At 35.2% G+C, this 288,358-nt stretch overlaps 4 protein-coding genes across 5 annotated transcripts; 1 reads left to right on the top strand and 3 right to left on the bottom strand.

Moving 5' to 3' along the window:
- Positions 1-70,862: 70,862 nt before the first annotated feature.
- Positions 70,863-71,986, bottom strand: Fancf (FA complementation group F). The gene has a single exon (XM_026384144.2). The coding sequence runs from the start codon at positions 71,984-71,986 to the stop codon at positions 70,913-70,915; it is 1,074 nt and encodes a 357-aa protein (XP_026239929.2). The 3' UTR covers positions 70,863-70,912.
- A 27,364-nt stretch (positions 71,987-99,350) lies between these two features.
- Positions 99,351-224,560, top strand: Gas2 (growth arrest specific 2). Of its 2 annotated transcripts, XM_077798162.1 has the most exons (9): positions 99,351-99,659; positions 107,526-107,690; positions 119,657-119,778; positions 147,679-147,820; positions 159,459-159,522; positions 165,566-165,707; positions 172,738-172,845; positions 185,483-185,536; positions 223,412-224,560. In XM_077798162.1, exons 2-9 carry the CDS (start codon positions 107,546-107,548, stop codon positions 223,628-223,630), a joined length of 996 nt encoding a protein of 331 aa, XP_077654288.1. In that variant the 5' UTR covers positions 99,351-99,659; positions 107,526-107,545; the 3' UTR covers positions 223,631-224,560. The 2 variants fall into 2 exon arrangements, with proteins under 2 accessions (XP_077654288.1, XP_026239900.1); XM_026384115.2 differs by lacking the exon at positions 185,483-185,536.
- A 91-nt stretch (positions 224,561-224,651) lies between these two features.
- On the bottom strand, positions 224,652-234,856 carry Svip (small VCP interacting protein). The gene is made up of 4 exons (XM_026384105.2): positions 234,713-234,856; positions 232,586-232,636; positions 231,960-232,073; positions 224,652-229,022 (listed from the first exon to the last, which is right to left on the bottom strand). The coding sequence occupies exons 1-4, from the start codon at positions 234,764-234,766 to the stop codon at positions 229,008-229,010; spliced, it is 234 nt and encodes a 77-aa protein (XP_026239890.1). The 5' UTR covers positions 234,767-234,856; the 3' UTR covers positions 224,652-229,007.
- Positions 234,857-254,421: 19,565 nt separating this feature from the next.
- Ccdc179 (coiled-coil domain containing 179) lies at positions 254,422-257,304 on the bottom strand. Its single transcript, XM_077797251.1, has 4 exons — positions 257,260-257,304; positions 256,372-256,416; positions 254,653-254,757; positions 254,422-254,541 (listed from the first exon to the last, which is right to left on the bottom strand). Exons 1-4 carry the CDS (start codon positions 257,302-257,304, stop codon positions 254,422-254,424), a joined length of 315 nt encoding a protein of 104 aa, XP_077653377.1.
- Between the last annotated feature and the right edge of the window lie 31,054 nt (positions 257,305-288,358).

The raw sequence follows: 288,358 nt of genomic DNA, 5'->3' as shown, positions 1-288,358 counted from the left end.
ATACTTCCTTCTCTTCTCTGCCTTATTAATCCTAGCTTGTTGAAGATGCTATTCTGGTGATGTTAACTTCTCATCAATATCTTACCTTGGGCTGGGGGTTGTGTGGCTCAAGCAGTAGCGTGCTCTCCTGACATGCGTGCGGCCTGGGTTCGGTCCTCAGCACCACATACAAACAAAGATGTTGTGTCCCCTGAAGACTAAAAAATAAATATTAAAATTCTCTCTCTCTCTCTCTCTCTCTCTCTCTCTCTCTCTCTAAAAAGAAAATATCTTACCTTTTCTCCTGATTGCTCAATTCCAAAGCCCTTGACTGGTTCATATAACAGTGAATACTCTTCTCTAAAATTCATTCTATTATTTCTCTCTTGAGTTTATTCCCCTGCAGATGAATACAATGAAACCATTATTAACCATATAATCTGTTCACTCTTTTGACTTAATTCAACTTCATTTTATAGAATAGTACTTATAAAGTCAGTATCTCAGAGTACCAGTATTATTCAACACATGAAAATAGGCATATACTATTAATATAAAAGTAATATTTATTGTCTAAAATACTAACAACAATAATTTCTCACAGCAGCAGTGGAATGTATACCATGCTTTGGAAAACACTGGATTATGTATTTATTTGATTGATTGTTAATAATGACTGATGCTTATTATTTCATGCAATAATTTTTACAAAAGTTAAACAAATTTCCACACCACATTATATTTGTACTTGCCATTCTCTTTACCTGGAAAATGTTTTCTTCACAATCCACCCAGGCCCTCTCTCACCTCCTTGGTTAGAGGCCTTTCCCATAATAGCACTCTACCTACCAGATCATTACTACACAGCTCTCATCATCCTGCTGGTGATATTCATCCTGATTAAGAATGCTTTTATTCAACGTTTTTTACATATTGTTTGATATCAAACCCAGAGCCCATGAATACTAGGCAAGTTCTGTATCATTAAGCTGCTTCCCAACCCCAATATTATTTTTTAAATATGTTATATCAAAGGCATTTTGATACAGAGCCACATAGTGAGGCCCTGTCTCAAAAACTGTAAAGACTAGGGATGTGGCTGGTCTCAATTTTGCAATCCTCCTGCCTCAGCCTTCCAAGTCTCTGGGATTACAGCTGTGCACCATTGCTTCTGGTTAAATATTACTATTTTGATTGCAAAATTAAAGGTTGTGAAAAACATTGTTGTTTCTCAATATACATTGCTGTGTTATTTATTGAAATTGTTCACGTATTCTTGCTTAGTATTTCTGGCTTTGTAAATATTATTTTTGTGTCTATTATCCATCCAACTACAATAATCTTCATCTTTTCTTTCTTTATTGATTTGTACTTTATCAGTAAACTTTTTTCTGAGTTTTTGCAAATAACTTTGTGAACTATTATCTCTTCTTTTAATACTGCTAAATTGAAAAAGATCACATTATAAATTAGATTATTTATAAAGTAGACAATGCTAACTGTAATTATATTTAGGGATTAGTACTTTTCAGATGAAATATTTTATATAGGCCAAAGAAGTCCTACTTGTTTAGAGGTCCTATGTTCTAAATATGTAGAACATTTTGGTCAGTTTGACTCATTAATTATGAGATTCTCTTCCATTCCTCAGTAAAATAAAATGCACTGTTAGTTAATCACTTTATAGGAACGTTCCTTCCAACCATGTAAGATCATTTTAAAATCCATGGATATTTTTGAAAGCTGTTTGTACTCTAAGAAATAAAAAATGTTGGAGCAGATATGTTTACCCTGATTTAAACAATACAATATATATATATACATATATTGAAATGTCACATATTACCCCCATTACTTGTATGATTTTTAGTTTTTATGCATGATTTAAAAATGTTTAATTTTACAAGAGTTATTCATTTATTAGGTTGATTAAACACTAATGAGTTATAAATTTCATGCTTAAGTATTATTTTTCTAGAAAACATGATAATTTCTGAATTAGTATTTGTTTAGTTTAAAAAGGCTGTGGCTTTTAATTTTACCTAAAGATAAACTCATCTTCCAAGAATCTCTTTATAGATGCTATCTGACAGCTTCAAAGGTGTCATGGCAGCAATTAACTACCTCATAGCTTAAAATAATACCAGCCCTTTTCGAAAGCCTTGGATTTGAATGTTAATTAAGCAATTAGAGGCACAGGGGACTACTGCCAGATGATGCCTCCTGGTTAGGTCAGCACACGAAAATGATGAATTCTATTAATATTGTGTTCACATTTAAAAAAATACTCAGGCAACAACCACAAAAGCAATCTGAGAAGTAAGAGATTGTTTTTGGTGGGGCTTTGTGAATTTTTATGGGCATATTGGAAATACTGTTGATGAAATATAAATAAGAGCTATTCATGCAAACTATTCACTTGTGAATCACTTTTTAACTGCTGATTTGGGCAAATCCTTCAAAATAGAACACCAAATTAAAACCAAATCCAGGAGGTACAGATGGAAAGGAAGCCCTTAGCATATGTTTGGATTGCACGGATGAATGGTTCATTCCACCTATTAATGAATTTCCCCAACCTCGCATAATCCAGGCCATATTACCTAGTCCAAAGCCTTCTTTTGCTGCAATTGACCAGTCTCTCCTTTATCTACCCAGTCCCCTCCACACCCACTCTACAAGCCTAACCTCAGGAAGTTTCTCCGAGAATGATTACATCATGCAGGGCTCCACATACTCTATTTACTGATGTTAATGGACTGAATCTTTGGTTGGAAGGGTAATAGCAATAAGACAGCTACACATAAAATGCTTTTATTCAATTTTGTAAAGGCATCATCTTTTATGAAGTCGACAATCCTATGGACAAATGACTTGGGCAGTTGAATCCAGATTAACTCTGCACATACACTGCACAACCCTATGTGAAGAGATGAGAAATAAATCTTGAATTGAACAATTTCCTTTTTTCCCTATTCTTTTGAAAAGAAGTGAGATCCCCAAGTGTGTCATTTACTAGCAGGGGAGGTCTTGTTTTCTAATTCCTCACACCAGAAGTTTACTGAACCTTCCCTCAATAATGTAATTCTGTAGTGTCAGGTGGGTGGGGAACTGGGAAGAAGTGATACTGCATACTTGACCCTGATGTTGCTAACTGCTTAACTTGCATGAAAATTTGTGATTTTAGAAAATTAATGACTAATTCATGGTATTAGGGAAACAATTTTGTGACAAAGTTTTTCAGAGATTAAGAAAACCTAAATAGTTTTCATTTACATTACCTCTAATAACCCACTTAGCTCAACAGGTTAAATAGGAGATTTTTGGTAGAAGTCATATCACCAGTAGAGCAAGGCTTTGGTTTGAATTTCTCCTCTGTCATATCTCCAAGGAACCTAATGTCATTGGTAACCAATTAGAGCCAGCAGTCAGCATTGTGGAACCTGAGCCTGGTAAAACTTGGAAGAGTCGAAATAGTCAAAATGCTCCCATAAAATATTAAACTTTGCCAGGCAATAGTATAAGCTATGTGGGCAACAGAGATGCTTATGGCATTGCCCCAATCTCAAGTAATTTGCAATGAATGCACTGAATACAGTTGCAAGAACTGGGTAAAATACAATGCATTAAAACAACTGTGGAATTAATCACATGTCCTCCAAGTAACAGTTGGAAATGATGCTTTAAGGAATACCTTTACATTTCTTACCCCATATACACATGCTCAATTTTATATAGTTTTTCATAAACTTTGGAGGAAAATAACATAAGCCAGACAGTGGCAAGAAGAGAATAATTAATCAGCAACCCAAACCAATGAATCAATGATTATGTGGAAACAAGATTTGGGGGAAAGCAAGCTACTAGGGGAAGGGGCTGAGATTGTAGCTCGATAGTAGAGTGCTTGCTGTCATGAGTGAGGCACTGGGTTCGATCCTCAGCATCACATAAAAAAAAAAAATAAACAAAGGCATTATGTCCATCTACAACTAAAATAATACTTAAAAAAAATCTGGGTCAAGGAAGGGCTGAAATTGCCTGACTAGCATTAGATTAACTCCATTAAATAGTTTGCCAATAGGCAATAAGACACATAGTATCCTAATTGGTACAAAATTTAAACAAAGGAAAATAAGATTAAAATAAAGAAGAGCAAGTATATTATCAACTATCTAAAATCTAATTTTCATAACTAAAGTGCTCCTTTGTGGGAAGCTCTTACTAGATGTATCCAGCAAGATAATTTTAGGGACAGGAGGCCAATGAAGAACATCTCTCTTCTTACCTTCATACGGAGAACCTGGGAATGTGGCCAGCTGAGTTGTTGATATTTTATCATCACAATGTTATATAGATTTCACCACCCACTTTTGACTCAGTGGAAAACTGTAGCCCATCTTCTAATGTGCGAGAAGAGGATCCTGTCTAATAACCTTACCACATATTACAAAAGTAGAAATTAATGCAATTTCTCTGGATATACAGGTTACAGAATGGACAGATAAAAAAACTGAGTGTGCATGCATGCCTTACCGTAAGTGTTAATCAGATAAAATACACCTGATCCTGGGAAAGATTGGGTGATGGGCAAAAAAGTGACTATGAATGTTATTAGCTCAAATTCCTCATAAGTATTTCATACATTAATCAACCCACATTATATACCAGTCAATGACAGGACCCATTGAATCCCATGAGAAAGGACATAGGGCTCTTGATGCATCTGAAATGAGGAAAAAGGGAAGAGAGATTCCAGTGACAATAATAATAGGCTATGAGCATAGAGTATATAGCCTTTGCCAGACACTATCCTAAGAACTTTACCTATATTAATTCATTTAATCCCTAAAAGTTCCGTGAAATTGCATTACTCCTATCTTATGTAAGAAAAAAAAAAAAAAAAGAAGTGTAGAGAGGTGAAATAATACATTCAAGGTCATATGGCTTGCAAGGGGCGGAGTTCAGCAGTCCAGCTTGAGCCCACTTTCAGTCACCATGGCATGGCACTTCTCACCAGCACACAGAGGAGAGAGAATGGAGAAGTCCTTTTCTAACATCTTCTGTCCTATCCAAAGTCCTCCAAGCTCAGACAGAGATCTGTCCATCCGCATTCAGAAAAGCGGTGAAACTCTGAATTTAGTTTCCTTCATCACCAACATTCTTTATCCCCACAGGCTCTTACTTACTATCAGCTTCATCTTGTGAACAACAGAGAGGAAGAGTTGGAAAAAAGTTCTGAAAGCTTCCTTTGTTCTCTGGCATCCCCAGGGAAGATGCTAACAAACCCTATTTCTCACAGCTACTTTTTGTTGCCTGGTTGGCTCATTTTTCATCTGATTTCTGCATCCTTAGCATGTCATTGTGTTTTTGAGTTGGCAATCTATCTGAAAACTTTCAAAGACAGAAGGAATAAAAAAAGGAAAAGAAAGGAGCAACTACTATCCATTTTGTGTTCTCTTTTTCTTTCCTGGAATCTTGCCTTCAAAATCCAAATGTTTAAAAAAAAAAAAGTCTTCAGAGAATGAAGAACAATGAAAAATCCTAAATACATGAACCAAGAAAATGAAGTGTGAGATTGGAAGGACTGAGTGTTATGGACTGGGAGCATTCCACTGGGAGGCAGCCAGCCTGAGCTCCCACATTTAAGAGCCAATCATGCCTCCTTCTTTCCTTCTTTTCCTGTACAGATTTGCTTGAATACTTGGCTCATAAATCAAACAGTTGCAATATTAATTATTATGATGATTTTTTTTTTACCTCTAGTGTTAGTTGTTAAAAAATATCTCCCTCTAAGGGTTACTGTAACACTCTAATCCTCTCTGGTTAGTATTGGGCATATGTATAGGCAAATGACACTTTCTTCTGTTCTGTGACTTAATAGAAGTTGGAAAGCCAACATCTCAGCCCACACACACCGAAGCTTAAAAAAAAAAAAAAGTCTTTGACCTGGAAGACCTAGTTTTCTCTGTCTCTACCAACATACTGCTGTGACTGCTGATGCTTCCTCTACACCCACTCCAGGATCAGTCTCTCAATTTTTGACCCCCAGATTGGGAGGTTTGACTGGAGGAGTGTGACTAACAATGACTAACCTTGAGCATCTGTCTATACTGTGACTAGTGCCACTAGGCATTATTCACAAGGTAAATATTATTAGCTCTTATTTACAGATGATAACAGTAAAGCAGGAAGTAGTTGAACAGTTCCAGTGCCTGTGACTGATGGGACTGAGAATTAAGTCATCTCTAGTCTGTCTAGTCATCCTGGTTTTCCAAAGACAGTCTCAGGTTTTAATTCTTGTCTCAACATTAATTATTATGTCAGCTATTAACAACCCACACCTCACTCTCAAATGTGGTTTATCTGATCACTGGGTAGTCTTTGTTTGAGCTGGAGTTCTGTGGTTCCAGAAATTCTGCCTGTACTCCTGCCTTTCTACTTCTTTTAACCTTCTAGCTAAAGTCTTAATTCTTCCAACCAGAGACAAGATCTGATACAAATTGTTTGGGGGCCTACAGGCCTCTGAAGACACCGAATGAATGTTCTTCTTCCTTCCAGACTAGGTCAACTTTAAAAATATGTACTTCAGCTAGGGGGTCTCACCATAAGCTTCTGCCACTGGGCAGCTTATCTCTAGTATTCAACATCTCCATGAAGCTGGAGAGGTACCTTTAATTGGTTTGAATTCCAATTGTCCTAATCAAGAGTCTGTACACAACTTTAGGTAAAGATTAAAGTTAGCTTCCTGTTTCTACTGAACAATTTGGGGAATATATCCTATATGCCAATAGCACTGATGTTTTTGTTTTATAGTCTGATTTCCTATCCTTAGATTAAAAGTTGGAGAAGATATAAAGGTGAAGGTCTAACAGCAAAATCAGGGAACAAGTACTATGTGTCAATAGGGTAAAGTAAGATATTGTGCTATCAAAATATTAGTGATATCTTGGGTTACATTACAATAATTATATGATGATGATGATGATGATGATGATGAGTGATGTTTATGTGATAGACTCATTTAATGCTTTCCTGATTAAAAAAAATCCTGGGAATATTTCTTCTTTTAAAAAGAAGAGCTCTTTAGTTGTTAAGATGATTGGATGACATATCAGGATTTCTTTCATGCATTCAATTGCTATTTATTTAATACCTACTTTGTTCCAAGCACTGTACCTGTGCTGAGGTCTTGGAGTTCTTTGTTCTATAAAGAAGGGCCTGGTTGGACATTTTTAGGGACTGAATGGATACCTATATTCCCCCAGAAGTCCTATGTTAAAGACTTCAGCACCCATGTGATGGTGTTAGGAGGTATGACCTTTAGGAGGTAATTAGTTTTGGATCATCTTATAATGGTAGACTCTCCATAATGGGATTGGTGCCCTTATACAAAGGAAAGATTCCAGAGCTGCTTCTCTTTGCTATTTGAAGATTTAGTGAGATGTCAGCAAGCTAAGTACAGCCACCTCACACCACGTAAATCCACTAGACTTTGATTTTTATCTGCATAATTTACAGAACTGTGAGAAACAAATGTTTGTTGTTCAAGCCACCTCATCTATGGTATTTTGTTATAGCAATTTCATACAAGGCAGTGACACAGACATTGATCTCGTAGTTACACAGATAAAAAATTACAGACATGATAAAAGTAATGAGGAAATATACAATGTATATTAAAGACCACAACTATAGCTGGGGATCCTATGGGAAGTGTAGGAAGTGGCTTTTCTGAGGAAGTGACAGTAAAACTTAGCTCTGATGGACTAGTAACACTTAACTGATTTGGTAAAGGATGAGGAAGCATTCCAGGCTGGAGAGAATGTATCCACTGAGATCTCAAATCAAGAAGGAGGAGACTACTAGCTAACTGAAAGAAGAGCTGAGCCAAAGAAGTTGAATCCAGAAGAGGAGGTGGTGGGGTAGCCCCGGGTGGAAGTTGGGCAGGGCCAGAGCTTTCCTGATCATCTGAACTATGGAAGAGGGTCTAGACTAGCATGGTCCCACCATGTAAAAGCTATAGAAAGATATTGTAACATAAAATAAGAGAAAACTTCCTCCTGTGTTGCAAAGGCAGAGATCTTCTGTCTCTAGAGTTGTCTATAGACTAGATCACAAACTGGGTGAGTTTTTTAGCAGCATAAAACAACAAACATTTATTATCTCATGCAATCACTGAAGGTCAGAAAATCCTCATGTGACTTAGCTGGGTGCTTCTGACTCTAGGTTTCTCATGAGGTTTCAGGAAAGCTGTCATGAGATGTCAGCTGAAAGTTTGACTGGGTATATATACATACAGAAGATATACATTCTCTATAGTCTGCATGACTGCTGGCAAGAGGTCCTATGGAGTTCCCTACAGGTCCTGAGAAAAAACTCAGTTCTCAACTACATGGACTTCTTCATAGGAATAATCCAAACAAGGCAGCTGGCTCCCCCTCAAGATGAGTGATCCATGAAAGAGACAGAGGAGAAAACCATAATGCTTTTTATGCTACCAGAAGTGACGCACATCACTTGTGCAGTATTCTATTGCTCATGAACACCAACCCTGTTAAAATGTGAAGAAAACTACAGAAGGACAAATGATCCCAGGAGGCAGGCATCACTAGAGGCCACCTCTGGAGTTGACTACCATATTCTCCATGGGCCTCTTCCACAAAAATTACATCATTGAGTTAAAAAATCCTTAATACAAGAAAACCAAATATATAACTGTGCCTGGATCAGTCAGAAAGTGTTTGCAAGAGATGAGCTTAATTACAGCTTTGCAAACAGGGTGATCATTTTAGCCGTGAACAGGGTAACAGACACTCCAGGAAGGTGAAGAATGAAAAGCACATATACACAAGAAAAAGTCAGTCTGTGTTCAGGAAACCACATGAAGCCCAATATGATTAAAGCAAAGGGAGAATGAGAGATCTCTAGGCATCGCCAGATCCCAGAAGACTTTAAAAGCCATGCCAAAGAGGGTCACTTTTATCATATGTGTGAAGTCATGCAAGGACCTGATTTTCAAAACCCAATTTATATTTTATAAAGATTGTTCTGGCCACAATATGGATATGGAAAGCATAGAAATCAGTTGGAAAGCTATTATACCAATTCACTACAGAGATAATAAATGATAATGATGTGAGGTGGGAATGGGAAGGAGAGGTCATTTCCAGAGGATTGCTCAGAGGTAAAATTTCTAGGAATTGGCAATTAATTTGTTGTGAGCAATGAAATAAAATAAGACATGGGTGAAATTTTGAGCTTTTGCTGTGGTCAACTGGAAAAGTAAGAGTTAGAAAAGTCTCTACCCAGCAATACAAAAATATAAATACAAGTTCAGTGTATCTTTGTAACATGCAGGTAATATATCTTATGAATGTTTTCAAAAACATGTAAAACTAGTTATAAAAAAATTTTCAAAAAATAAGTTTAAATTATTAGTGTTAGAAAATACTGTACCTTTGAAGGTTTATAATGCATAACAATATAGCAAAAAGAAAAAGATTTTAAAAATAAGTTTTTTTTTTCCAGTAAAGAGAACCATATATTTACTTTTCTTTTTTCTTTTTTTGTTTTTGTTTTTGTTTTTGTTTTGGTACTGGAGATTGAACCCAGGGATGCTCTGCCATTGAATTATATCCCAGGCCTTTTTTTTTTCTTCCTGATACCTGGGATTGAACCCAGGGGTGCTTTACCACTAAGCCGTATCTCCAGTCCTTTCTGTATTTTATTTTGAGACAGTCTCACTAAATTGCTTTATCCCCAGTACTTTTTAGATGTTGTTTTAAGAAAGAGTCTCTTCCTTGTTTTTGAGATTGACCTTGAACGTGTCGGTGTCGTCTTTTCCTGCCAAGTTTCCTGAGTCACAGGGATTACAGGTGTACACCACTATGCCAGGCTGAGACCCATTTATTTTTTTAAATATTTTTTAGTTGTTGGTGGACCTTTATTTTATTTATTTGTATGTGGTGCTGAGAATCGAACTCAGTGCCTCGCGCATGCTAGGCAAGCACGCTACCACTGAGCCACAACCCCAGCCCCACCCATTTATTTTTAAAATGATGGTTTTTTTCAACCATATTTAACAGTGGAACTTTATTTTTTCTTCCTACTTACATAATACAAATCTAGCATTTGGGGTAATGAGTTATCATTTGTAACAAGTTTTACTTTGCCCAACTCATTACTAATGTTTAACAAAAATTGCCAGTAATGACACTGCAATAAGGCAGTTAATATTATTTTAGTTTTGTATTAACCATAGTGAATTTTCTGGAACTGATTTTGATTTAAATTTAAAAGAAAATAAAACTTATTTTTATTCTAACTATTTCAGTATTTTCAGTCCCGTCTATCAGAACTAACATGCTGTCATATTTTCAGAACCATGCAATGATTTTGTACCTTCAATTACAAAATATATCTTAGCTGAAAAAAACTTTACTGAGCCCTTTCTAATGCAATTGTTAACCTGTTGCTATATAACAAACCCACAGTCACATGTTGAGATTATGAATTGAAAAAGACATCAGGGCCCCAGATGACAAGTGAGGTTTTAGCCAATACTTTTCACGCGAAGGCTTCTTGAAAGAGCCTGACAATAGTTTGACCTCAAGGGTGTTCACTAGGTTCTGAATCCCATGTGTGAATGGAGGAGAATGTTTACCTAGACTGACAGAAAAGTGGGAAACTCACTGTGGTTCCTAAATCTAAACAGAAGGCATTTCTTCATTTGTAAATAAATGCAAACACTGAAAATTACCCAGGAGAAAACAATTTGAACCTAGCATATGGTGGTTTTTAAGTTTCAAGTTTCAAGTTGTGAGAGATGAAATAAAATAAGACATAAACCCTAAAGAACCCCGTGTGTTTTATGGAGAAGTGCTATGGTGGTTGAGAGCACAGATCTGGAGGGAGGTTTGAACCAGGTAAACCCTAGCTCTCCTCTTTATCACTGTGGAATTTGGCAAGTCATATAACCTTGTGCTTGTTTTCTCATCTATAAAATGGAGGTGATGATGTCTAATGCATAGGATTTTATCAAAATTAAAAGGATGACTCGTAGAAGCCTTAAGTTTAAATAAAACTAGTGTTATTATCAGCAAAAAGCAGTTCCCACAGAAAATCTAGATCACCCTAATAGAAAAAATATATATATAGATTTCACAGCAGTAATAAAATAATGACAAAAGCTGAGATTTAAAGAGTGCTTTAGAGTATGTAAGCACTTCCACATCTCTAAGCCCATTAATAATAAAGCATACTTCTCTACAGAGAATCATGTTAGTGAAGCTGTGTCCAGCCGCTGGTGGGAAACTCGAAAGCAGAGTGAGCCAGGCAAACTCAGGACCGACAGCCATTAGTGAGAAATAACAGATGGTGTCTCATTTTTCGCTATAGGCAAAGAGCCAAATGACATGACTAAATAGAAAGACAGCCCCAGAGGACCGCATTTGGTCTCCTACTGAGCATGGAGCCTGAAAGGCAGGGACATTTTTAATAACCTTTCTTTGACAAGCTTAAAGCCATTTAATGCCTAAACCTGTCATACATATCCAGCCAGGAGAACAGGCCTCCAGAGAAAAAAACCCACAGCACATGGTCTCACCTCCTCATGAAAAAATAAAAATTGCACACACATAGGAAAAAAAAATTATATGGCAAGGTCACCAAATACGGACTTTACATTTAAATAAAAACAGCCATTGCCACTCTCAATGGTAACCTTACGGACATGCTCTCCATTCCACATTTAATGAAAAGTTGGGTTCCTGTCCGTTATTCAAATAAAACAATAGGGAGCTCAAGCCTGCTTTAGCTGAAATTTTATTTCAGTATAATTAGAAGGAAATACATGATAAATTATTGTGTGTTGAAAGGCTACACACAAAAAAAAATAAGGAAAATGAACTCAATTCGTTACATGTTGGGTTTTGCTTTTTCATCAAACCAAATGAAATAGCAAATAAATGCTTCTTTTAAACAGCTTTTGAAGTAAAGGAAAAAAATATCAGCAATCATCAGTATTAAAAATCTTTATTATTCTGTCTATTGTTATAATATAAAGCAGCAGCAAACAAGTGATTCTGCAAAAACCATGCACTACAGCAAATTTATCTAATAAATTATATTTGTTTTCCAACAAGTCAGCTAGTAAGAGCATTAGTGTGGACATGAATTTGATTTTCCCTGGAGTCCATGGCTTCATCTTGTCCCAGCTGTTTCATTTTCTTCTCATCACCAAATCATTTCATTATAATAACTCTCTATTTTCTATAGCTTTATATAAATATGAGAGCTTGGAGATCTTTCATGCTGAGTAGTGGCTTGAACATTTGCATTTAAATTCCACCTTAAATATACATTTGTCAGGAGGAAGAAGGCAGAGAGAAAAAAAAATAGAACTTTACTATTACTATTGCTTAACTATTATGTGAAAAGTAATTTAAAAGGTTGCAACGGGGGAGGTAACATTTGTAAAAAGTTATAATAATATACATTTAATTATACAGAACAGTGGAATTAAATATACTGAATAGCTATACTCATGACTATTTCTAGAAAGACCCAGAATAACTGAAGCATACATATCCTTTTTAAATCTCTCATGCCAAAATAACATTACTTCCAACTTGAAATATATACTTATTTGCAAGTTAAATAAAACTATAAATTCCACAAAGGAGGAGCTTTTCCATGTTTATCGTTGTGTTTCCATAGTACCCACGCATGGTAAGTGTTCCAGCACTATATGTTGAATATGTAATATAATTAGCAGCAAGAATCGAAGAGGACTAGATGAGCACAGTAAAATGACTGAACCAAGTTGGAACACCCTTTACGACCATACCAGAATAAATTTGCTTGTGAAAAATGTGGGTCCCAATGATGGGAAAAAAAAAAATTCAAGCTCATTCCCTCATTAGTTAGATCTCTCTGGTACCAGACTTCAGCTTCTTTCTCTCTATTCTCCCTGTTAAAATACTGTGCAGGATATCTTTTCCATGGTTATTGTGATACCCCACTTCCTGATGTGTATTATTCTTAATTTGATGAATCAGATGCTTACTGTTTATGCCGCTGTAAGCACTGTTGACTACTGTGCTAACTCTCCTGCTTTTAGTGTAAGTTATATAATGACTATCTTCAGAAAAATGAGGGCCAAGCAAAAACATAAACTAGACTACCTTTGTAGTCAGAAATACCAAAATTACTGAAAATAATCATTCATTCACATTAAAAATATCAAATAACAAATGCTTTCAATCAAACTGGGTTAGGTATACCCAACTAATTTTCCTTTACCTAAAATAAATATTCTACTATTAATGTAAAACATACTATTTAATCATGATACAATGATTTATACCTTTCTCAAGTGGTTCAGACATGCATGGCTCTCTACACTAAGAGCCTGCAGGGTAACCCTCTCCATGTTAACTTTTGTGTGAAAACAATTTGGCACTGATGATTGCTTTATTAAAAATAAAATAAGACAATAACTCCAAAAATATATGTTTTGTTAAATCTTATTTCTGACATTTGAAGTCATAGCTGCTGTCCAGAGTTCCTTCAATCCTTTTCTATTAAAACATACTTATCCTATGGCTCAATACAATTTAAATGTGTTGTTTATTATATTTAAACCTGAACCAGAATAATGCTTTCTTTCTCACTAGAGTTAACATGTCCTGAGTGCAGGCAGGACCTATGTGAATTTATCTTTATAGCTCCTGATTTAATACAATGCCCAGACATAGTAACTAATAAAGGTGGTCTCTCATAGTGAGAGTTAACTGGAACCAGAGTCCATGTCTTTTCCTGTCATGGAAGCAATCAAGGACTAGGACCAGCAGCACTCTCCTTCAGGGTCTGCTTAAATTACATAGACTTATTAATCACATTTCTATATTCACAATTTTTATGCTGAATATGACAACGTTTCTGTGGAACAGAAAATATAATTGGCATATCCCTTTCAACCAGGATTCCAAGATGAAACATCACCCACTACAGAAGAATGACTTCATTTTCATGATCATACTTTGGTCAAGATATTTTCAATTAGTTCCTTAATCCATGGGTTACATCATTTCACTTACATTAACAACTAAAGGAACTCATACAAGTGCACTTTGAATTATCCTACCTGCTATTGTTTTAATTTTATTTGTCTCACCATAACTATAAATCCTTTACTTGGTAGATAAAATTAACAATCCATCTTTAACAGTTAAAATGCTCTGTCCTCACAAAATTTATAATACAGTAAGAAGAATGAAGAGAATGTTCATTAATTAAATATTCATAAAAGTGCAAGGTAAGTAGGATGATTTTGGAATATCAGAATTCTAAAGGAGTGTACTTGAGGATCTATAAAAATACATTCATTTTCTTGGATAAAGAAAATGTGGAATATATTCACAACGGAATTTTACTCAGCCATAAAGAAGAATAAAATTATGGAATTTGCTGGTAAATGGATGGAACTGTAAAATATCATGCTAAGGGAAATAAACCAGTCCCCCCAAACCAAAGGCAGAATGTTCTAATATGTGGATTCTAACCCATAACAAGGGAGGGTAGAGAGGCAAAGTATAGAGGTTCACTGGATTAGACAAAGGGAAGGGAGAGGGGATGGGAATAAGAAAGACAGTAGAATGAGTCAGACATAACTTTCTTTTGCTCAGTGTAACTCCACAACATGTACAATCACAAGAATGGGATCCTAAATGAAATGGATTGCACTCCATATATGTATAATATGTAAAAATACACCCTACTATCCTGAATATCTAAAAACAACAATTTTTTTTAAAGGCAAGAAATAAATTCACTTTCTAATGAAAAAGACTTTTTGGAGAATGGGTATTTCCTGTTACTTTTTAGGCTATTTAAGCTCAGTTTTAAATAGTTCTGGTATTATTTGTGGCTCTCAGGTCATATACTAGAAAGTGAAGAACCCAAGCTTTTACTCTGGTTAAAAAAATAGCGTGCATGAAACACTTAGCACAGTGCTCGGAACACAGTGAATGCTGTTCATGATCTTCTGAATGCTGTTCATGATCTCTGAATGCTGTTAATGATCTTCTGTATGTCAAGCTGTCTCCTAGCTGCATGAATCTCTGCATTTTCTTTAATCTTTTCCATTACCCAAAGAGCTGTATAGGATCATCATCATCATCATCATCATCATCATCATCATTTTAAGAACACTAAGACTCAAAGAGTTTGAGTAACTTCTCTAAAATCACCAAAGGACTAGTAGAGGTGAAGCCAAGGTCTGAATCTTGGCCAGCCTGAGTCCCAGTTCATGGCTGTTTTTCCTATGTACCTGGTAATTTCACTGTCTCCTCAGCATTTAATGCAACCTAGATATTCACTTTTTTTCTGTCTAAACATTTCAAAGGGATCTGGACCTATTTCTGATTATCATAGTCACCAAGTTTTCCTTTGTTACCCATATCCCCACTGAGCCACATCCCCAGCCCTATTTTGTTGCTTAGCATCTCACCATTGCTGAGACTGGCTTTGAACTCATGATCCTGCTGCCTCAGCCTCCCAAGCCACTGGGATTACAGGCATCCGCCACCATGCCAGGCCCATGTCCCTTCTGGTATACTTCAACCTCCCTGTACTTTCTGTGGCTCTATTGCGTTTCTTCCAATCTCCCTTGTACATCTCAATCTCTCTTTATTATTGACAACCGGTAACTGCCCTACTTCTGACGTTAATTTTTAACCTTTGTCCTGTGATGAATGTTGATGCATAAACTTTGGTGACCCCAGTGCTGTAGGAAGAATAGAATAGAATATTCTAGAAGAATGACATAGAGGTTAGTAAAACTGTTTTTAGATTAAGGTTAATCTAATTCTTAGTTTGACTGCCTTGTGCATTTCTTAAATTCTCTTACCACAACCTCTTTACCTTCAAAATGAGTATGATAGAATGATTTTGAGAATTAGGCAATGCCTTTTATATCTTGGCATATGGATGGAACATCGTTAAGAGCTCAATAAATGCTACTTCTGGTGAGTATCATTATTCAAATATTTTAATGAAATAGCATGGTAATGTTCTTAATAATAAAAAAGTATTAAATTGCTCTGAATAACATTGTGCTCTGAATGTGAATAAAATAATGGCAAGATTTGCTGAAAATATTTAAATAAGACATATGCAACCAATTACAGATCTCTTATGCTATATTTTTATAAATATAAGCTTGGGTTACCTCCTCACATTCTTCTCACACTGGCAATCATCAATAGTTCACAAGCCATTTTTTTAAGGTGATGGAGAAGAGATTGGAAAATATAGTAGCTAGCCTCCTAGATGGCCCCTAATAGAATCAGGGCCGAAAAATACAAGATTAATAGAATACAACAGATGTCACAGAGAGTGACTTTCAAGAGCAAGTCATTGAAAGAAAAGCTTCTGCCTGGTGTATCAGAATTCTTACACTGCTATCATGCTGTGAGGAATAGTCCTGTAGAAATGCCAACAGAGATAAAAAGTGAGGTCTCCTACTAGTCACCAGCACTAACTTGCCAGACATTGAACAACCTACTTTGGAAGTGGCTCCCTCAGCCATCAAGCCTTCAGATACCACAGCCCCAGCTGGTATCTGATGGCAGTTTCATGACAGATCCTCAGCCAGAGCTGATAAATTGACTCGCTCCCAAATACATGGCTCATGGAAACTGCAAGGTCAATATCCATTACATAGAAGCGAGACAATCTCAGCCCTAGTCTTTTCCCTCAGTCTGCAGGTTTGATTGCCTTCCTCATGTTCTCATGGATATCTTCTGCTGAAAGAAGGTCTTGGACTTAGTGAAAGAGATTCAGGTATCTTATAATCTATCTCCATACATAGAAAATTTCCAGTTAGTATTATCTCTAGGTTTCTGCTGGATCATGCTGGATCATGCTGCTTACTTGTGTTGAATAAATTTATGTTTCTTCATTTTCAGTTTTGTTTTTATATTGATTTGAATAAATCTATGTTTCTTCATTTTTAGTTTTGTTTTTATACTGATTTATCTGAATAAAGTTTGTAACATGCTCTACCCACATCCTTCGTATGATTTCAGCTTTTCTTGAGAATATTTGCATAGAATGTATATCCCACCAGCTACCTTTATGATTAGTAGGCTCTCAGGTGCACATGAAATGAATGAAGGGGACATATTACTCCAAATCATTCATGTATTTTATTTGTTCAGTCATGTAATTATTCTACTATTCCTTAGGGCCATGAACTCTCAAGCATAGGTCAGCCAAGCAGAAACCTATGATTATTTATGGGTCTCTTTTTTTTATCATATTAATGACCCTCAGAGAGTAGATTATGTAGCAATTTTTCACATGCTTCCTATGCAGCTGGGATGTTCAAAGACTGAAAGTGCCTGGAAAATTCAAACACTATGCCCTAGGAATTCTCTTATCACTAAATTTTATCTAGTTGATCATAAATATTCAGTAGGGTTCAGAGAATAATCCAAAGAAGACAAATATCAGAGTTTAGTTCAACTTTGTGCATTGCATTTAGTCTCCTTCAGCTTCAGTTATTCATCAGCAAAACAATATCTACTATCCAAATATGTAATAAGGACAATTTTTTTTAATTTTTTTTATTTGTTTTAATTAGTTATGCATGACAGTACATGACTTTAATATATCATACATTTGAATCAGATGGGATATAATTTCTCATTTTTCTGAGTGTACAGGTTGCAGAATCATATTGGTCATGCAGTCACGTATATACACACAGTAATAATAATGTCTGTTTCGTTCTACTATCTTTCCTATCCCTCCATCTCCTTAGTCCCAGATACTACAAAATTGCAGCAATCATGAAAACGCTTTTCTCATTACTCAAATCATGACATGTTTTCCCTGATTGCCCATGCACATGCAAGTTATGATTTACCTTTTATTCTTGTTAGAGTGACCACAAGTTTTTTGGAGAATGTTAAGATGATTATTTCAGTTGAAAGCATGGGATCTCCAATAAGGCATCTGCAGCAGTCCCAATTAAATTTTAGTACAAATTAAAATTTAGTACAAACTATGTAATATATCCTTGAGGTAAATGATCTATGTGTGTTATAATCAGTATCACCTTCTCATCAATGACATGAGTTATGCAATTTGACTTCCACATTTCAAAGTCTGTCTTGGTACCTTACAAGTTAATGATAAGTTGCTTAAACTTTTGTTCCTCCACTAACTCTCATGAATGTATGAAGTGGAGATAATAATTGTACCTATTTCACAGGATTTTAAATTGAATAAAATATGGTATATATTGAATATTTAGCAATTTTCTTGGGACGAAGAAAATCATTTTAAATATTAACTGTTAAAGTCTCATGAGATACATTGCTGCTGAAGACATGGTCTCTTTATGTCCCCTTTGCAAGTTACTTGATTCACTTAGTTATAAATAAAAACCTAATTTTTTTTCTTGTGTCATCAGATGAACACCTTATACACAGATCCCTGCACAACATGAGGTTTTAAAGTATATTTATGGTACACTCTGGAGAACAATATTCAGTCTATTTGTAGCTCATATTGAAGGCTGTGTTAGTCATCTTAGCATTGCTGTGACCAAAATGCCTGACAAGAACAACTTAGAGGAGGAACAGTTTATTTCAGGCTCATGGTTTCATAGGTTCTGTCTATAATTCTAGGCCTAAGGTGAGGGAGAATATCATGGCTGAAGGATGAGGTAGAGGAAAGTTGCTTAGCTTGTGACAGCCAGGAAGGAGAGAGAAGGGGATGAGGATGGGTTCAAAGATAAAATATAATCCCCAAGGAGACATCCCTAGTAAGCTACTATATGCAGTCATATTCCACCTGCTTACAGTTACCACCCAGTAGTACATTCAGATTATTTACCCATCAAGTGGATTAATCTGCTGATGCATTTCTAGCTTTTACAATCTAATCATTTCACCCCTGAACATTTTTGCATTAACACATGAGTTTCGTGGGTCACCTTATGTCCAAATGATAATAAGCGTATTTCAAACTCAAAGAAATTCGTCTAACACTCAAACAGACTATCTTTAAGGAAGAAGCCAAAAATACATAATTAATTAGATACAATTCACTTTCTACTGTATTTAAGTCTAGTTCTAGCAAATGCTTTAAGTGATACATTCTTTTATCTTTGATGACATTTTGCGCTGGAAGTTTTGTTCCAGATGGTCTCCAGAGTTGATTTATTACAGTTTATATGTTAGCAAATATATTTCAAAAGTGCTCCCATCCGAAGCTCTTGTACTAAATGACTGGAAACTGGGTTGAAACCCTGGGTATTTTCTGAAAAATCAGCAGAACAGAGCCTCCCTAGGCAAGTTATACATGTTCTATGTGGAATGCTATTTGTAACATTTGCCAATTCTCTCTGTGCAAAACTGTAACTAAAGTGCTGTCATCAAATCCATGACCAAGTAACATTTGGTTGTGGTTATCATGAGTGAACCTATCATTACATGATTAGCATTGCCTATCTCCAATTTTATAAGCAGAAACTTGTTACACTAATGAAAAAGTATAGATAATAGGAAGCAAATGTTTTCAAAAATTTCATTCCATAATTCCTGACTAGAAGTTATGTATGGGATTGGGAGAGAGAAAAAGGAAGAGTGGGACAACTCAGATCAGATCAGTCCCTCAAATTTTTAATTTTGTAAACTTCTTTCTTAATTTTAGGAAAATTAAAACAAACAAACAAACAAAAAATCATTTATTACCCCAAACCCCACAGAATCCTTGATGATTTTTTAAATAAAAGTAATTCATACACAAGGTTTAGAATTTGAGTGTGTGTGTATGTGTGTGTGTGTGTGTGCGTATGCACATGTGTGTGTGTGAGAGAGATATCCAGTACTTTTCTCTGAAAGTAGCATTGCTACTATTTTTAATAATTGCTTACATATCTTTCCAAAAAGAAATGCATATTCCAGTATAATATGCATGGGAAGAATTGTATCATATAGAGTGCTACATCATGGTTTTTTTCCCCCCTAATACATCAAGATGGAGATCTTCCATGTCAGCACAAACAGATTGACACCTTTTTTTTTTTTTTTTTTTTTGGTTAAGGCTAAATATTTTCTATCCCATTTTATTCTATTTTCTGGCTATATCAAGATATGTCTAGTTAGTTCAATGTAGAATTCTTTGTTGTGTCATTATATTAAATTAAAATAAATGTTTTCCAAATAATTTCCTTTCTCCTGCTATAAGACGACTATTTAATGCCTTCTCTCTTTCTTCAGGTCTCCCCCTTTCAATTTTTCAGCTGATAATGTCACCTCATTACTCCTTAAGAAAATTGAAGCAGGGCTGGGGATATGGCTCAAGCGGTAGCGCGCTCGCCTGGCATGCGTGCGGCCCGGGTTCGATCCTCAGCACCACATACAACCAAAGATGTTGTGTCCACCGAGAACTAAAAAATAAGTATTAAAAATTTCTCTCTTTCTCTCTCTCTCTCTCTCTCTCTCTCTCTCTCTCTCTCTCTCCTCTCTCACTCTCTCTTTAAAAAAAAAAGAAAGAAAATTGAAGCAATCAACAGGAATATTATTCTTTCCAACTCAAAGTCTTTCACTCCACTTACATCTACATTATCATGTTCTTCCCTCTTTTTACATTGCAGGGAGTGTTCCTCCTCTTACTGAAATCCAATCCCTCCATATGTGCACTGTACCTTATTCCCTCTCACCTACTCTGACTTACACAAGAAATTAAAATGACCTGTAATACCAACCTAAAACAACTCACTGTTTTCTCACCAATTATTCTCTTCCCACTTACATCATCAGTCTCTTATTCTCTTCTAGAACATTCCACAAACACACCTGAGTCAATAGGCAAAAAGAATCCCATCTCAGTCGTTATGAACTGAAATATGTATCTTTCAAAACTTGTATGTTCAGAGAAGCTGAATGCGTAATCAGCAGCGGATTGTAAGTACCTGAGACAAGAAAGCTCAGTACACTCCCTCCTTTTTTTCCTTTTTTTTGTTTTTGAATATTTTCTATACAGGGAGAGTTAGTGGATGGGTATTGTGGGCTGGGCTGTGGTTTCGGGGCTGAAAATCAACTCCGCGGGAGCTGCCATTTGCTTTATGCATGCTGTCTTAATGGCTCTGACTACATAGTCCAGCTGCCGCACCTAGAGACTGGAACTGGGCTGCCTGCCGAGTCCTGTCCTCCGAAGGCGGGACCACGACCCAGCGCCGCCGCGAGAGACCACGGTCGCTTGTTCCCTGCTGCACCTTTGAGCAGAGCCTGTTCTGGGGTCGTTCGGCATTCCCCTGCGAGGGGACCCGTGCTCCGGAGGTGGGAACTGGAGAGCCGCGTTGGCAGCAGCTCGGACTCCGGGAGCCAGGAGCCGCGGCGGCAGCAGCTTGGACCCCGGGAACCAGGCACCTAGCCAAGGAGCGGCGGAGGTCACGGCGGCGCTGCTAAGGCCTCGGACAAGCGCGGCGCCCGAGCGCGGCCCAGAGGTGGAGGCGATGACAGCAGGGTTTCAGTTCTAGAAAACTGGACGGGAAACAGAAGCAGCAGTTTGTATAATCCCAAGATCTTGCTTATGCCAGGAAACTGTAAGGGCAACATGAATGTCACTGAGGTGGTCTAACATGGCGGCAGACGCGGAGAGATCAAGTCTCTGACCTCTTCAATTGTGCGGATATAGGGAGCTGTAAATTATCTAAAGTCTGCTTGCTCAGGATCACTAGGCAAAGTTGAGCTGACGTGGAGCTAGGGCGCACAGCCTGGGCCCCTCAGAAAACGCACACTGAGCACGAATCAGCTGCATTCAAGCTCTGGTTCGCCTCCTTCTAGTGACTCAGCACTAACGATCCCACTGAAATAACTAGTCGGCCCACCTGAACTCACAGAGGTAAAAGCCAACTGAGCACCATAGCCGGACCCAGGGAATCAGGAGAGACGTGGGACCTGCAGTGCAGATCTCCCGGCTATTACTTCCACCAGTGCTGACAACAGAGGTCCCTTGCACCAGCTACCAGGGGAGTTGCTACCTGAGGGCAAACAAGTTCGCTGGGGGCCCTCAGCCCCAAACCCTACAAACTTGGGGTCTGAGGGAGGCAAACAGAAAGGGTGTGCCCAGGCATCCATGAAAACAGGGCTCCCAGGAGCAGCAGACCTGGCGTGTAGTCAGTATTGTGGTGAGTGTCACAGGTGAGCGGGGCCTGGCTTGAGGAACCACAAGAGAAGGCCCTAGGCACTCAGGATTGGAGACCCGCACAGTCTGGGAAGAAGAGCTGAGGCACAGTGATTGGCTCCCACCTATCAAGAAGAGAAGCCTGGCCCAGTGGGCATAGCTCCACCAACTGGAAGAGAAGCTAATCGAGCTATATGACTGCATTTATTATTATTATTTTTTTTTTAATGATTATTATTAGTATTTTTTTTTTCACTTTTTGTTGTTGTTGTAGTTGTTGTTCTTTAACTTTCTTATTAATGGTTTCAATTTTTTTAAACTCTTTTTATTTTATTAGTATTACTATTATTTTTTAAACTTTAATTTCCATTTTTTATTATCATTATAAATTTTTTTTTTTTTTTGGTTTTAAAGTTTTATTTTTTTCGTTTCTTCTTTCTTTCTTTTTTTCTTTTGTCTTCTCACTTCTTCTCAATTTTCCTATTCCCCCTTCCTTGAATTCTACCTGCCTATACTCATTCTCTTTAGTGACTTCTTCCCTCCCCTTCTAATATCTCTCCTCCCCAGTGCCTACAAGCTAGGCAAACCTGCAACCCACGGGCGGGTCAGGTCCAGCAACCTGCCGAGTGACAGAATAGCTACACGTGCCTGCAGGGAACGCGGACAGGACCCACAAGTAGGACAGGGCCGGTGGCTCGCTGAGGGGCAGGCCCGTCCCCTCCCCCAGTGTCTGCAGGTAGGCGGGACTGTGACCACCGGCAGATGGGCCAAGCGGCCTGCTGAGGGGCCGAACCGGCCCCTCCCCCAGTGACTGCAAGCTAGGCGAACCTTCGACCCATCGGGAGGTTAGGCCCAGCAACCTGCGGAGTGACAGAGGTGCTCCTCGTGCCTTCTGGGTAGGCGGACCTTTGACCGACCAGCAGAGCAGAACTAGGGCCTGCCAGCGTGGTAGACGGATCACACCAATTGGAGGAGGATCACAGCCACTACCTGCCCTGCAAGGGTGATTTTTCAACTATTCAAGAGCAATATAAATAAATAGAGAGAAAATTTCAAAACACAACAGTTTCACCAAGCAGAAAGAAACGCCAGCAGTATGAAAAGACAAGGAAAGAAAGGATCACAGGCAATGCAGGTCAACTCAACTTTAGAAGAGGTAGTAGGTGCAACAGATGGAATGTCAGATAGAGAGGTCAGGATATACATGCTTCAGATGATCTGGAGTCTCAAGGAAGACATGAGACAGCAAAATCAGATAATGAAAGATCACATTGACAAACAAATCCAGGAAGTAAAAGATCAATTTCACAGGGAGATAGAGGTAATAAAAAACAAACAAATAGAAATCCTAGAAATGCAGGAAAAAATAAACCAACTTAAAAACTCAATTGAGAATACTACCAGCAGAGTGGATCACTTAGAAGATAGAACATCAGACAATGAAGACAGAGTATTTCAACTTGAAAAGAACATAGATAGCTCAGCAAGTCTACTAAGAAACCATGAGCAGAACATCCAAGAGCTATGGGATAATATCAAAAGACCAAACTTAAGAGTCATTGGGATACAGGAAGGCACAGAGCTCCAAACCAAAGGATTAAGCAATCTATTCAGTGAAATAATACGAGAAAACTTCCCAGACTTGAAGAATGAGACAGAATCCCAAATCCTAGAAGCCTACAGGACGCCGAATGTGCAAAATCATAAGAGATCCACACCTAGACACATTATAATGAAGATGTCCAACATACAGAATAAGGAGAGAATTTTAAAAGCTACAAGGGAAAGGAAGCAGATTACATTTAGGGGTAAACCAATCAGGATAACAGCTGATCTCTCAACACAGACTCTAAAAGCTAGAAGATCCTGGAATAACATATTTCAAACGCTTAAAGAAAATGGATTCCAACCAAGAATCGTGTATCCGGCGAAATTAAGCTTCAGGTTAGAAGATGAAATTAAAACCTTCCACGACAAACAAAAGTTAAAGGAATTCGCAGCTAGAAAACCATCTCTTCAAAAAATACTAGGCAAAACATTACAGGAAGAGGAAATGGAAAATAACATTGATAACCAACAATGGGAGGTAGGACAGTAAAGGGGGGAAAGTAGTCAAAGAGGATAACAAATCAGGTTCAGTAACATCAATAAACAAATATGGACAGAAGAACAAACCATATCTCAATAATAACCCTAAATGTTAATGGCTTAAACTCACCAATTAGGAGACACAGGCTAGTAGAATGGATCACAAAACAAGACCCAACAATATGCTGTTTACAGGAGACGCACTTGATAGGAAAAGATGTACATAGACTGAAGGTGAAAGGTTGGGAAAAATCATATCACTCATATGGACCACGGAAACAAGCAGGAGTGTCCATACTCATATCTAATAAAATAGATTTCAAGCCAAAGCTAATCAAAAGGGATAAAGAAGGACACTTCATACTGCTCAAGGGAACCATACACCAACAAGACATAACAATCATAAATATATATGCCCCAAATAATGGTGCAGCCGTGTTCATCAAGCAAACTCTTCTCAAGTTCAAGAGTCTAATAGACCACCATACAATAATCATGGGAGACTTCAACACACCTCTCTCACCACTGGACAGATCTTCCAAACAAAAGTTAAATAAGGAAACTATAGAACTGAATAACACAATTAACAAACTAGACTTAATTGACATATATAGACTATACCACCCAACATCAAGTAGCTACACTTTTTTCTCAGCAGCACATGGAACCTTCTCAAAAATAGACCATATACTATGTCACAGGGCAACTCTTAGACAATACAAAGAGGTAGAGATAATACCATGCATCTTGTCTGATCATAATGGAATGAAACTGAAAATCAATGATAAAAGAAGAAAGGAAAAATCAAGCATCACTTGGAGAATGAACAATAGGTTGCTGAGTGATCAATGGGTTTTAGAAGACATCAAGGAGGAAATTAAAAAATTCCTAGAGTTAAATGAAAACACATTGGGACACATTGAAAGCAGTTCTAAGAGGAAAATTCATTGCTTGGAGTTCATTCCTCAAAAAAAGAAAAAACCAACAAATAAATGATCTCATACTTCATCTCAAAATCCTAGAAAAAGAAGAGCAAAACGACAGCAAAAGAAGTAGAAGGCAAGAAATAATTAAAATCAGAGCTGAAATTAATGAAATTGAAACAAAAGAAACAATTGAAAAAATTGACAAAACTAAAAGCTGGTTCTTTGAAAAAATAAATAAAATTGACAGACCCTTAGCCATGCTAACGAAGAGAAAAAGAGAGAGAACCCAAATTACTAGCATACGGGATGAAAAAGGCAATATCACAACAGACACTTCAGAAATACAGAAGATAATCAGAAATTACTTTGAATCCTTATACTCCAATAAAATAGAAGATAGTGAAGGCATAGATAAATTCCTTGAGTCTTATGATCTGCCCAGATTGAGCCAGGAGGATATAGACAACCTAAACAGACCAATAACAATAGAGGAAATAGAAGAAACCATCAAAAGACTACCATCTAAGAAAAGCCCAGGACCGGATGGGTATACAGCAGAGTTTTACAAAACCTTTAAAGAGGAACTAACACCAATACTTTTCAAGCTATTTCAGGAAATAGAAAAAGAGGGAGAACTTCCAAATTCATTCTACGAGGCCAACATCACCCTGATTCCGAAACCAGACAAAGACACTTCAAAGAAAGAAAACTACAGACCAATATCTCTAATGAACCTTGATGCAAAAATCCTCAATAAAATTCTGGCGAATCGGATTCAAATACATATCAAAAAAATTATACACCATGACCAAGTAGGATTCATCCCTGGTATGCAAGGTTGGTTCAATATATGGAAATCAATAAATGTTATCCACCACATCAATAGACTTAAAAATAAGAACCATATGATCATCTCGATAGATGCAGAAAAAGCTTTCGACAAAGTACAGCATCCCTTTATGTTCAAAACTCTAGAAAAATTAGGGATAACTGGATCATACCTCAACATTGTAAAAGCAATCTATGATAAGCCACAGGCCAGCATCATTCTGAATGGAGAAAAATTGAAGGCATTCCCTCTAAGATCTGGTACAAGACAGGGATGCCCTCTCTCACCACTTCTGTTCAACATAGTCCTCGAAACACTGGCCAGAGCAATCAGGCAGACGAAAGAAATTAAAGGCATAAAAATAGGAAAAGAAGAACTTAAATTATCACTATTTGCAGATGATATGATTCTATACCTAGCAGACCCAAAAGGGTCTTCAAAGAAGCTATTAGAGCTAATAAATGAATTCAGCAAAGTGGCAGGATATAAGATCAACACGCATAAATCAAAGGCATTCCTGTATATCAGCGACAAATCCTCTGAAACGGAAATGAGGACAACTACTCCATTCACAATATCCCCCCAAAAAATAAAATACTTGGGAATCAACCTAACAAAAGAGGTGAAAGATTTATACAATGAAAATTACAGAACCCTAAAGAAAGACATAGAAGAAGACCTTAGAAGATGGAAAAATATACCCTGCTCATGGATAGGCAGAACTAACATCATCAAAATGGCGATATTACCAAAAGTCCTATATAAGTTCAATGCAATGCCAATCAAAATCCCAACAGCATATCTTGTAGAAATCGATAAAAGAATCATGAAATTCATATGGAATAATAAAAGACCCAGAATAGCAAAAACAATACTAAGCAGGAAGTGTGAATCAGGCGGTATAGCGATACCAGACTTCAAACTATACTACAGAGCAATAGTAACAAAAACAGCATGGTACTGGTACCAAAACAGGCGGGTGGACCAATGGTACAGAATAGAGGACTCAGTAACCAATCCACAAAACTACAACTATCTTATTTTTGATAAAGGGGCTAAAAGCATGCAATGGAGGAAGGATAGCATCTTCAACAAATGGTGCTGGGAAAACTGGAAATCCATTTGCACCAAAATGAATCTGAATCCCTATCTCTCGCCGCGCACAAAAGTTAACTCAAAATGGATCAAGGAGCTTGATATTAAATCAGAGACATGGCATCTGATAGAAGAAAAAGTTGGTTATGATCTACACGCTGTGGGATCGGGCTCCAAATTCCTCAATAGGACACCCATAGCGCTAGAGTTAACAAATAGAATCAACAAATGGGACTTACTCAAACTAAAAAGTTTTTTCTCAGCAAAAGAAACAATAAGAGAGATAAACAGGGAACCTACATCCTGGGAACAAATCTTTACTCCACACACTTCAGATAGAGCCCTAATAACCAGAATATACAAAGAACTCAAAAAATTAGACAATAAGATAACAAATAACCCAATCAATAAATGGGCCAAGGACCTGAACAGACACTTCTCAGAGGAGGACATACAATCAATCAACAAGTACATGAAAAAATGCTCACCATCGCTAGCAGTCAGAGAAATGCAAATCAAAACTACCCTAAGATACCATCTCACTCCAGTAAGACTGGCAGCCATTAGGAAGTCAAACAACAATAAGTGCTGGAGAGGATGCGGGGAAAAGGGCACTCTTGTTCATTGCTGGTGGGACTGCAAATTAGTGCAGCCAATTTGGAAAGCAGTATGGAGATTTCTCGGAAAGCTGGGAATGGAACCACCATTCGACCCAGCTATTCCCCTTCTCGGTCTATTCCCTAAAGCCCTAACAAGAGCATGCTACAGGGACACTGCAACATCGATGTTCATAGCAGCTCAATTCACGATAGCAAGACTGTGGAACCAGCCTAGATGCCCTTCAATAGATGAATGGATAAAAAAAAAATGTGGCATTTATATACTATGGAGTATTATTCTGCATTAAAAAATGACAAAATCATAGAATTTGGAGGGAAATGGATGGCATTAGAGCAGATTATGCTAAGTGAAGCTAGTCAATCTTTAAAAAACAAATACCAAATGACTCCTTTGATATAAGGGGAGTAAACAAGGACAGGGTAGGGACGAAGAGCTTGAGAAGAAGATTTACATTAAACAGGGATGAGAGGTGGGAGGGAAAGGGAGTGAGAAGGGAAATCGCATGGTAATGGAAGGCGATCCTCAGGGTTATACAAAATGTCATATAAGAGGAAAGGAGGGGTAAGACAAGATAATACAAATGGAAGAAATGATTTACAGTAGAAGGGGTAGAGAGAGAAAAGGGGAAGGGAGGGGAGGGGAGGGGAGGGGAGGGGAGGGGGGATAGTAGAGAATAGGACAGACAGCAGAATACATCAGACAAGAGAAAGGCAATATGTCAATCAATGGAAGGGTAACTGATGTGATACAGCAATCTGTATACGGGGTAAAATTGGGAGTTCATAACCCACTTGAATCAAACTGTGAAATATGATGTATTAAGAACTATGTAATGTTTTGAATGACCAACAATAAAAAAAAATAAAAAAAAAATAAAAAAAAAAAAATAAAATGTAAGGAAAAAAAAAAAAAAAACTTGTATGTTCAAGTTCTAACCCAGATTAATGTCAAATGTAACCTAATATGTAAATTATACTGTTGCAGGTATTATTAGTAAAGATGAGGCCATAGTGGACTAGAGTAGAACCCTAAATTTATGTGGATGGTATCTTTACAAAATGGAGACATTTGCATACGCGCGCATGCACACACACACACACACACACACACACACACACACACATCCCACCAGGCTAATGCCATGTGAAAATGAGGGCAGAGATTAGAATGTGACTTCTACAAGCCAAAAAATACCAAAGTTCACCAGTAAACTCCTGGAAGCTGGGGAAAGACATAGAACTGATTGTCCCTCACAGGCTTTATCAGAAAAATAAAGCCTTGTCAACATCCTGATCTCATAATTTTGCTTCTAGAACCAAATGCTCAATTTGTGCTACTTTGCCGCTCTGGCAAACCCACCAGGAAACCCACCTCCTCCTTCCACTGCCTCCTCTAATTTTGTTCTCCTTCGTGACAAAACTTCTTGTGCTTCAACTATCTTCACCTCAGAGTGTTTTACCTCTAATTTACTCTTTTTGAAAATTCATTTTTATTTAAACAATGAATATACTCACATAGCTTTTTTAAAATCTATTAATATTAAAACGTTTCTTTTTGAAAAATAGTGAAAACCAAGTTCACATTACTTATTCTCATTCCAATTTCCTCCCTCAGAGACAGATTTTAAATTTCACCTATTTCATTTTGGACTTTTCAGGAAACATTAATTCCAAACAAGAATGTGAAACACACAAACACACACATACACACACACTAGAAAGACTCCATTTATTAACGATTTTTGTGCAACCACTGATGGCGGATCTATGATGGGTACTTAATTTGTTATTTTTTATCTTTAAAGTAATTATTTCATCCTCATTTAACATATGATGATACTAAAGCTCAGAATGTTGATGATACAAAACTCACTTTAAGTTTTGGATAACTAATTTCTCTATTGGGCAACATTTTAATTATAACAAATGAATTTTGAAAAATATGTAGGATTGTTAGGTGCAGAAAATGTCAAAAATTTCCAACATTATAGGCCCTCACATTCGTAAATAACATGCTTATACTATCACTTTTTGACTAATCAATTTTAACTACCACTCTTCTTTTCTTAATTTATGAATCACTTTGTCAAACACATAAGACTTTTCCTATGGCTCATCAAGCCATCAGTTTTACTGTTTTGGAGATTTTTCTATGTAAGCCCTCAGACTTCCTGTGCTAATAAGCACCGGGCAATTCAGAGGACTTATAAAACATGGGGCTTTCTTTGGCTATTATCTCATGTTGCTTTCCCTTTTGTTTGGTTGCTTTTATTTTCTTGATATATTTCCTTACTCCTCTGAAGTAAACCCTCCAGTAGCTTCCTAAGAATGAATGCAATAAAGAAAACTTCCTTGTGTTCTCACTTGCTTGAAATATCCTTATTCAACCATTGCATTTGATTAATAGTGTGACTGAGTGTGCTGGTAATCCTCACAAAGCAACTAAATTTAATGAATTAAAACAACAACAAAAAAAATATTTTTCACATAATTTTGTGATTGCATAATTTGGAAATAGGACTAGGGTCATCTGAGTTGGTCTACCAGGCAGAGGTCATTCATGTGCTTGTGGTCAGCAGGAGGTCAGCTGGTGGCTGGTAGACAAAGCTGACCATTCTCATGTAACCCAGACCTTAACTGAGACAATTAGGTCTCTTTCCATGTGGTCTTTTATACTTCTAATAAGTGGTGCAGACTTATTCATGTAACGGTGGTCACAAAATCCTCAAAATTTATTATTATTGTTATTATTAAATATTATTATTCTTTCACATTACATCAACTAGCCTAGTATTAGTTGAAGCAAATCAAATGTCTAAGCCTAGAGTTAGAATGGTAAGGCCTTCGAAGTTATGTGGCAATAGGGCTTGAACTAACTCAAGGATGAACAAAAAAATTGTAGCTGTTTTCTTATTCTATCTTATTATACAGCCTGACCACAAATGTTCTATATTCTACATGTAAGATATGCTGACTCCATTTTGTATCCCCCACAATATTATCCTATTATGGCATTAGAATTGATGTTCAGGATCTAGTGTAGCTCCTCAGATGTGGCTCCTCTGAATGCAGGAATTGGTGAACTAAATAAAAAAGACAAGTGTATCTGATACAAACCTAAGATATAGTGATGAAAAGGGGAATTAGATATTCCCATTGCAAGAGACCCAATGGGATCCTTGTTACATTACCATTTGAAATACCATAGAATCTAAACTTATCTAACTAAGTATTCCCTTAGTTGAACTCTTTGTTCTTGTTGAGTGGCTCCCCACTTCACTGATCTTCCTGTGCCCTTTGAATGATTGTCTAGTACATTGCTCTGTATTCTTCTGGGATATGCACCATGGGCTTTTGGTTTTCTCTTTGAGAATTCCCCTTAAAACAAACAAACAACAACAACAACAAAACAACGGTCCAGTTAGCATTTGTATTACCTTTATAACCTATTTCCTGATTCTTGAAATTTAGAGGTCCAAAAGCCTTTTCACAACTTAAAAAAAATTCAGTTACTTTTAGTTCAAGATGATGTTGATACACCTCTCCATAAAACTCTGTTTGCTTTCTATGCATTCTGTGTTTACTCTATGCTTCAATCATATCTGTATTTTTTTCTAGCCTGCTGTCTGTATTTTTGCATAATAGAATGCTGCAAGACAATAACTTTTAGATTCTTAAATATCTTTCTTCTAGCTAAAATATATCACATAAAACATTGTGCATCATTTAAAATATTTTGGTACTATTAATAAATGGTTTTATAGCCACACCTCGATTTGATCTTTATTGCCAGACCTCATTTCACGTAGAGAATATTCTTCCAACTACAATACTGGAAATGAGATACATTTTTTTCCAAACCAGCAAGTAGTTACCTTTCTATTTTCCCTCTAAATTCTGACTAAAAACTAAACAGTTCCTTTCTAATTCAACAACCTCTTTTTGATCATAATCACAAGCAACAAAAAGAACCAAATGATGCTTTCAAAATTCCACTTTTGCCAAATTCAAATGTTTATTAGGAACATTTCCTACCTTCCAGATAAATATCTTAAAAATTGTCATAAAGGACCATAACAGTTTTGTAACACACTTACAGCTTCCCTGACAGTTCACTGTTTTCCCAGACTTGGCCATGAGGTTGCACTATGTTCTCAATTTCCACCCACCCATCCAGTCCAAAAGTCAATACAACATGTTTTAAGTTTTGTTTTTTTTTTTAATCACAAAACTTCACTTCCAGTACCCATTTCTATATGGTTAATCCTTATTCTGGAAAAAAACACCCCAAAAATCAGTAGCATTAAACAACAAGCATTTTGAGCATTGTTTTGCTCAAAATTATGTGTATCCATCCGCTAGACAGTTCTGGTCTCAGCCAGGTTGATAGCTCTTTCTGGAACTTCACATGCATTGCAGATTGTGAGCTGAAAGACAGGAATTGTGCTTTATTGACATCACTGACTCTCCATTTTCCAATGTACTGTATTGAAAATACCATATGCTCACTGAATTTTTAGTGAAATAAGAAGTGAAAGAAAAATGACACTCCATGATAAGTAGATGGGAAATTTGGGGTTGTTGTCCTTTCTCTAAATAGTATTATAAACCAGAAGGTCAAACCTCAGATGCCCACAGAAGACTGGGAGATATGAATGATTCAGAATAAGTCTGAGCCTAACAAAACTATAGGGAAAAGTGGTTCACAGATCACCAGTTTAAAAAACAAAAACAAACAAACAAACAAAAAACAGACTCTAAGGTTAGCTCAAGATTTGACTACTGAAGCCTTTATATGAAGATCTTATAATATATCATAAAAATTTTGATTGCTACATTTTAATACAAGAGATTTTAATACAAGAGTAGTATTTAGAAACAGCATTCTCTGGATACAAAGAATGATAAAACCAACAACAATAATATCTAATACTAAAGGTGACTTGTTTTGTTTCAGCAACCATACAGCCTCTCATTGAAGCTTTACAGATTCTTTATGAAGTAGGTACTATACTTTCCATTTTATGAATGAGAGAACTTTGGATTAAATAACTTGGCCCAAATCTGATTATAAACACTTAAAGGAAGATCTAAGCTCTTTATAAAAAGGTCCTGGTAGATATCTCTCTCACTTTCTATTCTGAACTTGCCCAGGCAATATGCAATTTTTAAACAAAAGTATCCAGATATTTTTGGATTCTTCAAGTCTCACAATATGATTATCTGTTTTAAAGATGAATTTTAAAGATGTTTATAAATAATATAATATTTAAACAATGTGAATAATTTTACATAAACACCTGTAAGGATGAATTTTTTTCTCCAAATTTGACTTTGGATCTTTGAAATAATTTTGTAACATAAAAAATATCAAAAAATTTGAATATAGTGTAAGATCATTTTGATCAATCACATTCTCTTCTATTTTTCCAAGAAATTAACTATTTAAACTGACAGTTGTTCCTTTTCTGAGGAAAACTTAAAAGTTATACTTTCATGAAAATTTAAAAATCATTTACTTCTGCATCTAAGGTATTTTAAGTGGGAGACAATATCCACATTGAGACCTTAAGAACTATAGAACTGCAATCATCAAATGTTCAATGACACCACCATACTTTCTAAGAAAACCCTCAATCAAAAATAATTCACTCAGGGGTTGGGGTTGTGGCTTAGTGGAAGAGCACTTCTTAGCACATGTGAGGCACTGGGTTCTATCCTCAGCACCACATAAAAATAAATAAATAAGGTAAAAATATTGTGTCCATTTACAACAACAACAAAAAATTAAATTCACCCAATTAAAACCCCTCACAACCTAAAAAGTGCACATATTCTACTGGACACTTAATAAAAGCATGATTAACAATAATTAACAAGGAAAAACTCTGGAGATGGAACATGCAGCAAATCCTCACACATGGAACCCAAACTCAACTATAGAGAATCAATACTAGGTAAAGTGGAGAAATGTTGCTTTGGCCAGAAACGTTGGCAGGAAAAATAATCACTGTTATGAGAAAAGTATTACCTTGGGAGAAAATTTTCCAAGGGATTATGCCAAAGTCTATAATGATACTATTATTTTCTATATAAGTATATGTCCTGTAAAATGGACCTAGGGTGATTTGATATGAAGACCTGATTCATTAGCAATGTCCAATAAATAACAGCTGTGAGATGAACCCTTACAGAGCATCTCCTTATGAGTTACATTTTACTTGTAACATTGGCTCTGACTGGAAGTGTCACGTTATTAGTTTTGAGATTTTATACATTTGTTTCAGTAGATTCAATATAGCCAAGGGATATAAGTTCGTATTAGAATACTCTTATGTATTTTTTCATTGAATCCCAACTGAAGATAATCCCCCAAACTACATATTATGATGTACATAGGAGGGGTGTATAAATAAGCCTTGAAAGAGTAAAAAGAGAGAACCTAGGTAAGGATGCATTTATTCATTTTTTTAAAGAATGTTTATTGAATAACTACTGTATGCCAGACTTTGGAGACAAGAGAGAGAAAACATCTGTTCTTGTGGAGGTCAAATTCGGGTAGAAGGGGTTAGATGGCATGCAGCTAGAACAACAAATGAATGAGATCATATCTGAGAGTGGTAAGAGGTATAAAAAGAACAACAGACTGATGGGATAGAAAGCAAGTGCTCTAGGGGTATGAATAGCCAATTTATGAAAGAGCCAGTTGAGGTGCAGGTTTGGCATAGACCCAAAGGTCAAAAAAGAGCCAGACAGGCCGACCACACGGCTTCTTTCCTTGTAATCCACCATTGGTTTTATATTTTCTATTTTCCTTGTCTTTTTATTTTTAAACCTTGTGCAACCAGATCTGAATTTTTGAGATCTGAACCTTAAAACCTTTCAATGCAAGAACCTTGCCTTCCTAATTCTTTTTCATAATATTTATATGCACTCCCTTAGCAAGGACCCATATCTAGAGAGTAGCTTCCAAGAATAAAGGTTCCTAGAATCATGCTAAGTGTGGGACTACCTGATTGTTTGAGCTGGCAGTATTTAAACTGCATTCTTTGGGGAGGGAGTAAGATGCTTTTTCCCTAATACCAAGCTTATGGTGAATATAAAGTCATAGAAAATACAGAAGAGGCTTTCTAAGAGGTTAAGAAATGACTGATTGACTTGTATAGCTAGAAGAGCACTTCAATTTTTCATATAGTAGAACACTAATGCCATTTTACCCCAGGGGAGCAAAATGAGTTGTAAATCCATTTTTTTTTTTACTTTCCTTAAATAGTCTGCATATGGTACAAAGAATTTTTAACCAAAGGCAAAATCAAAGCTTAATAGGAAAATATGAGGGCATGAATTCCTTTATTAATGGATTTGGTTTAGGTATTCACAATTACAGTATATATTTTAGAGTTTGTGGATTAGACACGTTAGCTAAGCAGTCAAATATTGTGTCTTGTTGGCTGAGAAAATAGATTTATGGTTCAGATTTGCATTTTAAAATATAACCCTGGATTATCCAAATTTGTTAGTCATTAACGAAGTTGAAATTCCCTCCTCAAGTAGTTATTATAGAGATTATTAAATCCTAAAAACTTAAAAGATTTGCTAAAATTCCTGAGACTCATCATGGAAAGTATAATAAATAGAAGATATTTTCATTAAACATTTGAATGAATTTCTATAATTACCACAGAAGCAGGATACTTAAAAATTGAATCATTTCTTATTTCTGGTTTTAATTATTTTATCACTCACAGTTTCCATAGATTTCACTTTTTGTACTTTAATTTCCCATCCTATTTATGTCTGTCAGGTATCTAAAATTTAACCTAATTAAATTTGACATTTTGACTCCCTTTATAGTAAATGAGATAAGGAAAAAATTATGAAAATATAATTTTTAAACACTAAACCACTCTAGATATTGTAGCAGGGTTCTCGGAGACTAGACTTGACCATCTCCTATTGTCTGGATGGTCTCAGTCACCGTTTTTCCCAGCCTTTTCTTCATTACTGCATTCCTGTAGACAGAGTCTGAAAAGCTAAAAGTGGCTTTTCCCAGACTTTCTTACTGGTAGAGTTTCAGATGCGATGTTTGACCTATCTATCAGGTGAGCCTTGAAGAGAGTCAAGAGCTGAGGCATTCAGCTAACAAAAGCCAATCCAGAAGCAGGAGCACAGATCTTTCCTGTGCATCCTTCCTGACCTCAAAATCACTGATAAGCAGTGATTTCCTGCAGACAACGATGTGATTCTCCTTAACAGCTTCCTCACTGGATTGAGAATAAAGCAATCCAGTGCTAACGACAGCAGGTATTGTAATGGTGTCCCGATTCCTGGGCTTCCTGGTTAAGGAAGCTAAAGCAGTCCTTAATCAACTAGTTTTGCAGATGTCTTAAGTCTTTCCTAGAGGATCAAGCCTAGAGATTTCTCTTCCAGACCTTCTAGTGATTTTATAAGCACACAACAGGCTGTATAAAGTCTCTTTCTGGTCAGAGACCATCAGACTTAAATTTTCAAACTAGACTAAGATGAAAGATGGAGGCGCTATTTAAAGTTGTCATCTCCAAGGAAACTCAATATTCCTGAACATTCTAAATTTGTTATCTCCAACTAATATATTCTCCACAACTATTCCCTACTTTTATAAATAAAAGCAGAGATTAAAATTGGTAGGAAGTTGTTATTTTAAGAGTAGAATAAAAAAATTTTATTTTACTAAATTATCTTATTTTACTGTGAAAAAGATCACTTTATAAGCCTCATGTTTGAGTTCCTACTCAATATCTTAATTTCAGTCTCCAGTTTTAGTGGAGTTGATCATATGAGAATACTGCAAATTGATAGGTCAAAAATAGTCCTTGAACAAATAGTTTTCTGCCTTTCTCCAATGCTGGGAAAAAATGTTCCTTGCCCTTTCCAATGGGGGAAACACACACACACACACACACACACACACACACACAGAGATTTGAATTTTGTGATTACAGAAGTGATTTGCTTTAGTTATTAATTGGCTGCTATCAAGATTAAGAACACTCATGAGTGTGCTTTGCTGATGAACATGTAAACTGAGTTTTATTTCTTTAGAACAAACCCAACCATCTCATTCTGTACTTCTTGTTTCTACCATGCATGCTATAACACTCACTTCTTTTGACTCAAAGACTAAGAGTTAAATTTTAAATTTGGTCTAAGATGAAAAGTGAGACTCTATTTAGATCTAAAACCCAATCTTTTCAACAAAGTTTCATCAGAGAACTATATTAAATGATACCAAGCACTTGACTAAGTAATAAAAAATGGTAAATAAACTGCTACTGTTTTAGTGTGAAATTTCTGGGGGACTTACTGGGACATGGACAAGACAATAGCAATAGCTATTCTTGAGTTCATGGTGATTCTATCACCAAAATATTTACCTTAAATCCTAGACTGAGGAATAAAGAGCAGAAATTTTTTACATTGTTCTGCTGGCAATCTGGTAATTTTATGGACATTTGGCAACCTAAGACTTGAGCTATCAAATGGAAAGAAATAATCTTTGCATTTCCAAGATAAATATTCACCCTTTGCCAGGTAATATTTGTACGAATTCTTGACCTATTTGGGTAAATATAGTTTTAGGAGTGTCAGGTACTCTATATAAATCACCAGGGAGTTAGCAATAGCAAGTCCAGAAATAACTGGGACTCTGTCACTACATGAAAAAATATTGTTCTATATATTAATTCTTATTATATTCCATGTGATTCACCCTTTAAAATAGATATTGAGTTTCCATTTAAAGCTGGTACATTATGGTGAAAATAAGCTCCTGTGCTGTTAATATACTCTGGTATATACCTGGTCAGTCAAGTACATTTTTCACCTGTAAACAAATACAAAAAATGCTAGTGCCCTGGAAGACATGAGTAATTAAGCCTAAGATCCAAGTGAAATACTCCGTTTGTGGGCTACTTTTTAAAGTGTTGCACATGTACATACACACATGCACACTTAGGCATGTGCATATCCACACACATACAGCAGTTTTAAACTTTTCTTGATGGAAGACCTCACATTCATTCTATGTTTGACTCCATAGTTTACAGTGGTTTGCTCACTGACAGTTTGGTTGAGGAACTTTTTTTTTCCCATTGGTCAAATCATTTGGATTCCAACTATAAATAATGTAAGGCAGTTATCTGATTTTACTACTTTGACCCAATACAAATCTTTCCCAGAGTAAACTTTCAATGAAAATTTGTGGAATAAATTAACTGTACATTTAATTTCCACCTATATTGATGACCACAGGACATGTAACAAAGTGCTTCTTGAGCAAAGTACATATGATTATCTGAGGATTTTGTTAAAATTTGGATTCAGATCGAGGAGATTTAGGGTGAAGCCTGAGATTCTGTGTTTGTGCTAATTCTTTAGGTGCTTTAAAGGTGTATGTCCCTCAGGCTACATGTTCAGAGACAAGGGCCTAGCTCACTCCTGAGGGTCTTATTTCCATTTGGCAATGCATTTAGTGGTTATATAACTCCTGAATTAGAGTCAGAGACACAAACTCAAATTCTAGCTTCTGTATACTTTCTATACAGTTGAATAGACACACACACAAAATTATTTAATATCTATGTGCCTTAATTTTATATACAGGAAATGCTGATAATATTGGCAATATTTCAAATGGGTATCATAATATTTAAATTAAATAATATATGAAAATATTCAGTTTTGTGTATAGCAAGCATTTGTTTTTGTCAACCTTTTTGCTCCTATGACTAAAAGACCTGAAAAGAACAATTTTAGAGGACAAAAAGTTTATTCAAGGGCTCTTGGTTTAAGATGTCTCAGTCCATAGACAGCAGATTCCATTCCCCAGAGCTTGAAATAAGGCTGAACATTATGGCCAAAGAGTGTGGCAGAGGGAAACAGCTCACATGATGATCAGAAGCAGAGAGAGAGACTCTACTCACCAAATACAAAATGTATAACCCAAGGGACCACCTCCTTCAGCCACACCCTACCGACCTTCAGCTACCACTCAGGTAATCCTGTCATGGGATTAATTCACTGATTGGTTAAGGCTCTCATAACTCAATCATTTCTCCTCTAAACCTTCTTGCATTGTCTCACACAATGCAAGAATGTGGGGATTACCTCACATTCAAAACATAGCAGCAGTCAATAAGTGGTAGCTACATAATCTCAGGATTTTTTCTCCTTCTTATGCTTGAGATTATATCATCAAAGAACTTTTTATAGGATCAATGAGGTTAAACTTCAACTAAATCTTGCTGAGGGAGATTCTCCCAACCCCTTGCAAAAACTGATAGCAAATGCCGGAGGGCCAGAGTTGTTAGTTAAAGTTTGAAGGAGAAAACAAATCTGATGGAGAACAAGAGACTTAGAGGCAGCAGATTGTAAGTTTATTACTAAAAATAGCAACAACAACAAAAATACTTTTATAGTGTGATGGACAAAAGGATGCTCAAAAGAGCATTTAGACAGCCAATCTGTTAAGTGGGGAAAAATTGAAAACACTTGTATAAAATATGAAAATAAGATTCAAATTGCTTCTGTTTTCTTTAACTTTAGTCAACTTTCTAAGAACAAAGATTTCGAGACAAAGACTCATGATTTAGTAGTATAGTAAAGAAGTGTTCTCAAAGAAAACCAATAAGAAAGAATGGGAAACTGACCAGGGAAAAGGAGAGTCCAGCAAGTGCGGGCTCTCAGACAAAGTCTCACAGAGGAAAATTTCATCATAGCATTCAGGGAATCATTGGAGTAGAAATTTTATTCCAAGTTGTCTTAACTTGATGATAGTGGCCTGATTTCAGGCCACCCCAGAGAAGTGAAGAAAACATAAATTTAAATTCCCACACATTTCTAACTCGTCATATGTGTTGGAAAAGCAAGTCTCAGTACCTGAAAGCAATCTTCCAAAATAGAGTCCTAGGTTCAAAGTCTAACCATAAAGAAAGAAAGGAGAGTACACAAAATGACAGATGCTAGATTGCTGTATACCAAATTACAAGGGAAACTTTATTGTTTATACTTTTCCAGCACAACTGGTAACAATGAAAGTAGCTATTCATCTTTGATTCCTTCAATGCCTGCAGCTTCTTATTGTGAGACATTGCAGAGAAATCCCAATGTTCAACCTGAAGTCTTTGTTTGGTTTTATTTTGTTTCATTTTTAAAAACTTACTCTTCAGCAACAGAAACAGTAAAAGCAGAATGAGACAAGTGTTAGCAAATACTACCAGCATATGTTGAAATTGGAATGAAGACCAGCTGTAACCAAACTGTTTAAAACCTAGCATTGCAGGCCAGAGAAAATAATGTACAAAACTATATACTGGAATTAAACAGAATATTTACACAAAATATGGTTAATCTTCATGACTCTGAAAAAATATTTGCCTATTTTGTTTGAATTCTCACTTTCTAAAATGAATGTACTATCATGAAAAGTGTAGAGTTGAATCAATGATATAATGATGCCCCAAAAGCTATGCAAATTTATTCCATAACTTGACTGGCAGAAACTCAGAGATTAAATACAGAACGACTTAGCCCCAAAATAATCCAAGATCTTCTCTTAATTCAGGCACTCAGAGTTCCATATTTCACACAAATTGAATGTGAGTTTAATACTGGAAATATTTATTTTTTTCCATATTTATTAACAATAACACTGAGATTGAGAGAAAAGAAGGGATTACCTTTACTAGGGACAAGGTTAGTGATCATTTTCCCTGACATTTTGAGAATTCTGTTCTACGAGGCAAGTTTATATGAATCCTCAACTGAACCTAGACAAACAACAAACAACACACATGCGTGTGTGTAAAATTAAAATTTCCAAAAGATTATGTATACTGTAAAACAGATATATGGATTATCAGAAATGTTTGGAAGAAGTACTGTTTCTTATTGGGGATTTTTAAAAATACTTTAGAAACAAAGGTACTTCAAAATAGCATCAAAACTATAAAATGCTTAGAAAGAAATTTAACAAGAAATATTTAAGACTTGTTATTTACTTCTGAGAATAAACTAAATAACCTAACACAAAGGACAAAATGAATATATAATACAAACAAAAAAAATCCCTAAATAAAAGGAGAGATGATTTTCCTAGATAAGACTATTACAAAACTGTAAAGATTTTAATTTCAAATGAAGATGCAAATTCAACAAAATCAAAACGAAAAAGCTATTACATTTTTAGATGAAATTTGATATGTTAATACTAAAGTTCACTTTAACAAAAATATATGACAAATAGCTAAAAAAAATTTGGTAAAAATAGTGCAAGCTATCTTTTCCTTTCTAATATCAAATAACATTATTAAGATACAGAAATTAAAAATGTTATTTTAGCAAAGAAGTAGATCAAACAGAAAAATGAATCTAAGAGCATTTGAAAGGAGCTTTTAGGATATAAGAACATTAACATTGCAAACCAGTAGGAAAAACAAACAGTATTTAATGTGATGTTGGCATAACTGGATCTCCACTTGTACCCACTAAAGCCAAAAATAAATTTCAGGTGGATTAAAGATAAACTTTAATTAAATATAAAGTTCAAAAATATACATAAGATAAACGGATAAAACAAATGTGGTATACATACACAATATAATATTATTTGTGCTTTGAAGAGAAGGAAATCCTAAATCCTGTCATTTGTGATGGCATGAATGGACCTAGAAAGCATTATAAGCCAACTATAGCAAGAAAAATATCACATGAATTCACTCGGGAGTGTAAAATGGTTGAAGTCACAGAAATAGTACAATGGATATTACCAGAATCTGGGATTTGGGAGACTGGAGAGATGTTGGTTAAAGAACATAAAATTTCAGTTAGATAGGATGACTCAGTTCAAGAGACCTTCCTACTAGCTACAAAGTACTTTAAATATTTGAAGTATTTGCTAAGTGAGTAGATTGTGTTTATTACAAAAAAAAAAAGGTGAAGTAATGCATTTGTTAAATAGATTGATTTAACCATTCCACAATGTATACATGTATCAAAACTTCATTTTGTGTATTGAGAATATACATGTAATTATTGCTAGTCAATTTTAAAAGTTAATAAATAAAAAGATGTCTGAAAAAGATACTTATAAGAGCATTTTAGTAGCAGTTGCAATAAAGTAGAAATATAAATGTAATTACTATGAGAAGGATTATATATGTATATAATATAAATATATTTTTGATTCATACTATGTATGTATGTAATATATACATGTTTCACATTGTTACATAAACTTATATGTCTACATTATAGAATGCTGTTTTCAGGAGTTAGGTCATAATGAACAAAGATGGAAATGTCTTCAAGAGACATAATTAAATGAAAAGAGCAAGATACTAAACAATATGTATAATATGATTTACAGTTTTTAAAAATTCTATTTAAAAGGATACACAATGACTTGTTAAATCTAAATACTTCTTACAATAGAAATAGATTAGGTATAAGTGATTGGGACAATGAAAAGAAAAATTTCATTGCTTTTCTTATTATGTATTTAAATTATTTTTTAAATTTGAAAATAAAAGTATTGAGATTATCATCTGAGTTTTGAAATACAGGGACATATATGAAGTAAGTATGAAAGATGTCAGCCTCTGAAATTCTTTGTATTATCACACTGAGATTCAGAATTGGAACCTCTGCAGATTACCACACAGATAAGGTGCATAAACAGGTAGGACAGTAAGCCAAAGCCACAGCAGTCAGGAACATAAACTATCTTTGCTGGTACATATGGCATCTCCATTATTCAAGTGATTTTTCAGTTGAAAGTAATAAATTTCATTTTAAACTAAAAAACAAAGAAAAAATCATAACCATAATCTTTGCAATTTTTAAATAATAAAATGTGATAACTTTGGCAGAATATATATAAAAAGGAAAATGTGGAACTAATATAAATAAATCATTTTTATGTTATTTGCAATTAACTGCTTCATATGGCTCTACCATATGACCCTATACTTACACTTACACCTTATAAACATGAAAAATAACTAAATCAGCAGGAGGGATTTCTTTCTCTCAATAAAAGAACCATATGCCAGGTAAAAAGCAAAATAATCACATCTACCAATGTTTCTCTGAACTCCTGTTTTTCCTTAGTAACAGAACTGAAGCCGAACCATCCAATTAGTTTTACATAATGGTATACATGCGTCTTTACCTTTGATGTGAATCAGTAGGACAGCTAAGTAAGTAAACTTTTTGCTATTGATTTGATCACCTGAAAAATATACACACAGAAATATCCCTAACGAATAGAGAGATGCAGTTCAAAGTAAATATCTGGTGACTCTGTCCCTACTCTTTCATCCCAGTAGATTTGGCAGAAATTAATCATCAAATACTAAGTCCCTGTGGGTAGTTATCAATCAAATAGTATGTCACCAAGTAGCTAAAAGTAAAATAATTCAAGTTGCCAAGTGAATCTTTCTATTACAATGCCCTTTTAGAGATCAAAGCACGTGACTCTTATGTGATCTTGATAGTTTCATAGTTTTCAAACATTTTATAGCATAATTTTGAAAGCTTATGAAAGTAATAAAAAATAAGATTCAGTAGAGAAATATTTTTGTAATTCTCATGACTTTTTGCCATTACACTTATTATGTTATGAGTTAAATGGAATGTTAAGAATTTAATGATTCATTCAGTATTTTTTTAGGGCTCTAAACTTTAAAAATAACTTGAAAATCTGCTTTTTTCTTCTTTTAAAAATAACTTTAATTTCTACTTTCAAAATTAGAATTACCAATGTTTTTCTCACTCTGTTGAAACTTATCATTACTGAATATTTGTCATGTTAGATAATCCTCTTTTCAAAGCTCTTGACAAAGAAATATCACTGGCAAATGTCTCAGAACAAAAAGCAAAGTTTATTATGAGGTTTTGGCCTCTCCTAATTTTATCATTGTAATGCCTAAATTTAAGTTCTTATTTCAGCATTTGTGCTTGCACTTTCTTTATTTTTAATATGTGTAAATAAGAAATAAAAGCTTGATAAGTTTTAATACATTGTATTATTATTTATGCAATAACATCTAAGTTCACAAGTAGAATCCTATAAAAACCAGTCAAGTGAAAGCTTACTTAGTATAAAAATTAAAATATATAACTTACGGTCCTGGAAACATTTCAATTGTCAATACTAATCATTTACTAAATTCCACTAGCCCAATGACTTTCAAGCCTTGTGAGTGGATAAAATTACTTTGTATAGTTTTATGAAACAACCAATCAGAATCTAATATTTTTTTATTATATTAATTAAGATAACTTAAGTTATAAAAGTTTTTGTAAGGGAATAAGTTAAACTATTCAATAAAAATGTTTGTATTAAGTGCTTGCTAATTTCTTTTCATAATTAGAAACTTAGACCACAGGGTATGGTAAACAGGTAATGGACTGAATTAAAACTAAATGCATGACAGTAAAATGATTGAGGAAAACATAGCTATATTGATAAAATTATGCTATGTATTGGTGTAGATATTTGTAATCACTGAATTTAAACGACAGCTATACACATTATGCACTAACTTGGAATTCAACTGAGTATATTTATGGTGTATTTGGGATCATGCCTCTTTTCATTCTTGATTACTAACTTACACTTGGCAGTTTCTAGAATCTTGTTTTATTAGTGATATGCAAATAGTACTAATAAAGTTAAATAAATTCTAGACAGTGTTAGTTATTTCTTTGAGTTAAATTCACATATTTGCCAGATCTAATATGGTGGTGAAAGTATAATGTTTTAAGAAAATAGATTAGTTGTAGAATTTGTCTCAAACTATAGTAGTTTGACCACCTCTTTATTCTGTGACCATAAAGATGAAGCCCGAATTAATATGTAGACAATATTCACACTCAACATTGAATCAAAGAAATGAACGGTCTGAATGGCTTGACCATAAAGTTAAAATATGGAAAGGTTTGACAGGTGGCATACATCACTGGAAATTTGGGACAAAAAACGTTTTCTTAAATTCTACACTCTGAGTTAGTCATATATACTCAGTAGAAATATATCATCTCTCACATAATCATATTTCTTTCCTGGAATAAAAGACAGAATGACCAGAAAATGACTCAATAGCAAAATATGTGTATAATAGGAAAATGAGTTTTAATAATTATATCTTTAATTATGGACAAAAATTTTATCTTTATGTCCTTTTGGACTCAAAGTCCAGATGATCTATTATTTTGAATATATTTTCATATGTTCTCAAGTTTCATTTGAAATGTTATTTACATTATTAAATCAGCTTGGCTATCTTTTCCAGACTAATAAGTATATTAGAGGCACAATTTAGACAATGCAGTGGAAATTTACCACCATTAATTGAAGTAAAAATCTATAAAATTAAAAAGAGAATATATTAATCTATAAAAAATGTGCTTCATATGTAATTTAGGATATTCATCTCATTAAAATAAACTGAACCACAGCAAATTTATTTGAATTAATGAACTGGAGATTTCATTTTTATATCCCCTGTAAATAATTCCAGAAAAATAAGATTTGGTAAAATTCAGTTATTTATTATTGAATTGATATAGTCTAACAAAATTACACAAAACACCATATTACTTTTATTGTTAGAATTTTCTCATAACTTCAGACATCCTATTATGGTTACAAATAAAAAAGAAAATGCACATATAATATTCTTAGGTTCTTTATCATAGTGGTTTCATAGGAAATGTAAGAATATTCTGATTAGAACAAAGAAAACATTACCCTAAGACAAGTAAGTCTTACTTATTAGCTAAAGAAGGCAAATATATTGAATCACACTAAGAAGAATGACCATATAAGAAATTTACAATCAAAATCCAACCAACCATGCCTGTTATAATATTAGTACTTTGAGATTCTCTGAGGCAAAAAAGTTCATATAGTCTTAATTGGGAAATGCCACATTTTATCTCTGTGCATCTTCTACTTCTGTATATGTTTGTCTATGAATGTGTGAGTGTTTCTATGTATTTCATTTCTGTCTTCTCCATTAGTCTAGGTATTCCATGAGTAGGATTTCTGGTTTATTATATCCAGTCTAACAAAGTAGGCCCTTAATACTATCTAAGGGAACAAAATTAAAATTTCTCTCAAAAAGAAATTGACGATGTATAATAGCAAATTGAAAGTTCGAACTGAAGCATCAGAAAACTACTTAATTTTTAAATTCCTGTTTTGCAAGTTGTCGAAATTAGAGTTCATACAATTTATTTCAGGAAATTAAAATGTTTAAACTAATTACAAACTCAAATATAGTGATTAAGTTAGTCAGTATGAAATATGAAGGTAAGAGAACAACAATGGTTTTTAACTATCCTAATCAAAATATACATTTAAGGCAAATCTAATTCTGAATTCTATTGTGGCACTAAGCAAGATATGCTGAACAAGGTTATTATATTCTAGGCCAGACCCTGGGTTCGATCCCCACTACCATAAATACATGCATACATACATCCATACATATATACATATTCATCATTTAACTGGATGTTTCTGGCAACACAAAAAATCTCAGGTATATAAACAAGCACAGAAATATCTGAATACATTTCCCTCTCTTATCCCTATTGTCCCCAGTTTCCTAACATTTTATGAAAGAAAAACTTTAAACATTGATATGTATTGCACAAGGTTTTTTTTTTTAATGCTCAATTATCTTTTGGGACTATAACGGTTTTGATGATAGTTTTCTTATTTAATTCAGAATTTACAGATCCTTGTTTTTCTTTTTAGGTGAAACTGGACATATATAACAGAATTATTGATGTAACAAAAATGAGTACACATTTTACAAACAGATTGAAATTACAGTTGCATTCTAGCTCTTTTATATGTTCTTCAATTACTTATACCTTCCATCTTGGCTATTCTTGAATATTGTATATGTGATTTTTAAAATTTCACTAGAATAAGATAGGTATGATCTCTGGTGTACTGTCCAATATAGTAGCCAATAGCCATACATGACTAAATTTAACTTTACTAAAATTAATTTTAACAAAATTAAAAATGCAATTCCTTTGTTGAAGTAGCATATTTTAAGTGCTTCATAAGCACATATGGTTTCCAAACCATACAACACAGGTTGTGTGTGTTAAATTATCTTTCTCACAGAATGTTTAATTATCACAAAATTCTATTGGTCAATTTTTGGTATAGAAAATTGAGATAAAAATAGCTAGGAAAACTAGAAGGAACTTTTTCTGCAATCAGAGAATTGTATATAAATAATTAAAAGTTTTCCCTTAAATCCCCTCACTATTTCAATGACAAAAACAGCTTTAGGTAGTAAGTAATGTTTCCTGCACCTTTCTGACAGATGTGACATGGGTGTAATTGTTTTTCCATTTCTTTAGGGCATGTCATTCTTTGGGTTCACTGTAGTACTGTGCCACTAATTCCCAAGATTTTGTCACTCTCTTAGGCTCATTTCACTCTGACTGAAAGGCTAATTTTTAACTACCTCAATGTAAATTGCTCTTCGTCATTACTTGCTGCTGGAAAAGAAGAATTAGAGACAGTTTACTGGTATTGAATGGTTTTATAATGAGAAAAAAATATTAGAGTACTCAACTCTATAATTTAATATAAAGTCTGAAAACCCTTTTAGTTTTATGAGTCCTCTCTTTCCAGATGACCTCTCAAGGTAATTATTTCACACCTTCTTTCTTCTTATGGTCCCACTTCCTCCCCTCCATTCCCACTTACATGAGATGACTGAGTAATGATTTCTTCATTGAGATGGAGGTCATCTACCTGTATTCTCACTTGAAAATAATCTTATGCTTCTTTCTTCCATGCACAGTTGTCTATAACTCTGTTTTCTCCTGTTCCTGCAATTGTAACCTTTAATGAAGGTCTTCTGACCCATTTTTTATTTAATTCTATTGAACTGTATCCTTTCCCTAACACATTAAATCCCTTACTCCTTCCTAGTTCCTCCTTATATAAGGCACAATTACATGATTAGAAACAATAGAAATGATCTCTGGTCAATTAAAAAAGAGCATTTATTGAAAGGATGTGGGTTCTTCACTAACAGGAGTAATTAGAAAACTAAACTAAAATAGGAAACGCCAAGGAACCAAGAAGTGCTAAAGATCCAGACAAGGATGAGCTTCAGTCAGCCAGAATACCAGGATTCAACTGGTTTCGATATTTCCCTTTTCTTCATTTTTTGGTGCAAAGGGAAGCAGAGCACCTTAACCAGTGCTCCACTGGACTGTAAGAAAAAGGGTTATTTTCCTAAAGCAAAGCTAGGAATTTGTTACTGAAGATGTGGTGTACGTAAACTAAAAATTTCTGCCTTATTTCCCTTCAAACATATACAAAGCCATTTTGAAAACACTCAAAACTTCTGAAAATATATCACTCCCCCCTCCTCCTGTTTCTTCTTCTTCTTCTTCATTTTTTCATAATGATATATATTATTCATTGAGCACTTATGATATATGGATACTATCATAAATATGGTACATATATTATACTGCTTATCTATATAAGACTTTCTTAGTGGGTACTAGTGTGATTCTCATATCTTGCCAAATGCAGAAACAAAACTTATTGCAGAATAGAGTTCCAACTTGAATATGCCTGATTCCAAATATCATATTCTGTAACATTTTTATTTTCAATGAGCTGAATTTTTCAAAACAGTGGTTTGTAGTCTGTTTTGTTTCATACTTTGTTGCTGCTGTTTTTTTTTTTATCTTCTAAAAACTCCCTGAAACATTCTGTATTTCTCAGTTTATCTAAAGTCAATTACCCTGATTTGATAATTATGCATTATATATATATAATATATATGAAGTTATTATGTTATTGTACATTATGTATGTAGTTATTAAGTTGTGCCACATAGATTTATACTAATATTACTGTCAACTAAAAATAATTCACTTAGTCAAATTCAAAGACAGTTTCTATTTCTCTTAACCTTCTGTTTTCAAACGACACTGTGGGTTATCTTCTTGAAAAATTCATTCTGCATTGTCCTTTTTATTCTCCTCACATATTCCTATATACTAATACCTAAAAACCTTCTCCCTTTGCATTGCACTCTCTCTTCCTTAGTAAATAAGAGCTGAAAACAAAATGCCCAAGGCAAAGAAACCTACTTTCTTAGCTATTAAGACTTTGATAAGAAAAATTATTCTAACATTTGTCCAAATTGCATTTAAGTATGATCAGGCTTTTATAAAAAACAAACAAAAACTCCAAAAGATGGGAAGTCTTTAAGCAATGGAAATCAATTTCTTAGAGGTTTGGAGGCTAAGGAGTCCAAAATCACAGTACTAGTAGATCTAGTGAGGGCCAGTTCTCAAAGACAGGAATTCAAAGTTTGTCTCCACATGGTAGAAGAGGCAAGGGTGCTCTCTGGGGCCTCTTTTATATGTGTTCTAAAATTCTTCTGGAGTGGATTCTACCATCTTGATTCACTATCCTCCCAAAAGCCCTGCTTCTTAATACTAACACCATGGATTAGGATTTCAACCTTTGGATTTGGGGGTGAACAAAAACACATTTAAACCACAGCAAATGGTAAAAAGAAAAAAAAGTATTAATGATTGCAATAGAGGTATTGCAATAATGAAGAGAGATCATGCTTTACTACAAATGTAACTAGGACAGTTGTGGATTTATAGTAAATGAGCAGAGTGAGGGGGTCAGTTGATGAGAGAAGACATCAGGGGAAGAGATTCTTGTTAAAATAATATATGCTTACTTCTTTAATTCAATACAAATTCAAAAGAAAGTGAGAATAAGACCGTATCCCATTACCCAGAAACAATGATCCTTAAAGTAAATCAAACTGCTAGATACCTTTCAAGGTATAAATCTGTGTCTACATATATCTATAGCCGTATTTTTGTAGCTCAAAGTATCACTGGGGAATTCCCCCTTTTTCTATGGGTTATATTTTCTTTAATAATAGTTTCACATTGTTTACTAAGTGGCCTCTCTCCAATTGTTTGTGGTTGTGGTATGCATATTTCCTTATCTCAGATTTTCTTCTTGTTCCTACTCAATATTGGCGGCTCTTTCTTTTTCTCTTTCTTTTTCTTACTAGCCAGATGATTTCAGATAAAGAATTTAACTGCCATGAATGTCTGTGTAGTGTCTCACTTATAATATGTAGACAATGCTATTTGTTTTTCAGGTTTATTGTAGCAATTGTATAAGTAATGTAAGGAAAGAATCTAACTGTCGCGACCCCTTGCCCGCAAGGAAGACGCAACTCAGTAATCTTCTTTCAGCAGTTTATTCAGGTCCTTGATACTTTTTCTTCTTTCAGCAGTTTATTCAGGCCTTTGTATTGACATGTCTTTTAGCTTCTACTGCTACTCCTACTACTACTTCTACTGCTACTCCTACTGCCACTACTACTACTGCTACTACTACTACTCCCGTGTGCCCCAGCCTTAATAAAGCAGATAAAGCCCCAATGCACAACTGCCACGTGGACTTTTCTCATAGGGTGCCAAGTCACAGCGTGCCAACTCATTCTGATAACGAGTTGTTTGTCACAGACTACAGGGGAAACCAGCGCCATCTTGTAATGGCGGCCACAGTTCACAGAAACGGCTCACCACAGTTCCCCCTTTTTTGTTTTATTACGACAATACAGGCGAGAGTAGAGGTCCTATCCCACTGTGCAGAAGTGGCTGCATAGTACGGCTCAGCCCTAAGGAGGGCCCTTCCCCAAACCTGAGACCATATCAGCCGACGCCTTTTTTCGTGGGGCGGGGCGTGGACGTCAAACCCGCATGCAATAGGACATGCTCCCCTTGAGGTCCACTCAAGTGGATCACTCAAGTGCAGTGCCTTGCCTCGCATCCTGTATCGTGACGATGGTAGACGAAGGGGGACAGCTGAGGCTGTCTTTGTAGTGCAGACAAAATTAAGTTGGCAACACCCCAAGAGAAAGGCATGGACAATAGAGAGGGGGAGAAATTTGGTTGTGACATATGACATTGTTAGATAAAGGTCAAGACGTTCCCGTGGAGCACATATGTCATGGCCTTGTGAGCTGGCCACCTTGACATGCAGAACAAGGAATTGGGGGCTGGGCCCCGGGGGCCAGGGAAGGCCTGCTTCCAGTAAGTCAACCTCTCTTGCATGTCAAGGGGAATCAAGTAGCCCCTGTCTTAGGTCGTCTACCGCCCCTGCATTGCTTACCCGTCTCTGGGGAGGCCCCATTCCCCTGTCTTAGGTTGCAGTGCAAGCATGGAAGTTGCCCGTCACTGGGTACTACAAGATCAGCTCAGCGTGTTGTGGCCAACAGGACATTGTTATGGTAACCGCCTCCATAAACAGGACCCATGACCATCACCATCAAATGGCAGATGTAGTTGGACTGTAAGATTAGCTAGCAAAGACCCTAGTGCAGAAAGGCAGGGAGGAGAGGTATGCACAAAGGAAAGATATGGTAGAAGTTCCAACACTAGAAGAATGACAAAAGAAAGACATGTCAATCCCAGTGCAATGTTATAATAACTTGGGGTGCAACGACCATGTCAAAGGTTTACTGTTTAAGATGCACAAGCCAGACTTGTGGCGAGTTGCCATTTTCTAAAGCAGCAAGAGCTTGTATGATCATAGCCTTATCGTGAGCACTGCGGGCCTTGAGACGACAGAGAAGCCACAAACAAAGAATCACACCAAAGCAACACATAGTGCCAAAAATGCCTATTTCCACCCACTCCTTAAAAAAGGAAAAGGCAGAAGATATCCAAGATATTCAAGTGGTGAATTGTTGAAGGTAGCTATCTGAGTTAGTTGAGACTGGATCATCTCTTCCGCTGTCATGGACCAATTTCTGGCCAAATAAGCACCGATGATGCGGGAAGCATTCCTGGAATTATTAAATCTGACAGAGGTTATGCACAAATGTTCCCGCTGGTCAACGCAACCCAAAAGCACCAGGTCAGACAATTCTTTTACCTGAGCCTGAAGTCAATCTATTCTTTGGTTGGCAGCTAAAATTCCTGACAAAATATGTTGATTAATTTTACTTTGAGATTCGAGTATGTTGGAAGTTTGTTGAATAACCTGATTAATAGTGGCAGCAGTTTGGACCTGATTAAGAGCCTGTTTGCATTCAGCAAGCTGCTCCTTAATCTTCACTTTATCAGTTAAAAGAGCATCCTTTACCAATCTCCATAGAGAGAAAGTAGCAATCGGGACTCTATCTGGACCTTGGTCCCTCAACAACTTTTGGAGATCCTGCTTTACCAAATCCCAATCACTGTTATTAAGAAAGCCTCCTGTCAGAAACCAAGGATAAGCCTGGGCTTTAGCTTCAACGAATTTGGTTGCTGTCTTGGTTTTTATTTTTGTTTCTTGTTTGCTTAACAGTTCTTTAACTTCGTTGGCCAGATGAAGTTTCACTGTTGAGTTACCCATGGTATGTACCCTGTCTCTTTAAATTATCTTTGATCCAATCTTCCCCCTTCTCCCTTAGAAGGTGAGCCTTGTCCGCTTACCTCTGCTTTCCGAATCTCGGTAAGGACCTCCAGATGCCAAGTCCGGCTAACGGAAACGGAGTCCCGCGAGAGACATCGAGGTTAAAAAATAACAAAAAAAATCACAGGACACCAACGTTCTTCATCCAGGAGGAGGCATGTGTGCTTTTTTTTTTTTTTTTTTTTTAATTTCTTTTTATAGTTTGGAACAATTTTTGAAAACCTTAGAATCTATAAACAAATTATTATATTTTGATAAGAAATATCAATGAAAATAAAGTTAAAACCTTTAGATATTTTGGAGAAATAATTATAATAATTTATCATTTTATGAGTTTGAACAATAACCTTGAGAATTAGAAATTACTTGATTGTATTTTTAGTTAAAAGCAAATTTATAGTAAACACATTTATCTCAAATATAAATTATGGGTTTTCTGTTGAAGAAAAACAATTAGGCAAATATATATTAACTAATCAATTAGGCATGTGCTAATTAATTTATAGATTAACAAATATAGGTTATCTAAATATCTAAAATATATATATATATAAAGAATAAGAACATAACTTATAATTGTATTAACTTTACGTAACCACGTGGTCTTAAAATATTTGGATCCATTTAAATTTATTTTGAACTAGGAGTGCACTCTTCTATGTGACGTCACTTGATGTAACTGAAATAAGATCCTTGAGTATACATTTTTATTTTTATAGTTAGCAATGAAAATAAGGATGTTTTGGTCATCACAGGAACTTTGCAACACAACTATAGAGAAAAAGTCAGGTTATTTAACTTAGAACTAGCTTAAATTTAGGACTGTAACATAGAAACTTGTGGAATTAAGTTTTGTCTGAAAAAGATATCTTTCATTAGCATTTACAGGTAGGCATTTTTTTTTTTTTTTTTTTTTTTTTTTGGTAAATACAGGCTCTGAGCAGCTCCGGTAGAAATCTGAAACACAGCAGTACAGGTTAGTGGCTGGAAAGCGGGACCAGAAGTCCTGTCTGAGTGACTGTGGAAGAACCAATCAGAAGCCCGAAAAGCTGTGGGAGGTGGGACCAGGAAGCTACTCTTCCGGCCAGGCACCCCATGGTTACCATGGTGATGCAAACAACATGGAGTTTGCCGCCCATTTTCGGGGCAAAAGTTCCCCAAGTTTTCCTAGCTGATTGCATTTTGTTTGATTTTGTCTGCATTTTCCCCCGCCTGGCCAAGATCTTACTGCGGTAGCAGCTTGTTCTGTCTCTGCGACCTGCGGTTGCAGTTGTACATCCTGTACTTCTTGGCATTCCCCTAGGGAGTCTACAGATAGAAAGGGGTTGGTCCGTGGGAGGTGATGAAGTTGCCCACTCCCCGGGGCACCATTCCGTCCCTGGATTGCCCAGTAGACCTTGGGGTGGGCCCCTGTTCCTGTTTTGAGGGCAGCGGCCAGAACCTGTCCAGTAATATGAGCTCCATCAATATCCTTACAAGCTCGAATCATGTCATCAACACTTTTTGCTCTGGTAGATTTAATAGCATTTTGGCAATAGGAGTTTACATTTTTAAGAGCCAATTGCTTAATGACCAGCGTGGCTTGTTCCAAGTTAGGGAATATTTTCCCTGCCACCTGCATCAATCAGGCAATGAAGTCAGAATAAGGCTCAGAGGGTCCTTGAGCAATTTTTGAAATTTTTGTTTTAGCATTTGAAATAGGTAGAGCCTTCCAAGCCCAAATGGCTGCTGTAGCTATCTGAGCATAGACCCCAGGATTATAATTAATTTGTTGATTTATGATAGCATATTGTCCCAAGCCTGTTAACATTTCAAGGTTATGCCGTGGGAAGCCGGCGTCCTGATTGACTCGGGCTAGCTCGTGACACCTCTCTTGATTTTCACTTTTCCACAACAAAAAATCCCCTCCGGACAACACAGCCATGCAAAGCTGTTGCCAGTCACTAGGTGTCAGCTGATTGGCAGAGAAAGACTCAAAGAGAGTCAATGTAAAGGGGGCATTAGGAACTGCCTCCTTTAGTTGTTTAATATCCTTAAAGGCTAGAGGAACATGCACTCTGGCAAGCTGTCCATTGGCATCCAGGTTTTTAATTACTGGGAAGTTTGGGCCGTCTTAGGCTGCCACCGAACACCCCTCCGCCTTCTGGGGTTGTCCTCATCCCAATCGGGGTTATAAGGAGGGAGCGTGACAGCGATTGGGGCGTAGGTGCTTTAAATCTTGACTTCCTTAATCGACCCTCCAGTTCCTCCTCTTGCCAGCTGTTACCATGGAGCCCAATTAGTAACTCCCTTATCTTAGAAATGTAGTCAGCACTGTGAAGCCCAGCTCAAGGCCAGAGGCCTTGTTTACATATTTTTGTGAAAAACTAGTAAGGGAGTGTCCAACGCCTGGAGTGCTGATTTTTTCAGACAGTGGCCAAGTAAAACAGGGCAACATGAAAATAGGAAATTTTATCTATATTGAACTTTTTTGTAGAGATTCTTTTGCTGAAAGTCCTAAAATAAGCCATGGTGAATATTCTGGAGAAGGTCAGTTAAGACTTTTCTGTGGGCCTGATAGGGAGGGGGAAGATGAGAAGGCGGGGTTGAGAGCGGCTAGGGTGGATCTAATTCCTCAGAACTGTCCGAGCTACTTGTGTCCTTGGGAGTTTTTAACTCAGCCAAGTCCGGATAGAGCCTTCTCCTCTGTTTAACTTTAGACTCCCTTATCTGTTCACCACTCTTACTCCTAATACTTTCTGCTACCTCGCTATGTGACCCCTCCGATTTTTCTTCATGCAACTGCTCAAGAACGGCCTGACCCTCGCTCACAGCTTTCTGGCATTTACCATCCATTATACACCCCCTCACTAATTTCCAAAGCGGAATGGTACCGCCCCTTAAAGTTCCTTGTTTGTAAGCGAAATCCAGATCTTTCCCTAATTTGTCCCAACTGGGAATCGTGAGACTCCCTGAAAAAGCAAACCAAGAAGCTACAGAGTCGGTCTCTTTTAAAAACCTCTGTAATGTGCTCTGTTCCACTTTAAGTTCCTTAGAACGCAGCAGCTGCGTCCCCTGTTTCACGTTCCGCATACTCCCATCCTTCCGAGATATCTCACTTCTTGCCGGAGACAGTTGCCTCCTCCCCTGTTTCACGCTCCGCATATTCCCATCCTCCTGAGATACCTCACTTTCTGCCGTCTCTGACTTCTCCTCATGTAATTGCTCTAAAACTTCCTGTCCTTTAGTAAGTGCTTCCTGACATCTGCCATCTGTGAGGCAACTACGGACCATCTTCCAAAGGGGTATCACCCCACCCTCTAATATGCCCTGCTCAGAAGCAAAGTCAAGATCTTTGCCTAATTTATCCCAGCTAGGTATAGTAAGGCTGCCCGAAAATGCAAACCACGGTGCAGCAATATCTGTCTTCTGTAAAAATCTCTCTAAAGTACTACGTTTCACTTCTAGGCCCTTGGAACGTAACAGGTCATCTAGGGCCAGGAGAAGCGGACTTGAAGATGCGACACCCTTGACACAACAACAAAAGACGCACAAAAAACAAAAGCGAAATGACACAACAAAAGAAACACAGAAAACAAAAGTGAAAGTACACAGTGCAGCTGCAATAAATGTGAGGCTCTCTCTTTCTTTGTAGAGGAGCTGACCCCGCTTTGGACGCGGATCCCACTTACTGGGATTATCCCTGCTTTGATCGCAGATCCCACTTACCTGGGACTAACCGGTGCACCACCCCTGACTGACTGAAAGTTCTGGTTCCCGGGTTTCAGCACCACTTGTCGCGACCCCTTGCCCGCAAGGAAGACGCAACTCAGGAATCTTCTTTCAGCAGTTTATTCAGGTCCTTGATACTTTTTCTTCTTTCAGCAGTTTATTCAGGCCTTTGTATTGACATGTCTTTTAGCTTCTACTGCTACTCCTACTACTACTTCTACTGCTACTCCTACTGCCACTACTACTACTGCTACTACTACTACTCCCGTGTGCCCCAGCCTTAATAAAGCAGATAAAGCCCCAATGCACAACTGCCACGTGGACTTTTCTCATAGGGTGCCAAGTCACAGCGTGCCAACTCATTCTGATAAGGAGTTGTTTGTCACAGACTACAGGGGAAACCAGCGCCATCTTGTAATGGCGGCCACAGTTCACAGAAACGGCTCACCACATCTAACAAGATATTTGGGACATAGCAGAATTTTAATAATCTTTAATAAATGTTAATTTGTCTTCCTCCAAACCCAGTAGTCCCTATTAATCATTCCAAAGTTTTGTTCATTTAGCTATGACACCTGGTATTGGTTTCATAGTGTAGATATTGTGAAATTGAGCTGCTATAAACATTAATGTGGCTATGGCACTGTAGTATGCTGACTTGAAGTCCTTTGGGTATAAACGTAAAAGTGAGATAACTGGGTCAAAGACTGGTTCCATTCCAGGTTTTCTGAGGAATCTCCATACTGCTTTCCGTAGTAGTTGCAAAAATTTGCACTTATACCAGCAATGTATGAGTGTACCTTTTGCCCCCACATGCTCATCAACATTTATTGTTGCTTATATTCTTGATGATTGCCATTCTGTCTGGAGTGAGATGGAATCTAAGTGTAGTTTTGATTTGCATTTCTCTAATTGCTAGAGATGTTGAACTTTTTTACATATAGTTGTGGATCAATTATATTTCTTCTTCTGTGAAGTGTCTTTGACCCAGTTATCCCACTCCTAGGTTTATACCCAAAGGACTTCAAGTCAGCATACTACAGTGCCACAGCTACATTAATGTTTATAGCAGCTCAATTTCACAATACCTACACTATGAAACCAATACTAGGTGCCATTCAATAGATGAATGGATAAAGAAACTATAGTGTATATACACAATGTAAAATTACTCAGTCTTAAAGAAGAATGACATTATTTCATTTGGCAGTAAATGGATGAAACTGGAAAATATTATGCTAAGCAAAATAAGCCAATCCCAAAGAACCAAAGGCCAAATGTTTTCTCTCAATTCACAACAAGGTGGGGTAAGAATAGAGGTATTTTGGACTAGACAGAGTAAAGGGAGGTGAGGGGGTATGGGGGTAGGAATGATAGTAGAATGAATCAGACATTATCACCCTATGTGCATATATGATTACATGGACTGTGTAACTCTACATCATGCACAGCCAGACAAATGAGAAGTTATACTCCATTTATGTATGATGTGTCAAAAAGCCTTCTACTGTCATGTATAACTAATCAGAACAAATTTTAAAAATATTAAAAAAAGAAAGGAAGACTTTATAATCTCCATATAACCTCTTATGTGCAAATTGGAAGTTAATAATCGGCCTCCGAGGTAGGTATAATGATTGAATGAATGTATTAGTATAAGCAAAATGAATGATTAAATAAGCATGAGCTATTTTACTGTAATTACTGGTTTTATCCAGAATTAGGCTGATTTTAATACAGCAACTACTTCATACATCCAAATACTGTAGAGGACAGAATGCATCAAAATTTTGGTAATCACTTATGCATTAGATAATCTGATAAAAGCTGAGGACTTCTCTCTATGACAGTGTATACATGAGTATGAAATTTTCCAAATAATTCCAGGAGTTCATTGGTAAACACATGCTCATCCTTTGACCATCAAAAGATGAACGAATTTGGGTTAAAAGCCCATTATCTTTTTAACATCGGGAATTTTCTGTTAAGGAATTTAACCTGCAGGAAACGAGAGAGTTATTTTTTTCTCTCATTTTGGATAGAAAAGAAGAATTATCCCATCAAAATATTTTTGGGGGGAATGAGGAAAAAATAATCCACGTAGATACACTGAAATGACATAGATGTTGAAATTATCTGACAAAAATTTAAAAAGTAGTAGTTCTAAAAAAAAAAAGATTCAGTGAGCAATTGCAAAAAATGTAAAAGTTTTATCAGAAGAAATCAAATGGGACAAAATGAAAACTGAAAATATAACTAAAATATCAAAATGAAGTGTACAGGGGCTGGGGATGTGGCTCAGGTGGTAGCACGCTCACCTAGCATGTGTGAGGCACTGGGTTCGATTCTCGGCACCACATAAAAAAATTTAAAAAATAAAGATTTTTTAAAAAATGAAGTGTACAGATGAAGGAATCAATGAATTCAAAGACAATAGGAGAAATCATCCAAAGTGAACAAAAGGAAGAAAATGGATAGAAGTATAGGATATGACCAGAATTTCAAAGACCCGTGGAGCTAAAAAAAAAAAAACAAAAACAAAAAAACTGACTTGTCTTTTGAGTCTAGCAAAGAGAGAAGAAAAGATGTTGGGCTGGAAAAAAAATTGGAAAATAATTCCTGCCAGTTTTTGCATATTTGGCAAAACAGGAGAATCTATAGATTAAAAACAAAACAAAACAAAACAAAAACAAAAACAAATATTGAACAAAACTGAGACAGGATAAACCCATAGAAATCCACCCAAAGATACATCAATATCAAACTTATAAAACCTATAAAGGATAATCCTAAAGCAATGAGAGAGAATTGACTTGTTAACTATAGGGCGAAGGTCAATTCAAATGATAGATCTCATGTCAGAAACATGAATGACAGAAGGAAATGGCACGTTTTCAAAAGCCAAAAGAAAAAAACAAAGACAGTCTCAAATTCTATATCTGGCTAAATTGTCTTTCAAAAATCAATTCATTCTCAGATGAAGGACAGCTAAGACAATGTGTCACCAGGAGACCCACAGAAAAGATGGCTAAAAGAAGTTTTCAAATAGTCATGTTCTTAGTTGTTTTATTGAAAGATGTGCCATTATTCTTACCGTAATTTACATAAAGAAAAACGTGGATGCTTAGAGTAGTGAACCAGTTTATTTAAGTTGGTCCAAAGAGAGTATCATTTGATAAAAATAAGATGGGCTAGGATTGTAGCTCAGTGGTAGAGCACTTGCCTGGCATGTGTGAGGCACTGGGCTCAATCCTTAGTACCATATAAAAACAAATAAATAAATAGTTATTGTGTCTATCTGCAATCAAATTTTTTAATTAGTCATAAAGTCATTTAATAAGTTTTAAATTCATTTCCTCTTTTCATCTCCTTAATTTCACATTAGTGCTCATACTAAAAAATAATGTTTGTAAATCTTCTTTTATTCTTAAATGGAAAAGTAAATGTATTTAAATTACAGTATTATTTCAGTAATTGCAATATTCCATTTACACAACTAGACAATAAATATGGATATAATGCATTTACAATTTGCAGGAACAATATTCTTCAAATATCCTGCCTTCACTAACATCTGTAATGACAAACAGTGAAATCATTTTGAATCTACAGGGGCCAATTTGCTGGTGCAGTGCACAAGGTTCAGTGCTTTCTAGCTATAATTAGAAAATGGTGCCTGCTCTTGATTAGTTTTGGTTACTATAGCAATTCCATATGCAACCTATGTCTGCTGACTAGTGAACTATAGCATGTATCTTCTGTAAATTGCTCTCATTAGTCACTTGTAATTTATTTTTGTTTTTAACAATAATTTCAAACTGGCAGTGTCAGGAACTCATGTTTTTACAATTACTGGAAAAACAGACCAGAGATTGGGAACCTCCAACACCACCCATACTCTTGGCTTTTAATGTTTAGGTAAAGTACTGAATAATTTTGTGAATCATTAAACAATATAAGCATTATTTTGTTTTTCTGTATTTTGAATACAAGATAGAAAACCTACTCCCTTTCTACCAATTATATTTATTACAACATTATGAGATCTCCTCATTCCTACAAAATACTACAAAGGAATTCATAATCTGCATTGACTTTCCTGTCCTGCATTTTAATATTTAATTCACTAGTAAAAGATTATTTGAAATTTGTGCATGCAAATTCAGCTTAATATGCCTGTTGTTAGTAAAGAAGTTTTCCACTTTTCTTCATGGTGCATCTACATTCATTGAAAACTATCAGTGCACTATGATCTTTTTCCTTCTGGGCATATTGTCAATACTCATAAATATATGCATAACCTCACAAGAACATCTTACAAAAAAGTATTGACACTATGTCAAATGCTTGGTATTAATAATGAATATTTTAACAGCTATCCCATAGAGATTTGAGCAAATGTGAAGGGTAAAATATCCAATATTGATTTACATATATACCTTTCCTTTACATATTGTTTTCCAGATGTGTTTTCCTTAAAAATATGATAAATTTAGTTCATAACATAAAAAATATATGTTACAAGCTAGGCATTTTGGCATATGTCTGTAATCCCAGGTACATGAGAGGTTGAGGCAGAATGGAAAGTTTAAGGTCAGCCTGGGCAACATGAGATCCCATTTAAACAAACAAATTAAATAAGTAAAAACAAAATGTATAAACTATGTAAAATGGTGTATAATCTTTTTAGCACATTAAGTCACATCAACATATAGTAAATGATCAAATGTTTATTGAATTAATGGGTAAATGTTAGTACCATAAATATAAAACAAGGTTGTATATGGAGTAAGAAGGTTCTGTTTGTAGTGATAAACACATGAATTCACCTTATATGTAGCACCCAATTTCAAATACAAAACTCAAATTAATCTTAAGCATTCAGGGATTAGCAAAGATATAATTCAGAATTTGACATTCTATTTGTATTGTATGTATAAATGTTTTTAAAGATAATGTTTCACGTGTTATTTCCCTTGTTTATACTCCTAAATTACTCCAAAAAATTGGAAGATTTGAGTCAAAATCATTCATGAGATGAAAGGATAAAACCACAGTGGTCCTTGAAAACACTGTAAACTCTTCTTAACTCAAACTTCAACGATAATATTAAGAGTAATGAAGCTCTAAAAGACAGTTGAAGACACATTCATTATTGTAACGATTCAAGCTACTTTCCCTTAGGGCTACCATATTTTTAAGCCAAAAGGGCATCCTTAGCCCACCATGACAATTAGCATCTGATAAATGATGTAGTGTCACACTTCTAATATAATGATTGAGCATTTCCAATTAATTCCTGAGAAAAATCAATGGTATCTCTCTACACTGTTTACATTAATTAATTTATGCTAATAAAGAATACCTTATATCCACATTTTTTTCTGAGAAGATGGGCCACTCTATTTATAACTTGTTCTTATTTTTGAGTTATAGTGTACTGTTTCAGAACTCAAAAATATATAAAGGAGCAAAAAGATTAGGTAAAAATGGAAAATTTAACCACAGTGACTAAATCTGAACATTGATGAATGTTTATCCAACTCAAATGCAACAAAGAAGCTTTAGAAGATTTTTCAGATTATTGGGTTGTAGAGTGGAAAAATTACCATCTATTAGTAACTTCCTTCTTGGTTAGATTTATGCTCTTTACAAATACTACTAAAATGATTATGTCTCTTAAACATGTGATCCAGAGAATGATGATCTAATCAAATGTTTACTCCATTTCCATTCCTTCAAGCATAGTTTTCAGTTGCTCAATGTATATTAGTCAGGAAGTGAGGGTCTTGGCTGTTTACTGGGAAGCAAATAAGGAGTTACGTCCTCACAGGTCTTGTAGTTCAGTGCAAAAGACAGACACACATGTATAACAAAGCTATAATTAATAGGAAAATGAAATGTCTGGAAGAAAAGCAAAGATTAAATATATTTAGATGGAGATATTATGATGGTGATAGGAAAAATTAAGCTGATAGGTGAAAGACCTGAGGACATTATCACCTAAAGCAATAATATAAATAAAGTTTCTAAGACAGGAAAAAAATAAATAAACTCTGCCTATTCTAAGAACTTAAAGAAGTTTGAGTTTTCAGAGAGTCTAGAGGGGAGAATGGCAAGAAATGAGCATGTCAAGATAAACAGAATATGCCCTTGATCTTGTAAAGCAAGAAAAGAAAAATGGGCTTTATTCAAAGTGGAATGGGAAGGAGCTATTCAATAGTTGTAAGCAAGTGAGATGACAAAATTGATTTCATAAAAACTACTTTGCTCACTCATGTATTTATTTAACAGGGACTTTTTAAAGTTTAACTTTATGCCAAGAAATGATCTTCATTCCTGGGATATGTTAGTGAACACAATGGAAAAAGTATCCTGCCCAAGAGGGGCTTGAATCTATAGAGAGGAGGCAGAAGTAAGTAGTAAGAAGCATCATAAATGAGCAAATAATACATTAGTAAATGATGGTGAAAACTTCTGTTCAAAACAGAAAGGATGACATAGTACAAGGATGATTTAGTCAGCTTTTTCATTGCTGCCAACCACAAAGATCTGACGAGAACAATTAGAGGAGGAAAAGTTTATTTTGAGCTTCAGTTTCAGAGGTCTCAGTCCATAGATGGCTAACTCCATTCCTTGGGTCCTGAGGTGAGGCAGAATATCATGGAAGAAGAGTGTGGCAGAGGAAAGCAACTCATGACATAGCAGTAGGAAGGAGAGAGAGAGACAGAGAGATAGGGGTGGAATGGGGAGATACTCCTCACTACAGACAAAATATTTATCCCAAAGTCATGCCCCCAGTGACCCACCATCTCCAGCCACACTTGAAGCCCCACTACAGTTACCACCCAGTTAATCTCTATCAGGGGATTAATGCACTGATTTGGTTGAGAATCTTATAACCCAATCACTTCACCTGTGAAATTTCTTTTCTTTTACACATGAGCTTTGAGGGGACACCTCATAGATAAATCATAACAGAGGAGGAGAAATGGGAGGAAGGGGCAAAAGTGGCCAAGTCTACTCTTTGGGAAAATCACAATATTAGCTAGAATACTTAGACTAAGCTTGAAGAAGTAAAAGTTGAGCAAAAATTTGAAGTAGGTAAGAGAATTAGCTAAGCAGATAACAGGGGAGAATGGCATTACAGAGAGAATATCTATAAGGTAGGACCATATCTGGAATTTACTAAGAGCAGCCAGGTGAGCATTGCGACTAGGCCAGAGGGAGTTAGGGAAAGAGCCAGAGGAAAGAAAGGTAAAAGGGAATCATATAAAATCACATAGACCATTAGAAAGACTATTAATAAAATGAGAAGCCAGTGCAAAATTCTGAAGAGAGGAAGACCATGAGCTGTCATGTGTTTTCCACTTTTCCTGCATTGTTCAATATGGATAGCAAATGAGCCAATGTGAAATCATGAAGACCAGGCTAATAGCCTGTTGCAAGTCAGTTATGGTGGTGCATACCAGTGATCTCAGCTACTGGGAATATTGAGGCAGGAGGATCTCAAGTTCAAGACCAGGCTGGACCATTTAGCAAGACCCTGACTCAAAATAACTTTTAAAAAAGGGTTGTGGATGTATCTTAGTGGTAAAGAGTTTGCCTAGTATGCATGAGATAATGTCATATAATGGTGACAAAAAAAAATAAAGGTTATTGCACATTAAAACAACAATGTGTTACCACTGCATAACAAACAACAATGAAATACCATTTATTTTTGGCAAGAGTCCAGAATAGGGACTTTATCACATGTTGGAAAGGGTTTGGCAGAAAGTAGCAGGTGGGAATGTAAAATGGTACTTCCACTTTGGAGTGTTATGGTTTAGCTGTGAGGTATTGCCCAAAAGGTAATGTGTGAGATGCAAGAAAGCGTAGAGGTGAAATGATTGATTATGAGAGCCTTCACCTAATCAGTGTGTTAATCCACTAATATGAATTAACTGGGTGGCAAGTATAAGCAGGTAGTGTGTGACTAGAGAAGGTGGATCATTGGGCTATGCTGTTGGGATTTACATTGTGTCATGGTGAGAACAGTTCTCTCTCTCCTTCCTGGTGTGTTGTCCTGAGTATCTTTCCTCTACCACACTCTTCTGCCATGATGTTCTGCCTTACCTCCAGCCCTGAGGAATGGAGTTGGCTGTCTATGGACTGAAACCTCTGAAACCATGAGCCCCCAAATAAACTTTTCCTCCTCTAATCATTCTTATCAGGTCTTTGGACACAACAACAAAAAGTTGATCAGAAGAACTTGGCAGTTTTTACAAAATTAAACATACCCTTATCATTCAACCCAGTGATCACAGTCCTTGATAGCTAAACAAATGAATTGAAAATGTCCATACAAAACCCTGCACACACATGCTTATAGTTTTGTTTACAATTATTAAAACTTGGAAGCAACTGAGATGTCCTTCAGTAGGTGAATAAATAAACTATGGCACATTTACATAATAAAATATTATTCAGCCCAAGAAATAAGCTCTCACATAAGGAAAAGTTACGGAGGGAATTTACATGCATACTATCAAGTAAGAGAAGCCAATGTGAGAAAGTTATATACTGTATGATCCCAACTATTTAATACTCTGAAAAGGCAAAACTATGGAGACAGTAAAAAGATCCTTGGTTTCCAAGGTTGGGGAAGAAAGAAAAATGAATAAGTAGAGTATGGAGGATTTTTAATTTAGTGAAATTACTCTATAAGAGACTGCAAAGATGGATCCATGCCATTAAACATTTGTTCAAATCCATAAAATGTGTAACAAGAGTGAACCCTAATGTAAACCATGGTCTTCAGGTCATGCTATGCCAATTCAGGTTCATCGATTGTAACAACATATCAGTCTAGTGAAGAAGGATGTTGATAATGGGGGAGGCTACACATGTGTGAAGCAGAAAGCAGGGGAAATCATTGTGCAATGTGCTAAATTTTGCTATAAATCTAGAACTGTTCTAAAAATAAAGTATGTGTGTGTGCGTATCTCTGTTTATTTATGTATATGAATGGATGGTCATTGGGATTGAATCCAGGGGTACTCTACCTCTAAGCTACATCCCAAGCCCCTTTTCAATTATATTTTTGAGACAGGGTCTCGCTAAGTTTCCCAGGTTGGTCTCAAACTTGTGATGGTCCTGTCACAGCCTCAAGTTACTGGGATTACAGACATGTGCTACTGTGCCTGGGTGAAGTATATATTTTTGAAAAGCTATTATAGGAATTCAGGCAAAAGATAATGATGGTTTGGACCAGGGATTTAAGATGTAGAGATGATAAGTGGTCAAATTTTGAATCTATTTGGAGTGTTGAACCAATAAAACAATTAATTCAGATGTAGAGTGAAAAAGGGAAAAAATGTTCCTCCCAAGATTTTTTTGCCTGAGCAATTGGAAGAATGGAGTTGCCAAGAACATAGATGAGGAAGGCTACAGATCAAGTAGGTTTGGTACATATTGAGTTTTGGGGTTTCCAAAAGGAGGAAGCTACTGATATTGATTACACAAGTCTGGATTTTGAGAAAAATGTCTGGAGAAAAGTGAGTCGCTGATATACAGATGATATCAAAGTCATGAACATAATAAAATCATCAAGAAAGTATAGAGAAGGAATTAGCCTTGAGGCACTCCAATGCTGAGAATATTCTAAAATAAGAGTGACATAAATATGGAGGAAAACCACAGACCTCAGTATCCTGTAAGCCAAATGAACAAAATGTAACAAAAAGAGAATCTTCAATTGTAACAAATTCTGTTGTTAGATTAAACAAGATGAGGTCTGAAAATTGACCCTTAGGTTTAGCAACATGTAGGATATTAGGTCTTTTCAGTAAGGCACATTGGATGGAATGGCATTGTCAAAGCAGGAAGGAAGGGGAAATCCAGATTGGAATAGTCTTCAAGGAAAATAGGAGGCTTTCAGGGAGTGAGTCATAAAGGATAGCAAATAAATGAAATTGGTGTCTGGCAAAATAAGAACAGATGTTTTATTTGTCTGCTTCAGTTAAGGTGGTAAAAAGAGCAGCACATGTGCTGAGTTTTTTCCCTATGTTTTAAAGTTTTTAAAAAATTTTTTCCTAGTAGTTTTATAGTTTCAGAATTTTATTTAATTTTTAATCTATTTTGAGTTGATTTTGTGTATGGTATGAGATCAGGGTCTGATTTCATTCTTCTGCATGGGAGTTTTCCTGACACCACTCATTGAAGGGATCATCTTTTCCCCATTATGTATTCTTGGCACCTTTACAATAATTCAATTTATCATAAACATTTGGGTTTACTCCTGGGTTTTCTATCATCCCACTGGTCAAGGTATCTGCTTTTATGTCAGTGATATATTGTTTTGATTACACTTTAGAATATTTTTTGAATATGTTTTTTGGAGTGTGATGGCTCCAAAAACAAATAAGAAGTTAGTTAATGTAACCACAGCCTATTAGCATCAGGTGATGAGTGACAAATGGAGAATGGGGAGAACATATTGATGGAATAGATGAAAAGCTTAAGAGAAAGGAATAATTCAAGGACAATCTCCGAGTTCCTGGCTATTTACTTAGAAATATCTGGAGATAAGAAAGCTTCTGTGGCAATAGTAAGAACTGTTTTGGAAATGTTTGGTTTGAGAGGCTTGTGAATAAGGCATTCAGGTGTTACTTCTGAAGCTCTGTTAACAGCTCTGGGTTCAAGATACAAACTTTGCAACTGACAATATACAGGTAATATTTAAAACTGTGAAAATGGATGATCTCACATGAGTGAAAGTACACAACAAAGAGGAAACAAAGCTGTTAAACTCTTGAGATATTGCTAACATTTAAAAGTTGATTAGGAGAGAAGGAACCAGGATGTTCAATAAGGAAAAATTAGTTAAGACTAGGATAGAGTATTGTAATATAGGTCATAACCACGGGCTTTCAAGCCCAATTTCAAAAAGGTGGTAATGGTAGCAAATAGCTAATGCTACTGAGGGGGCAGATAACTTGATGCCAATAAAGTATCCTTTGAATGTGGCATTACAGGGATGATTTGTAAGATAGACAATACTTACTCCAGAGGAGTGTTGAGGACATGTTGGTGTGGGATTAAAAGGAAAATGAGGACTTCTACCCTGGCAAGCATTGGCTAGATATTCCATAGGCCCAACTGCTATAAACCAGTAGATTCTCAAAAAAGCACATCTTTAATACTGTTTGGATTACAGAACATAAAGGAAACTCCCAAATCACAAGTAAAGAAACTAAAGCCAAAATTCTTACATTAAGCTTAGGTATCTGCCAAACTGGCCCTTGTTAGAGCTTTCTATGTTTATTGCAGAAATATTTGAAAATGCCCTTATGGGAGAAAAAATAACCTATTTAGATTCCCAGGTTTCCATAGATAAAGATCAAATACATGTGAACTCACAGATACTACAAAACATGTAAAGAAACTAACTGGCATGAGTGAGAAATCAATAGAATAGGTTTTAATTTCAAGGGAATTTAGATTCTGAATGATTAATACAAATTATCAAATAACAATGCTAAAAAATAAAAATGGAATCTCACACATACACACACAAAAGCAAGGTTATTAAATACGGCCATGCAGATATGGGAGAATGAAAGCTAAATAAAGTTTTGAAAAAAAATGGTGTTGAAAATTAAAACTTATGGTTTAAATATCAGATAGATCATGCAGAATTGCCAAGACTGTATCAATACTAATTTAGGATTACAGGAATGTGGATATGACAAAGAAACCCTGAAATGGTGATCTGGATGAGAAACAGTGTAGACAATAGTGTACTTCCTCCCCTGTAACAGAATGGGATATACAGGTAAGCTGTTTTACCTCTGTGGACGTGTGACTTCATCTTTGAGTCTATAGCAGTTGCTCCAGTCATCTTCAGCCATGATTCTAGGTGGCTCGCTACACTTTCCAGCCTACTAAAAGGGAAAATAGAGCATGATGAACAAATGACTTCCTATTTCTAGGGTGTGAGTTGTAGGTTGTACATATTACTTCTCCTTATATCAAAGTAGCCAAAATCTAGAGTTGTGGGTATATGTAACTGCAGAAGAAATTTACTCTCATGTAGGGTGGCCATTTCTAACTAAAACCTGGGGGGGGGGGGTAGGATATTATTACTACAGAGAAAATGGAGACATGGGCCTGGATAATAATAGCAATTTCTGTAGTAGCACAAAGTCTATTGGTGAAAGGAGCCAGGAAAGAAAGTTAATAGGATAGAAGAGTGGTATGAGGAGTTCTGATATAGTCTGGATAAGTCACAGGAGAGAATATAAAATGTGGAGGAAAGAAAACACTGGGGGGAAATTGCTGAGAATTGTTCAGAACAGAGAAAAACAAAATCCTTAGAAAAATAAAACACAAACATATATAACATACAAGCAAAAAAAGAAATTCACAATTAAATACACTGTACTGAGTACAAACACTGAACCAAGAAAAAAGAAAACAGAAAGAGATCACTTACAAAAGAACTATTAAGTATACTGACAATATCCTGCTTAATATCAACAATAAACATCTGAAAAAAGTAAATATACTTAATGTTAACTTAGAAACAGATACACATCAAAAATACCTTCTAACATTGACAAAGATGTTTGTGTACAAAAACTAAAAATGGTTGTCACCAAGACATTTTCTCCAAGGAAATTTCTGAACAACAAAAAAGATGTCAAGTAAACCAAGGCCAGTATTAATATCTGAGGAAACAAAATTTGGGGATTTATACAATCACAGAACAAAACTGCTAAAAATGTAGGTAAATCAAAAAACACTTTTCTGCATAAAATATTATATTGTTCTCATTTGCTGTTTTTTTTAGAATAAAGAACAAAACTCAAAACACTGGAAAATAACTTGTGAGTTTGGGATAAACAGCAGACTTAAGTCTATTATATCATTAAGAAAGGGGATTAAGATATTAAATAGTTTCAGATATTTTAAAATTAAATATGATAAAAGTTTTGAGAGTAAAAGCTCAGGTGTGGAACATCCCAACTGGTAGAGGGGAAAACAGAATAAGAAAATAAAAGAAACAATTTAGTAAAGCAAAAACAGCTGAGAAATAAAACATAAGAGAAATCAAACAAATAAACTTTTTAAAACTTTAGTTGTAGATGGACACAATAACTTTATTTTACTTATTTATTTTTATGTGGTGCAAAGGATCAAACCCAGTGCCTCACACATGCTAGGCAAGTACTTCACCTACTACTGAGACACAAACCTATCCCAAAACAAATAAACATTTGAACCACAAAATAAATATTTCTGGATTTTATAAAGTTTTCCGATATTTTCATGTTTATATACTTCTTTCATCTTTTCTCCTATCCTATACATGCAGTCCTAAAGAGATATGTAAGCTATTAAATTCAATAGGAACTTTACAAGTACTTAATATTTTTTAAAATATAAGAAAATGTACTGATTAAGGTTCCAATGCTGATTTTATTTATTCAAACATTAGGAGTACATAAAACACATGCCAGATACTGTACTAAACTCTTGGAAACAAAATAAATAACGGATATGGCTTCTACTCTTATTTGCTTTTGTGTGTGCCCTTGGGCATTTCACTTCATCTCTTTCAGTTTATACACATAGAATATAGTCTTGGAACACAGATTAAATGAGATTAAATAAGACTACATATGTAACAAATATACCATGGAATTTAAAGTAAAAAAAAATTAACAAATGATCAGTACAAAAATATATTTTAAAATGTTAAGTCTATATCATCCTTATTTTATCTTATATTATAATGTTAGATGTAGCAATGAGGAAAGAGTTCACAAACTGCTAGTTCCTAAAATTAAAACTAGTATTAGGACTTGTCATGGCACAACTCTTTACTGAGTTGTTTCTTGAAATAGGACTCATGTAATTAACACAAGAAGTTGTTTTACTATTTTTGGCAAATGCAATCTAAAAGATGGTCTATATCAATTACAGCTACAAAAAGGAATAAGACCACAGGTAATAAGAATTTGCTGTTGTTCACTCGAGATTATTTTAGAAAGTATACTTCCTGGGGGAACATTACTTTCCTCTGAACTTTCACTACAGAATAAAATTTTCTACAAGATAAGACCCTTTTGTTCTAATTTCATTTCTGGAATTAGAACGTAACTTTCTGAGTAGCAATACATTCCAAACACTCTTGTTATCAGTTAACCTGGATATGGACAAAAATGCCTCGGTTGCTGGAAATTTATATATCCCCAATAAAAATGACTAAATTATTCTGCTACTTGATGAATACTCAAGGAAACTAACAAAATTAAGTTCCAACACTCAAAATAAATACTCCAAATGGTCTTCATAAGGCAGTCACTAAGGGAAGAACAATAAAATTTAATTATTTTAGTATAAACACTTCATTTAATAAGAAGTAACTGTTGCACTAAGGTTGTGACCTACTAACCTAATTAATGGCAGAAGTAACAACTGGGTCTTCTAATTCATTTTTTGTGTATTGAATTCAATATTTTAAATTAACATACTATGTGGTCTTACAGAGAGATTAGTAATTTGCTAAAACAAGAAACAAAACAACAATTTTAATTGCATGGTGAGGCAGCTTAACTGGTTAGAACACTAGATCAACAAGGCCAAAGTCCAGGGCTTAAATTCCAAATAGGCTAATATGTTTTTCAAAATAACATTTCTGACACCACATGTTGTTAGTTAAAGAAAACTCTTCACTGGAAGGGCACTGGGGCAGAGTTGGAACCAAACCAAACTAAGGGTAAACCATACTAAAAAAAAAAAAAAAAAAAAAAAAAAAGCTGCTTTTTCCTTTTCAACATAGAATTATCGTTTTGTAAACTACATATTCAAATAACAAACGTTGCTCATGGAGAATTAGTGTTGGCTTCAGACCTAAAACAGACCAAATGTGGTATTACGCACTACTCTGAAGAGCTAACAACAGGTCTGTCCAGATGCTAAGACCAGGAACTTCGAAATTTCCATCCTGCGCCTTGTAAGACTTGAGCGCAGTTAGAATCTCATCTTTCAGAGGTGGGGGTGCCTGGCAGAGGTTTTGAAATCTAGTGTACAACTCCTCCCAGGACACATCTTGAGATTCAGCTCCAACCCAAATGCCTTTCTGAAGGTCGTAGTGCAGACGTTGACTCCAGTCAGCTAGCACACTCAGATAGGCATGAGAAAGTGCTGGGTAGCGACCTGCCACCAAAGTCAAAAGACCCGCGGGGACGTTGCGACAAAAGGCAGCCATGATTTCCGACTTCCCCAGAAGCCAGTGGAGTAGCTCTTGACTCCCCTCTCCAGGGATTCTGGGGCTACTCAGTAACTCCTCTCCCTGGGGCTGGGGAGACAAGGGAGGCTCCAACAGCGCCACCGCTATCACTTTCAGGAAGTTGTTCTGTGGCAGGCGCTCCCACAGGCTGCAGAGCAAATTGCTGGGGCCTCCCGCTTCGGTTTTGCCCACCTCCTGCAGACGCTCCAGCAGCAACTCAGCCTGGGTCTTCATCAGTGAGTCGTCCTGAGGATTCGGGTTCTCCCTGCAGATGCAGAAGCGCAGCATGTGGACCGCAGACCCGCGGCGAGCGAGGCTGGCCAGACTGTCTTGGAGCAGTTCCCTATCGGCATCCCGGACGCCCGCGCCGGGAAAGAGTTGCTGCAGCAGGTAGCGACAAGCTGCATCCCCCAGGGCAGGGTTCTTCAGCAGGCGTAGAGACAGCAGGATGTCACAGTGCCCAAGGGCCTCAAAGTTCCTCAGTCCAGGGACTGGACCCACCCCAAGGCCGCCTTCCTTCCACAAGCAGTGCAACCGCCTTTCCAGAGTTGTGCGGATGTGGTCATGGCTGCGGAAACGCTGGTAGACGTGGCGCAGGTAGCGAGCCCACTGAAGAGCCCTTCGTACCGTCGCTGGGTCCCAGGTGCTTACGTGGGTGGTGCGGGAGACCGCCAAAACCTCAGAAAAGCGCTCCAGGTGCTGCAGAAGCGGTTCCATTTGGCGCGCCAAAATCCTACTTCCGCTTTCACCTTGGAGACGGCGACTCTCTGCGCGCTGATTGGAGCGTCCATGAAATGATACTCCCCTCTGCCACACTATTGGACAAAGTTCATGTCAATCTTACGGCGGCTTTATCCGGGTTCCTTGAATCTAGGAAACTTACATTGGAGAAGAGTCCTGAACTTTTTGCTTTTTCCAGTTATGGAAAAGGCTATTAGTGGGAAGCGAATAGTTGTGAGACATTCATATTGACAGTTCCTGGACAGATGTTCAAAACGCTGCGCTTCCTTTCGTTTTGGAAATATCCCTATGCAGAAATTTTCTGAGATTTTCCTGAAGGAGGGATCTGTATTGAGGCTTATCATAATTAGGTAATGCCAGAGACATGCTGTTTCAAGTGAGGAAACGTTATTGAATGAAATTTTAATATCAATTTGAAAAGTATATTGGTCTTTTTTATACTGGCTCTCTGCTAAATTCTGGGGCTTCACATTGTTCTTTCATTATTAGAACTGAACCCTAGGTTAATTGAAAGAAAAAAGTCAACTTCAAGAATAATACTTTGTTGAAAATTTTAAATGAATATAAAATTTTATTCTAAAATTACACTATCATTGTTTTTTAATTTCCAGAGCAAAATAGCTCTGATGACTCTTACAGAAATAAACAGCTGAAGGAAATGCCATTTAAAAGTACATAATAAAATGTTTGCCTAAAGATTTCCAGAACAGAGAGAGGACCCATTATTGGGTGTAATTAAGATTATCTATTCATTGATGGGTTTGACAAATACTCATTTCGCAAACACCTAGGAGTTTATTGTTTTATTGTTTATTGTTCACAAACCCACAACAGTTTTAAACGGAAGCTAATGATGTATGTAATAACTCATTAGAAAAGAATTTCCTTCCAGTCCTAAAACTCTAACCAATACTATTCTAAGAAGTGGGCAAAAGGTGTTGTGTTTTTAATAAGGGAAAAAGAAATTTAAAAGGAAGAATAATTTTTCATTTATTAAAAGAAGCATTCCAGCACCTTTTAAAAAATAAAGCAGTGGTGTTCATAATGATAATTCAGTTTTATTTGATTACTATCTGTTCCAACTCTTACTTGGTCCTAAAAGTATTAATTTTACCCTAAGTATATCATTACTTTTAAAGTCCTTTGTCTTGGCTACTAGAATTTAGATCTAAATCTGCAGCCCACCTTTATCAAATGTGTAGGCATCAGTAATTAATTCATTCTCACTTCAAAAAACATGTGTTCTTCAGGTCTGAAGGGGCACAAAACCATTTAATTATAAAGCAAATCAGATTTTGTGTACTTTTTTCTTAGACACTTCATAGGGGATTAATACTAGGTTTAGGTCTCAAAGTGAACAGTAATCAAAGAAAAATTCAAGTGACAGAAATATCAAAGTAAACGTGAGGATATGGATGTGTATAAGAGTGCTGTTCAAACTAGGAGCAATCTCTCACCTTTGGGTTACAATCTCTAAATACGGTTAATTAGTACAGAGAATATAAGGCCAAACATTGGGAGATTTTATTAAAATAAGCTGTCATTCAAACCATGGAACTTGAGTAACATAAACAACTAATAAAAGGAGGCATTCTAAAGGAACCTACTTTTTAGGCCCTGGGCAGAATTAAATGAGGCCATAAACATATAACAGTGGATTTTGTGGCCGCCTGTTACTATTCATTCTACTACCACCACTGTATAATATTCATGCAGTTTGGGATACTGATCCCAGCTCAGCTCAGTGGTAGGGCCTGATGATTTTGAGCCAGCCATGTTAATCCATCCCTCTGTTAACTTAGTAATTAATTTAGAAACTTACCCTTAAACCTATACATGTGTAACATTCCCTTGTGGCAGAAATTTGTTCAGTAATGGGCAGATAGATCAGTTCCATTCAAATAGAGGATTCAGAGAGAGCTGTTTCTTACTTCAAAGTCCATGCAGATAAGCACTGATGAATATGAATAGACACCCCAAAGAGACTGTGTGTATTCACACATGCTTATAAGTTCTCTCTTCTTGGTGTTATTATATATGGCTATGGAACCTAAAGCCACCATAGTATCTTCCCCATATGGCCAAGATGAAATCTCAAGAGCAAATAAGAAAAATTGGATCAATGCAGCCTATAATCTAAACCCATTTAGGTTTGTGAAACCATAGTGCTTGTACTAATACAAACACTTTAGAAAAGTTTGTGATACACACAAAAACGCTGGCTATTGTTGTTAACTGTTAAAATAATGAAACTTCCAAATACACAATTCCACATGTCTATTTCTAATCCTACTCCTTCCAAATATAAAACAGTAGTCACCAACATCATTCTGGGAAATGGTGGAGGAAATTTTATCAAAGATGAGGTTTGCTGAGGGAACATTTATTCCTGCTTTTTGAAAAGCTTCTAATAAAATTTAGCTCAGTGTAATTATAACTTAAAAACTGAGTTGATCTCAATCTTTAAGTTATGTGTAATTCCAGGGTTATTTTAGACACACAATAAGTCAAAATTATAAGACATTATGCAACTGAGATATCAATGAAAACAAAATATTCTGATGTCTTTTTATTCTACTCTGAACAATATCATACCAGAGTTTTCTTTCCACAATTGTATCTATGTGAGGTCAACCACTGTTGGAAGATATTAAATAGAACATTCCAGAAATAAGCAATTTACAAGTTTAAAATTGCCTGCTATTCTGAGAGTATGATAACATGTCATGCCATCTGCTTTGTTGGGCTTAGGATATGAATCTTCCTTTGGTCCATTGTATTTATCCTATATTTGCTAACCTTCTCCCCCATTTCTCACTTGTTCATTGTAATATGGGAAGCTAGAGTTATTGCTGAGATGGAGAGAAGTCTGATAATCCACCCTGTGGTGCTTTTGTGGATGCACACCACCATCAGAACATCTACTCAGTGGCTAGAGTGAGGATGCCTTGCAACCTAACATGGGCATGCCGGCCCAAGAAGTTAGTGACTATCCTAGAATTGCAGTGCTGATGTTCAAGTAACACTTAATTTACTTAATTATGAACCAGGGCTCGTGAGTAGTGAAGCAAAGATTAAAACATGAAAAAGCAGATTAACTCTACTACTAAATAAAAAAAGCTGCCATACAAATAGAAAACAAAACAGTGTAGATGGTGTTAAGCACTACCTTTGATTTTAGGTATCCACTGGGAACCTTGGAAAATATCCCCCATGGATTCAGACATCACCACACTAAATTCAACCCTCTGGTTGATAAAATAACATTTTTCCAATATGAACAAATACAAATGAACTCCTTACTTTTAGGCAGGATAGACAATAGAGGGCTTTGCCATCATTCAGGAATCTGTGTCAGAGCAGGAAAATATTTATCCTTTTGTAATCACTCTCAGAGCATATATGGGCAGGGAATACACTTGACTTCAGGTTCATCACCTCACTCAAATCAGGGGTAAGAGCAAGACTCTAGTAGCAATAATAAAGAGCAAGTGGGCAGGCTTTTTGCGAGATTTCTTGTAGAAACATTATAAACGTATTTACTGTTTTGGAGAGAGAATGTAAATTACCTTTCTAAAAAAATGAGAATAAAATTCTTAGGAGAATTTACTTCAGTAAAATCACAACTTCATTTAATTTGTTCCACTTACAAAAGAGGTAAAAATCAACCAATAAATTACAATGAATTAAGGACTTTAGGCATATAAAGAAGAATCTGATGACTAGGTTTCCAGCCTTATATTCTATAATATTACAACCTGTCTCTTATCAGACTGCCTTGTGTTACATGTCACATGGTATTAAGACTTGATCAAACTGTAGAACCCCATTTGAAACCTTCGAAATATTAAATTTGCATACCTAATAGAGAGATGAATATCATATTTACCTTTTATATCTTTAGAATTGTTTTCAGAAGGTTTGTAAGAGACTTAACAAATGTTTCTCTGGCTACTGAGTTTCTCAATCAGTGAATAGTAGAAAAGATTGTGTCTTAAGTACTGATCTCCTTTGGCTTTGGAACATAGGAAGGAAATCTGGGAGGACAGAGCCATTCCTGAGATGGGAAGAGTTCTGATAATCCATCCTCTGGAGCTTTCTTGTATATGCGCCACTGTCTGGACAGCCAATCCATGGCTAGAGTGAATATACGCTGCAACCCAACAAGGACAAGAGGCTCATGAAGTTTGTGAGAGTCCTATATGCTCAAGAAAAACAGAGCAGACCCTCATAAATTCAGAGAAAAGAGGTAGAGGAGGGATCAAAGAAGTGGATCATCTTGTGGATACAGGTCTATGTGATGATTGCAGATCTGTTTTTGTAAATTTAAGACAGAACTTCCTAGTTTAGAGTGTGTGATTTTGGTCTTAAAGTTAGCATCAGAAAAAACTGTTTTATCATTACGTACATATTCTGAAAATTAGAATTCCATCAACAGTTTGAAATATCTAATATGTAAAAGTTTTGTTTGGAATTGAAATTTATTTGCATCACCAGAGTAATATTTAATCTTATATTATCTTTATAGTGACTGAAAAGAAGAACATTTATTTGATTATAATTTATCTGATTATAATTTTATGATTTATAAGAAATCTTACAATTTTCGAATGGCTTTATAGCTATTAAAAATGGTTTTGCTAATTTTATCAATAACATTTCTGGTCAACAGTGATTCTCAAGAATATGAAGAGAACTTTGTTCAAAAGTCTTGCTCAGGAATCATGATTGACCATTTAAAACCTAAAATTTTACTATTAAAATTACATTTGTGAAGAAGCTTGATTATTTTCTTAAAAATACAAAGTCTGAAATTTGGAGAAATTTCATATAAATTCAACATTTATTCATTGTTTTTTTACTTTTATTTTTTGGCAGTGCTAGGAAATGAGCCTTCATGCATACCCTACTTGAGTTCCACCACTGTATCACATCCCTAGCCCCTTACATTTAATATTTCAAATATTCTTTATTTATACTATCATACAAAGTAATTCCAATTTTTTGTTTCACCAAATATTTTATATATGTCCCCCAAATCTTCTTTGTTTGACTGATTACCTTGAGTTTCTTGTGGAGAAAGGGTTAGAAAGCTCTGCCCTAACATAAGCATTCTAGCACAACCAGCTGAAGAAAGGGGCCAATAGAAAGATTCAGATTAGTCTACTTATGTTTTTGAAACAGAACTGAGAGAAATTTATTTACCATTTGTCTTTCCCATGTTACCCCATCCACTCTCTTCTTTCTTTGTCCTGCTTTGAGCAGAGTAGTGGCTTAATCCTTACTGACCTTGTTCCCTACTTTCTGCTGAATTGACCAATAAGATGAATTAACAAACAGCTAGGAGGACTAGAGGAGAAATATGTAGGACTTTTCTTCCCCTGCTCCCTGCTAAGGTCCCTGGATTCTGGTTTCTTTCTCCAGAAGGTCTATAAGGTTTTCCTGAGCTTGAGGAAACACGTATCACTGCTTGCAGCCTTAGGAACTCCTACTGTTGCTAATCACTGAGTCTAGTAACATGGCTTATTGGTCCCTTAACCTTACTCAGACTTTTATAGATACGCTTCTATTAAGTTATCTTCAAAATACCTGCTGGATGTGCCTTTGTTTCCTGCCAGGACCTGATACAATTGCCTAATTTCTCAGCCATTTTCTAATTAATGTAAGTAACTGATCAATCAGTATGTTCAGAAAATAATGTATATAATGATACTGAAAACCCTGTCATATTAACACACATTGTTGCCAATCTATGACAAAATCATCAGTGCTACAGTGATAAATGAATGTTTCAACAGACAGTGTGAAGTCCTTCCATAAATGTAATTATTTTGGGGCGGGGGGAGAATATAGTCTGGGAGGTGTTTGTGAAGTCTGACTCAGATCGTGATGACAGTAGAATATCTTACTAAGGAAATATGCCTGTGGTCAACTGGCATTCCAACTCCATGGGCAATTTTGGAGGGAAAGAACGATTAGATCCTATTTCTTATAAAGTGTAATAGAGAACTGATTGTCACAAACTGTGGGACTACTATCTAGAAATAGAGTTCCCCAGAAAAATATCACATTAGTACTGTGGCAGAGGAAGTATTAAGGAGAGGTCAAGAAAGAATGATGTGGACTGGGGTTGTAGCTCAGCCGTAGAGCACTTGCCTAGCATGTGTGAGGCACTGGGTTTGATTCTCAGCACTACATATAAATAAATAAAATAAAGGCCCATTGACAACTAAAGAAAATATAGTAAAAAAGAGAGAGAGAGAGAGAGTGATCTGAAACTTCTGAACAAGGATCAACAGATAGTAAGGGAGAATAATAGATTAATTTGTTTCCCCATGTAAGTGATTGGATGAAGTTTCTTTACCTTTAAATGAAAGTACTATCAATTTGGACTGGTCCCAGTAATGATGAATAAGAAAAGAAAATCATAGCAGAACATTTGCTCAGTGGAAAATCTTATGAACTTGGTTTTTAATCCTCAAGTACTATTTTTCTTCATAGTCTTTAGGATTTCCTGGATTAGTCTGTTAAAAGAATAGATAATTATTGAATACTATGTGTTCTTAATAAATCCAGAAGTGATTTTTTTTGAGTCAGTAATCTGTACCAGCTCAATACTTTTTTATTTTAGCTTGTCAATATCTTGTAATTGTATTAACAGTAACACATCTGATAATTTATTATGTAGAACATAAACAACAAGATGATTCTGTCTACTGAAAAATTATTTTTTGTTCAGACACAAACTTATCAGAATGTTTTATAAAATATAAAATAATCAACAAGTTTCTCTTGTAGGTTATTCTACACCCATTCCATGATCTGTGGTTAGGTTCAAATTTAAAAAGGAAAGTTAAAATAACAAGACAAACTGCTGCATATTTTAGTCTATCACCCCTCAGTCTGAGAGCCTTTAATGAGTCCTTATTGTTCAGTACAGAGTCCAAAGTTCTATGCTTGATTTTGGTTTTGTTATATGCTATTTATATTTTTCCTAATATTTATCTACATAAATTTGCATAATTAAGTTTGAATGAATGAATAATGGGAGAATCATAAAATGTTTTTATGTTTAAGTTTTATTAATTCATGAAATACAAATGCAGATGAAATTGGTTCAAAGTCTACCAGAGAACATGAGATATAAGTTTTTAATAAGATGGTTTACATAATGGAAGAAGAAGAATTTAATCAATAACCCCTGCCCCCTTCCTTAAATAATCTGCAGTTTGATTCCCAGAGTCTGAGCATTTAATTTGATACTTCTTGGATTACTAATATTCAGAAACCACATAAATACTTGGATTAGTCCTACTGAAGAAGTTGCTCTGAGTTTTCTTATTTTTATATTTTTCCACTGTGTGGACATCTGTTTATTAAAATATTTATATCAAAGGGACAACAATGAAACTCAGTGACATAAATTATTTTGAAACTGTATACCAATATATAGATTTTACTTGCATCCTTTGTATATATATATATATATATATATATATATATATATATGTATTTACTAGTATAGTAGCAAATGGGAAGAACTTCCTAAGAAGATAGCTGAACTAAACACACTAAATTTCTTTTAATACTTCATTTTTCTTTTATTGTCGATGATTTTATTTTCTAATATTCAAACCAGAAAAAAAATATGAATTAGGTTGTCTTTTCCTTTGAATTAAAGTTGGATTTCATGGATGGGAGCTCTGTAATAATGTCTGAAGGCCTTTATTTTTATCCAATAGTTATCAGCATATTGCTATATAAATACCTGCCAGGAAAGACTTTTATTTTCTGGTTCAATAACTTTTTAAGTGTCTGTTGTTCCCATTTTCAAGTCTCCAAAACTTTTATGTGAATTCTTTCAGCACATTTTTTTCATTATTTCCCAACCTTCTTTTTTTCTGGATGGCTGAAGTTTCCAGACATATAACCAGAAATGTCCTAAGAGAATTAATATATAAAAAATTAAAGCCAAACAAATGGAAAACAAAAAAGTATGCATATAAAATGCATACTGACATGCAAATTTATATGTAATTTCCTCTGAAAAAATAATAGATGAAGCTAATTTTTCTTGTTATTCTCTCACAAAATATCAAACATGGTGAAAAAATTATCAAGAAAGTTGTTTGTTTTTAATCACTTCCAGACCTAATCTGAGTTCTTAGATTGGACTGGTCTGTTAATAACATTAATGTCAAGGAGTGTTTTCACTAAAGGTTCCTTGAATTTCAAAATAAACTAGCTGAAATAAGTCAAGTAAGTGATTAAAACAAAATTCATAATGTCACAGAGGCAATTTTATTGGAATATAAAAAATCTTTTCAGTGTACTGTTTTAATAACTTAATTATCAAATTTTCAATTTAAGAAAAGTTCTACAGGGAATATTCCATCAGATTTAAGGAAGAGAACTCATGTAAAGGGTGAGAAGCATTTGGAAGCAAGAGTGCTATAATTAATCTTTCTTTCCCTTTTATCCTTTTGAATAGATTAATGAATTGCTATTTTCTACATTTGCATATCATTATTTTAACAGATCTGGTGAGTGAAAGTTCCATTTCCTTCCCATCTTACAATATGGTGTGATTTCACTGTTCTCCTGGTTGATATTTTTTCACTATTATTACTACACAGAGGATCAGATGTTGACCACTAAGCCATCTTTTTATCCCCCCTGTGAAATGAGTGGAATTTTGGCTGATCAAAATTTATTTTGTACTATCATATGACTTGGATTCGTTTGAATATTTTTATATTCCATGACCAATTCTACATGTCACAACAAGAAAAAGTTACTGAGAGAAATGTAGAGTTTTAAAAAAAAGAATGTAAAAAGAATTAAGACAAGATTTTATATATATATATATATATATATACATATACATAATGTGTGTGTTTTATATATAATGTATAATATATATGTAGCAGGATAAATTTGACTCTATTATGAAAGAAAATTTTAGATATTATCCTAAATAATTTTAATTCTATAATTAACATCCTAAATATTCTAAATAATAATAGTGGTTATAACCAATGTATTATAATCAGTGTAATAATAGTAGGGAGTAAAATATCATTTTAAGGCCAAAATGATAAATTTTATAGTCAAATATTTTATTAGTTAAATTTGTAACTATTGAAGTGTAACTTATTTGTTAACTTTTTTCTAATTCAAATAAAGTTTTATGCTCTTGGTATTCTTTTTCTTTTTTGGTACCTGGGATTGAACCCAGGGGCATTTAACCACTGAGCCAGGCATTTTTAAAAATTTTATTTAGAGACAGAGTCTCCTGAGTTTCTTAGGGACTTGCTAAGTTGCTGAGGCTGGGTTTGAATCCTCCTGCCTCAGCTTCATGAATTGCTGGGATTACAGGCTTGTGCCATGGTGCCTGGCTGCTCTTGGTATTCTTAGTAGTAAAAATAAATATTAATTCTATCTTATTCATTCAGTAAGAAAAATGTTTTATTCCCTTAGTAAAGTTCTAGTCTTCTGCCCAACCAGGAGAGCATCAGGTCATACAGGTAATTCCATGTGAGAAATTATTAAAATGAACACTAAGTTCTCCTCTAGTTCTTATGTGACAATTGTATTTTGTTTGTTTACAGATTTTAGTAAAAAATGGGACAGGAGCTTCATTTAATTTAACAGAACGGTGTAATGTCTCTACACTGAACTTGTTGATCTACTTACCTTTTATTGCATAGACTAGCTGCCAAATAGTGCTATATTTTGGAGCCACTAAATCTAGCATACAAGTTCTAGAAGGCCAAGTATTTATGTTTCTTGAATTCTATAATATCATTAGGCATATACAGTCAAAGAATATAAACTATGTCAATCTGATAACTAGATGATAGGAAACTAGAGGAACTTCTGATGTAGCATTAAAGGAATATGCAACTGAAACTTTCAACAAAATCAATTTTGAGGAAAGCAGACTATTGTGTAAACAGAGGGACATAAGATATTTAACTATGTTAAATTGTATTTGCAAGACATTTTTTTCATATTTATTTTTTGGTTGTAGATGGACACAATACCTTTATTTATCCTTATGCAGTGCTGAGGATCGAACCCAGGGCCTTGGACATGCTAGGCGAGCACTCTACTACCGCTGAGCCACAACTCCAGACCCCAAGGCATATTTTTGAGAAGTTAAACCTACTTTATCCACCATCTATGGTAATTTTTTAGTTAAGTAATATCAACACACTACCAAACATGCTCTCTAGTTCTCAGAAAAGTTTTTCCTTCATTTCATTCTTCTTTCCTTTCCCCTTCCTTTCTTCATACTTCATCTCCCTCCCCTGCCCCCCACTTTTCTTCTCTCTCTCTCTCACCTTCTTCTGCTTTTTCTTCCTTATGTATACTCATTGTCTTCAACTTCAAAGGATACAAATATTCTCATATATAAGTACTCAGAGGAAAAGGGAGCTACTTATTTAGTGTACTATATGATTTCAAACCAGTGAGAAATGTATGTAATCTTTATTTTATGATGCATCCTAAAAATATGCACCTTACTTCTAATTTGACTAAACTAATCTCATTTCTGTCTTAGAATAGTCTTGTTGTTTCTTCTCTCAACTGGTGTGCACCTCATGTTTCTTGCACCTGGAAACAGTCTTCCCTTCCATCTTATGTGAAATACTGCCTTCTGTGCTGCAATATGCAAATCAAATTGTTCCCATTACAAACCTAACTTGTATATGAATTTGCAGTGTTTCTGATTTTTAATTCCCATCACCATCTTTTTTATGATGCTGACATAATCTTCAATGACATAACCGATAGATCCATCACCAAGCAAGGCAGATTATTACCTCTAGGACAAACAGTCCAAGTTCATTCACAGGGTACCTCCTTCACAAAAGAGAGAATACTCAAGTTAATTACATTTTTGAGTGGATGTGTGCACCTAAATCCAACTTAAACTTTATGGCTGTAAAGATTGTGTCTTTTATTGTATTTTCAAAGTCCACAATACTTTCTGTCCTACCTTTCATGATGAAGGAATGCAAGATGATGGAGTGGAAAGAATATGAACATTTTTAGGTATGGAAATACTTTTCATTAAGCCTTAAACTCCAGAAGGGAGGAGATTAAGTCTTTATACCTTTGTTTACTGGAATAATCACATAGTTGATATTCAACAATTCTTTGTTAAACTTAACAAGATTTTGGAATCAGATATATCTGGGACTAATGCCATTGTTTTATTTTTGTAAGTATTTTTATTAGTCCCTATTAGTTATTCATAATATTAAGGTTCCTTTTGACATGATTATACAAGCATGGAATATATTTTGCTCTAATTTAGTCCCCATTAAATCCTCTCTCCTCCCTGTTGCTGGTGTTATTTTTAACTTTAAGTGGGATTTGACTTTTCTGTGTCTATCATGTCTAAAGATAGGATAATTACATTAATCATGAAGGTGTTATGAGATCTGAATAAAATCATGCTTGCACCTAACATAGTAACTAGTACATCATCTATGTACAATTGATATTAGATAATATCAAAGTGGCATAAGTAACTGATATGGTAAGAAAGATGTTTAACTCAAAATCAGGCTAATGGCTATGGTGTAATCATCATTTAATGTTTCAATATTTTAAAAAACACTTCAGTTTAAATTATGTACATCATTTTCACTCAAAGTAAGTATAAAATGATTTGTACGAACACAGGTACAAGTGATATGAAAAATCATAAATAATTTTAAATTATACTGTTTTTCTAATAAAGGACATATTCTTTCTCTGAGAAAAATATCCCTGAATTATTAATCTTGAAACTCAAAGGTAGGTCAGAACTAGTTCATTTTAATATAAAGGTACAACTAGACTTCATTTTTAGAAAGTGACAATTTTCATCAAAGAAAATTGCATGTGTGTGATGCTTAAAACTGAGGTAATAAATCAATATGTTACAAAATGGATTGGAAACTTTAGTTACACTATTATGAATCCAAAGTTCTTGACAAGGTGTTTGAGACCATCTAAACCCTGATCATAGCCTCATCTCTCACCTCCACTCTTCATCATTGGCACCCACAGGCTCTTCAGACTGCCACCCATTCCCTGAGACTATATCCTCAGGCTTCTGTGCTTGGGTTCAATTCTCCACACCCACCTTATCCTATGAGAGCCACTGAAAGTTGGCCCTCACCATGATTCCCAGAAACATGCCTAATTTGCTTGTCTGTGCTCACCCCTGGAATATCACTGGTGTCTGTATTTAGTACTTACTTCATTCTGCATTAGGCTAATTCTTCAGATGTCTGTTTATTTCATAGACAGAAAATTCTTCAAGGAAATACTGTCTAACTCATGTTTGTATTCCCACAGTGCTCATCTTAAATACTCAATAAAGATTCCATAAATGTTTAAAAACAATATAAAAACGCACTGAGGTGATATTATGGAATGCAAGAAGCATTCCAAAAACACTACCAGAGTCTCCATCTCCTTTCATAGTGGTTCAAAAATTGCTTCAAAGTTCCTGAAAAAAAAAAAAGAACAGAACCTAAAATCACTGCACATTTTTGAAATCATAAACCCTAAATGGTGGAAATTGCATTTATTTTGGAAAAAAATTAGAGTCTGTATTCATCAAGACATCTGTGTAATTCCCATACATAATTTCATTCCATTTATAAACTCTACCTTAATGAAAAAAAATTAATGTATGGTTTGGCAGGGCTCCTAAGTGCCTTGTCTGCTTGCTCAGCAAAGAAATTAAACCAAAGTGTAAGATGTAAATCATATTCTTTCTCAGCAAAGAGCCTAGCTTTATTGCCTTACCTTGTATATGTCTAGAAGGACCTCAAAATCAGCATAACATTTAAAGCTGAGTAAGCAGGATTTTTATCAATTATTATACAGTCCCGGGGAAGAGTATAAACATTTTGTCTATACTTTTGTTGTAGGCCTTTGTGTTCCCTGTGCCTCTTTTACTCATATTTACTCCTTGATGTTTCATAGGATTATTCTTATTTACTAAAAAAAAAATGTTTTACTAGGTGGTTTCATTGTCTGAATAAAGTGCGAACAAATTAGAATATTAACAAGAAACAAAAAATCCTCCCAAGTAAATTGAATATTTTCCATTTTGGTCAGATCTATAATTTCAACAAACTGTAAAACCATAGTGTATACTAGTTGCTGATGTCATATCTGATTCTTGGCTTGGATCTTGAACAAGGTTACATTTTCTGAAATTTGGGGTTTACATGGTCTCCTTATGAGTGCAGCCACATATGTCATTAATGAAGGGAGTTGGGTAACTTCTTCACTTTTCTTCTCTATTCAGCAAATGACAGGCACCAGCACCAATTAAGGAGATCTGCCTAAGGCATAGAATGTTGAGAAAGAGATCTGTTGAATCAATGAGGATTGGTGTTAGGAAAGAAAAAATAGCACAGAGTTGCGCAAAGAAGAAATTAAGCGAATGTGAAAAATAATGTTCACATAAGAAGACAAAGAACAATGCATAATTCAAGGAAACTACTGAAATTTAAAAAAAATACTTAGAAAAGCATCTAGAAATAAATTCTGTGCCTTCACGAATTCACAATTAAGTGGTATTAACAAATGTATATCACATGCCTACTTTGGTTATAAACCATAAGATACAGGAACTAGAGGATTTTTGCTAATGATAGAGATGGTGGCAGACAGTTCAAGGTACAGTGTCTATCACAGAGAGATGGAACTTTCTGCTTTCCCACTGGTGGTGTTTGCCATGATGGGTCTGTGTGTGTTATGGAGGGGTGGTGGAGCAATGTGTAGTATGTGCATGCTCTTATATTTTATGCTGGACATTTTCACTTTTACTCCATTAAACTTTTAATATTTTCTAACTTTTTTTTTCATTTTTATGGAGCATTTTGAGATAATTTACAGGAATTCCTGAGCCCAGAGAAGTATGATGACTCTATTTGTATAGAATGTAGATACTGGGAGGCAAGAGCCATTATAAAAGAGAAAGATGGTAAAGTTGGAGAAACATAAGTGAGGCATTCTAAAAGTGTGGCTGAGGCAAAGAAACGGGAATGGTCAGGATGAAAAGAGCTTGTCAGTCTCTTCCTTCTAATTTTATAGAATTCGTAGATCCTTCTCAGAGAGGCACACACACTCTGAGCCTGAATAGATGAAAGGTGAACATCTTTGTTAAAACTCCAAATGAAGAAAGTCTACCCAACATATTGATATAAGAGGTCACATTCTGGGACAGTTAACAGCAGGTTGAAGCTGTCAGGGACAGCTTATGTGTGGCAGCAGGGCAAGCCTAGGAATTTTTCCCTCCCTATAGATTGGATAACTTAAATAACCTTGTCTATGCTAGGGCACAGGGGCTCTTCCTAGTTGTCTGACACCTGGCCGGAATGAGATTTGGATGGGTACATAATGGCATGGATGTGAGACCCCAGTAAGACAAGGCAAGTAGTTGGAGTATAAACTTAGCTGGCTGCCTAAGAAAGGGAACTAACAATACTAACTAAGGTAAAACGCACACACACATGCACACACACACACACACACACACACACACACACACACACAAAGAGACCCTGACTATAAACAAAGTAAAGAAGATGAAAAGGAAAAAATAATAGTGAAGGGGAAAAGTAGGTTATCTTCTGAACTGAAGATTCTTTATACAGTTATTTTCTTTTCTCAAGCTGTGAGGGTCATGACTACCATATTTTTTCACACTCTTTCTAGGGCTTTCATTGTCAAATGGGGCAGTCTAATTATGTAAACACCAAATCTTGGCCCACAATCATGTATTACTCAGTGCATTTTATTAGGATTTAAATTTACTTCACAATTTAGTAATGAACTGCCTCAGCCACATTTAATACAACTGGTAACTAAACAGAAAGTTTTATAATTTCTACTTATATTTAGCAGTTCTACAACATGTTATGTGAGGAGTAAAATGACTTGGATATATCTGGCACAATGGAGAAAATTCCATATTTGTACATACACCTAAGATTTGCTCAATTATCTTTGATCTGCCCTTTTCCTGTGCTCAACTGACCACACAATAACTCCCATGGATAACAAAGTGAAATTTTCAACTTAGATGGTTCAAAACTAGAAGCCTGTCTTCTATTCCCCTGAAATGAGATAAGGTGAGACAAGACAAAACTAAGTTATTTCTGTCATCTTTCCCAGGTTAGTAAATGGCAGAATAGTTTTTGAAACTTACCATAAGTTACTTACCAGAAAATAAAATTAAAAAGTATAGTTTAGGGATTCTTTATGTCTACTACTCACACTTCGTATCAATCTATTATTGCAATAACATTTAAATCATAACTTAAAATATAGAAACAATAATGAAACTGTATAGATAATGTAGGTTTGTAAACTAGGATTCAATGCTCACCTAATTTCCTGTCTAGTTATAGGAACAAAATGCTGAAGAGAGACAAAGAGAGAAAGTTTGAAGAAAAGAGTGTAAAGAAAAGAGAATAACCATTTAACAGCATCTAGAATTCCATTACTTATTGTGTTAGTTTTCCACTACTATGATAAAATACCTTAAAAAAACATTTAAATAAAGAAAGATTTATTTTGGTTCCTGGATTCAGAAGTTTCAGTCCATGGCTGGATGATTCTCTTGTTTCTGGAACCATGATAAGGCAGAGCATCATGATGAGCAGGTAGCAAAGGAAAGTTTCTCATCTCATGGCAGCCAGGAAGCAGAGACAGTCTTCCAGGGCATGTTTCTAGAACTTAATTTCTTCAACTATTCCCACTTCCTAAAGTTTCCTCCACATCCCAATAGGCCAATCAATTGTGAACACATCAATGAATTAATCCATTGATGACATCACAGCCTTCAGGATACAATCACTTTCTAAAAGCCCCACCTCTGAACATGGTTGCCTTGGGAACCAAGCCTTAAATACATGAGTCTTTGGGGGACATTATGGATCCAAACTGTAACCCGTACCTTAACTCTGTTTCTATCACTTTCACCCAATCCATAGTTACATATCCCCTGAGTTATTAGAATATTCACTAAACAGTTTCCCCTGAGCTCACCCATGCCCCCTCTGTAGTCTCCTCCACCCAGGATTCAGAGTGATAACTTTGAACTGTAAGTCTGAGCATACCATTTCTCTGCTCAAGTGCTGAGAGAAAAGTAAAGTCCTTACAAAGATCTACAGGGTCCTATCTGGACTCATTCTTACTGTGTCTCTGATTTTATCTCCTTTTCCTCTTGACTTACCTGTTTTGCCCTAGAATCCTCCTTGATTTTGAATATTTGATTTGTAGCATTCCCCTACCTCAAACTTTGCACTGGCTGCTTCTCTGCCTGAAGGAATCTTTAAGTATCTGTATGGCATACTTGCTCCCATTGGATATTGCCTTAGATGTCACTTTGTTGGTTCAGGCTTGTGTGACCACTTTATGGAAAAATAAAAGACCCAGAATAGCAAAAGCAATTCTAAGCAGGAAGTGTGAATCAGGCGGTATAGCGATACCAGATTTCAAACTATATTACAGAGCAATAGTGACTAAAACAGCATGGTACTGGTACCAAAACAGGCGGGTGGACCAATGGTATAGAATAGAGGACACAGAGACTAATCCACAAAGTTACAACTATCTTATATTTGATAAAGGGGCTAAAAGCATGCAATGGAGGAAGGATAGCATCTTCAACAAATGGTGTTGGGAAAACTGGAAATCCATATGAAACAAAATGAAACTGAATCCCTTTCTCTCGCCATGCACAAAAGTTAACTCAAAATGGATCAAGGAGCTTGATATCAAATCAGAGACTCTTTGCCTGATAGAAGAAAAAGTTGGCTATGATTTACATATTGTGGGGTCGGGCTCCAAATTCCTTAATAGGACACCCATAGCACAAGAGTTAATAAGAAGAATCAACAAATGGGACTTACTTAAACTAAAAAGTTTTTTCTCAGCAAGAGAAACAATAAGAGAGGTAAATAGGGAGCCTACATCCTGGGAACAAATTTTTACTCCTCACACTTCAGATAGAGCCTTAATATCCAGAGTATACAAAGAACTCAAAAAATTAGACAGTAAGATAACAAATAACCCAATCAACAAATGGGCCAAGGACCTGAACAGACACTTCTCAGAGGAGGACATACAATCAATCAACAAGTACATGAAAAAATGCTCACCATCTCTAGCAGTCAGAGAAATGCAAATCAAAACCACCCTAAGATACCATCTCACTCCAGTAAGATTGGCAGCCACTATGAAGTCAAACAACAACAAGTGCTGGCGAGGATGTGGAGAAAAGGGTACTCTTGTACATTGCTGGTGGGACTGCAAATTGGTGCGGCCAATTTGGAAAGCAGTTTGGAGATTCCTGGGAAAGCTGGGAATGGAACCACCATTTGACCCTGCTATTGCCCTTCTCGGACTATTCCCTGAAGACCTTAAAAGAGCATGCTACAGGGATGCTGCCACATCGATGTTCATAGCAGCACAATTCACAATAGCTAGACTGTGGAACCAACCCAGATGCCCTTCAATAGATGAATGGATAAAAAAAATGTGGCATCTATACACAATGGAGTACTATGCAGCAATAAAAAATGACAAAATCATAGAATTTGCAGGGAAATGGATGGCACTAGAGCAGATTATGCTTAGTGAAGCTAGTCAATCCCTAAAAAACAAATACCAAATGTCTTCTTTGATATAATGAGAGCAACTATGAACAGAGCAGGGAGGAAGAGCAGGAAGAAAAGATTAACATTAAACAGAGACATGAGATGGGAGGGAAAGGGAGAGAAAAGGGAAATTGCATGGAAATGAAGGGAGACCCTCATTGCTATACAATATTACATATAAGAGGTTGTGAGGGGAATGGGAAAATTAACAAGGAGAGAAATGAATTATAATAGATTGGTTAGAGAGAGAAGATGGGAGGGGAGGGGAGGGGGGATAGTAGGGGATAGGAAAAGTAGCAGAATACAACAATTACTAATTGGGCATTATGTCAAATTGTGGATGTGTAACCGACGTGATTCTGCAATCTGCATTTGGGGTAAAATTGGGAGTTCATAACCCACTTCAATCTAATGTATGAAATATGATATGTCATGAGCTTTGTAATGTTGTGAACAACCAATAAAAAAAAAAAAAATCACATCCGCTATATCGGAGCTATTTCTAACACTTTTATTCCATGATATTTTCCCCACATTGCATACTTCTTGTCATCTTACATATTATTAGTTTTATTGGTTTATTCACTTGATTTCTGTCTCATTTTATTAAAATATAAGTTCTATGAGGTCAGGGATTTTGTCTCCCTTGTAATAAACAAAGCATTTCTCCTTTTTACAATTTATTTTTAACAAAATTAGAGAAAACCTTGTGAGAGATGTCCCTTGGGAACAGAGTCTTGCTGATTTTCTATTCAAATATATGTAAAAAAAAAAAAGATTAGAAAACAAGGATAGTTAGTGGCTGCATGTGTTGTGCTATATGAGTTGAAAATTTGGATGTGTTGTGTATTCACAGGTTAAGTAGCCTTGTATAGAAATGCTGATTTGGTAGTGAAGGATCAAGTCATAACCTCACCCATCATGTTTTATTTAAAATAAGATAGAATGCAAGTCCTTCCTACTTTTGTATTTTCTTTTGTTTTCCAAAGAAAATGTGTGTTTATTGTCATTCTAGCTTCTTAACTACTTGAAAAACAGGAAATTTAGAGTGCTGAAAGTCATAAGAATTATGAATGTTTAAATCAGCACAGGTGTTTCGGTCACCTATTCCTGTAATGATTGAATTTATGTGTCAAATGGACTAGGCCATGGTATGCCCAGCCATGGAGTGCCAAAAATTATTATGTATGTATCAATGAGAGTATTTTTGGATTTGAATTAGTATTTAAATAAGTAAAGCAGATTGCCTACTTTAATATGATTGTACCTCATTCTAGCGGTTGAAGGTCTTGATAAAATGAAAAAGCTAACTCTGCCCTAAGTCAGAGAGGATCCCTTTTCCTTCGCTACCCTCAAACTAGGACATGGCCTTCTTCCTGCATTTGATAATAAACAGAAGCATTGACTCTCCTGGGCCTCCAGCTTTTGAGCTCACCCTGCAGATCATGGGACTTGTCAGTTCCCCTAGTTGTGTATTAATTCCTTATGACTTACAATATGCACACATAAACAATTAGTTCTGTTTCTCTGTAAAACCATGAGTGATACGACTTATGTTAGTGTAACAAAAGACCTACTAAACTTCTTTTTTCCAGGCTAATTTATATAAGAATTCAAGAAAATCCAAGTCTTTGAAATACTGTGAAAAATTCTTGAGAGGAGAATTGAAGAATAAGGAGGCAGTGGTGAGCAAAGAAATCTTGTCATTGATGTCCCATTGACAACATAGAAGAATTATTATTTTTATTTATCTGATTTTTAAAAGAACGCAGGTTACTTATGCTCAGCACTACAAAATGTTTCCATTTCTGAACTCAATATGTTTGCAAGAATTATGATATTCACTTAGCAAGATGTGGGCCTATTCTATATTATATCATGATTTATACAACAAAACGCAAAATTATGGCATTTATTTCCCCTACACCTTCAGCAGACATTGCTATTCAATAAAAATACACTTTCCCCACTTTTAACTCAGATGCATGGTGATTTTCCTATCAGAGTTATAAGCAGAGGGCTAGAGATGTGGTGCAATGGTTGTTTCAGTCAGCTTTTTCATGACTGTGACCAAAAGATATGACCAGAACAATAGAGAGTAGTAAAAGTTTATTTTAGGTCAGTTTCAGAGGTTCAACCCATGGTTGACCAACTTCATACCTCTGGGGCTAAATTGAGGTAGAACATTATGGCCAAAAGGCACAGCAGAGTAAAGCAGGTCAGAGCAGTGACAGCCAGGCAGCACAAATCTCTGTTTCCCAGGGACAAAATACAGACCCTAAAGGCATTTGCTCAGTAACGTATCTCCTCCAGCCACACCTGACCTGACTTTGGTCACCACCTAGTTAATTCATGTCAGTTGATCAATCTTCCAATTAGGTAATACTTCTCATGATCAATTATTTTACCTTTGAATATTTTTGCATTGTCTCACACACATACTTTTGGGAGACACCTCATGTCTTAACCACAATAATGATAGAATGCTTGCCTAGCATGTGTGAAGCCCTGAGTTCCATTCCCAGCACTAGAAAAAAAAAAAAAAAAAAGATTATAGATAGACACTTTCTATGGCTGAAGTTGGCAGTTAAAATGGAACTACTCACCATTCCTATGATGTATCTGTCACACCTGAAATCCAGAGGGGGGGAAAAAGCCATAGCCAATAATTTAATTTTGAAATACAAAGTTTTAATTAACTTTATAACTTTTTAATATTAAGGGGGAAACTCCTTATAACCTCAAGTAAGTCTGCTTTTAGTATTAATCTTTACTATTGATCTTTTACTATTAACTCTGATAATTTAATTCAATTCCAGATTTTGATTAGCATATTCTTATTCTAAGTTCTGTTTTGGAGTCAAATTCTTCTGAGGGTTAATTGTTAAATTTGTGGTCATCTTTTCATTAATAGAAAAAAATAACTAAAACAGACTTTAAGAGTTTGTTCCAATCTCCTGGTTATTCAATCTGCCTAGGCTTGAAGCTAATTAAAAAGATGTCTGTCTTGACATCCATTGACACTCTCCTATGGGGAAAACCAAAAGAAAAGAGAGATGAACTCCAGGTAGAATTTGAAACTTTCTCTTGAATTCTCCTGGTCAGAAGTTTTCTCTGGCTTCTTAATGGAACACTTCCTTGTACTTTTACAACATGTTTGACTTAATTCTGGAGTCAGATGAGCTGCCCTTGAGCCACAAGGTCATAGATATTCCACTTCATTCTTTGGGATGTGGAACCCTCAGCACCAGGGGCAGTTCATTAACTAAACAGCTTTGAGTTAGGATACCTAACAGAAACAAGTCTGCTCTTTTCAAAGATGATTCATTTTTCTCTCTAATGATTTCATTATAATATGTAAATTTAAATTCATTCCAGTTTTATCACATAAATAATAAAAAATGTTGATGTGTAGACTCCCCATCCCACCTAAAATAATAAAATAAAAACAAGATTAAAAGGAAGAGAAGAAAGAAAGAAGGGAAAAACAAAGGAAAATAGAGAGGGAAGAGGGGAGGGAGGAAAGCAAGAAGGCAGGCTTCATGGATTCAAATAAGTTGCTTCAAATCAAATCACTTCACACTTGTAATGTGAAATGAACACAGACTTATAATCAGCCAGAGTCAGACATGTGTCTGAATCCTACCTCTGCTGCTTAATAGATGTGATATTAGAAAATCTCTCTAAAACCATTTTTCCTATTACACTGTGAGCTCCTGGAGAGCACAGCATGCCGCTTCACCTTTATATAACAAATGCTTAGCACAGAGGAGTCTGGAGAATGAATGAAGGAACAAATGATGAAACCTCTGGAGGTCTAAAAAGGAGAAAAATGTGAAAAGAGGAAGACTCAGAGAAAGGATGCACAAGATTCTCTCATCTTTTTTGTTTTTCATCATGGCAATATTCTTATTGAAGTGAATTTTCATAATGAGTCAATAGGATGATTTAGGTGCTCAATTAATCCAATGTCTAACATTCATTTTAAAGTTACTCTCTCTCTCTCTCTCTCTCTCTCTCTCTATATATATATATATATATATATATGTCAGACAGTAAGCTAAATATTTTTCATGAATTATATAACCTAATGCATACATATGAGGAAGTGGTATTTATCAATCCCACTTGATAGATGAGGAAACTGATCACTAGAAAGATTAAGTAATTTTTAGCAAACAACTGAAGAACCTAGAAATTGAATCTGGTTTTATTTGTCCCCTAATCTAAGCTTCTAATTACTGTGCTAAGCATAGTGACTGTTATTATAATTACAATGTATTAGGCCTCATCCTTGATGGCTTGGTGGGAATTATGGCTGGTAAAACTTCTTTACAAATGACTTGAGAGGTCAAGTCCTACTGTGATCATGGTGCAAAGGCAATATTTCCATCTGTCAAAGAAAGCACAGCTGACGCAAGAAGTTATCTCACTTTGAGCTTGGACTGCTACCCTTTGTGGCATCCCACCTGGTCTACGATTTGGTACTATAAAACCATCTTTGATGAAATAACTGTAAAATTCATTTCTCTAACAGTTTTGTGTAAATCAGCCCTTGGCAAAGATTCTATATTTTTCAAGTATGCTAGTGTTTCAATAACACAAATTTCAGCAAGTTTTTCATTTTTTTATAAAGTAATTCTAAGATTGTAATTATCAATGCTTGAAAAATCAAATAGATAAGGTGGAGTTGGGAGTATATGTCCATAGTAGAGCATTTGCTTAGCATGGGTAAGCCCCTAAGTTCAATCCCTAAGAAAGGAAGGAAAGAAGGAAGGAAGGAAGGAAGAAAGGAAGGAAGGAAGGAAGGAAAGAAGGAAGGAAGGAAGGAAGGAAGGAAGGAAGGAAGGAAGGAAGGACGGAAAGAAAAAGGGAGAGGAAAGGAAGACAGGCAAACTGGACCATTGTCTACTTGCAAGAGAGTCTCAAGAAAAAATGATAGTAAAAATATCTCACTTACAATATTAACTTTTTCTATCAGTAAAGAAGCACAGTTGACATCTGGTGCCTTCTTTACAAAGAAATTTCCACTCAGTTCATCTTTGATAGATCCTTGCTCTCCAGGACCCACAGTTGAGTAGATGAGGTAGATGCACAAGCAAATAACTGGGATACTATCATGTAAATGAAATATAAAAGAATGACAAAATGCTCAGAGCTCTGGACACAGAAAGACAAGCATTGTTTTTTGTTTGTTTGTTTTGTTTTATTTTTCTGTTAGGGAGATCAAGAAAACCCAAAAGAAGGTGACAATTATTAAGGTGTCCCTGGAAGAATGAGTCTGATTTGTTCAGTGGAGAAAGTAAAAGACCATTCCAGTTAGTATAAGCAAAGTCAAGGAGGTGGGAGAGTTTAAGATGTTTGGGATGTTGTAACATTACATCATGCCATATCTACTGAGAATTTAATATAGGCAGTTCTCTCTCTTGTACTTTCTAATTAAAGTAGCTTTTCATTGGTAACTGACCTCAGTTTTGATTTTGGTTTCGTTTCCTTATAGTAAGATTTTTTTTTTCAATTTGTGGATCATGAAGCAAATTTAGACATTCACCACCAGCATTTCTGTTCAATTGAATGGCACAAAGAGAGCAAGAAAAATGTCAAACAGAAAAATATCAGAGTGCAGTAGTTCAGTAAGTCAAGTAGTATTGGTGAAACATGTCCAGGCTATAAGTGTTTGAGTGTGTTTCTATGTGTCTGTTCCATAATGTATTTCTTATTGTGGGTCACAATTTTAAAAAAAGAAAAGAAAACTACTCTAGTAGTAATATTTTCTATTGCTTTTCATTACACTCATGTTATATTGGTTATGATTAAACCTTGAGTCCAAATCAACCTTGGTTTTTAATGAAGTGACAAGTGACACAGACTGACCTCATTTATAAGCCTGGCACACAGGCAAGCATCTGTTTCAGTGAACTCTAGTACATTTTACCAGATGAAATGCTTCTAGCTTGGGAATTAAACCATTATTTGTAAAGTTATTTTAACATTAGTTTTCTCTTCTAAGTCTCAAACTACCAAATTAGGAACAATATATGAAAGTGACCAACAAAAAGTAAGATTGCTAAGGTACTAGCTTATTCTATAATAACTATTCATTCATTCAACAGTTATCTATTGAGTGCTTACTATATGCTAAAGATGCAGTGGTGCAAAAGAGGGGCAAGATTATTGAAACAAATTTTTATATTAAACTTTCTTATTATATGTGAGCTTCTTAGAATTAAGATGACAGATTTAAAATGAAACATTTTGAAGCAAACTACAATAAACATATAATGAAGGGAAAATGCTTTAAATACCCAACTTCAGTTTAGATAAGGGAAGTCACACTATCATATATATGGCATAGAATATTCAAAACTAGATGAGACAAATAGCATATTTCATAAAAAGATTTTAATATATTCCTTGTAGAAAAATTAGAAAATATGTGCTCTTATGTAACATATATTTTGCAAAAGTATGAGCCTTGCACAGTAGGGCATGAACATCTGTCCTACTATTGTGTGGACTTATAAAATTTAAAGTTCTCTATAGAGAGTGAGCAGATTTTTTAAACTTAATTTTAAATAAAGAGCTAGTCTTTAACTTTTCACATGCAGTTTTTCTCAATTTATTCTTTGTAGTTTTTAAATATGTGTGGTAGTGAGAAGTAGTAGCATTTATTGTTTAAAATGTCAGAAACCAGTCCTTTTTTATTCCTAAAACTACTTGTGAACACCATGCTAGGACTTGTAAAATTTCATTACTTTGCCTTATAACATTTAAAAAAAATCAATAAGTATCAATTGAGGACCTAGATCATGGAATAAAGATGCTAAGTAGGAAAAGATAAATATACTTTAGTTTACTGATGAGGTGTTATAATAAAATGTAAATAGATGTTTCACTTATTATGTAGCTTCCTATGTTTTTAGTCCCATTCTGCATGTGTTCATTCCGCTTTTCCTATCATTATTCTCACTTGCTTCCAAGTCTATAAATTGCCATATTTAACTGTCCTTTTAAAACTGTTTAGTAATATAATTATTTTTTAATCACATTTTGAAATTTATTTTACTGACTTTAACCAGGTGTATATTTCTATGTTATTAAATTAAATTTCCTGCAAGGTATTCTCTAACCTCCATCAATTTTTTAAAATTCTTTCAAAATAAGTGAATATATATTGTTTTCATTGGAGGGAAGGAGAAAGAAAATACAAAGGGGAGGTAATGTATATAGGTGATGAAAAAAACCAAGCTATTTTATTACCTCTTTAAATTATTTTTTCTTTTTTCAGGGAAAAGGCATAAGTTCATAACAGGAATAATGTTGAAAGTTTAGAATGCCAGAAATGCATAGTAACACAGAAACTTTCAATATTAAAGTTTTCTAATTGTGACATTAAAAAAAAAACTAAACTTTTTTTTTTTAATTTGGTGTGATTTTTTTTTATGGTGTCAGGTTTTAAGATGTATTTAGGCATTGCCCATCTATTAAGTGAGATATTTGCTTCCTTTACCTCATGTCAGATAGGTTAGAGTTGAGTTAGCTGGTTTTAAGATGGTTTCTGTATTGTTTCTAAGATGAACAATTTGAGACTAAGCTAAAAAAAATCCTTAGGAAAAAATATTTGACAAATGTCAAAATGATTGATTAAAGTACATAAATATATAAATATTAATTTTGAAAATACAAAATTCAAATAGGAGTTGTTCCACATGTTGAGAAAATGCAAATGTAAAAAATACTTTGCTACTTCTTCAAAATCTTTGTATTAATTCTCTTTTGTCACCAAAAAATATTTAGCACAACTTTTAGATACTAAGGGAAGAAAATGCATAGTCTTCATTTCTCTGGGAATTTTCCTCATGGATCTTCCTAAAAAAAGAGGAGATCTGGTATAAAGTGTGAGTTAAAACTAAAAGTGTCTATCTAGAAGAATGGGGAATGAAGAGGAAGTAATTTTGAGTGTTTATGTTTTTCTAATGCACCTGTAGTTCTTATTTTCCAAAACAGGGTTCAGAATTATGCCTGGGTCAACAAAAATATAGTCTTACACCTTGCTTTTTATAACATCAGTATTGAACAATGTGACGAAAATATATCTTGGAAGGAACAAGATCAAAGATTCTTCAAATTTCAAGGTGCTGGGCTGGGATTGTGGCTCAGCGGTAGAGCTCTCACCTAGCATGTGTGAGGCCCTGGGTTCCAACCTCAGCACCACATAAAAATAAATAAATAAAGGTGATATTGTGTCCAACTAAAAAAATAAATATTTATAAAATAATTTTAAGGTGCTAAATTTTTGAAGTCTTATATATCCTGAAAATGCATAAATGAACATTTATCAGATGATGATTTGATCATAAGAAATTATCGAAGACATTGACATATTACTTAAATTGCAGAGGCTCACAAACTCAAAATACTTTGCTAGGGCTCTAGGAATGCTCAGATTTAGTTAAATTTTGAAAACTTTTATTATTCATATTTATTTCCATACGTTCATCAATAAAGAGTTCTGTTTCATTGTTGTGATTTACGCAGGTCTTCTTATAATTCAATTTATCCTTAAAATGAGGAATGGTATTTTCCCCCTTTCTTTTGGGAAGCTGAGAAGTATGATGGAGCTGACAGTTACAATGTTAGACTGAAGTAAAATAAAAAGGTTGAAATTCAATGCCTCAAACTTTTAAAATCTGTTTTCTTCACTTTTTTTTTATTTGTACTACCAGCAGAAGTAAATAAGTGATATAGTTTCTGAATATTTCAGAGCCAATGACCACTTTCAGATGAAAGCGATAAAAAAATGCAAAAAAAATTTTTTTTCAATTATATCTAAAATTATCCACATTCCTTTGCTACTCTGAATCTACAAGGAATTTCTAATTTTAGGGTGTAGAGGGTGAGGATAACTATCTCAGGAGTTAAAAGTTAGTATGCAAGAAAGGATCTGAATACCTATCCCACTGCTATCATATACAACGGATGGAGAAATCAAGAAATCAATGAATAGGAGAACAATACAAATGTGTGATACTTTGCATCCAGTCTCCATGGGAAGAGGTAACTTGAGGCGGTTAGTACACCTTAGCAAGGGGGCCCCTGTATATTAGAACTGAAGCAGACACTTGAACATCTGTGGACTTCATGCAAGAATTTTCATCTCAGAATGCATACTCTAATAAACAACAGTTGGATTAAATTGTCTAGGATGTTCAACATCATGCTGAACTACGACTGAGAGAACGAAGGGTGGAATTGCATTTCCTTTTGTAAAGTGAAAACAGCCGTGAGCACAGTCTTTTTAAAAATCTGATATTTAGGGAGAATTGTAAGAAGACATCAAATTCTTCAATTTGGAATGAAGAGTGGCCCAAGTTACTGGAAATCTCATGCCTCTAAGTCTGCAAATCACAGGCCAGGAAAGAAAAACTTTTCCAACACCTAATTTTAATATTGTGCAAAAGCCATCGACTCTGTTAAAACCCTGGAGTTAAATATGATCCCCCTCCCCACCCCCACCTCTTCTCTTAGGTTAGTGTTTGGGGGACAAGGAGGGGCTGGAGCTTGGCCCCAACCTCGGAATTGCTGCCAAAGGCTTGTAATACAATCTCTCCCCGTTTGAAGGGTAAATCAGTGTCAATTGCGTTTGCTGTCCACCAGAAAAAGTAAGCATTTTACTTCCGCTCGGTCTATGTGGACTGATGAAATGTAGGAAATCTGTTTCTGGCAGGGGGAAAAATCGTTTTCCCAAACTGCACCAAGAGGAGACTTCAGAGAAGTATGAAGAGGGGCAGTGCGACTGTAGCTGCTGCCGCTGCCGCTGCCTCTGCCGCTGTACTGGTGGGGTGCGGGGAGCCGCTGCTGGAGGACCTGCGCCTGGAGGGGGCCGGCCCCAAGAATCTGCAGGAGCCCAGGCGGGAGCCCTGGCGTCTCTGAAAGCAGCCAACAGCACAGCTCGGAACCCGGGGGTGAGCAAGGCGGGCTGGGCAAGCTCTCCGCCAACGCTGCAGCAGCATGCATGCTCTGCAGCCAGGGGTTGCGAGAGCCCCTGCCGGTCTGTTTCACCGGGGGCGAAGGGGGAGGGGCAGGTTACTAACAATAACCGCAGGGATGTCGCAGGGAAGCGTGAGAGTCGTCGCCCGTGGAGTAGGCTGTGGTGCTGAGAGCCTTAGTGCGTACAGTGGGTGATTTTGTGATTCCCTGGAAACAACCATGTGCTCCACATCCTTACAGTGTGGAGCAGCCCCAAAAGCCTGCTGGAATGGCTCAGCCAACAAGGGGCAGAAGTGAGGAGTTCTAATTAGCACATTGATTATAAATGTACACATATGCATACTTGCTCAAGAGTGTCTAATAAAGGCTCAGCATTGTCTGCTGCTGGGGAGAAGGGAGAGGAAAGGGTAGTTAATCGGTTGATCTTGAATGTTTTTGAGTCAGAGAGGCCAGGAGGAGAGGAAAGAATGCAACACTTTGAGATTTGGGGAGATGTTCCTTTCCATTGAATGAGTTGGATGGAGTTGTGCTTTTCCTTAATGAACAAACTCTAGCCCCTGTATCAATACCCTTTGGGAAGATTTTGCATGCTATCATTCTTTTTTGTCCAGCTTAAAGAGTAGACTGGAGTCTGAAATTGGGGAGCACTGAATCAACTCAATATGGTAAATGGCAATTGACAGTCCAGAAATTCAGATTGTCTGGTCTCTGGAAAGGAGAGGAGTAAAATCGGGAATTTATAAATTGTTTTCTACATTCCAATACAATTGGAGGTATGTGTGAGGGAGCAGATATTTGCATATTTTGCCAAGTTAACCTTTCAGCCTTTACCCTTCCCTCTTTCTTCATCTTCATTCTTTTACAATCAAGAATTCACAAAACTTTACTCTTATCACCGCCCCTCCCAACCTTCCAACCAAGCTTGATCCAGTGTATATGGGAGATGTTATGCAGAGGAAATAAGATCTGCGCGGGCACAGGAACACCCATTAGGCCTCCTGGGATTGAAATAAAGGCTCAGACAGGTTGGATGGACCAGCCAGACAGAGGAAGTTCTCCTTTCCTCTCCACTTATCCCCTGAGATTCACAGAGGCAAGGCTGAGAACCAACCCTTGTGCTCTTTGCTTCTCTCCCTCAACTTCTTAGCTTTGTGGACACTGAGTAACTACTACTGGGATCTGATTTGCCCAGCTTGTCTTTGAAATTGATCCATGAGTTCTTTCTCAAGGAATGTTTCCCTCTAACTGTGGAAAAGGTGGTGGCTATGGTGGTCCTTTCCAACATGGGCATCCAGGTTCTGACTGCTTAAGGAAGGTAAGGGCCAGTGGGATGAAACATGGGACAAGGTGCCTTCATAAGGCACATTGGGGCATTTGCACAGGGCTGTCTGAGTAGTCTCTGGCACAGAAAGGTAGCTTTGATTTCAGCCTATTTGTTAGTGAACTTTGGAATTTCATTTCATTGTTAATCATTCTGCTTGGGTGATATGGACTGTGCTGTACTGGCAATAAATTCACATGACAAAATTTATTTCACCTAGTATAAAGGACCTGTGATTGCCTCTGGGTTCCCTGGTATCTTGGTATGAAGCCTTAGTTAAACCTTAAACTTGTATGAAGGCTGAAATGTCAGGTCTTATATGAATCATCAGTATGATGTGTGTTATTTTAGAACTTTGCTTCAACCCTGAAAGTCTGTATTGTAGACTCTGGGAGCTTTTGAAAGAACTATGATACCTTGGTTGAAAACAAATGAGGAGGCTCTCACAATTTGTTTACTTATGAGTAAAGTGGCCATAGATGTTGTAGTGTTATTTGGTATATTTTGTGGTTTTTATATTGTGCCCCAGGCAAGATCCACTGTTTCTTTAAAAATTTTCCTTAGCAACTATAATTGACTATAGGAAAGGTTAGGATTAAAATTTAAAAAAAATCTCTTATGAAAATGGGTAAGATACTTGTGTAAATTTCTTTATTAAAAAGCTTTTGGAGTCAGTTCAATTGGACTTTTGCTAACTTTTTCACTCTACACAAGAAATTCATATCTAGAAACAAAATGTAGAACTCTCATAGGTCTTAACTACCTTAGAGTCAAGTAAATCAGGAATGTTTGTGTTTTAAGTAATTTTTTACAAAATCCTGCTCATTAGTTAAGAGTTACTAATTGGTTTATGTGAACTTTTAATAAGTCATTAAATATTTCCAGTTATTTAATTTTGGATAGTTTTGTATATTTCACTTTAATCTGGTGGAGACATAAAAATCTGTTTTAAATTGTTTGGAAGAATGGTTTATTAATTTTTTTTAATTGGATAAAACAAAAGAAACCCTAATGTTATGAGAATGTAGAAAATCCATTCACCTTCAGCTTTATTATTTTTATTGTTGTTGTTATTATTATTTTGGTCATGGTTTGAGAAGGACTAGGTATTGAGGTACTTCATCATTTCATTCAAAACACATCAGTAGAGGACTGGGATAAGAAAGAGGTGACAGGAGGAGAGTTAATATCACAGAGATTGAGCTCCAGGAGGGCAGGCTAGGATACTTCTAAGGACTATGTCCAAACAGCTTTGTTACTTTGGGCAATGTTTCTTCTTAAGCCCAGATTCTTACTAATAATGAGGAATATTGATACATTTTCTAAGGTTGCTTTAGGTTTAAATAATTTATCACATAAGTAGATAAACTAGCATTTAATGTCATTTTGCTATTATGTTTGGTGATAATTTATTTGTCTTGGACAAATGGCACCCCTGCTAGATGCAGAACTAAAATTTCAGATTATAAAATCTGAAATCACCTTTATGCTTAAATTGTGGACTTTATTTTCTGATTAGATACTTATAAGATTTTTCATTCATAATATTGGTTGAGACTATGCATTGTGTAGAAAGATTATGATTAGTCAAAATGAATCACATAAGACTAAAATACAATTGTGAAAAAAAACACAACTTTTTTTTTTTAATTCTTTGATTCTAACTTGAAAGATGGTATTTTCTCTTTTTAGATTTTGGAAAGGTGTTTGGTTTGGGGCATTTTTGTTTGTTTTTAGTTTTAAAATATGGTGTAACTAGTCTATGAATTTTTTTTCTGCATTGTTCAACATCCACAACACCCCAAACTGAACAGATACCGGTAGGGTCAACAATGCTGATGAGAGTGGAGGTTGCCTTTAGTGAGGGACACTTGACTGTAGATTCATTTGGACTCCTTGCTTTCACTGGCCACAGTTGAGTGTGTGTGTGTATGTGTGTATGTGTGAAAGAGAGGGAGAGACAGGAAGAGACAGAAGTGAGAGTTGAGGTGTGTTGGTAGTGATATCCTCTTACAGCATTCCTCTATCTTAATAGCTTATGCTCTTCAACTGGTGTAAAAATATACATATGATAAATTAGCATATTATACCCTCCCACATACACTATTCACTGTACTTCTCACCTTTCATATATCATCTTGGCAATGACATTCTTTTTGATATGAATGAAACTTTGGATTTTTCATTATGTATGGCTTTATAGTACTGATACTTTCTCTCTTTGTACTTCACCTTTACTGCTGTTTACTTAATGATTCAAAATTATCTAGAATGTTCTTACTTTGTTACAGAATGTTTTTCCAAAATAAGTCAATGGACGTGTGTGTTTTTCTGTTGTTGTTATTATTATTATTATTAGTAGTAGTAGTAGTCCATTTTCTGATGGTGATGCTTTAAATTTTGTTAATGTAGAATATATTGACCACAAAATAAATAATCAGCATTAGTGCAAATATTTAATCCTCACAATATCTTTGAAGTGTTAGTTTGCACTATACACAGTGAAAAATCAAAGAGAAAAAGACATGGGACTAGAATAGAATATTTACCAAATGTAAGGTACTGGGACCTTTATTTGACCCTAGGACTTCTGATTCCAATATTGTTTCCAGTAATTTGACTTCTTAATGGAATCTCCTAGAAGACAGTAGAGATGTAATGTTTATCTAATTTAATTCTTATTTTTTTCTTTCTTATTTATTTTATATATAATATTGCAATTCATTTTCTCTAACTTGGCAGCACGTAGAGATAGGCCCCAAACCATTTTGGTCACAATAAAGAACACCTCTAGGTGGCGTGAAAGAGTCCCCCTTTTTCTTTTTTTTTTTCAGAGTCACAAGTGGTATCTTCAGCTGAGATTCTGGAGCAACAGGCTAGACAGAGTCTTTAAACATGTGATATTTTACTTATAGAGTCATTAACTTTTTCTTCTTCCCCTGGGCTTGTTCAAGTCTCATCATATCCATAATTGCTATTCCAGATCACATCTACAATGGAAAGAAAGAAAAATCTACATACACACAGTCTTTGAAAAAGTCTGTATTAAATTTCTGCATGTTTTTCCCTTTAAATTTTGTTTTCCTTAATTCTAAGTGCTGAGGGGTGAGTTATCCACTTTTGATAGACCAAAAAAGTTTTCTGGAACCATGGTCTGATTCACAGAAGTATTTGAGTTCTTATTCTTTTCAAAGTGATTGACTTTAATACTTGCCAAAATTACTGATCAAGCTTCTAAAATATTTAGATTATATAAATTTATTGGTAATATCTGTCAATGTTTAGACATACAAAATTTGTTTATTTCTTTCTAACTGAACTTTGTTCTTTAATCCTAGTGGATCATTTAATCATTTCATTTCCCATCTTTACAAGCTACCTCTTGACATCTTTCGTGGTTTTGAAAACTTTTCATTGAGTTCTAAAGAACTGAAATAATCCTTATTTACAGTTTGTTCTTTAGGATTCAAATTCAACTCATCTGGGTTGATTCAACAAATAATTTATAAAAATTATAAAATGGCCAAATTCTATAAATATCTTTTCATCTGGGTAGTACAAACTCATTGAATCTTTTTGCACAATTTAATCCTTTCAATTGGAATATATTTCACCATAGCATAAAATCTTCCAGACTCTAAATTTTGTTCCTGCAATCTGGATCTATTTCTGTGTTTCCTGTGCTCTGTTCTGCAAAGTCTAAATCTAAGACCTCCACTTGACAACACTCAGCTAACCCATCTAGTCATGCTCAGTTTAGTGGCAATCTGAAAATTGAAAATGGATCAGAGAAACTGGGTTGACAACCCTAATTCTTTTCAGAGGCGACTTAAAAGTCCTCATTTATGAGAGTGACTTTAGGTTTATACATAGTTGTCTTATGTTTAATTAACTTTTATTGCATGTTAATTATCCATTAATCTTTCTTGCTCTCAGGTTGGCCTCCTGGGGCAGTGTAACTCTATTCTTGGATTTCTCCCCACTGGAATTTTGATTTATATACAAAGTATCAGAATAAAAATTGCTGGATTATTCTGATTGTTTTTACTTGATGATCACCTGTACATATTAGAAGATAGCTTGAATTACATTTCTGGCAAAATGCAAACCAGATGACATGAGAAATAAATGTAGCACTGTCAAGGAAGATAAAAACTTCACTGTTTGCAAGTATTGAGGGGAAGGATTGTGTCCCTCTGACTCATTGAAATGGTTGCACCCCATTAGGCTTACTGTAAACTATCCCTTGATGAATTCTTTGCTGGACAATGAGCTTAAGAATCTGAGGTGTCTTCTTGCTTTTACAGAGCAAAATAGGGCTCTGATGCTTCAATGGAAGTTGCAGAACACATAATAGGGTGTAGGTAAAGTTACTAAAGCACCACATCTCACTTTCAGGAAAGTAGTGGGAGAGATTGTGTCTTGAGAAGAAAGGCATTTTAGAGGTAACCCTTTTAAGATTTCAATTAGTTATTTAAACATATGAATCATGTGCTTAAATGTATTATTACTTAAATGTTTGTTTCTGAGAGTAGCTGGCCTGTAGACGTCCTAACCAGCTACAAACAGATGTTTTATTTTGCTGGGAATGGACCTATTTTTAAGAGAACAGAAATTGAAAGGTGTTTTAGGATTTTTGTGATTAATCAGAGGGTTTGGAGAAAACTTCAGTACTTTATATGAATAATGTCATCATTAACTGTGATAGACTGCAACAATGGTATATATTCTGATTCATATACCATCAATTTAGTAACTTACAGTATGGTAGAGTAAAAACATTTCCTATTTATGCTATATCACTTTAGATACTTAGAGATTTAGAGAATGTTATCAAAGAGAATTTATGATAATCGTTTTCAAATATTATTCAAAAGAGTAATGAAATTGTGATTGTGCCTTTAAGTTGTAAAATTTATGACACATTTTTGGTATTTATTCACTTTCCTAACAGTCTCTTCTAATATTTAGGAGGTGGTGACATTTTTGCATTGTTTGAAACACCAATGTCTTACATTTTCAAAAAATAGTCATGAAAAGAAATTAACCAATGCTAAGTGAATTACAGTTCAGCATTAACTGAAAATGAATAATATGCAAAGTTTCTAAGAATAAAATAGATAGCACATAACTTGTATTGTTAACTTTACAATGCCACAGATAGCCTTAGGGATGTAGCTTAGTGGTAGAGATAGCTTGCCAAGCATGCATGGGTTCTATCCCAGCCCTGAAAACTAGAAAATAAAACAAATATTAATATATAACTGAAAATCTTATGATAGCATACAAATCTTATTCCATGCCTGTTGCAAATATTTTTATTTAATTATGTTGCATTTGACTAATTTCATATTCATATTTTATTTATAGACAGAATGAAATACAAGTTCATAAACATATGACTTCACTATTTTAGCAGTTTCAACAGTAATTTCTATAGACTTATGTCCTGATAGTCATGAATAAAAGTGTTATATTCAGATATATATTCAAATATCTTTTCTATAACACATGGGATGTTGTACCAGGAATAAGGAAATCAATTAAATGAAGTTATTTTTTGTTTTATAGAATAAAACATTTATCTATTCCCACTCTAAAAATTATTTCAAACAAAACCCCATCAGGTAAAATAGACTAAGTGGGAAGATAAAAAGGAAGAAAGACATGATAGTAGAGGACGAAAAAATTACCTGTGATAGGATTTGTTAGAATTAAGTTGTAATTCTAGATTATTAGTATGAGCTCTTGATTAGTGCATTTTATAAAAATGTGTCATTATGGAAAGAGTGTTGATGTGTGAAGACCCAGATCAGCCTTCCTGTGCTATGATCTGTCTGATCTTGGTTAAGTCAGAAACTCTCTGCTGGTTGCCTTCTGTGACCATCAAAGAGATCTTTTGAATGCACTGCCTTACCTGTCCCCCACTCAATTCTTTTATTGTGAGTTTTTAATTAATTGGCTATTTCAAAAACCAGGTACTATGCTTTATCTTTTAGGCAACAGTTTTAGGAGGACTATGTGTTTACCATAAATTGTGCAAATAATGTAACTGATAATATTTAGTCCTAAAACTTTATGAAAATTTGTGTTTTCAAAAATTAACCCAAACAATGAGAGTTAACAAATTGGACATTAAAAGTTTAATTCAACCACTTTTTATTGCGTTCAAGTAAATGGAATTTCTTGCCTTAGCAGCTGATCCTTTCCAAATATATTCTTTTACATGAGCTAAGGGGTTACTGTTTGATTTCTTATTTGACCTTTGACTGCTGTTATTTACTACCAAGTGGTTGGCCAAAAGTGAGAGATCCTTTACAAATAAAGCAATGTTTCATGGAGTTTAATAATTAATCACCTGACCTATCACACACACACACACACACACACACACACACACACACACACACACAAAATCCCAAAACAAAACCATGAAACTGGTTCAATACGTTGTCATTGTGGCAAGATTTTAACCACATAAGTCTGTATAAAAGCAATTGCTTTTTTGTTTCCAAAACAGGTATTACAAGTGGATAAATAATGTGCACAGCTCTGAGCCCAAAGGTGCGCAGTGGGCCTGGCCTCTCTGATATGCATCAGTATAGCCAATGGCTGGCCAGCAGACATGAAGCTAATTTGCTACCGATGAAAGAAGATCTGGCCTTGTGGTTAACCAATCTATTAGGTAAGGTTATAAGATATCATTTTGTGACCATAGATAACATTTGTTGTTGTTGCTTTTTCCTCTTACAGTCTCCTTCACCTAAGCATGTGATAGCAACTTGGAAAGAAAGGCTTTCATTATTTGGATTTTTCATCTGGGAAACCTGAAGCATGTGGAAAATTTCAATGAATTTCCCAGTGTCTTTCATATGAATTGTGATTCATGATTCCAACATCATTCATTGAAATGTGGAAATATGTGGTCAAATTGCTTAGTACATTTATATACTAGTCTGATTTATTTTTCACTTTTCTTTCATATAACTGACTAACCTGACCTATTCTTTTGACAGTGTTCACAGGCCATAGCCTGTGAAATCTAGCTTCTAAAACTAGATTTCTTTGTCCTACTTTTATAGCACACCTTCTAAAACTGCTAAATACCCAATCTCAGGAACAAAAGCATCTATCCTTTGTCCAAATGAGCTGACTACAGTTATTTAACCTTGAACTAAACTTTTTCTTCTTAATTCACCTTTGTTTCCATGTACTTGTCTGACAATATTGTTGAGAAAAAGCCTACCTCAAGCAAAGCTGCTTCTTCATTTCTCTGGATAAAATTTCTACAAGTGCAAAATAGCTTTGTACATTTAAAAAATCATAGTATACACTAATATTTTCCTGAAGAATAAAATTGATTTACATCTTGGGGAAAGGATCCTTACAGAGCTTATAAGATATAAGATCTGGATATTGAGTCAAAGTAGAATATATAAGGCACTTTATCATTTGCAGAAGGGATTTGTCAACATGGCTTTATTCTTTAAGGAATGCTACAGGGTTAGTGTTGGTATTGTCACACCCCAGTTGATGAAACTGTAAAGATTAATGAAAACCACTCTGTCCATCTGAAATTTTCACCTCATTTGGTGAGGTTTGAGCCCATTTTAGCAAGTTTTTTTCCTGCTTGCTATGGTTGTGAATTTTTGCATGGATTTTGTTTATTCTTATTTATTTCCCCCCTTAGAGTTAGATGTTCACTTATTCTTCACTGTGTGCACCCTATTTTGGCAACTTTTCATGGTTTAACCAGGGCTATCAAATATGGGTACATAAACTGTAGTTTTTTCACAAAGGTGCTCAGTCAAAGGTCAATGAGTCAGAAGTTCAGCCACCATCAGAAGTTCAGAAAGACTTTCCCTTCACTCTTTTGTGACATTCTCTCTACCAGAAGGAGGGGGCTACCATCTGTTAGTAATTCATCCATTCAGAGGAGGAATTTTGTCTCCATCAAATGTAGTTATTTTAGCTTAAACATGGATTTTTCTTTCTTTGTTTTATCACTTTAGGATTCACTAATGATTGTTACTTTAGGAATTCATTAACTTTCATCAGTCTGTCTTCTGATATAAGCTATCATGTGCAGCAGTATAAAAGAGAAGTTGAGTACAGACTCTGGAAATACACTGCTGGCATTTGAACCCCAGCTCTGTCACTTTCTAAAAGTGTGATCTTGGGCAAGTTCCTTAACATCTCCGTGTGTTGTTTTTCTCATGTATACAACAGTTATTTTATGTACACACACAAGAGTGTGTGTGTGTATGTGTGTGTGTGTATGCTATAATAACAGTTATTATCTATCTAGTGCCTTGTTTTTCTCATGTATGCAATAGTTATTACATATATGTATAATAACAGTTATTATCTATCTAGTATTATCTATTTATAGGTTGTTGTGAAAGTAAATAATTTAAATATATATAATACTTAAAATAATGCCAGGCATATAGTGAACACTAAACATGTTGTTACTGCATTTATATACTTCAGTGAAACTATTAATTTGATTTAGTGCATGAATTCATTCATTAATTCAAGAAATATGTCTGAGCTCAGCCGTGTTGGACTCTGGAATAAGAATGTGTCAATTCAACTCGGTTCCACTGTTTACTGTGTGTCTTACACAATGCTTCAGTTCTACAGTCTGTAAAATTTGTACAATACTAATACCAACCTTAAAGATTTGGTGGTTGTTTGAATGAGATCATCAGACTATGGTCTATGACATAATAATCAACCAGTAAGTAATAACTATTATGGTGACTGTGTTACAGACACATTCTGAATGGTAGTAGAGGTGATTAAGAATAGACATAGCACCTATTCTTACAAAATTTGGAGTAGATTAGCAAAGAAACACATTTTATAGGTAATTGAATATGTTATCCATTGACGGAACCTAAAATATTGAAGTTGCAATTAGACTGTGAAATGGGGTTTGGGCAGGGCAAGATATCAAAGGGCTTGAGGTAAACTTCAAGGGGCTTGTATTTAAATGGAGAACTGAAGAATGGTTGGTAGCTAGCAAGACAAAGCATGGAGTAAGAGTCTTTGTAGGCAGGAAAGGAATTGAGCTGGGAAGGAGTTTAATATTTTGGAAGAAATGAATGAAGTCTAGCATCAACATGAGAGGGAGAAAGAGAGAGAAAGGGAGACACAGAGAGAGACTGTGTGTGTGTGTGTGTGTGTGTGTGTGTGTGTGTGTGTGTGTGTGTTTCATCAGATTTGTTAGGCCTAAACCATATACTGCTTTGAGTAGCATATTAAGGAACTTAAAATTTACCGTATGATCAATGAAGAGCCATTGAAATTTCCAGGCAGAGGAAATGTGACTAATTATAGGATAGCCTGATTATACAGGGACACTCCAATGTCCCATGACTTATCATCAAGGCATTTTATTTAGTGAACATGATCAGTTACAAAGTAGCTTGGTCAGTGTGACAGCCCAAGACAGCCTCAAAGAAGAGAATCAGTGTGTGTAATGGAAAGATCCTTGGATTAAAAGTCAGGAGACCTGGCTCCTAACTGGGAGTCAGGAGACCTGGCTTCTGGTTCTGGCTCTGCTGCTCTGTAGGAAACTTGCCCAGAGTCACTCAGCTATCTTTTCTGGGCTCTGTGTCCTCAACCATAAAATGAAGGGATTGGAGTAGATGATCTCTAATATCTTTACCAGCTCCCAAAAGTTAAGTTTTCAAGAAATCCATCTGTTGAGACCCATGAGGGCAATTGAGGTCATTGATATGCATAAACAAGGAAAGGATTTATATAAAGGAATGACCTTCTTTTAAAGAATAGAATTTAAAAAAAATAGTAGTTGTAACACAAATGCATCTGATGGCTTATGAATTTTCTCAGGATCAGAATCCTAAACAAATCTTAAGATACAGTAAAGTGTAACCTTTGAATCCTCTTGAGTCCATATGAAATAGAATGATAATGAACTTCAAGTGAATATCCTCATGGCAAGTTGGAAAGTAGTCTAATAACTCGAGATTGTTTCAAGTGGTAAAACATTTAGAAGTAGGACACCATTAATACCAGATTGGTGGTTACCAGAAGAGGAATAAATGTATGGCCCTGTTAGGTATTTTCTTATGTACATCTAGTATTCACATACCTTGGAAATAGAGCCACTAAGATAAATTTTAAAATTATTAATTACTGGGTATTTTGTTCCTTCAGAAATATTTGCAGACTTTTACCATGTTGCTCTCTTCCAATTCTTACTTTTTATCTACATGAAAGTTGGAGATGTCTCAGCAGTAGTTTCAAAGTTAATCCTGTCTCCATAGAAAGTAAAATTCCTCTTTGAAGTAGAAATTTGCATACTAAATTAAAGCTTTTAATTAGGTTTTACTGTTGTGATATGGGACCTTACTTTATCATTGTGATATGGAAATATTTCCTGCTTCTTTCTGGGATAGTTGTCCAAAATGAAACAAATTCTTCAATTTTTCCAAAGGAGTTTCAAATTCTAAATGCAGATATTTCTGATCCTATACTGAAAGTACATTTAAAAAATGTATTTTTTAAAGAATGCTCAATTGATATTTAGAGTTTTTGAAGGACAAGTATGATTTGATGGGTAAGTAAATGATTTCTGTGAGCCGAGGTTGTGTCTCAGTAGTAGAGCACTTGCCTAGCATGTGTGAGGCACTGGGTTCGATCCCTGGCACCACATAAAAATAAATGAATTAAAGGTATTGTGTCCATCTACAATGAAAAAAAAGAAAATGATTTTGTGGTTCATATACCAATGTTCATATTAATGACCCAAATGTAGGTATTTCACTGTAACTTTCATATATTATATGTTTACTTAATCAGTAACAATAATAAATTTAGATTTTTAGACTTAGTGTTAAAAAAGCAACAGTAAGCTGTCAGGGAAGCTAAAATTTAAACATTAGAATGTGAAATACTGACTGTCTTATATGTCTACTAATGAAAGTCAATAAATACTCATAGGACTTGGGATCTGAGTGGGGGACAGCATGATAAATGACATGAGATCATGTGACATTTTCTGACTATTTACATATCCCTTGGTACATCTACTTATTTTATGGGAAAAAATCTTTGTAGTCCTAGTATGTCTCCTAATAATTGCTGGGATGATGGTCCCATTTTATGGCAAACTTTCAGAAAAGACATAAAAAGATTATTTGGCCATTGTACTCTGCTTTGCATTAAATATCTGCATTAAATCTTTATTCTATATTTACATATTCACATTTATTTCCCCAAAGGGCTACTATTTTGTTGTTCTTACTTACATATAATTATTGCTCTTTTGTTATTTAACTGTGTCCTCAGGACAAATTAGAAAATCAAATGATTCTACAAATAAATCTTTGGGAAAAAATTTAATTGTGGCTTTGAGAAAACTGGATGCTATTAAATTAAAAGTTTCATCTTATAGCCACCAACCATCATTCAAATAGGTTAGGCATATTTTAGTAACTTCATGGTTATTGATGGATTTTTGAAGATTGTTATTGGCTTGACTTTGATATAAATATACTGAACATAAATGTTTTCAAATTGTACATTTTGCTTTTATCTTTTATTTGAAAGCTTTACTTTGCTTTCTATGAGTTTTATCCAGCAATACTGTATGAATCACATGGGAGGATACTTTTGAGAAAAGATTTTCATTAGGCATCAAAAATTGAAATTATTTTTAAAGATTATAAATATTTAGAATGAAGGTATATGTGTACAGATATTCAGGAACTTTGAAAAAATTATAAGATATATTACAAAGTTATGCTGAATTAAATTTATTTACATTTAGAAAATCCATTATGACAATTGAGGTCATGGTGATTTTATCTTCTTTGACCTTTCTACATGCACATAAAAGATTTCAATTGTTTTCACTTTAATCTTTCCTTTTTTTTTTTTTTTTGTACTGAGGATTAAACCCAGGGGTGCTCAACCACTGAGCCATATCTCCAGTCTTTTTTTTATATTTATTTAGAGACAGGGTCTCTCTGAGTTGCTAAGTTCCTCACTAAGTTGCTGAGGCTGGCTTTGAACTCACCATCCTCCTGCCTTAGCCTCCCGAGCCGCTGGGATTACAGGCATGCACCACCACACTAGGCAATTGTTTTCACTTTAATATAACCTGTATGTAATGATTCCATTTTTCAGTCATTTCTAAAAAGTAAAATAACTTTGTCATTAAGCACCTGTTTATTGGAGTTGTTGCTGTCTAATAAGTTTAGAATGACTTTTCTTGACAACACCCTTTCTCCTACATGTTGTAGGTATGTTCAGTAAAGATTCCTTAGGAAGGGTGGTATCTTATAGCTAGATTAAAACAATTTAAATCATGTTCACAAGTTGATACTTTTCAGAGTGGTTAGTGCCTATTTCTTTATTGACTTTTGTAATAGAACCAGCTTTTTAAAAGTATATATGCATTTTATATGAATTCAGGATACACATTTGTGAATCAGCTTGCATAGGCACTGGCCTAGGGTTTCTGGGTAAAATGAGTTATTTCCAGTCTCACAATCTTCAAAAATCAGTCTTAAAAATATGAAATAATTTGGGCTAAGACAGAAAAATAATATGTGTTTGAGTTCTTTAACTAGAGAAATACGTTATAATTGAGGGGTACAATGGAGATGGAAGTAGAGTTTGATAGTATAATAATTAGATCATTCCTAGAGGCTACAACATAGCAGCTTTCTTCTGCAGCAAATCAAGTCAACTAACAGAGCATTCCTGAATTCTACAGACTGTCAAGTAGGCTGCTATTCATTTTCAGCACCATCGTCTTTAATCCCAAACTGTTCTTTTCCTGACAAGTTTTCTGGGGTGTTTTTACAGAGAAAAAGACAATCACATTAATGAGAATGCATTGTTATAGGAAATAGCCATTTGTGTATTCAGCAAATATTTAAGTAGTGAAGCATAGTGGCTAAGAGCATAGACTATGACCTTGAACTGCCTGGGTCAAAGAGCCAGATTATTCTCTGAGCTGGGTGAAGTTAGGCAAATTACTTAATCTTCGCACCTATGTTTCATTATCTGTAAAATAATAGCATCCACTCCAAGTTTTATAAGAAGATTAAAAACAGGAACATGAGTACAAGTAAATTGCTTACAACAGTGCCTGATGCATAATACCCAAGGGATTATTAGGTGTGTGGTCATACCTGTAAAAATTAAGAGGAAAACATTTCTTCTTAGGATCAGAGAAGAGTAAATTAATTTTAACTTGGTGGCTTCAGTCTAAAATATTCTATAGATTGATAGACATTATGAAAATTATGGCAAACATGTTTCTGGAAGGAATACACTGATGTTTATGGACATACATTTTTATTAGTTGCCTAATAAAAATTTCTTACAGATGTTTATTTCCTATAATTGAGCCTTAATATAAGTGACTAATCACAATATTAAATCAATTTCCCTAATTTTTTTCTATTGTCCAGCTGTCAATCATGACTGGATTGATGCTATAAAGATCACGGTTTACAATTATGAGTGCAAGAGTAGAAGATATTACTTCTAGACTAGCATATTTCAGATTAAACTTCAAACCAATGGTCTTTACAACCCGGTTGCAATTCATTAGTACAAAATGATTTAATTTTATTTCTTCATTGCCCTTTATCTTCCTAAACTTGTCAACTACAAGGAAAGGATGTAACTAGAAAAGCAATATTTATCTGGTTTTAGAATCACATTTTTTTCTGATAATAATAATCTGAAATGTGAAGTTAGCTAACAGTTTAGATTAAAGAAGATCTGATTCTGCTTAGCAGAGATTTTTAAATTTTGCATGAATTTTTCTTGATAAATTGCAGTTGGTTCTTCATAGCCTGTTCTTATGGATTTGTTATGGTTAAACTCAACTAGTTTTATATTCTGTTGTTTTCTTTTAAGTACTATTGGTAACAGTAATGCAATAAAGAGTAAAGTAATATATTATCTCACATAAAGATTAGAACTGATTTCTTATAATTATAGTACGTTTAAGTGCATATTTAATGTTTATTAATAGTTGGATGGAAAATACATTACAAATGAAGTCTTTTTTGTGTGTTAACTTTGCAGTCTCACATTTTTCCTTCATTTGAGGCAGTATATTTCAGCTATAAAGTATGTAACTGTGTCTGTTTTAGCCAAAAAAAAAAAAAATCCCACCTTTCCAAGCAATAAAATATACAGAATTGAAAGTTGACACCTAATATATTTTTCATTGGATACAGATGTTCAATGTAAAATTCTTTCTTCTAGTATTCATAAAATGTTGGATAACCAGAAATCTTTAGGTATAATGTATGAAAAGTAAAAAGAAATCATACCTTTTGGTAAATTGCTAATAGCTTTTTAATGAAAGCTGTTTTTATTCTCATAATTTACAAGTTTGTTTAAGAATATTGTGTCACTAAAAATATGAATGGAATCTTTAAATTGCCATGGAACTTCATGAAATAAAAATATTCTAAATTTCTCTCCCAAATGTAGAAAATCTTATAAGTATCTTATAAAAGAGTCATTCAACAGTTTGTGTACATTTTACCTCGTTTATCTTGAAATCTAAATGCTTTTGAATACATTTTAAGAAACTGTTTCTAATAGCAATTTTTCATGTCAGTTTTCAATACCATCCTTGCTGGCAAATACAGGCTAATATGGGGAATGCACAGTACAATCTATTATGCTGAATTTTTGTATATTAAGACTACTGTTCATTTTTGAAGTGAGGGGAGCTGTGTACAGTTTTGAAGTAGAAGCAGCTCTTCCAAGGGTAACCTTTGAGAACTGGGAACTACTGATGGTTTGCCACCTGCAGAAGTCATTATCCAAGCTATGGGTGAAAATGTGCACTATCCAGTAACGAGGAAAACACACGAAAAAGTAGTTGTTTTCTCTTTACCCATCCTTCCCCCATGCCTTCCCCAGAAACACACACACACACACACACACACACACACACACACACAATAATAATAAAATAAAATGGACACAAATCATTTTAAACAGGTGTTTCTTTAAATACAAATACAGATAGTCAGTTTAAGTCAATAGTTAATCTGTAGTTCTAGTTGTGTTCTATTTAAGTGTACTTAGAATTGAGATCCCTGCATCTTTCCTAAGAAGAAAAAAAATATACATAACCCTATGAGCACTTCAATATAAAACTTTAAAATATTTTCTATTTTTTGCTTTCAACCTAACTACTTGCACAAAAATAATACCCTTTTGTCCCAGTGTGTTATGTTGTCTTTCCATTTATTAATTAAACCACTCAGTGGAACCCGTTGACTAGATGCCTGCTGTATGAATAACATCATGCCTAACTCTGTAGAAGAGTGAAAAAGGCAGACACCAAGAGGCTTACATTGTATTGTGGGAGATAAGAACTTTATATGAAATATGTTGCTCACAATCAAACTGTTTGCTATGTATCCAAATAAAGGATATTCATGAGAATGAATTATACAGAAAACAGATCATTGTGCTCTGGGAGAAACTTTTTCTGGAACTGTGATTAAAAGAAAGGTAGAATTTGGCCAGGCAGATGGAAGGTAGGATACTGAAGGTAGGGTCATGCCAGGAACAGAAGCATGACAGAAAAAACAGTTTTGATGGGAACATGGAAGGTAAAGTGTGGACCGTGGAACAGAGTACAGAGATGTTAGACTAGCAGGTGGCTTGGAAGCTCACCTTTGCATGTCAGATTTCATATTCATGGTAGAGGAGGAGACTAGGGAATAAATGTGGAATAAATGAGTCAGAGTGAATAATGAACCAGTAAGGGTGATGCTTAGTAATATTAATTTATCAGTGAATGTGGTATGCATTGGAAAGAGAAGTTGAGCACAAAAGGAATAACCATTGATCTTGTTACTGGAGGTTTAGGTATCAGATCTTAAAAGTATTTATTAAGATTATGACATGAGAAATAGAAGGTAGCTTGAATCTACTGGATTTTTGAATTGGGTGTTAAAGGAAAATTAAGGTGGCAAAAATAAATTATTCCAAATCTTAGAGAAATAAGGAGTAAAGAAAAGGAGAGAGCTTTAGGGAAGTCATTTGAGAAAGCAAGTAGTGGTTCATATATTTGGCTAAGGGATGGAGGATTCAGTTGTGAGAACTAAAGGGTATAAGGTTTCTATGGGGAATGATAAAAATGTTCTATAATTATGGTGATAACTGTACAACTTTGTGAATATACAAAAAGTTGGTGAACTATACACTTTAAATTGGTGAATGGTAAGGTATATGAAGTGTATCTCAATAAAGGTTACAAAATGAAAGAAAAGAAGAAAGGGAATATGCTTCAGGGACCATAATAAAAAAAAAAAAGAAAAATGGCTCTTAACTGAGATTCAGTTAAATGTTGTGGTGAATGAATTGTGAACTTCACTTGTAAGAGCAGTTCTTGAAGGTTTGGAGACAGTTGTGAAGAGAGAAAAGACAAAGCAGAGATCAGATCCTAATTAATTCTTCACTTTGAGAGCTGTAGTAGGAAGGGGGAATAGTTTAAAAGGAAATATTTTTTTTTTTACAGCATTTATCATTTGCATTTATTTTACCTGTAATTTCTTAAGCAAGATGGACAAACATATGCATTGGCCAAGCTATTAAAATGCTATTAAAGTGGCCAATGGTGGATGATATTTTTATATTGCCTGGCTTTATTTTAATAAAAAAAGAAACGTGATGTTCTTGTAAGAAGATATATTCCTAGCACAAAATACCAGTTTTCCTTTGTGGGCCACAGTAATTGGATGGGCTTCTGAGAATGAGAACGAGTCAGAGAGGCCAAATTGTATAATCCCTGGTAAAACTGGTTCTTCAAGTTTCATTCACTAGTTGGTTTTCTTTCTTTTTTTTTTTATTGTTGGTCTTTCAAAACATTACATCTAACTTGATATATCATATTTCACAGTTTGATTCAAAAGGGTTATGAACTCCCATTTTTACCCCGTATACAGATTGCTGAATCACATCAGTTACATCAATTACATTTCCATTGATTTACATATTGCCATTCTAGTGTCTGATGAATTCTGCTCTCTATCCTAACCTCTACTATCCCCCCTCCCCTCCCCTCCCCTCCCCTCTTCTCTCTCAACCCCCTCTACTGTAAAACATTTCTTCCACTTGTATTATTTTTCCCTTTCCCCTCACTTCCTCTTGTATGTAATTTTGTATAACCCTGAGGATCACCTTCCCTTTCCATGCATTTTCCCTTCTCTCTCCCTTTCCCTCCCCGCTCTCATCCCTATTAATGTTAATCTTCTTCTCCTGCTCTTCGTCCCTACTCTGTCCTTAGTTACTCCCTTTATATCAAGGAAGTCATTTGGCATTTGTTTTTTAAGGATTGACTAGCTTCACTTAGCATAATCTGCTCTAATGCCATCCATTTCCCTCCAAATTCTATGATTTTGTCATTTCTTAATGCAGAGTAATACTCCATTGTGTATAAATGCCACATTTTTTTTATCCATTCATCTATTGAAGGGCATCTAGGTTGGTTCCACAATCTTGCTATCGTGAATTGTGCTGCTATGAACATCGATGTAGCAGTGTCCCTGTAGCATGCTCTTATTAGGTCTTTGGGGAATAGACGGAGAAGGGGAATAGCTGGGTCAAATGGTGGTTCCATTCCCAGCTTTCCAAGAAATCTCCATACTGCTTTCCACATTGGCTGCACCAATTTGCAGTCCCACCAACAATGAACCAGTGTACCCTTTTCCCCACATCCTCGCCAGCACTTGTTGTTATTTGACTTCATAATGGCTGCCAATCTTACTGGAGTGAGATGGTATCTTAGGGTGGTTTTGATTTGCATTTCTCTGACTGCTAGCGATGTTGAGCATTTTTTCATGTACTTATTGATTGATTGTATGTCCTCCTCTGAGAAGTGTCTGTTCAGGTCCTTGGCCCATTTGTTGATTGGGTTATTTGTTGTCTTTTTGTCTAATTTTTTTGAGTTCTTTGTATACTCTGGATATTAGGGCTCTATCAGAAGTGTGAGGAGTAAAGATTTGTTCCCAGGATGTAACACTAGTTGGTTTTCATTTCCCCTGATTCTGAAATGGTGAGGCTCTTTCACCCAGGATATCATTTATCCCTTTAATTTGAAATACATTTTTATGATGTTAGAACTTAATTATAAAAACATAAAATATTTAGATTCCTGCGACCAAATGAAAATCTGAAAAGGGAGGAATTGTGGAATGAAATTAATCAAATTATGCTATGTACATGTATTAATACAATAAATTTCACCTTTACATATGTCTATAAAGCTATGAATGGAAGGAAAATTAGTACAATGGAGGAAGAGGAACAGAGGGGAAAAGGAGGGAAGGAAAGAGAAAGTACTTGGGACTGAAGTGGAAAAAAATATATTCCATCCCTGTATGAATATACAAAATGAACCCCACTGTTATGTACACTATAATGCAATAGTAGAAATTCTTAAGAAACCATTTATTATGTTCAATTCCTATCTTAAGAAACCATTCTTTATGTTAAATCCTATTCTCAGTTGGAATAGAAATATTAGTGAGAAATATTAATATAAAATATGTTCTTTAGCACAAATCTGACATTTCTGTTAGGGAATGATCATGCTTTTTTAATGTTCCTTTTTGGTTATTTCAGGGAAGGAGATCACAGCAGAAACGTTTATGGAGAAATTGGATAATGGTGCTTTGCTCTGTCAACTTGCAGCAACTATGCAGGAGAAATTCAAAGAGAGCATGGATGTTAACAAGCCCACAAAGGTACAGGTCCCAGTACAGGAGTCACAGCCAAGAGGCAGATTACAGTTACAGTGTAGTGTAATTTTATTGTAAATGGATGCATCAAGGACTGTGTTAAACAACAAAGTTTATATAGAAGGTGTTTTTAATGCACTAACATCTTATTTGCAGTTCAGTTTCATAAATGGTATTAGCCTTTTGGTAAATCTAATTAGATGTTTATGAAAATTGATGGTATTAAAAGAGTATGCTGCATAATCTGGCTGAATCTGACACATTGAGTTAAAACAGCAGAGAAATAATTTGTGTCATCAGGCAATGAATAAAATCTAGCCAAGAAAGATTTACTAAATAGGTTGTTGTCTTCAAAAATATTATGGCAGCCTATTGGAATAAAATATCTGGGAGTGTAATTTTTTGTTTCTTTTAAATGAGAAGTAGAATTGAAGTAAGTAACTTTGGACTTATTATTTTCTTTATGATGGTCAAGATGATACTTTTCCTTAATTTTTAATAGAGAAGGAAAATAAATTTAAAAAGTTTGAAATAAGGTTGAAGGAAGCTTAAAATAAACTGAAACAACAACAAATCTGTTAAATTGTTCCTGCAACTCTGGCAAAATAGAGTGATTGTGTGTGTGTGTGTGTGTGTGTGTGTGTGTGTGTGTGTGTTTGTGATCACTGTACTTAGTTTTGATATAGTTTATAACTCCTTATAAAGTATTATATAATATAAAACTTATGCTTCACCCACTTTTCTTTATCTTAAAAGAAGCTCCGTAAATTTATTAAATACCTCAGTGACTTCCAAACTTTGTTGTGCATTAGAATCACATGAATGTTTTTAAACATAATGAGACTTGGATTCCATGCCTGAACATTTTTATTTACTCCCCATAAGTTACAACCTGAAGAGGTTTTTCAAAAGCTTCCCAGGAGATTCTAATGTTCAGCAAAATTTGGTAACTACTACATTCTCTGTATCTATCCTCTTCTGTTGGGTAGATAAGATTTATGAAAGATCATCTGTCCAGAAAGTGGATGAAAAAAGATTTGACATAGAAGATGTATTTCCAAGCCTAGTGCTTTCTCCTTTTGGTCAACTTTGGGTAGAACAGATCTGCAGAAACTTTATGAAAATATTTCCTATCAAGCTTGATGTTAGTTACACCAGTTATTCTTCTGCTGTGATTTCCTTTGTAAAGTAACTGATGTCTACTTCAGCTTGCTGATGAGGATATCTTATGCCTAATAGCAGGACAGTAGGTGTGGAAAGTTTACTGTGATGCAGTAAACAAAAGGGTAGAAAGCATTACCTTCTTCCTGTAGAGACTTAGAAAACTTTGTGTTGCCTCAAGATCAGGATTATTTGAATTCTTCATGGAACAAAGAACAAACTCTATTAAGACTAATGTACAGTTCTATGATTTTGTTTTCTTCTTAAAGCAGAAAAAGAAAAATGTCCAAATATAGTTATGACCACAAGGCTGTCAGATGTTAAGAGCATTTGCCTATACATCAAAAGCTTTGATCTTGAGTCCATTTTGCTTGAGTTCTAATTTTATTATTTATTAATTGGTTATTTCTAAAGCTTAGCTTCTTGTAAAATAAGATTTATAATTATGTATATGGCATAAAAAATGGATCTTGATGAATATTGTATCCTTTCCCTACCTGAAAAAGTGTGAAGAACCTGATGCGAATTTTAGGTGGACTAGAAGAAAACAAGTACTTTGCAAAGGTTCATATGTAGTATGATAGCTGCGGTATGCAAATATGTAGAGATATGCCCAAAATCTCCATGGTAATACAAAATGTGGAGAATATTTCTGGGTCAAGGTTTTGATAACTGTTTTCCTTTGAAACAATTATTTCAATGTTATGTAATTTTATGATAAAATATAAAAAGAAACAGGGAAATTTTATTTAATTCTAAGTAGAATTGCAGCAAGATTTTATTAAACTTGAAATACTTTCTCAGATTTAAGCATTTTATTTAATTGAATTTAAAGCTAAGATTTATTCTGATTATGGTAAATTTATCATAGTATAAAACCAAAACTGCTCAACAAGAGCAGGTTTAAAAATAACCATTATGTCTCCATCTTCAATGTTTAAAAATTCAAATTTGACATGATTTCAGGACTGACCCAGTTGTTCTTGATTGAAATGCCTTCTGTGTCCTTGGCAGCATTTATATCTTTCATGAGTACCTTCCAGTAATGTGCAGATTAAATCAAAATAAATTGTACCTTACCATATGAAAAATGCCAACAACATAGGTATTACAAAAGATTATGCACCATTTTGTTATAAATCAAAGCCTATATTTACAACAATGGATTGACTATTTTCCATAGAATAAAACTGTGGTGTGTGTGTGTGTGTGTGTGTGTGTGTGTGTGTGTGTGTGAGAGAGAGAGAGAGAGAGAGAGAGAGAGAGAGAGAGAGAGAGAGAGAGAGACACTATTATTCTCCATGTTGGCATATTGAAGTTTAGGAACAATAATGGTAAAGACAGTTGAACTCATTAATACCTTCTTGCTTAGTTTCAATAAACTTCATATAGAAAGATGTTGAAACACAATTATTTTAAAAAGCCAACTATAAACTTGTTCCTACCTAAAGTCATATCACAGGAAGTCCTAGCAGCTTAAATCTCATCTCCTCATTTTTATAGCTGTGTTTTTAGTTTTTCTGATTGATAGTTAAGTAGGGGATTATACAGCTGTGGAATAAATGTTTTTGGACAAACAAGTTTCTCCTGGTATATCTGAAGTATGTTTGTGCTAAGAATGACTTAAATTCTCTTAATATTTGAAAGTAAATTTTAATGTATGTCAGACAATTTATATTTAACATTTTAGTTAGAAAACCATGACTATTTTACATCCTTCTCTGGTTTCATAAAATACTCCAAATGTAAATAAATTTTTCTATGATTCTTTCTGTTCAGGCATCAATGGATCAATAATAAAATAGCCTCTCTAGGTGTGTTATCTGTAAGTAATTTAACTTTGGCATGGTGATAATTTTTCCCCCTAAGCATGAGAGCTATTCAGAGACTAGCAACATTTGTCAGTAATTAGATGGAAGTATCTGAGACCAGTGTACAGCAGTTTAATGCAAAATTTGATTTGCTTAGTTTAATGTTCATAGAATGATAAATTCACCATAATTCTTAGTCCTAATATTCTTAGAGATGAGGATCTTTAATGGCAAAAATTTAAATGAATCTAATCTTCCTAATATCCTATAAGACAATAAAACCAATACAAATATCAAGTTCAAGTTGAGATTTTATGCCTTTTGACTATTAGTTAATTGACTCAAACTTGGCATATCCAACCAAGAGAGGGTAATTATTACATTTATGCATGAACTCATAGTCTAAATAGAGTTCAACCTATGAAACCCTTCTTGTTTGATTATTCTTTTTTTAACCTCTTTCCTTTTCACCACTGATAGCTTTGCTGATTTGTGTACAAAACTCTCTCAACCACTGTGATGTCAACACAGGGCAATATATTAAAAGGGTTTGACCTCACTTTCCCCACTAAAATTTCTTTCCGTTTATCTCATTTATTTTGAGAGTGTTTGTCTCTGACATAAGAATTTCTCTGGATGCAGAGCTTCCTTTGACTTCAAAAGGCTCTGAGCACTTGGATCAGGTTTGAAGCACATGAAGAAGAAGAAGAAGAAAAGATCTGTTACCTAGTAGAATGCTACATTATGCTCTGAGGAAGGGACTGAATACTTGCCATCCAAATGTAGAATTCAGGCCTTGTTCAGGGGAAAGAACATCCTAGTCAGATAGAATTCCCATCATGCACTTGCCCATCAGGAATACTTCTTTCTCCAGGCTGTAAGATAACAAGACCTCAGGATGTCGTACAATCTGGGAATTAAATAAAACATAAAGATTACAGTTTTTCCTTTCCAAAAAAAAAAAAAAATCAATAGCACTGTTTGTGTAGAGAACATTTTAACATGATGAAATTCAGAGAAATCTGGAGATTTGTGTTTTCTGTTCATACCTCTAACAGAATAGGAGAATATGGAAAATGATACAAGGCATTATGCAAAGAAAAAATGTCTCAGTTGTGATTAATCTGGAGTCATTCATATCTAACTATGCAGCCACGATAATTTTATGCTACTTAAGAAGTAATGTAAGATGTTCAAAATGTAAAATAATGCTAGGATTAAACCAACAAAGTGAATAATGATGAGATACAGAGAATATAGGTAGAATTATGTGAAAAAAAAAGATTTTCAATGAATATGTGGCTGTTTAAGATTAAGGAAGGAAGAAAAATCAAAGAATGGAAAAGTTAGTGGTAAATGCAGTCCCTTGGGATTTGTAAATTATAAGTATCCAGAAGCCTTAAATATAACAAATAAAATAAATTCACCATTTTTCTAATGCCTGACCAACTGGCTAAAGTTTTCACCCTAAAATCAGATAATTTAATGTTCAACTTGATGTTTTTCTCACTAACAGTAGTTTTTCTTTGTACTGTCTTCGAGAGATAGGCCTAAATGGAGCTTCAGTGCCATCACAGGACATGTTAACGGTTATACAGAATAATAATTTGTGAAGGAATTTGACTATTTTTTTTAAACCCAGGGTCAACTGGTCATAAAAAACTTGATATGGGCTATATGTGCAGATTGAGAGAGGAAATAAAAATTAAAATATAGTCATGATAGGGAGCAAGTGATGTTCTTAAGAAATGGTTCCTGGATCTTCAGGCTTAATTGAGCTGATTCCATATATGGTAATTATATCCAACGATAAAGTAATGGAGAGAATAATTTAAAAATGTGACCAACAGGATCGTAGGGCAGTGAGTTCATGACAAGTAGTTCAGGTTTCATGGTCATAGTATCCTCTGGTAGAAATTCGATCTCTACCAGACAAAAATTAGCAAACTGGACACATTTGTATTGTTTCCTTCAGGAAGTAAGAAATGTTCCTGCTTGGCTCCTACTACTGAAACTAGGAGCTTCATTTAGCAATCAGTGCTGCTTCCTAAGTTTTTATAGGATTTATCCTCTGCATTCTGGATGTGTGTATTTTATGAAGCTATCTACTCAGCCCATAATTCCTGCCTTTTTAATTGAACCAATGAAATATAACACAGTAAAGGTGTTTGATGCAATTGAGATATGTTCAGTGTCCCTGTTGTGTCACAGACCTTGAGTTGTTGTACAGGATAGTAAAAGAGTTCTGTTGTTCCTTTCAAGCATGTGCAAACTCATTCTGTAGCTTTCTGTTAATTTAAATTAAGAATAATAGATCAAACCAAGTACCAACATATAGAGTGATAACAAGGCATTATGCATTCAATGAAAAGACCACATCTATCAAACTAATTCTGGTTAAACTTTTACTTCCTTATAATTTCCCTGCTGTGTTTCAAGTACCATTGATCTTTTATATTGTCTTGGGTTGAATAGAAATATGGTAGCATTACTTTTCTTGATAAATCCAGGTTACAAATATTATTGCGAATCTCCAATTTTTTTTCAAAGACACATGAAATAGTATTTGTTTCCTTTACCACATAAGAACTTATTCTACTTGTCAGGAAATAACAATTTTGATAGTTGCTGAGAAATATCTATGCTGATTATACATTTAAAAAAACTACAAAAATAACCTCTGATATATTCAAATATGTTCTAGTCTTAGTGTAAAATGTACTTTGATTTAAAAAAGAAATCTAATCCTCACAAAACATTTCTTGTTTCCTTGCAATAAAGATTATAAGGAAGTTTTATAGTAAAGGCAAAGTCATTACTATAGCCCCTTTCTTCAGTGGAACTGGTGTCTGTATATTCCTTCTACCTCGGGAATTTTGATATCAGAAGATGATCTCATTTTTTGTTATTATTGTTCTTTGTTTATTAATGAAACACAACTTGGGAGAGTTTGCTTTCTATTTATACCTGCAGATCTTATGGTTAATAAAACATAGTTACATTTCTTATGGTGCAGGTCATTTTAACAGATTTGATTGGACTGTCTTATATTCTGGAAGCCATATCTATCTTGCCTAAGGAAAGCATTATCATATATTCTGCCAATCTAAGAATGTCCATTCACATTAAAAATAAGGGTATTTATTTCAAGTACTGCTCATGTCTCTTTCTTGTGGAAAAAAAAAAGTCCCATAGACCCATATAGAAAAAATTGGAAGAAGTAGAGTCTCTTGGGCCTCCCTAAGTGATGTAATCAAAAATAGGCTTAGGTGAGGTATGCACTATAAGTTGAATAAGACACTTTTTTCTTCTCCAAGTTTTGAATTCCTTTCTCTATATTACACTGAGTGATTTCTGGCCTTTTAGTGTGGACTAGCATTGGATTTACTTTTGCATTAACCAATCTAGCAAACTTTTATAGAATCATCCCTGGCCACCCACGCTAGCACAGAAAATTCAAGACGTCATTACAGTCAAAGCTCATTAATTCTGCCAAATTTAACATGACAGTCTGTTCTTTTCAGACTAACATTCCCTGAAACTATTACATAGGTGGAGAAAAACCTTGCCATCATACACTCAGAGGTTCTCAAGATTTTAAGTGTGCAGTGAGGCTATGTAACTAGTTTGCCAGGAATTCCAGAGTCTTGCTGAGATGGAACAGGAGCTACATCTATGCTGGGACAAGGCTGAAGTATTTTGACACGTGGTGGAGGTTGTCAGCTCTGGCTTAAAATATAGGTTCTTCATTCTAGGGCTAGGTAAGATGTTTAAGGACATAGCTGTGGTTCCAGGAATGTCCTGTGTAACTGATGTTCTTTTCATATCCTGGCTCAGGAAAATACCAGCAGTGGGCAGTCCACAAGTAAGTTCTCTGTTTCTGGAGAGGAAGCTCCACCTCCCAGCCTGGCCTTTCCCTTCAAGTCTGCCCTTCCCCATCACAAGATTCTCATTGTATAACAGGACTCTCATCAGAGCACAGAAGTTGGGCAAAGGACAGGAGCCAATACCAAAAGCAAGTCATTTTTTTGCATCTGAACTCCTTATATCACAGCTATTCTGTGGAAAATCCTTTCACATCCACTTGCATTTGTGAAAGAAACTTGATCAATTTCTCTAAATTTGACATCAGAATTCTTGTAAATTTCAAATTTTATGATAGTTGTAAATATTGAGCTAAAAGAAACTTTTTTGGGGGCGGGAGTACTAGGGACTGAATTCAGAGGCACTTGGCCACTGAGCCACATCCCCAGCCTTACCCTATTTTGTATTTTATTTAGAGACAAAGTCTCACTGAGTTGCTTAGTGCCTCACTTTTGTTGAGGCTTGCGTTGAACTTGCAATCCTCCTGCCTCAGTCTCCAGAGCCTCTGGGGATTATAGGCATGCACCACCGTGCTCAGTTGAAAGAGAATTTTTAATCTATTATTATTTACTCTGATTGTTCATGCTAAAGGAACAATTTCGTTATACTTTCATTCTCCCTATGTAAATATTTCTGAATCTAGTTTTTGATTGAGACATTCAAAAGGTACAAAGTTGAAATACACAGAGGAAAATGAAGTAGGGTTCCATGAAGCAGTTTGTAAAATTATTATATAGTTGTTTTTTGTGATGGTTCTAGTGTTTACCATCTTTTGAAAGTCATTAGCTTATTGTGCTATTTGTTGTGCTAGAAGAATACTTAAGTTCATATCTAATTTTATTTTCATAATTCTATATTCTTGTGCAAAAGAAAATGTTGTGTTAGTTTAAGACCATATTAAAAGATTTTTTTCAACCTCTGCCTAATACTATGGGCTTCTAGTTTTTTTTTTTTTTCCATAACTTCACTCTAAAATTAGTTTCAATAGCAAGTCCAAATACCCCATTTTTTTTTTTCTGAGGCTTGATGCCCAAACATTACTTGTTTGGTCCTAAAGAAAGAAAAACAAATACTTGCTAACACAAGCAAAACTAATTTATTGGAAGAATATAGGATTTTTTTTTGGGAAAGAATGAAATTTGGAGGAAAGTGAACCTGACCTTGGATACTCTAAGAATCAGGCCATTCTCAAATGTTATGTAGCATAGATGTGTGAACAAGTCATTTCAGAGTGCCTCTATAATAATTAATCATTTAAAATGCTTAGAGAAAGCAGCTGTATGGAAGTGGCTGGTGGTGTGGACTCAGCACATAGACTGTCTGACTTTTAATCATAACTCCATGGTCACTGCTTATTAGCTTGAGACGACTACTTAAAATCTCTGTGCCTTAGTTTACTTATTTGTGAAATGTAGATATGAATAGCATCTTCCTCAGTAAGTTATTATGAGAAGTAAATAGGTTAATATAAATAAGTACCTGAGTAGTACCTACTACACATATGTGCTCATTAACATTTAGTTATTAACTTTAGGATATCATTCTTTCTCAAAATTAAAATTTAAGCATGAAAAAAGAATCTGGTAGTTTTACAGCCAATACTCTGAAAATAGCTAGGTTGAAAATTCTCAGATTGAATAAAAAGAGAAAGGAATTTTTTTCCAGAAGAAAATTAATATATTTCTATCTAAATAGAGGGGAAGGGATTCTGGAAGCATAGAGATGTCTTTTTTTTTCATCACACTCCATAGGTAGAGGCCCCATGCCTGATGGTTTTCCCATCTGTATATTATTCCCCACCCTGTACATATTTTTATACTTATTTGTTTTCTTATCTTTACCCCTTTGTTAGACTCTAAGTTCCTTGAAAACATGGTTTGTGTTTTATAATCTATAGATCAAACATAACGTATGGCATATGGGTGCTCTGTAGATACGTATTTAGATGAATAAAAAATTAATGGGCAAATGAATGTCCCATTATAGATATTTACTTTCAGATCAAGAGTGCTATCCACGCATTTTGGAAACCCACAATGTTTTAATCCTGAAGACCATGATGGTCACTAAGTTTGAAATCCCTCCCTCTGCTGTTTTTTCTCAGCTCAGAAATCTTTAATGTACAAAACCAAGAGGCACAAGGTTATTTTAAGTAACGGAAATGACAAAGTATTGGGAAATTTTAGGGTAGTGTGGGGACAAACAAAAGGGTCTAAGGACATTGGAAGTGCTCATAGAAAAACTATCAGAAGCAATAAACTGTGGAGGTATAAAATACTTGGTAAGCAATCAATTCCCAGAAGAAGTTGAACATGTAGTTAATTGTCGGTGTTATCATGTAGTCACATAATATGCAATTATTTGAGCTCAGCTCATAACGTAAAGGTACAAATGAGAATAAAAACAAGCACATAAATATCCACTTGGTTCATTCAGTTTGAAGATTTAAGGCTTGTTTATACAATTTGTCATGGGTCGGGTCGTACAAACTAACGTTTAGAGGAGGGATAACTAGTGGTTTTATAAATTTGTAAACCATTGAGAATTAGGAAAAAGAAGATTTCAGGGTTTTCATGTAATAAGTTCTCAAGAGATGTTTTGACCTGAAATGAGGTGTTGTTACAATAATTAAGGATTGTATCTTTCAGTTATTGAAGGAGACAAAAAGATAGAATCTTTTTTTTTTTCCTTTTGCATTTTTCCCCAACAACTGCCACTTTTGCCCAATTAAAATAGTTGGTGATTGAAATGGGAGAATTAAACCTTTGTTTCTTCTCAGAGCCCTTAATTAGCCAGCCACAAAAGAACTACTTAACAATCAAGGTAAGAATACTATTTCTATAAGACTGTGGGAAGGACTCAAAAAATTTCAATGCTTAGGAACAAATAGTGCTATTGGCTTTCTGAGAATGCCTTATTTTATTGACAAACAGGCTGCTCGAAGTGAGATATAAATGATTTGCAGTAGAACAAGTTCATAATTTTATCAACCTTTCAAAATGGGGAATATTACTAAATGCAAATATTTTGTTAAAATTTAGTGAGTTACATGTTAAAAACGAGATAATAGTCCTTGCTGAGGATGTATGTATGTGTTTTAGTGGTGGGAAAGATAGATGTGACTGAAAAATAGGCAGCACTTACTCCTAAGGCATTTACTCCATACTATGGAGAAATATAGTGCATGTATTAATAACAGTGTTTGTCATGTCAAGTTTAGAAAATTATTGGGAAAAACTCTAGTTAAAATCACTACTTTATTGTGTTGGCAAATTTAGAAGTTAAAACATACAGTAGGGTATACTAAAATTTTGTGCATACTCTTACTACTTTATTTTGAGTGAATTTCATCTGCTTTCTAAGTCAAAAAGAATTGAAATAAAAATGCCTGTCTGAAATAAAAATACCTGTTTTATAATCTGTATATAGTATCTGTATACATGTGGTAACTTCTAACATGCATATATATGAGATTTTGTAAATATTCTAAGTCAGTTTCAATAAATTAATTTGATCATTCTGACTACCCTTACATTAGTAAATTACTTTCTCTTCATGATCACATAGTCAAAATAAAAATCATTCCCATTCATTTGTCCTGAGTGAATCATAGAAGGAATTGTCACTGTCCTTCTTATTCTATGTTTCTTATAGGCAGCAGATAAAGCCAGTGCCTAAGAAGGTAGGTTCAAACTGCTTCTTAAGTCATTTAAGAAAATGACTTAAGAAGCAGTTTGAAGGTTCTTGGTTATCTCTAGATGTAATTAGAAAGCAAACCAAACTATGTTATGACTGACCACATTATAACTTATTTGAATAAGAGTCTAGGTCCTGGCCTAATAGAAAATGACCTGCCAGGCATGGAATCAACCCATGTTGAAAGGTGGCTTTCCTTGTACGTACAAGGAAGAAAATAACAAATTAAGAACATTTCAAAATTTCCCTTACATTGTCTCTTATTTTTTGTAGACCTGTAGCTGCCAGCATTTCTCTGTGAGTTAGAACAAGCTGTTAATTCACCTAATCCTGATGTTCTGTTCTTGTTGGGTTGAGCTTCTGGTGAGGCCTCTGTGCTAGGAGATGAGAGGGGAAGTATTGCTAGCTCTATTTTGTATTCTGACAGGATCACTGACCCAAGAGAGACAGGGGGAGAGAAGGAGAAAGAGCAGTTGGCAAATTCTAACCTAGAAATTTTCATAGATTTCCGTGGCTACAAGTTCATGTGAATCTGTTGACAGTTCTCCTTCAAAACTGCTTTTACCTTTCCCAAGCTCAAACCATAAGCTGTTGTTTGGTGGTGTAAATAACGGTTATGTTAAAATCATGCTTTATAAGATTAAAATAAAACATGTTAGGTTAAAATTCCAGAAAGCATTAAAAAGTTCAAATGAATTCTGATTGAGAAAGGGATGCACACACAGGTACATGTCCACACACTCAAACATTCCTTATCTACATGACTTCCCAGCAAAAGCAGAATTGTGTTCCTTGAGCTTGAATGTGAACCTGAATTATTCCACAATGACATCATCTCTCCCGCTTAAGGGCTCACATCCTGCTTTAACCACATGCAGGCTCATAGGCAAGAGAGGATTGTAAAAGGAGTCCAACTGGGGAACTGTTTTCATGATATTTGATAGCACTAATTGTGGTCACTGCTTTCAAAGCACTGTGAATGTAGAATACTATGTCAAGAAAAGTCACTCTCACCATATGCAAAATGGGAAATTAATTCTTTTAAAATGAACTGTTATGAAATGCTTTGGAGAAATTGAAGTCATTTGAACAAATTAATAATGAATATGCATGCTATTCCTTATAGGTGAACATTAAAATTTTTATAATAAGAGCCTTTTTTAAAGGGACTGAAAATGAGAGGGAAGGAATGGTTTTTCATTTAAAAATGAGGATTGCTAGGTAATTTAACATGTAAGTACTATATTTGTGTGTGTGTGGTCCAAGGTATATGATACTGCTACATTACAGAGTAATGGCATAATGTGTTTTAGATGAGATAATTGAATTTACAGAGTATAGGGCTCTTTGGCTGTGTCTTAAGTTTTTAGGGGATCACTATATGAATGGCTTCTATTGTTTCTCTTAGCAGTTTGAAAATGCATTACATACCATGCATGAAGCCATCTAGTATGTTTTGTGTTTATGTTACTTTGCTGGTCATGTCTAATTTCACACCAGCACAGGCTCCTTCTCTATTGGATGCCTTGCTAGCATTATTACTCCATATAAGAAATAGATCCTATGGGAATTTGAATATCTTAAAGCCAAAGGGTGGGAAATAACAAAAGTACCTCAATCAGTTCTTAAGATTTAACCCCTTGGTATGTAAAGAAAGAAAAGAAACTTAAAATGGGGATGAGCCAACTTAATAAATTCATAGGTTTTATGAAGGATGTGAAGGTTAATAAACATAGATCCTTCCAGATCAGGAATAACTCACTCGTTTTTTGTGTATACTCTTGCTGGCAGTTGGGCAAATCCCTTACACTCTTTTTAAATATATGAAATATCACCTGTGAGATTACAAACACAACATAAAGCAGACCAATTTTATTGAAATAGACTATGAAGTATAAATAATCTTTACAATATTAAATATAAACATTAAAACACAAACTAAAAATAAATAAATATATTTGCTTTAAAAAATTAATCTGACAGCATTTTTATAAACACTGTATTAATTTTAAAGTTGAGGAGAGAGTAAACCCAATATTTTCAGTTATCTGCAGTATTTGTAATGTATAAGAAAAACTTCAACACTGTATCTTGATAAACCATTGTGCTTTTTGTCTACAATTATAAATGAAGAATTATTAAGCTTCACTTAGATGCTAGTGAAAATAAAGATGATTCTTTGCTCATATCAAATTCAGAATCCTCCCAGAACAAGTCCTCAGTGTTGCAGATGAACTCAACGCAGTAAGGAGAATTGTCAAACATGCAAACTTCAGACAGATTTCTCTAGAGTAAAAGGGGTGCTATGGAAGAATGAAAGCAAGAAACATTTTTACCTATAATAATTAATATGTGTGGAATATATATAAAAACATAAGGGTTGAGCTTCCCTAACTTGAAAATCTGAAGTGCTTCCAAATTGGAACTTTTTTGGGTGTTCACATGATGTACCAATGGAACATTCTACACCTAACTTCACGTGATGATGGGTCACAATCCCCAAAATATTGTATAAAGATACCTTCAGACTATGAGTATAAATTGTATATGAGACATAAATGGATTTCTTATTTAGATTTGGGTCCCCTCTCCCAAGATATCTCCTTTTGTATATGCAAATATTCTGAAATCTGGAAAAATCTGTACTCTGAAACACTTGTAGCCCTAAGCATTTTTGAATTTTGGATAAGTTTCACTCAATCTTATCCTTTTGGACAAGGGATAAGGAAACAGACCACATGTTATTCTATATTCTCTTTTACTATTTTTGATTTTGTTTAAAGATTGAAAAGTAGGTATCGGATCATTTTTCTTGACTCGAATGCCAGGTGATGCAATGTGATAATAAAGCAAACATTTCTAAGTACTTCCTCTCCTCCAGGCAAACATTGATTAGATCACCAGATCATTTTTTTTTTTTTAAACTGAAGTCACATCATGTCATTTGTTTGATTTCTCCAGTGGACTCTTGACTTGCTGGGATAAGAAGTCAAAGTCTATACCACAGCCTGCAGGCCCTTCATGTTCTGTTCTCTGCTGTCTATCTGATCTCATTTCCTATGACCCCCTCCAACCCCCCCACACACTCTAGTTTGCTTTAGGGACGCTGGGTTCTGAATGTCCTTTGAATTTAGCAGGAAAGTTCTTCTTCTCATGGGTATTTACAAGTGCTTTTCTATTTTCTGAGAATATTCATTCCTCGGATATGTGTATGACTAGCTCCTCACTCCCCTCAGGTCTCTGCTCAAGCGTCATCTTTTGGCAAAGGCCCTTCCATGAGTGAACAAACTATATAAAACATTTTTAAAAATAGTGCTTTGTAAATAATAAGCATTTATTAAGAGCCAATTATGTATAGGATACTGATAAATAAAAAAAGAATAAAGCACTGCTATCTTCTCTCAAAGAGCTTACATTTTAATTAAAAAATAAATCACAAACATAAAATATAGACATCAAAGGTTAATGCTAAATAAATGGTGTATAGGATACCAGTAGTTCTAAATTTTTTTGTATCCATAGCATACATTATATTGTTGACATTCGATTATTCAACAGATATTTATTACAGACTTAAAATATATAGGGGGAAATATGGCATGCTGACGTGATCTCTGCTCTTTATAAACTTGCAAGGAAGAATTATATTAAGGTACTAATTAAACAAACAATGAATTTCAACTGTGACATATAAATATGTGACAATCCATGTTTTAAGAGGAGGACATAACTTCATCTTTTGGAAAGAATATTTTATATTCTTCTGAAGCAGGAATAGGAATTAGCTAACTAGAGAGTGAACACAGAATGTTTCAATATGTTAAAGAGCACATCTGAAACCCTTGAATGTGAAAGTATGTCATTATTTTGAGATAATAAAGGAAAGAAGTGTTTCTGAAGTTGAGTATGTAATGTGTCAAGAGATGAGGTAGAGCTAAGGCTTGCTGGATATTGCCTTTTATCCTAAGAACCTTATGCCAATGAAACTCTTAAAAAACTTTTTTAAAAGTATGGTAGAATCTTGTGAAAAGATGACATTTGTGGTGCAGAGAAAGTATAGAAAGAAGAAGTGAAGATGGAATTGAGGACCACAGGTAGGAAATTATCTTCCAGGTCAGTTGAAAGATAATGGCCACTTAGTTTTAGGGTGCTGGCAGTGAACCTGGAAAGAAGTAGATGGCTTTTAGTTTTATTGAGACTAGGTGGACTTGGCAGCCCTCATTGATGAATTAGATCAAATGGGTCTTTATCCAGGGTTTACTACCTGTAGAAATGGATAAATGGCAGCGCTTAATTTTGCAATTGGAAAGACAGAGAACTGATTGGGGAAAACTCAGGTGCTACTTGGCACAGGTGTGTTATATCCCCACTTAAGCAAATGAGTAACAGAGTACTCCAAAGACAACCTTGAATTCACCTTAACATGATACTTAAAATATATTAAAGTTGTAAACTCTGATGATGAATCCTTTTTTAAAAAGTAAGTCAAAAGCATCTTTAGATTTAACCCACATCTGACTAGACACACCATTTATGTTAGTCATTTTGGTGTCACTGTGTGACCAAAATACCTGACAAATATAATTTATAGGATAAAAAAATTGGGCTCACAGTTTTGGAGGTCTCAGTTGACTCCATTGCTCTGTGCTGAGGGCCATTGCCAAGTAGGAATGACGCATCGAAATTTCCTTGCCAGCGTACCCCATGTTAAATGGACTTGCCTTGGAATTTCGCTGTTGTCATTGCCTGTAAGGTGACCTTGTTCAAGGACCAGGGCGGATCTGGGTTTAGAGCTGATCAGGTTTGAGGAAGTTTCCCCGCTCCTTGAGTTTAAGGCGTTCCGGGTTTTAGACAATATGGGTTTTAGGGAAGTTGGAGATTGAAGATTATTGCTGCTGGGATTAGGGTGTTCCTGCTGCTTGTTCCCGTTGAGTTCTCGTGAGATTCAAATGGGATTTGGAAAAAAGCCTCGTGGAGTAGGTGAATTGGGCGGGCAGAACAGGATTTCCACTGAACGTGTGTAGAGGCCGGTGTGAGTTCGGGAATAAAGAATTGCTGTTTGACATCAGTTACCCTTCCATTGATTGACAAATTGCCTTTCTAGTGTCTGATGTATTCTACTGTCTGTCCTATTCTCTACTATCCCCCCTCCCCTCCCCTCCCCAATTCATAACCCACTTGAATCAAACTGTGAAATATGATGTATTAAGAACTATGTAATGTTTTGAACAACGAACAATAAAAAAAAAAAAAAAAAGAATTGCTGTTTGAATCTACAAAGCTGTGGTGGCTCGTGATTCTTGTGCCAAGCCCAGACATTGGCAGTTCTGGGCCTAAGGCAAGGCAGAACACAATGGCAAATGGGCATGGCAGAGGAAAGAGAGAACAAGTGGTATTACTCCTGAAGGGAATACCCCCAGTGACCTATTTTGTCTAGCCATGCCCCACCCACCTATAGTAACTAATGTGAATGAACCTAGTAGTTCATTCACATTATTTAATTCATCTGATGCACTAATCCACTGATGAGGTAAGAGCTCTCATCTAATCTATTCACCTGTAAATATCGCTTCATTGCCTAACACAGAAGCTTCATATCTAAGCTCTAAAACCATTGTACATTGACTTCTGCTTGTCTACACAGCAGATTCCATAGGCATTCAGGAAACAAGTCAATTGATTTGAGCACTTGGGGAAATTTGCTTACAATCAGTTGGAATTTGAATCATCTTATGTAGATGAACAGACAGATATTTCTAGCAAATGAAACATAAAATGGTGGTGACTAAACATTAAAACTGAAAAAAATACAAGCATATTCTAGGATTAGTAAATATACCAATGTAATTGGCTTACAGAGTGGAGAAGCTGGGGAAGCTGATGAGTCTCATTCCTGTAAGACTTAAGCATTTCATCTTTGTTTTATAGACAATGAGGTGGAAAATGAGAGCGCTCAATTAAGGAAGATTCATCTGATGGTGATGTGTAGATTGGGTTAGAGGGATTTGAGACTGGACAAATGTTTGGAGGAATATTTTGGAAAGTTTCTACATTTGTTTGAAGATGTGATATTAAAAGGTTTGGGGTAAGGACTTGGTACTGTTTTGGAAAGGGCTGGGTATAATTGAAGAGATATTTGCTGGAAAATGGCAATGAGCTAAATTGGTAACTTAATGGCCACAAACTGAAAGGGTAAAGGGATCATCAATGATGAGCAGAGAAAACTAAAACAAGGAAATTTGGGTTTTGGGGGAAGGATTGTAATGACTTGAGAGCTATCCTGGATCACATGATAATTAGGTGGAAATTGTAGGTATTTTAAAGATTATGCTTATGTGTTTCAGTGATCATTAAAAATCCCCAAGGATTTTATAGCCTCACAATGAATTTTATTTCAATTTGTCAACTTTTCTTTGTTTCAGTTTTCTAACACATATTCAAACTTTACTATATGGCAGACTGTATTTCAAGAACTTCCTGTGTAAGCTAATAATGTTCACAGCAACCCTGTGGTGCTGACACTGTGATTATGCCCTTTCACAGACGAAGCTGGGTTAACTTGCCGATATCACACAATTAATGAGTGAAAACTGGGGGTTCAGAACCAGACAGTCTGTCTTCAGATATGATGCTCATATCCTTCCATCTGCTGCCCCTTGCTGGAAGGAATGTAGGTTTTGTCTATACTCGTATTTTATATATTTGACAAATATTCTTTAAGTACTATTTCTTAGGAATTATGCTAGGTGCTGGGGATAAAATGATGAACAAAATCAGGACCTGTTCTATTCCTCATGAAACTTATACAGCCTGGAGGGAGATAAAAATCACTATTCAATGACTCATATTCAGGAGCATGGTAGCCAGGAACACTTGAACAATGTGGATTTTACCAATTGAAAGGAAGTGTAAGGGAACATGATTTGTGTGATCCTTAACCTGGGACCTGAGTTATTTGGACAAAGAAGTATGGGAGAGGCAGAGAGCACAGTTATCTGTAAGGATCATGTGGTGGGAGACAACCTGGAGAGAATGAAAGAGAACAGTGGTTTTATCACAGAAAGGAACATAGAGCCAGATAAAACTGTCTGCAAGTAGGACCTAAGCTAATACAAACTGTGGAACCATGTTATAAAAAGCTTTGTCCTGTTTCTACAAGCAGTTGGAAGACACTGAAAATTTTTAAGCAGGAGAAACAATTGAATTTTCCTTTTGGAATCCCCATTCTGATAAGGAAAATACCATTCTGAATATGAAAATCATAGATTAACATACAGAATGATAATGGGAAACATCAGAAAATGGAGCCAAGAAAATGGTAATTAATTCACAATACAAATATAAAGAACTTGTTATAATTTTTTTATGTTTTCCTACATATGTGTGAATTTATTATAGTAACTACTGAGATGACTATGTAACTAATATTTTACCCTCATCAAGGGATTTGTAACAAAAGTATACATTTTCTTAAAAATTATTATTAATAAAGATAAGTAATATTGAGGATTGATACTAAGTACTTTCTAGAACATCTTGTTTAATTCTTAAAACATTGTAAATATTGGACCTGTAGTACCAAAAGCTAAATTGATTAACTGTTATAGGTCCTATTTTCACTACTGTGACTAAGAGAACATGTAGAGGAGGAAACATGTATTTGATGCCCACAGTTTCAGAGGTCTCAGTCCATAGATGTCTGTCTTGATAGCTCTTGGTCTGGGGTTAGGCAGCACATCATGGCAGAAGACTATGGCAGAGGAAAGCAGCCCAGGACATGGCACCAGGAAACTGAGAGCTTCACTCACCAGGGATGGTATATATACCCCATCAGTGCACCCCCAGTGATCTATCTCCTCCAGCCATATTCTACTTGCCTTTAGTTACCATCCAATTTATTCCTATCAGTGGATTCATCTCAGGAGATTAGTCCATTGATTGGGTTACAACTCTCATCATCTAATCAATTCAGCTCTGAAAATTCTCGCGTTGTCTAACCCATGAGCTCTTGGAGCACTCCTCAATATAAACCATAATGGTCATCATCTGCAGATTGATTTGTACTCACAGTTTGCCCCAAAATATTATGCACTACAGCAAAGTTAACAAAAATGATAACAACACAAACAACAACAGAATTTATTGGATCTGAAAATACATTGGGTTTTGTGGGATCCATCCATAAGACAATTTTCAAAATTGTATTCCTTTGTTGAATATTATACAAAAATTAGCTTTGACTATCCAGGCATTGTGGTGTATGCCTGCACTCCCAGTAATTTAGGAGGGTGACACAGGAAGATCACAAGTTGGAGTTTAGCTAAAATAAAATAAGGGGTCTAAGGATGCAGCTCAGTTGTAGAGTGCTCTTGGTTTCAATTGCCAGTATAATAACAACAAAAGTAGCTTTAACTAAAGCATTAGAATTAGTGACTCTGTAAACTCAAAATTTGTTGACAATAATTATCAATTAGTACATCTTAAAATGTGAAGGATTTGTTGGAAATGAAAATTCAAGATATATTTTAAAAGAATTTTCTAGCCTACTTCCTTAAGGTAATTCCCTCATTATGGAAGGGACACAGAAAATTGATGATATATACTCAAAAACAGTTTTTAAATTCTCATCGATTTGGTTGATCTACTATAATTAATTAATAAATTGAAATTACTATTAATATTATTGATAATCTAAGGGATTATCACACCTGGCATTCAAAATGCATGCCCTTCTCTGAGAAATCATTTGTATTCCATTTCATATTTCACTCTTCCAGTCTTTCTCCTATTTCTGTGATTTGAAAGTTCCCCAAGATAGAGGTGGCAAGAGAGAAATAAATTATAGAATTATTTAATACAATTTTTCCTCCAGTCCATTCCTGACAACGATGACAGGAGTATTTTTCCAAACATCACATATGATTGGGTTACTTCTTGGCTTAAAATATGAAAACGTTTTATTACTTTGTGTAATGAATATTCAGATTGCAAACTGGCAATGGCCTGGCTCTTCCTGTATACGCAATTGTTCAAAATCAATCAATTTTCACATGGATTTCCTCATTTTTCTGAAAAAGGAGAAGACCCCACAATATTGGGATTGTATTTCTCTATGGGCAACCACAAATGAATAAGGTGCCCCTCCAGGACATGGAGTGACCTATTCAGGTGTGTGCAGTCATCTCTACTCCTCACAGTCCCCTGCAGCTAGCCACTTCATTCTCTTGTTTCATCTGCTTAGCCTCTTGTGAGCCTTTAAGTTCATTAACCCCAGGAGAGATTCCAATTGTAGTGATGTTTATGAAGGAAGCATGAAAGACCCTTTGCTAGTCTGTCTTGGTCTACATTCTGCTCTCATCCTGTCCACATGCACCCTGTACTCATTCCTAACTCCCAGGCTTGCTCAAGCCTGTGGAATGTTTCACTTTCCCAATTCCCTATCCTTTTTGTAAGCACAGGAGATCCTTCAGTTTTATAAGAAGCTTTTCCTTTCCAAGACTTTCCATACTGATCCCTTAAGTTTCAAAAGAACTAAATTTAAACCACAGCTTAAGTTCTGCTATAATTCTTACAAAATGATATGATTTTTCTGTCTTAAAGACAAGACATGGAGAGTTGCTAAAAAGGAACATTGGCCCTATCTTTTTTGCCTTTCATTTTCTAGTGCCAGGGTTACAACTGGCACAGAGTTGTAATTTAATAATTATTATTTGAATTGAATCATATTAAATTTCTATTAATAATTTTAGATAGCCCCACCAGTTAATTGGATCTTAAAATATAGAACGAGAGTCCTGGAACCTCATCTTTCTCTAGTTAAGTATAAACAGTAAGTTGGGAGAACAGAAGTTTTTTATAGTACCAGAGCATTTGGATAGTGATCACCATATTGATGTATATAAAAATTGAGCACAAAATATTTAAAAACAAAAGGAAGGTATTTGTTTTCAGGCTGTATAAAACTACATGTTTTCCTTTGCGAAGCATTTAATGCTTCTTAAACAACTGTTAATGACATGGGAACTTTTTATAGACTTTATTTTTTTCAGCTCTACTAACTTATAAGTAACAAAAAAAGTGTGTATCTGTGGTGTACAACATAACATTTGTACACCATAACTATGCATACATAGTGAATTATAAATTATAAAGTAACAAAAAAAGTGTGTATCTGTGGTGTACAACATAACATTTGTACACCATAACTATGCATACATAGTGAATTATAAAATCAATATAATTAATATGTTCACCACATCACTTTTTGGGATGAGAATATGTAAGAACTATTCTCTTGGTTATTTTCAGTGTAATACACTATAATTAATTACAGTTCTCATGATATATGGTGGATTCTACATGACTCATGCCTAAAACTTTGTACCCTTAAGCCTAGATATCCCCATTCTCAGCCCTCATTTATCCAGCCCCTGGGAAAAACTATACCACTCCCTATTTTTCGGAGTTTGACTCCTTTAGATTCCAAATGTTAGAGAAGTTTTAGTTTTCCATTAAAACTGAGTGGAAAGTACACCAGAATGGTACATTTGTTACAGCCCATGAGCCTACATTAACACATCATTATCACCCAAAGAACACAGTTTACACTAGAGTTCACTCTTCATGTTAAACATTCTGAGTTTTGACAAATGCATGGCTGTATCCAGTAGTACAGAGTCATATAGTATGGTTTCACTGACCTTAAAATCCTGTGTTCAGCCTTGTAATACCTCCTGCTCTGCTTTCCCCTGATTTTTTTCTTTTTTTTTATTAGTTGTTCAAGACAATACAATGATCTTGACATATCATACATTTGCTTCAAATAGGGTATGAATTCTCATTTTTCCACGTGTACAGATTGCAGGATCACATTGGTTATACATCCTGTCTTCTTAGTTTTGCTTTTTCCAGTTTGTTAAACAAGGGGAGGCATCCATTATGTAGCATTTTTGGATTGACTTCTTCCACTTAGTAATATACATTTAAGTTTCCTCTGTGTCTTTTTATGGCTTGATAGTTTATTTCTTTTTATTACTGAATATTTTCTTATCTTGCCATGCCACTTTATTTACCCATTCACCTGCTGATGTCCTTCTTGGTTACCTTCAAGTGTTAGTAATTATGAATAAATGTGCTATAAACACTCTGGGCAAGTTTTTCAGTAAATGTAAAATTTCAACTAATTTACATAGTAACTTTTATTGTCTAACCCCCTCTTTTATACCTGAAGTTTGAGAACTAGACTTGGTTTTCATTTGGTCTTCATAAGCAGAGTCTTCGTAAGTGACCAGCACACCTGTCTACCTCCCACTTCTAACATAATTTTATAACATGCCAGAAATTCTTTCAAATAATTCAAAATGCTTTACTTATTTGCTAACTCTGTTATTTAAGTGAGGATCCTCATAATTTGGGGGGGGGGAGAAAGGTACACCAAAATTCTGTAAGAAGCCATTTATCATATTTCTTTTTTTATGATATGAGTACTGTTATAATATCACAGCATGAAAATTATATTAATATTTTGATATAAGACTTGATATCTATAATGTGGAATTTATCCTGGAAAGGGAAAAAGGAGGAGGTCCACTTGGAATTCAAGCTTAGTACATCCAGTTACTGCTGTACTAAACCATAGCTCACTGCTTGAGGCATAAGGTCTTATTGTAGAGTCCTGAGAAGGCTATGATACTAGGAAGATTTCATTTTTACTTACCTTAAAAAATGTATATAATTTTGATTTTAGAGAATGTATTTTCATCTTCTCTAAAGACTCTTGGTATTTATAGTTAGACACCTTGGTACTGTGAATGTTCGAATGAAATAATTTTACTGAATGAGATTATTTTTCAATAAAATATATAGTGAAACTCAAGGCAGCATGGGATACAAATGGAAACATTATTTCCATGATGGAAAGTGTGACTTTATTGCCTGCATATTTGAACAGTACATTCTATATGCCCTTTGGAAAGGAAAGATATTAGTTCTTGGCAAGTACCTGGCCTTCCACTGTTTTATATCTGAAATGTCCACTTGATGTGATCAAGGGGAGTGTGTGTCTTAAATTTTCGTGAAGAATGAATTATTTAAAGTACCAGTATTAAATTTTCCATTCACAATATAGAGGAATTAAAGATGCCATTTTCTTGGTCTTTTTTCTCCCCCAAAGCTTGAATAGATGACAGACATAATTCTTTGTCTTAAGGTTACTTGGCCAAATATTTGTGAAATAAATCAAATGTTAAAGTATATTAAATTTAAGGCTCCAGTGAGCTATCTCGGAGTAGATAAAAGTGTATGGATATAAAGATGGAATGCTTTGATTTGAACTCTGTGTAAGCCCAGTTTGTTTAGATGAAAAATGAACATAGTTGTATTTACTTAACTTGTGATATTGTGTTTTGTGAATTCAAGAGGATAAACTATCTGAACTAGGTTTGCGTGTTCCCAGAGAATGGTAGGCCCTTATAGCACTGGTTTCCTTCTTCCTGAACCTACCATAAGTTTCACACAGCAAATCAAGTCTCTCAAGTGCATAAATCAGCTGTTTGTCAAAGAGGTACCATAATGTTAAATAAGATCCTAGTTCTCCAGATGTAGATTATTATATGAGTGAAAAAATAAATTAGTCACTACTGTCTTTTTGAAGCTAATTACAACTATGACACCATAACTAGGACATAACAATTCTGCACACTACACCAATAAGCAGAGTCTTCATAAGTGACCAGCACACTTGTCTACCTCAGTTATTACACACAGAGGAACTAGTCAAGTGGTCAAAGAGTAGACTATAAAACTCCAAGTAATGATTTTATTTTCCACATTATGAATGTGCTATCTAGTATGAGGGCTGGAAACCACATATGACTATTGAAATTTAATTAGATTAAAATAAAGCAAAATTAATAGTTAATTCACTAGCCACACTCACTATAGTTCAAATGCTCAATAGAATTTAATGCATTAGTTATCACAGAAAACTATTCAGTACTAGAAAACTGTTCCAGAAGCTCAGTTTAAATTTAGGATGGATGTGTGAAGAAATCCATTGTTTGCCAGTCTTTTTCTGAATTCTTGCAACCATAATGAACAATTAAAATGTTTACAAGAAAATATGAGAAAAGGAATCATAGGTAACTTGATTTGTTTTTACTTGCACTGGTAACAATGTTAATGGATAGTAGTTACTGAAGACTTATTGTCACAGAATTAAATTATAAAAGAGAAGACTGAGACACAGACTTCAAATAACTTGCATGAGATATCACAGCACAGAGATGATATAGCTAAGTATTAACTCAAGTAATTGGACTCCAAAGCCCTAGCAAGATATTTTCCTGAGACGCAGTGGATTAAATTCCATTGCTATAGGAATTCTTCGGAGAATATTTAAGACATATCAGGTGTTCTACACATGCAGACTCTCTTTGAAAGCTACAGGTTTGGTAGGGTTTTGTTGTTTTCTTTTGTTTTTGCATCTAAGATATTCTTGTCCATAACCTTCATTTCCTCAGCTATTTGAGTATATGTTTCTAAAATTCCTAAAGGCAGTTTTGTATTCTAAATCTGCTCTTCCCAAGATTTTCTTTGGAAGATGAAAAGTTGATTTCATTCCATAGATCTTTTTGCCTTAATTTAATCTTTATTAGGAAAGCAAAGATTACAGGGTTGGATGTTTTTCCAAGACTGTCATGGGAACTAAGAGAAATTTACAAGTTAAAAAATCATAGAACAGAAAGTCTCCAAAACATAACAAATATCTTTGTGTAAGTCATCTAAAAATATTTTTTAGTTTCAAATGTTTTGAATGCTACTAGTATTGAATCATTTGTTCTTTAATTCAAGGGAAATCAAGAATTTTTCTCCAAAACTTTGGAAAGACTCTTGTCTCATGGGCTTTTGGTTGCTATACAACCAGGAAGACTATCAGGTCCTGCCTGACCTGGTGGTGCAAGCCTGTAATCCCAGGGGCTCAGGAAGGTGAGGCAGGACGATTGCAAGTTCAAAGTTAGCCTCAGCAACTTGGGCACTAAGCAATTTAATGGGACCCTGTCTCTAGATAAAATGTATATAAGAAAAAAAAAAAAGAAAGAAAAAGAGGGCTCGGGTGTGGATCCCTAGTGAAGTGCCCCTGGGTTCATTCCCCAGTACCAAAAAGAAAAAAAAAAAAAAAAAAAAGAACATCGGGTCTTATAAGCTGTTCACTGGTGCTCTCTGACTGTGAGCAATCCTTATTCCAACTTCAGTGTAATGCACTCTATAGATTCTATGTGTGAAGGTTCACCAGTCATTTTGACTAGTGAAGGTGACTTAAAAATTCTTCCAGAAAGTTGTTTCAACTAGATGAAGATTGGAACATTCTATTCCTAGTTTAATATTTTCTAATATTTCATTGATACAGAAGCAGTAAAGTATTCCATGAATCACCTGAATGCCATGCAATTAGATCAATACTGACTTCCTCTGCATTGGAAATTCCTGAGTTATGAAATACTGATATAGCCAGCTTTAATTTTATTGGTCCTAATAAAATAAATGGTCTTTAAATATGATTGCATTGGATTTTAAGTAAATATTTAGATTCTGGAATATGATATGTAGATGGTTTTGTAAAGACTTCAAACTTGTAGGGGGAAAATGCTTTCATTTTTTTTCCCTTGGTGCTTGTCCTTGACACTTCTTAAAGAGTAGGTTAAACAATTTTTGAGAACATGTTCCCTGTGAGTATTCTCTAAAATTAGTCCCTTGGTAAATTAAGTGTCAGATCAATCTCTTGCTTCCTCAGAGCAATATGAATATAGCATTCCTTTTTTCCACATGCATCTAATTCCCTTTAGTAGACCTTACTTATGTCAAGTATTAATTCTTAGAACATAGCTCTTGTATGTAAACACATTCACTGATTTGAAATGGTTTCAAAATCTTGCCCCCCACCCCCATGCTAGGGATATAGGAAGTTGATGTTAAAATAGCTCAGTGTTTGGATTTATTTATGTTATTTTAAAATTCATCTTTATTGCTTTATTCACATTATGAGACAGCTTTATAGGCAATTCTTGGACATATTTTGGGGAAAATCCTTTTATTGAAATAATGTTTTGGTGGACATAATTCATCCATCTTGGTTTTATTGTTTGTTTGAAAATATTGATAAAATATAAGACAATCAAAATCCTACTACTTTTTTTAGGATTATATAAAATAAGAAGTGATTCTCTATGTATCAATCAATCCTTTCCTCAAAGGTAATTAACATCAATTTGATTCCTATTTGGTTTGATAGTAATGTTTATAGTCTATAATAACTATATATGTATGCATATATGTGTATATCTCTATGTGTTTATAAGTATAAAGTACAACATATTTATAAGGATTTGGACTTTGTACATGGTCATTTATTTGTGTATACATGTACACATATCTGTTTGCAAATTTGATACTGCTTTAAGAGTATACTTGAATATGTTTGTGGTTCAGTAAAGGTACAGTTATTTGTCTTTTCCTTTTAAATGATTACATAGAGTTCCATTGTACTTGTATATATTATCTACCATCCCTCTCTTGACATATTCTATTTTTTTCTAGTCAATCAGTATTGTAAGAACTATACTTGTACATGTGTTTTAAGAACTAATGCCATTATATCTGTATAACAGAAGTAAATTGCTAGATTTAAAGAGATGTCTTTCACTTTCAAATTAAAATACTAATTGATTTTCAAAATACTTTGGAAGAGACATGATGTGTTCTTTATGGTTAATTTCGCAACTTGTATAACAAGCATTTCTTTGAAAACCTGGACCACATCTGTTAAGGAGATTATTCTATAGGCAACACCATCTATAGTTTGTATAACTATTGTGCCTAAAGTGTATATCTGTATAAATGTTTGCATATCCCTGTCAAAACTTTGATTTTATCTAACAAAATCAAATTTATTCTGCAAAAAAAGAGATGGATCTTTGAGGTTAAACAGCTACAGCCTTTGAGAAATATGGTAATGGAATATTTTTGTTCTGTTGTTTCAAAATTGTTGAGCATGAAGAACTCTGGTAACAATTGGATGTAAAGAGGATTTCACCAATCTACTTAGGCCACTATTAAAATTTTTATAGCCATTCTTGTTTATGAATTTAATAATCTTGAGTTGTTTATTACATTTACATGTCCCCAGTAAATAAGGGACACAATAAGTGTATGAATTATTTAAAGTATGAATTATTCCTTCACCCTTTATCATTTTGCTCTTTGAGGTAAGGCTCTGTGTAGCTCAGTTTATCCAAACACTTGACTCAATCTTATGCATCACATAGAATCACTTTTTATGGCTTCATGCAGTGCCCTGGAAACTGGTTGTATCCTGTTAAAGAAAACATAACTACGACTCTTAGCACAGTGCCAAGGGTGATTGCCTGGTGAAAATCTTATAAGAGACTGTTAATAAGAATATTCGTCCAGGATCACATCCATGATTAAGAGTGTTCTTATCTCAAGAATGAAACAATACGAAATATAAATTGTATTCTTCAATGTCAAAAAGCATAGTTCAAATGAGAATTATCTTTATTTTATAGAGTGAAGCTATATTCTATAGATTAAAAGTCAATAATTTGGAAGAAATACTGTACAATGTTATTTTTTAAAAGATTTTAGTATATGCCTCTCTTAGTACCAGTATGAACACTTCTAGATGTTTTCTTTTAATATTTTTAGTTGTAGATGGACACAATACCTTTATTTTGTTTATTTAGTCTTTTCATGTGGTGCTGGCAATCGAATTCAGTGCTTCATTCATGCTAGGCAAGCACTTGACCAGTGAGCCACAACCCCAGCCCTCTCTAGATAAATTTGATACTGTCTTATGACTTTATAATTCGTGGGAAATTTTTATGATATATTTGTATGTATACACATAAGAATACATACAGGTGTATATATAAATTTACATGCATACATGATTTTCATTTACAACCTTTGTGTTGTTTCACAAGTGATGAAAACATTTATAAATACTTTGTGAAAAATACTGACAGAATACTTTTATGAAAAAGAAAGCAAAACAAACAAGCAAAGAACAAGAAGAAATAGGGAAGCAATCTGAGCCGAGAAATAGACTTACACACATTTCCCACAAAGTACTAAAAAGGCAAGGGTTTGTGCTTGCAGGAGTAGAGTTTTCATGTGTCTTAATGCCAGGTAAGTGTCATGAGTATTACATTTCCTTTTTTGTAATTCTCCATAAACCCATTTTTTGATGTGAGGTCATGCCAAAGCATTTTCTTGAAAATGTAAACATGTTTTTAATTTGTTATAGTGATGACTTTGCCAGATATTCCACCAGAGTGAAATTTCTTTATTTTTTCAGAGTCTGCCATTGAAGAAGATTCCATGCAAAGCCAGTGCACCGTCAGGCTCCTTTTTTGCCCGAGATAATACAGCAAATTTCTTATCCTGGTGCCGAGATTTAGGTGTGGATGAAACATGTCTATTTGAATCTGAAGGTCTGGGTATGTATTGCCTTCATAAATTTAGTTGATACCATATTTAAATTGTTTTTGTCTTAGTAGATATTAATCCTTTTTTGCTGTATTATGGAATTACACATATTTTTATCTTTAAAAATATGAGTTTGCTGTAAACTTGTAGATCTCTTGTGAACTTGTCCCACTATATTTGTGGAAAAATATATATGTCTTCTTACTATTGCTTACGTTATGGATAAAAGAATAGAAACAGATGTGGCATAATCCTTTCCAATCTAAAAATGTGAGCAATTAATGCAAACTTGGTCAGTGTTTGAAAGCACAGGACTACATTTTACTATGAGGCTCTAGTTGGGTCAGAGGGGTAGGTATGTATTATCCAGCCATGAAAACGTTTTCCTTTATCCTTGATGAAATATGAAAACTTTGTGTCTGCCATCAGCTCTATTTTTGTGGGAATTGAAGTTTGTTAGTTTATACATTTGTCTGTTTATTTTTCTAGAGAGATAGAAATCAAGTATGAAAGGAGGATATTAAAATAATAAAAATAATGAAAGGAGGATATGAAGATAATCAAACATAATGAAATAAAAGGCACTTACTAGATTGTTGGTTTTTTCCTTAATGAATTTTGGCAAGTCTATTTCCAGATCAAAGAGTGAGCTTTTGCATTTTTGTTGAAGAAAGCCCATGATTGGACTATTTAGTGTTTCAACGTACCCAATACCCTGGAATTGAATATTCCAACCTCCTGTATGGGCTGCATGATAACTCTAATATGGAGAATATCAGAATTAAAATACCTCTTTAGTGAAGTGGAACTAAGTAAAGAAAGACAACATTTGGTTAAAGGAAAAAGAAAACTCTGGTTCTTTTGCCTGAAGTTTTACAAAAACATAATTTACAAAATCTTATAATACCAAATATTAGCATTGAATTAAGCTGAGATTGGGAGAACATTTTAGACCTGAAAGAAATATGAAACAAAATAATTGCACAGTAGTGTGCCATACACAATAGTGTGCAGCTTGAATGCTTATTAAATAATTGGACTTTGAGTGTTACTATTTCAACATGTAAAATAAAAGAAATTGAAATATATGACACATATTTGTGTATCACATAATGTATATATGTATATCACATGTGTGATATACATGTATGTGATATACATATGCATGTATACACACACACATATAAACACACACATATACATATGCATCTCCAAGTCTCAGTAACAAAGAATATACTCAATATGTTCTACACTGAGTGTGTGGACAATTAATGTCATGGTATGAAATTCTGGAGTGCTCCAATTTGACAAAGAATTGCCATACGAGGAAAAATTCCTTTATTTTAATATTAATTAGTTTGTTTATTTTACAAGTTTTTTTATTAAAGAAGCATTTTTCCATTTATTATTATAAATCAAGTGAGTTACAGAGAGCTATAAATGTAAACATGACCTTGTCTCATAATCCATGAGTTATGATGTTACTTGAATTAATATAAATTTTCAGACAGAACAATCAGTCTAATCCTAAATTTTCTCTTAGTCCAAGGTTCTAGTGTTTATTTATTTGCATTTTTTAATTTGATAATCTTTTTTTTTTCTTTTTTTGGTACTGGCTTTGAACTCAGGGACTCTCAACCACTGAGCCACTATAAAATATAAAATAGAGCCACCTAGCTCTATTTTGAGCTAGGTGGTTCTATTTGTATTTTATTTAGAGACATGGTCTCACTGAGTTGCTTATGCCTTGCCATTACTGAGGCTGGCTTTGAAGTTGTGATCCTCCTGTCCCAGTATCTTGCACTGCTGGTGACTTTTTAAAGTCCAATTTAATACTCTATTCTGTTGCTACAAAGCCTAAAGCAAATTCTAGGATCACCTTGGTAGGTAAATTTATACTTTGTAACATGTATAGTTATATCAAGAAGAATTTTGACACTGCTTTACTTATTTACTATGTTTGACAAACAAACTAATATTATATAAAGAAAAAAAAAAAAAATATATATATATATATATATATATATAATCTATATAAACTCTTGAGTATTTGTCCACTAAAGTATTCAGTTTTGATTCTCTTCTATAACTTAGCTTATAACTTAAAATTAAAATGTATTTAAATATCCCAGAAGGCTATTAAAACCAAAATTTCAATGCTTTTAAAATTGAAAATCATTTTTAATCTTTTCAGTTCCAAACTAAATCAAGGAATAAGGCTGCAGTTTGCTACTAAATTAAAAGATAAATTTGAAATTTCTCCTTCTCAGATAAGGACATGAGGTGATGTATAATAGGCCCTGGGATACAGAAGGAGGGGGCCGATATTATAGCATTGACTTTAGGATTAGTCAGAGAAAGGAAACAGCTGTGCCCATAGATGTGAATGATAATCAAGAGGAAGGACAATGAGAAATTCCATTTTCCCAAGTGGAATCCTTTCTCCTTGGATTTTTCTTATTATTCACTGTGGGTGAGGAAGTGATTGAGCGGTGGCTGCTGGCCTTGAACTCTGTAGTTGCAGAATTGACTTTCCTACACAATAACACTGTGTACTCTGCTTGATGTCTTTTCACACTTCACTTTTGAAAGGGAATTTAGGGCAAGTTTTTTTTTTTTTTTCTTCTTACCTTAAGATTTCATTTCAATGACTCACCAGATGAAGAACATTCTTTGTGTCCTAATGTTTAAAACCGCAAATCAAATGAAAAGATGCCCCTGATGAAGGGGGGAAATGTGTTTGAATGAATGATAAAGTAGATCTCTGTACTGAGTAGGTGTGAAAAGGCTTCTGTTTTCTGCTGTTCAAAGTCTTTGCCTGCATAAAACATCCTTATCGTGGTGGCAACTGATATGCTACCCTTTGCAGCAGTGCTTTTCTGTACAATTATTTGGGAGAAGATTGTAATTCACAACTCGACCTTTTCTCTTCCCACACAGCTAATAACATGAAGGCTCCGTGGGTGGGGGAAATGGTGTTAGGGAACAACAGGAGTGTCTGCAGCCACTGATGGCACATACATCTCTTGCTTCTTGTAGATATGATTGTTGGCAGATATCTTCCTGTGCCACATACAGTCACGTACAGTATAAACACTGCAATTTATCATCTATAACTCTTTTCCATGACAGTTTTGAACGATAATTTTTCCTCTGAAACGTCCGTTCTTAAGTTGTAAGTTAACTATACCCTGAATAGTGTTTTAGAAATGAGCCAATAAGAATATGGACAGGGGTCAGGCTTGCAGAAATCCACCTAAGGTGTGAAAATGTTGGACATCTTAGTGATAAGGTAAATGGAATTATAAACTATGAAAAATTAGCAAAATTAAGAAAATTAGGTATTTGGTGTTGGTGAGTGTGTAGGAAAACAGGATCTTCTATGAACTGATGAAAAAATTGGGAATTGGTAGTCCTTCTCTTAGGGGAGTTTAATGTTACACATCAAAGACCTCAGACATGTTTATAAACTTTTAAAGTGTTCTATTTCTAAAACCTTATCTGAAGAAAAGAGGAGATAGATACCAAAATGTCCACTGAAACAACTTAAAAATAAACAGTTCTGATAGTTGACATTAGTTTAAACAAATTATAGTCATCAATAGATTCTAATAAAAATAATATTCATGAAACCACTTAAGAATATGAGGAAAAATATATACTAAGAACATGATAGTATATATTTATATATAATATATACTAATAAAATTCATACTCATAATTCAAAAGAGAAAAAATAATAGAGTTAGAAATTTTATTTTCTTCACTTTTCTATTAACAAACTTCAGATAGTAAAGAGTTATGACATGTAATATAAAATATGAATGATTAATTCTATTTATGCTAAATACAATTGGACCAACCTGCATAGGGAATTGTTTATTGACACATAATTTTATACACCAGCATATTATAAAGGCTTTTTCATATTGTTGAGGTTAAACTGCATTTCCTGTGATTATGAAATTGTTTCATAATCAGCAATTCTAAGAGAGAACATAGATTTCTGTTCACACTGTGGAGCATATTCTAACCTATGATCCACAAGTAATGCTCACCCTGACCCCTACTGTTCAAACATTGTTGACATACAAATTAATGCCTGGAAATTTTGTTTTCATGTATCTGATATATTAAGATTGATAATTAACTTTATTAAAAGCCTTTAAGGTGTTTAGGATTTTGTGCTTTAAGTTAAAATGATGACTATGCATATTTTCTTGAATTTTAAAAGTTTATAGTTTCTTAATCAAATACAAAATAGACTCTCAATTAATTACTTTAAAAGAAATGAATTTTTAATTGTGGAGTAAAACCAAAGGTGTTTAGATGTGTAAGCGTTTCTGTTCTTAGTTTCAAAGAGATGTGGAAGTTATGTGACTGTATTAACCAATAATATTCCTGACACTATATAATAATTTTTAAAATGTTAATTTAAATATTATACTGTCAGAATTATGCTGAATGTTTTCATGTGGCTCATTTTTACATCTTAAGATAAGAAATCTATGACTTATTTTCAGCTTAAAAACAGTATATGTCATAACACTGATGCTTTTATGAGACTTGTTTCTAAGATTTTTAAAAATATAAACCAATTTTCAGTTAGTAATGCTTTTATTTATGAGATTTATATCTAACACATTGGTATACCAGTTTAGAAATTTTCAATTTAACCTTTTTTTCCACAGATTTGTTTATTTTTCTTTATTTTGGTGATTGGGGAGATGGAAAGAAGGGGGATGGGCAATGCTTTAAGTTTCACACTGTTTTGCTTGCAATAATTGTGTCAATATCATTGTGTTATTGGATAATTATAGGATTTGGAGGCCTGTGACTATTCTTCATCTATTTCTCTGAGAAAGAATCTACTCAACAAGAAAAGGGTTTGCTATGTGCTGTGTAGCATGCGAATGTGTGTGATTTGTTTTGACTATGACTTTTAAGTTTTGTTTCCTGTGTTTGTGTTTGTTATAAATATTGTCTTCTTTTGATGCATCACTCTGATAGCACAGTTTTACAAAATCGTTTGTTCTACCAAACATCATCAGTATTTTACTACTTGCAGTATTGCTTTGATGATTCTGAGCAAAAGTGAAATGGCTTGCGTGTGAATTTTTGAACATTAACCTTTTCCATCTTGTACGCTAAAGTCACTGGTTGCATCAGAAAAAGAATCCTTGCCTGTTTTCTGGTGTGTGATAAGTCACCCCTTGTTCTTGTTGTCTATATTGAGGACCGTAACAGTATTTATGTGAAGGATAACAGGTTTGTTAGTAAACATAGGATAACAATTTTGTGCCACCATTCAGCTCTAGGTTAACTCAATATTTTCCCCAGGCTCATTTTCCTTTAGAACTCCCCTTTCTTAAAAATATATATATTTTTGTTTCAAAAAGTATTTATTTTATTAGCATTAATTCACTTTTTACTTTTGAACTCAGAGAATTCCTTTCAAATCTAGTCATTCCCCTATTCTAGGAAAAAAAAAATGTAAGAGAGAACAATATTGAGTCTGATTGAGAGAAAGCTGAATGTCTCCCTAGAATAATGGTTTCATCAAGGACTTGACAAGTTCAGGTTGAATTAGGAAAGTGGGCATCTTTCTCTCTTTTCCAGGATTGAATTTTCACTGCCATAATGTATGATGGATATAGCTCTATTCTCAGTAAAGGGCAGCTAAGCAATGCCAATAGGTTACCATATGCACTCTCCCCCAAATCTTCATTTTACAAATAAGAAACTGAGTCTTTAAGAATTAAATCACTTGCCCAATATATCAAGATCTTAAGTGGTTCAGGTAATATTAAAATTGAACTCCATAGCTAGGAATAGTGTTGCACATCTAAAATCCTAGTGGTTTGGGAGGCTGAAGAAGGAGGATCGTGAGTTCAAAGCCAGCCTCAGCAAAAGCAAGGTGCTAAGAACTCAGTGAGACCCTGTCTCTAAATAATATACAAAATAGGGCTGGGAATGTGGCTCAGTAGTTGAGTGTCCCTGAGTTCAATCCTTGGTACAAAAACAAACCAAAACAAAAATTGAGCTCCATCAACACAAAAGATCATGTCCTTATGTTACAGAAATTTATATTTTGGGCTAATTTTAAATGTTTGTAGGATTAAGTTAAAGGCAAAAATGAAACATAAATAATAAATCAACTTAGGAAAAACTCTTGCCTCACATTGCTGTTCTGAGTGATAGTGACGTAGTCTATGAATTGAACAGGAATGCTGAGTCCTGGAGAAGAACAGGGCACCCCCATTTCAGGTCATTTCTCAGTGTAGAGGCAAAAGCACTTAACTGCATACACTCTATTCTGGAGTTTCCTTCACTGATGTGATTATGAGTGGATACTCTTTATGTGACTTCTATTTTGGATGCCATATTATATTTTAAATCATTCTACTATTAATTTTGAAAAATTTTACTCATTCAGTATTGATGAGATTTTGAATTTTTTTCTTGTTTGCTTTTTCCTTCTTAGCTTCAGATCAGGTTTTTTTTTTTTGTTGGTTTGCTTTTTGTTTTTCTATTTTCTTATTATTCTGGAGATCAAATACTTTCAGGTCAGTGTTACAGACTGTTAATTTCTATCCGTAATTGCCTCCTACATTGAAACTCAGTTTTCTGTGTAGATCTTCCTCAGAATGATGAGACTTAGGGAGCAGTTGTTTTTTCTTGTAGATCCTGGCAGGAGAGAAATGCCCATAATATCCACTAAAGGCTAATCTAGTTTATGAATTTGATTTCCCTCCATTCATCTTCATCATCATAGTCATAAGTGTTAGCCTTCACATTTATAGAACATTTTTCATGTATCACAGAACATATTTTTTAAGCAAAATACATATAAGAATTATGTTATGCTTATTGTTATCATATCTATTCACACAGTGCCTATCAAACTTTAATGTATATACTCATCACCTGGAAAACTTTTAAGAGTGCAGACCCTGACAAAGGCTGAAATTGGACCTGGTAATTGTATTTCTATGAAATTCCCACGTGAAGCTAATTTTGCTTATCTGTAGACCCCCTCTTCTCTACTAGGGATGTAATGCTTACTAAGTGTTTATCACGCTCCAAGTGCTCTCAACACATAATTAATTTGGAAGGAAAGCAGGTAAAAGGTGTGACACCTGTTTGGGATTTGAGAAAATTAGGAACACTGAATATAAACTGATTCCTCTGACTTTTAGACTCCTATATTGTCTATTCTACCACTTTGAATTTTTAAAAACCTCTGCTCTACAAAGGCAGAAAGCCATTAGTTTATGATATTCTTCATAATTCAACTCCATCAAGGTGAAAAAAATATATATATATATAGTTTTCTTCCTAAATAAAAAGCCAGAAAACAGTTCTTTTCAATATTACCATAAATATTGCAGCCTCTACTTACATAGAAACCAAATGGACAACAGATTTTTCATGCTTCCATTTCTTTGCCCATCTGTTAAAACTTAATATATTTAGCTACACTATACATTCATGGTCTAATGCATTTTATCCTTGCAGATTCTGTGACATTGAAACTCTACCCCCTTGCTTTAGTGGAAAGCCTCATTTTCTATTCCTGGAGCAAGCAGCATTCCATCTGACATTTGATGCCCATGAGATTTTTATAGAATCTAGGTTATAAGATTGAGTCTCTGGACACATATTTTTGAACAGGGATCTGTATTACTTTTCTCAGAGGTGTTCTACCTTATACTTTGGTTTGATTTTGGTTTTGATTATTTCTTAAAAGCATCTAGTGAATAAAACCTTTTGCATAATAATCACTGTTGACTACTGAGATTTTTATTTGTTAAAAATAATTTACTCAGAGGAACAGACAAGAATATGAAGGTTCTCTCCTACCCTTAATTCACAGCAGTATTATAATGATGTAGTGGGAAAAAATGGTTCCTACCATAAATTTCATGAGAAGTAAAAATTTTTGCTTAAAAACGAAATGAATAAATATGTATAAATTAATGGTACAGATGACTTAATGCAAGGGTTTTAGCTCAAATTCAACTCACCAAGAGTTGCTTTTCTGATCATCCTAACACAAAGATGTGCATTCAATTACTTGTTTTTACAAATTATACAATAGTCAGTTTGATGAATTTATTGATTGTAGACTCAACTGAATTATTCTCAAAGAAAAACTAATGGTAGGATGTTTGGTGTCTTGAAAATAAAATGTGTCCAACTGTAATTGTTACTTAAACTTTATATTTAACATATACTTATAATAGCTAAAGAATATTTACTTTGTTTCTGTCTATACATACTGTCCAAAATTATGTGTTTAACATAAAACTTGATTGAAATTAGTGCTATCTCTGATGTAGTATAAAATATTTAAAAATACACATTATCATAGAGTGATCCTACTCTAAATTACTGTATCCCCATAGTAATTGTTTCTTTCATTTCAGAATTTGTTCTTCTACCATGTAGGGTCTGACACTTTATATGTGCACAAATAAAACATACATAGGAAAAAACAGTAATGTTCAGTGGCTGAAGCAAATGAGAATGATCTTTAAGCAAATCATAAAAAACAATAAAATAAAAAAGAATAATGAAGGGAGCTAATATTGGGCAAGCATTTCCTAACAAGTACTGTGCCAAGCATATATTAATATTGTTTTGTTTAATCATCACAAAAATATTGTGAGGTAGGCTGTATCTTATTTCCTTAGAAAAGTGAGATTTTATGGAATGACTTCCCAAAATAACACAAGTAGTAAATATTAGAGCTCACACTTTGATATTTGTGGCTCGAATCCACAAATACTATATTATTTTTACAAGTATATTATACATATACAAAATAGTAGGATTAGGTGTAATATAGTTGTAGATACACATAATATAATTTTGTCAATTTCATTGCCCCTTACTTCCTCATTACATTCTTTCCATCCATTAAATTCAGTTTAGAACTTGCTTTTGTACAAAAATAAGACTCAACTCTTAAGCACACTATACATACCCATACTACTTAAAATTTTTTGAATTTTAATTTTACAATAATGTTATATGAGTGCTTATTTCTATTATTCAATACTTATTTTTATAAATTCTTGCCATTTCTAGGTAAAATTAATCTTATTTCAGTTTGTGCATTGTCTCAACCATTATCACTACCATGTAATTATCATTGTCATTGATATTATGAGATATAATAGTAACTAAGGAATTACTGAGATCTGGTCATTGTGCCAAATCGTGCACCTCTAGATTATCGCAATCATTCCTTACTGGTCATAAATCATTGATTTTTGGGGGGAGGCCACATTAAGCCAGGCATGGTATGTCCAATGTTTGAAAAGTCATTAACCTGTGAAACAATATTATAGGTATATTTTGAAGCAATTTTATTACTTTATTAAAGGCAGTATTTCCAAGAAAACTTGAAAGTGAAACAAGTTTTTGTCAGCATTTTCCTTAAATATTACACTGGGAAAGATGTTCATGTCAAATTTTATAGGTTGGTTCTGTTAAAATGAAAAAATTACTTTTTTTCATTTTGCCAAATGAATTTTCTTATAAGACCATGTAGAGTCAACATTTGGGTTTTAGAAGGCGAAATCTGTTTAATTTGACAAACAAGAAACAAAGAGATCCAAAATAGTGATGCATCCTTCATGACAAATTTTCATTTTTATGTGGCCCTTGTTATTGTTTTTCTTCAGAATGAGTTTGAGTTTTCATAAAATACCTACTGACACACCAATACTTATATAGTCCTCAGAATATGTGTAAGTTGGTTAAAGTATTATTATATCTGTGTCAAATATTACTTCCTGTAGGTTGTTATTTATTGCACATTGACACCATTTAGTCAATTCACTAATAATGTTTATATTTTGACACTTTTTCTATCAAGAAACGCATGAAAGTGTACCTAAAGCTCCTGAGGCTTTAGCTACTGGCTTCACACTGCTTTCACTTCAGATGAGGGTATCAGCAGGATATTTCAAAGCTTCTTTCTGTTTCTTGGTTTTTATAGGGTTCTTCTTCCCTCTCAGAACTCTTTGTTATTTTAAGTCGTGGACATGGTTTAGTTTATTTTTTATTTTAAACTACAAATCTAAATAAATTGATAATTAAGACAGGAATATTGATTTTCATTTGTTTAGTTTTTATGATATTTGTTATTGTTCTCTGCTTGGAACTGATGTTTATGTGATATTACAATCCTGATGTTACTTTGCTCTGAAGTTGATTTAATGTACAAAATCTTATAAAGTTGTTATTCTAGCCATAGTCATCTGGCTCATTTGAAATGAGAGTAGTAAATATTTTTTTATATGAAGGATCTTTAATTAGAAGTAACTCAAGACTTCCTTTAGTAGAATATTGTAATAACTCCTCAGTGACCAATTAAAACTAAAATTTGTATCATCAACAATAGAAATATTCTCTAATTGCTAGTTTCCATAATCAATTCTTTTAAAATGACATTGCTGATAGAATTAGAATAATTCACATGTCTGTTTAAAACGAAATAGAATCACATACTTTTATTATTTAAATAAAAGTATTATTTTCTACTTATATGCATTTCTTGCAAATTCTATCATGGTATCAGAGAGCCACATACAGCTGTTGCCATCATTTGTAAGGAGAAGTGATTATAATGTTTAAGTGAAGTAAAACTAATCCTGAAAAATTACAAAATTCTATGTTCAAGAATTAAAAATGTTGCTCCTTTTCTTAAAGTTTATTAATAAGCAAATGTTTTATTAGAACACTAATTGTAAAACTTGGAAAAGAGTGTTCTCAGAGCAAAATTTTTTCAACATCTCTTTTCCTTTTCTTAAATGACAAATAACATTTTAAAAATATCTTGATCAAGCTTTTAAAAGTAATTGCTTAAGCAGTACATGCTTTTATTAGGCTCAACAAATACAAGTATGATTTGTCAATATTATGAAATGTAGCCAAAGCTACATTTACATTAAATTTATAGTAAATCAGAATTATCAAGTTATTAGATTATATTAAAATAGAAATATCAATTCAAAGAAATCTTCCAATTTGCTCATTTAATAAACACAGGTGGCTGATACACATTTACAAAGTTGATTTATATTTATAAAACACAGTTAAAAGTATCTTTTAAAACATTATTTAATAATCATATTTGATTAGAAGAAGACACCAAATTTCAGGGTCTCACTTGACATTCTTCTTTGAAAGTTAATAAAGGAGAGTAATTTACAATTTGTATCCTTATTTGTTTGCATTCTTTTTTCTAGAATCACTGGGAAAGGGTAGATCCAAGATATTAAAAAGGATGGTCTTATATCTAGTCTGTGTGTGCTGTGTGTTTTTAAATATCAGAATGACAGCTATCTATGTATCTAACATTGACTTACTAATATTAACTCCTTGAAAAAAAATATGTTCAGGATGAGAATTACTTAGCGTGAGAGTTTCTGAGGCTAACAGCTTTTGGGGGCAAGGGTTAGCAGTGTCTTGAAAACTAGTAAGATAGAGCTTATGAGTGTCAAAATGAATACTGGCTCGTTTTCTGGGATCAAGAGGAACTGGGAAGGGGCAGCAGTCATCAGTAAGTCTGTTCTTTGTGAGCTACTTTACAGTCCCTTCTATTGTAAATGTGTCTATTTCTGTCTTGTCTTCCAGTCCTCCACAAGCAACCCCGAGAAGTTTGTCTCTGTTTGCTAGAGCTTGGCCGGATTGCAGCCAGGTAAGTCAAACAACTGCTACTGTGTTGAGACCTAGCCTGACTCCTCTATGGATAGAGGTTGCTATGGACATCTTGAGAGCAGTTGTTCAAACTACAAGCATGCCACCAAGGTTCTTTACATCACAATCTTGTTGTCAAAGATGCTATGTGTAAGCATTTGCAAATATACTTGAATCAAACACGTTTTCCATTTAAAGCTTACTTAAGGGGATTGTGGAGGAGGATCTAGTACAGTGAAGTTCCATATGGCATGTGTCTGTTCTTAGAAGAAAGTCTGTCTATTCCTGACTTCTCTTGTTTTCTACTCCTTTCTACCATTGCTGGTTGTTTACTCCTTAATAATTGCAGCTTCTGTTTCTTCTTCATTTTCCTCTATTCCCCCATTCAACATCACCTCCCTCAGCTCTTTTAGTTTCCATATTTGAAATAGCTTTTAAAATTATTCTCTACGACTTTTTCTTTTGGGGGTGGTGAGCACTGGGTGGAAATTGAACCCTGGAGCACTCCACCACAGAATTACATCCTCAGTCTTTAAAAAAATTATTATTATTATTATTATTATTATCATTTTAATTTTGAGACAGAGTCTTACTAGTTTACTGAGGCTGGCCTTCAAATTGAAATCCTCTTGCCTTAGCCTCCCAAGTTTCTGGGATCATAGATGTGCACAATGATACCCATCTTTCTCTATGTTTTTACAGAAGAAAGGCTTGTAGGATACCATTCATATTTATATATAGATATTTTCTTCTCCTAGAAGAAAAAATTTAACTATAGCCACCATAGCAAATAAGCAGAGGTAGGGACCTAAGCTGACTTGTTTGGGTTTCATGTTTTTCCATTGATTATCTTGCCAATCAGACAGGGCTTTTGAGAGTCCTATGAAACTCAAAGAATGAGAAATGAAGATTTACATATTCAAAGAGGTCTTGATGAAAAATAAAAGCCAGAATTAATTAGAAGATGTTTTCTGGTCTAAATCTGGATATACTGTTGGAGGTAGGATTTGGTGAACCATTAAAATACAGTGAGAGATAGCCCTGAATGTACATTTTCACATGAGGAATTTATGTAAAAAATCAAGGAAAAGAAAATATAGCATGTGCAAATCAGTTAATTATAGCATGGATAGAAAACTTACTGCTAACAAATAGATATTTTTTTTCTGATTCTCTGCTTGTTATCCAATAATAAATTAACCTGTAATCAGAAGTAATTCCAAGTTCTTTAAATCATCATAGTCAATATTATTTTAAAGAAGTGTGCAACAGTTGTGAAGTTTATTTCACTGCAATAGTTTAATAAAGATTTAATAATTGGTTAAGTGTTGCTTTAATGCTTTTAAATTCAATCTACATATTACTCTCACCCAATATGGAGTTAAAAAGTCCATTTGAGTTGAGGTTTTGCTAAGGGATTTCCCTACTCTCCATCACACCCTTCTCTGATAATTGGGCAATGACCTCCAGGGAGATGCCCTAGTCCATGGTCAAGTGTGTTCAAGCTTGGGTGCCTGGCTGTTTTTAAGACCTCTTCCCCTTGAATGCTGCCACATCCTTGAATTCTGTGAAGAAGCAGGGTCAAGGCAGTGCTGTTCCTGCATCCCTGACAGATGCTTTCCACCAAAAGGCTGGGGACTCTCCTCTGCAGGAAAAACAGCCTTGAGTCTAAGGAGAACCCAGGACTCAGCAGCTATCCCCTCAGAAAGGGGAAGCTAAAAATACCCGAGAACACTAGACATGAAATAAAATCACAATGAATCAGCATCTGCCACTGAAATGCTCTAGTAAAAGAAACTTTGATGGTCCAGATGTCCTATTTAATAGGACATTCTTAGCTTTAGTTATGCCATTAAAATAGTCTAAGATTCCAGATTCCATTTTTGTTCCTTTATTGCTTCTGAAAGGTAGAAGATAAATAAGGGGAATTACTCTCTCTAGAATCAGCTGGGATTTGTCATTATTGTCCCATTTAATTTGTAGTTATTTGCCTGTTTTCAGGCAAATATTTGTAATTATTTAATTATTTGTTATTATGCTTTTTATGACATGGACACTCTAAGAGGAATAAACATTTTTTTAACTGTGGCCAAGACTTCACAGAAGATGGGCTATCCTCTGAGGAAATGACACTGGAAATCATCTTTCCTCCTTCCGAGTCTTGTCCTTTACCACAGGATGATAAACTCATTAGAATCGTGGTTAATGAAAGGGAGACATTGTCAGTTGTCAAATTCATGGTGAAGTACCATGTGAAAGGTTCCCTCTGACTAGGAATATATTAATATTATTCAGGGTTATTCCATGTTTGACTGTACTTCATGACCATGTGAGGTGATAAAATCAGTCATAATTATAAAAGATACATTACAAACAATTTAGGAATATCACAGTGGAGATGAGTAAAGGTTAAAATAACTCATACGTTATGATATTTAACTAATAATTTTTGCTTTTTTTTCTTCTGTTTCTTCCTCACCTACTTGAGTGCTGTGAAGGGCTGCACATTTTTCAGTAAAGAAGAAAATAAGCTAAAATATCACTCATGTTAATGCTTTTGTTATTATGTGCAGGATGATGTTGAATACTTGAACATTGGTTGGATAGATGAAGCATTAAGTATAATGTCTATTAATCTTTCTTTGTTATACATTTGAAGTTTTATTATGAAATTTCAATTGTGTTTTACAAACAGCAACCCAATAAACCAATTCTCACTACCTTACGTTTATATTGAAACATAGTAGTTGAAAGAATGAAAGGGAAAAACATTTTTACTCTTATATTTTATCCTAGATATTTTCTTATCTGTATCCATTTGTTTGAATATTTGCTCCCTCCTCTCCTCACTAATGTACAGAGAAATACACTATTTTGATTGAAAATTCATTTATGAATTAAAACAGCTTTAGTAATCTGGAGAGAGTTCTCAAGAACCACAACATTAGCTTTCTCACCAAACAGACGAGTTTGGTCCTCAACAGAGTTTCCATGCATTCTTGGGAGTCACGATTTTCATCACTGAGAGCTGATGCTTTCTTATCCTTGATTCCAAACACTTACTTCTCCAAATTTCAAAAGTACCATCTTAAAAGCATCAATGTCACTTAGAATTGATTCTCAGAATGTTTCTGAATCTCTGCCACTTTCTTCCGCCTGGGGACACTTACTGAGACTCCTTTGATGGCTTTGGGCTTTTCTGAGTTCTGAGATGGAAGAATGAGACCACTTTTTGTTCCCATGGGTAAAACTTCCTTTTATTTTCAGCTAAATAGAGCTATCGTTATTGGCGAGTGAAGTCTCTCTGCTAGTATTTCAGACAGATGTCAATTTCTGAATGTAAAATATGTTTTGGTCTTATAAAAAGTAAAAGATTCAGCAAAAGCAAGTCAATAAAACCTCAAAAATATTTTTAATGAAAGTGTTTTGACATTAATTGTTGGAAAAAAAAAAAAGAAAAAAGTTACTATGAATTCACATTTATCCAGACTGCACAATTAAGATTGTCTCTTTGGTTTGGTGCCATAATGAATAATCAAGATTATAACAGAACTTTTTATTTGATTTTTATTTTGATTTGGAACATAATTTATGATCATTCAAAAGAAAATCCTGTGTGAATTTTCTTTAATCTTCTATTTCAATTCCTAAACTAATGAAAAGAAATGTTACTTAAAAGAAAATATTCTTACATCAAGACTATTAAGTGACTCATTTAAAGCACTTGAACTGACTGCTAAGAATATCATGTACTTTCACATGATTTGAATTTTTTCCAAATCTAAATCTACCCTTAAGTTGCTTTAAAATATAAATTGAATGGAGCAAAATTGTCTTGCAAGAATCTATAAACTATCTGTTACATGCCTTAAAAAGAGGAAATTTCTTTCATTTGTCTATAAAATTTGTCTCTCTAACCCTACTAAAATAGACTCCAGATGTCCTTTGTTTGAAAACTATAGTCTATTAAATAGTTTGAGTAAATTTCCTAGTTCAGAGCTCAGTTTAGGGACTCAGTTACTTCAATCAGATCAATCTCAAAAGTTGTATCAAGTGCCAGAAAAATGAGAAATCCATCCATATATTCTCATCACACAATCATTAATCATAGACCCTTTCCCTAGCATCTTCTTGTATTTTTTCAAAATGAGACAAAAATAAGTATTTGTCTTTTCAGAATTTACCCCGCTGTTTTATAACTGAGTTCTGCAGGTCTGAGGATTTGGTTTCAGCAGATTCACCTTCCTGCTGTCTTTAATTTGACCCTTATTCTGTTTGAGAACAACAGCTACCCCCTTCTAAAACTCTAAAATCTTATAGTTGGAAAAGAATGGAGAATTGTGTAAATTTGTGAAAACGTTATAGACAAAAGAAGAATGTGAAGTGGTATAAAGTTAATCATGGAAATAAAAATGAAGCAGCCTTTTGTAAAACATTAAAAAAAAAAAAAAAGACCTATTTGATGACTAAGTTGGCTTGCAGGTGCAAACCCCCAACCCCAGGGGACTTCCAAGATTTACAGCCTGTTGACATCTCCAGACAGACAGGAAGCCAATGAATTGCATTTAAGTGTGCATTTCAGGACTGGCTGACTATACCTTAGGTGGCCTGAAGTATTCAAAAGCCAATATAAGCAGAGATTTCGGGCTTAGTGTTGATTTTGTATGTTCAATGGCATAGCTAATTTTCAGCATTCCCAGATAAAGAAAAATCTCCAGGGTGAGATTTTTTCCATGTGTGACTTTGTTACCAATTTTATTCAAGTCTATTCTAGTTTGTTAGTTTTGGATATGGAGTTGAGCCTGTTGTTACTCTAATAGTGCATTTATTATCATTTCACTTTGTAAAAAAGGCAAAACTTATGCAACCTGTTCCTAAAAGGTGGCATGAGTCCACCTACAACTACAGATTAAATCATATTTTCCAGTTGACCTAATATATACTTTCAAATAGAACATTTTCACTTATGATTGACTTTTAGTTGGCTGTGATTTCGTTCTCGGCGGACACAACATCTTTGTTGGTATGTGGTGCTGAGGATCGAACCCGGGCCGCACGCATGCCAGGCGAGCGCGCTACCGCTGAGCCACATCCCCAGCCCCTGGCTGTGATTTCTAGTGTGTTAAGTTTGTCCAGACTCACTACCAAGTTCATGTTATTCTCTTAAGAACATTCAACATAGCCCACATTTATACCTTAATGGAACTAAGAACCCACAGTAGTCTAGAGAGATTAAAAAGGGTTTGGCTGCCAAGGTTCATCTGACAGTGAGTAGTAAAGCTGAGTTGATAACTTGATCTGGCAAGCTCTGGTCCTGAGATATTTCTGATATTCCCACAATTTTAGAAAAATTCCTTAAAAAAGCCTATAGCAAAGTTATATGTAAGGACTATAATAATAGTAATACCACTTTCCATCTTAATAACACCTTAATTTGAGTCCATTAACAATATCTCATTCTATGGTAGATTATTTTAAAAACACTGAAGACTGTGGCTTTAGAACCTCAGTGCTCCAGTTTCCTAGTTATGAAACTTTTATTAGGACAGATAATTTATCAAAAGTAATCTCAAAGGTTATGCCATGTGTCAGACACTGCTCTGGGGAAATATTTATTTTGAAGTGTTACTATTTTCAAAACCTGACTCTGATATTGTCTCCATCTTTAACAAATGTGTGTTCAAAATAGGAATTTCATCACAGCACTAATTGTTAAAGCTGGTAATGGTAAAATAAAGATGAGATTTACCACAGTTATTCATGTTATTGACTCACCAACATATTGCATGGAAGGTTTGTATTCATTTTTAGTATATCATCATGTCTGTGTTTATATATGGGCATGTATACATACAAAGCAGGTTTATGTGTTTTCCTTTGTGCTTGAAGGAGGCTAATTAGAAAACTTACCGTTTTAATACCAGTAAAAATTAACTTTGTTTTTAAAAGGCAGCAGTTTTCTATGGTGTTTATAATCAAATGTAATATATGAAAATTATATCATTAGAGGTTATGCATTATAATGATCTGGTATTTTTAAAAAGGTATGGTGTGGAACCTCCTGGTTTGATAAAATTGGAAAAAGAAATTGAACAAGAAGAAACACTTTCTGCCCCTTCTCCTTCACCTTCTCCTTCATCAAAGTCTTCTGGGAAAAAGAGTACAGGAAACTTACTGGATGATGCAGTAAGTAAATTGGTCAGACTTCTTGGACAAGTTAGTCTTTTTTATGTTGTTGTTTTTTAAATTACTCAACATATTTTGTAATAGCACATATCAATCTGACCTTACCTTATTTCACTGTCCTTGAAATCTATATTAACTTCTATGAAAAAGTTGGTAGTCCTACAATTCATTTCAAAATCCAGAACCAACTAATCATTTGAAATAAAGTGCTACTTAATTCTGTTGAGTAGCATTTAAAATTCTAGGAAAATAACTCCTTGAAAATGTCATTTGAAAACACTGAAGCCTCATTGTTACTAGTTTACCGGTCTGGTCCTCTTTTCACAGATCAAGAAGCCCCAGGCACAAAAGCTTGAGGATTGTTAAAGAAGGGGAAGAAAATGTATAATAGAGAAGATAACTGAGCTTTATTGACTGCCTGCTATTGGCCAGAGTCTATCCTTGTTTTTTTCAAGAGCTCTCTCCTATCTGAAATGCAGGTTTCCTAGTAAGGAAATGGAAACTTGGAAGCTTTATGGAACCTGCTGAGAGAAGAGGAGGAGCCTAGAATCTAAAACATTTTTATCTAACTCTCTGAGGTCTCTATAAACAGAGTTCTTGAATCACAGTTTTAGGCAGTTAGGAAATATTATTATATTACCCTCATAATCACAATAAACAGTATAAGAGAAAACAGATTGAATTAAAATCTCAAGCTACTCCTGTTGTCTGTTAAGTAGTTCTTAGTTATGATAAGATATTAGATCTATGTTTATGAATGTGCCCCCATTCACATATATTTTGAGTAAGGAAATTGAGAAACATTGTATTAATTAACGCATAATGGCGCATTGTTTATATATTGATGAGAATTACTTTCTGCCTGTCAATTTTAATTTTTGGTTTAGAATTACTGTGGGTTAATATGTCTCTTCAATCTTTTTCTTATAAATATGTGTCTCAGGGCTAAAATACTTAATTCTTATCCTCTCAGCTATGACCTACAATCATATTCTTTAATGAACAATAGTCAAGGTTCCAGACTGCTAAAGATTTCTGGTCAATGTTACCATATAAAGTCCAATGAATCAATTACTAGAATCAAATTACTTTTTCAGTGTTCACATCATGCTCTTTCTGACATTTGACACTGTTGATCATTTGGTTCTTGAAATTATTCTCTACAAATGTTCCTACAACTCAGAAACAGCTAAAATTATGTAAGTGTTCCCCCATAAGATCCATATTAAAGCCCAAGTTGATTCATACACCACCTATTCCCTCCCTACTGTGGCCCAATGTGTGTTTCCCAGTCATTTTGTCCTCTAGAGCAGGTCCTGTATTTTGATGTAGCCATTGTTACTTTTGCACTATTTTTCCTCCTCCTCTTTTAAATCTACTTTTTAATACTTTTTCATCATTCAAATTCACATTGTGTTACCTTCTCTGTAAATCTATTCTTGATATTTCTCATCCCAGGCAAAAATGACAAATCATTTCTTGTTGACTTAAGTATTTATATTTATTTAATGAGGCATTTACCTCTGGGGAATTCACACCCATTCTTCTCAAAGTGCAGTCCTGGTTTTTGAAGACAAGTAACATATTGTAATCTGAATCTTTTCAGTACCACATTTGTCGAATACATTATCCATTGTATGTAATTAAAATATAAAAATCTTCTTCTTTATTCTCTTTATCTGGTTTGTCCATGTGCTCTGGAGATATGTGAACTTTGTAGCTCTTCTGAAGCTCTGCAGAAGAAGACACTGTCACTTGAAGCCATTTGTGTGAACTAGGAGGAAGTAGCTGCAATGGTTCCCTTTTCTCCCTAGCTTATATCTAACTATCCTTTATTCTTGAGACAGGGAGAAAAAGGAAGAAGACCAGAAGGTAGTGAAATAACTATGAAAGACATTTGGGAGAAGGTTTGCCAGTATTCCACTTCTGAAAAATAAATAAATAAATAAACTGCTTCTTTCCCCCCCTATTCCAAATACTACTCTTTCCACTGGACAGAGTAGAAGACATTGTGAAAGGTTGTAAACCCTCTTTAAAGTTTACCGGTGTTTGAGAATTTAACAATTGGTTTAACTAAGGTGTTTTAATTGAATGCAAGAAATGTACAAAGTAGATATTTCTTTACTATTCCCGTCCAGAATAGAGGGTTCTGAAAGCCTTTAAACTACCATTTTTCAAGCATCATTTGAGGCCTAGTCAAGCACCACTACCACCACATGCCCCATGGAGAAAAGAATTCCATGTTTATGTTAGTTTGAGAAATACAACTTACTGTACTCTACACCTAGACTTTCGAAATGCACTTTGGCATGTTAGAAGCTCTTGTGAGTTCCAAAATAAGATCTTGTTTAACCTGGAATTTTCCAAATTCATTTGAACACCAAGTCTCTTACAGTCTCCTTCATTCTACGTTAGGGAAAACTGTATTGAATTATTTTCGTTTTGTTTAAAGTATAGCTTTTCACTGAAGTGTTTTATTTCAGGGATAGTGAAGCAGAGAGAAAAGTAATTTGAGCTTCACTAACGGTTTAAATCAGAATTTCATATGTTTAATATAAAAAGGAAATAGCTCCTATGACAGCTGCTTCACCCCATGTGAGGCATATACAGCAGCTGAGAGTTGAAACTGATGCACCCCAACATGTGTTTTAGAATAAGGATATAAAATAGAGATTGCTTGCAAAGTTCCTGTGTTTCGTTAGTTACAGACTTTTTGTACTCTGGCAAAGTTATTAACTACAACCACGAGGAAGAAAAGGAGGATAATGAAGTGCAGGAGTAAAAGAAGAAAGAAGGGAACAAAGAAATAAGAAAGAGAAGGACAGGGAAAGAAAGGAAGAGAAAGAAGACCTGTGTTAAGATTATTCCAGACAATGGTCTCAGTAATAAGTGTCAATTCTGAAACCTTCAATGATTCCTGGCATTTTCTTGTTCAATACTTAGGGGAATAGTGGGAGAAAAAAAAAGTAGGTGACCTTTTAGGGGGATAATACAGCCCACCTTCTTTAGCCAGAACATCATAAAAGAAACACAGTGAAGCCCCATTGAGATTAATTTATTCTCCAGATGTCCTGATAAAATGATTCAGTGGTGATAGAATGGCAGGGTCATGTTTAGTTCTCTTCTTTGCATTCCCTCGAGTTGAGCTAGTTCCCACACAATGAGTAGAATACAGTTCTAAGAAACCATTCTTACTTTCTTCCTCTTCTCCATCAACTTCCTCAGTCTGGGGATGAGAGATAGTATAATTCTGAGTAATCAGGCTCCTCTTGAAATCTCATTTCAGCAGAAATGGCTGGGTTTCTAAACCAAAAACAGAACACCTGCCAGACTCTGACTTATCCAAGGTAATGGAAGAAGCAAAGATGTCATCAGTCACTGTTTACTTAACAATATATTTCCACCGTCCACATCCTGGCCTTGTCTCTTCCATTTCTGCCCCCACCTCTTACACTACTAAAAAAACAAAAAACAAAAAACAAAACCTTGATTTTGAAAATAAAGTCCATTTTCAAAATGAGGAAGGCATTAGAGAAGGGCAGGCCACTTGAGAAAATGTTCCTTGTACTTTACTTCATTTGACACCAACAGTTTTGTCTAAGGACACTGTAAGATGGAAATGCTTCCCATACAGACTTGGGATTGTCATTTATTACCAGAGGAACCACTTGAATATCAGTTTACTGTTTTCTTAGTGAATTGCAAGCAGAACTGTGCTTATCATGATGCCTCTCAAGTTCAGGCCTGTGGCATTTTTGATGCTGTCTGATTTTCTTGGTGACCAAAGAACAAAGCTTCCTTCCCTTCCTCCCACCCTCCTTTTATTCATCCTTGCTTTTCTTATGAAAGCCCTATTGTAGGGATAAATAAAACTGTGCCACTTCTAAATATACATGTATATACATACACACACACATACACACAATATATATATATATTTATATATATTTATCATATATACCATAATTATATACACACATAATATATTTATTAAACACACATGGAAAGAGATATGCATAGAGAAACACTGAAAATTTCACATGTAGACATATTAATAGGTCCTATGACTGCCCCCCCTCATAAATCAGTGGGCTTCTGCATTCCTGCAAGGAAATGACATTACTATTACCAAACTTTCATACTTCTTGCGTTAGTATCACCATCCCATTCAAGAATATCCTTTAAGCAATTCTCTCAGGGCAGAATTCTGTTAATTCTAGGGTGATTGGGTGAGGTATAACATGGTGGGAAGAATTCAGAGTTCAGAAACACAGGTCTGATCACTAGCTTCATGTTAAGCACTTCCTTCATTTTTTTTAATATGAAAGTCATCTTTACAGTCCTTTGAATCCAGTCTTACTTTGTTCTAATAACTTCCCTTTGTGTTCTATATAGATCCATGTTCCTATTCATCTATTCATTTATGTTTTAAATATTAACTTATCAAACACATTTTATACCATTAATGCATTGTGATTTATACTGAGGATTTTAAAAATGCTATAAAATGCTACCCTTAACCCTTAAGGAACTCAATCTAGCAAGAACAAATTAAACTTTATCAGTAACTGAGATATAATACACAATTATTTTTTTAAAAAACTCAGAATAATAAGTTTATTTTTGGAAAATTAGAGATGGCTCAATGGATGGATGAAATGTGTATCCTAAAGTTGATTCTCTTGTTTTTTCCTAAAAAACAAACAAACAAAAAACTGGGTTTTTTTCCTTATTAGATTTTCGTTGAGGCACAATATATGGATCTTAAGATAAATTTTATTTTAGAACTACTTCACCCTTCTGGTTTTCCTTCTTTTGTTTTCATTATTTCTGGAAATTTGCTATAACAATATCAAGTTGTTCATTTACACCAACATGCAAGTGAGTTCATGTATGACTGTTGTACAGTTTTTGCTTGGTAAAAGACTGTCTGGAGTCAAATATTTTATTATTTGAAGAAATTGAAATTTTTTAATGACAAAATTCTAGGTACCATAGTTTTTGTTAAACTAATTATATTATTATCATAGAAAATGATAGCAACTAACATCTAAAGAATGATTATGAGCAAAATGTGAATGAAGTTTTGACACTGAAATATATTCTAGAGTAAGCAAACTGAAGTCTTACATAAGAAGACTCTATTTTCCTCTGTCATTTAAAAAAGTATTCTCAAAGTTTCATGGATTGTAAAAGGGAATGAAATTTGAAGAGATAAGAGTAAGATTTCCAGTGAGCCACAGGTGTCAGTAAGAACTCCCAATCAACATTTGTTTCATTTTAAAAAATTATTTATTTTATTTATAGCATTGTATGTATTTATCATGTATAACAGATGCTTTAAAATATATATGTATATATATGTGTATATGGTTAAATCTTACTAATTAACAAATCCAATATATTGCATATATATAATTTTGTTTAAACTTAATATGCATTCTTTGCATTTTTCATGAATACAGCATTCATCATTAACTGTAGTCACCAAATTGTACGTTGGATTCCTTGAATTTATTCCTCTGATCTTACTGTTAATTATATATCCTTTGACTAATATCTCCAAAGTTTTCCCAACCCTTTAATCTTCCCATTCTCTGGTAACCACCATCATACTGAAATTGATCTTTTAGGATCCATATATTAGCAATATTATGAGACATTTGTCTTTCTGTGCCTAGCTTATTTCAATTTTCAAATTATCATTGATCCTCCAAGTTCATTTCATCCATGTTTTTGAAAATGGCAGGATTCTCTTATAACTGAGTAATGTGCCATTGTTTATAAATACCATATTTTCATTTTTTATTTATTATCCATAGATGGTCATGTAGTTTCATTCCCCATCTTAGCTTTAAGAGTAATACTTTTTTTTTGTGTGTATATATATATGATGAATAATGACATTAATGTGTTATACAATAATTCTATGTTTGATATTTTGAGCAACCTCTGTACTCTCTTCCACAATGGCTATATATTCCAAGCACAGTGTGCAAAGTTCCCTTTCTATTTCTCTGACATTTTGTTAAAAAATTGGGTGAGAAAAATCCAGCCCAGTTTGGTCAGAATCTGAATTTGTTCTGTTTAGCTTCTGCACATCATTTATAGCTTTCTGAGTCTTCCTTGGAAACTTTTCCTCTAAACAAAGATTATTGTGTTAGGTTTGCTTGGTTAGTTTGAGGGAATACAGTTATGTGACACAGAATTGAAAAGTCCCAGAAAATAAAACGTAAGTCTTAATTCTTAAATCACAGACTATTATATCATCTTCTGATGGTAACAATTATTATAAACATTGTGCACATACAATTTAGATTATATAGTTTTCAACAGTGGGGATAAGACACACTAGATATAAAACTCTGATATTCAGCCGAATATTCCATAAAATGTGTGTAAATCTAAGATATGGCCATAGAAGTCCGATTTGTAGGTAGGAATTACTAAAAAGGCATGAACTGCAGAGTGAATCTAGGTGAATCTGAGATGTCAGAAAATCTTATATAGAGTTCAAAATAAGATGAAGAAAAATAGCCTCATTTTAAATAATAATTTATTGTTAATTTATTGAAAGTGAGTAAAACAGTATAATAAGATTATACTGTGGAAATAACTTTCTGTTTATATGTATTCTGTCCGTGTTTTCAATATGTTTAACCTAGAATCACTCTAGTGTTGTTTCCAATAGATTCATCTTGTCAACCCAATACTCATGGTCTTTTAAATCTGGAAAATAATAGAACACAACTCATCATAACTATGGTGCCAATTAATTTTCTCATCATTATCCTCCAACATCATCACTCTTCTCATCTGACCTATAGCTCAGTGCACTCTAGACTTTCAGGATCTGATCTTTGCATAGTTGTGGTTTAAAGTGTATTGGTGTGCTCACATTCTGTCCATAGATTAAAAAATGAGTTTCAATTTATTAATTGCCCAGGAGCTTTGAAGCTTTTGAAAAAAATGTAATCTATATGCAACCCTACTAAGAAGAATGAACTTCTTGCTTATTTTTTTTCCCCAGGTGAAACGAATTTCAGAAGATCCTCCTTGCAAATGCCCAAACAAGTTCTGTGTGGAGCGACTTTCTCAAGGAAGATACCGAGTAGGAGAAAAGATTCTCTTCATTAGGGTAAACTTTTACTTATTATCCTGTTCTGTATGAGAATATTCAAAACTTGAGTTGAAGGAACATGACAGGGGAAAACAACAAGTGAGTAGGAGCTTTTAGAAAGTGCTCATAGTTGGAATGAAGATGCAAGGTATGAACATTTTTAAAAGTAATATCCATGATAATGTACTGCTGAGGGCTAAATAATAAAATAATCTGTATTTTTTCACATATATGCAAATACACAGAGATAATAGAGACAAAATATCATCAAAAATATTACTATTTTATTTAATGATATTGTTTCAAAGGAACAACTACTCTATCTTTGACGTGAGAAATAGAAACAGTATTCTTCCATATCTCATATAATGGAAGTGATGATCGTATCGGTGCTGAGTATCTTCAAGTGATTTCAACACGACTTTTCTGGAAGTCTGGGTTACGGATCAAAGGAAAAAAAAAAAACAAATGCTGAGTATAGTGGCATGATTTGGTAGTGATGGCCATGTCTTACTTTGTTTTCTGAGTCTGAATGAAAGACTGGTGCTAATCTCTGTCCATTTTACAATGATCCCAGTTAAAATCATGGACAGTTATAACTTGTAATGGTGACTAAGTAAGGAAACTTTTCAGATCTTTCATTTGGAACATGTTTGGCTAGTATTCAAAAGATTATTGCTAATCTCACAACGTCTGTGGTTTTTGCCAAGTATGCCTCCTTTTAAAAAAAAATACAGCACTGATATAGTCCCAGAAATATTAAGTTAATAAAAGTATTCTTCTGCTTATTTTTAGCCATTTTCTAAAGAACAGAGCTTATGATTCAAAGGAACTGTACTCTACTCTCATTTCTATAAAGTGAAAATATCTTGCTTGCTGTTTTGTAGAGCACAGTGATTTGAATATGTGCATCTAGTACAATCAATGAACATTTTTAAAATACTCATATATGTGATGGCCCAATAGAAATTTTGTCAGTGGATTTTTTTTTATTTCAAGCTTTAACTGAAACTTATTTGTATGACAGTGTGCGACATTTATTTAATGAAAAGTTTTTTCAAAATTTAGCCTTAAAATATAATGTCATTTTGTATTTTAACCTGATTTTAGGTGAGTGGTTACTGATTTATTTTTTTTAATTTATAGGAAAATGCTTTTCTGCCTTGGAATGGTAACAAAAGGGATTTAACAATATGTTATTATGGGAGGTTTGAGAATAAATCTGGATGTATGGCCTCACTAGGAAACAGAGTTGCCTGAGTGGCTTATTGTCCTTTTGTTCTTCACTGCAAGGAAAAGATGCATTTTATTTTCTTCTTCTTATTATTATTTTTTAGTCAAGCTACCTGCTTTCACTTTACCACATTAAGTAGTGATGATTTAGAATCTCCATGGATGTGTTAAAATTTTATCAGGCTAGCCTTTCTCAGTTGAGAATCAATTTCCATTAGAATATAAGGCCCCATAGCCTAGAATCAAAGCAGAAGGCTTTATTTATTTAAAGAATTGTTCCTTTTTATAATAGAAATGTTGATAAAACCCATGATGTATAAATTTGACACATTTCCTTCTAAGGTAAACTAATATTTTCAGGCAAAATTTGTGTCTCATTTTCCATATTTGTTCATTTGTCAAAGAATTTAATATTCATAAGCATGAATAACATTCTTTTATAGTATTTAATATGTGAGGGTCTTTGTTTTTTGCTTTCCATTTTTCTTTTTAGGAAATGGTATCCTTTTGTTGAATTCTTGTCATGTATATTATGGAGGAATTGAAATTTGCATTAGTGAAAAAAAGCATATCAAATTTCTTGGCAATAGCATTTTAATTTAATATCAGTAAACAATTCAGAACGTATTGTGTATGCTCAATTTCATGCTTCCAATATTCCAGACAAGCCTGTAGTAAGAGTTATACATTATGTGGCTATTCAGGTTGTCCCAAAAAGTTATACTATCAGGCTGTCACAAGTTTGAGAATAGTGTTTTAATGAATTTTAGTGATTCATTTTCTTAACTTTTGTACTGTCCACATACAGTTTTATTTTTATAACAAATTTCTTGTGAAATAGACCCTTTTTTAAAACCTTGATTTTTTTTTAAAGAAAGCATTTTATCACTGCTTAAATTAGAAACCAAGACTATCTGTCAAAAATGAAAAATCTCCATGAACACATATCCATTGATATTTCTAGCCTTTTGATTGCTGAGTCCATTTCCACCCTGGTGAAGGAAAGAGATTATTAAAAAAAAAAAGTTTCTCCTTGTCTCTGATTATCCTCAGAGGATTAGGAATTAAAATTTCATAAGCAGGTGACATATGCCTTTTAGTACATATTTTATCCCTGTTTCCTCCTCTGTGTTAACTATGCTGACTAAAAATGTGTTATTGATATGAACATAATTTGCTTAGTACTTTCAATTTGTTTCAGATAGAAAATTTAATTGTTGGTAATTCTGCAGTTCTTACTCAAAACAAAACAAAACAAAAACCTCAGTTATTGAAATTGTTTTCAAATGATCTTATGGTTGTTGTTGCTACTCTTTTGATTATTTTTCTTTTGAGTGCATGGGTTAAATAGTAATTGCCCATAGTGAAATTCTTAACACATACTAGGAGAATGAACAACTCACCATGGCTTTGTTACAATCATTATATATATATATATATATATATATATATATATATATATATATATATATTATCTGAAATATGAATTGATGAATCTCAGACCTAATGTCTTAAGTTCTGGGAGGACAGAAGTAACATTCTTCTGTTTATTCAATCAGTTGGTGTTTTCCCAGGCTTTAAGTATCAAGACAGTTGGCAACACAAATCTGCATAAGCTTGTGGGCAGGTATTACAGAAATATGTCTTGGAAGCCACAAAAATGTGTATTTGACTTGTCTCAAATTTGATGACATGAGAGTGTGTATATAATCTATCTGTGATCTTTAAAGTGGTCCCCAGATGACCAGCATCAGCATCATCTGGGAAATTGTTAGACATGCAGATTCTTGAGTCTCCTCCAAGACCAACTGAATCAGAAACTCCAAGGTTAGGGCCCAGCCACCTGTGTTTTCACAAGTCCTTAGGGTGATTCTGATAAGTGCTGAAGTTTGAAAACCACTACTTTTAGAACCAAAAAAACTACACAGCAGGAGATTCATTGTACTGTGACACAATAAGAAATCACTTGCATGTCTGATCCTGAAACAATATTACTTTCAAGGTACTGAAAATGATCAGTTTTAAGGATTTTTTTTTTTATAAATTGTTGTCAGGAAATGTTTAAGATAAAATGTTACATGGAAAAATAGACATTTAAAATATCTTTATATATAAAGTAGCTTTTGTAGAAATAGCATTACAATTAAGATTTGAACAAGAGTATTTGAACACAGATTTAATTGTTGATCAAATAGAAATTATGAGTGAAAAAGCTTTTGTTCTGCATTTATTTCTAATGATATTAAAAATATGAACTAAGAGGAGTCAGTAATCTGAGAGAATCACAAATTTGAGAACAAAAGGTCCTCTGAAAGTTGTCAGATTAATTAGTTGGTTGCTCATTTTAATGGTGCTATTATTGTGAACCTTCCCATTTTCTAGAAAAGTGTAGGAAGGTTTGTTAGAGCTTTGATTTTAGTAGGCCAGTATTTAAGGAGGATTTTGAGTTTTCTTGTGAAACTAAGCACATTTTTCTTTGGATGAAGCTCTTACCTTTCCTTTACTGGTTCATCTCTGCACTTTGAAAACTCTCTGTGCTGTTGAAGATTAGCACTCTGAAGCCTGCAAACATAGATCACTGTCTGGATAATGTGTTTCTCTTTGCAGACCTCATCAGAGAGTCCCATATTCACCTTTCTCCCTATTAATCACTAAAGCTTTAAATGTTTGTCGACCTATGCCCATAAGGATCAGTATTTAGTGGCACAAAAACAACCTAATATAATAATGCAGGGAATGGAAGTGAATGACTCTACTGAACGGAACTTCCATGGGATAAATTCTTCATACTTCTCTAAGTTGCTCTCACATTACCATAGCAGGACTTTCCGGCAAAAGAGCTGTCAGTGGGTTAATGTGTTGGGAGGTAGCTACGTTTTTGTGTCACTTGATTGTCTAATTAATGTGATGAATATTTTTCTATGTAAAAACAACTTAGCATTATCCTAATATTATACTTCAAGTATTTCTCAGAAAAATAACAATTTCAAAAGATATTCAAGACATTATTTGTAAAGATTAGTTGATATGGTAAAGAGTTTCAATGGGCCTCTGAATGACGTTTATTACTAACTATCTTAGTCTTTCTGACATATCTCAGTATAACCTCTTATTCCAGGCAGGGGGATACTTTTAACATTCCCATATTACAGTTAAGAAAGATGAGGCAGAAAATTAAGTAACGTCCCAAAATTATAAGCTAATGAGTGCCTGAATTGGGGTTCAAGTCCTGACAGCTTAGCTCTGAGTGTATGTTCTTTACCACTAAATAATACTGATTTCTTTGCCTAAATTTTCTGGGAAGGTTCAGTATACTAATGTGATTTGTAAGCTCCTGGAGAGAATGGTATTGTGTAGCATTTTCCCAAGGTATTTAATGACAGAAATTGTTCCTTCCTATATATCTTTTTTTCCAGAACATTATTCTGGAATAGGTGGTCATGAAAATAGCAAACTTTAAAAATAATTTGTAACAGTATTATATTGAAATTAAAGTTTTCTATGTCCTGCTTGGTACAGTTAGAATCCATGTATTTTAAGATACTAATCAGGAATATTGAATTTGAACTCCTTTTTTTGACTTCATGTTCCATTTGGAAGTTCCATTACATGGAAGATGACTAAAATTTAATAAGAGTCATATATCACACATTTTACCAGGTACTTTATATACATTATCTGACAAAATCCTTTCTACATACATCTGGCAAATTGCTTTTGTTACAGATTTAAAAAATTGAGTCTTAAAGAGTCTAAGAACTTAAGTAAGTGGTATGATGAGTAAAATTCAAGTTTGATTTCCAAACCTGCCTGTATCACATTCCACTCCAAGCTTCATCTTGTGGCAAATCCATTAAATGCAAGTATTTTATTCACAAATTTGGTCTTCTAAAAAGGACATGTTATGATATATTTAAGACTCAACTATGTTAAGTATTTCTTATACCATTTTTTTCTTTAGAGTATTCAGAATAAAAACAGCATTGCAATTGCATAATCAATAATACCTTCCATAAAATGCATATAATATATTTACCTGTATTATAATAGTGACAATATTTATGAGTTATGTACTATATGTGTCAGGATCCATTCAAGTTGCTTCATTTTGTCTATTTCATTTGACTTTCAAAACTAGAGCTTTTGTAACTTAAGATATATTGCTTTCTGTTCTGATATCTTTTAAATAGGAATCAGAAGATAATTTTCCCTTATTGTCAGTATAGTGTTGTTGATACTTCTTTTACCAATTGTAAATATTTTTAAAGTATATAAGTATTATCTCAAACATTTTCATAGCATACCTCTACATTTGGTGTAGATTCTATACTTAAACCATGTGAGATTCTATACTTACACTTTCTTAGCTTAACAAATGTGACTACTTGAAGGGCCTAAAGAAAATACAATAAATAATTTAAATGGAAATCAGCAAAGGGATATGCAGTGCTGTGGAGTTAACTTCTTTGCACTACTTTTAAATGAAATCATCACAGATCAACAGAAAGTTCATACACATTGTTGTTGACTCTGTATATATATATATTTTTTTACCTTACCATAAAATTCCTTCAGGATTATGCCTGTGTGGTAAAAATACACTTACTCTATCACAGCAAGTAAGAAAGGCATCAGAGCTCTGTTGCCATAGCAACTGAACCTTACAGGTCTTCTGGGACTGGCTCTAAGGAAAGGTCCAGTGTTAGTGATATTCTGTTTTCTTCTGCTCTTATGACACATATTGATTTACTGCAGGTAAAAAGTAGCCTGTTTCAAATTGTTGATGAATAATAGGCTGTTGTATAAAAATGCAAAGGAGTTTCAAACAAATAGCAAGGAGATTAAAGCCTCCATTTATCTTAGTGAAAACATTACAGAAGCAGCCATTACTTAGAAGCTGAAAGTTAAAAATTTGTTTTTAAAAATATATATACAAATTATTCATCTAATTTGAAAATTTATGAGAGCATCATTATGGCTTAAAACTATGTATTTGTGTCTAAGAAAATAATGTGACTAAGGGGCTGGGGTTGTGGCTCAGCAGTAGAGCGCTCGCCTCTCACGTGTGAGACCTGGGTTCAATCCTCAGCACCACAAAAAAAAATAAATAAACAAAATAAAGATTAAAAAAAGGAAAATAATGTGACTGTGTTTGCTTCTTGTATACTTAAGATCTCAGATAACATTTATAGTGTTCTGATCCACGGTGAGAGAAGCATGGCCTTCACCAACACGTGAGTGTTTCCAGACTGGGTCCCTAGTCTGAACTAGTTCAGAAAAAGGAATCAATAGTATGTAAACTAGATTTAAATGCTTTTTAAAAACTCTTCTTTGAAAGATGTTTTTGCTTCATCAAAGAAACTTTCATTTGTCATTTATTCATGTTTGCTGAGGCTGGGCTAATGACATGGATGTAACTTACAAAAACAACTCACTAAGGACTTTGCAAATATTGATAAATCCTCTTAACCCCTTCTCTCTGAGAAAGGCCAGCATTATAGAGAAATGCAAACTAAACACACAATGACTAGCCCCTGCTGTATGGAATTCAGGTCATGGAGTGATATTTTTAGGAGAGTTATCCTTTGTAGTTGAAAACCTTCAACTGTAGAAAAATTTAAACCAAAAGGCTATCCAAGATTACAGCCTGCACTGTATTTACTTGATGTCACTTTGAAAAGCAAAAAAAAAAAAAAAAGAAAGAAAAGAAAATGAAATTTTGTATTATTAGAAGAATGAAAGAAAAGCTAATTTATCTAGGCAGGTCTCTATATGCTTAAGGTTGATAATAATTCATTTATTTTCCTTCCATTGGCTTCAGATACATTTCTGTAAATATTACATTTATAAATGTCTCATTTATAAGTAAAGGAGAGCTCAAAGGCAAAAATATTCTTCCCTGAAAATTTGCCCATCTTGGCCATGTAACAATAAGTAGACTTTTAAATTTGTTGCTATCTTCATGGAGACTAATAAGTTGTCTTCCTCATCTCTGTTTCCACTAGCTAGGTCTACCATGACTCTAAGTTGTGTCTCAGTCTGGCTGGGCACAATTCAGGAGCCACTTGACAAAAGAAACGAACTTTATTTTTAGAGCACACACACCACACCACACAGCTCCTCAGGAAAAACCCTCAGAGCCCAACTGCCACCACAAGCTTCCCACAAGCCTCTCAACCTCCCCCACTCCTCCTGCTCTTAAGGCCAATTGGCTGGGTCACGTGGGCAGAGCCAAAAAAAGTCCCCCAATGAGCAGCTCTGTGGTCTGAAAGGGCGGGGAAACAGCCCAATGATCATCACCGCAGAGGAGCCAATCAGTTGGCAGCTAGAAGTTTGCTGGGGCCACTGTGAGCCAATCATCAGCTGGCAGCTGGAAGTTTGCTGGCAGCTGGAAGTTTGCTGGGGCCCCTTCGGCTGTGGCTCTCAACAAAGTTGTGCAATGCCCAGGTAACTATACTTCATCTTAAATGGGCATTTTTCTTTTAGTAGCTACAAATCAAAACTATTTAAACTTGACAAAACATTGGAAAATGAAATGACTTCACTGAGAAAATGCACAGTTGCTGTGGTCTGCATTCCTAAATTCTCCCATTAATACAAACTTTTTACATCCATGTGTATGTTTACACAATGATGTGTGTCTTTGTGTATCTTTATATCTGCAAATATACATATATATGTGAGTGTAGTCAAAATGAATTAGAGAGTTATTTCAATAATTTGGCATTTTAAGTGATTTAAAGTAGATGTCAGATTGATTTTTCAGTGTTTGAAATTTAAATGTCTCTCTCTCTCTCTCTCTCTCTCTCTATATATATATATATATATATATATATATGATAAAGTTTTTAGCTAAAGTAAAAAACACATATAGATATATTTAATTCCACAAAATATATCATATATATGCATATATTGCAGGGACTATATTTATATATATACAAATATAAAAAATACTAAAAATATTTATGTATAATTTAGCCCTCACTGCAGGCTGTGTATCAGTGCTTGTCTAAGTGCTGTTCTTGGATTCTTTTATTTATACCTCACAACTCTTCAACATGGACACTATTACTGGCACTATTATTATACTCATGTTAAGAATGAAGAAACTGGGCTGGGGTTGTGGCTCAGAGGTAAAGAGGTTGCCTTTCACGTGTGAGGCACTGGTTTCGATCATCAGCACCACATAAAAATAAATGAACAAAATAAAGATATTGTGTCCATCTATAACTAAAAAAAATTTAAAAAAGAATGAAGAAACTAATTGTTAGAGATTAATTACTTTTCAAAATCACACAACTTGTAAGTGTTGAAGGCTTTATCTAAATGGAATATATGTGATTTAAGAGATGCATTTAAAAAATGTTTTTATTAGTACATTATGATTATTTTTGACCACATTTCAGAGTATATGGTTTTTTGGCATAACAGTTTATGAGTATTACTGCTCCATCTTTTAACCTTCATTAGTAATTGACCATCATTTGATGTGTAGCTCCTGTTTTGCTTAGTTGCCTCTGTGCTTGGGAAATACATGGGATTTAATAGCCAATTTCCATTAGAGATTCAGAATAGAGTATCCAGAAAATAAAGAGTCTTGCAAAACAGCAACAACAACCAAGAAAAAAACCGTAAAAAAAATCAATAAGAATGTTTTTCACATATTTAAGAAATCTGATTTTCTTTTCATCTGTTGACCATATTTGAAAAATCATAGAGGAGCAAAAATTTATCCTAGGAATAAAAAAACCCTAAAGAATATGTTCAATTTGCTGCAATTATCAATTTCCATTTACAATTGCCTTTTGCTCTAAAAAGATTAAATCATCTTAATTTAACTATACATATGGAAGAAATTTTTTGAGGAAAGCAGGTGAATTTGCCTTCTGTACCTTTTCATGCTTTTATTAAAGGGTCTAAATTAAAATTATAAGTTGTTTTCTATAACAGCTAGTGTTATTGAATGCACATTCCCTCAGACTGGCTTCCTAATAATTTTTAAAGAAAATATTTTCTTTATTGTTTTAAATCTTGTTACCTGATAACAGTGATGATATCTTATTTTATATGGTATTTAAAGGGTGTTCACTTATATATTTAGTTTCACTTCAGCTCTTTGAGAAAAATCAACATGAGTATTAATTTAAGTATCTTGCTGATAAGGGAGCTGCAGCTAATAGAGATCTTCTAGTAATTTTCCTGAGGTAATCCAGTTAGTAAGTGGTTAATCCAGACTAAATGCTATTTCAAAATTTTTGTATCTGAGTTTCATATATTTTAAAGTGCACATAATAAAATTACCCTTTGAAGTTTTCCTTAAACTTAGCATAGACAAAAATACTTTGTGGTTCACTATGCCTTAAATTTAAAGGTATTTGCTTTAAACTATAAAATAGACATCATGTAATAATGTGAAATTAGAAAAGTTTACAAGAATTTTCTTTCTTTTGTAGCCTTCCTAACAAGAATATTTGTTTGTTTATAGATTCTATGCTGATATAAATGTGAATGATTTTTTTTTGCAAAAGGAAATGAAATAATTATGCATAATGTGCTGTGTTCTTAAATTATTGATGAGTCTTCTAGCAGCGAAACGATAAACCTGTGAAATATCTGTCATTATAAATTGTGTATAGTTCTCTCATGGGCTCAAGTTGCATAAACAGGATGCAACCAGATTCCTTGAGAATATACTTTGCAAATGTGGCCATTTTGAGTTTGTATTGAACATAGTGGAGCTATGTGGTATAAATGCTGCCACTGTGACATTGACAATACTAAATTAGGACTCCTTTATTTAATGCTATCTTTTCATAAAATTACTAAGATTCTGCATGATTTGATCATTTTAGACCATGCCTTTCATTTCCCTTAATACTTGAATTTTTGAATTTCAGCTCCTCAGTGAAATTTGTATTGGGCTTGGATCCAGTAGATACCTATTCACCCAAAGTACCTGGCCTTTCATTGCAGTTCACTGGAATGCTGTATTCCATTTTTACTAGTACTAATTTTAAGGATGAATATGTTTATAATTTCATTAATAATTAATATCCCCTTGGTATTAATTTAAACTTGGTCATATGTTGTATTGAAATTTATAGTCTCCCATTTCCTGCCATCTTGTTAGAAGCATATTGAGATCTTGAGGAATTCTTTATGTAGATTGTGGGAGGAACAAAATGTGATAATTTGGATTGAATCTTAGGCCATCTCATTCAATTTTCTTCAAATGAACTTCCTGATGTTACTGGAAAACAAAACTAAAAAACCTCAAAAAGCTATTAAGCAGTATTTTTCCACTTTTTCTAGTAGAACACTCACAAAAAATCACAGTCAGAGCATTACTTGTCTCCTAATTGCAGTTTTATTTTACACTGTAGCAACTCATTCCAGCTTCTAGTCCTCTGGCACCACATTCACATCTTCTCCTTCCAATACTGTTGCCAAACATTGAAAGATGCCTTTTATTCAGCCCAGTGTTGTTCAATTTAGTTTGTGTTATAAACAAAATTTAGGTAACTATTACTCCATTAAATATTGTGTTAGAGACATCACCTGTGAAGGGCTTCCCTTTGGGTTGTTTTTAAGCCAACCCACCAATGATTTCTTTCCTTTCCCAGTGACTCACACCTTGGATAACAGTCTCTTTCACTCTGAACATTATCACTTGTCATAATTTTTCTGTATTTACAGAATATCATAGAATATGGGTTACAGAGATAGTTGGGTAGTCTTTCTGAGACCTCATAAAGCAGATAAAAGGAAAAACTTATTGCAAATTATGCATCAAGCATGAGGTCTCCAAGGATCCCAATCCCAAATGCAACACCCATGCAAAGAGCAGCATATTAATTCGTCATCATCTACCAATGTATTAGTCATGATATTATTACCTAATCTGGGCCTGTTATTTGTTAGTCATAGACTTCCTGGGTTATTAGAAAATTATAGAAACTTACAAGGTACACATTTTTGCTCATATCACATTGCCTGCCCACTTAGAAGGACTAAATCTTAGGTGGGCTTTAGCTTTGCACAAGGAAAATGTTAGACCACAGTGTGCATGTCGCAGGACGCTCACCGTGTTTATGAAACACCTTTGAATTTCTTACCATTTCACTAAAAATCTACAGCTAACATAACGAGTACCAGCGGTATTTTTTAATTAAGTGTATGTGTTCTCAAGAGATTAGTCACCTTAGAGTTTCTGTTTATCTTCTGCATTTCTTCAACATTTTGTAACAACAACAAAATTCTTCAAGGAGTACTACAGATAAACCTGAATTTCAATCAACATCTTGGTAACAAAGATTGAGGAGACCCTTCCCTCATGCCTACCATCCATAGATTTGATGGATAACATATTTACCTACATCCACTAAAGGAAAGATGAAGATGAAATATCATGAGAATAAAAGGGAAGATGGCCTTGATTAAATACCTAAACAAGGTCTGGGGCTATAGCTCAGTGGTAGAGTGCCTGCCTCACACATGTGAGGCACTAGGTTCAATCCTCAGAACCACATAAAAATAAATATACTATGTCTATCTACAACTAAAAAATAAATAAATAAATAAATAAATAAAATACATGAACAAAAATCACAGCCATGATCATATCTAATCATGGGAAAGGAAACAAATCTTTCCCAAAGATGACTTTATTTTGTTACCCTAATGCTTAGTCAGGGAATCTGGGATATGTACTTTGAATTCTTACTGAAAGTTCCTTAACAAATCAACTTTCAGATAAATTGGTGTTCTCCTTGTAACCACTGAGCAATCAGGATGCTGCATCATTACATTTTTAATGAAAACAGAAGGAAATGGTAGAGTAGAAAGTGTTCTCCTTTCCCACACAACTTACTGAAGGCAAATATAATGGTAGCCTTTTGTGAAGAAAAGCAAGAGGCTAATGTTAGTGAATAGAGTGAGTACCACAGGAGTCAGAACAAGATGGCAGGATTTTGCACCAAAGCAGGAAGCTTCACACTGAAAGACTTCATTTACTTAAAAAATTTCCCTAGACTTTATTATACATTCTCTGGACTCTGGTACAGTTCATCTGTGCAACTGAGACACAGACTTGTTGACTGTTTCCCAGACAAAATTATTTTCGTACTTACATATTTTGTATTGGAAAAGGAGAAAAAGTTTCCAAAAAGTGATAGTTTTAATGTTTGTGTTTCTAAATGATAACAGTCAACACAGTCTTTAATTCTCAAATTATATGTATATGCAATAACTTTCCTACTATAAGATACTGAAAGATATATAGATTTAGTCATTTGATTGAAGATAGTTTTCTTAATCTTGTCACAAAAGAACCCAGTTTGTATTTTTAGGTGATTTCAAGTGCCTTTCTTAATGAAGATGGAGAGCATTTTATGAACTTCGTATCTTCTTGTTTTAGTAGGGTCTTCATGGTTGTGCCTATGTCTCCACAGCCAAAGCAAAGCAGACATTTAAGGTAATTACTTAGATAATTAAGGGGAAACCTCTCCTCTTTGCTTTCACTGTGAAGCGTTGGTCTCCAATCAAATGATGGGAGTTGAGCACTCCAAGTAATAATTTACTCCTTTTCTTTTTTTGTTTCTTTCAGTGAGGTACTAAGAATTGTTTCCCTTGTTTTCCATATATTTGTAAAAATTGTAATCTGGGTTTGATCGTAGGTAAGTAGAAAGCAGTAACCTAGTTGTTTTTGAACTTTTTCTTAGTATAATTCTCATGCTTCAGTGCATGCCTTCATAGCTCTTAACATTAAAATTGTTTTAAAATATAAACCTGGATTTAGCTTCCATATGCAGTATTATCTTTGTCTTTTCTTTCAAATACTTTAAAATAATACATTTATGGAATAAAAATTAAGTACCATTTAATTATAGAAAATTTCCATTCTACTACTATTGCATAGATTGCTCTTTGTTGTTTAACACATATGGAAGCTCATGGTCCCTTGCCAGATTTCTGCTCCTGACACCATACCTAACCTCTAGTGGTGTTCTAATTAACATGTGTGATTTATTACTTCAGTGTGATAAAGCTTAAAGCGAAGAGGACTTAGATAGGACTTGATTTTTTTTTAAAGAGAGAGAGAGAGAGAGAGAGAAAGAGAATTTTTTAATATTTATTTTTTAGTTATCAGCGGACACAACATCTTTGTTTGTATGTGGTGCTGAGGATCGAACCCGGGCCGAGTGCTATGGCTTGAGCCACATCCCCAGCCCCAGGACTTGATTTTGAGGTCATGAGTTTACCCGTGCACATAAGAGGATGGATTCATTTTTAGGTTTTAATAATTATGATCCAGAAAGAACAACTTACTTGAGAAAGTCTTGTATATGACATACGCATATATAAGATGAATTTTAGAGAAACTCCAAGTTGTAAATTTTGTTCTTACATGATGAATGTATCATGGAATTTTATTATTACAATTAGTTTAGATTTCTGAGAAAGTACAGTTAAACACATTATTTATCTATCATATGTATATCTATCATATTGCCTTTATTTGTTCACTATCTACATGAGTGGGTGCCACGTGAAAGAGCTATTAGCAATCTTGAGGATGCAGTTGCTCTATAGGTCAGATACTAATTATTATGAAAATTCAATATGGTTAAATTGGTTATCCCAGTTAATAGTTGGCTAACAGAGGAACAAGATGAGTTCTTGAAAAGTCACTTTGAAAATTTCTTCAATGAACCTGAAAATACATGATAGATACTAGGAGTGCATGAGGGAGGTGGGTGGCAGAAACACCAGAAAAAAAAAAAAAAAAAAAAAAAACTTTCCTTGGACCTGTAGAAAGATGGTCCCTAAAGACTTGGGAAGAAAATTGCTATTGAATGAACTTATCTGTGTAGCTACTTTGTGACTACCTCCACCCACATTCATCACCATAGTTGATTGAACCACTTTGTTGGGCTGGTGCTAACTTTCCCTTTTCACTACTCAGGTGTCACTTTGTTAAAGCAGATACTGCCCAACAGATTTTCTTTGTTCCAAAAATATTAATATTTGTGTTCTTTTCACTAGTTAAAATTTTTTAAAAATATTCAGAGGTATATTTTTAAAGATTTCTTAATTTGTTTTAATTAGTATAACTATACATGACAGTAGAACACATTTATGACTTTGATATATCATACATAGATGGGATATAATTTCATTTTTCTGAGTGTACATATTGCAGAATCCTGTTGGTCATGTAGTCACATATTACATACACATATTACATAATAAAATGTCTGTTTCATTCTACTCTCTTTCCTATCTCCACATCTCCTTGCCTACCCTCCCATTACTTCCCTTTACCTAATCTAAGGTAACACTATTCTTCCCTAGTGCCACCCACCTTATCCAGAATTAGCATCTGCATATCAGAGAAAACATTTGGCCTTTGGTTTTGTGGAATTGGCTTATTTTGCTTAGCATGATATTTTCCAACTCCAACCCTTTACTGGAAAGTGTCATAATTTCACTCTTCTTTAAAGCTGAGTAATATTCCATTGAGTATATATAGCACATTTTCTTTAACCATTCATCTATTGAGGGACACTTAGGTTGGTTCCATAGTCTAGCTTTTGTGAGTTGAGCTACTATAAGCATTGATGTGGCAGTGTCAATATAGTATGCTGATTTTAAGTCCTTTGGGTATAAACCAAGGAGTGGGATAGCTGGATCAAATAGTGGTTCCATTCTCAGTCTTCTGAGGAATCTCCATACTGCTTTCCAGAGTGGTTGCACCAATTTGCAGTCCCACCAGCAATGTACTAGTGTACCTTTTTCACCACATCCTCGCCAACGTTTATTGATAAGTGTCTTTTAAAGGGGCATTTTTACTGAATTGAGAGATAAGAAGTGGTTATCTGAAAACTCTAGAAATGATTCTTCTAATTTTAGGGTGAGTCTAAAAATCACAGTCATGGATGTTACATGAGAGGCTGTGAGGGAGCTGGCATGTTAGTTCTTCAGGGGCAGTTCACGTCCTCCTGTGAAAAGACTAAACACTGTACAGAGTTCTCTTCCATGCTTTTCTCTTCCTTACCTCTCCCACCAGAGAAGATGGGGAAGAAGAGAGGGTGTTTTGCCAAGTCAGAGGGTGGCATTCCCTTCAGGATGACTTGGATTTCTTTCAGTGGAAATAGAGTTGTAAGGTGATAGAACAGGTATTGTTTTAATTGAAATTAAATGCACTAAAATCAAGAGAAAGTCTTGCTTCTTGTATTTCTCATAGACCCTGGAATGTCCAAAGAATGAGTTCAGAGCTATGTCAGTTGTCACTTTTCTTGTCCTATAGCAATCACAAGGTCCTTCAGTGGATGCAAGTCCTTCCAGGGTCACCTCTCCTTCTATCCTGGAACTCAGGAAGTTCTGGGAGAATACTAAGAGCTTCTTAGACCATGGAACAGAGGTAAAACAGGGTTTTGAGGGCCCCGTCACACCTTTGAGTTGAGGGTTGAAATAACTGAAGGTCCACAGTGCTACACAGGCCAACCTCCTTCTAGAGGCTGCAGAGTGCTGCTTGCGGTCCTAATCCTCTTGCATTACTCCCTGGAGGAAGCTCAGTTCTCTGGCTTTTTCAACTCTTGTTGGAATGCTTGCCAAGTCTTCATTTCTGAATCTCATAATGCACATCTGTGCCCAGTTTTCAGTTTTCCCTGCCTCGTTTCAAGCCCCTTTCCATGGAGGGCACTTACACTCTCCTTGTCTTTGCTTCTCAGCTCTAATGCCACACCTCAGCCTTCATCCCTCCTGCTTCGACCACATTCAACCTGGCCACATCTGTGTAGGACTAAAATTGACCACTCCTCTTGGAGCTGGTTTGTGATAGAATGTCATTCTCTCTGAAGCAAGATTACCTTTCTACCTGCTTTCGTTTGCATTGCTGAGATCAGTTCCTTTCACTTGGCCATCATTTCAAAATGACGCTTCTTGTTCCTGCTCCCATGGCAAATTATTTAAAACATTGAAAACATTTATTTTAACCATTTGGATTCCAGCCGTTTCCATATAACCAGAGGCTAGTGAGTTCATGTACTAAAAATGCTTTCACTCATTATGTGCTGCCTGGGTATTCTTAGTTTAACACAGTAAAATTCCTTTTTCATTTTATGTGAGATTTTACACTTAGTCACCTCCAAACCTATGTACTCTGCCACAGGCATTTCTCCAAAACAAATCAATACCTTCTCAAATATATGTGTTAGAGTCACATTATCTTCAACCATGTTCTGATTGTTTTTAAAATTAAGGAAATTCAAAAAAGACATCTTTTGATTAAAATATATTTAGTGTGTTGTTTTAAACAGGGCACTTTTACCATATTTTATTTATTTGCTTGTTTATTGCATACTAGGGATTAAACTTAAGGATATTCTGTCACTGAGAAACATCCCCAGCTGTTTTTTTAAAAAATGCATTTATTTATTTATTTATTTATTTATTTATTTATTTATTTATTTTTGAGACAGAGTCTTGTTAAATTGCTGGCCTTAAACTTGCAATCCTTTGGCCTCAACGTCCTAAATTCCTGGGATGACTGGCATGCACTACCACACCTACCATATTTTAAAAGAACAATTCCTAGATACCTTTTTTTTTTTTTTTAAGCATTTGAAGATTTAGCTAAGAGTTAAACTGCTTGGACTAGTACTTAAAATGGTACCTGGTATACTGCCTTTAAGAATAACTGTCTTGTTGAGGGAGACATCAACTTAATGTGACCACCACAGAAGTATATTTCATTAATCTTTCGTGAGATGTATTTCTTGGGTTGTATTTAGGGTTGGAATTTCCAGGAGAGGCTTTCCTATTATAAGGTTTTTCTATTAATCTGGACTTTAAGTGTCAAGGAAAGTCATTAGAAAAAAGTAAAGACCAGATGAGACTCTAAGAAGCAGACGTTAGTAAGCAGAGAAGTGTTCCAATCAGAATCAGAAAGTTACCAGCATCCACAAAGGCCTACAAACACCAGTGAAGTGGTGATGGGGTAACAGAGATAGAAGAAGACATTTCCAAAACTGCCCAAAGCACAGCCTAGCACAGAGGATCCTGTGGGGCTTGGGCCATGAGAGGCTGCTGTGGAATGTGAGAGAGGGAGGCCCAGCAGACACACACAGCCTGTTCATGAAGGTCTTCCTGTGTTACGAGAATGTGGACTTTCTTCTGAGGACAAAAAAAAAAGAGATTCTAAAAAATTTCTTAGAATGGGAAAGATGTGAGTAAATCTGAGTGATTTTCAATTATTTGGTTTGTGCAGAGAATGAATCAAAAGGGTATAAAATTGGAGGAATACCATCCAACGACATTGGACTTAGGTGTGGGACTCAGCCTGGAGGGCTACTTGATAAATTTCTAGACATATATATTATGACCTATTGAGTAATGCTTTCTATGTTGATGTATAGTTATTTAAAATTGAAATAGTAAGTTCATCTTTGTTCCTTAAACAGTAACTGAAAAGCAACATGTTGACTTTGGCTTGTTCTGCAGTATGCCTGGCACAGAGGAATTGGCTAGGTTTCAATAGGTCATAATTTCCATTTGTTAATAAGGGGTTTCTATGGTGAGAATTTTACATAGAATAAAAGTGTAGGCTACTCATAGAAAACTAAAAGAGAATAACGGGAAACAGTGTTTTTATATTTATAACTAGTGTTTTTTAAATCTCTGGGTAATATCAATTGACAAGAGTCAAATAAATTAATATAAAGGCACATACCTCTGTTCCTATCAACAACTTTTTCGAAATTTGTTACCCAAATCTCTCATTCTCCAGATGTTGCCCATATTCTCATTTCCAGGTTTGCCTGGTGATTTAGTACATGTTTCATTTAGCATAGCAGGGTTGTAAAAAATAGAGTACTCCACCCCCAGTAAGCTTTGCAGTAAGACCAAAGCATTTATAATAAAACTGATCCTTGGTCCAGAAATCCTCCCTAGAGTATTCTTTGGCCATTTGCAAATTTCTTTACATATATAACCAGAAAGCAGAGATTCCAGATGTGTGTCTGAGTTCAGAGCTTTGGGCACAAGATAACCCAATGTATTCTTCTACTATTAAGTCTGCAAATTAGCAGCAGCAGATATTAATCACTTACTATGTGCTCCTAACTATAGTGTCAAGGATAAAGTTGTGAACAAAACAGTCTCTTTTCATATTCTGGGAGTGGGGAGATGAGATAAACACATCGATCAAGCATCAGATAAAAAAAAAAAGTCCAGATAAAATTATTTTAAACTTTGAGGGAATATGGCTTCTGTTATAATTACTTAATTCTATTGTTTTAACTATAATAAGTAATATATTACCAAGGTTGCATTTAGGTAATGCTTTATTTATAAATACAGGGTATGGATCAGATTTTTCTTATGGATCATAGTTTGTCGATCCCTGACATAGATTATTAAATAAGTTCATTGTAAGTAATGATATGAAAGATGAGCTGTTTTCTATTACTAACAACACAATACCAGAGATAGGGTAAGAAAAGAGACTTATTTTCACTGATGACTCTGGAGGTTCAAAGTTGAGGGTCACATCTGGTGATGACTTTTTTGCTAATGAAGTTCCAAGGCAACACAAAGTATCACATGGAGACAGGGAAACCATGTGTGTGTCCTCTGGTCTCTCTCTTATAAAGCCACCAGTGTTTAATTTAGTGACTTGTCTAGTATTGATCACCTCCTCAAAACTCTCCCTCTGAGCATCACAGTCATATTAAGTTTCCACCCTCATAATACCTTATGACGGGGAACTGAATTCCATTATGAATTTCATTTGAGACAAACCATATTCAAACCATAGCAAGGAGAAAAATAGTTGGGGACAATTTTGATTGGCCTTGATTATAAAGCCAAAAACTTATATTTTAAACTTTAGACAACAATTGAAGATATTGAGCAATAGCATAATGAGATTGAAGTTTAAGGCAATTAAACTGGCAAAGGTTTGTAAATAGAATTATAGGTTAGTGTGGAAAGAAACTAAACACAAAACTGTCAATTAGGATGCTATTACAATTGATCATATGATATAATCACTAATTAAGATGGTAGCAAAGAGAGTTAAAATTGTATAAAAAATGAGAACATTCCTAACCTGAAAGTCCCAAATCTGAAATGCTCTGAAATTCAAGCTTTTTGAGCATTAGATTTTTGAATTTTCAAATTTTTAAACACATAGTTTCAATTGGTACAGACTTTGCAAATATTACAAAATCCAAAAAACTCTGAAATCTGAAATACTTATCATCCCTAGCATTTCAAAGAAGAGATACACACACTGTACAATTTTGAGGATAGATTTGATTGCATAGTAAGAAAATAGAAGAGGCAAAGTTGAAACTAGAATTTTGAAAATTATGATTTCTAATTAGACATTACTACTCCCCTAATGGAAAAAAAATAGTTAAGGAAAGAAAAATGAGTTTCTGAGGTCAAGTAATTCTGCTGCCAATTTGCAGCATAACCTCCATAAAGTTATTTAAAATATCTGTGACTCATCTATAATGTGAACTATAGGAGTCATATTTAGAGGAAGGATTATTCATTCACTCAGCAGATATTACTCAAATTCTTTTGTAGCTTCTGGGACCTAGATGGTCATAAGACATGATTCTAGCCTTTAAGAAGTAGGCTTTCTAGCAGAAATTGATTCATCCCAAGTAAGCAAATATACAAGGTACTGTGGTGTTCTGATAAATGTTAAGAGGAAATATTTGAAGAAATATTGAGTAATGGGGTGCAGGAGAGGTAACTTCAGGTAAAAAAAAAAACTGTAAAGGATGACCTCTTTCAGTAGGTGATATTTGAAAGAAAATTTAAATGCTGAGAAATGGTGTGTCTTAAGAAGTTCAGGAAAAGCAGTTTAGAGGTGACAAGAAGGTCAAGTTCAGAGCTTGGATTATTTGAGGAGAAATGCAGTAGATTATATTTGAGCAGTTCTGGGAAATGCAACCAATTTATGAATGCATGCCTACAATGTCCTGTGGGCAGAAATTATATAGATTTAAAAGGACACCTGCACTCCAGTGTCCTGCATTCCTTATTTAATCCTGTTGATAGACTTTTCTCAGTTTGCTCAGTAGGGGAGGATCTTAAAAGTGAGGATTTTAAACTCTGTGTGTGTGTGTGTGTGTGTGTGTGTGTGTGTGTGTGTGTGTGTGTTTGTTCTTTGAAATGCATTCTCAGAAAATTCCTTAACACGGGGAATAAGAAAAACTACTGGGGAGGCAGCTTCTGTTGAAGAGGAGAAATATATTTATTTATTTCTGTAAATGAGTAGGTTTGGAAACGGAAGGGAACAAGAAGTGTTCTGTTGAGAGGAATGACTTGCATATTTTAGTTTGGTCTGTTCATTCTTACATAAACTAGGGCAAAACAATGATCCCATTAAGTGTTATCTTCTTTTCACTTCAGTTTTTCCCTTTTGGATTAAAAAAGGAAAAGACTAGAATCAGAGAATACTTTGATTGTGGGGTGTGGGTTTAAATTCTTTCTCTTCACCCACAAGAATTTTTTGAAAAAATGGATTTTGGTTCTCCACGAATCCTTTCTCTGGCTCATTTTGTGCTTGTCCTCCAGCATGACAAGTGACTGGGAGACAGTAGAGAATGGATCAGAATCTGGGGACCGTGGTAGCCACTGCACCTGTGTCTGAGGTCCCTGCCTTGGCCTAGCCTTGGTGAACTTCTCTTTTCTCCACCCATTGTATGTTTTCTTGCTGGAGGGCCTGTGGAAAGAGCTCCTTTATTTGCAATGTGCCTTCCCTCTCGGCCCAGTGTCTAACATCTCATTTTAATTTTTATACCTGTCACTCCTAATGTCCTGTCTTCCAATAAACCTTCCTTCTCCCTTGAGTTGGGACACTGTTTGATTAGATTTGTGTGCTAAGGGATGCTCATCCCAAGCACCCTGCACTTCTTATTCAAGACATTCATGTTGCCATTTATCTTTGTTGCGTTTTCTTTCTTCACTGCTAAGGACATTAACTCATTAAGTCCCGAGTTTTCAATCCTGTGTTTATAATGAAATTGACACAGGTGCATTAAAATATGTTGGAAATTGTAATCTAGAGTTTATATATGTATTATTATTTAAATATTAATATCATTATATTATGATAATTGGAAATATTGAGAAATAGGACCAATTTTAAGCACACATAATCTATATTTTCTTATTATTATGTAATCATATTATATATTGTACAGTATTTAGATTTTTATAGATGTTCCACATCTGTAATAATATAGGACAACATGAGTTTAAGAGACAACTCATATAGGAATCGCTCACTATTCTCTCCCCAGTGCAATGTACTTTCCACTACATTGCCTGATACATGTACTGAGTTGCTTCATATGTATTTGTCAAGTGAATATTAATTGGAAATAATGTAGAATTTTTGAAATTTGAGGAACTCTGAGAACAAAGATGAAGAACAGTAGTTTCAGCAATTAGGGTTAGGATTGGCTGAAATACAAACAAATGAAGCAGCAGTGGCTTAGAGAGGATAACAGTTCTCTCTTCTGAATGTCCAGGGCTACCTTGATAACTCTGCTTCTTGGAGTCCTTGAGGACTGAGCTCTTCTGACATCGCTAGTAGTGACCCTCAGACACATCTTATCCAGGTGGCTCTGTGTCTCAGGCAGAAAAGATGGAAGGATGAGAAGCACATGTGTTCCTTCAGGACAGTTCCTGGAAGCTGTCCCTTGTATGCCCTGCATAGATCTTATTAACTGTGACTTAAGCATGTGGCTACATCTAGCTTCAGGGAAGACTTAAGAAGGTAGTTTTTATACTGGGCATCGATGTGCCCCGCTAAAATTTCTGCTGCTCTGGAAGAAGAAAAAAGACACTGGTAGCTAAGTCCTGATCACTCTGAATAGCAATCTGGAAGGTCACCACACATTAGTTGAACCTTGGACTTAAGACTTTATTTCTATAATTATTAATAAATTTAAAGAACAAAAGTTTCTGATATTAAAACAATATAGTTGTGTATGCGCATGCGTGTATGTGCATGTACATGCATGTGCATGTACCAGGGATTGATTTCAAGGCTTTTGGTTACTGAGCTACATCCCCAGCCCTTTTTATTTTATTCAGAGGCAGTGTCTTGCTAAATTTTTGAAGGCTTCACTGAGTTCCTGAGTTTGGTCTTAAACTTGACATCGCACTTCTTTCCTCTAGAGTCTCTGAGATTATAGACATGCACCACCAGACCTTGTTGAAACAATATATTGCGAAGTGCTTTTTAAGTTTTGTTGTTTGGGGAAATCCATACAGGAGACATACAAGTCAAGAATGATTCTAACAAGGAATAGTGTGTTTTTATGATGAAATGGATTAACTTGCAAGCTGCTTAATACTCTTATACTCAAGATTAGATTCAATCTATGTCTGTTCATCTATGTCTTGAACTTTCAAACAGTGTGGTGAATGAGTAAGTAGAGTTGAGAAATAAGAAATAGTCACAGCACCTTATATTTATTTAATGCCTCATTATTTTCAAAGCATTCTAAATTAGAACATTTGACTTTGTTATATCCCCCTAAAACTAGATAGATTTACAGATGAGAAGCAGAGAGATAAACAGATCAGACCAAAGACAAACAACTTATAAGTGATGGAGTTAAGACTGAACCATTTTTCATGTTATGTTAATCCAATTTCTTCCTCCTGTCTCAAAGACATGTCAATGCCCAGTGAGGGGATAAGCGTAGGTGTGGTTGAGAAACAGTGCATCTCCTACTTGCTTCTCTGGTAAAGGAGGCAATTTAGGCAGGGAGCATGTTATGGTATTTACAAAGATGACTCATATTCTTAATCATAGTTCTTAGATGAATTGCAAATGGAGTCTTGCTTAATTATTGCAGCAAAACCAGAAGTGCAGAGAGGCAGAGTATATTGTCTCTTGACAAACCAGGGACAGCTCCCATAAACTGAAGACATCCTGTGGCCTACATTCTAGTGTCACTAAGCAACCAAGAGCAGATTGCTTTGTGTTCTGAGTGGTTCACTGAGGTGGGGGCGTCTCCTAGAAGGTCCTTCAGAACAAGGCTCATGGAGAGCTGGATTAAATGAAACTCAAGAATGTTATGGCTGCTTTCACAGAATATTTCCTGGCACATGTCCCCGCCCCTGCTACTGCAGCAGGTCATGTATGAGTGTAGCTGCTACTCAGTCTGATTCAAAATTTTTCATTCACAGTTTTAATTAAATTTTCTAGCAAGTACCATCTATCATTTCTCTTTTGTAATTTTTCTCTCTCAGAGACATTTGGTGCTCATTACCTCCTGCATGGCTATAGTGCCTTTGTTTCTGTAGGAACAGATTAGTAACCCTTTAACAACTTGTAGATTTACACTGGGAACCTAATAGAAAGCAAATCTTAACAGTTGTTCTTTGTGCTTTGAGCTAAAGATATGTAAGTAACAAACCTTGATGTTTATTATTTAACTCAAGGCAATATAGTGTAAAAATATAATATCAGCTGGAATTATTTTTCTAATCATCTAACAAGGTAGTTATTCCTTCAGGTTAAACATATACCTTTGTCATGTGCTTGTAGAAATACTCATAGGTTAAATTCAGTATCTCAGAAAGCACGATAGAACTAATACATTTATTAATGTCAAGGATGAATGGGCTCACCAAAACAGACTTTAGGACAGATTAATATAATAATTGTCTTTTATACTAATGATTTGATCTTCTACATAGCCTACATATGTTATTGATTAATCAAACTAGGAATTAATTTATTTCTAATGAAAAAAATTTTGCTGGAAAATTTCTTTATAATATACGATGGGACCCTGATACTGTTTTTGTCACTTAGAGTAAGTTATACATCTGCTGGAAGAATGAATTACTTAATTGGAAAGGGATTTATAACATGTATGACATATTTGTCTTGATAATTAGTGAGGTCACCTAACCCATACTGCACATAGTAGTCTCTTAGTAAAGAATGATTATCATCATTGTTGTTATTGTCCTCACCCTCCTTATTTTTTTGAAACATGGTGTTTTAAATCAAAAATAAGTTAGGAGGAATCCTTAATTGCCAACCACTTGGGGAGCACTATTTGAGGACTCCACAAAGTTAACACACAGCTGGTCTGGGATTCTAGTCTCCACTATAAATAAGTCAACTTGGGAACATCTTATCGTTTCAGGGGTCCTTGATATCAACAGCAAAATAGAAATATTTGAACTGATGATGTCAATGTCCTTTAAGGCTCAGATAGTCCTCATCACCCACCAACCTACCCAGCCTGGCCATACCCAGTGTTGTCTGGCAAATCACTGACTTGAGAACCTAAGTTTTCTTATCAATAAAATGAATATAGAAATAACTGTTTCCCAAATACCTGTAAATAAAGAGCAAAAAAAATACATATTGTAGGGATTTCTTACCCTGTAAGCAGCAGCTGATCCCTGTAAAGAGTTCATTCAGCCCTTACCCACAAATTTGCTAAGTTCCTTCCCATCCTAGCCACTCACTGTGTGTGCTCCAAAGTCCGCACCTCACATCATTACTGAGGGAAAAGAAAAAAAAAAGGCAAAAACAACAACAACAAAATCCCCACAGCACTCAGAAAGCACATCCTTATAGTCTGTAGAGAAGAGAAAGTCAACTGTGCAAAGCATAGGTGCCTTGTCACCTCCTCGTTTTCTGTTCAGCCTGGGAGACTCTCCTTCTTCCCTTCTCTGGTTCACTGTGAGACATCCTCCCTTTGGAAACTTCTCTCCCTTACTCCTGACATATTCTCACTGTACCAGAGCTATGCTCAATCAGAAAGGGCCAGATGGCACTGAGTCACCAGCTGCTTAATATTCAAGAACAACAATATATGCAGAACAATGTATGTGCTGATTAAAGGACTTTGCTGGTGTCTTGGGAATCAAGCAATGCCCCAGTCACCTCTGCATCTGCGCTTTGACAGTTTGGATAGATTATAAGCTTCTCTGGGTTCTCCTTGTTAAGTATGTCTCCTCCTTTACTTCTGCTGTCACATTGACATTACTTGGCATTTTTTTTTGCTCTGGATTCTCTGCCATTTAAAGTACTGGGCAATGTGCCATCTTCACCCGAAGAGTGGTTGGAAATTCTTCCTAGTTCTGCTCATCAGGATAAGTCTACATGAAAGTGAAATATCTGAAAACCATTGACTACTTTTATGAGGAAAATTGGCATTAATTCTAAAACCTGTTAGTACATTCAGGAGTCATGTTCATGATAATACTGAATGAGTTATATAAACTGATCTAGAATTGATTCTGAACATAATGGACCACAATGATACAAAGCAGACCAGCTGGATGAGTCCTTCAAAGGACTTACTTTTCCATGGAAAGCGTTGGTTAAAAGCTAAAGCAAACCAAAACACAATGCCCACCATCTTGTGGTTATTTATTTCACAAGATACATTCTGCTTCTGAGACAGCCACCTCCAAATAACTTAAAATGTTTCTAATTATACCTTCATTCTGATAAAATAATAACAAAGCCTGCTTTTCATTTATGAAAACAGTTCTATATTTACAACAGTTGAGTTAAAAAAACTGTGGAAAAACACCCTTCATCTGAGCTGTTTTCATCCATATTATTTTAAAACGATTGGACCAATAGTAGAAATTATCAAAATTGTCTTGAAATGAGTTATTGAAATTAACCAATAAGACTAGCCATGTATCTCATTGCTTAACAGATTACCCTATGTTTATTCATCTACTTGTTAATTGATACATACGTATCATTCATACAGCAAAAAGTTATCACTTGTTCATTATGTAGAAGGAACAGTGTTTAGCAATAGTAATTTAGAATTAGTATTAATAATAAATTGCATGTCAAGCCTTATCTTACACATTTTACTGAGGTTCTAAAAAAATTAGTAATGAGGAAAAATTAATTACATCTACCACTAGCTTCTATGACTGTTGGCCTTGTGTGGCAATGCTATTCATGGAAATAAACAAAAATCAATTCCTACTTCTGTCATTGAATTCACAAAATCAATCACAAAGGGAGCAGACATAATGGATAAGGCATTGTCAATTTTGACAAATTGCAAAATTTTACATCCTTTGGTATGAAACATCACACTCATAACCTCCAGAATTGTTTGGTATTTGAGGTTTTATCTTTGAAAACTTATCCAAAAAATGAGACATGCCTGTAATCCCAGCAGTTTGGGATGCTGAGGCAAGACGATTGTAAGTTCAAAGCCAGCTTCTGCAACTTAGTAAGACCTTGTCTCAAAATAAAAACTAAAAAAAAAAAAGTTCTGGGGATGTGGCTCAGTGGTTGAGCACCCCTGAGTTCAATCTCCAGTACCCCCCATCCCCCCTCAAACACACACACACACACACACACACACACACACACACACACTACTCAAAATCTTATTCTCACAGTTGCTACTCTGGATTCTAAACAACATCTGCACATTAAAGCCAGCTGGAAAATATTAAGAAAATATTTCTATAAGAAAATCTGATTAAATTATTATGGAGCACACCTGATAATCCCAATTTTAACATGCATCCCAGTAATCAATTTTGTGATGAATTATTTTTCCTTACAAGCACAAAATAGGCTTCATTTGGTTTTCAACTGATGTAATATATTTGTTGAGCATTTTTTTTTAAGAAGCAGGGGATAGTACTGGGAATTAAATTCATTTGGGCTCTACAACTGGACTTCACCCTAAATTTCCTGCCTGGTCTTGAACTTAAGATCCTACTGCATCTGCCTCCAAAGTAGCTGGTATTACAAGCATGTGCTACCATGTCTGACTTGTTAAGAATTTCTCTATGTTTGATGAGATAGAATAGAAACTAGTAAGACAAAATTATTGATATCAAAAACCTAGTAGGCTTAGGACATTCTGAAATGAATGATATAAATCTCAATTTTATATTTCATTATAGTGTGAGACCCTGACAAATTTGTTCAACAATTCTGATCATTGGCAATTGAGCTACAAAGGGAAAAAGCAAATACCTCACCCCTAAGGTTGTTAAAAACAATGAATGAGAGAAAGTGTTCAATATGGAGTAACTAATATTATTATTATTGTATTGTGTTACCATAGTTATTCTAAATTTGATAAATTATACAGTTATATATAATACTTCAATTTATATGCATATACATATAGTTTTATCTGCATAATTATTGTGCTTACACATGTGTACACAGGTTATTTTCACACAGAAACAAATATTCAAGAGTAAACAATAGATTTATCTGAAAACAATAACAGCTTAATAGTTTTGAGCCAGGTAAAATACAGAGAGTATTAGTGAGAATTGATGAGGGGAAATATGTTTATTTCTTTTGTTCCAATAGAATTAAAAATACCACTAAATTTTTTAGTGATAAACTCAAGCATTTATGTGCTTCTGCCACCTACTGTTAAGATTCTATAACTGTCATTGGACAGACAGCAGAATACATCAGAAACTAGAAAGGCAATATGTCAATCAATGGAAGGGAAACTGATGTGATACAGCAATTTGTATACGGGGTAAAAGCGGGAGTTCATAATCCACGTGAATCAACCGTGTAATATGATGTATTAAGAACTATGTAATGTTATGAACGTCCAATAAAAAAAAAAATACAAAAAAAAAAAAAGAAACCATAAAAAAAAAAAAAAGATTCTATAACTGCATTTTTGCTATATGACAGATTTTCAGCTTGGTACTTTGTTAGTCCTTTTGAAACAGATGATAAATAATGTTGGGATCTATGTATTTGAATGCATTTATTCCCCTACATTTTAGACTATGTAATATATAATAGCTTTTGGATCAAACAGAATGGTTGATGGCTTCTTGCTGTTCATGAGGTTTGCCTTTCCTCATTGTGTCAAGGTATCTGCATATGAGCATATGTGTACATATTGTCAAATCTCCATTTCAGCAAGGAACTGCTGCTCTACAAGGAAAAGGAATGTAGCCATCATATCTCTGTTTTCACTGTTACTATTCAAGTAGTGAAATTTTATGTTAGTATTAATTACTCTTGTGATAGTAAATGTGACAGTAAAAGGAAAGCCAAGAGATAAGAGATACAAGAAAGTATAGTTGACACTGGGAACATGATTAAAATGTGAGGGCTTTTTGGCAAGGTTTTGTATGATTTGATTTCTTCATACGAACAGTCATATGATACAGAATAGGATTCCTCAAAGTCAGCAGTATTGAAATATTGGAGGAAATATTTCTTTGTTAAGGATTTGCTGTGTGCTTTAGGATATTTTGTAGCATCCCTGGTCCTTATCCACTAGATGACAGTATAGCACACAAACCCCTTTCCTCCAGTTGTGAGAACTAAAAATGTCTCCAGAAATTGCTAAATGTCTCATGGGCTAAGAACCATGGCTACAAAAGCACACTACGATAATTATGTATAAAAAATAACTCTTTGTATTTTTAATTAGTTTAAGGTTTGTAATGACTGGAGAAAAATCTTGGACGATGGCCAGTGAATTGCTGAGAAGTTCAATCAATCCATTCATTTCTTTGCTCATTCATGTAGTTGGGAGAGGCAGTATCAGTTATTAGTGGTCTGAGTTTGGACCCCAGCAAATTCACTGATACAGCTGAATTCAGCAGATATTCTCAATATCTCTCATTCCTTGCCAATGAACTGACTTTTCCAGTTTTTTGTTGCAGCTGTGTGGACGTAGGACTGTACTGGCCAACAAGCTCTGAGGGGCGATCTGAAAGGAAGCCATAACAAGCACTACTCCTTTCCAAATTCTTTCTACCTTAATCTCTGACATGATGCCTTCAGCTTGTAGTGCCCATCTTCTGAGCATGTAACTGAAGGTCAATCACGGCTGCTACACACTAAATTCTGTGATTAAATAACATCTCTAAGTTCCATGTTCTTTATGTCAAATGGAGATAATCATTGTATGTTCTCTATAAAACTAGTGGGAAATTAAATGAGATTCTGTACTAAAAGTCCCTAGCATAGTGTTTGCCAATTTGCTCAATAATTATTGGTTATAATTTAGTGTATGGTTTTAATTCCTGCTGTGTGCCAGGACTGTGATAGTGACAAGGGGAATAATGGTGGTTTACCTGTTGCTTTTCCAAGTACATTAGAATTATAATGGAAAATTTTTAATAAAGGTATATAAAGTATTTCAATTACTATTTTGATAGAGGAAATTATGGGGTCACACTAAGCGCCATTTTCATTGGTATTGACACTAACTTGATGCAGGTGATTTTAGGGAATCAGTAGTCAATAATTAATTAGCTGAAGCAAAAAGAGTTCATTTGTTGGTAGTATGATGTCCCCTAGATTTACATAAATATATGTAATTTTATTCTTTGAAATTAATTAGCAGAAAAGAAATATTTCTACCTCTGAATGCTGACAGACTTGTAAAATAAGAGGAACTTTAGAGTGAAGGTTCATTTTATAACACATTAATTATGCCAAAGTGTTTTTTCTAACTTGACATGATACATAGACACAGCACTCAGAGTTCATTCTGGAAGACCTTATAAAATGATGAAATATTTGGCAAGCCAGTTTTCTTTGTGCATCTTACTTTTCTCCTCTCTTAATTGGGTTACGCATATGCTTCCAACTCTTTCGACCTGACTTCATGTCAAAGAGGATGTCAGGATGCCCCCCCCCCCGCACATCAGTGGTGCATTCTGGGAAGGTAAAAATGTAAATCTGGTTGGGAAATGAGATGAGGTCATAGAAATACTCTAAGAAATGCTCTATCAGGGACACAGCCCCTCACTCTATCATTCCTGTTTAGTTTGGACAGTTTCAATCACTTCTACAATGGCCTTCTATATCTATTATTTTCCTTTCTATCAGTCACTATGATGAACCTAGAATCAATTGATTTTTTAATGTATAAGTATGCTATTTCTCACCTCTGAGTGTTTAAAAGGTATTGAATTAAATTTATTGACCAGAATTCTTCAAAGGCCCTACAAGGCTTCTGACTGGCTCACTGGGCTCTTTGGATGACAAGGTCCCCTCTGTTTTATTCACCACCATTGCATACACTTTTATACCATCTTCAGTGAAGAGCAACTCACACAAAAGTCTTATCATAACTCAATTCCAATGGCTGGAGAGCTTTTCTTTGCCTGCATCTACTACCAACTTCCTTTGCTAAAATAACACATTTTTTAAGTCTTAGCACAAAAAAGATTCATCATTCAGGCAGCCCTCTTGGACTTTAGTACATTGTCAGTTTTCCTTTGAACACATTTGGGTTGCATATAATTGCATGCAATGGAAAGTCCTGCTGACTGTGGCTTCAATGATGCAGTAACTTGAAATTCATATATCAGACATTGCTACCATTTATTCACTGACATACTGATCCATTAAGGGAGAAGGCTTTTCTATTGTCTCTTCCACCACCCTTAATGTGTTGTCCTTGTGTTCACATTTTCACATTTATGCTCACAAGATGAACACTGCAAGCTAGAAGCATCACATCTGAGTTTAAGGCAAGAAGAAGACAGTAAGGAGTAGTGCTTGTCATGGCTTCCTTTGAAACTTCTCAGAGCTTGTTGGCCAGTACAGTCCTCATGGCCACCCAGCTACAACAAAAAGTGAATAGGCTGTTTTTCCCTGCCTCTAAAGCAGTGGCAAAAATAGATATAAAGGATTTGAATAGCTGTCACATCTGTGAACCCAAATTGGATTACAAAACACGTTTTTTTTGATCTCTTAGTTTTCATCTTTAATGGCATCAATTACACTTGTACTTACCTGTTCACCCAATAGTTTCTAAACCTCCACGAAGGCAGGGAAACATTAGATTTATTCTGTATGATGAGCCCAGTGGTTAATACACTGTTTGTGTGATAGCTGTTGCTTAGTAAATATCTTTTGAAAACATGAATGAAGCATACGAAGACCCTAATTTTAGCTTTATGGAGAGTTCTAGGTTAGACTCCTTGCTTTTAAAAAGTGACTTATTTTTTCTTCTTCAACTCTTCAAGAGACAAATTAATTGTAAAATTAATTTTTATAATTAATTTTTATAAATTAATTATAAAAATAAATTAATTATAAAAGAATTATTTTTAAAAAATTGCAGGTGAATGATTCAACAAAGGGACAAGCAGCATCTAATTTATATATAAGATGGTATGAAAACCAGGAAGTAAATTTTGAAAAATTTCCTTGTACCATCAGGAAGAACATACTTTATTTGGAAAAAAAGTGATTCTGTTCAGGAAAGTTTGTCCAATGCTATAAAATAGGCATGTATGGGGAAGACAGTTGAAGAGTTGTGTTCAGGCCCTCTTTTAAAGAATCTAGAATGTGTGTGTAAAAATGTTCCAGTGAAGGACAAGCTCAGCCTTATAGCAGTGTATACAGAGAATCTACAAATAATGGCATTATCAATTGGAATTGATTATACAGGAAAGAGAACAGTTTCTGATAATAGGTGACAGGAGTTAGAAGGTATGGAATGGATTTGAGAGAAACTGAAGCATATTGGGTCTGCTGATTGCTTAGCTTTGATTGGTATTGCAGCTTATCTGTCTTATTTTCAGCTTGTTCTTCCCTTCTCTTGCTCCCCCATGTCTGGAGACATCCCTCAAGAATCTTCCTTTATTTCAAATTTCAATTTCCTCTAGCTCATCTCCAAAAACAAACTTTTTAAAATCCTAGGATCTCATAAATCAGGGCTAGAAGTAATTTCAGTGTAAAGAGTTGAAACACTATCCTCATAATATTAGGATGTCTCATATGAGGCCAATTAAAGATCAGGATGGGATAGATAACTTATGCATTTACTCGAAGGGGAGGGTACAACAGAAAAATGCAGGGTATTCCTGTCCCTGAACCCAAGCCTCAGCAATTTTCATCTCTTTTATAGACACTATAAGAATGTTCAATCTACCCTCAAGCCTTGACTTTGCTATGGATGGTCTAAAGGATGCTTTATCTAATAGAAAACTAGTCATGACAATCCTTTGCTTAAAGCTTGTCAGTGACCCTTGTTAGCCGTGTGCATAAGGAGACATTTGAAATCATCCTACATATACCACTATCTATTTCAGCAGTCTTGCCTCCTGACAAATCTCTCCCAGACCCTCACATTCTTGCTGTGTCAATAGTAAGTGACTCAATATGATGTATAGACCCTGCTGCTTTACATTTTTGTCCTCTACACATCTTTTCCTTGAGCCTGGGATTCCTTTCTGCCCTTTCTTGATCTATCAAAATTCGAATTTTCTTTGAAACAGATCATTTCCTTCAAGAAACTTTCACAAGACCCCTGCCTCTCATGACTAGGCTGATGGTATTTCTGGAATGCTTGCATAGAATCCTTTGCATAACTTTATTATAGTGAGCATGACAAAGGTATATGGGAAATGTTAAAAATGATGTGTTAATCAAGAGAAATGTACAAGAAGAGAAAGTTAGTTTTTGTTTCAGAGAATTGAAGAAAATTGTAAACAAAGCAGCTTAAACATGGATTTCTGGGGAGAAATAAAAATACCAGGGAACATAGATAATGACAAAACTTCTACAAAGTTGAAAAAATTCTAGTAGAAATAGCTGCTCTCAAAATCAAATGTAGAGAAAAGGCAGATGGATTGGGCAAAATTAAATCTCTTTCCTGAAGACCTCATAGGGCTTGTGAGAGACAGAGAGGAAAGGTGGTGGGTTTGAGATTTAAGAATGAGTAGTTGGTGCATAATGTGAAACCATAGAGCACTAAAAAAGATAAAAGAGGGGAAAAGGCCTTCTTTAAATGGAAACTAGTCAGAGGAAGAGAAGTAAGCACATTAGGTGCTGATGTCACATGACCAGGTAGCTATAGATGGATAGCACGTCTCAGCCTGCTGATCTCAGTGCCGAGATCTTGCAGACTGACAATGACTTTTCAGAGCTACTAGGCCAAAGATGGGATATCTACTTCCATAATAATATGCAACAATAATGTTATTTATAAAAGGAGAAAACAATGATCTTAGTTTAGGGAAACCACTAATGTGACTAACATTAATTATAAAAGTTTTGTTTTGATTTTGTTACATGAGCGGGCTAGCTAGTAAGGGTCACGAATCACAAAGTAGCAGGAAAGAGCTTTGTGTAGCTTTAAAAGACATTAGAGCAAAGGAAAAGGACATTTAAGAAAGAACGGAATTGGAGTGAGTCCCACCATTGTTGTCTTTGCTTCCCTAGACCTGCACTAAGATGAGGAGATGGCTTCATGCTGCCAGCAGTGATGACATTTCTAGTAGCAAGTAGGGATGGATCTGCATATGAGGCCCTAGAGTTGACAGACACATTACCAGAGGTTCAGCCAAATTCAAAGTAAATAATTAGGGAATATAAGATTTGTCAAAGATGAGTGACTTTTGGTGCTTCTTTTACACCCTTCTTTTAATGTAGAATGAAAGGGACTGGAAAGCATTATCAGAAAACCCAAAGATTCTTATCAACATAGAGATGGCTCCTGAAATATCTGAAATATATGTACAAGCAGGAAGGTATCATTGCATGTAGTAGGTTGTTGGAGAGAGAAAAAGAAGCAGCCTGTGAATATGTATTTGAGGATTTGCACCATGAATTTAATCAAAAGAAAATACATATCATTTGAAAGAGGTGGAGTAAACAAAGAGAAAGTAGTTTCAGTGTGCTGACCAGGCTCTAAGTAGACAATAACAAAATCTCTCTTAACAGTAGTTGAAACCTCTGTAACAGTAGTAGGGAATGGGAAATGAATGTATATGTATTTCTAATAGATGGGATAAATTTATATAAATTATTTGTCTGGCTACCTATGTGTATAAAATATGTTCATACATATCTGTACACACATGAAAGAATTAAGAAAATCATGGGGAAAATTATAGACATGACAGCATGGACATATAAAATAATGGAGATACAGAAATAGAAGATGAACTGGTAAAAAGTTTAGCATGAACTATGAACTATGAAAGGAAAAGTTACTATAATTTTTGAAGGCAAAAGTAAATTTAAGAGCAAAGAAAGTAAACAGGGGAGATTTGGGAGTTTATGTCTGTAAATGGGAAGGTTCAGCAAACAATTTCTGGTCTCAATATCCAAGAGCACACAGTGGCTTGCATGAACAGTTCCTGTTTTATCCTCCCTGAGGGGACCTCTCAGTGGTCCATGGGACAGCAGACTCCTTTATAAGTCAGCATGTGACCAGCCCTGAAGCAAGAGTGGGTGGTAGGGTCAGTGATGGATTCTTTAATTCTTTTGGAATTTAATACATCTTTAAAAAAGACTGAGCAATTTGGAGTGAACTCCCAGCTTCACTTGTTCATACTGAAAAATGAACTGTGAGATTTGACAGGCTTGAATTCAAAATATGTCAAACTATTTAAAAGATGTAGCAAATATTATAGCTGTGCAGAGAATGAAAACAAAAGATTAAAAAATCACATAGACAAAAGTGATTTAATATACATAGATAAATTTTGAGGCTGGTTTATAATTTTCTTCTGTGCTCTTGAATTCTTTAAATAGCATGAGCCAGGTGCAGTGTGCATGCCTGTAATCCCAGTGGCTCAGGAGGCTGAGGCAGAAGGATTGCAAGTTTGAGGCTAGCCTCAGCAATTTGGTGAGGCTGTAAGCAACTGAGACCCTGTTGCAAGATACAAAGATAAATAAATAAAAAGGGTTGGGGATGTTGCTCAGTGGTTAAATACCCCTGGGCTTAATCCTTGGTACAAATTAATTAATTAATTAATTAAATAGCTAGCATGAAAACTGATAATTAAATATTTTAACAAATTCACCAGTTACTGTTTTTCTGGGCTAAAAACTGACTAAAAACAGTTTATAGGAAGAAGAAAACATTTCATATTAGGTGTGTGGAACAGTTAGGATGCAAGGAATGCTGTGATCAAGCTCTGGAAAGTGTGGAGAGAAATGGGAAGAGCCAAGAATCATGATTTTGGAAAGAAGGTTTCTGGAAGAGAAATATTGAAGTGCATAGTTATTTCTAGTCAAATATGTCTTATGAAAAAGGGGAGGATAAAACAAGAAAAATCAATATAGATATCCAAGCTATGAATTGTCAAGTTTGTATTAGGGACTTTTCTGAGGATATTATGATGGTTTTGTTCAAATTTTCATGTAAAAATTGAAAGAAATAATGAGAAAATAATTTTTGAAAAGAAACTTTGTAAAACTTTTGTAAGTATAAAGTATTCTTGAAATGTTAATTTGAGATTAAGTGGCTATGTTGTGCGTTAGCTCTGAATACTATTCCATTAGCTGCTGCTCCTCAAGTGAGTTAAAGAGGAGGATATCATTGATTTGATAGTGCTTTCAGGTAAAATTACATTTTTATAAATTGAAGTGTCTGAGAGCCTGCCAGCTACTCTATAAAAGAAGAATAAGGTTTTCATAGTAATGAAGCAATTTTCTCAGTAAAAATTTTTTTCCTAAGTGGAAGTTTTTTAAATTCTAATTTTCTGGGTTTTTTTTTTTTGGTTTTGTTTTGTTTTCTTAAGAAGAAAAGGTAGGTATTTTAATTTTAATTTTTTATAAAAATAAATATATGTATTTAATAAAGTGGTGCTATAAGACTTTCCACAAAAGACAACAAACCTGTTCTACTTCTTCCTACCTCTTCCAACTCTTTCCACTGAATTGTTTCCAGAGGCATCTGGGTTCTGGTGTTATTGTGTCTTTTCATGTATTCATCTAAGTTTCTATATTATATAAGTCTGTCTACCTTAGTTTTTCAGTTTTAGACATTTTCTATGGTATAGTCATAAACTCAAGAGTATCAGGAGCAGAAAGAGGATGACTTACCATTCTGGCTCTCCCTCACCCAGCTCACACGCACACTTCCTGTCTTCCTCTCTACTGGAGATCATCACCCTTGCCACAGTGTTGGTCAATTCACTGTTCAATATTTACTTTATAATAAATCAGATATTACAGGGTACCATGATTACTTTGCCATTTTGAAACAATTTTTCTTTTCCTGGAAATTAATAATGTCTAATTTTGTTGTTGTAAGTATGTCCTAAGTTATCCTAAGAAGACTTTACCAGATCTCCTTAGAGAATGGTAAAACCTATCATAATAATGTCACATTTAAACAGCACTGTTAATTTATTGGTTTCATTTGTAGCCTCCCTACATGTCTTCCACTCCCTGGGTCAGTGTCACAGTGTCATGCTGAATCTTCTTTAGCTTGTTTTTCTGTGGAGTCCCCTATTTTTTGTATTACAGTTTTTGTGGACTATATATCAATGTGGCTATCTCAGAGCACTTGAAGAGCACAGTTGTAGGAAACACATCAGAAAATTATCAAAACTCTAGACCATGTAGGTACTATAGACTTTTTTTTGGGGGGGGGGGATTCTGCAATTTAATCTCAGTGAAATGGGGAACCATACAGGGTTTGGATAGAATTTTGGCATTAAGTGACATCTATTTTTAACAAGATTTCCTGGTTGCTTTGTTAAGAACATACTGAGGAACAAGTATTTGAAGACTAATTTGAAAGTTATCATGATAATCCATGTAAAATGAGGGAACTTTGGAATCTGGAGGTTGCAGTGGAGATGATAAGAACAGATGGGATTCTAGATGTATTTTTCCTCTTGACAGTCGACTGTGAAAAACTTTCAAACATACAAATTTAATACCCATACAAATATCATCTGGGTTCTTCAATGAACATTTTGCTATATTTGCTTTATTTTACATCTCCCCATCCTAAGCCCATGTGTGGAATATCTCCTTCACGTTTTGCAAATATAAACCGTTATTCTCCTGCCGTGATGATGCCGTCACTGGCAGAGTGAAAAGGTCAGTGGCACAATAAATCAGTAGATGGGCATAACAATTCTGGGGCTAGACAGTCCTTATGCTGATTTTCATCCTATTTTTCTTTTCTTTAGCTGCATTTCTTTCTTCGTCTGATGCAGGGAACTGGTGATTCTAAAATCTAAATTTTCTCAGGTTTCCAGGCATGATTTGGCTGGCTTATTTGGAAACAATTGCACTTTAGGCTTTTAGCTCCACCTCTCTCAACCCTAGTCCATCACAATTCATTTGTTTTTTCGCTTCCAAAAAAATGTGTTGATCCATTCTCTCAATTTTTCTTTGTTCTGTGTCTTTATGACATTTTATCCCCTGCCTTTCATGTGGGTCTTTGGAAGGAAGGACACTCATTGCTCAAATATTTTGTCAGTGTCAAGAGTTGAAATATCTAATTTTTCATTTCCATTGATCTATCAATATGTTAAAAATACATTGAAATCAGTGGCAAAGTAGTAGTTTGGGGGAATATCTGAGTCACATACTGTTGTTACCATTTAGGACCCAGGAGAACATTGTTGTGCATCACCACCATGAAATGTCAACCTTTGACTCTTCCATTGTTTGTTCTGGTCTGTTGGATTTTGGGCAGGGATTAGAAAAGACAACAGAGTTCAGATTGAACCAAAAAAAAACATGACCCTGCTTGATTATTTGAGGGGATGGTCCCTGCATCTCAATCTCAGTTCCCCTTCTTTAACAGACTTTATATTTTTGCTGTGGATGAATTTTTGTTTCATTCCAGTATAGATGGGCTACATATCCTTCCTGAAGACAGCTCTATCTTCCAGCAGCAGCTCCTGCTGTTGCCATGAGGTACACAATGATTTTTACCCCTTTGCTTTCACTTTGCTGACTGTCCTATAAAATATTTATTATGATTTTTGTCACTCCTTCTGAAACTGTGCCATACAGAGGTAATTAGATTGCAGTTAAGCTTTCTTAATTTCATTTGGTGCAGAGCTGGGAAAACATAACAAGCAGATGAGAACTGACAGGAGGTGGCATTAAGTGCTCCTACATATATTTCTAAGCAATTGCAAGTGGAACTTCCTGCCAGTCCACCATTACATGTCATCTGTTTGGTATTCTTCTCATGTTTGCTTCCAGAAAGAAGATACTGGAGTCATTTGTCTCCATAATGAGTCTTAGAAGATAACTTTCTCTCCCAGAGGGAGATGACCAGGCCAGGATCCGCCCCCCCCCATCACCCCCCCATCCACCCCCCCCCACCTGCCTTTTTTTCTTTCTTTCCTTCTTTCTGTTTTAATCTCCAGATCCAGTAGTCAGAATATTTCTGACTCAAGGCCCTATTCAGGTTGGGGAATTGACTCACTATTTATGGTACTATAGTAATTCACCATTCAAAGGTCCACTTGGGAATGACATCCTCCCAATGTCTGATTTACTATTTAAGACAGTGAACCACACAACTGCGCATCAGAAGAAGTAGAAGCCCTTGAGCCATCCACTTCATCTCTCTGAGGATCCAGTTCTCCATCTAGATAATGGAAGCAATAATGCTATGTTTTCAAACTACTGAGTAATTGTGATTACAAAACAAGATGAAATAAGTACTTTTCAGATTGTCAAGGCCTTTATATGGTTCCATTTTGCAATGCAGGGCCCAGGAAAAGCTTCCTGGGTGCACCAAACTTTCAACAGTTTTCTATGAGTAAAATAATGAGGTTCAAACTCAAGCCAAATCTTTCAATCATGTATTAAGTCACTGTTTTTGTTCTGGGCTTGGGTTACAATCACAGTTGGGCAATATGATCAGTGGAGACATCATAAGATGTCTTCCTAAAATCAAGAGGTATTGCCCAGGAAAAGAGTTCAGATAAGATTTAGGAGACTGTAAACCCTTGGCAAAGCCCCCTTAAGGTGTACATTTCATGGTAATGAGCATTTTCTTTGAATTCTGAGAGACTCGGGGTCAAATATAAACTTTGCTGCTTTCTAGCTTAGGTAACTTTGGGCAGTTAACCTCACTGTGCTGTTTTCTCATATGCAAATGTGGACAATAATGTAAACCACTCAGAGTTGCTCTAAGGATTAAATGAGATGCAGTCTGTAAGAATTCTGTCATAATCAGGAGTAGCAGGAGTAGCAGAACCACATCAATGTTGTTATTTATAAACAGAATAAAAATATCAGGCTACTATTGAGAGTTCTAGGAATTGTTGCTCCATGTTTACACATATTCATATCTTTGTCCTGGCAAATCTAGGATTTATGAATTACTGGAGCCATATCTCTTAAAAAACTTAGGTACAAAGAAAGTAAATATTATATTTATACAACAAGCTAGAGGTAGCTAACACTAATTCTAAAGATTAAACTAGTGTTCTCATTACTGCCATGCTGTTCATCTTTCTGAAGTTTTATTGAAGAAAAGGGGATAGTAAACTAATGCATTGTTTACTGTTAGGAAGTTTAAATGAGATAATAAACATGAAAAATATATGTAAACAATAAAGTGCTAATTATAGAAGTTTGGACTTAATTAACCATTTGTAATCTCACATAGCTAGAGGTTGAAATGAACCTCTGGCAAGGAAGCCTACAAATGTTTGCCTTGTTAACAGGTGATCTTATCACTTATCTGGAAATACTGGTTTCAAGCTTTCAACATGGAAACTCTCCATGAACACCTGTGCTCTCATTCCTCCATGTGTCAGGTACCTTAGGAAAATAGCTGAATTCCCCATTGCCTGATTTTGAGCATCTGCCATTTCACAATATTATTAGGCAATGACAGCGTGTGTTGTTCTATAAATTAATTTAACACTCTTCCTCTGGAGAGCAGATGACTGCATTCTAAAAACAATATTTTTGCTCAAGTTATGATGGCTTGTAAAAACACACAGTGAATGGAGCTGGTGAGGAGGTGTTAGAAGCACATGATATCCCAAGGGGCTGAGCTGAGCTAAATTTAGGTGGGCTGTTGTCTCCTCTAGGCAGCCAGTGTTGAATATGGTTGCCTCATTGCAGTGGAGAGCAGGAAAAAGACTGGGCAGAAATATGTGCCTCTGTGGTCCATTGAGTGGGGAAAGGCTTAAGGAGAGCAAGTGCTGTGCTAAGTGACCCCAACACTTAAGCACTCAGAGGCAGAAAAGGGGGTGTGAAAATTTAATGAAGCAATTTATTCCTCCTATAACCAATTTTTCTAAAAAAAATGCATTTCTGTTATAAAAAGGATTTGTGAGGGAAGATCATGAAGAAAATGCACTTGATTAACGCTGCATTGTGTTATGATTTTTAAAAATTTCTCATTCTTTCTTCACTTTCTTCTTTTTGTCTCTTCATTCACCATATAAATCTCCCCTTTCCCCTATGGTTCCCGTTATCACTTTGTTCTCTATTTCTCTCAAAGAAATTCTCCAAGTACAGATTGATGTGATTTATTTAGAGCTCTTCTTTCTAAATTAGCACAGAAATCATTTCACCCTCCCCTATCTTTTCTCTCTTTTTAAAAAATTAAAGTATATATAATATTGTTTACTTTAAACATTATGTTGTGCAAAAAATATTTACAACTTAACTGAGAATCTTTAACCATTTTTAGTTCTTTTTAGCTACAAATAGCATTTGGAATCATTTTGACATAGTTACAAAATCATGGAATATAATTTTCTCTATATCAGTCCACAACACTTCCCCTTTTCCTCTTCTCCTCTCTCCCCACTGGTCCCTTCCCTCTACTGATCTTTCTGCTATTTACCTATCTTCTCTCTTCCCATTAACAATACAGAAAGATTGCAAACAGGTATTGAAGATTGGATGTAGATGTAGTAAGGATTAATCTTGTTTGTGCATTTAATAAGAATTTATACATTTGACATTCATTTAAAAAGCATTCAATAAGCATTGCATACTTGATACTTGTGCAAGGACCCCTAGGTTATAAAATTAGCAAGGAACTAAAATTGCCTGGCACTCAAAAAATATTCATTGAATGACCAAAAGAAGTGATTCTCTTTAATTCACCTGGTCAATGTGCAACGAGTATCTGCATGTAGAAAGGCATGAAACTTTGTGGTAATTCTGAGTTCAGAATATCTGTAGGGTGGGTTATTGGAGAGTGATATTGTCTCTGAGTCCCAAAGACAAGTAGGACCCAGAAGAACTGAAACTTTGACTGTACAACCTGTACAGTCAGATATAGTAACTCTGACATAGTAAGAGAAAAAAAAATGTGGTAAAGGAAAGCCAGACATGGTGGTGCATACCTGTAATTGTAAGGAAAAATAATAAGGGAGACAGAGAGACAAGGTGAAGAGGCATGAAAGAAAGATGGAAGAATGGCAGAGAGGCCAAGCTGCCAAGCTTTATTTATATCAATAGGTTACATTAGGTCATTAGTATTAGTACATTATTGTTTAGAGTAACAGTAAGGTTACTTAGTTTGTAGTTACATTCACAGTTACAATATGCAATGTCAGGAGCTTTGTTCAGCTCTTAAGAAAATCCATTGTATAAAGTTACTATTTATAACAGATTTAGTTTCAATGAAATATTGTGGTTTTCTAACAAGAGAGTTCCTATATTCCCAGGAGCTACGTGCCTGAGATGAAGGTCTAAGTTGATAAGACTAACCCAACACAGATCTTCCTCATGAAGGATATGGCTACAGCAGCCAGGTATCCCTTGTCTTTGCACAGAAACTTCTTAGCAGCCAAGAATTCTGTGCCTTTGCCCAGAAACTTCTTAGTCACCAGAATTGTCACAAGAAGTGTATCAGGGACCCCAATCCCAAACACAGACCCCCTACATGTAATCCCAGTGACTTGGGAGGCTGAGGCAGGGGGGTCACTAATTCAACACCTGTCTCAGCAATTTAATGAGACCCTAATCCACTTAGTGAGACCCTATCTCAAAATAAAATATAACAAGGTATTAGGATAAAAATTTAAAAAGCTCAGTGGTGAACTGACATTGGGCTTAAGGAAAATGTGTTAAAGTAAAAATGGTAGCTGGACTATAAAGTTCTTTGTGTGCCAGATTAATCATTCTTATGGCAAAGGGGGTAGCTGACAGAGATAAAAAAGGGGATTCTGGAATTTCTAGAAAAATGTCCAACTTATATATATTTCTGCCTATCCAGGGGCTACTGGTTCTGCCTCTCTACCACCACTGCTTTCTCAGAATCCCAGAATCTTTGCCTCACTGCTTGTTTGTTGTTCCAGTGAGAATTTAATGAATCATAGTGCTCCGGGAGGCTGAAAATGTCTGAGAAATACTGTAGACAATGGAGAAACCATGTGCAGGTTTTTAAGGTTTTTAAGTAAGGCAGTATAACCAGATTCTCCTTCTAGAAACATCACTTATTGTGGTCCTAGAGGGTGGATTAGATTAGTGCAGTGTGAGTCTGTGAGCATCCTGCTGAAAGGCTTCCAGGGGGTCTGGTCATTTTTACAACCTTGGAAGTTTCCATAACATTGGTGTTCAGAGCATGCAACAGATATTCTCTCCACCCTTGATTTTTAAAGCCACCAACACAAGATTAGTGTCAGAATGAAATGGATTTGTCAAGTGTTATCCTGAGAGGGTGATGATACCTGAAACCTCTCACAGGAATTATGGTTTGGGACAGACAAAGCACATTTAGGCAGATCTCTGCTGAGGGGTTAATTAAATAAAGCTTTCAAATATGAAATTCTGCTCACACAAAAGATACACTCTGTTAGGTGTTGTTTACTTCTGTGGTTGGTGTTTTTGCTTGTTTGTTATAAAGCTAAGCTGTACATAGAATGGGTCTCCTTAAAGCAAGGACATTACCAATGAATCCATAATACTTTTTCAACTCTCTTATGAGATCTTTTCCTTTCATTTAGTAAAGCCTATAATTTTCTGTGATCTATGTATATATAGGCTTTTCCCTCTTAATGAAAAGTGAGATGATATATTTCAGCTTCTAAACACTAATTAATGTCTCTAAGAACAAGAAAAAGACATTCTACTTCTCACTTAGGCTCTAAATACCTGCATATAATGTGATTCCAGTCTGCCTCTCCAAGCTACATAATTAGAAAGAAAAAAATGTCTCCCTTCTGAAATCTTGTTACCACATGTCGTTAGAGCTGAGCACTGGGCCCCTTGATACAGCAGTAACCTCCAAGGATTTTCAGGAAGCTGTTGATTGATCATTTTTACAACCTTGGACGTTTCCATTATGTTCTAAGTTTACATGTGAGAATTAACTTATTTCCTTTCAACCCATTTTTTCCCCTTTAGAATAGATATCTGGATGAGCTACAGCATTTAGTTGGCTATGAGATTGTCTGTTACCTGATAAATTTAGGAAAATCAGATTAAAAAGTGGTGCTAGAAAGCAGGCATTAGGGACACACACTGTAGTCTGACAATTCAGTGAACAGAGATGGTGACTCATCTGACACGCCATAAACCATGGCTGGGTCGATAGATGAGTGATTTACCCACTCTGAAATAATGGATTGATTTTTCAGAATAATAATTCTGGGAATGATATAGGTTTTTTGGTAGCAAAGCTGTGTTCTACACTGGGAATAAAGGAAATGAGATTTCTGGCCTGGCTTTGGTGAACACCTGCCTGTCCCCCTCTCTGCCTGTTTGGACACCTGTGAAGGCAGAGCACTGCCAGTGACCTCAGTGTTTTTTATTCTCTTTTGCTCTATAGATCTTTGTTTCCTTTTGTCCTCTTTGTTTCTGGCACATAGTCAGTGCTCTTATTACATCACTGTGTATCATCTCAGGAATATGGATGGTCCCCTGTACTGCCATGCAGGAAGAGGCCTCCTAAGAAAGCAAGACTTTCCTAAGCATTTTATTTTGATCTTGATAAAAATGAAAGTATTTTGTCCATTCCTGAGAGAAATTACTTAAAAACAGAAACACATCTTTAAGGTATAGCAATTCTTTTCTTGTTTGTTTTTTAATGGTTCTTTTTAGTTATATATGACAGTAGAATCCATTTTGACAGAACTATGCAAATATGGAATATATCTTATTCTAATTAGGCCCCCATTCTTGGGAATGTACATGATGGTTGGGATTCACTGTGCTGTATGCATGTACATATATAGGAAAATTATGTCAGATTCATTCCACTGTTTTTCCTTTTCCTATCCTCCTGCCCTTTCCTTCATTCCCCTTTGGCAAATCTACTGAACTTCTGTTCTTTCCTCCCCAACTTATTGTGGGTTAGCATCCACATATCAGCAAAAATATTCGACCTTTGTGTTTTGATGATGGATTTTGGGCACAGAATGTGTGTCACCCAGAGATGTGAAAAGAGAAAATGTGTGCAGTGTTTGCAATGGTTCAGACATGGTTATAGAACTTCAAGAAGGCCATTGGGAGAAACATCGAGTTTTTGTTACTGTCTTCTGTTTTTCCATTCAGCATTGCAAGTATTCCCTAAACCATTAATGGATCTTCTCCCTTCAGTTAGGACAGAGCCACAGTGAAGAATGAGGCAGATTGTGAAAATGGTAAAGGCCGGTAGGAGCTAATGCGCAAAAACTACCGCTTTGTACCATTCACTGAAGGAGGATATGTGTAGTAACTCTAACCTGTTTTTCTTAAGAACTAATGCAGCAAATAATGACCAAAGATTACAGGCTCAATACATACTCAGTGGACATGGCATTGATGTGATGCTTCCTATCAAAAGGGACTACTTTTTGGAATAAAGAATATAAAAATTTTCAACATTATGAAGCATTAATTTAAAGGAGCAATAAGATGTAGACAGAGCATCAAAGCCTGGTCCTGATGATGCTAACAGGTGACTGGGGGTGATGGCACTCCATCCTGTTACCTACACTTGACACATGTTTATTGCTGAGGTAAACCTGGGCCATGGAATGTTAACCTTCTGAAATTAAATTCAATATTTAGAGTTTATTATGATATAACTCTATAATAATCACTTAACATAAGCACAGTTAGTCTGCTCCATCTACTTACTGCTATTTCTGATATTAGTGAGAGCTTGTCTGTGCTAAATTATCACTGGTAAGTAACTTTAAATGTGTGGGAATGCAAATATAGGGTCTTTGCAGAATAAGTAGGTATTGTTAAGAGAAAAGGACTCTGGTCCCAGTTCTGCCCACTGGTTGCATTGTGTGGTCTTACACAAGTAGCCTAACTTCTAAGATGATGTTTTCCTGACTATGAAATTAGAGTAATACTGACAGCAACACCATGGAACAGGCAAAGAACAGACAATGAAAGTGTAGCTGGAAGGTTGTGTTATATGATGACAGTGTTGACCCTGTCCTGAGTTTATACATGTGAGGTTCCAAAAGTAAGAAATATGTTGTTCTGGTTTTCACAGAGAACACACATTATAAACAGGAACACATAACTCAGTAATTGCAATGTAGGAGGATGATGGTAACAGTGAAATAATATGAATAGCTCAACAAAGAAAGAGTTGCTTATCTGATGAGGGCGATGGTCATGAGAGATTTTTTAGGGGAAGGTGTTTGAATCAGGGGAATGTTGGTAGTCCTGGTTAGTGGGGAAAGCCGAGCAGAAATTACATTTCATTCTTTGGAGCCAGCATACAAAAGCATGAAAAAAAGGAATGTATTATCTGGAATATAGAACTAAAAGAATTCATGGGTCCCAGGAAACAGGAAGACATATAAGGTAGACAAGCTTGGCATGAATAATAATAAATGCAGATAAAGAAACTTGAATCTCTGCCTACAGGAGAGAGGAAACTCATGAAGGTGTTTAGGCAGGAAATGATCAAGTCAAAGAAAAATCTCTTTGGAGACAGTTTACTAAATGGATCAGAAGGGGTAATGTTAGAGTCAGAAACAACTTTATAGTAGCCAAGGGAAAAGATGAGGCATTGAAGGAAATATCAGCAACAGGAATAAAGACCTTGCAAAACATTTAGGGATCAATGAACGTTTGATGTCTATGTAGCTATAGAAGAAACTTGTGCCACCATCCCTATTAGGAAAGGTCTGGGGGGCTTCCTGGTAAAGGACAGTAGCCTGCTGTACTTGTATACTCTGATGCTAAGGTAGAGAGGAGGGCAAGGGTTGTAGTTTGGAGGTCAAGATAGAGGTGAGTTTGCAAATGAAGAGTGGTTAGAATGAAAAAAGCAGTAAAGAAAGGACAGAATCATTCCAAATGCTTTTGTAACAGCAAAACCTGAAAAGGTAAAATAAATGTAACCTATAGAGGAGGTGGAGAAAGAAACCCAATATCTGTATTTGTTATACAGCAAAGAGTCTTGTCATTGGTAGACAAAGAGTAGAAAGTTTCAAGAGAGATGTTGTGAAATGTCATGAGATGTTTTTCTTGACAGATTAATCCAGAAAGATAAGTATTAGGGCCACGCATTAGATTTGACGCATCTGGAAGCTAGATTCTTTTCCTATATCCAGTCATTAAGAAGTAAGGGGTAAAGGCAATGTGCACTGTGTTTTGTACAGTAATTAGGAAGTTAGATGTCAATGTACCGTGGTCATATTTTACTATCAAGAAGCTCGAATGTAAGGAGAAGGTCCAATAGTGAGAGTGTCATTATGAAGGGAATTGAATTTGGTGGAGGACTGAGAAAGTCAAGGAAAAGGATAAATATGGATTCAGATAAATGAGCTGATAGAAAGGGCTGAAAGAAGAAACATTCTTGATCTAGGTGAATTTATCAGTAAACCAACAAGAGTGGGGATGGGTTGAATGTTTGAGAAAGAAAGAATAGGAAATGGAGCTGGATAAAAAACAAAACAAAACAAACAAACAAACAAACAAAAAACCCAAATAAAAGAACCAGATCTAAAATGTCACTAATCCCTAAAATGGATTGAGTTTTTGGAGCAAATCTACAATCTCCATTTTAAACCAGCTGAGGGAGCCCTTCTGCTGGAACTCACTGTAGCAAAAATGTCAAAATGAAAGGGAGGACAGAATTAAGTGTAATGTTGTTTTTAGAGGTGCACATGATTTTAGGTTAAAGAGTAGGAAATGGGGTGGGTGTTGGATTTTTTTTTAAAAGACTGAACACATACTAAAAAGGGGCATGCAATTTAAATCTCTATAATCAGGGATATCAAATCTCTGTGACCTTTTTTATCTTAATCCTGTCCTAGAAGCTTTTTGACAACTGGCTTTCTTAGTAAATTATAGGCTATTGATTAACAAGGTCCAACTGAGCCTGGAGTGACAGACAAGTTCGGTTTCTCGTATATCCAAAGACAGGGTCATGTATCTCTCCAAGGGTTAAGATGTCTGAGTTTTACTATGGAAATTAACAATATCAACCTGAACTCCTTCCAACTCCCAGGAGTAGCCAAAATGAGGCATAAGGGAAGATAATGGATTCTGTAACTGCTCCTCTTCAATATTGAATCAATATTGAAAATACAGAAAATCCATTTTGTTTTTAAGTAGTATGAATAAATATTTGTGTGCATGGATTGCAGTGGCATAGGCCCTTGCTAAATGCTTCATCAGAAGAGCACTCAGAGCTGGGCGTGGTGGCACACACCTGTAATCCCAGCTGCTGCTCTGGAGGCTGAGGGACAAGGATAGCAAGTTCAAAACCAGCCTTAGCAACTTATTGAGGCTCTGTCTCAAAAAAAAAAAAAAAAAATTGAAAAAGGGCTGGGAGTATGGCTCAGGGGTTAAATGCTCCTTGGTACCAAAAAAAGAAAAAGAAAAAAAAAAAAAAGAGCACTCAGTGAAAGGTGTGTTAATGTATGTAATTCTTTTTTTGTTTTTTTTTTTGTTTTTTTTTTTTGGTTGGTTTGTAAGGACCCAAGCTTCAGAGTTAAGAGGAAAGACCAGGAGAAAAATAAAAACTTGTCTTTGAAAATTTGTGAAAATGAAATATAATATTGAGACCGAATGAAAATTTTCCAGAGAAAGAAACCTGATATCTGATTTTAGTATTAACAATGTCCCAATTCTTGAGGTCTTGAATGAAGCAGTATGCAAGTAGACCACATAAAAATGTTTTACAGCAAGTTGTATCTTTTTCTAAAAGGAAAGAATCTAATTTTGTGGTAAAATTTTTTAAAGGTAGGTATAAATTGTGTTGTTTGTTCATTGTTTCAAAATTTGGGAGTGGGAGGATGGCCAGTCTATACCTTTGGAGAAAAATACCTCTGCAGTGATTATGTACAAAACAATCCAAAGGAGACAATCACAGGAAACACTGATTTTTCATAATGAGTAAACAAACCAACCAACCCTTTCCCTCACTTCCCCCTCACACACAAGTCATTCCATCAACAAAGCTTTTAGAGCTCTGGAGAAATGTATGCTTCCTCGAAATGTGGTTCTCATTAAAAGCACTTTCACAGGATGAAGTTAGATGTAAGAAGTCTGAAGTCACTCAGAAATACAGTTATGTCCATTACCCTCCAATTACCAAGGAAGAAAAGTGAACTTAGAAATGTTATAAGAGTGTTTTCTGCTAATCCTCAGCTATGATTCTGGTAAGAATGTTGGCCTGACATCTACAACTGCCATGGGAAGGATGTGGAAGAGGAGGTGGGCAGAAATTTAATTCCTATGTTGTTGATATTCGATATGACTCCACTTTTCAGGGTCCTGCAAATTCACTGAAGAATATGCAAGCACAATATGTGCCTACATGATCAGTATAATCCATGTTGAAAAGTATGTGGGTCACTCCCAGAGTTAATTATTTAAAAACTGTTCTGACTGGTGGATCTTTCTGGTTTGTGAGTCTGTTCACAGTCAAGTCAATTGGGCATATTGCCACAGGCATTGAATGGAGAATGTTTAGAGGCAAATCTTGGATGCAATTAGCAGGGCTGGGAAGTGGCAGAAATTCAGTAATGGATAAAGCGGCTCTTTGGGACAGTGGGAAAAAGGGTCAAAGTGCTGTTTTGAAATAGTCTTTGCAATTTTTGTCCCAGTGTCTAAGTTTTGAAGTAGGCAATAGAGACAAAGAAACTTGTAGGTTCGGGAATATACAGATCAAGTTTTAAAAGCCTTGATGGATTATATATTTTTTAGTTGGAACTGCACTTGTGAAAGCTCTAGATTGGAGTAAGGAAATCTGGATCCTAAGCAAATCATGTAAAAGATAAGATCTTTAGCATCTTCATCTGTAAAACAAAAACAGGGTACCAGAGGCTAGCCAGGAGAGGCAATGTATTGCAAGTTATATCCTGATTTATAAAACCTACTTTATATTGGAGGAATTCTTCTTGACGTACTATTGAATGGCAGTTACAGGCTAAAATAAATTTAAAGAATTCAATTTAGAAGATGTTTTCTAATCTAATCTTATAATAGCTATACATGAGAATAGCCTATAGAATTTTACTCAGTTTAATTATTAAGGTTTTTTATTGCTATCCATCATACTTTAATAGTTTGCATGATATTTAATTTTTAAAACTGCTTCAGGTCAACCACATGAATCAGGATTTTTACAGTGAGGCTATAGACAGATATATAAGATTTCATAAAAATCCTAAACACATGTGCAAAATTTTGTAGACCCAGACATAGAGAAAGGGTGTCCAAGACTTGATTCACTTTCTCAAAAGCTAAATTAAAGTGGTATGAGCACAAGTCATCTCATTCTGGATGGGAGACAGTAAAGTCCAGGTGTTAAGCTAACATATAAAGGAACTCAAAGATACCATGTGTATTCCACAATGACCCCGAAATCCCGTGACCCTCCCCTTCCTGATGCTGCACTGCCTGTGTGTGTCCATAATATTGCAGTAGGAGGGTGGTTACAAAACATTTCTTATTAGATTTTGATATTTGAAGAAACCACTGTCAATTTTTTTGGTTTTCCATGCCAAGTCTCCACGACTCTCACATTTTTATTAGAATAAACCACGTTATTTGTCCCTTTTTAAATCTACAGCTGGGTCTGGAGGTAAGTTGTATTTTGTTTTTGTCTTTTTAAGATGAATTCTGCAGTGATAAGAAAAGCCCAAAGAAAATCATAAATGTTTAATTATTCAAATACACCTTTCCTTGAAGAACTCAAACAATGACTAGGGAATCATCCAATTTCTGTGCATGCATTTTTAGTTCTGTTTTATATCAAGTGTTTGTGTGGTCACATTGTCATTCAAGAGCAGACATTTTCATGGTCTTTCAAATTCTGGTTGAGCAGGAAATAACCCACTAGGAAGAACGGAGCACTAATTTGAGGAAATAGACAGGAGCCAGAGGCAGTGGTGAGAGCTATGATGGACTATCGGTAGCCAGAAAATCGAAGAAGTATACATAGATGCTAGTTCCCCTAGGCAAAGCTGGATGCCGGGGATCTTTACCCAAGAGCCCCTGGCATGGAAAACACAAAGCTTCTTTCATAAACTGTATGCTAACTCAGGCTCTGTGCAATAAGCAGAAAAACAATGGGGCATGAAATGCAAGACAAACAGAAGTACTAATTCCACTAGAACTGAAAGTTGATTTTAGACACTGTAAGAATTCTTGGAATTTAACACTTTTGCTCTTTTTTATTTTTCATTACAGATGCTGCACAACAAACATGTCATGGTTCGTGTGGGAGGAGGATGGGAGACTTTTGCAGGGTATTTGTTGAAACATGACCCCTGCCGAATGCTGCAGATCTCCCGTGTGGATGGCAAGACATCCCCCATCCAGAGTAAATCTCCAACCCTTAAGGACATGAATCCTGATAATTACTTGGTGGTCTCTGCCAACTATAAGGCTAAGAAGGAGATTAAATGAAACTAATTGGTTATGACAAGGAGACTCTCAGAATGGCCTATATCCACTTCTCCAGTGTAGTCAGTTTAGTTTACATGCTCTGAAAACTACTTTGGAAAAAGGCGTAATAGAAAGAAAAAAAAATGTCATCATAATGCAAAATGTTCGAAGAGTAGCACTATTTATTTTCAATGCTTCTGTAGAAAATGACCTATTCAAAGAAATTCTAAACTCAGATTTCAATTAGATGAGTTATAGACAAATTATTATTTGTCAATACGTGAGCATGGTATTTAGAACACAATACTAGGAACACAATTCTAGCTATAGATGCTCAAGAAAAACTTTCAGGAGAAATTATTTAGGATTTGCAGATAAGTCAACAGAAAGTGCCTGCTGTATGTTATGAGTAAAAGCACCCCAGACATTTTTATAATTACAGAATTTTTAAGCTATTTTTTACAAAATAACAATTTGTGTGATAATGTGCTACTAAAAAATACCCAATGACACTATAAGTTCAGAGGACTCAGAACAGTAATACTTTACTGGAAAGGCCAAGTCAGAAAAGTTTACATTCACTTGGAAGATTGCCTTAAAGTTGATCTCTTATTTTTGACCAAATATCTGGGGTACTTTTGGAAGTCTTCAAGACACCCCCTTAGCGAATAGTTTATGATTTCACACACACGTAAGCATACGTCTGTGTTTAGCATGACTTAGTGTAACTCACACACACAAGCTGACATACATTTATATTTTGATGAGTGAATTGTACGAATATTCATTACTTCATGTTATTTTAAAGCATTTTCTTAATTAAACTATATCTAAATCCTACATTGCTATGCTGTCTAGTAAATTCACTGTAGCTAATGATATTACAGACTTATGTATACCCTCATATACCTGGACAGGGCTGTTTTGTACCAATAAACAGCAAAGTATTATCCTCACTGATTGAAAAAATTAAAAACATAAATTTTTAAAATGCTACTTGTTTCTCTATCAATGCTTCAATCTGAAATAAAGTTCATCTTCAAATGGCTTATTTCCCTGAGAGTTTTTAGGAGAGCCAAATAATCTCTCTTATCCTTCTTTCTTCACATCTTTCCTTGATCATAGGTTGGAAAGTTTAACTTTTAAAGACCTGGATGAGTAAAGTCCACCTGGATAAGCCTCCAAAAAAGGTCATTAACTTGATCACATTTACAAAATCTCCTTTGGTATAGAAAATTATATATTTATGCATCCTTAGAATTAGGGCAGAAACATATTTGGGGGAAGAGGAGGATTATTAGTCCTATACCACATCTAAAATCATCTTTTACATATTGTTAAGAAAATGGTTACAGCATGGGGTCCAGCTCCTAACTAATCAGTACTGAAAAGGGATGTGGGGAGATGAGACTGTGTTTAGAAGGAAATGAAGAAATGTAAAAGGCTCTTGCTGACTCCTGAGTGAAGACTGGCCAGGCAGTGGACTTAACTGTGCTAGTATCACCTTATTCTCAGCTAGAAGTAAGATCCAGGAGAGTGTGATGGAGAAGATGAGTCCTATCCATGTAAATAAAGGACTCCAAACCAATATAATCTAGAAACCTGAATGATAATAACAGAGGGGAAATATCCAAAAAATGAAGTCCAGGTAAATAATCAGTGAAAAGAACACAGCCAGAAGTGAGTCCAGCACAAGGAGCAGATTGAGCTGGTTCTGGAGCTATTCTGTGAACCACTTTTACTGTATTATTTCTCCTACTGTGGGATGGAGAAATCCTTTCAGTTCCTAAACTGACTCATCCACACCCAAAGAATGACTTCAGAAACTCTCAAAGTATTCAGGTTGGACTGTTTGGAAATTAGTACGGGAACTGTTAGATGTCTTGCCTACAGATTTTTTGTAGTAGCCTGAAGGATAGATGGAAGGTGAATGGACAGAAACTTCTAGCCATCAATGCAGCTCAAAGGAAAGAACTTCTTAATAAAAATTAAGATGCAATGCCCACTTCATGAAGTGGTGGGCATTGTGTCACTGAAAAGACAATTGCAATGTTCTGCCCTTAAAATATGAAGGGCATTAAATTGAAACTCAGCATAAGCTAAGTACAGTCTTACAAAGATAGTCACTGAAGTTCAGGATATAACAAAGATATCACATCCATATCAAGGAATTAATGCACATTTAGTTCTTAAACCAGAGCAGTCCTATTTTGAGGCAATATTTGTAAAAGGAGGCACACCCAGAAGGGGGAGAACAGTATAATAAAAAGCCACATCCTATGGGAAATTTAAAATGTTTCAATTGTTGGAACAAAAAACCACAGTTGTTGGAACAACAATTATTGGAACACAGATGATTCAAAATAAAAAATTTTGGTATACACACAAGTGCTTTGTGTCAGTATTATTTAGAAAATCAAAGGAAAGGGCCTCATTACCATACATGAACCAGCTTAGAGCATATACATCATTTAAAGCTTGCCTGGAGATCTTAAAAAAATATGCCTTAATTCTCAAGTTAGATAGGCAAACATATCTATCTGCATTTTGCTAATCTATTTATGCAAAAATTACTTTTCAAAACTCACAAGATACACTTTTATTTTCTAAGGACAGAACATAATTATCAGTGAAAAATAAACAAGTCAAACTTTTGGAAAAAGAAAAATTCACAGCTTTTATCAATTCTCCTAGGAACCCAAGATGAAAGGCCCTCTACTATACCATAATTTCTCTTTAAAAAACTAGGCTAGTAACATCATTTCTCCCTTACAGTATAAACTAAGAAGTATGCCCATGTATAAATTTAAAGATTTTATGAACAGTCATTAGCTTGCTTGCTGTTGATAATCCCAAATAAACGAAAGTGTCTCTAACTACCAACACATGTTCTAATTATTTAAGATGTATTAAAGATAGGATTTTTGGTAAACAGAGATGATCAAAGCCAGATTTTATACTAAAAATGTATATTTATATACTCCAAAGGCAATACAGAATTTATAACAAAACCATGTGGTAAAACTGTTAAATCACATTCTGAATATGATTGGTCAAACAACAGAATCACATACCGATGTTTTAAAAACATGCAATGTGTCATAAAGGAACTGTGTAATAACATAGAGCTTTTTATTAGCCATATTAATAGTTCAATGAATCAAATTAAGATTTGGTTTAAACATTTTACATAACATGATAGCAACATATGTGCATCTTACTGCTCCAGTTTTTAGTATTCTGGACAGGGACTTTGAATGGCATATTAATCATTATAATGTTATTTAAGTGATAAATTAGAGAAAATTCCCTCCTATTTATGGTTTTCACAGGAACTGATCCATAACTTTATGAGGAAAATGCATTGTGTGTATTTTAAAAGTCACTTACTAGTTTCTTATCAAGCATCTAGCTTCCCCTTTTGTCTTCATCTTCCTAACAATATTCTTAATATCTGAGTACCACCATTTTGTCCCTGTAATGCTTGTGTTTTGAGGAAAGTGGGCCACACCATGGAGGCAGGTCCTGATGGACAGGAACAGCATACACTGTTTTCCCCCAGAAGCAACACAGCAACACCTTCCTCTTTCTCACAGTTCAACCATAACTAAGCATCTATTGTGATAAAACTGCTGTTAGAAACACAGTGCTGTCCCCTGAAGTAATCCTTTGTTTGTACACTAAGCTCTACTTCTTCAAGACACAGTGAAGGGAAAATCGTTCTTGTTATATTAACAGAGGATGAAGGCTTTGCACAGGTCAAGGTTCATATACTTTAGTTCTGTATCCATTCAGCTATTAATGATCCTTTTTCTGTTTGTGTGGAGAAATTAATCATATAAAGTCAAAAATTGGGTTTCTAAAATAAAATTCAATGATTTCACTATCCTTGGGCTGGGATGTGGCTCAAGAGGTAACGCGCTCGCCTGGCATGCGCGGGGTGCTGGGTTCGATCCTCAGCACCACATAAAATAAAGATGTTGTGTCCACCGAAAACTGAAAAATATATATTAAAAAATTCTCTCTCTCTCTCCTCTCTCTTAAAAAAAAAAAAAGTAACATGTACAATTGCATTGCAATACAATAGAAGCCTGTAGGAGGGATGAGTGAAATAGTGGCTCAGTTTTCCTTCTGTAAATCAAGAGGGGTGGTCTATTTAATTTATAGCCTCTATTGGCAATTAGGATCTAGATATTCTAATTTAGGGCTCAGATATGTGACCCTGCCATTTAGAAGAGTCAGCATCCATGATGGTTAATAGTAATTCTTCTATTTTAGCTTATTATATATCAAAAAGAAAAATAAAATACTACTAACCTTAAGCTCTTAATAAAAATAAAAAAATTTACATCTATGCTTCATATAGAATTACCTAATATTTTTATATTTGAAGTAGAATTTTTAAAATACTGTACGTACATGTTGCTTTTTCTTACATTCATACTTGCCTTGGCAATTTTACAACTGTATGAATCGTATAAGTATTCTTTAATAAATACAAAAGAATAAAAATGCTTATGAATGAATACATTCTTCTCTCATAATTCATCCAGATTCTTTAGCTCATTAATTTCTACATAGAATTTAAAGAGCTGAGTCTGACATTACACAATAGTACATCACTGCCCTCTGATGGTACGACTAATATATAATTTTAAATTCAGCAAAGATAGCCTTTATTATAATGTAAAATGATCTGTAAATTTTATAAGCTATAGAAATATAAAATAAATAGAGATTCAACATTTACCTATAAATATTCATTACTAAGTTATAAAAATGTATAGCATTCTTCACATAAGCCCTTCAAACGAATTCTCAAGATGTTCCCTGATGATCATTTTAAAGGCACTAAGTCCATAAGTTTGAGCAAAAGATTTCAAATGTAGTAAAATAAAAACACATATAAGGTCATGCAGCACAACTATAAGCAGGTAGGTCATTTTATAAAGGAAGGAACTATAATTGCAAGGTTTAATATTAGAGGTGTATGCAGGATTTTTACATGTAATGTATATATGCTATTTAAAACTGTACACATATTTTTGTGATTCTGGAAATTGAACTCTGTGCCTCACACAAGGTAGGCAAGTACTCTTTCCCCTGTGCTACACCCCAGCCTTAGATCCACATTTTAACTATGAAAAAATAAATCACTTCTATAGAAGAGCAAACATAGGAAAATAAGAATTTAATGAAAGGTCTCACTAATTCCTAAGCTTGAAAATCAAGTTTTTCCAATACCTTTAGTACGGACTTAGCACTGCACTTGAGGGCACTAATATTACAAAGTTTAACTCTTCTTGTATTCAAAGAGAAGAAATTAAATTAAGGAATTCCATTTGATTGCAGATGTTGAACAACTACTGGCAGTAGACTCTCCCATTCATGTCATGCTTTATGAAACTGTCCACTAGAAAAGACAAAAATAGAGAAAAGTAATTTTTTATTTAAAACTAGGTCACAAAATTTTAATTAAAAATATGTAAAATGATAATATGGGACATAGAAATGCAAAATGATTTTTGAAATTCTTTTTAATTATTTTATTTATTCATTTTTATGTGGTACTAAGGAGTGTCTCACACATGCTAGGCAAGTGCTCTACTACTGAGCTATAGCTCCAAACCTGCAACATGATTTTTATGATTAACAACTAATAATTAAACTTTGCATTATGGTCAAAAGTCTGAGATAACATGATGGTTTAAAAGCATAAAAAGACAAAATATCTAAGCAAATCAGTGGGTACCTGCAGTAGGATTACCAAGAGATTTGAGGATTAAGATACTCTCTCTACCTTGTATTTTCTCTTCTTTTATCCCTGAGTCTCCAAAATAATTTTTTGAATGCCATGCTCTAGATGTGCTGTAGGAGCATGCCCATTAAAGCCAGTGTGCTGGGGGCAGAAGTGATTATCCTGAGGGAAAAGAACCCAAAGTGGGCAGGAAGAGTGGTTTCTGAGAGTAAGTCACTCTTTTTGAGAAAAATATCTCTGCCACAGTCTAGCTTGATGGCCCCAAGAATCATTTTTATTCAGTAAGAAAGATTTCTTATAAGAGAGCAATGAACTTCTATACTTCCCCTCTCTACTTTTCCTTGTTATGGGTTAGCATCAGAAAGAACATTCATCCTTTGGTTTTGGGGGACTGGCTTATTTCATTTAGCATGATATTCTGCAGTTCCATCCATCTACTGGCAAATTCCATAATTTCACTCTTTATGAGTAATATTCTATTGTTTTAGTTATTCAGAATTTACTAGAATGTTTAAAAATAAATAGATAATTATTAAAATTCTTCCCTTTAAAACAATGTTCAAGACCCTATGGTGATGAAGTAATCACAATAGAAACTTGGGTCAAAGGTCACTGAATGGAAATCTGCCTCTAGAATTGAAGGACTTGGTCTAATCCAGTTCTGCAAAGATGTGAATGATGCAGAGACTGTACCAACTTTGGGAACTTTCTCTGTTGACAGAATGTGGCTAATAATTTTTACCTAGAGCTCCTATAAGAGATGCCAGATTGAATTCTAAGCTAACATTTTGCTGATTTTTATCCCAAGGAAACATCACCATGGCAACTTGCATTGTAAGAGATGAACAGTAGTAGGTTAAATCGAATACTCTTAAAGCAAATTCTTCTTGATCCTGTAGAAGAGCCAAACATTTATTTACCTGTTCCTGAAATTACACATGCTTACTAAATAGGATGGATATAAAGAGGCTAGAGACTTTGCTATAGTGCCATTTTGAAAAATCACTAATAAATACTTTTGAGCATTGTGTAAAAAAAAAAAAAAAAGCAGCACACACACACACACACACACACACACACAAAACAAAGAAACACTAAATTTAAGACTGGAGATGTTTTCTACTTAAAACACTTTGAAGAGGACCAGCAGTAATATAATATAATCTATATACTTCAGGGTATGAAGTTTTGGGTTTAATTAAATAAATCCCTTTCTTTCTTAGAGTTTAGAATATATCTTCTTAATTCAGACTATATGTAGATTAAAGTATCCTTTTCTTATAACAGTCTATGTGAATATAAATATCTCTATTTCAATGAAACAGAGGATCTCAACATTATTTCCAGTTCTAAAATTTACCATTCATATTTTTATTTGTTTTTGATAACCTTACATTGAATTATACCTAGTAACAAAGTTCTTTATCTCAACAGAATATTGAAACTGATTCTAATGAAGTTTTGACCTTGTCATCTCCCAACTCTGCACTAGATTTATTTTGCTTTTATAAAGATATATAAAATAACAGCATAATGATCACATTATGTATCTTAACATTAAAATCAATTTTTATACATTGTTAAAAATTCATGATAAAGAAAGAAAAAAATGTAATTTCATTAATTGAAACTAAATGGAGTAACTTACAATGCTAAAATAACAAAGATATAACTCTTATTTCTACATGATATTCCTGAGCTAGAATCAATTCTGCCCTAATGATGCCCCCCTCAAGTACATGTCCCTCAATTTAGGGGTATATAGATATGTAGGGTGGAGGGAGGTGGTATCTGGGAAGAGTGTAGTTTTAGAGCAAAACCAAAATTGAACTGCAAAGAAAATGAATGACCTAAAAACCACTCATAAATCACTGATAAATTAAATATGCATGAAATTGAGGACATTGTCCCTTTTACAAATAGACTTATTTTAGAAAAGTACATCTTTAAAAGCAAACTAAGAATAAATCTTAATATATGAATCATTATCCTGAATTATAACATGTAAGATAAAACTTTTCCAATGCTGCTACTCAGTAAAGATTCCAGAATTCAGGAAGCTTGAATAATTTCTCCACAGTTATATACCCTGTATCTATCTCCCTTTGCAATAGGTACATTAGGAGGAATGTGTGCAGAGCTCCCACCTGTACACCCTGTGGTCAGAATTAACACTTACATAACTATGACAATGAGTGGCAATGGGAAGATCAACAATCCCAAATCATAAGAGTAAAAAAATTTAGACTACAAAACAGAATTTAATGATTGATGTGTAAATGGAGATTACAAATACTGTCTGTCAAAATGGCAGTGAGTTTGGATTTTTACATTGTTCTTCATACTTTTCTATGTTGCCTGAATTTTTGACACATTTAAGTTTATATTAAGTGAATGTATTAAGATATAGTAATATGAAAAGTGTACGATTTTCCCATTAGAATAAAAAAACAGTAATCAACCCATACATACTTTTAAATTACTTCAAATTTTTCTCATAATGCATTTTCAGAAGAAATTATTGAACAGATTGCTACTTAAGTTTTGTAGAATGCCAGTTAAATTAAGTCTTAAGTAAACTTTAATACTTACTCTAAGTCCTCCTGCTGGTGGGGGCCCAGATGTGGCTATTTGTTTTTCTACTTTTTCCTTTTTCTTTCTCTTTTCTTCCACAGACTGGACATCCAAAATTCCCCGAGATGCAGCCTATAAGTAATTTAAAAAGAGGTATAAAAAATATTGGTATCTGCTGTCTAAAAGGTGTGTGTGTGTGTGTGGTTTTAGGTTTTTCTTTGGGGCTAGAAAGTTGGTTTATTTTGGTAACAAAGAACATTTGTACAACGGCCTTATGTAAAATGCACTGCTAGTTCTTCATTGAATATTTTGCAACCATACAAAATTTTCCCCTAAACTTGCTTCATATTTGTTATTGTTTTATAAAACATGGCTATTTTGTCCCAAGGAGGAATATTATTATAAGAGCATCTAATCTTGCAGAAAACATCTGTAGGCTAATCCTCATTATACTAACTGATGTAAACATATCAATGTAACTGATAGATATAAGGAAATGATATTTTAAGTGATTATCTTTAGACTCATATTTTTAGGATATTGGACAACACTTATATTATAGAATACTACCACTAATAATATACATCTATAAAAAGTGAAATACAAAATTATGTAAGTAGGCATGATTTTAGTTTTAATCTTACCTCCTTTTGTCTTCTCTCTGCAGCCTCTGCAAGCTTTGCTCTTTTCTCTGCCTAAATATGTAAAACAAAAACAAACCTCAAAACCAAATATTATTACATACAAATTTTATGACTATGTTATAAGTAGTATAATTACAAAAACATTCAGTACTGACCCAAAACATTTCACAATTAATGCTATTTTTCAAACCAGGAATGGTTTATATCTGTAGCCCTAGCTACTCAGGAGGCTGAGACAGGAGGATCCCTTGAATTCAGGAGTTTAGGACAAGCCTGGGAAACATAGGGAGACCTTGTCCCTCCCAGCCAAAACAAAACAACAAAAATACCAATATTAGAAAATTTATAAAATATTCAACTTCCTGAATTTCATTTTCCAAATCAAAACACCTTCAAATTAGGGCATGATAAAATAATATAAGCAGTATGCACTATATAATAATGTTATTTTCTTTTTGAAAAAAAGGGCTTATAAACAGGGCAATAATAAAACAAGTAGTATTAAATTTACAAGGAGGCAGATACACAGTTTGGAGCTGCCAGTTAAAAAGAGAGAATGGAATAGGCAGGTGTTTTCAGGAAAGATTCCTGAATGAAATAAGCTGGTACTGTGTTGGATAAGAACAAGAAGTAAACTTACGAGTGATAATATTCCAAGCTGGGAAACAGTGAATATTATTTTTCTATACCATGTATTATTTAGTTGTAAAATATTTAAATATATAAGACAATAAATAGCATTCTCTTGGGGAATGGTATGAATAATTTGTCTTCCATGCTATGATGTACTTATTCATCCATTGAACAAATCATTGAGTACCACCATTGCTTTATGAACCTTTCTAGGTGCTGGGAATACAGCAGTGAAAACACAGATGAACATAAATTGCAATGAGGGCACAGAAAGGAATGTAATCAAGTAAATAAATGTCAAGAGTTCAGTGCATGTTTGGGGAAAACATCAATGGCACTGTGAATAAATGAGGAAAGGAGGTGCATGCGGTATGGTGGGGCATACATTACTTATCTCAGGAAAAACTTCACCTATATAGTGACAGCCAACAGCGAGTGGTTATCAAGGGAAGGGGGTACAACCCAGTGATGGGGGTGGGTGGGTGGAGGGCTTAACAAATGCTGACAGTGGCATTTTATCAAGAGCGAGATAAACAAAATTAACCTCATTTAAAAGCAAAAGCAGCAACTAAGACAAGTTGAACTTTAGTACATCAGATGGTTTTTCAGTACCTATAACCCAATGGATGAAAAGTTAAAGTATTTCCCTAAATATTTCATTTCTTCCACTCATTTTTAGCTACACAGAACAAATGAGAGGAATTTAGGTTTTGTTGTTGTTGTTGTTGTTTTGTTATTAATTCCCTGTAAGAAAGACTAATGTAAAGATACTGTTAACAATAAAAAGCTACAAGAAGTACAAATGTATTATACTACATATTCCCTCCTGAAATTTGAATTTTAGATAAACGACGACTATTTTTATATAGATATATACCAAATATTGCATGGAATAAATCTATATTAAAATGTATTCTTTGATTATCTTAAATTCAGATTACCTGGGCGTCCAGTATTTTTGTTAAATATGACAGTTTTACAAATTGTACACCCTATTCTACACACAATATTTTTAAAAGGAAGATTTTTTTTTAAATGAAATAAACACTAAAAGGAAATCATTGATGAATAAAATCTCCAAAAAAGAGCACCTTCTTTAAAGAGCTCGTATAGACACAGGAAAAGACACATCTCTTAGCACAGCAGGCACTTCACGGAGATAATTTTCTTTTTGCACCCTAACTTCATCAACCGCACCTCCAAGACCGTTCCATACAGGGCACCTCCTGTGTATGTGTGCCACTGTCCAACAAACTCAATTTTGCCAGTCGGCCAAAGGTAAAAACTGGAGAGGGCAACAAGGAGGCGGAGGCCTTGCGCTCCCTGGTAAGGTCCCAAGGGTCCTTGGTATAGGTTCCCGCTTCCCCGTCACCCAGGTCCCCAGCGACCAGCTCCCAGGCCTGAGCCAGTAAGTACAACCGTCTCCCGGCAGCACGTAGCTCAGGCCGCCTGCGCGCCCCAGAGAACAGGTGCGCGAGGCGTAGCGCTACTCACCGGGTCGGGCGTGGGAGGAGCGGAGTCCCCCGGGCACGGAAAACACAGCCCCATCCAGACACTTAGGGGGTCCGAGACCCCGCCCGCCCCAGAACAGGCGGCGCTAACTGCGCGATCCGACACCGGTCCCAGGCCTTCCGCGCTTGCCCCGCCCCCACCCTGGCCCCTGTGGCTCCTCTCGGCTCCACCCCCTGCGGCAACGCCCCACCCCCACCCCACGGCTCCTCCCGCCCAGTCCCTCCGCCCCCGCTCGGCCACGCCTCTCCGCGGCAACGCCCCCACTATCTCCTTACCTGGTCCCGCCCCTGCCGCCCGGCTCCGCCCCTAGAGGCCGATACCAGTAGCGGGTGCGTGCAGCTTGGACGTTGGAAAGCAAGGCCTGCAGACAAAGCCTAGGTACCAGGAAACACCCGCTGTCCGAGGAGAAATACTCGGCGGTGGATTTCAGAGCTCTTCCTGCTTCTCTTGCTTCTCTGTTTATACCTCTGGAGGGTTTTTGCTGTTCTATGAGATGCGACTCTGGCCTCCAAGAAATTAAAACCAAAAATTGAAAGTCGAGGATAGAGCACTTAGCTGGCTTTAATAGAAATTTCCACTAGTTCCTGATATTTGGGATTCATTTATCTTTCCAGGAGCAATGATAAAATTTCATCTTTTCAGAAATATTTCAATGAAGTGCTTCTTAAATTTTAATAAGCATAAGAATAACCAGGGCATCTTATTACAATGTAGATGCTGAATAAGAAAAGTTAGGATGAAAGATTAGATTCATTTCCAGTACGTTAATAGACGATTGATCGTATCTTCACAACAACACTTTCATTTATTATTTTTTTTCTAGCATTCCTGCTGGGTGGAAAAAATTTCAAACTTTTCAAAAAGAGGATAAAAAGTGACAGTTAACGACTCAGAAACCACTCTTCACATTTTAATCTATATTCTTACAGGCTCATTTAATATAGATGAATAATTTACTTATAATGTGCACTTATTTTAATTGGGTTTTAATAAGCAAATGCAGCCATGAAATAAATCACTTATTCAAGATGTGAAAGATTTCCATAAGCTTCCTATAGTACCCATTCATTCCCGACCAACCTTATATATCACATAGTTAGATCTAAGCAACAGATAATTTCATATTTCTATGGTATAGTTTCAAATATATGGGATATGAAATATGTTAGTTTTGCATATCACAATGTCTTTGAAATTCTCTCACGTTCTTAAATGAAACAGTACTCTCTTCTTTTATTCTGTTACATGAAATTTTGTAAGATTAAAAGCAAATCTATAAAGAAAAAAGTGCATTGTCTCTATTGCAAAATGTAAACTACCCATCTCTTACTCTTTATAACTGCTCTTTAGAACTTTGTTTACAAATCTTGAAATTCTAACCGCTGCCAGTATCTCACTGAGATATATGTACAACTTTTTCAAAAAGCAAAGTAAGTCTTTTCCCAGTTTTGTATGCCAGAAGTATATTTGTATACTTAGTAACTTTCTCTTAGTAAATATCCAGAAGGGTGACACCTGTGGTCCTGTCTTCATGGTACTTTAATGTATAGGCATTTGGCTATAAGATACAGCTCTTAGATCATTAAAAGATGTGTTATTCTTTCCTTTAGATAAAACAATCAACATATGGAATGTATCTGCTGGGATATATCCTGTGGTAAGATCCCCCCCAACCACCACCAACACTGACATCTCTTTAGCAGAGTGCCTGTGATACATAGGGTTAATGTTTATTCAGTGATAAAAGTTTTTTCGTTCTTTTTTCTTTTTTTTTTCTGCCTTTGTGGAGAGATTTTCTGCATAGAAAGGAACTTTTGTTTTTAATTATTATTAAAAAATGCTTTCTACATTTTACATATTTTCCAAGCACTTTCCATTATTTCTCCACAGATTTGCCTATTGATGTGTGTGTACGGGTTGATTCCAATTTTTTGCTATTAGGAATAAACATTTTTGTAAAATTCTTTATTTATACATATGTTTTCATTTTCCATGAGAAAAATATAAAGATAGAATTGTTAGGTTAAATGATAACATTAGTTTAAATTACTAAAATTCCAACTAGGAATGTATTATGTATTGTGTGTGTGTGTGTGTGTGTGTGTGTGTGTGTGTGTGTTTGTATGGTATGGTACATTTAAAACCTTATCACATATTATTGCCATTCTTGGTATTTTCAATTCTTCAGTTTTAACAATGAGTTTATATTTCATTTTCTTGTACCATTTACATGAGAAATTTGCAGTTGTAATTTCTTTCCCTTCCTCTCCAAGATGTAAATTTTATCCTAGTCTTTTATCACTTCTACAAGCCAAAACTCTCTTTCTCAAGGACCTGAGTGTTCTCTCTCTGAAATGCAATATTCAAGAAAGATAACTCCTAACTCCTGGTCTCTACGGAAAGGTAGGATTTCCATCAGTACCAATAACGCAAACAGATGGTCCAAGTTGACCAACCTTTCAATGTTTTCCAGTCCTTTCCCTCTAAGACAGTTCAGTGCTTAACATCTCCCCTTCCTTTACTTTCAGGGGAATTGCCTTCTCTTTTCCTTTAATAAAATAGTCTTCAGTGAGGACTTCCTTACCTATTTAACTCTTATCTGGTGAAAACTTTGACCTTGTTTTTTTTTTTTTTGTTTTGTTTCTTTTTATTGAAAAAATGCAAATGGTTACATAAAGAATTGAGTGAAAACAAATACACAAAAAAATGCATTTCTCTTTTTGACCCCAGTCACAAATTTCTTTTTTTTTTTCCTTTTTTAATTGGTTGTTCAAAACATTACAAAGCTCTTGACATATCATATTTCATACATTTCATTCAAGTGGGTTATGAACTCCCATTTTTACCCCGTATACAGATTGCAGAATCACATCGGTTACACATCCACGTTTTTACATATTGCCATACTAGTGCCAGTCACAAATTTCTAACCTCCTTCTGAAAAGCTGCCAATGGCATTCAGTTTCAGTGTGTAATTCAGGATATATTTAATTCACATACAAACATTGATAGTTGTACACACACACACACACACACACACACATTTAAACTGAAATGGCAGAATTTTTTTTCAAAGTTGTCTTACCTTCATAATAATGTGTTAAAGAACACCTGTAGGGGGAGACTTGTGGAGGAAGTGCATAAAGAACAGACACACATATAGGGCAGGTGCAAACAGACAGAAGGATGGCAGAAAAAAAGGACGCCTACCCCTCTCTGCTGTCATCTTTAATAACCCCAAAAATTATATATTACCCACCACCAGTGACTATATTTTGACCAGTATTCCTTTAATACTGAGTGCTAGCTAACTGAGATAAGGTCCAGGTTAATGCAAACACAGAGCTTCTCTCCTTCAAATGATGTCACTATGTAAACCAGGTGGTGCATCCCCATAGTTATCTTAATAGTCTCCTCAGGGAATAGCTGGGCATTCCAATCCTGGGAATCAGGGCACCAGTTACCCCGGGGAGTTTATTCATTGAGGAATGCTTTCCTGATATTTCCGCAGTCAGAATACCTACAGCCCCCGCCTTTTTTTAGGGCCTTCTGGATAAGTAATATCTGTTTTCTTCTTAATTCTGGTGGGGGCAAAAAATAGGGCAGACATTGACAGCAGCAAGCGCACATAACAATCCCCAAAGTAGTAAACATCCACCTATGAATAACTGTTTGACCCAGGTGAAATTGGGTAACCACTAAGTTATCCAATCCAACAGGTCTAAACCTCCATCATCTTGTTGGACCTTGTTAATGGTTATCTTTAAGGTAATTTAACTCCCTTGAAATAGAATTACTGTTATCACTCAAATTGAAGCAACAAATATTATTAAACTCCTGACATCCTTTATGATGTAACAACAACAGATAATCAATAGTAACCCAATTATCAAGACTGGCTTTACAGTGTTGTTTTTTGCTCCTTGTTAAGCATATTAATGGCCATAGAGTTATGATTAATACTAGACCATAGCACAGGCCAGCTTCATAGTGCTTTTGTAAGCCCCAACAACTAGTCTAGAGATATCAACTAAGGAAAATGTCAAAGCGTCAAATTCTGTCTTAGAGAAGATATACTGAATCATCACAGTATATCATCAACGGGAATAGACCTCCATGAATACGTTGTGCATGATGGTGGCCCATTAAACCCTTCGAGGATGGTAAGAACACAGTTAATCTGTTAAGACAACAATGGGTACCATGCAACATTCTTGCAGGTATATAATAATTTCAGCCAAGTGAACCCAGATATTATAATGGGTTCTAGAAGTCCAGGAGTCTGACTGAACTAAATTTCCCACAACTGGGGTACAACAGCAGAATAACATTACCATAAGAATCAAAACATTTATAGAGTTTTATGTGAGTTTAGCAAGCAAAGCAGTAAGTTTTCAAGAGTACATTTTAACCCCATTTGAGTCAACAGATGTTGAGCTGAGGCTGTTAAAAGATTTTGTCTCCCCAAGACACTGGAAGCCAAGAAGCTTGGAATCCTCTTTCAGTGTTTCTTATTTGTCCTCTTTTAATGTTTTCTCTCTTTCGAGGAGAGTGGTCATTGTCCTCTTGATTGGTGGGACTCCCCTCATCCAGGATCAAACAAAACTTGGGAATTGGGTTGAGAAGTTCCCGATGTCCATTCATAATTATAATGATCTCATGCATCAACCTCGAGTCCAAACAGGACCTGTAAGTGTAGCAGTCTATCCTTTTTCCCAAGTGATCAGAGGCATAGGGTCTTGTCATCCTGGGTCTGAAACACTATGTTTTACATAAATATTTAGTAATAGCTGTTTGGGAATAAAACTTCTATCCAAAGTAGACAACTAATTGTGAATATTAACTTTGGATTGCATATTGAGCACATTAACTTTAAATAAAACAATATTTAAAGCATTATTAATATGAGAGGCTAGATTCTCACTTTTTAGTTTTAGTTTTAAAAGGCAAGTTTTAAGAGTACAATGCGCTCATTTAATCAAAGTTTGTCCAATAAGATTATGAATAAGTTTATGCTTTAAAATTATATTTCATTGATTACAAAATTGTGCAAAGGCACGAGATGTATATGCAGGGGCATTATCCATCTTTAAATGAATAGGTTTGCCCAATGTGGCAAAACAAAGCAATAAATGAGAAATGCAAGCAAGATGCCTTTTTTTAGACCTGTGGGCATTAGCTTAAATAAACCCAGAATGGGTATTAATAAAAACATAAAGAAAGGAGTGAGGATGAAAAGGAAGGGAAATGGGTAACATCCATTTACCAAAGTACATTGGAATGTAGCCCCCTTAGATTTAAAAATTTCAACATAGGAGCCTGAAAGGGTACACAGTGAGAATAGTTGTTGACTATAGCATGAGCCTGTTAAGAAGAGATGAAAAACATATTTATTAGTGATCAAGAATTTAATGAAAAAATCCATGGGATTCCACAGTATCTGAAAATAAAGGATAAAAGGACTTCATGGTTTCATCTGTGCGAGTGTCACCCTCCACCAAAGTTTTAGAAATCTTGTGGCTGTGTACATAAGCAAGGAAGATGGGAGATGTATAAGGCAGTGCTGGAAAAGAGTTTAAAGGGTTAAAAAAAGAGAGTGAATTGGAATCCAAAGGAAGGCACTAACACAACCATGGAAATATGAGGCACAAGCTTAGTTATATATTCAGAATTTGTAATGACACTTAAAATAGTAGAAACCAATTTCAGCATCAGGATAATGGTAGCTAACTCAATTTGCTGTGAAGAAATCTGAGGTAGGGTATAATAGTCCTTACCATTAATAAAAATAGATATACTCCTCTTTGTTTACCTCCACCCATATACACCATTATTCCATCTATAAGAGGAACAGTAGAAATTAAGGAAAAGGGATATAATTAAGGAACCTGACATAACAAAGAGAATTGTCCATCATGAGGCATGTTTAAATTTAACATGTTTAAATGTTTAAATTTTGTTAATACAACTTGATAATAGGGTTAACTGTATTAGAGATATAAATTTTTCCCATAAAGAAAGTATAAAACATGAATATTCATGCCTGTTAAGGATAAAATTTTAATATGACCATTAGCAATTCATTGAGAATATATATCAATAAAAGGCAAAATATTAAAGCCTGAAAACTGAAGAGAATATAACCATTTTATTATATATAATTTCTTATTATGAATAGCAACAACTGTTGCAAAAGCATAGGTTCTCCAACAAAAACTAATGATAATGGCATTTTAGATACAGGAAGTCGATCTACCATCACTGTTTTCATTAATTCTTTGTAGAGCTTGTTTTAAAGAAGACTCAAACAAAAAAAGAGGCAGATCCTATTTCTCTAACAACTGAAAACAAAGGGAGAGATCAGCTTGGCATCAGCTGTAATTTTTAATTTAATTATTTAAGAAACCATACTTATGAATACTAATCCCATTTATGCTAAATTTAATTTACTCATTTTAATTGTAACATAAAAACATAAGAAAAACATGATTAATAGTATTAATCATCCTTTTTCTGCTGAAAAAAATTTTGAAGTTATGAATAATATATCTCAGATATTTTTTAGAAATTAAGACTATTGTTTGGCCACCTATAAAAACCCATGAGCCATAACCTTAAAGACATCTATATATAGTTATGTAATTATTTGATTTTAAATTATTTGGATATGTTTAATTCTTCAAATTTTACTGAGCACTCATTTGTCTAAATGTCAATTTAATATCAATCATATAATATATAGACATAAGACAGATCTGTGTAATTGGATATATCAGGTATAAGATCTAAAAACCCATGGTGGACATTGAAATCATATAGCTAGTATTTGTGTCCTTTGTGGTTACTAGACGTATCCCTAACACAGCCATGTTTATATCTACCTAGGATTTATTAAAATAAATCTTTGAATGTATTTATGACTTAACTTCTGAGAAATTGGCCTTTGCATAAAAACAGATAATTAGATAAAACAAGACTAATCAGAAAAACATCAACTTACATTGACTATCCTGCAATCTGTACATGTGGAAAAATGAGAATTCATACCCTATTTGAATCAAATGTATGATATATCAAGATCACTGTATTGTCTTGGGCAATCAATCAATCAATCAATCAATAAAAATAAAAAACTGAAAAAAAAACTTATATCACAGTATTATCAACCTTTTTATCAGGTCTGAATATACCTTTAACTCAGATAAGAATCAGTTGGAAACCTGTAAAATTCTTAAAGAAAAAAAAAAAAACTTTTTTGAAGAAAGAAAACTTGCACATTTGAAATCTTTCTACTTTTTTCATTCCATTTTGTGTTGCAATTTTAGGAAGAGGGAGGAGCTAGCTAAGAAAGCTGACTGAAAACAGATAAGATAGCCAGCCAAGTGGCTTGGATTTAAAAGTGACACTTTTTTCTTCTTTTTTCCAAACTGTTTTTTTGCAACCCTAGTAAATCATATAAGAGCTGTAATTCACATTTTAAATATAAGGCTAGGAAAAGAAATCTTGCAGAAGTTAAAAAGTAAGGAAAATTTTTGTAACCATTCTTTTATAAGATTATTTCCTTAGAACATGGTATTGCACTTTATATTCTTTCTGGAGCGTAGCTTTTTTTCTTTTTTCTTTTTTCTGTTCTAAACCTTGCAAATATTTTTTTTTAATATTTATGTTTTTAGTTGAAGTTGGACACAATACCTTTATTTTTACTTATTTATTTTTATGTGGTGCTGAGGACTGAACCCAAGCCCTTGAATCAGGTACACTTGCTAGATCAGTGCTCTACTGTTGAGCCACAACCCCGGCCCTAAATCTTGCAAATCTTGTAACAGTTTCCACACATGGTTGAACATAAGCAATGAGTTGTTGTGGATTGGAAAGGGCATAGCATGGTAGCCACAGGGAGGTTTTGGATACTTGTTTATTTCTGTTTTCTTTTCCCTAAACTGGAGTGGCCCCTTAAGGCCATGACATTACTATTTGTGCCCAATAATCTTATAATTGACTGCTCATTAAAGCAAAAGGTTAATTCAGGTCTACTTTCAGTAATTAACAAACATGCTCCAGTAACAGTAGAGTCTAATCTTTTATCTTCCCTTTCATTTAAAGATTGTTGCTGAGGATTGAACCCAGAATCTTTCTTATGTGAGATAAACACTCTTTAAGCTGAGCTATGGCTCCTGTCCTGGGAAACCTCATGCATATGTCTTTAGTAGTAATCTAATCTATTTTTGTGCTCTCTCTAGTAGCATGAAAGGATTTGTGAAATGAGGTGAGAGGTCTCTGTTTGTATTGGAAACACTTGCATCATGGGATCCTGAGAGGGCTGGAGAAATTAGTTCCTCCTCCTTTTGTCTTGAGTGGGCGCGCGCGCGCGCGCGCGCGCGCGCGTGCGTGCGTGTGTGTGTGTGTGTGTGTGTGTGTGTGTGTTTGTTTTAAGGCAGTGGCAAACAAGGCAGCTTTATGAGTTACTGTTTTTAGTGATTTTTCTAATTTTCTAAAACAGTACATTGCAACTCATTAAATAGAACAGAAGGTAATTGCTTATGCTCTGCTGACCAGCGAAATTTAACCCGGTGGAACAGATAGCTAATTCATTAAATTCCCCTTCCTCTGCAGCTTGATGCAAACACTCAATTAACTTGGATCTAGCTGGAGACAAAAAGGCTGCTAGCACTACAGCATCTTTCTTTCACAGGTGCAGAAAGAGCTGAATAGGCAGGCAGTGAGGCAGAAGCCAGGTCAATAGCGTCCCTACAGGGTTACCACTCGTGCAAAATGGATATGGGGGCATGTGGTTCCTCATGCAGAATTTCACCTATTGTTTCTCAGTCCTTTGAATGCGATATCCCAGATCCTGGATTCCAGGGACAGGACAAATCTATCTCCTACAGCAAGATGGCCAGATCACTATCACAATATGTCCAACCTTGCTGAGCAGTAAAAATTCCACTCCGTGGCACCCCAGCAGGTCAGACAAAGAATCTCCCATGGCCCAACTGATTAGGGATCCAGATGATGTAAGTAAGGACCAAGGCCACCTCTAGCTGGCATGAGCCACTCCCTTCCCCTGTTATCTGTTGGACGTCTTTAGGAGTCTGTGTCTTAATTTCCTTGTTCCAAACTCTCTGTGGACTGGGAGGACTTGAGGGATCTCCTGCCCTTGGACGCCAGCTGTTAAAGAACACCTGTGCGGGGAGAATTGTGGAAGAGGCACACAAAGAATAGACAGACAGACAGACACACACACACACACACACACACACACACACACACGGCAGGTGCAAACAAACAGAAGGATGGCAGACAAAAGGATGCCTATCCCTCTCTGCTGTCATATTTACTAATCCCAAAATTTACATGTTACCCACCACCAGTGACTACACTTTGACCAGTATTCCTTTAACCCTGAATGCTTGCTGACTGAGATGAGGTTGCAGTTAATGCAAACACAGAGCTTCTCTCCTTCAAAGATGTCACTATGTAAACCAGGTAGTACATCCCCATAGTTATCTTAGTAGCCTCAGCAGGGAATAGCTGGGCATTCCAATCCTGGCAATCAGGGCACCAGTTACCTCCCTGGGAGTTTGCTCACCAGGGGGACACTTCCCTGTCTATTTCCAGGGTCAGAATACCTACAATAATGGTTATTTGTACCTTGTCTTTTAGTCCTGATCAACCTATAGTTATTAATGTTAATTGATCTTTAAAATACAATTTTTGGGTTTTATTTGTTCCATTATCTGTTTCTAACTCCTTGTTTTTATAGTCATATTTCCATAGTTCCTTCTTTCTTCTTACTTGGGATTAATTTGGTCCCTCACCTCCATTTTCATAACATGGAAGATAAAATCATTCATCTTAGTTTTTTTTTTTCTCATCAAGACCACCTCTAATTTTTTCTTTAATATTGTAGCTATATTAACAATATAAAACTTTTGTGTTTTCTTTTAGTACATAATATTTTCTGCTTTTCAATGTGATGCGTCTTTGACTGACCCATACATTATTTTTTGTTTGATTTACAAATGTTACCAACTTCCAAATTTCTGACATGTGATTTCTTCATTGATTTCAAAGAGATTGAAGACCATACTCTGTTATTTCAATCCTGTGAAATTCACTACACCTTACATTATGGTCCAGTAGATGGAATATTTTAATGCTTCATGTGCACTTAATATGTTTTATGATGATACTGGGTAGAATATTCTAAATATGTGAATTACGTCAAGTTGTTGCATCAATTGCCAGGAAATGAGTGTTTAGTTTTTAATTATAATTGTGGGATTGTTTGAGTTCTGTCAGATTTTGCTTGTTTTGATGATTTGTTATTGGAAGCATATGCAATTATTATGTCTTTATGATGAATTGACCCTTTTACTATTACAAGTGTCGTGTGTGTGTGATATGATGTTTGCTACACTACTTTGTGTGCTATCAACACTTTAAACTTTCTTTGTATAAGACATAGTATTCCAGTCTTTTATTTTTAACCTATCAATGTTTATATATAAAGTGTCCAATGGAGAGTTTGTAGTTGGTTTTGTTATTGTTATTGTTTTCCCTCCTCCTCCTCCTCCTCCTTCTCCTCCTCCTCCTCCTCCTCCTCCTCCTCCTCCTCCTCCTCCTCCTCCTCCTCCTCCTTTTTCTTCTTCCTTTTACTCCAACCTGACAATCTTGGCCTGTTAGGAGAAAAATCCTCCATGGTTCCTTCTTGTGTCTGTATAGTTTTTGACCAAAGGTTTCAATTTTCTTCCCCCTCTATAATATCTTTTCAACAATGTTTGTACAATAAAGATCTTATGAGAATCTCCCTCTGGAGTAGATTTGTTCAATGTTGATATTACCAGATATTACCTCTCCCTCTAGAGCAAATGTTGGGCAGGTTTGCCAGCAACCACTTACATAAAATAGGGGCTTCCATGGCTGTGCACTTCGGCCTCACTCTTTTGGGACTTGGGAAGACAAGGGACCAAAGGTGAACCTGCATTTGTTGCTGGCTACTGTGCCAGAAGTAGACAAGTCTTTAGTCTGCACCTGGTGGACTCTCTGTCTTCTTCCAGCATCTGTGAAACTAAATACTTTAATCTTGTAAGTAGAAAAAACTCTCAATTCATTAGTGGTTCTTGGCATTATCTTTTGGTTGGAGTACTTAGACAATATTTATCTTTATCTTGTCTGATGTTCTTTAGGCTTTCTGGATATGTAGTTTTAGTTTTTATCAAATTTGGAAAAGTTTTGGAAAGGTTTTCACTCCAATTCCACCCTATTCAGCTATCTTCACTTGATATGGTCTTATAGGTCATGAGACACTAATAATTTTCCCATTATTATTCTCTATCTTATTTATTTATTTATTTCAGTTTGGATTGTTTTTATGGCTAATTTTCAATTTCATTGACTATGTTTTACATCAAATATTCTGTTAATATCTTTTAGAGAATTTGAAAATTTCAGATATTTTTCAGTTCTATAACTTCCATTTCCTTCCTTCCTTCCTTCTTTCCTTCTTCCCTTTCCTCCCTCCCTCCCTCCCTCTTTCTTTCCTTCCTTCCTTCCTTCCTTCCTTCCTTCCTTCCTTCCTTCCTTCCTTCCTTCCTTCCTTCCTTCCTTCCTTCCTTCTTTCTTTCTTTCTTTCTTTCTTTCTTTCTTTCTTTCTTTCTTTCTTTCTTTCCTTCCTTCCTTCCTTCCTTTTTTTGTACCAGGGATTGAACCCAGGGCCTCTTTAACCACTGATTCACATCCCAGCCTTTTAAAAAATACTTTATTTAGGAGACAGAGTCTCCCTACATTGCTTAGGGCCTGGCTAAATTACTGAGGCTGTCTTTGAACTCATGATCCTTCTCACTCAGCCTCCTGAGCTGCTGGGATTACAGGCGTATGCCACAGCGCCCAGCCTTTTTCTTTTTAATGTCTTTCATTTCTCTCTTTGGGTCCATTTTTTTCCATTAAACTATTGCACATAGTTAATTTGTTTAAAATTTGTGTTTTGGTGTTTGTGTTTTTTTTTTTTTTTTAATAATCCTACCATGTCTTTTAGTTTCTGTTTTCTATGGCTCGATTTTCCTCCATTATGTGCTCATTTTGCTTCACCTCAGCATGCCTAGTAATATTCTATTAGATACTAGACATTGTGTCTATTATGTACCTGGATTTTGTACTCTTCCTTTGAAGTGTTGGCCTTTGTTATGGTTGGCAGTGACTTGTAGATAAATCTGACTAGAATATCTTCCTTGTTCAAAATTCCACTTTTCATTTTCAGTTATCCCTAGCCAAACATGGTCTGAAAATATGGGCATTTGTCTTGACTCTCAGAGAGAAAAACTACATTTACATAACTTTTATTACAGTATATTTTATGTTCCATTTTCTAATTAGGTATTGTTATTTTCTCACTGTGTTTAATTTATGAATTAAAATTCATCATGTTTGTATGTATAGAAAATGGCATGGTTTATATACATTTCAGTAGTAAGAACAGTTTCAGGCATCCACTAAGGATCTTGGAATGTATCTCCATGAAGAAAGGGGGAGACTACTATATTTTAAAGTTGTTAAACTTCCTTAGGCTGTCCTAGGATACATTTCTAATAGGGGTGATTTGCTGCTATGTCATGTGTCCACTGATGTCTTGCTAAATGCCTCACTTGATCAACAAGGACTCTGAAGGCTAGCTTGTCAATACTCAAATATCTATGTAAAGTGATTGCTAGGGGTTGTTCACCTTATAACTAGCCAATCCTTAACTACCTACCTATGGAGGAGACAAATATAACCCATTTGACTGCAGGAGCAGCTTAGCACTCAGCAGAGTCAGTACAAACAATAGGAAGTTCTATAAAGGTCTCTGCAAAGTCTTCACTATCTGAATTTCTTCCCATAGCCCAATAGCTTTCAGCTAAACCAGACTTCCTGTAATTTTGTTTGTTTGTTTTTGGTTTTGTACTGGGAATTAAGCCCCCAGCTGCTTTACCACTGAGCTATATCCTCAGCCTTTTTTTTTCCTTTATTTTGAGACAGGATCTCACTAAGTTGTTGAGATCCAAGTTTGAGGATCAAACTTGGATCTTCCTGCCTCAGCTTCCTAAATTGCTGAGATCACAGGCGTGTAATATCATGCCTGATCTGAATTCTTATCTCTGTTTCATAACTCATTCTTTTTTAAAAAAATATTTATTTCTTAGTTGTACACAATACCTTTATTTTGTTTATTTATTTTTATGTGGTGCTGAGGATCAAACCCAGGGCCTCGCACGTGCTAGGGCTCTACTGCTGAGCCACAACCCCAGCCCCCATAACTCATTCTTAACTGAAGAAAATTGCTGTGCTCTGCTTATGAACTTCCTTGCATCATGATACAGAATGTTCCTCCATAATCATGGATCTCATCTTGCTTATTTGTCTTATCTGAAGCATCACAAGTCTTTCTTTTTTTCTTTTCTTTAACTTGTGTTTGATTTCTGGAAAACCATTGTTTTTAATATTTTTTTCTTATTCTCTACTTGCTTACAGTGGGACCACATTGGGGTTACTTCCATGATTTTTAATAGAATTCCTTATAAAAGTACATGTGGCAACTTATCAAATTCTGGCAGTTACCAAATATATTGTTCACATCAATCCAATCTTTGGTAGTTTTTGTTTTCCAATGCTAGAGCTTGAATCCAGGGCCTCATGAATGCTATACTCCCAGCCCTGGTAGTTATTTAATTTAGGGAAAAAAATGTGACTCTTGCATTTGCAAGTTAGAAATTACTTATCCATTTAAGTAAATATTTTAGAAAGACGCATAATATAATCATTATTTATCATATATAAAAGTAAAATGAATCACATCTTACCTTAAGTAAAGATTGTAGTTACTTAATCTTATTTGCTATGTCAACATACAATACAGACTTTATTTATATTAAAAATAATTCATCTGACTGTTTAAAAACACTTAAACATTTGTTTAGGCAGGTCATTATTACTATGCAGCAGAAATTAGCCTTTCTGTTATTAAAGTGTAATTCTCAATATCAAAATTAACATATTGAATGCAAATATATAAAAATGAGTACAATATTTCAAAAGGCTACATATATTATGTATTATTATTATTATTGGAAAGCAGAAAATCTCCAATTTTTCAAAAAAAAAAGAAAAAAAAAAACAAAAGGAAAGTGGGGGTGCAATATGCTAAATTCAAGAGCCTGCAGCTTGGCCATTAACTGCATGTTCTGTGTTTATTTTGCAGAAATGACAGAATACTGTCTCTTATTATTCAAATGAAGTCAAATCCTGATATGCCACTTGATGTTAAAAATGCATACGTTTCGACTGGAACATGGTTTCTTCCCTGTAGACTCCAGGTTTATCAAGGTCACCACTACACAAAATTAAAATACACAAAGAAAAATAAATTCAATTAAAATTGATGTAAAAAAAGTGCTGATGCAAACTAAAAATTATCTGGGAAAACTCTGAGGGTGAAATATTTTATGTAAATAGTATTGCATATAACAATTCTCAATAGCTAGAAATGTTATTCTAAATTAATGTAAGGTCACATTCAAATAGAAGCCAAACATGAAAAATATTATCAAATAAATCTTACCTGGAGAAGAATATGATATTAAAAAAATTCCATGTGAGTCAAACAACAAATAACCCAAACAGAAATAATTTCTAAAACCCAATATGTATCAGTTAAAAAAAAAGATCAAAGTCATTTTTGAACAAAATGGATATGTCATAAATGTTAAACACAGGGATTTTCTTTCTCAAGTTGTCTGTGAGTGACTGGAAAAATAGAACATATTGTAGGCATCTGTTAGGAGTCATTAAGTCTTGAAATGACTCACAATGATATGAGCAACATGAAAAATGAAATAAGTGAAAATTAAAAGATATGTACATTATCAGTTTCACAGGCTTATAAACATAATATTTCAGGATAATTTTAATAACCATGGATACATATAATTAGCAACATAATTAGGAAATATTTGTAACAGACTAAATAAACAAGATAAAACCATTTTTTGAAATTTGCTTTCACATTTTGGTGTTCTAGCTGTATCATACACCATACATTCTCTGTTTTGTGCACAGCCTATTTGTCAATACTTATATGAATATGAGCCTTCATTTTCTACCCAAACCATTGACTTAGTCAAAGGCCAATTTAATCATAAATCATGAGAGGAGGGTATTAGTAATGATGCTCCTCATATATATAATTTGCAAAAGATATAAGAGAAAAAAGGTAAAAGAAGAACAAGTAAAACTTAAAGTAGTATTATTATGTGCTCCAGATTCTGGTATAAGTCTTATATTTATTACCTCTTCTAGACCAATGTTGGTAGAAAAATCTATAGTAACCATTTAGGTTTCTTTACGACAATTTGGTCCTGCTATAGCATTTTTATTTTATGTAACAATATTATTAGTCCACAATTACTTCAAAATAAAACAAAGCCAAAAAAAGTATCAAACAAAATTGATCTTTGATCTCATTTGAGAAGCACTGAGAGTTTGATTTAAAGTAAGAGATGATATATGTAGTAAAAGCATTAGGTAAGAGGTCTGGTCCATAGAAAATGATCTATGGATCCAACACAATACCAATCAGAATTCTAGAAAGTTACTTTTATTTATATGAATAAACTAATTTTAAAGTTTGCACAGAAAAGAAAAAGAGCCAGAATAGCCAACACAACATTGAAAGAGATGGAAAAAAAAGTCCTTTTAAGTACTTTGGGTATAGATCTGGGAGAGGGATAAAGAAAGAAATCAAAGAAGACCTTAGAAGATGGAAAGACCTTGCTCTTGAATAGGCAGAATTAATATTATCAAAATAGTACTTGAATTGGCACTCTAAATTTATAGATATTAAGATAATGTTATACAGGCAAAAGAATTAAATTCAATGGAACAGAAAAGACAAGAAATAGACCACACAAATACATTGTCAGATCTTTGACTAAGGAAGAAAGGCAACAGAATAGAGAATGAATAATTTTGCTAGAATTTGATAGCTACATGCAAAAATATGAATCTAGGAACTGATCTTAAATCTTTCAATAAGTAACTCAAAATGGATCACAGACTTACATGTAAAATATAGAAATTTAAAACTTCTAGAAGATAACACAGGAGAAAATCTATGTGTCCTTGGATTTGGCAATAAGTTTTCAAGTGCATAAGAGAAAGCATGATCCATGAAACAAGTGACTGAGAAGTTGAACATCATTAAAAATGAAAAGTTTTTTAATTGATTTTTTATATATGACAGCAGAATGCATTACAATTCATATTACACATATAGAACACATTTTTCATAATTCTGGTTGTATATAAAGTATATTCACACCACATGTCCTTTGGATAATGATGTTCATCACATTCCACCATCATTTCTAACACCCTGCGCCCTTCCCTTCCCCTCCCACCCCTCTTCCCTATCTATTCCTCCAATGCTCCCCCTCCCCACACCACTATAAATCAGACTGCTTATATCAGAGAAAACATTAGGCATTTGTTTTTTGGGGATTGGCTAACTTCACTTAGCATTGTTTTCTCCAACTGCATCCATTTACCTGCAAATAACATGATTTTATTCTCTTTTATTGCTGAGTAATATTCCAGGTGTATATATGCCACATTTTTTAACCATTCATCTACTGAAGGGTATCTAGGTTGTTTCCACAGTTTAGCTATTGTGAATTGTGCTGCTATAAACGTTGATGTGACTGTGTCCCTGTAGTATGCTATTTTTAAGTTCTTTAGGTATAGATCTAGGAGAGGGATAAAGAAAGAAATCAAAGAAGACCTTAGAAGATGGAAAGACCTTGCTCTTGAATAGGCAGAATTAATATTATCAAAATGACCATACTACCAAAAGCACTATTCAGATTTAGTGCAATTCTGATAAAATCCCAATGGCATTCCTCATAGAAATAGAAAAAGCTATCATGAAATTCATCTGGAAAAAAAAAGAGAATAGCTAAAGCAATCTTTAGCTGGAAGAGTGAAGCAGGTGGCATTGCTATACCAGACCTTAAACAATACTATAGAGCAATAGTAACAAAAACAGCATGGTACTGGCACCAAAACAGACTGGTAGACCAATGGTACAGAATAGAGGACACAGAGACTAACCCACAAAATTACAATTATATTAGACAAAGGCACCAAAAACATACATTGGAGAAAAGATAGCCTCTTCAGAAAATGGTGCTGGGAAAACTGAAAATCCATATTCAATAAAATGAAATTAAACCTCTTTCTCTCACCATGCACAAAACTCAACTCAAAGTGGGTCAAGGACCTAGGAATTAAACCAGAGACCCTCTAGAAGAAAAAGTAACCATGTCTGATTAGGCCTCAACTTCCTTAATAAGACTCCGATAGCACAAGAATTAAAATCAAGTATCAATAAATGAGATGGATTCAAACTAAAAAGTTTCTTCTCGGCAAAAGAAATAATCTGTGAGGTGAACAGAGGGGCTGTATCTTGGGAGCAAATTTTTACCCCTCATACATCAGATCAGGCAGTAATCTCTAGGGCATATAAAAAAACTCAAAAAACTAAACATCAAAACAACAAATAAGCCAATCAATAAATTGGCCAAGGACCTGAAGAGACACTTCTCAGAAGAGGTATACAATCAGTCAACAAATATATGAAAAAATGTTCATCACCTCTAGCAATTAGAGAATTGCAAATCAAAACTAAGATTTCATCTTCTGTGAGAATGGCAGCTATTATGAAGACAACAATAAGTGTTGGCAAGGATGTGAGGGGAAGGCACACTCATACATTGCTGGTGGGACTGCAAATTCATGCAGTCAATATGTAAATCAGTATGGAAATTCCTTGGAAAACTGGGAATGGAACTATCATTTGAAAAGAAAAGTTTTGATCAAGGAAAATAATGTTAAAAGAAGGAAAATAAAATTATGTCATAGACTATGAGAAATATTTGCAGAACACGTAACTGATAAAAAAATGATATCCCAAAAATACTAAAAAACTGTTAAAATTCAAGACCAAGAAAATACATAACCCAACTAAAAAATGGCTAAAACATTGGAAAGGGTACCTCATCACCAAAGAAATTATACAGTTGAAAAAAAAGCATATGAAAATATGATCAACATCCCATAATCAGGGAGTTGAAAACTAAAACAATAATAGGATACCTCTATATAGATATGAGAATGTCCAAAATCAAACATGGAAAAATAAACAAAGTTAGTAAAAATTTGTGCAGCAGAAACTTTCATTTGTTGCTGACCACTAATGCAAAGTGATGCATTGAACTTATAAGACAACTTGTCAATTTCCTATAAAGCTAAATGCAGTCTTGCAACATGATCCAGCAAAATAAATCTCAGGTATTTGTCTACATGATTTGAAAACACAACTATGCAAAAACCTTTATATAAATGTTTATAGCAGCTTCATTTGAAATGGTAAAAACAATGGAAGCAACCAAGATGTCTTTTCATATATGAATGAATGAACTAACTCTGGTATACCCATAAAATGGAATTCTTTTTCAGTTATAAAAAGAACTGGATTATCAAATCATGAAGAATATAAAGAAACTGTAAATGCACATTTTTAAGTGACAGAGGCTTGCTATATGATATCTATTATATGACAATCTGCAAAAAGGCAAAACTACAGAAAAAGTAAAGATCAGTGGTTGCCAAAGGTTTAAGGGAAGGAATCAGGGGATTTCTAGGGCAGAGAAACTATTGCATGTGAAATCGTGATGGTGGATGCAAGATATTTCATGCATTTGTCAAAATCCATATAATTGTACAATATAAAGAATGAATCCTGATATAAACTATAGGCTTTAGCTAACAGTAAGGATAGTAGCTCATCAATCATAACAAATAAATCACAGTAAAACAAGACTTCAATAATAGGGAAATTTGTGAGAGGAAGAGAAGAAATATATGGGAACTCTCTGCTCAAATTTTTTATATACCTAAATGGCCTTAGAAAAAAAAGAAACTCTTTTAATTAAAAAATGGTGGCATAAGAAAAAAATTTCAGTGTGATGGATATGTTCATTATTTTGGTTGTGGAAATGTTTCTTGAGTGTACATATTTCAAAAATATAAAAAAGTAGTCTTTATGTGCAGTTTATCATATGTCAATTGCACTTCAATGAAGCTGATAAAAGAAGTGAATGTTTCTGTACAAAATACAAACATGATCCTGATGATTGTCTGTATAAAGCCCCAGGCTTTATAGTAGATTGAAAGAGGAATTGATGAAAAAATGGATTTTTTTTGTGCTAAACAAAGGTCTGAAATTGATGGAAAGTAATAGTTGTCCTTGAATATGTGAAGGATTTTCAAGTAGAAGGGTCATGGGGGTTTTATGCCTAACTACAAGAAATATACTTCAATACCACATTGCAAAACTCATAGGCACAACAAAACGTATTGAGTATTAGACCTTTTAAATCATTGCCAAAGATATGCAAAGATGAAATAAATTGTGACTGGTCTGAAGAGATTCTTGATATTTCAAATGCTCAGTCATAGGCTAAATAACTATTTGTCAGGAGATATTGTAATTTATTTCATAAATAATGTAATGCAAAAGATTTAAGTGAAGAATCTTGGGTAGTCTGCTAACATGGCAAAACAAGAACTGGAATCCAGAACAACATGGTTTCATGTTTTCAAAAATCAGACTCTTCATTAAACCACATCACCTCCAGGATAAAAGCACAAAGATGATTTAGATAATGAGAGCTTGATAAGAGGAGTTTTAAGGTACCTTCCCCCAAAATCACAAATTTCTTAAAGGAAAGGGGGAAAATAAAATTTACAGTGACTATTACATGAGTTAAAGATGAGGATGTCCATAGCATCTAAGTATCTGTTAATTTCAGTTTCACCTCGACACTTACTATGAGCCCTGGTTCTGGAATTGGAGCAGGCGTTGCAAACTTCTTTTCTAACTTCTTCTTCTCTTTCCTTAGGCTTTTCATATTCTGAATACGTTTATTTGCAGACTTTAGGAAAATTAAAAGAAAAAATACTGTTCAATATGAATATAAACATGCTGATTCTATTTTTGGAATATCAATATCATCTGTGTCATTACAAATGATAAATCCACACATATGATTTGTATAACTAATAGAAGTAGAAAAACCCCTTTCTTTTAAATGTATGGTTCATAGGTAAACAAAACATATTGAAGCATCAGCAGAGCTTTCAAAAGAGACTATTCACTCCCAATTCCCACTTCATGCCTGTGCACATTTCTATTAACCCCAATTTAGGATATATGTGTTCAATTGTATTTAAAATATAATGTTCATTAAAATAGAGGGATTTATGTTATAGAAATAAGAAAACAAGGGGCTACAGTTGTGGCTCAGTAGTAGAGTGCTCACCTAACACATGCAAGGCCCTGGATTCGATCCTCAGCACCACATAAAAATAAAAATAAATAAATAAAACAAAAATGTTGTGTACAATTATGACTAAATATATATGATATATATCATATATATGCATACACATATATATGTATGCATATATATGTGTATATATGTATGTATATATGTGTATATTTCTTAATATATATGATATATATTAATGTGATATATATATATATATATATTATGAAATAAGTAAACAAGTACACTCTTTATTCCTCTTAAATACTGCATTTCACATGGCTTTTTTATGTCACAATTGTACGTCATCTCTAAGTAGCAGCAACATAGACATAGGGCATTAAACTGGAATGTTTTGAAGATAAATGAAACATAGTATTTGATCATGAGGAAATGAGAACTTGTGTAACCACAGCCAGTGGGGTTGTGAATTAGTATAATTTCTTTGTAACCAATGCGCCATTATTTTAAAACAATGACAGATTTCCTTTCCCTATCATCCAGCCATTTCAATCCTGCATTAAATAAGCAAGTGAATGAAGTTTTTGTCCAAAGGGCAAAAAGACATGCACTCAAATGTTCACAGTAGTACTGTCCATTATAGGAGCTGGCTCTTTAACATCCAGGAGGAGATGCCTCACAAGAGGAAGAAAGTTGTGATATTTTCTTATATGAAATTCTAAACAATTGAAAAGAAAGGCATGATGGCTACATACTGCAATATAGACTTACCTTAGGGCACAATGTGGAGAAGAGACTCAGACATTGAATTTTATTTGATTCTGTATTTACAAAATTTAAAACCAAGAAGAAGCAACACTATATACATGGGACAAATTGTTAAAAGGAAGAAATAGATAAAAATAAAATTCAAGACAGAGATACAGGTGAGCAATATAGGGAGGCAGTTCCTAGAGAGACACAAGGATAATTACGCCATAAGTTAAAGGTATGTTTTATTAATCTATTTTATCAATTATATATGCTACCTACCTTTGACCTATGTATCAAACGTTACATTAAAAATTACACTATAAGCCATTTAGATTACCCTAGTTGAAACCATTTCAATAATAGTCTAAAGATTGCAGAGTCTGAAGAAAGGTATTTCCTTAGCCTCTAGTTAATACAAATCCTACAATGTTATGGATCACCCCACATAAAGGATTAAGCTAAAAGCAGCATTGAAACAACCATAATTTTAGTTTATGTAATCATTACCTGCCTGGCGGTGACATCTGAAGGGTGATGCTTTCTTGGTCCTTCCTGTATAATATGTAAAATTAAAACACACAGAAGCACCCAAAAGTCAGGAAAAAGCAGAGAAATCAGTTATCACAACAGGAAGCCTCGGCCACTAGGTTTTATTTATGTAGTATTAATGAATAGTAATGAATTAATGAATATCACCTCCACCACAAGGGGCAAAAGAATAAAAACAATCTAAGATAAAAATAAGCGTAGGGAGGATGGACGTGGTATTATGAAAAAAAAGAACCAGCTAGGAACTATATCACAGGGCACAGGTAGATTGCTGAGATTTATTTTGGAGGAGAAACATTTTCAAAAACTTTTTAAAAATCATGTATGTTTCTGCTGCTACCTGATTTCAGTGGTGCCACACTGCTCTTGGCTGAGGGATCTGGCCTTTACTCTGGATTCTAAAGCCAGGCAAAGCTAGGACGATTGAAGTGGTGCCACCTAGGGAACTTGCTGTTGGTTTCTGAAGTTGCCCCTCCTCCTAAATCCTCCCTTCAAAACCCCTCCCACTTTGATCCAATTTTTTAACCATAAGTTCCCAAAATAATCTACTCTGCATTTCAATACTGAAGCCCTCATTTAGGGCCTGTGTCTGTCATTCCCACCCCACCTCCCAGGCGGAGTCAGTGGCTCAGTCAGCAGTCCATGGAACTGGGCTGACCCCTAGCAGGGGCTAGGTGGTGCTTCTCCTCTTCCTTCCAGGTGGGTCTAACAAACCTGGATTTAGTTTGTCTTTCACCCAAGGTTTCCCAATGTCTCATCAAGTATGGGGGCTGGAAGCACCATTGGTCCCAGTAGACCCCGGCTTGCATGGTGGCCAAAGGGGCTCAAGGGCTTCGAAAGACTCACAGGGAAGACTTGGGCAGGATCATCTTCCGTACCACGCAGACACATGTTGCAGAGCCATAGGGCACCCTGAGTGTCCAGTACCTAACCCGACCCCAGAAAATGTAGGTCCACTCTTGGCCCTCAAGAGCAGCCCCACCTGGTTCCATCACAATTCTCTTTATTGTGGCCATGTTAGCCCCACCCTTTCCCTCTGTCCCACCGCCAGGAAGGCAAGGCCCCTTGATGTCCATGGAGTGTCTCAGAAGGATGAATGCCGGCTTACTGTAATCCTTTATATTCTAGCTCCCCTGCTCGGAAAATCACACCATGCCAGTTTGTCATCTTTTCTAGTCCTCTTATGTTTCTTCTCTGTTGTGTCTCCTTCCTTTCCTAAGATGTCTGGCTTAGATTCCTTTATTACTTCAATCTATCTGTTATCTGTGAATGCTTTGTCTTCCATCACAGCTTCTACTTGGACCAACTCAACTGCCTATGCCTTCTTCCTCCCTGCCTGCCTAGACCAGGCTGAAAGATGGGGACGTGAAGATGGCTGGCTGCTCTACTTCTCCTTGATCTCCAACAAACTAGGCCCTCAGCACTGCTTACAACTTCTTTTAGGTTGCATTAGCTCTTTTTTGTGTTCTGTGACATTCTCTTCAAACTGTCTTTCCTCTATTACATATCTGAAACCAGTTTCTCTCTGTCACTTTTAGCAGAAGTAAAAAAAAAAAAAAATCCTACAATGGACCTCTTAGAGCTTATTATGCTCATCATTGTTGGATAAATTTATACATATTAACTAATCAGTTCCCTAGATAAGCCAAGGGGATAATTGTATGATTATTACCTGGGAAATGAGCCACTGGCATGTTTAGTAAGTAGGACCAAGGTTATCTGGTTAGCAAGAAGGTGAGCTAGGATTTAAATCCAGAAACTTCCTCCAAAGCATTCACTCTGAATCACACACAGTACTATGTTAGCAACTGCTTCTAAATCCCAGAATGAACCTACCTCAATTCTTTACCACCTGTAAGCCTGTAACCTTGTCTATGTCCACATTATCTTTTGCCTGTAGCCCTATCAAAAAAAGTATTGAATCCCCTCCTCTTGTCTCAAATGCCTCCATTTTAGTTCTCATGTCATTTTCTCCCAGGAGTTTCCTTCAAAGCTCTCACTGTTCCTTCTTATTATTAGCCTATCTTTTTTGTCCTATTTCTATACATTTAAATACTTTCTGCTCAAATTTGTTCTTTAAGCTGATAAAAGAAAACACTTTGACACAACATCTTTGTTTTTTGTATGTGGTTCTGAGGATCGAACCCCGGGCCACACGCATGCTAGGCGAGCGCACTACCGCTTGAGCCACATCTCCAGCCCAAGAAAACACTTTGAACAGCAATTAATTGCATCTGTTGCTCATGCCTTCTGTTCAAAGAAAATATTCATGGGAATTGCCTGTACCTCCTGTCTCCTCTTCTTTAGCTTAATAATATGTGACTCTCTGCAACCTGTTTCAACTCTCAATATTCTACTGGAATTTCTCTCAAAAAGGTCATTAAGAATCTTTCTGCTGAATTCAATGGGCGATTCTTACTACATATCTTTTGCACAGTGTTAGATATTGCTGAGAATTTTCTTGGATGATTCAGGCTTATAAAAATTAAATAATCTTGCCTGAATGCAGTGTCTGACCATTCCCTTTATGAAACTTCCCTGTCTGGGAGCAGTAAGGCTTAGAAAAATTTTATAACCTTGCCAATGTTCACAAATCAGAAATTGTCTTAAAATTTTCCTAACATATCACATTGTCTGAAGAATATATGTTTCGGATGATTACTATTGCATAACTTGTTAGATCTATGAATGTAAAAATGAATCAAATTATTTCACAATAATTTAAACAACTTAGGAACAGCTTAGGTAAACCAGTACAATGTGATCCTCAATAATTGACACATGTCTTGCAGACATTTAGAAGCCGCTAGTTCTTTCTGAAGATGAGTCCAAGAAGTCTTGATAGTGGAGTGGTCAGTTTGCCCTGCAGACTATGAAAGAACATTCCTGGCTCAAGCAGCAGCATACCCAGATGACAGGGAGTATGGTTCAGAATCAAGGGTTTGCTGAATAGGTAACTATTGCACATCACTTTACACTCATCACTTCTCATTGCCTTTCTTCCTCCCTTTCTTTGTACAAAAAAACAAGAAAGAAAAAAAGAAAGAAAGAAACTAAGGTGGCTCAACTGAAATAAAACAATGTTTAGTTGGAATCTGGTACCTGCAGGCAGCCATAAGATAATATTTCAGAATTATGTTTCAAACTCATTAGGTATCATGCAGTGGCACCCACAAAAGTCCGAATTCCATCTTAACCACTTGAAAACTTTAGTGAACCTGGCCAATTAATTATCTTGCATGAGTTCCAAATACTTTTTCCACAGTGGAAATGTTAAAATTTAATAACATAGGGCTGTTAATAATAATAATAACTTATGTTGCTAAAAACAATAGCGATAATGTAAGTAAGGAGTTGGATCTAGTTCCTGCTTGCTAACAGTTATTCAATAATAATAGTTGTAATTATATTTTACTGTCATTACATTATAAAATCTTTGGAATGGAAAGGACTTCATGTATCACCCACCCTGATATTCCACTTGAAACTTTGGATTCTCTCAGCAAAATTTTAACTTAATGGTTGTCCAGTTTATGTTCTTCTACTTAATCAATGGATAGGAAATTCGCTCCAGCCTGTTCAATTTTTTGACACTTCTGATTAATGAAACCTACTAAGACATATTGATATAAAATATGCTATTCTGTTACTTCCATCCACTAGTACTAATTATATCCTCAAAGTCCTCTCAAGTAAACTCATCCTCTCCTACGTGATGCTAAGCCTGGAGGAAGAAGCTAGTATTATCATGATATAGATGTTTGGAGGAAGAGTCTCATAAGTTAGGGATCAGACCACTAATATACCAAGCTGAGCTGGTGAAGCTTGGGGGAATCTTTCAGAACTGAGAGGCTTCTTACAAGGGAAAACTATCTGGCATATGCAGGCATGATAGGAGGAGCAATAAAACCAATTCTGGTAGTGTGGAAAGTCCTTGGAAACTGGAAACAACTATTCCTGGAGACACTTGCTACCACCAGGCGAAGGGTTATTGCTGGAGTACTACAGCTGGGGGGGGGGGGAGGTTCTATCAAGATCCTCTTGCCTCCACCTGTCTTCTAAGCTCCCTACAGTGCCCTTTATTGGATTACTTTACCAGGACTTCAGTTCACTAAATTTTCAGCTTTTATTTTTCTGAAGAGAAATAAACTATGCATAGCCTGAGCCATGGATTTACAAAGACTATAGAAAAATAGACTTAGAGATAAAAGACAACACCTTAATTGTCATACCAACCAACCATCATGCCCTAAGCTACTTGAATTCTTTCATAAATTTTGGAAAATGGTTTCAAGTCTCCCCTATTCAAGTTGATAAGCTTTACCTTACTATAGTTTACCAGTTTCCTGAGCATGGAAATATCAAAATTGTGCACTGACCATTTTTAGATATAAAATATAGTTTATGATTCTGTTTCTCTCAACACCTCTTCTGTGTCTGTATAATCTCTGTCTATGCTTCCTCATTATAAAGAAAGTTATAATGGCATTCAGGCCCATCAAGATAACCCAAATAACCATCTCATCTTAAAATCCTTAACTTTTAATCACAACTGCAAAGAGCTCTTTTCCAAATAAGGTAAAAATAAGTACCAGGGATTAGGATGTGAACGTACATTTGGAAATCATCATTTAGTTATCTGAATACTGCCTTTTAAAACTGAATTACATAAAAGAAGGGCATCAATAATTTTCTTCCTCATGATTATGATGAATCTATAATCTGGACATGAATAGGGACCAATTTCACATATTTCCCCTTACTCCATGAGAACCCACTTGTTCTTCCCAACACTTGGAAGTGAACCTGCTCACCTATGTGGTTTAGTTTGGGCCACACTTAATGTGTCTCTTGGTCATTGGGTCATTGCAAGGAAAACATTAATTAGTTGCCATAGTTAGGATGCTAGGAGTAACAAAACATATCCATTACCATTTTACATTTCACAATTTATTTGCATTTAATTGTATGTCTGTTTTATTGGATGTTATAATTTGGATGTAAGGTGTCTCTGTAAATATCACATGTGAAACAATGTAAGAATGATTATAGAAGAAATTATTAGGTTATGAAAGCCTTAATCCAATTAGTGAATTAATCACCCAATGGGATTAATTGATAACTGAAGGCAGGTGCAGCTGGAGGAGGTAGGGCATTGGGAGTGTGGCTTTGGGTATATATTTGTATCTGGCAAGTGGATATCTCTCTCTGCCTCCTGATTATCATTGTAGATACTTCCCTCTGACACATTTATCCACCATGATGAAGTCTCAGAAAGAAGGCAGAAGCCTCACCTCAAGCACCAAGGAATGGAGCCGGCTGTCTATGGACTGAGACCTCTGAAACTGTAAGCCCCCAAGTAAACTCTTCCTCCTTTACAATTGTTTTGGTTGGTTTTTCAGTCTCAGCAGTGAAAAAGCTGACTAAAACAGTGGGACTTTTTACAAATCATGTCAGAGCTTCTGGTTTCTGAGTTTCTTGACCACGGGATAAATTGGGTCCTTAATCAATGCTGGATTCAAGCAGAGCTGGCAGAGGTGAACTTCTGGGCTAGTGGTGCTGCCACATAAATCTTGATGAATAAGAATTAAGGTCATAAGACTGCTACCACAAAGGACAAAGCAGAATAAGCCATTCAAGATAGATAAAAATTGGCCTGGACTAGAAAGATATCACAAGGCACAGGAAATCATAGCAGGCGTGGACCTCATCCTAAGTCACCTTTGAATTGATGCGTGTGTTATGAACATAGCAAAGGGGAAGTCAGAGAGTGAGTTCACAAGAAATGGCTTTATAGCATGGGGGAACTACTTAAGGGACCATCTTTACATTAGCCTGGAGTAGCAAGAGACCTATGAGTGAAAGGTGGAATTTAAAAAGTTAAGGAGAAAAAAAAAGGAAAATAACTATGGAGAAAGACAGACTTGAGAAATGAGATTAGAAAAAGCGAGGCAAATCACCTTGCAGCCCTACAGACCAGTGGTGATTATTGCTCTTCTCACTCCTCTGCTTCCTTCACTCAGCTGTTCAGCTGCTTGAGCTATAGGAGCTAATATGCCACCATCAACCCATCCATTTAAAATTGTCCTTTGCTGTTTGAAACCTGCTCTGCACCTTCAGTCTTCTTACCTTTGCTGACCTCTGCATGTATCAGGTCGTTTTTAATATAAGGTCAACACTTTCCTCAAAATGATTCCACAGAAAAGAGTGAGTTGGCCTTTATCAGATCCCTTATGCTGTCTCTATTTCCAAGACCTTCCTCTATTACTTTGTATTAAGAAATAAAGTTTTTCAGGAAGACACACTAATTGTAAATGACATTAAGGAATGCTTGCTTTGAAAACTTGCTGGGTCACATTAGGTGAATCAGTAAAGGCACAAGGTAAAGAAGTTTAGCAGTTATCTCTTGGGATACATCACCCCTGGGATATCTGAAAGACATTATAAAGAAGTCTTTTAAAGCTTACCTTAAAATCAATAAAATAAAGAAATAGCTGCATTTAGGAGATTCTGGATATACACACAAAGAATAAGTAAAAACCAAACAACTCTTCTAATGTCATGTGAATGTGTACTTAGCCTTTAGATAAATTTCCAATAATGTGTTACATTGTTCAATTAGAATTTAAAAGGTTGGAATTCAAGGCACTGAGATGGGACTGAAAGTATGTGCCTTTGAAAATTACTATACTACAAAATTAAGTGGCTCTAGTGATTAATAAGACAGTGATGCTGAAAGTGTATATGAAGAGGTTGAATAAGAATATGTCCCATACTTGTATAAATATATCAAAATATATTATACTGTCATGTGTAACTAAAGGGACAGATAAAAATAAATAAAAGCCAAAAAATTATTCAGTGAAATGTGAGCATGGAAATAAGTAATGTTTTTAAACTAATATAATCATTATAAATTGTAGGCATTTGTTGATTCCCTAACCACAGATAAAAGTATTCAGAAAAAAATGTGCAAAGTATGTATAGACTTTTTGTCATTATTGCCTAAATAATATGTCTAACGCTATTTATATATTGTTTACATTTTATTAGGCATTATGAGTAATTCAGAGTTCAAACACAAATACTACATCTGGGACATGAACATCTGTGGATTTTGGCATCTGTAATTGTCATGTAATTCTCCCTGGATATGGAGGGCTAGTTGCAATGTGTTTTTAAATATGGTTTTGTAAGATTTACACAAGATAAGGGTCTAATTCTTTTTTTTTTTTTTTTTTGCTGTACCAAGGATTTAGGGATGCTCAACCATTTAGCTACAACCCCAGGTGTTTTAGTTTTTTATTTTGAGATAGGATCTTGTTAAGTTGCTGAGCTGCTTTCTTTCTTAGCCTCCCTGCCTGGTTGCTGGGATTACAGGCATAAACTATCACACTTGGCCATCTCTGAAATTTTAATACTCAATTTTATACAAAAATTCTTGAGGATATTTGTTCTTAAAAGATCTCTTTCTCTCAATTGAACTATTTTAATTTCCTATCAATCCTATTTTCAATTTGAAATGTTTGAAAAGGCCTGGGAACACAATGGCTTATTAGAAAGGACCTAGTCTATTAGCTAACTAGAGAGGAATGCTTACCCCGACCCACACACACCCTACAGAATAGTACAAAAACATTCTCTCTTGTCTTCTGTTCTCTTCTATGACTCACAGTTTATTACACTCATCCTAGAACAACATGTAGGAGCTCATTCTACCAGGTTGCTCAGTTATGTTCTGATTATGGAAGTCAAAGTTATAGAAGGAGCTCATTTATCTATTAAGCTTCAATTACAAAAATTAAAAGGGGGGAATAGGTTTATAACTCCCCCAAAATAGCCTCAATCATGCTTTGTTCGTTTTAAATTTTTTAAACTGTGAAGTAGAAGGTCACACTGCAGCTGAGAGACAAATGTCTCCCACAGTAACAGGCCCTTTAGGCAGAGTTTTGTGGAAAGATTTACAGACTGGTCAATGGAAAGGCCCAGATCCAGTGATTATGTGGGGCAGAGGTCATACTTGTATTTTTCCAGAAGGTGCTTTTCGTCCTATCTGGGTGCCTGAATGCGCAATCAGACATGGAAGAGGTAGAACCGAAATTCAAGCGACTGAAGATCGACCCGGAGAAGCCCCCATTCAAAAGGAAGAGATGTCCAAAAAAGACGAAGAGAACCAGATTGACCCAGCCGAAAAGATGATTCCGTGGGAAGACGTGAAGAAGCTAACAACCCAGGCTTTCAGAATAATTTGACTCCTAGGAAAGAACAGGACCCCAGTCTTGATGGTAATTGCCCTGCTGGGCTGTCAGGTAAAGGGGAACCAGACAGACACTTACTGGACATATTTCCCAGATCCACCCCGGTACACCCAGCTGTGTGGACTGGAGAATCTATTCCAGTGTTTACTAATGACTCATTCATGATGGGAGGATTTACAGATACTCATATTACTCCCAATCATGTGACTAGATTTAATTATTCTGGCTACAGTGCCCAATTACCTTTGTGTTGGTCCCATGATAAACATGCTGGCTGTCTGAAAGTATCATTTGAGGAAAAGACAGTGATTGGTAGACCTAGACTGACTAATTATTCTATTTATGGAGACTTAAAACCTTATACTAGATCAGTAATTAAGATGGGACTTTCCCATAACAAACCAGTCATTTATACAAAACCTCCATGGATACCCCACTGTCCAAATAGTTCTTTTTTTTTTTTTTTTTTAGAGAGAGAGAGAATTTTTTAATATTTATTTTTTAGTTTTCGGCGGACACAACATCTTTGTTGGTATGTGGTGCTGAGGATCGAACCCCGGCCGCAGGCATGCCAGGCGAGTGCGCTACCGCTTGAGCCACATCCCCAGCCCTGTCCAAATAGTTCTACAATTGATATTGGCACCTTTCCTAGATGGATGGATTGTGTAAATACTTTTCCTGTACAACATAAGGTGTCTAAAGATAGTGGGTATATTTTAGACTGCTCTCCAAAGATTGGTGAGACAATTACGAAAAAATTCTGCTATGACACCTACAGGATTTGTTAGTAATATTTTGACTTACAGTGAGGGTGGTATTAAAAAAGATGTTTGGCGCTTAATTGCTGCCTCAGAATTCTTACATTTTACAGACAAGCCTTTACCAAAATTTGTTGGCAAGAACTGTAAGGAGGGATCTTGCTATGGATTATGAGCCTGTGTCCAATCTCCTTATGTTTTAATTATTGAAAATGTAAAAGTTAAATGGATAGATGACAGATATGTTGTCACATGTAACAAATGTAACCTAATCAATTGAATTACTAGGTATAATGGAGGAAAAGGAGTGCTGGTACTTCATCAGCCCTCTTTTGTTTTATTACCTGCTAATATTTCAGAGCCATGGTATGCTGATACTGGTTTACAAGTCTTGCAGCAAATTCATGCCCAGCTAGCAAGACCTATTGGAATTATAATTGTTGGTGTTTTGGCGTTAGTTTCTTTCATTGCATCCACTGTTTCTGCATCTCTGACATTGTCTCAAAATATTCAACATGCAAAATTTCTTAATAATTTAGCTCAAAATACTTCCAAGGCTCTGCGTAATCAAGTAAATATTGATAAAAGGATTGAGACTAAATTAAACACCTTAGAGGTGACTGTTATAGACATAGGTAATGAACTTTCAGCTTTAAAATTTAAAGAAAGGCTTAAATGCCACGCAAATTATAAATATGTGTGTGTTACAGCTGCCAAGTACAATGCTTCTCTCTGGGATTGGGAGAAGGTTAAAAACCATTTGTTAGGTATTTGACAAAATAATAATAATAGCTTGGATCTTTTGGAACTTCATCACCATATCCAAGACATTCAAAATAATAGAGCTGATTTTTCGGATCCTTCTTCTTTGGCTAACCAAATATTGAAGGAGTTCAATAGATTTAATCCTAGAAATATTCTTAAACACTCAGCCTGGTACATTATTGGATTGTTCTCTTTGCTGTTAATTCTCTTTTGTGTTGTAATTATAGGATGGCGAGTCTTCGGAATAAGAATGCAGAAACTCGAAAGAGTGAACCACCGCCTGATTTTTAAGAGAAAAAAGGGGGAATATGTGGGAAGCCATTCTCACACATGATTGGGCACCTCCCTGATTGGGTGTGAGGCGTTCTGGCTGAACTGTGTCGAACTAATCCCCACCCTGTCCAGGTGCGAGAGCCTGTCCCTGTGGGGGTGTGACTGACCATTGACCCTGAGACCAATCACTGACCCTGACCTTGGAATGCTGTCCCCCTCGACCTTCATTGGATGGAATTTCCCCCTGCATTTCTTGTTCCCCAATAAAAGGCCACTCCCTGGCGTGCCCTCTCTCTCTCTCCTGCTAGTCCTGAGTAAGCCTTGCTGCCCTACCGGGTGGTTTGAGGCAGGAGCCAGAGGGAGGGCCGTCTCAGACCTGGTCAAAGAAAAAGGTAATTGAGTCTTGTGTGTTTATTTTGATCTCACTAGTTAACTTCTATGCTACGAACCTCCTGTATGAAGCCAGTGTGCTGGTCACGCGGCTGACTTTGGTTTTTGCTAAATAAGATCTTTAAACATAAAATTATGTATGTCTAGGTGGTTCTGAATAGAGCTTCAAAAACACAACACAGATCAACTTTCATAGCAAAATTTAAATGATCCCCTCCCCAACAAGGATTGAAAATGCCCTTCCTACCTCATTTCTATCTGGTGAAATTTTCCAGACATGATGATACTTTCTTATTTATTTCTGGAGAATGATATAGATCTCAAAAATAGCTATTTATGGACTATTTATCTGGATTAGCATTTAACTCCCTGCTGGGAAAAACAATCCTGAAATTCAGGACCTAGCAATAATGTTTAGGCAACTATTGAGTGTACCTGGATGCTAAGATATGTAATACTTCAGATGTATGTTCTGTTATGGTTAGTCATAGCCTCATTACTCTCCATTTTTATCTATGTTCATACTATAATATGTGAATTTATGGGTCATAAAGGAACTATCCCCCTGCAAATCACCAGTGTTAGAGAGGGGATCATTTAAATTTTTCTGTGATCATTGGATCATCACCAGCAAAATAAATCTGTTTTGTGTTGTAATGCTCTATTCAGAAACATTTGAAGACTCTTCTTCTTATTTTTTAGCAGACTTCAGTTAATTTATGTTATTCTTACTGGAATAAAGCAAAATAAAGTTTATTTTAAATAAAAAATTAATTTAGAGTTAAGTTTTCATGATGAAGAGAGCTCCTTTGCAATACCTAAAAATTCTTAAAATCTCAAATCATGAGTATGATGGGATGAGAAGGGGACAAGTATGATAAACCTGTCATCCTATGTAATCATAGGTAACTTTACTCAAGGGTACAGAGACAAAAGATCTTTTCATTCATATATTCTCTAATTTTGGTTATTGTGCAATTTATCATATTAAACTGCTATTTCAAGAACATAAATGAAAATATATTATTCAGAATCCAAATAGCACATAAATCTATTGTTCAAGAAAGAAAATGTAACCTTATGAAGATATACTCATCTTTACTGAAAGCACATTTTTTTCTTAAAGACATCTGATTCTGTCTTGTATTGGGTCTATAATTAGTATGATGAAACTATGTTTGCTAGTTAACTTCACTAGAATAAATATGAAATTGCCCTTCTGAGTCTTTAATAATCACAGGAACATTAAAAGTTGAATCAGTTTTTCCAAGAAAATAGCTTTTAGATAGCAGGAATTGAAAAACAAGTGTGGAAAAGTATGTCCTTTTATATTGACAGATAAAAAACTTCACTCTTTTACAAAGGAGAAAAATGTAAATCTAGTGTTCTTTCTTACAAAGTATCTTTTTCAAGCATCTATTATCTGACAAACAAAGATGCCCCAGCAAGTACACTGATGCTTTAGCTTGATCACCTTATTTTACAATAACATTGAATTACAGTGTCAGGTTAAATAATATAACCCATGTAAGTCCTATTTCTATCTTTTTGTGTTAGAGCTGACACACCACGCGGAATCAGATTATTTTGAAAAGCACTTAAACTTTTTGAACATATACCATAGTTAAGGAACATTTGCAGAACACATGGGTTAATTATTTTCAACAATATGACAAGTATGGATATCATGATTTTTGATATTTATGTAACACATATATAAAGGATTCCTAAATCTATAATTTTATTCAAAAATTATAAGCACTGGGAAGAAAGGAAAGCATATGTAAATACTTCAATTTTATAATTGAAAAGTGGAATGAAACTCAGATTTGTAAGGCTGGGGTCTTCTGGAAAACTAAGGCAGCACAATGATCACTCCCCTTCAAACCACAATTCTTGTGATCAAGTCAGAGAGCTTTCAGACAGTCACTCGGAGTTACATGCGTAAGTGTGTTAGAAGGGCTTAGAAAAGAAAAAGGGGATACTCTCAAGGGAGAAAGTGGGTCTTCTTAGAGAACCAAAGGACAGCATATCCCTCTCTTGTTCTCCAGTTCTATTTGGGATTCCATGGAAGTTTCCAGAGTGTCCCATCCCATTCCACCTCTTGACTTTTGATTGACAGCAAGATGACATCAGCCTTTCAAGTCCCCACTGCCATGACCACTCTAGGTAACTTTGGCCCACGCTGACCAGTTCTAATTGGAATTTATTCTTACAGATTTTATGGTTAGGGGGATTATCCTATCACCCTGATGCAGAAACCTGGTCTGTGTAAGAGTCACAAGTCTCCTCCTTTATGGTAACTTGTGTTCTTCTTATTGGCATTATTTTGAGCCCACATTTCTTTTGCAGATAATAGGTAGTTTTCTGTAGACTATAACATATATTTGTACAGTTGCATATGTTCCTGTCACTGGTGTGGTCAATTAGTTGCTCAGCCATTTCAGTCGTGGGGGGGGGGTAGAGATGCAGAATCAACACACAGACTCTGGAAGCTGGTGAGAACTGGCTGGTGACAAACCTCAAGTGGATATCCAGTAGCTCAGTTTATTTTTGGAATGCACACACACGACTGTTACAGGGTTCGAGTGGGGCATGCCCCTCAATCATACACAAGGAAGATAATATCCATAAGCCAATAATCTTCTGCCTAATATAATCGCACTGTGAGGAAACTCTAAATATTGCTGTCATGGTGGAAAGCAGTCTGGAAGGGTCTTTGGCCCTTACTGAGTCAGGGGTTTCATGCCCTGAAGGGTTTTCATCCGTTTCCTGGCCTGGTAGTTTGGCAACGCTAACCACAAGTGCTGAGTATGTGGTTTCACCCCATCCTGCAGGCCCTCCTGTTAGGCCTGAACAAATGTGGATTTTTCAAGCACTTCTGAGATGCTCATAGCTGCTAGCTGTGACTGAAAGTTATTCCAACATTTCCTCCCCTTTTATTAAATTTGTTGCCAAAGGAGAACCATGATGACAGAAGAAAGGAAAAGGGAAAAGCATAGAAAAAGGGGAAAGAACCAAGAAAGAAAAAAGGGGAAATATCCAGAAATGGCCCTTGTTTCCTGCTGTGGTGAGCTGGCAGCCACTGCTGACTAGGTCTCTGTCACTTGGGTCCTGCTCCAAGCTGGGCGTGGGGAGCAGCCCTGGGGGCAGGAGACCTCTCTCAGAAGGGGTGAAGAATTAGGCCTTTGCATAGGTGAGGGGGTGAGGTTCTATGCCTCACCCTCTGTTGGCCTCCGAGTTTTCTCCTGATGGCCCCTCTGTGACTGTGCCTGTCTTAGGTTGTTCCTCCCTTTTGGAATCATACCCGTCAATGACTAACCAGCCATACTCGGGGACAAACAAGGTGATGTGAAGTGTGCAAGGCATTGCCCCTGACAAGGCTCTCTGTCTCCTTGATAGATAATGCCCCCATGGCCTCCACTCCAGCATTTACCTTAGGATCGGGAAACTCAGGTTTCTTCTCTGCGCAGGGCCCAGTTCACAGCACTGGGCTGGTGAGGCTGCATTCAGGAAGGAAGGAGAAAGGCCATAGGCAAACAAACAGTAATATTGTGACAAAACCGAGAGACACAGATAGATGAAGAGGAGAGTAGTGCTAAGACTTAGGGCATGATCCCTTTTAGAAAACTGACCCTCAATTCATACTTGTGCTTCTCCTTCTAAGGAGAGTGGCTGAAAACCTATAATGCCTCCTATTCCTGGCTCCCAAAGAATAACAGTGTGAAGGCACATTGTAGACTGACATAACCTCTGTGCCCTAGACATATTTCTTAATATAGTAAAGGCCCATGAATGAGAAAGTAAGAGTGAGATATTCCAAGGGTGCCTTGCTATTGGGTCAGATGTAACAGGGCATTGCAAGGAAACCTTAGTAGCAAACAAGAAAGGCAATACAGTATCATCCAAATCAACAGGTAAAAGAATCCTGAGAGATAGAGCCCCCACTCACCAAACATGTACTTGCAGGCTGAATGACAGAATGATGCACAATAGCATAAAAGGGGTCCTTTTCTGCGTTGATGCAAAAGAAGGGGAAAGTCAATTAAAGTCCCAGCAACAGCATAAGTTGTTTCCAATCCATTGGATGTGGTCCTTCTGGTCAGGTGCAGGACAGCAGTAGTGGCTGTTGCAATTGTAGCTATGAGGACCGCCAGCCTTATGATGATGTTGATGTTGTCCTTCTGAGTTTTGTCCTTGGGCTGCATTCCGCAAGATTTGAGAGAAGTGTGTACAACATCCTGATCATGATTAATTGAGAGTGGATTGCTCTCACTGTTTTTTAATTGCAGTGGCATTGAGTATTTTGCTCACTGAAGGGTTTTTGCCGCTAGATGGTGATAGAGGCTTTCCACTAGAGGAGAACTGTCCCTCAGACAGCCATTCATGAGTGATAGCTATCTGCAAAGCAATTTTTCCCTCACTGGACATACTGTGAAGTGTGTCTGTTTTGCTTGGACAGGCCAGCATAGGGCCTTGAGTTATCATACCATTAGGCAGAGACCTTTCTTCCTCCATACTTACCTGTTGTGCACTTACCTGTGAGTTGCAGGTATAATTGTACACATAAGCAAGAAGAGAGTTCCAGGGCTCTGGTGTCCAGCAGGTGACATAGTCTGAGCTTGATCTGATAGGGCTTTGATATTACCTCCAAGTTATCTTCTGGTGGAGAGGTCATGGTGGTCTCTTTCTTCCAGGCTCAATTTCCAGAGCTTGGCAATTGGTGGGTGGTGTGACATTTAAGAGGGGTCCCAGAAAATCCCATGCATTTGTTATGGGATTCTTTCATGAGACCATAGGTAGATGAGAAGACTCTGAGAGGGAGCCCAATGCTTATGGTCTGCTATTTCAGTAGAAAATTTTGAAATTGAAAGAAAATTTAAAGCAAATAAGATTCTTTTCAAGGCATCATGAGGGGATTTAATATAGTTTCTTGAGTGTTCTTACTATAATGCCTTGAGTCTAAGGGCTATAGAGAATCCCAATTAAGTGATGTATATGCCAACCATTGCAAATTGCTTGAAATGTCTTGTTAATATAGGTTGGCTCTTTGTCAATTTTAATAGACATGGGAACACTCATAATTTAAAAACATTTAAGTAGATGGGAGATGACTTTTTTTTTTTTTTTTAAATCTAGGGCAGGGTGTCTTGGGGCCAGGAAGGCTGTCATTCTTAGAACAGTGACCCTCAATGTGAACTGGCTGATTACAGCCCTAGCAAATGGGATCAGACCTTGATTGGGAAGGCCCATCCTTTTTGTTAACTACTAGTTTGTTAATGGCAGCTGTTAAAGACTGAATGGGCCCAGAAGAGGGAGCTATTTCCTTTGTAGCAGAGAGCCATTTCAAAAGGGATTCACTGCTACTGGGGCAATTGCAGCCCTAGTTCCTGCAGTAGCTCCTTCCCATACCAATTGTTTAACTAATGAGCCTTGAGTAGGGCCAGGTTGAATGAGCTTCCTGCTTGCCTGGATTATTCTACATAAGAAGTCAGGAAACCATTCATGGGGGCCTTGGATCATGTTCCTGAACAATTCCATATATATATATATATATATATATATATATATATATCTTAAAGCAACGTCTTTGACTTGACAAGATGCCTAATATAGGGGCCCAAGACGTTGACATGGAGGGCCCTAAGACAAACAAACGATGTGTTTAGGGTCCAATGTCTTGTGCTTAGTGGGGGACTTCCTTGACTTGTTAGATCAAGGCCGTATGCCCAAACGGTGTCTCTGAAGTGGAGTTCCCTTTACAGAGGAAAACTGAGGTTCTAAATTCTGGGAGGACCAGTCCCTTATGTGAATTTGCCAGATAATGAACCAGGGGGGAAGGAGGGGTCATAAGGTGAGGCCAAACCTATGATGGCATGTGCCTCAACTTGGGGTACCATGTACGACAGGGACAAGGAAAGAGGGTAAAGGAGGGGTTTCCTTGCTCACCTTCAAGGAGCCAACAGCACACAGTACACAAACGGGATCTACTCCTGAAGTCAACGGGATGGCCGGTCCCGAGGTGCGAGGGTGTGAGCAGATATGTTGGGGCACCAAATTTCATATGTTCCTGTCACTGGTGTGGTCAATTAGTTGCTTAGCTACCTCAGTCGAGGGCAGGTAGAGATGCAGGGTCTACACACAGACTCTGGGAGCTGGTGAGAGAACTGGCTGGTGACAAACCTCAAGTCGATGTCCTGTAGCTCAGTTTATTTTTGGAATGCACACAACTGTTATAGGATTCAGGTGGGGCAGGCCCAGTCAATCATACATAAGCAAGATAATATCCATAAGCCAATAATCTTCTGCCTAATGTAACCGCACTGTCAGGAAACTCTAAATATTGCTGTCATGGTGGAAAGCAATCTGGAAGTGTCTTTGGTCCTAGGAGGGGCTTACTGAGTCAAGGATTTCATGCCCTGAAGCCCCTGACTCTCGGTTTCCTGGCCCGGTAATTTGGCAATGCTAACTACAAGTGCTGAGGATGTGGTTTCACCCCATCCTGCAGGCCCTTCAGTCTGAACGAATGTGTATATTTCAAGCTGCTCTTTAGCTGCTAGGTGCGACTGAACATTATTCCAACATCCAGTTAAGCCAGACAGGGCTGCAGGTAAATGGCTTTTTAAAAGTAGGAAGGGCAGCAGAATAGAATAGGCATTATAATTGCTGTATGTATATAGGTGACTCTATGACCAGTGTGATTCTGCAATCTGTACAATTAGAAAAATGAGAAATTATCCCCCAATGATTCAAATGTATGAATTGCCAATATCATTGTAATATCATGAATAGCTAATAAAAATAAATAAATAAATAAATAAACAAATGAATAAATAAATAAATCTGAAAAAAAAGTAAAAGCTTGGGTTGGGGTTATGGCTTAGTGGTAGCATGCTTGTCTTTCCTATGTGGGGCATTGGGTTCTATCCTCAGCACCACATAAATAAATAAAATAAAGGTATTTTTTTTTAAAAAGTGAGTTTGCAGGGGTGAGCACTGAAGGCTCATTTTTTAGAATGATTCCTGTAATCTCATTTTTCTGCCACTTGCATCTCTGTTCCCTATGAAAGCGACTTAGACAACCAACTAGGATTATCCCACTGGACATATTCTGTTAATAAATATACTTGGTGAAAGCAAATGAAAGAGAATACAAAAAGAAAAAGAAGAGGAGACAGGCCTCAATGGATCAGCAATGCTTTATTACTCAGTAAAAGGGCACATTTTCAAAAAGGAAACTAATGATGGGCTACAACAATGGTCTGAGTTTTATAAGGAGTTGGTCATTACTTTTGGAGGGCTTTATTTTGGCAGGCTTACTTTTGGCAGGCAAGGGGATTTTGGCAGATACAGAATATTATCACAGATCAGATTCCTGAGTTCCCTTTTCCCCTGAGGCTTTTGTAAGCCTCCATTTCCTTCATTCTAAACTCTCAGAGGGGTGTTATGGGTTGGGGAGATGTCCTCATATCTGGCTACATTCTGCTGAGAAGGTGTGTCATTGGGACATCTTCTAGAGTCTGAAGGAGCATAACTTTCACATGTTCTTGGGATATGGTGGAGACGTGTTGCATTGGAAACCTCTAGAAAATATTAATAAAACATGGATAAAAAAGAGAGAGATAATAATCAGGAGAAAAGGGGGTCATAATGTGTCAAATTCAGGTCTGAAATTTCCCCTTTCTTCTCTGGGAGGAGGAGATGATTGCTAGATTAGTGGCTTGTTCCTTTAGGTTTCTCTTACTCTTCCTGATTCATTAATTTGGAGGCAAAATTCTTCCCTGCAGAAGAGGAAGAAGCCATCTCATTTGCAGTAAGGAGATCTAGGCCCCAATGATTTTGTAGGAATACAGATGCCAGGGAATCCCTTGATTTTGTAAAGTCAGTACTGAATTTTCGACCTGTTGTGTATCTTCAATAAATTCTACTGACAACTTTTATCATAGTGAATATAGGTGTCTAATACTGCTGCTCCTGTGACAATCCTGGCCAATATCTCTAGCCCTATGAGTTAGGGATACTGAAAGGCTGTCTTGTGTCTACTGTGTGCTGTTATCTGGATAAGCAAACTTTGGTTGTTAGGCAAAACATTAGTTTGAGGAGTAAGGACGACCAAGGTACAAAGGCCAGTCCAATTTTTGGTTGGGAGGGGTAAATAGGAGCCTTGCAAAGGAAAAATGCCCCAGAATTTGGGAGGCATCAGAGCTGTGGGGCTCAGGTGTATGGGCTCAGGCATCAGAGCTGACACAGGTGTATGCCTTAAGTTTCATTAAAAGAACTATTTTCTTTTCTTTTAAATGGCCAGGTGTTTAAGACCAAGCTGGTCAAATTGACCCTGTTTCTATCTATTGTTAAGAGTCATCTGAGTTCCCTCAGTGCGTCACTCTACAAAACTTGAGAGCAGACTCTTAGTGTCTTTAATGCCATCTGCCAGGCTGGCTCAGAGTCTCCTTGACTACATGGCTTCCCTTGGAAGCATCAGGGACATCTCTCTCTCTAATTATCCTCCTGTCTGTAGCATGCTCATTGGTAAGCTTTCTGTTCACCAGGGTCTCATTGATTTTCCTGATCAGGAAATAATGTGGCTCAGAATTTCAAAGCCTTTAGAGATGTCCCATTGTTCCCTGGACTCAAGCTGACTCAGAGGGTAAGAGCCAAATATTGCGTATTTTCTCTTTTTTTCCCCTTTATTTACTTAACTTTAAGCGTTGGTCTTAAACATCCAGCAAGCCAATTTCACTAGTCTTAAAGTAAGTGTACAGGGTTTTGACTTTAATTCTATAACTTTATAGTTATTTACCCCTTCTATTTAATTGGGGTCAGTATTAATACTGGAAGTTAGATTTATACCATTCTGTCTGTTCTGTAGGTGATGGCCTATTATCTCAAAATCACTTAGGTTGTTATAGTAGAAGTTATACTTCTGTAAGACACTAAGAGATTATAGTTAATGTTTGCAAGGATGATACAAAATGAAGTTAATGAGAGTAAAAATATATTTATTTTTTGTAATAGCTATCCACCAAGAAACATAATTTTTATACTTCCAAATCTTTACTTTAAACTTATGCTTTAAAGATTTATGAACCCTATACTTTAAAGACTTCTATACTTGGAAGGTATGACAAATAAGTCAGGAACAGTCCCATCATTACACTGATGTTCTTATGCTAACTAAATTTAGCTGTCAAAGAAAAGTTCAGAATCTGAAATGTAGTGTTATATTAAAAAAAAAAAAAAACAAAAGTTGTTGTTTAACCATAGTTGTTCAAACACTAATTCCTTTAACACTAGTTTTTCTAAAGGATAAAACTTCACACAGATACAATAAATTATTTTAATAGATGAGAGCAGATTAATGTTTTAAGAAATCCTTGTTACTTCAACCCATAGAGTATTAAACTTTGGTTTGTATTAGTACATTAATATTTGACTTTAAGGTAAAATCTTGAATAACTTTAAATGATTGTGCTACTTACATATGATTTAGTTACATACAAAGTTGTTGAAATTTACCCTCTATAAACCTTCGGAAACTTAGACATTCTACAACTTTACCACACAAAATACTTTAATTTATATTAAAATACCAAAATACTTTATATAAATACTTTATATAAAATACTAAAATACTTTACCACACAAAATAATTTCTCATCCAGAAACATTTCTTTTTCCTTCTACTTTCATACTAAAACATGTTTTCATACCTGCTGTCTTCTCTTTCCTAGCTGTTGATCCTTTTTAAAATTCACATTCTGAAAATAATCCTTATGAAATTTCTAAATTTTTCCAATTAGTCTTCTTAATAAGATGAAAAACTTTACGTTATTTTCAGTACTTTAACTGAAACACAGCTGAAACTTTTTGGACCCTTTGCATACAGAATTACATTTGTTAGAACTTTAACTTTTAGTAATCTTTCTTTAGTGACGACTCATAAAGAAACCTTAAACTTTTTTCATTTAATAATTTATAAAAACACATTTAATGTTCAAATACATTACCTTATTGAATTTAAGAAGTCAAGAGTACTTGATTTTATACTTAGCAGTTGATGTTTTAGCTCTTTAATTTTTTAAATTAATGTCTCCTCTTATCAAACACATTTATGATTAATCCCATTGATGTTGATGTTAAATCTAATTTACTCATTTTTAATTGGAAAATCCAAGATATCAGACAAGTATAATTAATAGTCCTAGCTGTTTCCTCCTTGTTGAAGAAAAATCCTAGAAACAATTGATTTTATATTCTAGACATTTCATAGAAATCAACACTCTGTGAATTGTCTGAACACTTAGAAAAACTTGTGAGTTAATAACTTTGAATATGTCTTCATTCTAATCTGTTTACATAACTTGAATTGAACTTTTTAAGTCACATGAACTAAAATGTATTTGGATCCATTTCTCATTTAAATTTTTATTTAGGAGTGTTCATTTATCTATATGCCAATTTTGATATTATATACATGATATAGTATCATATTTTAAAAAAAGGATGCAAGCACATATGTAGACACAACAACATAATACACAGGTGTGCATACATACATATGACAAACAGGAAAGAGAGATATTGTAGCTGTTTGTAGGTAGATGTCCACAGGGAAGAGGCAACACTAGAGTTGTTTATTAAATCATTTATTGCATTTAAAATGTTAGAAATTAAAATAGAGTTTATCAAACTTTCACACTATGATTTAAATAGAGAACCCTGTGCAGTTGGAAATGGTAGGTTTAAAGTCCAACAGCCATGGTGGACACTGGAATCAAAGGTTCAGGAGGCCATTTGGTCCTCAATAGCTATCAGATTTATTCTCAACATCACCATAACTCTGTCATTTATGGGATTTTTGTAAAAGGACATTATCCAATGTATTTGAGAGTTAACCCTTGAAAATATAGCCTCTGAACAAAGAGTGTAAAAACCTCTATAGTTAGATAAAATAAGACTGATCAGAAAAATATTATCACTTAGGCATTCAGGATCAAATAAAACCATTAACTCAAAAATATAGGATTTTAAAAGAGAGGAATTCTTTAAAAAATGAGAGAACCATAATTAGTGAAGGAGTATGCAGAACATGTTTATCAGATCAGAGTGAATTTTTGACTCAGATTAGAGAAAGTTTGGAAATTGAAAGAATGAAAGAACCTGAAATCCTTAAGTAGAAATTCCCAAGGTAAAGAAGTCTTGATCATTCATTTTCCCTCCCTGTACTGTAGTGTTTAGGGAGGAACTTTTTAAGAAAGCAGGCTGGTAGAGTGCAAGAGCAAAAAAGATAGCCAGTTATTAAGGCTTGAATTTTACAGTGACATTTTTTTTTTTCTTTTGGCCTTAAACCAGTTTGGGGAAATCACATCTGCAAGCCTTGTAAATCTTGCAAGCTCTGCAGGCTCAATAAGCCTTGGAGAGATAGAGATCTGGCAGAAGCTAAGAAGCAAGGGAATCTACTGTTTCATGCATAGGGCATTTTAAAAATCTTTCATTTCCCCAGTTGGTAATCAGGCCAGGTTTGGATGCAGAAAATTATTGGGCATCTATTTTATCTCAACTGTCATTAGGTCATTCCCTATTTATGAAGACAAGGCTCCCCTCTGAAATAAAACAACAAAACAAATAAAAAAAGAGCAGAACATGGCCTCCTGTGCTGAGAAATAAGTCTCTTTGGCTAGGGAACATATGCCCAATTCCAGAACCTCTAGGGATCAGCAGTTTCTGCCTTTTCTTCCATGACCTGTGGCTTGAACCTCACTCATAGGAGAGGATACTAAGTTCTTGATGACTATTTTCATTTTAGAGAGGACATTTGTCAGCTAGTTGTGCCCTTAAAATTTCTTACATGTTCCCTTTGTCCTTTTGGGTCCACATTCTCACAAGACCAAGATTTCATATTATGCTCCTCAATTTGAAGTGGGAGGCAAGTCAGTTAGTGCTCTGGGTGATATCCCCAATGGAGAAAATAAACAATTTGGATTCCTGAACTAGGACAGATGAAGGGTAGTTTTACTCTAATTAATTGTGAGTCAGATTTTCTTGTCTTTTGCTTTTTCTTTTTTCTGTCTTTTTTCTTGCCAGATGAGGGGAATATAGAAGAAAACATGTCTTATGAAAGTCTAGAGAAGGTAGTCTAATTATAAAACTAGGGGATTCTCTCTCTTGAGAATCCCTCATAATGGGTCGCTGTTAAAGAGGCAGGCAGAATGGGTAGAATTGGGGTAGAAGCATTTCCAAAGAAGGACAGACTGCTTGGCTCATACATGCTCTGGGGATTAATGGTCACCTCTTTCCCGAAGACCTCAGATGAGACTGAAATTTCATCTCAGAGTCCAAGATTCATTGGGTGAGGGTCAAATCATTCAGAAACAGAAACAGATAGTGATTAGTATTTGGTACCCCTAAGGGATATCAGGGTCAGACTTGGGAAATGAGACCTTCATTCAGCAGTGGGAAGTGCACCCAGCCAGCTGTCTTCAGTTGTTTCAAGCCTTCCTCTGTCCCTTGCACCAAATTTCTCCCACAGAAAAGAAACTGAATCAAGTTAGGACTGACATTCCCAACACCTGGATGAAGGGGGACCCAACCCACCTTTTGACTTTTGACTGACAGCAGAGTGACACTAGACTTTCAAGTCCCCTCTCTCATAGCAATTCTAGGTCACCTTGACATATGCTGACCAGTTCTAACTGGACTCCTAATCATACATTCTTACAGCTTTTGTGGCTAACAGAAACTATCCTTATATTTCAGAGTTTCACCATCTCATCAGAAAAATCTCCTCAATCAGGGAAACTTGGGTTCCTGTTATTAACATTATTCTGGACCTGTTTTTCTCCTGCAGTGAACAGGTAGTTTGTTAAGGAATGTGTCATATCCTGTTCATGCAGGCCAGGCAGGGCTATAGGAAAATTGCTTCCTGAAAAAGAAAGCATGTTGGGGTCAGCATAGTGGGCCCATTTGATAGAATTATTATATACAACATTTAGCTTTTATAATGTCACTAATTTTCTCATGAGCTCTAATTAAGATATCTAATATCTAATGCAGTTTGATTTTTGCAAAATACTCTTCTTTTATCATTACCTCTATGTTTAGTGGAGATCTCTTTATCTCTGTCAAATAGGGCTTTCTTAGTAAAGTTAGTTAGGACTTTTATGTGCCACATTACATCTTTTAAACCAAGATGAGGGATAAATATTGGGGCTAGATTATCATGCTAGTAAACATTGAAACATAGATCAAGCCTGCCTATGGTAGGAGGTTAGAAAAATTTATCCGTCTCACATTGACTCAAAAAAAACTTGAGTTTTTTTTTTTTTTGTGTGTGTGACTCTGACAGTCTCTTTTGATAGTTATCAGGCATTCCTGTCTATGAAACTTTCCTTTATAGCCCTCAGCTTTACTTACTTTTGGTGGGGGTCCATCTGCTATTTTGGGGGCAGTAAATGAAGAAGAGGGCTGGGGATCGGGACCTGATTTAGGGGGTTATAGAGCAGGAAGTCAGTGAGAATTAATTGTAGAGCACAGCAAAGTACGTATAACGAGGGCCTAGAGTGAAGGTAAAAGAAAGCTCGGAGATAAGGAAACTTAGGCCATTTGCCATTTTGTTGGAGGAAATTATCTCAATCTTGGAGGATTTGGGAGAGAAAGTTCCCAAATTCTGATTTTGAGCCATTGACATAGGATGTCTAATTAAGATTGTGGCCAGATCTGTGTACTCAGCCTAGTAATGCAGTTACTTTTGAGGTCGGATTAGAGGTGGAAAATTTAAAAATATTTAACCTCTCCATGTTGGAGAGGTTTGATTGGGGTGGAGGTTGAGATGAAAGCATCCCTTGATGTCTCCCATTACTAGACAGAGTGCTACCAAAGAATAAGTGGGCATCCCCTCCTGCAATCCCAATGGAGGAGGACCCTCAAGTCTGCAATCCCAATGGAGGAGGACCCTCAAGTCAGGATGAACCAAAAGGTGAGGGTCTCAAGTAGGGTTTCTCTACAAAAAACTGGAAGAGATCTTACCTCTCCAAAGAATGAGAAGGCCAGTGTTGCATGTAGGAACAAATGGCAGAAGTCTCTGATCTGGAGGTCTGAATACATAAGAGAAGGAAGGAATTGGAGCAGATAGGGTTACAAGGAGGATGAATGCCTCCAACACCAATAAAGGACTCCATATAGGTTCTTGCTCCATCCATGTGACAGTAAGGGAGCAAAAATTTATCCCAGGATTGGAGTCTATTTGGGGTCACGTAGAGGCAACTGCAGAGCTGTATGGACTTGGAGAGTGTGACGGGACTCTTTCTATCAGGAGGAAAGAAGGAAAGAAATGAAAGAGAGATGAGAAGAGAAAGACAGTAGAGTTTCTTTAGGACAGGGAGCAATAGAAAGCCCCCAAATCCCATTCTGGTGTTCAGCACCAAATGAAAGCAAATGAAAGAGAAAACAAAATGAAAAAGAAAGGGAAACAGACCTCAGTGGATCAACAATGCATTGTCAAGTAGCAGAGGGGCACATTTTCAAGAGGAAAAATGGCAACAGTCTACAAGGGTCTGAGTTTTATAGTGCTTAGCAGGGCCAGGTCATGGGAGGAGTTGGTTAGTTACTTTTGAGGGGCTTACTTTTAGCAGGCAGGGGAATTTGCACAGATAAAGGAGATTGCGATAGGTCAGATTTCTGAGCTCCCTTTTTTGCCTGCGGGTTTTGTAAGTCTCCATTTCCTTTACTTGGAATACTATATTAATACTCCTTACATTTTTCTTTGCGTTTTTTGTAGTTATGGGGATTAAACCCAGGGGCAACTGCATGCTAGGCAAGCACTCTACCACTCAGCCACATCCCCAGCTATAACACTCCTTTAGTCTCAAGAACAGAACCTGAAAATAGCAAAGTGAAAAAGGATTATTATTTGTTTTCATAATGAGGACATTTAGGAGGAAATTCACTTCTGTCATATCATCTTCCTGTTATCTTTGCCTCCCTTTGTAGTTTGGCATTATTCTGTCCTACTTCAGGGAGGTTTATCTGCAAATAAAGGGAGAGGCTCACATCCACCCACTTCCTGCCAGGCCACCATTTTTTTGTTCATAAGAAAGATCCTTCCTGCCAGCTAGGCAGTGTTGTACACTTTTAGTTAAAACAACATTTTAAAGGAATAGTTATAAAGCTTACATTAAATCACATTAAATAGGATTAGTGTTAGTAACTTGAGAATCTGCTTTTAATTAAGTAGAAATTTTAAGCATTCTTTTCTTTAGGCTGAATTTAATTGACACTTTAGAGCTAATGACAAATTATCTTTCCTTCTTTGAGACTTTTCTGTCCCAATACCAAGAAGGAGATTTGAATGTTGTAGTTGGTTTTAGAGAAAACCAGGCAGAAAAAAGTCATGGACAACCAATAGGAAATGTGGCACACAGCCTGTGGAAGAATTAGTACAGAAAACAAAGTGATTTTGATTAAGAACCACAAAATTTGGACAAGAAAATCACATTAGAAAATATTTAACAGAGTTTTTAAAATTATATTTGTATACCATCCATGTGTACACAAACCCCTTTTAAGCAACAATGAAAAAAGGCAGAGAAGAAAAAGGAGAAAATTTGGTCAGACTCTTTTTGTGATAAGCAACTCTGGACACAGCTAAACCAAGTTGACATTTTCTACATAACAAAGTGGGGCTAGAACTATTTTGTAGAACTGTAAGATTTCATAAACAATCTATTCAAGCATACCCAAATATTGGTTTATTTTGCTTTTATACTATAAGAGGACAATTTCTTACTAGGTCATGGTTTTCATGGGACCAATGAAGCCAGAGTTAGACAGGCAGTCAGTGTAGATAGATAAACGGAGTCAGGTTGGATCTCGGAGGGATCTTATCAAGAACCTGCCCCAGCTCCAACCTGTTGCCAAGGTAACCTATCCCAGAAATTTCCCCTCCCTTTAGAGAGCTGCTACTCCACTCTGCCCTTGCCCCTTCAGCCCACCTGTTTCCCCCTTTTGGCCCTCCCACTGAGCATTCCTGGACCTAGTCACAGACACTGGAAGGAGAGAGATGGGGGGGGGGAGGCAAGAGAACAAAGGAAGCCTAGGACATACAAAAAGGGCAGAACACCTCACCTCTTGGGATACCAGGATACCAGCTATGGCCCCCTTCTCCCTCCAGGCAGAAGTCTATGTTACCCCTTTCTAAATAAACCCTGCTTTATATGCTTGCCTTAGCGAGCTTCTCTAATATTCAAACTCCAACAAGTGGGGAAGCAGGACTCATCACCGGTATCCGTGGATATCAACAGCAGCAGAAGAAATAAAAAATGAATCACCAAAGGGCCACAGAGCTTCTTTCTCTGTAAGAATAACCAGGATGCATAATAATTACTTAGAATATTATGTAAGAATAATTTAGAAAAATTCTTATAATGTGGATTCTAATTGCTTTGAACATATTACATTAGTTCCTAGAGTGATTAGAAATCATGCTCCTATAGTGTAACCATGAGATTTCCCAGCAACAGAATGTACTCATTTTTAGAAAAAAAAAACACTCCAGCAGGTGGCGCCAAAATCATAATATTCATTTCAGTTAAGTATTTGTAGGGAAGCAAGAATTTTTTAAAATTATGTAACCAGAAGGTGGAGCTAGATGACCAGTCTTTATAAATCTAAGTCTGCATACAAAAAGTACTGAACTCCAATGTTACTGAAACCCAGGATTTAAGATTTGGGTTTGGAGACAGCATTATTTGAAATTCTTCAATGCCTTCAATATTCTAAAATTTAAACTTAAATGTATTACTTTTACAATAAAAACACCGTGACCCAACTCATTAAAGCAAGAAATTTCCCCCTTGTAAATTTCATCACTCATAGTCTTTGAAAAGAAAAAAATAATATTTCTCTGTCTATATTGTTTCAAGATCATATTTTTAGAGAGACATATAAGCACTTACTATGTAACTCTAAATTCTCTGCCTTTTCTTCCTATTTTTTCACTAAGAGTCTCTGAGGAAGATGAAATACTTGACTAAAAGCTAACACTATCTGATATGCACAAATTTTTAAAAATGCATTGGAATATAACTTGTATTATATGTAGGAATTTTCTAAAATATTGTCTAATTTTAACTTCTTCATTTATTCTGGTACTAATGTTCATGCCTTTACTTTAAAACAATAGATAATAAAAAATTAAACAGTTTCATAACTTTACTTAAACTTTTATACTAGCAGAAACTCTATTTTCTTTCTTTTATTAGTGGGGAGACCAGGGATTGAAGTCTTGGGTTAGTTCTCTACTGAGTACATCCGCAGCCCTTTTTATTTTTTGAGACAGGATGTTGCTAAGTTGCTGAGGGCCTCACTAAGTTGCTGAGGCCGGCCTTGAACTTGCCATCCTCTGTCTCAGCTTTTGAGAATCTGAAATTACAGGTTTGTACCACTGCATCCCATGGAAACTCTATTTTCTAAATGCTGTTGCCAAATGATATAACTCTAAATACCTGCTTGCTAATATCTCTCAAATGTATCCATTCCTCCTTACTCCTGGATCCCTTTCATTCCTTTAGCTTTGACTACTAGACCATCCCAATAGCTTGCTAGCAGTTGACTTACTTTCCCTCTTTTCCCACAACCTCTGATCAGGAGGTCAAAGTGAAATTTCATAAATGCAAATTTGATCATCTCACTTCTGCTCTAAAAAGCCTTCAATAAATCTCCACTGCTGTCAAACACCCCAAACTTGCACACTTCCCCAAATTGACCTCTCCAGGTCTGTCTCATTCAGTTCCTCCTAATCATTATCAATACCCTTGCCCTGCACCTTTCTCAGACCACACTCTCTCCACTTAAAGGTAGGTAGGTCTTAAACATGCTCTCCTTTGATTCAGTAACTCTAAATTCTCTGCCTTTTCTTCCTACTTCTCTACTGAGGTGTCTCATATCATACTCTTCAGCAGAGACCCACCTTCTCAGAGAAGCCTCCCTTGTCATCAAGGTCTTGGTCATAGCTCTCTGTTAAATGCTTCCACTGCTCCATGTAACTTTTTTTTTTTTTTTTCTGGCATGGCCCTCTGCAGTTTAATGTAGTTTACACATGGTGGAAAATTGACCCTGTCTTTTAGCCTTACTTAACTCTTACATAAACTTCACGCTATTCACTATTACACTCCCAGTGAGTGGGAGTATTTTACTGAGCCTGTGGGAAGTTTTCCATAAATACCAGTGAATGGATGGATGAAAGAACAAAGACAACAGCAGAGAACTCTGGAAAGTGTGATTTATCTGTAGGATTCAGAATATCTCCCACTGGCAAGATGTTTACCCTAAGAGAAGGCTCAGGTAGCAGAAAAGTGCTGTCATCAAGTATCGGCAAGGCTGTCTATAAAAAAGGGATGAAACAACGTTAATTTTTTTCCAAAGAGCTGATCATAGATTAAAAGTTTACAGGAAGAAATAATCCCAAGATTTAAAAGAGCTGAATATCTAAACAAATGTCTGCAATAGGTTAGAACTCTTGCAACTTGACGTAGTCAAGCATAATTTGTGTTCCATTTGTGTCTACTGGGACAATTAAATGAGCTTCAAATCCCATTAGAGCTTTGAAAGTCTGTGAAGCCCATTCTGAGTGGGGTGGAAGCACCTTCTTAGAGGCTTAAAGTTAAATTTCCTTGTATTTAAATTTTGAAGGCTGTGTGATTTCCTAACGCCATCTGTAACAATAATTTCAGCTTAAGCTCATATTGCCAAACACTTCTTGGGAGACTCTTGAAATAAAATATAATTGGAAGTTCGTTCGGATGTAGTATTTTCTTTGATAACTGAAATGGTCTAGTTCAAATTACATTTGTTTTGTTCTAACTTTTCCTGAATCACTATAATATTTACTGACAAATTTTTGAGGATATATTTAGATTTTGGATCAATGCAACCTCTTTAATTGGCTTTTGGGAAGGGTAAATTACATTCTGTATTTCAAATATCTTAAATCTTTCAATTTTATTCATAAACTTAAGTAGCTTATGAGACTTTTCTTTCATGACTACATTGTCAGTTCGCTTCAGGAAAAAACTTTTAAGAACTGAATAATTAATATACTACCCCCTGACTTTTACACTTAACCCAGATTTTATAACTACAAATAAAAACATTAATTCATTCCCCTACTATGTATATTAAGTAGTTAAACATTTTTTGCATTTTTGAATTTGCAACTTTTTTATTTTAAAATTTATTTTTGATACAGTAATTTGTATCTTTCTAATGTGGTACCATGTGATGCTTGTATTTGAAAATTTCCAAATCAGGATACATGTATCAATTCCTGAAAACACTTTTCATTTCTATGCAGTGAAAACATTCGAAATTTTTCCTTCTAGCTTTTTTGGAAATAAAATGATCATTTTCTGTCGTCACCCCACTATACAATGGAAGACCAGAATTTCTTGCTTTTTATCTAAGTGTAACTATCCCTGTCTTTTCTTTCTGGCATCTGATACCACTGTTACTCTGAGCTACTATGAGATTCACTTTTTAAATGTCCACCTATGGGGGCTGGGGATGTGGCTCAAGCGGTAGCGTGCTCGCCTGGCATGCGTGCGGCCTGGGTTCGATCCTCAGCACCACATACCAACAAAGATGTTGTGTCCGCCGAGAACTAAGAAATAAATATAAAAAAAAAAAAAATGTCCACCTATGAGAGAGATCATGCGGTATTTGTCTTTCTGGGCCTGACTTATTTTACCTAACTAAATAAACCTAAGGTCGACTCACTTTGTTGCAAAGGTTAGGATTTCATCCATGTGTGGCCAAATAGTATTCTGCATATGAACACCACACTTTCTTTGTGCATTTATCTGTTGATAGACACTTAGATTGTTTCTATTTCTTGGCAATTGTGAATTGGCAATTAACATGGGAATGCAGATGTCCCTTTGACATATGATTTCTTTTCTTTTGATAAGTAGCCAGTATCAAGATCACCAAAACAGGGGCTAGAGATGTGGCTCAAGCAGTAGTGCGCTCGCCTGGCATGCGTGCGGCCCGGGTTTGATCTTCAGCACCACATACAAACAAAGATGTTGTGTCCACCAATAACTAAAATAAATAAATAAATATTAAAAAATTCTCTCTCTCTCTCTCACTCTCTCTTTCAAAAAAATCACCAAAACATATCATAATTCTATCTTTAATTTTTTTGTGGGATGTTCATACTGTTTTTCACAATGAGTGTACTAATTTATATTCCCACCAATAATGTTTATGGGTTCTCTTTTCTCCACATCCTCATAAACACTTGTTATCTTTTGTCTTTTTGATAATAGCCATTCTAACTGGTTAAGTGGTATCTCATTATGGTTTGGATTCATCTATTTTTAAATCAGATTATTTGTGTTGGTGTTATAGCTCAGTGGTACAGAGCTTGCGTAGTGTGAGGTACTGGGCTTGATCCTCAGCACCACATAAAAATAATCAATAAAATAAAAGTATTGTGTCCATTTATAACTAAATCAGATTATTTGTTGTTTTAGTTATTGAATTGAGTGTCTTATATATCCTGAATATTAGCTACTTGACAGATTTATAGTTTGCAAATATTTTCTTCCATTCTGTCTTTTCATTCTGTTGATTGTCTTCTCTGCTCTATAGAAGATTTTAAGTTTAATATAATTACATTTGTCTATTTTTCTTTGTTGCCTGTTCTTTTATTGTATTATATATTTAAAAAATCCTTGCTTATTTTGATGTCTTGAAAAAGTTTCCCCTAGGTTTTGTTCTGGTAGTTTCTTAGTTTTAGATCTCACATAGAACTATTTTATCCATTTTGAATTGATTTATTTATGGTGGGAGACAGGGGGCTATTTCAAGGTATATGGCAAAAGAAACCTGCACTTGGAAGTATTCTTTAAGTCAGTTTAACTCACAAAGATAGACATTGCCTTTGTTATGGCTTGGATTTTTAATGTCCCCTCTCAAAACAGCTCATGTATTATGCAATGCAGGATGGTTCACAGGCAAAATGATTAGATGACGAGAGCTGGAACCTCATTAGTGGATTTTTCTATTTGATAGATTAATAATTCGAATAGACTACTGACTCCTAGGTGGGGCATGGTTAGAGGAAATAGGTCACTGAGGTTATGTCCTTAGACTATCACTGTCTCTGGATCCTCTCTCTCTCTCTCTCTCTCTCTCTCTCTCTCTCTCTCTCTCTCTCTCTCTCTCCTTCCTGGCTACCATTACTTGAGCTGCTTTCTTCTGTCACACTCCTCCACCCTAATGTGCCCCCTCATCTTGTGCCCAGAGCTATGAAGCCAAACTATCATGGACTGAAACTCTGAAACTATGAGCCCAAAGTAAACTTTACCTTCCTGTCGGGGGTCTTGATCACAAAGACAAAAAGCTGACTAACATACCTCCATTGTTTCTCAAGAACCAAAACCAGGAAATAATTGTAAAGTGGACCAAAATGATAAAGGTTAAATAAGCTATGTACATAAAAAG

This window comes from Urocitellus parryii, chromosome 4 (genome assembly GCF_045843805.1).
Source record: "Urocitellus parryii isolate mUroPar1 chromosome 4, mUroPar1.hap1, whole genome shotgun sequence".
Classification (NCBI taxonomy): domain Eukaryota; kingdom Metazoa; phylum Chordata; class Mammalia; order Rodentia; family Sciuridae; genus Urocitellus; species Urocitellus parryii.
Note: the sequence above shows the minus strand (reverse complement) of the source record. Positions and strands in the feature narration are given on the sequence as shown.

Excerpts from the sequence above, each read along its gene's own strand:
- Gas2 (XM_077798162.1), top strand. The coding sequence starts at position 107,546 with ATGTGCACAGCTCTGAGCCCAAAGGTGCGCAGTGGGCCTGGCCTCTCT. Across the intron at positions 165,708-172,737 it reads GAAACTTACTGGATGATGCA|GTGAAACGAATTTCAGAAGA; the intron begins GTAAGTAAATTG and ends TTTTTTCCCCAG. Across the intron at positions 185,537-223,411 it reads AAGCAAAGCAGACATTTAAG|ATGCTGCACAACAAACATGT; the intron begins GTAATTACTTAG and ends TTTTCATTACAG.
- Svip (XM_026384105.2), bottom strand. The coding sequence starts at position 234,766 with ATGGGGCTGTGTTTTCCGTGCCCGGGGGACTCCGCTCCTCCCACGCCC. Across the intron at positions 232,637-234,712 it reads CTCCTCCCACGCCCGACCCG|GCAGAGAAAAGAGCAAAGCT; the intron begins GTGAGTAGCGCT and ends TTACATATTTAG. Across the intron at positions 232,074-232,585 it reads CAGAGAGAAGACAAAAGGAG|GCTGCATCTCGGGGAATTTT; the intron begins GTAAGATTAAAA and ends AATTACTTATAG.
- Fancf (XM_026384144.2), bottom strand. The coding sequence starts at position 71,986 with ATGGAACCGCTTCTGCAGCACCTGGAGCGCTTTTCTGAGGTTTTGGCG.
- Ccdc179 (XM_077797251.1), bottom strand. The coding sequence starts at position 257,304 with ATGTGTCTGCGTGGTACGGAAGATGATCCTGCCCAAGTCTTCCCT. Across the intron at positions 256,417-257,259 it reads ATCCTGCCCAAGTCTTCCCT|GAAGGACCAAGAAAGCATCA; the intron begins GTGAGTCTTTCG and ends CATATTATACAG. Across the intron at positions 254,758-256,371 it reads CAGATGTCACCGCCAGGCAG|TCTGCAAATAAACGTATTCA; the intron begins GTAATGATTACA and ends ATTTTCCTAAAG.